Source organism: Elephas maximus, chromosome 9 (genome assembly GCF_024166365.1).
Source record: "Elephas maximus indicus isolate mEleMax1 chromosome 9, mEleMax1 primary haplotype, whole genome shotgun sequence".
NCBI classification, from domain to species: Eukaryota; Metazoa; Chordata; class Mammalia; order Proboscidea; family Elephantidae; genus Elephas; species Elephas maximus.
In genome coordinates this window covers 29844713-30088505 of record NC_064827.1, presented here as the reverse complement: position 1 = coordinate 30088505, position 243793 = coordinate 29844713, and the positions used below count along the sequence as shown (strand labels likewise).

The following is a 243793-nucleotide window of genomic DNA, read 5'->3' as shown; positions in this document are numbered from 1 at the left end:
GTTAGTCACCTTGTTTTGTGGCTGTCTCACCTACTAGCTGGCACTGCCTTCCAGAGCTTTGGGGCTTGGTGCTTCTGGTAGAGTTTGCCTCCACTAGCGCCTGGAGCGGGAAGTGTGCAGGACAAGTGGATGAAGGTTAAAGTCGGGAAATATTGTGTACTTGAACTGACAGTGATTCACACTATGTCTGCACAGATTGCTAAGAGACAAGGCGTTTGCCAAAGGGGGGAGATGGTGGGTGTGAGCAAAGGATGTTCCATCCTTGGGAATATAAACACAGCTCCATCTGTGACCTAAAAAGGCTTGGTCAGGAGGGCCATTGCCTGTCCGTTGTTTGGACTGTGCTCAGCCTCCACAAGGAAGTGCCCAGGAGCTCCCTGGGTTGTGTCTGAGAGCCGGACACTGCACTCCTGGCTGCTGCCTGATGGGGCCTGCGCTGCTCTTTCTCAGGTAAGTGCAGCTACTTGTTGCAACATGCCAGGGAAATGTGCCCGGGAAGTGCCAGCTGCCTGGGAGGCCCAGTGAGAAAATCTGCCCAACCCCTGGCTCTGTCCCAGACCTGTCACTGCCCCTTGGGTAGGCATGCCCATCTCTGTGCCCTGTGACTAATCAAAATGAGTCCTAATACCCGTGCCTCATTCACAGTCCGCATCCCAAACCCTTCCCTGGTGCTAATTTATATTGCCCCTTCTTCCACTCCTCCATGGCCACAGTCCTCTTAGCCCCCAAACTGCAGGCTGGTTTCCTGTTTACAACCTCACCCTGGCCCCGTTGGGGTATTAACAGCTTCTTTGGTCTTGATGACTGGTTTCTCTTCTTGATCAGATTTAATGTGTAAAACTGTGGTGATGCTAATGTGGTTTCTTGGAGCCTAGCCTAGACCATCAGGCTCATTCTAGAACTTTCCCTCCAGACTTCCCTGGACCACAGCAGTACCTGCACAATCTGATTAGCACGTTGGCTATGAGAATGGCCTTTGGAATGCGGCAGACCTGGGTTTGAGTCCTTGTTCTGCTGTTTATCATCTGTGTGACCTTGAGACAGTTGCTCGTCAAGCCTCAGCTTCCTCACCTGTAAAATGTAGAAAATTATACTGTCTTCTCAGAGTTATGTAAGCATTAAAGGAGATAACCAAAATACATGAATTAAACAAAAAATGATGTAAAACATAAACACAATGTTTGGTACATGGTAAACAATCAGATGGTAACTATTTTTTTTTTTTTAAAAAATCGTCTCCATTATTAATTATAAAATGCCTTCATTTCCTCAATTTTACTTTCTTGTGCCATTTTACCTTCTCAGCTTACTTTGGGTTAGGCTGGGTTTTGGGGTAAGTGTAGGTGTGGTTAGGTTGGTATCATTTCCGATGCCTGCTAACCCCTTTTTCTTTTTTTAAACACACACACATATTGTTCGTTGCCGCCAAGTTGGCTCCAATTTATGGCCACCTTATGTATAACAGAACAAAACATTGCTGGGCATTTCAGTATCTGCATGATCGTTGGCATGTTTGAGTCCACTGTTGTGGCTGTGGTATCAGCTGACCTCATTGAAGGTTTCCATCATTTTCACTGACCCTCTGCTTTACCAAACATGATGTCCTTTTCTAGTGATTAGTCTTTTCTGATGAGATGTCTAAAGTAAGCAAGATGAAGTTTTGCCGTCCTTTCTTTTAAGTAGCATTTTGGTTTTTTTCGTCTAAAACTGATTTGTTTGTACAATATTTTTCATCAGCACCACAATTTAAGTGCATCAGTTCTTCTTCTGTCTTCCTGTTTCATCGTCCAGCTTTCACATGCATGTGAGATGACTGAAATGACCGTGGCTTGGGTAAGGTACACCTTAGTCATCAAAGGGAAATCTTTCCTTTTTAAACTTCAAAGAGGTCTTTTGCAGTAGATTTGCCCAGTGTAATATGCCATTTGATGTCTTGACTATTGCGTCTAACAACTCCTAGCAACTAACAACAACGACAATGTGTGCATATATAAGACATGTTTTTGTGTTCCTTATTTACCAATGTATATATTTATACTTGGTCTAAAATTGGTGTGTTTAATAAATGACAGCTTGAATCTTGTAGATCAGCCTCTGGCCAGAGAGGTACAAATGTAATGTGAGGTTTGGGGGAAGAAAGAGCTCAGGTTTGAAGGAACGTGGCCTCCTGACATTGTACCCTGGTGTCCAGTGGCCATGTGTGTTGTGCTCCTGTTGCCAGTGTGCACATCTTGAGGTCAAGAAGAGTGTTTTATTCTTCTTGCACCCCTCGTGCCTGACACCTAATACTTGTCCAGGAAATGTTGACTAGTTAAACCACAGCTTCTGTATAATGACCTATTTCTTTTTCAATTACTATGCATTTTAAGAAAATCAATAAGTGATTTCTGATGTCTTTAATAGAGCTCAACGAACTATACTCAGTTTTACCTGTTAATACAGAATTTTTTATTTCAACATTTTTCTTGAGGTAGCATTGGCCCCTCAGACCTAATGGAATGGGGCTCTGAGAGTTTGAATTGCTTTCAGAATCAAGTCAGACCCCGGGTTTTCACCAGAATCCAGAGTAGCAGTTCTGCCTGGGCTGTTCAGCTGGGTGGAGTAAGTGAAAATGCTTTGTGGGAGGGATGTGAAGCAATGATCCATCCCTTAGATAGAACTCCCTCAAAGAGGGAGGTTATCCCAGTTCATTACCATTGTCACAGTGATAAGCAGTCATGTGACGGGTGGCTGGGTTGTGACTTGTCCATTCTCGTGGCGTTTCTGAGTCTAGGAAAGGGGGCCTGGTGGGGGGCGGTGGTTGTCTGGGCTAGAATAGGAGCAGCCTTCAGGCATGGGGTCTGTGCCATGCTAAGGGCTGCATCTGTGTGGGGGGTAGAAGGCTGCTGACATGCCGTTCCAGGAAGGAGAGGAGCTCCTTGAAGTCCAGGAAAGAAGGCAAGAAGGCAACTGTTATGGGTTGGATTGTGTCCCTCCAAAATATGTGTTGAAGTCCTAACCCCTGTACCTTAAATATGACCCTGTTTGGAAATAGGGGTTTTCTTTTGTTGTGTTAATAAGACCATACCAGAGTAGGTGGGTCCTAAACCTAATCACTTCTAAGTGGTGTCTTATAAAAAGAGCAGAATGGACAGAGACATATTGACAGGGGAAAGACAGATGCCAAGGAATGCCAGGGAACTCCCAGAGCTACTGACAAGGAAGCAGCCTGCCCTAAAGCAAATGCCCAGGTTTGGACTTCTAGCATCCCAAACTGTGAGACAATAACTTCCGTTCTTTAAAGCCACACACATGTGGTATTTGTGTTACAGCAGCACTAGGTAGCTAAGACAGCAATGGTCTGAGAGAAAAGATGGTACAGTGGAAGCCAGGCTTAGCAAAACGCCAGAAATGCTCTCTCCTTTTTGAATCCGCTTGACACTGTGCTTACTTTTCTCTTTTGGTTCTTCTTTTCTGCTTCCCTATATTTCACACCCCATAAGCTAGCCTTGCTCCCCCTAGGTTGCTTGAGGGCAGGCATTGTCACTCATTGTGCCTCCCTGCTTCTGATGGTGGCCTTTCTATAGCACCTTTGAATTTTTCCACTGTCCAGAGTTGTTAGTGTGTACGGTTGTACAGGTTGTTCACTGCACAAGGAATCCTGGCCAAAGGAGTAAGGGAGGCTAAAATCCAGCCCATGCTTTGTTTGGCAAGTTGTGTATCTAGTGCAGGGCCATGCCCCAAGGGGGCTGCCATTACAAAATTCTCATGAAGATGCTGCAGGGGCCACTGCTGGCCCGCTGGTTCCTCTCCTGGAAGTAGCTGCCCTCTGCCTTTTCTGTGGCCTTTGGCCTCAAGTTCTCCAATGGTCTCTCTGGACTCAGTCCCTTTCCAGGAGAGCCCTATCACCACCTTTACCTCTGCCTTTCCCCAGAGACTCTCAGCAGTGCGGGTACTGGCTTTCCAGCATTTTCAGAATGTAGTTCTAGGGAGTTTTTTCTGTGGTGCTGATGGGGATCTCAGGGACCATTCTCTGCAGCATCAAAATGATTTGTCCCTGTTATTGGCCCTCACCCCACAGCAAAAGCCTATAGGAGGCACAGGTGGTGGCGTCACAACAGCTTAGGATCCAAGAGAATCATTCCAGCTGCTGATGCGCTGAGCTTTCCCTGTGATCACACATTTTTGCACCAGCCAGAGCTCACACATGCCTCTACAGACCCACGGCCAGAGGCACGTGGATATCAGTGCCTGTGCAGAGAAGCCAGCCAACGGCGGCTGATGAGGGCCTAGGGAGGGACGGCCAGATTACTTGCAAGATGAGCTGCATTTGAAACAACTGACAAGAGATTGTACGTCAGAAATCAGAACAGCTGTGGGCTCCTGGTCGCAGCAGATGGGTACACGGGGAACGCACTGCAGCTTTAATCACATTTAACACGCCTGTCAGAGCATTGGGTCCATCTCCCTACTAATGTGGGTTCCTATATTGTCCGTCTGACAGGGTCCAGTTTTATGCTGCATGCTACACTCAGCACAGCGAGAAAGAAAATGATTTCTGCCCCTTGTTTTCATCAGAGAGAAGCTAGGCCGGGAAAGTGGCAGGGTTCACAGCGGGATTGGATACAGTGTGATGGGGCCATCGGAAGCCAGAGCCCCTGGCCTAGAAGGTAAGGGCTGGGCTGAGGCTGGGCATGGAGGGGACAAGAGCCTTCAGGAGGTGGGTATTCAGCCCTGATTTATGGTCACTGAGTGATGGCATCGGTGTGTATGTATGTGGCTGTGAGCGAAGTTTGAGTTTCTCAGTGCTTCTATGAATGATGGATTCATGGCAGTATAGGGAAAAAAATTCCAATATTTCTATCCTGGGCCAAGCCAGCACACAGTTTCTGGCCAGCATTTGCCAAGGATACTCAACCCTGCTGGCTCCAAGCTCTAAGAGTGGTAGCAAGATGTAGTAGAAGGAGTTTTGGAGTCAAGAGACCTGAGTTCAGTTCCTGCTGCTGCCTCATTCACTTGTTCATTCATTTATTCAGTGACCACTCATGGCATGTCAACTCTGTAAAAGGTATCATGCTGCTGAGACTATGAGACAAAACAGCATTTATTGAGGGCTTACTCTTTGCCAGCCTGTTCTGAGTACTGCCTGCATAGTAAGGTGTTCAATAAAAACTCTGTATGATGGTGCCGTTTTAATCTGCATTTCACAAGTGAGGGAACAGGGCACGAAAAGGTTTACAGGCACCTAGAAAGGAGAAGCAGTCAGGCTTTGAATCGCTTTACATTTCTGTGTCTCAGTGTCCTCACTTGTACAGTGGTGACGATGAGAAGGATTTTTCCCTGTCTGCCTCACAGAATTGTGCTGACAGTGAGATAAAGGGTCCATGAAACACACACTTTTGAAACTTAAAAATGGAAATAAAACTGAATTATTGCCGTTTTTCTATGGTTGTTTTAAGAAAGAAGAAGCAAGCATTTGTATGTTGTTTCAGTTACTGTGGCTATGTAACAAATTACCCTAAAACTTAGTGGTTTGAAATGATGACAGTGTATTTTTCTCACAAACCTGTAATCTGAGTGAGGCAGGTTGTTCCATTTGGTGTCAGCTGGGGTGATTCAAAGGCTGGTGGCTGAGATCATCTGAAGGCTCGCTCACTTCCTCATTCCTGTGTCTGGGGGTTGGTGCTAGATGAGAGCTGAGACCTTTCCTGGTGCTTTCAGCTGGAGCACCTGACATGGCCTCTCCATGTGGCTTGTGCTTCCTCCCAACATGGTGGCTGAGTTGCAAGGATGAGCATCCTGAGAGAGAGAGAGAGAGAGCAAGCTAAGCAGAAGCTGGAGGCTTAGCCTTGGAAGTAGCATAGCATCGCTTCCACTCTGTTGCTTGGAGCAGTCACACCCTCGTCCAACCCCAGATTCAAGGGAAAGGAACATAGGCCCCATTTCTTGGTGAGAGGAAAGTTGAAGTCACATTATAAGAAGAATATGTGGAATGAGAGATTAGAAAATTGAAAGTGCCACATGAACCTTTAATAAAACAAAGAAATTCATTGCTTTGGAGTCAATTCCAACTCATAGTGACACTATGAGTGTGATAGTGACACTATAGGACAGAATAAAACTGCCTGATAAGGTTTCCAAGGAGTGGCTGGTGGATTTGAACTGCCGACATTTTGGTTAGTAGCCAGATGCTTAAACCACTGTGCCACCAGGGCTCTCATGGACCCTGGCACTGCCCTGATCTGACCTTCCCTGGTCTGAAAGCTCCTACAGGTCCATGCAGACTATTTGGGTGCAGAAGCCCCACACAGTGACCTACGAATGCAGAAACACACCAACAGATGTATGATGGTGGGAAGTCACGAAGTACTGCCTTTCCTGGTTTCTAAATCCCAATTCCCTCTACATTTTTAAATTTCTGTAATTCAGATGCATGTAACAGCCTAAGCATTTTAATGTGGTGCTTCCTTTCTGACTAACCCTCCTCTCCCAAAATGAAAATATCGTCAAATTGCTTGTACTTATTACAGTCTATAACCAAATAAACCAAAACCAAACCAGTGGCCATGGAGTCAATTCCGACACATGGCAACCCCACGGGCATCAGACTAGAACCGTGCTCCATAGGGTTTTTAAATGGCTGACTTTTCAGAAGTGGATTGCCAGCCCTTTCTTCTGAGTTGCCTCTGGATGGGCCCGAACCACCAACTCTTGAGGAAGTAATCAGGCACTTAACCATTTGTACCACTCAGGGACTCCATTACAATCAAAAGTGTACAAAAACTGAGAAAATTTGGTAAAACATGCACTTAAAGCATTCTTTTTTTTCATGTGTAGCTTATCAAATATTTGCCATTTAGCAGTTATATCAGCCATTATCAGGGAGCTTGACCTAGGCTGAGGGAGTGAAATTCACTCACTGAGTGGAAGGGTGGCTTTTGCATTTTTGAAAGGGCTGGAAGAAACTCAGGCGCTTCCTTCTGATCCACGGTGGCAGTTTGTAATCATGTTCACCAGAGCTGTTCTGTGATTAAGAATCTCCTCCCTCCTCCACTGAAAGCCTCTGAGGGCAGGGACCTTGTGCATTTTCTCACCATTGTCTCCCCAGCACCGAGCAAGGCCACTCTCGTGGAGTAGACCCAAAAACTGGTGGAAGAATGAAGTCTACATGGGCTCCCTCTAGTTTGTGCATTTCTACTTGAGGCTACCAGGGCCTCCCCTGTTCTGTGTTCCTAGAATAGGCAGATTCCCTGAACCTCAGCTCAGCTCACCCTGGGAGCTCAGAGGCCCAGCAACAGTGGTTATTGGACAGGAGCAAGGAGAGAGACAAGCCCCCAGATTGGGCATGTTGGGTTGCCATGACCTCCCACCTTTACTTCCCCCAAGGGGTGCCCATCCTGTTTGCCTGGCTCCCAGCATGGCTCACAGGGAGGAGCAGGACCTGGGTAAAGTGTCCTGTCGTCCTTGGAACCTACTGAGTCACAGAACTTGAGTACAATTCATTTTTCTTCCAGTTAAAATTAGGAGGAAGATTTTGTTTATTTATACATTTGTTTGTTTGGTTGTCTTAAAGCAATATTTCCTCAAATACAGCTCACCCCATATCACACTGTCTGTGGATGTTTATTTAGGAAGCTGACCCCTGGGCTCAACTCTAGACCTAGGGAATCTGAATCCCTGAGGTGGGGTGAAAGAAATCAGTGTCTTATCAAGCTCTTTAGTGTTTCTGAAGCAGATAGTTCTATACCTACATTCTGATAATCCCAACATTCTAGTGTAATTGTGAAAGAGCATAGATAGGCTTTGCAGTTAGAGTGAGCTGGGTTTGAATCCTCGCAGTGTGACCTTGGGCAAGTTAATTGCCCTTTCTGAACCTCATCTGTAGGGCATCCAGCCAATTTGTTTGGGAGAGTCCTGTTTTATGCCTGTCATCCTGACATTATTATTAATAGCACCCTCCCACTCCCAAAGTGTCATGATTTAAATAATAGCTAAGGTACATACATATCCATAATCATCTATAATTAGGGGACTGTACCAGGCACTGCTAGTTGCCTGCCAATAGCCATTCTTTCCTTCTCCTTCAATTCATCCAGCTAAAATGACAAATCCCAGGCTTTGTTGCACATGACACTGAGCAGTCTAATGAGCTGTAGGCAGGAGTACCGCTTTTTCAATGAATCCTCCTTAAAACAAGGAAACTGAGCTGTCATGTGCCTCTGGCCCATCGTCCTTCCCCTTCTACCTATACAAGCAGGTATAATGCTAGAGACGCAATAGTCATCTTATTAGCACAAGGCAGCAGGCATGAGGATGAAAGCCATGTGCTAAACAGAAAGCTTGACAGAGCCCACATATGATGATGGTCATGTCATCTGCCTGAGCTGTCACATCAGCCCTGGTCTGCTGTCCTCTGCATTTATTTATATATGAGAAAAGTAACCCCACATTTTGTCAAACCATAGTATCTTGGATTTTCTGTTATGTGCAACCAAACTTCTTCCTAACTGATGTGAAGAAGTGGAGACCCACCTCGGACAGTATCCTGAGGATAAATGAGGTGGCACGTGGAAAGCACATGGTACAGTGCAGTGCTCAACAGATGATGGCTGGCAATGATAAAACTTCTCCTCTTCCTTCCCAGGAAGGGGTTGTTTCTATCTGATTCCTTGAGGAAAGTTTCCCATATAGAACATGAACTGCCATCTCCTGCCCGTGTTACTATCACTGGTCTATTGTCTGGGTTATGGAAGACAGAAGAATTGATATCTTTGAGTTATGGTGTTGGCAAAGAATATTAAACATACCATGTACTTCCAGAAGAACAAACAAATCAGACTTTGAAGAAATACAACCAGGATACTCCTTCGAAGCAAGGATGGAAGAACTTCACCTTGCTTACTTTGGACATATCATCCGGAAGGACCAATTCCAAGGAAAGAATATCATGTTTGATAAAGTAAAAGGTCAGCAAAAAGGAGACCCTCAATGAGATAGGTGGACACGATAGCCACAACATAGACTCAAATACACCAACAATCATGACGATGGCAAGGACCAGGCAGGGTTTCATTCTGTTATACATAAAGTCGCCAAGAGTTGGAGCCAGATTGATGGCAACTAACAACAACATTGTCTGGTTATTTTGGCTTGTTGGACATAACCTTAGGTACTTCATGTACTGGGACATTTTAAAACTGTTCATGGAATTGAGTTTTGCTTGTTTGAATTGCAAAGGCAAAACGAAAACCTGATACCCAAACAATACCACTGCACTTTTTATGTCCCTAACTTCCTGTAAGGGTTAAAAACAGAAACTGAACGTCTGTAGACACACACATGCTGTTCTCAGAAAAATGATCCTCCTGTTTCTATTTGGCGGACCCACGTCAGTGGAGGGAAGTGAGGAAGGAGAGGCTGAGGAGCCCACCCACTGTACTTGTCATCTGGCCCTCCCAACCCAGCAGTGGATAGCACAGTTGCATAGCATATTGTCTGGCTCGGTTCTCTAGTTGTATTCTTGGTCTCACAGCTCTTGCAGAATTTTTTTTGAACTCTTCAAAAGGACAATTTTATCTACTGCTTTAAAAATATCTCCTTTTGCTGTGTTGTTGGTTCCCTGTTGGACACAGATGCTGAATCCACAGTTATTGGCTTGACTAGGCCACACACAAAAATTCGTGTTTTACGCTTATTCACAAGGTCAGTTTTGGGCCATCCCATTTCAACAGGTCTCTCTGCAGTTAAAACCACGTCCCTGATTGTGCATTTGAAATTATATAGATGAACAAGAGCTTAACGTGAGGATTCTTGCTGTTTTTGACTTGTAAAGGAATCAGGTCCTTGGCTCTTTGGTCTTGTTTGCTGCTTCCAGGTAAGGAATCAGCGGGAGGCAGGCAGGAGGAGGGCGGATGTTATCAAAGTCTAGCGAGCGTTGGAATTGCCCACAGAGCTTAAAACAATCAGATTTCCCCCTCTTCTGGCTCTACCCCATCTGATTAAGTGGCCTGGGGTGGGACACTGGAATTGTCATGCAACTATATTTTGCATAAATAACACGCCCATACATATAACACATGGAAATGATGAAATTAAGTAAAACGGTTCTGGCATAGCGTGCCCATGCATATACTGCTTGTGTCTTGTGACATTTCAGAAGTAAATTTCGACCTCATTCACCCATCCTCCCGTATTATAGGTAAATCATACCATTCTGTTTATTTTCTTTAATTGTCTGCTTATGTGTATAAAAATAGTCCAAAATGTTACTTTTGACCATAATTGTATAATAAAAGTATAAGCCATGGCCATGAAGTCATGGATTCAGTTTGGTGGTCCCCCGATAATAAGAAAATAAACAATTGAAACTGTGCATTTGTTTTGATTAATTTAAGCTGATAATACCTACCTTAAGTGAAGTTTCTATGTGATCAGAAATAGAAATTGAAGCCAGCAACATCTTAAAAACAAATTGGCAAAGCACACTGACAAAAATAATGCATGGAGAGTTTTGCAGTTGGAAAAAACTTATAACATACGTGTTATTTGCATAGAAACAAGGTAATTCCTGTTTAACATGCGCTTAGGTTTTCTAATACAGACCATTCAGACAGCATTCTTTGAGAAACACTGACAACCAAAAGGAGAAATGCAAATGCCGATAAGTAGATGTAAAATGCTCAAAACCACTGATATAAATTAAAATAAGATCCTTTTAACCTATGTGATTGGCAAATGTTTTCTAAATGGTAATACACAGCATGATGAGGTCATTGCTGGTTCAGTGGTAGAATTCTCACCTTCTATGCAAGAGACTTGCAAGAGTTTGATAACCAGCCAATGTGTCTCCTGTGTAGCCACTACCTGTCTGTCAGTGGAGGCTTGCGTGTCCCTATGATGCTGAACAGGTTTCAGAGGAGCTCGCAGATAAGATAGATGGGGAAGAAGGACCCGTTATCTACTTCTGAAAACCAGTCAGTTAGAACCCTATGGATCACAACGGTCCATTCCAAAACCAATTGCAGGGATGGTACAGGACTGGGCAGCATTTTGTTCTGTTGTGCATGAGGTCACTATGAGTTGGGGGCCAACTTGACAGCAACTAACAACAACAGCAACAATATAGAGTATAGGTAAGATACAGGGGGTGGATGCTTTCGTGCTTAAAACCAAAACGAAACCAAACCCGTTGCTATCAAGTCGATTCTGACTCACAGTGACCCTATAGAACAGAGTACAACTGCCCCATAGAATTTCCAAGGAGGACCTGGTGGATTCCAACCACTGAACTTTTGGTTAACAGCTGTAGCTAAGGGGAGTAGAAACTGGGACCCCTGGGCAGGGGTGAGGGTGCTGGCAGTGTGTGTTAAGAGTCTTAACGTGTTTCTATTCCTATAGCCCAGGAGAATACCTTGAGGAATTTATCCTAAAGGAGTAATCACAGGTGTGTGTAAGGTTGTTAAGAAAGGTGTTTGGTTAAAAATTATGGAAAATGTAACTGATGAAATACTATGCAGATATTATAATGATGTAGTAGAAGAATGTGTAAAGTTATGGGAAACTCATTATGAAAAGATATTAAATGAGAAATACATATCTAGGCAAATCACTTCTTCATATTGTTAAACACTTTTATAATGAACATGCCTTTAATTTTAATAGTTGGGAAAACACTGAATATGTTACTTTATAAAGTGGAAAATGCCTTTGGCATCTGTCAAGCCTGGGTTTACATTTCCATCGTAATGGGGTGTTATTTGGGGCATTAATCTCTCTGCATTTCAGGTTCTCAACTGTAAAATCAAGTAAATACTAACAGCATATGTATTTGTCACGAGAATTAAAAGAAATAATCTATGTGAACACACTTAACACATAACAGAACATATAAACATCGGATTTTGTCTCCCTTCTTAAATGTTTGAAATCAGAAAAAGTACTAAACTCTCTGGCCAAAGATCAATGAAAAAGTTTTCATTTCTTTTACACAAACCATAGAATTTCAAGTTGTTTCTTTTGGATCCTTTTCTGGGAAAGGGTTTCTTAGGGCATATGAGATATTGTTGGAAGTGAAAACTGCAATTTGTAGTTGACACCATAATTAGTTAATTGCAGCCTCTGGTCCTATTTGTTTTCCCTTTTATCAGCTTTAACAGTTCGGAATATTTAAATAATTTTCCTCCTTCTATAATTTTAATAAAAGAAAATCTTATGATCCTTGTCTAGAGAGGCAATAAAGCTCATACTATTAAAACTTTCCATCTTCTTAAAATGTCACAAAGTCCCAATACCATTTATAGTGCATCAAAAATACCAAACATCTAGGAAGAAATCTAATGAAAGACACACAACGCTTGTACACAGAAAACTACAAAACATTATGGAGATGTTGTGGACTGAACTGTGCCCCCCAAAATACGTGTTGTAAATCCTAGACTTGATGCCTGTGGTTCTAATCCCACTTGAGAATAAGTTTTCTTTGTTGTATGAATGAGGCAGGATTAGTGTAGGGTGTATCTTGAGTCAATCTCTTTTGAGATATAAAAGAGATTAAACAAGGAAGTGAGAGAAGCAGAGATGGGGTAAGATAGATGCCAAGACACATGGAGATCTCCAAGGAACCAGGAAGCAGAAATTGAAAAGAAAAGGATCTTCCTCCAGAGCTGACAGAGAGAGAAAGCCTTCCCCTAGAGCCAGCACTCTGAATTTGGACTTCTAGCCTCCTAAACTGTGAGAAAATAAATTTCTGTTCGTTAAAGCCAACCACTTGTAGTATTTCTGTTATAGTTGCACTAGAAAACTAAGACAGAATTTGGTTCTGGAAGAGTAGGGTACTGCTCTAACGGATACCTAAAATTTGGAAATGGTTTTGGAATTGAGTAATAGGTAGCAGCTGGAAGAGTTTTAAGGTGTCTAATAGTAAAAGCCTGGATTGCCATGGAGAAAGTGTTGGTAAAATTATGGATGTCAAAGCAGTTCTGGTGAGGGCTCAGCAGAAAGTGAGGAGAGCTATAGGAAATGTCTCTATTGTCTTAGAGAATACATATGGCACCAGCAACAGAATGCTGCTAGCAATGTGGATGTTAAATGTGCTTCTGTGAAACTTGAAAAGAAAACAATGAACATGGGATTGGACAGTGGAGGGAGGGTGATGCTTTCCAGGCAGTGGCAAAGAACTTGTCTGAATTACATTCAAATATTTGGTGGAAGGTAAAACTTGTAACTGATGAACTTGGATATCTGACTGAAGAGATTTCTAAACCAGGTCCTGTGGGCCATGTGGTTTCTCCTTGCTGCTTATAGTAAAATACAAAAGGAAAGAGATGAACTTAAAAAATAAAACAAAACTTAAAGGTTTGGAAAATTTTGTTACACAAACTAAGGACATGTATCCTAGAATGTTCACCAAAGACATGGTTACACATTCTTTTGTTAAAAAGATTAAGCCTGTGACTGATTGATCTAACCAACTACCACAGCAGAAAACCCATCAGCTTAGACAGAAAGGGCCAGAGATAGTATCAAAAGAAAGAACTGCCTCTGGAACTCTACAGGCAGAAAACAGGCCAAAGGAGGTACATCTGCTGTCCTCAAAGAAAAAAAAAGAGCCATCCCTGGAGCATCACAGAGATCAGCAAAACTGTTGGAAGGAGCAAAGGAAGCAGGGCCTTCTGGGCTTTAAAGATGGGGCCACGGTCTCCTGGATCTCAAAGGGTAGGGCTACAGTTTCCTAAGTTTCAAAGAGTCAGATTTTCAACAATTCGATTCCAGAGCATGGGGCTACTGTTGAGGTGTGCCAGGGGGATAGGCCGCCACCTAAAGCTGAGCATTCAGGGCTGCCATGCCTAAGGAGTAGAAGAACAAGGCCTGCCGGGGCTGAGGGGGTAGAGGTGCCACGCAGGTGAACTAGGAGAATGGGGCCACCTAAAGCCAAGGGAGCAGAGTTGCCATCCCAGAAGGCCTGTAAGGCAGAGCTGAAGGTCAGGGCCAAGGAACCTCCACTCAGAATCCAGAGACCGTGGCCAATACCCAGAGTCTAAAGGGCAGGGCCATCACCTAGAGGTCTCAGAGAATAAAGGATTATTTCAAGCCTTTAGAGCTAATGTAAATTGTTCTGCTGGGTTTGGGGCTTGCTAGGTGCCTGTTATTTCTTCTTTTCCTCCAATTTCTCCCATTTGTAATGGAAATGTCTACCTTGTGCCTATTCCACCATTGTACTTTGGAAACAGATAGATTATATTCTAGATTTCATAGGTTCACAGATAAAGAGGAATTTTGCCCCAGGTTGGAATAGAGTCTCACCCATATTTGATTTAGATGATTCAGAAGACGACAGTTTGGACTTGGAGTTAATTTAAGACTTTTGGGATGATGTGTTGGGGTGAATGTGTTTTATACGTGGCAAGGACATGAATTTGCCAGTGGTTATAATCACATTTGGGAATGGGTTGTTTTAGTTATGTGGATGAGGCAGGATTAGTGTGGGGTGTATTTTGAGTCAATCTATTTTGAGATATAAAAGAGATTAAACAAGCAAGCAGAGCAGAGATGGGGTATGATAGATACCAAGACATCTGGAAATCTCCAAGGAACCATGAAGCAGAAGCTGAAGAGGCAAGGACTTTCCTCCAGAGCCAACAGAGAAAGAAAGCTTTCCTCTAGGGTCAGCATTCTGAATTTGGTCTTCTATCCCCATAAACTGTGAGAAAATAAATTTCTGTTTGTTAAACCTATCAACTTGTGGTATTTCTGTTACGGCAGCACTAGATAACCAAGACGAGATATTTTAAAAGTACCTTTGATCTATATAAGTCAAAATATGCAAACAACTGGAGTTAGAAAACCAAAAGGGAACAACACACTTGACATTTCTCAAGCTGAAAAAGTTGAAGAAAATATTCAAGCCTCAAGTTGCAATTTTGAAGGATTCCATGTGCAAAATAAAATGTTGAAGTACACAGGAACCATCGTGAGAAGATGGTCCATAGACCAAGAGGCAGTCGTTTGAACAGAGTAAAGGGATACTGGATGGTTTAAAATCAGGAAAGGTAGGTGTCAGGGTTGTATCGTTTCACCATACTTATTCAATCTGAAGATGAGCAAATCATCTGAGAAGCTGGACTGTACGAATAAGAACAGAGCATCAGGATTGGGGGAAGGCTCATCAAAAACCTGTGATATGCAGATGGCACAACTTTTCTTGCTTAAAGTGAGGAGGACTTTAAGCACTTACTGATAAAGATCAAAAACCACAGCCTTCAGTATGGATTACACCTTAACATAAAGAAAACAAAAATCCTCACAACTGAACCAATTAGCAACATCATGATAAATGGAGAAAATATTCAAGTTTTCAAAGATTTCATTTTACCTGGATCTACAATAATGTCCATGGAAGCAGCAGTCAAGAAATCAAATGACCTATTGTATCAGGCAAATCTGCTGCAAAAGACTTCTTTAAAGTGTTGAAAAGCAAAGATGTCAGTTTGGGGACTAAGGTGCACCTGACCCAAGCCATGATATTTTCAATTGCCTTGTATGCATTTTAAAATTGGACAATGAATAAGGAAGACTGAAGAAGAACTGATGCCTTTGAATTACGGTGTTGGCAAAGAGTACTGAATATACCATGGACTGCCAGGAGAACAAACAAGTCTGTCTTTGAAGAAGTAGAGCCAGAATGCTCCTCGAAAGTGAGGATGGTGAGACTTCATCTCACATACTTTGGATACCTTATTAGGACGGACCAGTCCCTGAATACGGACATCATGCTTGGAAAGGTAGAGGGTCAGTGAAGAAGAGGAAGACCCTTGAAAAGATGGATTGACACAGTGGCTGCAAAGTGGGCTTAAACATAGCAACAATTATGAGGAGTGTGCAGGACTGGGCAGTGTTTCATCCTTTTGTACATAGGGTTGTTATGAATTGGAACAGATTTGACAGCACGTGACAACAACAGCATATAAACCAAGGAATGTACCATGACTTCAGAGATTTACTAGTAGATATGTCAGTTTTCCCCAGATTAATCTTTATGCTATAAAACTAGAACAGTTACAGCAGCACTATTTGTAATAGCCCCAAATTGGCAATAACCCAACTGTGTATTATCAGTAGAATAGATAAATCAACAGTGGTGTATTCCCACAATGGAATACTATATAACCAATGATAATGAACAGTTTGCCATTAGATGCAATAATATGGATAAATCCCACAAAAATTATGTTACACAAAAGAGGTCACATATAAAAGCATGAATACTGTATGACGCCATTTATATAGAGTTCAAAAACAGGCAAAATTTGTGTATGCTGATTAGAAGTCAACATCACGGTCTTTCTTGTGAGGGGAGTAGTGATCAGAAAGGAGTAGCAGGGAGTTTCTTAATTCTCATAATGTTCCGTTTCTTCATCTGGGGACCTGCTAAGTGGTTGTGTTCCGATTGTAAAAATTCATCATTCTCTACTGTAATAAGTGTGTATTTGAATATATTTCAATAAAAAGTGTAAAAAATCTTATCGTTGCCTTAAGATGAGACATAAATAAGACAAGGGCTATTATTGAGTTTATGTTTTATTAAAACTTCATATGTGGCTTTATCGCAATATTTGGCAGTAAAGCTCATTTGAGAGAGAGAGGAGCTGTGGTTACAGTGCTGGGATTGGCACAGTGGAAAGGCGGAGTAAGAAACTATTTCAAAAAGCTTTGGTTAGGGCCAACACAGATAGGGGAAGAGAGAGAAAAGTAGTATTTATAGAACAGCTTTTATGTATCAAGTCCTGACTACCCCATGTTCTTTTTTCTGATATCTCAATTCAACCACACAACAAAACCATGAGAAGATTATTATCCTCTTTTACATATTAGAATATGGAGACTATGAGTGGCTCATTAACTTGGTCAAGATCAGACAGACAAGAACAGAAGGCTGTATTAATCTCCTGTGGCTGCCATAACAAATTACCATAAACAGGATGGCTTAAAACAACAAAGGTTTATTCTCTCACAGTTTTGGAGGCCAGAAGTCTGAAATGAAGATGTCAGCAGGTCCACACTTCCTCCAGATGCTCTAAGGGAGATTCTGTTCCTTGTCTCTTCCAGTTTCTAGTGGCTCCAGGTGTTCCTTGGCTTGTGGTTGCATAACTCTGATCTCTGCCTCTGTCTTCACACACCCTTCTCTTCTGTGTTGGTGTCTTGTCTTCTGACTCTCGTAAGGACACTTGTCAATGGACTTAGGGCCCACCCAGATAATCATCTTGAGATCCTTAACTAAATATATCTGGAAGTACCCTTTTTCCAAATTCACTAATTCCGGTTTTAGGACACGGACATATCTTTTGGGGGGCCACCTTTCAACCAAGTACAGAGGTCCAATGTTACAAATAAAGACAAAGATAAAACTCAAATCATAAATCCAAAATCTGATGCAGATCCAGTACTAGAGATTTCTTTTGTAATAGTAATAGTGGCCACAGCCAATTCTTGCACAATCATTCAGGGCAACTTCTGAGATGCCTGAAAATGCCCCTTTGCATCTGCCAGTGTCCAGTGAAGAGAGAATGTCTTGGGAAGTTGGTGTCTGTGAGGATGCTGTTGGTGCCCACCCCAGACCTCCTTCACCAGGTCAGTGCACCCCATGGTCCAGCTGTTGCGTTGGCTGCTCAATAGCACACAGCCATCCTCAGCTTCAGACAATTGCCTTTGGTCATATGGGAGTTGACTCATACTGGAGGTTGTGCAACCTCCACCTTCCATTGGAGGCCAGTGAATGACTGTTGAGGAACTATAAGAGGTGGCTTCCTTGCCTGTCAATAGGACCAACCCCCTGGTGCAATTTGTGTCCCTGAGCTCCTTGTGGGACCACTTTGAAGTTACCTGAGCCACAGCCTTGCTTAGCTTTCTTTTCCTGCCCTAACCTGCTTTTCTTCTTCTTCTCCCAAGAGCACTCCCCCAATAAATCACTTTCATAAGAGTCCTCATTTCAGGCTCCGCTTCTCGAGAATCTGACCTAAGACATGTTGGCAGTAGCCTGCCTTTCCTGCCAGACCCTGCTACTTAGGCTCCTTCATTTGTTTGGCAGTTTCACATATGTAAAGATTTTAAGGATGCGACCATTCAGTGAGCTGAGTCTTACAGTTCTGGGCCTTGATGGTTTTCCTGACAATTTTATCAATATACATCATGGAAGATCAATATCATTAGTGCCTATGAGAGTGAGTCCCTAAGGCCTGGAGACCTGCTTATGACCAAGCATATAAACCATTGGAAGAAACACTTCTTTTTTTAATGGTGGGGATGAAACGAGCAGTTCATTTACTAAAGGAAAGAATTTTCTACCCCTTAAAATGTGATCTTATCTTCCTAGATTTACTTTACACAAGATAGAATTAAATACCAGGAGGTTCTAATTCTTACTATCAATCAAGTGAGCTATTAGTTTGGCAAGAGGGTTTTCAAAACATCTTAGTTAGAAATGGATCAGTGAGTGGCTGATGGGCCTACAGAATCATCATCAGCTCTTTTGTAGATAACCTTCATTTTCAATAAACGTTATACACAGCATTTCAAAGATAGATATCATGACAGACATATCTCAATGAAGAGATCCTCAGGGAGTAAAAACAACATTGATTATAAACTTGGTCTGGATATATAGGCAATAGGAAAGGCTTTGAGGATCCATAATCATAACTGGGAAGTGAGTGGGGGTTCTAAGAAGGAGAAACTGTGGTGCTATCTCGGGTGTGGTCTTCTTATAGGTGGACTGGAGTTCAGATTGTCTGAGCAGAGACGGATGCTCCTAAGGTCTGAACATTCAGGAGCAGATGCCATTGTAATACATCCATTTTCACAAAAAAGCAGAACCAGTAGGCCTTCGGAACAGACTCTGGGAATTTCTGCAGGAGGTGGCCACTACCTGGTACTCAGCTTACCTTTGCAGGATTAAAATCAGGATTGGACAGCCTGAGCTAGGCAGCCTGTCAGGCTGAACTTCCACATCCAGGGATGGTCAAACCATGAAACTCCTCAACAGCAATTCTCCCTGGATGGTGTTAGGGATGGTCAGAAGATCTCCCTGTTACATCTGTTAGAGGATCTTAATGTTGGTTGTCTTCTACATCACAGAGTCCCTTTCAGAAGGTCTCAGAAGGTACTTTTTTTTTTTTTTTTTTCTGGTCTCATTACAGGTGCTTCTTCCAAATTACTGGTTTATTTCTGAGTTTTGACTTTTGGACTCTATGAATCATATATTCTCAAAGGGGTGTTATTGACATTTGGGTCAGGATGATTCTTAGCTGTGCAGTAGTGTCTTATGCATTGCAGGGCATTTAGTCTTCCTGCTTCACATGCCCTAAATGTAAGAATCAGCCCCCAACATCTTTCTAAAAACGAAACTTGCCCCTAAGAATTTCCGCCGCCCCCCTTCAGATGAGGGATCTTAGCCCTGAAGCTGGCCATGTTTTCCTCCTTATTTTGGCCACTAGGAAGCTCAGAGCAAAATTTGATAAGTGCCTCCAAGAACTGCACCAGATCTCATAGCTCGCAGATTTTGTGCTATCATTACAAAAGGACATTTTAATTTTCTTTCCTTATTTTTTTCCAGCTGAATTTCATTATCCTTTTTAACTTAAAAAAAATATATAAATTTTTTTAACTTGTGTTTACATATTCACATTTTGTAAGCCTTTTAATATCTTTTTTTTTTTTTAACAAGGTGGAGTCCAAGTAAATAATATAGTATAAAATTATTTGGAGAGTATGCATTGTTTATGGATGCTTTTCTATTATATGTGACATCTGCACCCGTCTCTCACTAAGGTTTTTGTTCTTAAGATCCTTTGGGAGTAAAAGCACTTGTAGAAACACATCTGATGTCATTTGCCTGTTGCACCTAGTGGTGCTGTGAGAGAGGCCTTCTGTGTGATAATAATCTCAGTCAGTTGCAGAGCAACTCTTCATAGATGATCTGTTGGGTATGGGCAAGAGAAATAAAAAGGAAATCCCCTAAAAGAAACAGCAGCATGTATCTGGTAAAACCCACTAGCCCAGGAGGAGAGGAGGAATAAACACACTGAGACTAACTCTTGAAACTGCAGGAGAGCATATTCTGGGTAGGATGTTATTCTCCAGACATCTGTTGGTGACATATACTTGCAGGCATGCATCATTGGAGGGAACTATAAATTATATGGGGGGCAGTTTAATGATCTGCAAAGTTGCATATCCAGCCAGCACAGATCACATCTTTGAAATAGGGCAAAAGAGGTAATTTAGATGGGAGAGGAGAGGGTGGCAAAGCGGGCGATTGGGGCACAACCAGGCAGAAGGGCCCCACAAGAAGAGCCCCTTGGAGATAATAACCTTGAAAGCATGGGTGGGATAGAGTGAAGGCGGAGCTGCTGCCTTGTGTATTTTCAGGGAGGATTAAGCAGGGAAAATGCAGAGGCTAGAGCTAATAGTTAATGCGATGGGCTGTTAACCAAAAGGTTGGAAGTTCAAGCCCACCCAGAGGTACTTTGAAAGAAAGGCCTGGTGATCTACTTCCAAAAAACCACTCACTGAAAACCCTATGGAGCACAGTTCTACTCTAACACACATCGGGTTGCCATGGTTAGAATTGACGACAACTGGTTAGCACAGGCTGGGAGAAACAAAGGATGAAATAGTCCTTTACAAAAGGAGAAATTGGGTTCTGACGAAGCTAGTTCCTCCTTCCATCCCCTTTTCCATTTGAGGCTGTATTAATTTCCTAGGGCTGCTGTAACAAATGATCATAAGCAGGGTGACTTAAAACAGCAGGATTTTATCCTTTCCCAGTTATGGAGGCTGTTGTCGTTAGGTGCCATGGAGTCGGTTCCAACTCATAGAGACCCTGTGTACAACAGAACAAAACACTGCCTGATACTGTGCCATCCTCACAAACGTCGCTATGTTTGAGCCCACTGTTGTAGCCACTGTGTCAGTCCATCTTGTTGAGGGTCCTCCTCTTTTTTGCCAACCCTCTGTATTACCAACTATGATGTCCTTCTCGAGAGACTGGTCCCTCTGGTAACATGTCCAAAGTACATGAGATGAAGTCTCACCATCCTTGCTTCTAAGGAGCATTCTGGCTGTACATCTTCCAGGACAGATTTGTTCATTCTTCTGGAAGTCCATGATATATTCAATATTCTTTACCAACATCATAATTCAAAGGCATCAATTCTTCTTTGGTCTCCCTTATCATTCTTCAGCTTTCATATGCATATGAGGTAATTGAAAATATATGGCTTAGGTTACGCGCACCTTAGTCCTCAAAGTGACATTTTTACTTTTTAAACACCTTAAAGAGGTCTTTTGAAGCAGATTTGCCCAATGCAATACGTCGTTTAAATTCTTGGCTGCAGCTTCCGAGGGCATTGATCATGGATCCAAGTAAAATGAAATCCTTGACAATTTCAGTATTTTTTCCATTCACCATGATGTTGCTCATTGGTCCAATTGTGAGAATTTTTGTTTTCTTTTTGTTACGGTTTAATCCATACTAAAGGCTGTAGTCTTTGATCTTCATCAGTAAGTGCTTCTAGTCCTCTTAACATTCAGCAAGCAAGATTGTGTCATCTGCATATCGCAGGTTGTTAACGAGTCTTCCTTCGGTCCTGATGCCCAGTTCTTCTTCATATAGCACAGCTTCTCGGATGATTTGCTCAGCATACAGATTAAATAAGTATGGTGAAAGGATACAGCCCTGAAGCACACCTTTCCTGATCTTGAACCATTCACTATCTCCTTGTTTTGTTCAAACTACTGCCTCCTGATCTATGTACAGGTTCTACATACACACAATCAAGCATTCTGGAATTCCTATTCTTCACAGTGTTATCCATAATTTATTATGATTCACACAAATGCCTTTACATGGTCAATAAAACACAAAGTAAACATCTTTCTAGTATTCTCTGCTTTCAACCAGGATCTATCTGACATCAGCAATGATATCCCTCGTTCCACATTCCTTCTGAATCCAGCTTGAATTTTTGAAGTTCCCTGTGGATGTACAGCTGAAAACATTTTTGAATTAACTTCAGCATAATTTTACTTGCATGTGATGTGTTTTTTTTCGTGATATTAATGATATTGTTTGATAATTTCCCACATTCCCTTGGATCACCTTTCTTTGGAATGGGCACAAATATGGATCTCTTCCAGTCCATTGGCCAGGTAGCTCTCTCCCAAATTTCTTAGCATATACAAGAGAGGGCTTCCAGTGTTGCATCTGTTTATTGAAACATCTCAATTTGTATTCTGTCGATTCCTGGAGCTTTGTTTCACACCAATGACTTCAAGATAGCTTGGACTTCTTCCATCAATACCATCAGTTCTTGATTATATTCTACCTCCCCAAATGGCCGAACATTGACCAATTCTTTTTGGTACAGTGACACTGTGTACTCCTTCCATCTTCTTTTGATGCTGCATCGTTTAATATATTGCCCATAGAGTCCTTCAAAGTTGTAACTTGATCCTGAATTTTTTCTTCAGTTTTTTCATGTTGAGAAATGCCAAGAGTGTTCTTCCCTTTTGGTTTTCTAACTCCTTGTCTTTGCACATTTCATTATAATACTTTGTCTTCTCAAGCCACCCTTTGAAATCTTCATTATTTTTACTTCATCATTTCACTTTAGCTACCCTACATTCATGAGCAAGTTTGAGAGTGTTTTCTGACATCCATTTTGAAAACTAGAATTTCAAAATCAGGGTATTGGCAGGGCCGTGCTCCCTTCAAAGGCTCTAGGGGTGAATCCTTCTTTGCTTTTTCTGGCTTCTGGTGGCTGCCAGCAATTTTTGGAGCTCCTTGGATTGTGGTAGCATAACTCCAGTTTCTGCCTCTGCCTTCCCTCTGTGTGTGTCTGTGTTCAAATTTCCTCTTCTTACAGAGACTCCTCTCATTAGGGCCCACTCTAATCCAGTATGACCGCATTTTTAACTTGATTACATCTGCAAAGACATTATTTCCAAATAAGGTCACGTTCACAAGTTTCAGATGGACATGAATTTGGGAGGTAGGCACTATTCAACCCACTACATTGACAAATAGTAGCAACCCATTACGGGCTACTCTAAATGCTTTCTTAAAATATTTAATACATTAGCTGTCACACTTTTATAGTGGTGAAAACTTTTTTTTTTTAATGAAATTTATTCAGAGTTCCACTAGATTGTAAGCTCCATGGGGGTAAGAATTTCTTTTCTTATTGTTCACTCTTGTATCCCCAGAGTATGTCACATAGTAGGCACTCAGTAAACATTTGTTGAATGGCTGAATGAATGAATGGGTAGGTATGTAGCTTGGTTGACTAAGATCATAGTCTTTCCAGCAGACACCAGAGTTCCTGAGGGAAAGAACCTTATTTTAGAGAAATATCTTGATAAGTCACTTGGCGAAAGAAGGCAACTCTTGTGGGTTATATTGTGTTCTCCCAAAATATGTGTTGATTTCCTGGCCCTTGTACCTGTGGATGTGATCCTGTTTGGATACAGGGTTTTTAAAAAATTTTTTTATGTTAATGATGTCATACCAATGTATGATGGGTTCTAAACCTAATCACTTTTGAGTTATAGAAAGACCAGAATAGACATAAAACACATATGGGGGAGGACAGGTGCAATGTGAGGATCGTCTACAAGCCAAAGATCACCATGGAGCCAAGGGATGTTGGAGGCTACCGACAGAGAAGGAATCAACAAAGCCCAGACCCTGATGTCGACTTTTAGCCACCAGAACTATAAGAAAATAAGTTTCTGTTCTTTACAGCCACCCAATTGTGGTATTTGTGTTAAAACAACACCAGGCAACTAAAACAGCAGCAAAGAGACAGCTAAAGGCTTTGTGTAAGTAATAAACTTGGATTTGAAGGGGCGGGGAAGGAGAGGGGCAGTAAAGAGGGAGGGGAGGGAAGAGGATGGAGTGGGCTGAGTAACAGAGCTTGTTCATAGTGCTCCTAGTTTTACCTAATATTCTTAAATTACCAGCAGTGTAATCCCCCAATTCTCCAATAAAAATACAGCCTACACATTTCCTTATGTGCAAGATTAGGAAGGGGATCAAGAGGAAAGGGATCAAGCTCTTTGTTTGGGTCAAAACTAAGATGAAGAAAAAAAATGTTGCATGACTTAGATTGACAAATTCAGTAAAAACTGAGTACTAGATAGAGGTGACTAGGAACAGGTAAGCCTCTGGGAAATGAAGAAATCTTTCAGGGAGCTTATACTTCTCCCTGGTTGTGGAAGGGAGGTTTGAGCAGATCTCGTCTGGATATTAAAGGGGAGCTGATATCAGGGATGCAAAGAAAACAAATACTGCAGGACTGCTGGGGGTAAAAAGGGGAGCCATGAGCTCTTCTCCCTCTACCTGTCCCCTGTTTACTGTACCCCAACCCTCTTCAGAACTTTTTAGAGTTGAGAAAGGGAGCTGAGAAGGAAATTTGGGATGGCAAAAGGTGGGAGGAGAAGATGAGCTGTGGAATGGAGGCCTGGGGATTTGGATACAGGACCATGGTGGTGGTGGTGATGGTGTCAAGTGTCGTTGAGATGATTTTGACTTGTAATGATACCACGTGACAGAGTAGAACTTCCCCATAGGGTGTTCTTGGCTGTAATCTTATGGAAGCAGATTCATGTCCTTCTCCCGTGGAATTGCTTAGTGGATTTGAAATGCCAACTTTCAGGATAGCAACTGAGTGCTCAACCATTGTGCCACCAGTATCCTTCAGGACCATGATGCAGTGGAGATAGTCCCAAGATCTCATTCCTAAAAGCACAGCTGCATTTCATTTCCTTATCTTTACAACAGGGATAATTATACCTATTGGTTTTTATTCACTTGCTAATCTAAAGGTTGATGGTTAGAACCCACCCAGCAGCGTGTCAGAAGAAAAGCCTGGCAATCTGCTTCTGTAAAGATTATAGCCAAGAAAACTCTATGGAGCAGTCCTACTCTGTAATACATGCAGTCATGTTGAGTTGGAATCGACTGCAAAGCCAGTTTAGGGTAGTTGAAACTTCCTTTATATTTGTATTGAGGGAGAGCCACAAAACTGTTGAGATTTAGATAATGGCTATGTCTCTTGATATCTGGGGCACTGAAATTCATGCCCCAGGCAAAATAACAAATAACTTGTCTCTCCCAGTGTTCCATTGGGGTCACTGACAAATTGTCAAAGCAGCAAATATTAAATATTCAGCTGAAAAGTTGTACCTAAAGAAAATTCTTAACAGCAATAACTAAAATCCCCACCTGCCAGAGGTCCATGGTAGGCCCTCCCACTCTGGCCAGCAAGTTGTTGTAGAGAATATCCTTCCTGGAGTGGCAGGACCTGGGCCTCTTTGTATTCCTTCAAGAGGCCTCTTTTCTGTTGCTCCACACACACGGTACCTGCTTCAGCTCAGGTGCTGGCAGGGGCAGATTATCCAATAGGCAAGGAAGGCACAGTGTTTACCATGCTTACCAGATCATCTCTAGTGAAACTGTTCACTACAGATTAGTAAGTAAACCCATGCTTACCTTGCTCACTTGGTCCTCTGCCCCTGTCAGAGACTGTAAATTTGAATAGAGGTTTTGATTCTGTAGGAAGGTGCTGTAGGGTTGAGAGATGGACAGATGCCAGACAATACCTAGAAGCAGAATCTTTGATGTGGTGAAAAAATGTGAAATTGTTCACTACAGATAATCTGGTAAGCAAGGTAAGCACCACTGAATAATCCACCCCTGGGTGCTCTTGACAGTGAGGAACGGACAAATGGGAAGATAAATGTCTTTGAATAGGCTCTGGAAGCTTACCTGAGTCCTTGTTAGGAGAGCAGAGCCTGAAGAGGTGGCGCACGAGACCTGATTTAAATGAAGAAGTCCTTGGGGGTTGCGCGCATCCATCCTCCATCAGCAGTTGATCTAGTGCCAACAATTCTCACCTGAATGTGAGAGGGAGCTAATCCACAAACCCTGTTTCCCACATCGGTGTTAATCTTCTTAAGCTATTATGGCTAAAGTGGTTGGCTTGCACCTCGGGCCAGTCAGTTCCCATTCCCTCTCTCTGAAGAAGGAGCTGAAAAGCAGGGAAACTGGCTGAAATGGAGGAGAACATACAGAGCTTCACTGAGGTAAAAAGAGAGGTGAGAAGCTAGGCAATCCCAGCGGGACGGGATCGATAGCGGCCTGGGTTCTCTGCTCCCGTTTCTTGGCACCTAGAGGGAAGGGCCAACAAGGAAATGGTAAGTTATTTACTCATGCAGAGAAGGTTTGTTTTAGAAATGTTTGACTTGGTGTCTTGGGTAATGTGCTGCAAAGGACCTCTTTAAAGTGTTGAAGAGCAAAGATGTCACCTTGAAGACTAAGGTGCACCTAACCCAAGCCATGGTATTTTCAATCACATCATATGCATGTGAAAACTGAATAAGGAAGACTGAAGAAGAATTGACACCTTTGAATTGTGGTGTTGGCGAAGAATATTGAATATACCATGGATTGCCAAAAGAACGAACAAATCTGTCTTAGAAGAAGTACAACCAGAATGCTCCTTAAAAGCAAGGATGATGAGACTGCGTCTTAAATACTTTGGACATGTTGTCAGGAGGGATCAGTCTCTGGAGAAGGACATGCTTGGCAAAGTACAGGGTCGGCGGAAAAGAGGAAGACCCTCAATGAGGTGGATTGACACAGTAGCAGCAATAATGAGCTCGAGCATAACAACAATTTTAAGGATGGCGCAGGGCTGGGCAGTGTTTCGTTCTGTTGTGCACAGGGTCGCTATGAGTCGGAACTGACTCGACAGCTCCTAACAACAACTTCTTAAAAATCTTTGAGGAAGGGTAGGGTTCGACCCTCCTGACTTTTGGCTTTTTGCTGGTTCTACCCACTGTGTATGAGATGAATTGAGTTACCTGAGCATGCTAGGCATTGTTCAAAGTATTTTACAAGTATGAACTCATTCAATCCTCTCAAGTGCTGCAAAGCAGATACTATTATCTTAATTTTACAGGTGTGGAAACTGAGGCTCAGGGCTTATGTAACTTGTCTGAGTCATTCAGCTTGTGTCAGAGCGGAGATATGAATGGAAGCACTGTCACTTCAGAGCCCATGCTCTTAACTGCCTTTGTTATACCTCAGCTTCTCCTGGTCTCTTGCCTTATTTATTGAGCCCTGACAGTTGCCTGGTGTTGCTTGACATGGGGCCCTCTGGGCTGGCTGTGATAGACGTCAGGTTGGCAGGAGGAAGGTGCATCCAGGTCTGGTTTGACAAAAGCCACAGGCACTCTAGACAAGTGGGCCAGCTCAGAAGTAGGTGCAAAGCAATAAAGGAGATCATCAAGAGCTGGGAGGAGAGGAGAGGAGATCTGTGTCTTGAAACCAGATTTGACATTTACTCAGCACCCTCATTGTGTGGAGTCTTGAAGGGAGGCATCCAGGAGGCCATGAGTGAAGAGGTGAAGCCGGTTTACTTCCTACATTTATGAAAGTTCAGGGTTAGCTTTGTCCCAGCAGCACCAAGGAGGTGTGGCCATTGCAAAAGTCCTCCTAAAGAGACACGTAAAAACCTGTTGAAGTCAAGTCAACTCTGAGTCATGGTGACCCCATGTGTGTCAGAGTAGGACTATACTCCATAGGGTTTTCAATGGTTGACAGTTTTAGAAGTAGGTTGTCAGGACTTTCTTCTAAGTCACCTCTGGGTATACTTCATCTTCCAACCTTATGCTTATCAGCTGAGCATGTTAACCATTTGTACCACCCAGAGATTCCAAAAGGACAAACAGTGTAGGGTAAAACTAGTACTGGGCTGCATATATTCCAGAGGATACCATTCTCATAAAAATCTATGGTGTCCTGCTTCAGGGGTTCCTGTTCATGTGGAGTTCATCGTCAAGTACACCCCTGAAATTCTGTAAGCCTCCTAGTTTCTCACTAGAGAGCCTCCCCAACCCAGGTCTTGGTTGATCTTATTGGCCAATACCCCCCAGGTTAACCTCGGAACAAACCAGTAGTGAAGAAAGGAAAAAGTGAATGTAAATTCTGGAATTGCTCATGAGTTTGAGAGTAGGTTAGGTATTACCCAGTAATTACCCAGTAAAAACCTAGGTGGGGATTCCAGTTCACTGAGGCCGATTCATGAATCCACCCATTTATCCAGCCGTTTATTTAACTCTTAATTATTTACTCAATCAGAGAGCATTTATTGAACATTGAATGGCCAGGCGCTGGGGGTGAGAAAGAAAAGGTGATGGTTTCTGCTCTCAAAATTAGGGAAAAAAATAAGAACCAACCCTGCAGAGTAGAAAGACATAAGTGACAGTAGAAAAATGCACAAAGCCCAAGGAGGAAGTGACGAGGGGCTTGGTAGGGAGTGAGAGGAGGACGGTTGAGAACATCTAGCAGACGGAGTCCATTAAGGGAAACTGGAGTGGAACTTCATATGGTGGTTCTAAACAAATCTAGCTTGATGGTTTCCGTTTTATACAGTCTGATTTCCAGATTTGAAATGAGAGAATGCCTGTGATAGGACATCGTAAACTGAAAATAACCAGTTTTAGGTATTAGATGGTAATCTCTGGGCTGTGCTGGGATAAAGGTCCTTTTCTGGTGGCTCCAAAGCCCTGTGGCCTACAAGGCTATTAGGAGTTCTGAAAAATCCCCATTGGTGAATTCCTGAAAAATTACTTTTGGGTCAATAACAACCACTTTCCTTTACTGAGCACTGTGCTAGATATTTTTATATATGATGTCTCCAGTCCTCATAAATACTCCAAGAGACAGGTCTGATTATTTTCATTTCGCAGATGAGGGAACTGAGGCTGCTGGAAGTAACTAATTTGCTAGGTTCACACAGGAAGGAAATGCCAAAACTGATATTCAAACTTTGTCTGACCCCACTGGAACACTTCTTCTTTGATGAGTCAGATTTATTTTCCTGTGAGTAAAATTCTGAGTAAGCTGGGAGCAAATGTGGACAGGGAATGATGGCACTGAAGTCCAGAGACTTTCAGTCAATACCACCCCACCCCCATTTTAGGGGTATTGTGAACACATGGAAAACAAACTTCTTTGTTTAAAAATTTTTTTTAAGGTAATAAAATTTTAATCCTTGCTGATATGATGTTGTTTTGTCCGAATTGTAAGTATCTCTGTGCACTAGTTTTCTATTGCTGCTTTGTAACACATTATCATAAACTTAGTGGCTGAAAACAACACAAACTTCTTTTCTTACCATCCTGGAGTTCAGGAGTCTGAAATAGGTCTCACTGGGGTAAAGGCAAGGTGTTGGCAGGGCTGAATTTCTTTCTGGAGGCTTACCTTTTCAGCAACTAGAGGCTGCCTATATTCATTGGCTTGTGCCCCTTCCTCTGTCTTCAAAGCCAGCAGTTTAGCATCTTCCAACATCCCTCTGACTCTGACCTTCTGTCTCCCTCTTCCACTTTTAAGGACTCTTGTGATTACATTGGTTCTATCTGGATAATCTCCCTATCTCAAGGTCCTTAACTTAGTTATATCAGCAAAGTCCCTTTTGCCAGGTAAAGTAACATATTCACAGATTCTGTATACAACATGTAAAGTAACATATTCACAGGCTGAAGGCACAACCTTGCTTGCTGAAAGTGAAGAGGACTTGAAGCACTTACTGATGAAGATCAAAGACCACAGCCTTCAGTAAGGATTACACCCCAACATAAAGAAAACAAAAATCCTCACAACTGGACCAATAAGCAACATGATGATAAATGGAAAAAAGGCTCAGGTTGTTAAGATTTCATTTTTCTTGGATCCACAATCAGCACCCATGGAAGCAGCATTGATCGGGAAAATCTGCTGCAAAAGACCTCTTTAAAATATTGAAAAGCAAAGATGTCACCTTGAAGACTAAGGTGCCTGGCCCAAGCTGTGGTGTTTTCCATCACTTCATATGCATATGAAAGCTGAATGATGAAAAAGGAAGACTGAAGAAGAATTGATGCTTTTGAATTGTGGTGTTGGCAAAGAATATTGAATATACTATGGACTGCTGAAAGAACAAACATATCTGTTTTGGAAGAAGTACATCAGAACACTCCTTAGAAGCAAAGATGGCGAGACCACGTCTCACATACTTTGGACATGTTATCAGGAGGGATCAGTCCCTACAGAAGGACATAATGCTTGGTAAAGTAGAGGGTCAGTGAAAAAGATGAAGACCCTCAAGGAGATGGATTGACACAGTGGCTACAACAATGGGCTCAAGCATAACAACGATTGTGAGACTGGTGCAGGATACTGCAGTGTTTTGTTCTGTTGTGTATAGGGTTGTCATGAATTGAAATTGACTGGACAGCACCTAACAACAACAAGCTTGCTCTTCCTAGTTAGGACCTGAGGATCCTTTTGAGTGAACCCCTACCTCTTAACTATTCATACACAGACTCCATGAACTGAAGGCCTCTGCCAGAGTCATAGTCAACACTGATTTTTTCTCTGTGATGATGTAGCTACAATGAATATTGGCCCTACAACGGGCCCACTCATTTTAGAAAAAGCAGAAGCCCAGGGGAAGGAAAGGGAGCTATCATTCATTGAGGGTTTGCTACATGCCAGGTCATTTCCATTGACAGGTATGCATTACTTAATGTCCATGATACATTTTGTAAAATAGGGCATTTTGTAATTTTGGCATTGTGCAAACACCATGTTATATATAATATATATGTTTGTATATATTTCATACACATATATCAAAGTAACCTCCGTGCAAGCTGCTCTGGCTCTCCCTTAGTGCCTGGAGCCTCAGGGTTTGTGAACTTGTACCTTCAATTGGCTGCCTCTGAGCAGGCGGCACTCTCTGAGCTGCCCTGGGGAGACTGGTCAGAATTGGAAACCGCCAAGGGTGGAGTAGAGTGGCTCAGCATTTCCCTCAGGCACCAGCCTCTGGGTGGTGGGCAGGGCACATACCAGAGGCAGCCAGTGGCAGTAGTTGCAGGAGGGAGCCAGCGGCAGCAGCCTCGGAGCTGCAGTGGTGGTGCTGCAAACTTGACACTGGCCCTGCCCTCGGTGCCCTTTCAAGCAAGCCCTTCCTTCCCACCCCATGGATGTATATGGAGTGCATGCCTGTATTATTTTTATTTAATATTCATTGTACTTTGCCCTCATTTTACAGATGAGGAAAAGAAAGTCAGAGATCTTAAGTCAATTGTTTAAAAGAACTTCTGGAAATGGAACTAAAGTTAAAAACCATAGTAGAGATTTATTATCCAATCAATGATTCACAGATCGGGGAACACACAGCCTAAGCCGCACATTCCAAAGAAATGTAGCAGCATCAGGGTTATATAATCAGAGAGGAACAAAGAGAATCCAAGAAGTCCAGGCAATTTAATCTGGGTTTTCACAGACTTATTAAAAATGACCTTTGAAATCCTTTCTTCTCTGAAATTGTAGTTTGCTTCAGAAGATAAATATTGTAGTTTTTTGGAGAGGGAGGTCCATGCCTGCTAAGTGGAGGCAGAAAGCCAGGCATATTGCTGCCTGGAATGTAGACTGTCTCAGTTATCTAGTGCTGCTATAACAGAAATACCACAAGTGGATGGCTTTAACAAAGAGAAGTTTATTTTCTCACAGTAAAATAGGCTAAAATTCCAAATTCAGGGTGTCAGCTCCAGGGGAAGGCTTTCTCTCTGTTGGCTCTGGAGGAAGGTCTTTCCCGTCAGTCTTTCCCTGGCCATGCAGCTTCTCTGTACAGGAACCCTGGGTCTAAAGGGTGTGCTCTGCTCCCAGTGCTTCTTCCATGGTGGTATGAGGTCCCCATGTGTCTCTGCTCGCTTTTTTCTTTTATGTCTCAAGAGATTGCCTCAAGACATAATCCAATCTTGTAGGCTGAGTCCTGCCTCACTAGCACAACTGCCACCCATCCTCCCTCATTAATATCGTATAGACAGGATTTACAACAAACAGGAAAATCACATAGTACTGGGAATCATGGCCCAGCCAAATTGATACACACATTTTTGGGGGCACATAATTCAATTCATGACACAGGAATTAAAGAACAGGAACTGTCGATTATACATATATCTACAGGAACAAGATAATTACTATTTCTAAAAGTTAGGTTACTTATCACCTTAAACATTTGCCCTGTGAAGCTAGGTATCAACCATGCTTTTCTGACATGGCATAAGAGAGTCTGTGTTAGTTTTTGCTCCCATAGCCACATTTCCCCCCTTTTGATCAAGCCTCCACTGGGAGGCACTGATCACCTACAAATGGAGTAACCTTTCTTATGCAAGGATTTTTACTTCTTGTTGTTTATCACTCCATTGTTTACCTTATTTCAGTGTTATTTTACTTCGCATTTATTTTCTTCATTTTCTCATGCTATTAGGCCTCATCTTCAGGGCGAGTCGTTTCTGGGTTTTATTAGTGGAAGTTTTAGGCCAAATTCGAGAAACTCCTTAGCCAGCCTGAAGAACATTAGCCAATACCTGTATATCAAAGGGCAAAGAGTTACACGTTATTATTATTATTGTTATTGTTGTTGAAAAACATGAGTGATTAACATCAATTTATCTGCAGAGTGAGTAGGTTTGGGTACACAACATTCTATAAATATAATAGATAATTAGTGAAAAACAACATTTTATTATTATGAAATAGATACAAAGATGATGTGTAGAAACAAACAAAGGTAAATTAATATTCTATTGTCCACCCCAAGAACTAAACCAGTTATTTAAAATATCAGTCAAAAAGGGAACAGGATTATTGAGATTTAATATGGATTGCATATATGAAACATAGTGAGTAATATTAGTACTACTATGAGGAATATAAATACAACAATCAGTTTTAATAACAGCACAGGTGCCTCTTTATGCAGTAGTAAGGATGTCAAGGGCCGTTTGGTTTTGAAGCACTACTTCTCTCATCAGAGTCATTTCTTGGAGTCCATGTACGAAATCATTTAAAATACTCTGAATATATTTAGTCAGAACTTTGGCATGGGCTATATCTTTTAATCCTACTTGAGGTACAAAAGTAGAAGCTAAATGATTACACCATTGAAATACAGATGTTGACTAATGGAAGAAGTCAGTAATTATTCAACCTTGGGTCCAGTTCAATCATATAGTACATCTACTAATCCATCCAAGTGGGAGCCAAAACCAAAGATTGGGGCCATATAAATAAGATGTGCCATTTGTGCTAGTCAAATAGCAAGAATCACGAGATAAGAAAAACTCTTCCCATAGGATATTCTGTAGTCAGCATAGTGTTACTAGTTACTGAAACAGCTGATTCTTACATTAAAAGAGGGAAAGGAAAAAAAGTGGTTTCTTATATCTAGGAAGTAGAATGTTGAACATCAGCAATATTCTCATATAAACTTTATAGTAATTCTTTTAGTTTAGTCAGTTCTATGTAGTTAATTTTGGTTCCATACAATTCTGAATCAATGGCAGTCTGAAAATGTCATCAGTTTCTATATAAGAATTCTAGAAATCTTGATTTGGTCAAATACTATCCATGTTTGAAATGCAGTCCTTTTCGTAAGTCTGATATAGTCCATTTTTTGCTGAAATATTTTGGTCAAGTGTTTCTAGTGAATCAACAAAGTAAAATTTATCTATAGGCAACAATTTTAAAAATGGCCATGGTTCAGAGTCTCAGGTTATAAAATAAACATACAAAAATCACTTGGATTCCTCTACATCAACAAAAAGAACACCGAAGAGGAAATAACCAAATCAATACCATTCACAGTAGCCCCCAAGAAGATAAGATACTTAGGAATAAATCTTACCAAGGATGTAAAAGACCTATACAAAGAAAACTACGAAGCTCTACTACAAGAAATTCAAAAGGACATACTTAAGTGGAAAAACATACCTTGCTCATGGATAGGAAGACTTAACATAGTAAAAATGTCTATTCTACCAAAAGCCATCTATACATTTAACACCCTTCCGATCCAAATTCCAATGTCATATTTTAAGGGGATAGAGAAACAAATCACCAATTTCATATGGAAGGGAAAGAAGCCCCGGATAAGCAAAGCACTACTGAAAAAGAAGAAGAAAGTGGGAGGCCTCACTTTACCTGATTTCAGAACCTATTGTACAGCCACAGTAGTCAAAACAGCCTGGTACTGGTACAACAACAGGCACATAGACCAATGGAACAGAATTGATAACCCAGACATAGATCCATCCACGTATGAGCAGCTGATATTTGACAAAGGACCAGTGTCAATTAATTGGGGAAAAGAAAGCCTTTTTAACAAATGGTGCTGGCATAACTGGATATTCATTTGCAAAAAAATGAAACAGGACCCATACCTTACACCATGCACAAAAACTAACTCCAAGTGGATCAAAGACCTAAACATAAAGACTAAAACGATAAAGATCATGGAAGAAAAAATTGGGAGAACCCTAGGAGCCCTAATACAAGGCATAAACAGAATACAAAACATTACCAAAAATGATGAAGAGAAACCCGATAACTGGGAGCTCCTAAAAATCAAACACCTATGCTCATCTAAAGACTTCACCAAAAGAGTAAAAAGACCACCTACAGACTGGGAAAGAATTTTCAGCTATGACATCTCCAACCAGCGCCTGATCTCTAAAATCTACATGATTCTGTCAAAACTCAACCACAAAAAGACAAACAACCCAATCAAAAAGTGGGCAAAGGATATGAACACACATTTCACTAAAGAAGATATTCAGGCAGCCAACAGATACATGAGAAAATGCTCACGATCATTAGCCATTAGAGAAATGCAAATTAAAACTACGATGAGATTCCATCTCACTCCAACAAGGCTGGCATTAATCCAAAAAACACAAAATAATAAATGTTGGAGAGGCTGCCGAGAGATTGGAACTCTCATACACTGCTGGTGGGAATGTAAAATGGTACAACCACTTTGGAAATCTATCTGGCGTTATCTTAAACAGTTAGAAATAGAACTACTATACAACCCAGAAATCCCACTCCTGGGAATATACCCTAGAGATACAAGAGCCTTCATACAAACAGATATATGTACACCCATGTTTATTGCAGCTCTGTTTACAATAGCAAAAAGTTGGAAGCAACCAAGGTGTCCATCAACGGACGAATGGGTAAATAAATTGTGGTATATTCACACAATGGAATACTACGCATCGATAAAGAACAGTGACGAATCTCTGAAACATTTCATAACATGGAGGAACCTGGAAGGCATTATGCTGAGCGAAATTAGTCAGAGGCAAAAGGACAAATATTGTATAAGACCACTATTATAAGATCTTGAGAAATAGTAAACCTGAGAAGAACACATACTTTTGTGGTTATGAAGGGGGGAGGGAAGGAGGGTGGGAGAGGGTTTTTTATTGATTAATCAGTAGATAAGAACTGCTTTAGGTGAAGGGAAAGACAACACTCAATACATGGAAGGTCAGCTCAACTGGACTGAACCAAAAGCAAAGAAGTTTCCGGGATAAAATGAATGCTTCAAAGGTCAGCGGGGCAAGGGCGGGGGTCTGGGGAACATGGTTTGCGGGGACTTCTAAGTCAATTGGCAAAATAATTCTATTATGAAATCATTCTGCATCCCACTTTGAAATGTGGCATCTGGGGTCTTAAATGCTAACAAGCGGCCATCTAAGATGCATCAATTGGTCTCAGTCCACCTGGAGCAAAGGAAAATGAAGAACACCAAGGTCACATGACAACTAAGAGCCCAAGAGACAGAAAGGGCCACATGAACCAGAGACCTACATCATCCTGAGACCAGAAGAACTAGTTGGTGCCCGGCCACAATCGATGTCTGCCCTTACAGGGAGCACAGCAGAGGACCCCTGAGGGAGCAGGAGAGCAGTGGGATACAGACCCCAAATTCTCATAAAAAGACCAAACTTAATGGTCTGACTGAGACTAGAGGAATCCTGGCGGCCATGGTCCCCAGACCTTCTGTTGGCACAGGAAAGGAACCATCCCCGAAGACAACTCATCAGACATGAAAGGGACTGGTCAGCGGGTGGGAGAGAGACGCTGATGAAGAGTGAGCTAACTATATCAGGTGGACACTTGAGATTGTGTTGGCAACTCTTGTCTGGAGAGGGGATGGGAGGATAGAGAGAGAGAGAAGCCGGCAAAATTGTCACGAAAGGAGAGACTGAAAGGGCTGACTCAAGAAGGGGAGAGCAAGTGGGAGTAGGGAGTGAGATGTATGTAAACTTACATGTGACAGACTGATTGGATTTGTAAATGTTCACTTGAAGCTTAATAAAAGTTAATAAAAAAAAATGGCCATGGTTAACTTATAATAATAATTCTTAAAAGTGAAAGGTCAGATGGGAATTAATTATAAAAGTAATGCAAAGCCAAATAAAGTCCAAAAAAAAAACCTTTAGACAAAAATATTTCTAAATACAATGATTAACCTTATTTTCAAAGAGCCTGGTGGCACAGTGGTTAAGAGCTATGGCTGCTAACCAAAAGATCAGCAGTTTGAATCCACCAGCCACTTCTTGGAAACCCTATGGGCCAGTTCTACTCTGTCCTATAAGGACACTATGAGTCGGGGTCAACTTGATGGCAACGGGTTTGACTTTTTTTTTTTGGTTTTCAGATATAACACATAATAATCTTGGGACATAATACTAAATAGCTAGGATATACCAAGAATATACCAAGATTAACAAGTCTCTAAACATCTGAATAGTAATAAAAACTCCATGGGTAAAAAATTCCCCAGTTAAAACCATTGGCTTTGATGATGCTAGATTCAAATGAAACAAAGTTATGACGAAGTTAGCAATTGAAATAATAAAATTATGACATAATATTATGTGCTTGTTGTTTAGTATCAGGCAAACATTACTGACACAAATTTTAACTCAAAGAAAATTTCTTACCCCAGTTTTGACAATTTTTCATGTAACTCATAATGAATAAAATAAATCTTTTTTTTTTTTTTTTTTTTTTTAGCACTTTTGTCTTTATAAAACAGAAACAAATCTTCTGTAGTGTTCCACAGACTTTCAAAGTTGTCAGGAGTTTATCATAGGTCACCGATAAATAATACTTGAGTTATTTAACCAAAGATCTTAAAGATAAAAACCTTAGCTTTTTCCAAATCTATGCAGGAATTTATTCTGTGACTTTCAACTCAAGAATTTATTCTGTGGAACCCTTCCCTTCGTGGCAGATTGCAGAAAGAATAAAATCAACTCTTCAATGCAGTAATCAAAGAAAATATTATCTTTATAGCAAGAAGCCCAATTCTTTGTTTTATATACTATTTGATATTAAAGCTCTTAAAAATTCTCATAAATTAATCCATCAAACTTTTAGTCACAGCAAATAAGTACTTTGACCATATAAAATAAATTCCCTTTTAATAAGCCTTTTAAATTTCCTGTCCTTGTTACATATCTCTTCTAGTAAAACCCTTTACATGGCAAAAATGAACACACTTATTGCCAGAACTATATATATATATACATGTGGAAACCCTGGTGGCATAGTGGTTAAGTGCTACAGCTGCTAACCAAAGGGTCGGCAGTTCAAATCTGCCAGGAGCTCCTTGGAAACTCTATGGGGGCAGTTCTACTCTGTCCTGTAGGGTCACTATGAGTCGGAATCAACTCAAAGGCACTGGGTTTGGTTTTTGGTTATATATATATATGTATATGTATGTATATATATGCACACATACATGTATACATAGACCCTTCCTCTGTGGCATAAAAAGTAAGAACCTATAAACTTCATTTATAATATCTATTAACTCAATTTAATATCCGGAAGTTTCCTAGTGCTGTGGCCCATCCCATGCCCTAGCTTATCCTTTCATGTCTCTCTTGTGTAGGTGGTGAGTGCTGTAAGGGCATCTAAGATACTCTACCTGTGCCCACATATTTTTGCTGTTTAAAGACTTTGAGATTCCTATATAACAACCATACAAAACCTGATTTTATTTTTTTTTAACCTAATTCACTTTGCCGGCTAGAGACCTCATCTTTTATTTTAGACCTTAAATATACAAGTCTCTCTAATTGGAAAGTACCCTAAAGTAGCCACTGATTTAACAAGCTGTAGTGAAGAAGCTCAAACAAAAATTCAAATACAAACAAGATCTATACTCATAGCTCTTGGCCATGTAGTGAGCTGGAGTTCCACTAGGAAAATTAACTGCTTTCTTGGATTCAGCATACCCCACACTGAGACAGTCCTAAACATTATGATTCACCAAACTCACAATAAAAATTTGAGTTCACATTACGCATCATCAGGACAGCAGTCCCAAAGTTGACAGTTCAAAATACAAACTGAAAAATAAATCTCAGAAAAACTACTATCAAGGCATGGAGCTTGGATTCCAAGACTTTTCTTTTTCTGAGTGACCCCAAGATAAAGCAGAGATGAAGGAGCCCAATCAGCTCAGCTTGGTACTGAAGCTCAAAACTGGAAATTGATCTCAGGATCACAGAGGCTACCTAGAGGATCCCACTTCTGACACCAGAAATGTAAAAGAATTTCTGAGAATGGAAACAAAGTTAATAGCAATAAAAAAAAAGAGATTTATTACTCAGTCAATGATTTGCAGATTGGGGAACACACAGCCTAAATTGAGTGTTCCAAAGAAATGTGGCATCATAATGATTAATATAGTCAGAGAGGAACAAAGACAGTCTGTGAAGTACAGGTAATTTTAGATGGTTTTACAGGGGTTCATTAAAATGTCCTTTGAAATCTTTCTTCTCTGAAGTATTACTTTGCTTAAGAAGACAAATGTTCTAGTTTTTTTGAGGAAGAGAGGTGTGCCAGCTAAGCAGTGGCAGATAATCAAGCACCTGCCTGTCTAGAATGCAGAAGTTAAAGAGCAGGAACTGTTGATTATACATGAACCTATAGGAAAAAGCTAATTACTATTTCTAAAAGTTAGATTACTTATCATCTTAAATTTTTGCCCTGTGAAACCAGGTATCAGCCATGCTCTTCTGGGATGGCATAAGAAGCTTCATGTTGGTTTTAGCTTCCACAGCCACAACTGGCTAAAACAAAAAGCCAGTAAGCCATAGGGCTGAGATTCAAACTCTGTTCAGTGTGGTTTAAAATCAGCTCTCTTTTCTTTTTATATACATAGTGGTTCCCATAGGACCAAGGTCACAAAACTAGTTTAAAAAAAAAAAAAAGTTTAAGGCAGGGGTTTAATTTCTAATGCCAGTAACTTTTCCCTTCTGCTGTACTAATGCATCAGGCATAATCAGAAGTGTTCAGGCCACTGGTGAGAACTAATTCAACTATAGAAAAAGGAAGTGTGCTAGGCTCTTTGAATTGCCTGATAATTCTAAAAGAGGTATGTTTTAACCTTAAGAGCTTAAAATTTACAAATGGTGGGTGAGTGTTTCTCCTTTTTCTGGAGTTTATTTATTTCTAAATTTCTGAGCCTTAAAAAATATTTTTTAACCTTACTATGTATTTATCACTAATTGTAATCAGGATCAAATCTGTTGTGTATAAAGGGCTTGAGAGAATTTCTAGGCATTGGGTATAACGCTGAAATATACCACAGAGAACTCACGCCCATTTAGAAACCAGGTTGACAGTGCCTCTAATTTACACTAGCTGAAAGCGCTGAAACCTCTGTTTCTCTTAAATGATGAACCTTTGTTAACCAGATGCAAATAGAAGAATCTTTTCATTGTGCAAAGTGAACAATACTGGCTGTGCATAGTCATTCACCTTAGGGGAGTGTGCGTGTGTGTGTGTGTGTGTGTGTGTGTGCGTGCGCACACGCGCGCATGTGTGCTGGGGTTTATTATTTCTTCTTTCTTTTCAGTTTCCTTTCTTTTTCCCCTTGGGGGCCATTTCAAGCTCAGTGAGCATGACAGGAGCAAATAAAAATAAAAAGAGCCACAAGCTTGTTTGGAATTCATTAACTCTAGAGGTTGTTTCGGCTACCTGGGTAAGGCAGATGAATCATCCCCAGGGTCATCAGAAAGCCCTCACTGAATGCACAGTTCTAGAAAATCTGATCCTGATCTGGCCTCTGCACCCAAGAACTGCAAGGCTGGTTTTGAAAAACCACAAGCATTTATGATGTTGATGACAGAGCCTGTGAAGGAGTGAAAGGTGAAGAAGAAAACCCTTGGGGAAATCACAGAGAGAGGTGGAGTTGGGCAGAGGGCACAGTATAGAAAGTGCAGGCGCCAGTTGGTAAAGGAAAGAGGGCAAACAAAAATTATGAAGTACGAGCCCAGACACCTCACTTCCTAAAATGATTGACAAAGGCTTGGCTTTCACTGTGCAGGTTTTGGAATTCTTAAGTATGCACAGGAGAGCTGAGTTCTTGAGTATGCATAGGCAGGGGGAACATATAAGAGCAGAGCTGATTGTAATGATAAGTCTCACATTCTCAACCTTTTTTTTCCCAGAAGACATTACTCTTAAGTTTCCTCCCACCCCGTTCATCATAAACTCAGCAAATAAGTAAAGCTTGACCTCACCTTGTTTCACAACATAGAAGAAGGATGCGGCAGATTAAAGATGGCCACACGTTCTTTGACACTCTCTCTCCTCCTCTGAACCTGAGTGGGCTCTCTGCATTGACACATCCAACCCAGGCATTAACACATAGAATGTGGCAAAAGTGACACGGGGCCAGGTCCAGGACCAGATCTTAAGATATGGGCAGCTTCCACTTGCTGTCTCTTGGAATAAGCCACCATGTGGTGAGGAAGCCCAAGCAGCCCCTTAAGGAGGCTCACATGGAGAAGAACTGAGCTTCCTGGCTGACAGCTCCAATGGTGCTCCTAGACAATAATCTGGACCAATTTACCAGCCATATGAGTGAGTCATCTTGGAAGTGGTTCCTCCAGGCTTAAATGAGCTACCCACCCCAGCTGATGCCATGTGGATCAGATATGAGTTGTCCTTCTCTGAGCTTTGCCCAAATTGTAGATTTGTAAGTAAAATAAATGACTATTGTTCTAAACCACTAAATTTTGGGGTGGTTTGTTATGCAGCAATAGATAACTAGAACAAAGGAGATTGGGTTATTTCAGGGATGAAAACAATACTTAAAAAAAAAATTATTTTTGGTGAAATTATACACAGCAAAACCCACTCCCATTCCACAGCTTCTAGACGTAATGATCAGTGACATTGGTTAAATTCTTCACATTGTGTCAACATTCTTGTTATTTCTGTTCTAGTTGTTTCACTTCCATTTATGTCATCTCCCTGCCCCCTAACCTTCTCATCTGTTCTTTAAAATAGCTGTTGACTCTTTGGTCTTATATAGATTTTTTTTTTTTAAAGTAATGAAATACCTCAAGGGGGACAATCTTTACTCTTTGGGCTAACCTGTTACTTAGTTTAAAGGTGACTTCATAGGGTAGTTTCAATTTAAGTTTTGAAAATTAACTTAGGACAATAGTGTCAGAGACTCCTCCAGACTCAATAGGTCCAGTAATTCTGGATTCTTTAAAAATTTGAAGTTCTGTCCCACATTTTTCTCTCTTTTTATCAGAATTTCTCTGTTATGTTCCTGATCAGAATGTTCAGTAGTGGTAGCCAGACACCACCTATTTCTTCTGGAAAACTTTACTTTTTAATGCCACCTGATGGCATGCATTATTAATTAGTCACAAAAGTTTTTGCCTCACTGAGCCCAGGATTCTTATCAGTATTCCAAGTAGTTGTTATCAATGGACCGTAGATGACATGTAAAATGAAACCATTTGTCATCTCTGGGTTAAGTCGCTAATGGCTAAGGAAGATGATATAGATGTTAGAAGTGCTACATCTTGAGTGGGTTGAAAATCAGGAGAGGGCTGTATCCTTTCACCATGCTTATTGAATCTGTATGGTGAGCAAACAATCTGAAAAGCCAGACTGTCTGAAGAAGAACATGGCATAAGGATTGGAGGAAGACTCACTAACAACCTGTGATATGCAGATGACACAGCCTTGCTTGTTGAAAGTGAAGAGGACTTGAAGCACTTACTGATGAAGATCAAAGACCACAGTCTTCGGTATGGATTACACCTCAACATAAAACAGAAATCCTCACAACTGGGCCAATAAGCAACATCATGATAAACAGAGAAGAGATTGAAGTTGTCAAGGATTTCATTTTACTTGGATCTGTAATTAAAGCCCATGGGAGCAGCAGTCAAGAAATCAAAGGATGTATTGCATTGGGCAAATCTGCTGCAAAAGAGCTCTTTAAAAAGTGTTAAAAAGCTAAAGATGTCACTTAGAGGACTAAGGTGCACCTGACTCAAGCCATGGTATTTTCAATCACCATATATGCATGTGAAAGCTGGACAATGAGTGAGGAAGACCGAAGAAGAATTGATGCCTTTGAATTATGGTATTGTCAAAGAATATCAAATATACCATGGACTTCTAGAAGAATGAACAAATCTGTCCTGGAAGATGTACATCCAGGATGCTCCTTAGAAGCGAGGATGGTAGGTGACTTTGCCTCATGTACTTTGAACATGTTATCAGGAGGGACCAATCGCTGGAGAAAGACTTCATGCTTGGTAAAGTAGAGGGTCAGCAAAAAGGAGGAAGACTCTCAAGGAGATGGACTGACACAATGGCTGCAACAATGAGCTCAAACATAGTGACAATTTTGAGGGTGACACAGGACCAGTCAGTGTTTCCTTCTGTTTTACATAGGGTTGCTATGAGTCAGACAGACTTCAAGGCACCTAACGACAACAACAAACCCTGAACTTGGGAGGTCTTTTGGTAACGTTCCATTCTAGAGAGATAGGGTGACATCTCCTATAAGGAGTACTCTTGGAACCTGATTGCGTCGTAAAGTGGGAAGTTGTCACTTTTACCTCTTTGATGGCTCACTATTGACTTAGTCTAGGTACATGTGGGATCAAGGATAAATGAAGTTACCATTCTCTTTCTTTCACCACCTGAAACAGCCTAATGGGTGTCCTATTGGTTATGCCAAGGGATTCTGTACAAGTAATTGTTGTATTCTTTTCAGTCTACTAGAGATACCCTACCTCCCATGCCCTTGCACAGTGCCTGGCATGATGTTGCTGGTGAACACATTTACTGAATGGATGTGGCCAACGGAAGGAGTCATCCCTTTCAGTCCTCTCCTAATACCCAGCTCCTAGCACAGAGACTGGTGCAAAGTGGGTGCTAAACAAATGCTCATTAAATTGATTTTGATGGCATGATTTCCAAAATAGTTGCTTGATGAACAAGTAGAGCTCCCTCCTCCAAAAAAATTGCAACTCTGAAGAGAAGCATAATAGAGCCAGAGCTAAAAGCAAAATTATTCACAAACTCCAAGTGCCTCAATCCATGGGTTTTAATGAAAGTCATTCTGCAGTTGAGAATGTTGTAGTAATTACAGGCAAGCTAATATCTCTGCCATATGGTTTGAAAGCAGGTCTGAATTCTGAAAGCCACTATCAGCAGTTTTATTTTCTGCTGCTGCTTTTCTGCCCCCACCCCCTCCTGTCTTTGTCTCTGTTTTTGCTTTTATCTTTTTTGTTCAACCTCATATTCCCTCTCTCCTTACATGATTCCTGTTCATCGTTCCCCTCTTCCAGCCCCTAGTTCCATTTCGAAGGCCTTCGGAGTGGCTCTGCTGATAATTCTGAGACGTGATTGCAGTGCCTAGAATGGGTCATGTCATATCATCCACTGACCCACTGGCCAAGAAAGAAACCAAGGATGCTCTGACCCATTGTCAACTGACTGTGTCACTCTGTCCCTCAAGTATGGTCTCATAATTGAAGGAAAAAGACTCTAATTAATCTCTCTGATATTGAATTACCCTTGTGCAGTGGCCCTCAACCCTGGTTGACTGTGGAATCACCTATGGAGCAATTAAAAAAGTACGGATGCCTGGACCCCACCTCCCCAGGGATTAGAGTCTGAACTAATTGGTTCAGGGTCAAGTCCACCCATCATATTTTATAAAGCTCCTAGGATAATTCTAATATGGGGCTAGGTTGAAAACCCTGCCCTGGAACCCTGGCCTTAGATAAATAGCAGTGGAATCTAGCCTATCTCCTTTTGTCTACCTGTTACATCTGGAAGTGAGAGTATACAGCACTTAGTACCAAAGTAATTGTAAATTACAAGGCATACACTTACCTAGACGCAACTATTTAATAAAATAATTATATACCTGCTTAGCTCAAAATGCATTCATGAACGATAAGAGTATGCCCTGTAAAAACTCTGGAAAATAGGCAAGGCTAGAGTTAATCTCTTTATTTTATAAATGGGAGCTTAGATACTAAAATCATGTAGTAGGTATGTCTTCTCTCAGTTCAGGGCTCCTCCTACTATAGCACACTGTTCTCTCTACCATCCCCTAGGATAATTTCAGGAGAAGAAGTGCCTACCTAACTAAGGTCTAAGGGTCAAGACTTCCCTCCTGCCTGCCCTAAAATTCCCTCTTGGGGTTAATTGTCTTGGGATGGACAACAAAATTGGATACCTTGTCTCTAGGATGCCACCTATTCTTTCCTAGAAGGTGAAGAGCCTGAAGTCTTCTCTCCTTAGCAAATTAGTTGATGAGATTTACTAATGATCCTATTGGAAGGTCAGAAAGCTATGAGGCAATAATGAAAAGGAAGATTTCAGGAGATCATAGGGAAATACCAGCTGCTTTAGTCAGGCATAGGAGATCAGCTGACATAATCTGGAGTCAGAAGGGGCCCTAGAGAGTGAAACATTGGAGTAGGGCCCCATGAATTTTGGGGATGTGCTTCCTGATTCAGAATCAGGTGCTAAGAGATGTCATCGTTAGCTGCTGTAGAGTTGACCTGACTGGACTCAACTAATGGTGACCTTATGAACAACAGAACAAAATGTTCCCCAGATCTATGTCATTATCACAATTGCCAGCATATTGAAACACATTCTTGTGGCTATTTGCCAATCCATTTCACTGAGGGCCACCATCACTAGCTCTCTGCTTCACCAAACATGATGTCCTCCTTTAGTGATTGATTCCTCCTGGTGGCATGTTCAAAGCAAGTGAATCAGACAATATTCTAATAATATTTTCATTAGCTAACTTGGCTGCAACAATGAGCTTAAGCATAACAACGATTGTAAGGATGGCACAGGACCAGGCAATGCTTCGTTCTGTTGTACATAGGGTCGCTGTGAGTCGGAACCAACTCGACGGCACCTAACAACAACAACAACTTTCAGAAGTAGTTTACTAGGCCTTTCTTCTTAGTCTGGAAGCTCCACTGAAACCTGTCTACCATGGGTGACCCTGCTGGTATTTGAAATACTGGTGGCATAGCTTCCAGCATCACGACAACAAGCAAGCTACCATAGTATGACAAACTGGCAGACGAGTGGTGGGTTAAGAGATAGAAGATATGTAGGTATCTTCATAAGTATGTAAGAATTATGTAACACTATTGGTCAAATTACAAAGTATATCAGGTGAAATACCTTTGGCTGCAGCAATTGAAAAATTCTTGGCTCAAACAAAAAGAAATGCATTATTTACTACCATTTGGTAGTAAAAGGCAAAACAAAACCAGTTTAATTCATCCAAATCCAAGGTCTTTGCCATCAGCCCGCTTGAGCCTCAATATCCCTACCTATAAAACAACAACAAATAGCAGCAAAAACGAAGATCATTTCAGCTTCTTTGGATGTCTTATAATGCAGCTCTGGTGATCAATTGAGATTATATGTGTGCATGTGTTAAAGTCCTTTGGAAAAATAAGGATGCTCTGCCGTTGTAGGCATTTTTACAGAGAAAGTAGCATGGTGTATTAGAAAGATCAGTGGATTAGGTGTTAAAAACCTGGTATGTTTTCTAACTTCTGTCTGCTACTACCATATATTTTAGTTAACTAGTGCCGCCATAACAGAAACACTACAGTGGGTGGGTTTAAAGAAAATACATTTATTGTCTTATATATTTGGAGGCTAGAAGTCCAAATCAGGCATCAGCTCTATAGGTGAGTCCTTCCTTGTCTCTTTCAGGTTCTAGTAGCTGCCAGCAATTCTTGGTGTTCTGGGCTTATGGATTAATCTGCCTCCATCTTCACATGGCATCTTCCCCCATGTGTATGCCTTTGTGTCTATTTTGCTCTTTTTATAAGACACCACTTAGAAGTGATTAGGTTTAGGACCCATCCTACTATGGTATGACCTCATTAAAGCAACAAAGGAAAATCTCTACTTCCAAATAGGGTCATATTTACTGGCACAATGATTAAGATGTTCACATTTCTTTTTTGGAGGACACAATTCAATTCATAACAACTTAAGATACTAGACAAATTTTTCAACTGTTAACTGCTTCTTTTCCTATAAAATGGATGTAATAGTTGTGTCACTATGCCTTGGAGATGTGAAACACCTATGGGGAAGCTTGTGGGAAAGTGCAATACAAATGATTACTTGCTAAACAAAGGTAAGGCAATTTTAGGATTACAATTCATATGCCTTTGCAGACATACCACTTTGTTTGAATATTACGGACATTTGAGCTCTCCAAAATAACCTTTATAATTAGCTTACCATTGTTGATAGCAGTCTACTTTTACTTATAATGTGAACATGTTGTCTTGTGGTCGTTGTGATTGGCTTCCCAGCATCAGTTCATCCCAAATAATTTGCTTAAGCAATTCATGGAAATCTCATTCTTTTGGCCAGTGACTAGTCTAGGAATGGGCAGGAGATTGAAGTCCTGGCCAATAGGACATGTGGTGAAGTCAGTCGGGGGTTTCTGGGAAAAATGTCCTTGCTGTTAGTAAGGAGACAAAAGAAGAATAATCCCATTCTATCATTGGGCGTTGTGGTGTGTGGCTATGATGCCTGGAACCATTGAAGCATCTTGGGTCCATGAAGGGAGCTTCTTCTTGTGTTAGCTGCTCTTGAGTCAGCCCCCAGTTGATGGAGACCCCACGCACAACAAAATAAAACATTGCCTGACCCCGTGTAATCCCTATGATTGGTGGGGGATTAGACCATTGTGATACATAAAATTTTTGTTGGCTAATTTTTGGAAGTAAATTGCCAGCCCTTCCTTCCTAGTTCATCTTTGTTTGGAAGCTCCACTGAAACCTGTCCAGTCAGCTGCTGTGACCACCCCTTCCTCACTTCCCATTAGATATACTAATAATCATAGTAATAAGTATCATAATAAAAATAGCAGGTATCATTTACTAAACGCTTTCCTTACTATAGCAACATGCAAGACTCCACTGACAGATGGGTGAATCCAGGTCTCCCAGGTAGAAGGTGAGAATTCCACCACTGAACCACCAATGAAACTGATACTCTCTGAAGGTGGCAGAGGGAAGACTTAGAACCTAGGTCCTTGAGAACCATTAAGCTGTTGAATCAACCATCCCTGGAGCTATCCTACTTCTAGTCTTCTTGTTGCAAAAAATAATACATTTCTTTTTGTTTGAGCCAGGAATTTTTCAACTGCTGCAGCCAAAGGTATTTTAACTGATATACCTTGTAATTTGACCAATAGTGTCACGTAGTTCTTAATATTTCACTTGTTAATATTTTTCTCTTTGTGAAAAATAAATCCCACCATTCCCATTATGAAAGTGATGATTATTCATGATAGTTGATTTAGAAAATACATAAAAGTTTAATGAAGAAAATACAAATCACCCCATAGCCTCCCAACCTGGAGACAACCACAGCAAAAACTTTGGTGAATTCCCTCCCTGGTGTTCATTTTAACCTGCTTTTACTTGTTTGAAATGTTTGGAGGAGGAGAAAACATACAAGGGAATTTGCTGGACTTGCATCCTTCTTCTAGAAGTGGTGACAAAAAAGGGATATGGGTGGAGACAAATCTGGGAAAGCTTGTTGGGAGGACATATCGAAAGGCACAAGAGGTTTGGGACTAGAGAGAAGTAGAGAAGTAATTCTCAGAAACAAAATGTAGCCTTCAAGATTTTCCCAAAAGTTGCTGGTGCCCTTCTCCTGGCTTTTCTTTCCATGTGAAGGAAGTGGGGTCTTTACCTTTTCTGCCATCTTGTGCTTCCCCATGGGCTAAGCCTGGCGGAGACGAACCCTGACCCCTCTGTCTGGAGGCGGTGAACACTACAGCCAGCTGGCGCCTTGCATATTTTGAGCAGCTCATCCAGATGCATCTGGGTGATCTAATTAATCGAGGTGAGAGCTGTGCTTCCAGGAATCAGGCCATGAAGCTTGCACAGATGATCAGAACTCAGAGAAAGGCAAAGATCATAAGACTTGGTTTATTGCAGAGGTTGCACCCGGGCAGCCTCCGAACTGTATGTGACCCGCACATGCATTTTTTTCAGATTGCATGGTATTTAAAAATTGGGTGATTTTGAATACACACCTAGGCCTCAGATCTCTCTCTCTTTTTTATTATTTTTTTAAATCTGAAGATATGGCAACGCTGAACTTACATTTCAGTACAGTGACACACTAGCTGGAGTGGTCTGCTTCTTCTTCCAGACATATCCTCTCGTGTTCAGCACACTCATGTGAGGTGTGCATAGGGACTGACATCCCACCTGCTTTACTTATCTCCATGACCAGCAGGCAGCTGCTATAGGACTTGAGTCTGCATTCTTTATTAGAAGGTCTGGTGCCTGGTTGACAGAGTGGTTTCACCTTACTTGCCAGATTTGACCCATTGGAAATTGCTTCTGAAGGGCTATGTTTAAAAAGATTCTGGGGCTTGTTGGGAAGGAGCCGCTATTGATTGGTGATGTTTTTCATGGGTGCCATATAAAAGCTCATTATCATCTACCCAACCTGTTTCCCTTGAGTCAATTCGGACTCATAGTGACTCCATAGCTGCCAAGTATTTTGAGAAGAAGACCTACAGAAATAAGACAGGTAGAGAGTAAATTTGAGAATGATTTGGGAGAAACAGTGGGCCAGGCAACCTAAATTCTAATTCTGATTCTATCACTGGGGCAGGACATTGACTATTTTAATTCCCAGTTTCCTCACCTGCAAATAGGGTATAGTGATCCTTCCCCTATCTATGTCACAGGGTTGCTATGGGAATCAAATATGATGCTGTGCACAGAAGGGCTGGGAAAACCACAAAAGGTTATCCTATTATTTATTTATTTTTTTTGTATTGGTTTGATTTAAAATCCTTCCTGGGATGTGGTCATTATTTAGTAAAATTTGGAAGTAGGTCTCTCCCCAAGACTTGTAGATGTGGCTTTGCTTTGTTTTAGTTTTTGAGTTGCCTAGGAAATTATGTAATACACATTTTCTTTCATTTGAATATGGAACCTGGAGGAGAATCTATATATGTAGATCAGTCCATGTTTGTGTAAGGACTATTTGGTTCTAAGGAATCAATGTCTCACTTACTTTGTACATATTATCAGGAAAAGCAGGTCCCTGAAGAAAGATATCATGATTGGTAGAGTACAGGGTCAGCTAAAAAGAGAAAAACCTTCAAGGAGATGGATTGACACAGTGGCTGCAACAATGGGCTCAAACATAACAACGATTGTGAGGATGGCCTAGGACAGGGCAGTGTAAGGTTATGATGAGTCTGAGCCGACTCGACGGCATCTAACAACAACAACAACAAGGGATCAGTGTTGGAAAGTCAACTTAGTTGCTGTGACCACTCTTCCTCATTTCACATTAGATATAATAATCTTGGTAGTAATTATCATAATTAAAAAAAATAGCAGATATCAATTGCTGAGTGCTTGCTATGTCATTCTTCAGATGGACTAAGACGAGGAAACTGAGCCTCAGAGGATTTAAGTAGCCTGCCCATCGTTCACAGATCTTAAATGGCAGAGCTATGATAATTATAATCGTGGCTAACATTTACTGAACACACACTGCGTGCCAGGCACTGTTCTAAGTGTTGACGTGCACGATCTCATTTGATCATTGAGGCAACCCAGTTAGATAGGTAATTTATTATCCATATTTTTATCTCATGAGAGAACTGGGGCTCAGAGAGGTTAGTCTACTTAGCCAAGGTCACACAGCTTATGTGCAGGGTCCACTATACTTCACTGTCTTTATCATGAGCACAGGACTGTTGGGCCTGAGTCTGTGCTCTGCCCACTCTGCTCCCCAGCCTGTGCAGGTGTGGCTCTACATTGAGCAGCTTCCTGGAGAAGAAAGGAGACCAGTAGCAGGAGGAACCTTGAGCAGAAATGTGAAGGAAATGACTGTTTAGAAGATCTTTTGTTGTCTATGAGGGCCCTCTAAGAGCTCTGTTATGTGAGTGCCTCAGAAAAATAAGTGCCAGCAATACAGTTGTACACAGTTAGGATTGGCAGTCGGATAATTATTTTATTTCTGATAAGTTGTCATTGTTAGTTGCCATCAAGTTGACTCTAATTCATGATGACCTTATGTATAACAGAACTAAATGTTACCTGGTACTGCACCATCTTCATGATCCTTGGTATGTCTGAGTCTATGATGGTGGCTATTATGTAGTGTCCTCCAACCTCAGGGGCTCATCTGCCAGCACTATAGCAGACAATATTCTACTCTATTTGCTTCAGACGTGTGTGGATAGACAGAGATCTAATCGATATTTGTGGAGTGCTTACCATGTGCTTGGCATGTTGCTTAGCACTTTGTATGTATTAATTCTCACAAGCATATTGATAAGTACTATTGTTATTGTTATTTTATAGATCAGGAAACTAAGGCTCACAGAGCTTAGGAAATTTTCTGAAGTGCACACAGTAAATGAGTTTATCTCCAAGCCCATGTCCATAACTATTATGCTACGTGGCCCCTCGGTGCTTGTGGCAGTCATCTGGAACAGTTCTGGAAAACAGTTGATGGTGAGAAAAACTACGGAGGGAGCTGGGAGAGGCAAGACCGGACTGTATGTGCCAAGAGTTCCTGTTGAGGATCCACTGATTCCCAAGTGAAAATGATACCACTGTAGGGTTTGCTTGACAAGAAAATGATGCCTTGACTCTCCAGTGGGTGAAGACGTCAGTAAATGGTCTCAGTGAAGGTTTATATCTAGAGGAATGCCTTGATTTTCAGGCAACAGTTGAACAATATTTTCCATATAGAAATCTGTGAAGATTTAATGAAATAATATTTGAAAGTCAGCTGAGTCACTTAGCACAAGGTGCTGTTTAAGTTCAAGACATAGGCTGTCTCGACAGTTGTTTTTCTGGGCAGGGAATCTCATGTTATAATAATGCGGTACGCACATATATCCTGGTCATTTGGCCCAGAAAGACAATGCAGGAGAGCCGCGCTGTCAGAGCAGATCAGGGTTCTGATGTTGCCTTCCCCATTACTTGGCTGAACTGGAGTGGGTTTCACTAAAAAGCCATGTTTTCTGGGTGGGAGTGGGCAGCTGCAGTTGGGACTGATATGAATGAAAGAAACCCCATGGGTGCTCCAGCCAGTCCCCAAAGTCTTGGGTGGGCTTGTGAATTGTGTGCCTGGCTGTGCAGACAGATGGTCCGACTGAGTCTGAGAGGTTGCTAAAGGGGTCCTCGGCCTACAGACCAAGGCAGGGTAAAATTTGGGCATTCTCCCTGTCCTACCAATGTTCTTGAACTTCGGGGTTGATTTTCCCCTTTTCCTGAGGGAGAGCTGCATTCTACTTACCTGTGTGTATCCCTTCATTACTGCTGCCTTCCCGTGAGACTCTATCAACACACCTGACTGAGATGTATTTTTCTTTTTTCTGAGTCCGCCCCCTGCGCCAAGTGGATCAATAACAGTAAAATCAACTCTTTCTTCCTGACTGATTTTTTTTTTTTTAATGTGTTTATAGGGTGCCTTGTATTACAAAAAGCCAATAAGGGTTATTCTGAAATTATAAAAACAGGAGCTTAGTGGGTGAATTACTTGTTTAAAAAAAAATAGTTATCTTCAAGTTATTTAAAGGGTATTTGTTCAGTTGTGGGATGAAAATTCTTTGCTTTACTAAAATTTGATATACATACATCGTGGGTGCCCAGTCAGTAAATATGTTGACAATGTCATAACTCCAGCTAGGGGACAATGCCAGGCACAGAATAAGCGCTCAAGAAATATTTGTTGAATGAATGACTCTTTCCTCTGACTGCCAGACCTATTTTCTCGGCTATTTATTAGCCACCTTTGCCTTGACAGTAGAAATAGTAGCAGAGTCAGAATCAACTTGATGGCAATAGGTTTAGTTTTTTTTAATCTTTATGGAACCAGATTGCCACATCTTTCTCTTGCTTAGTGGCTGGTGGGTTCAAACAGCCAACCTTTTAGTTAGCACCTGAGCACTTAACCACTGTGCCACCAGGGCTCCTTGATGTCCTGAAGGAACCTCAAAATGTACATATCCGTATGATTTCAATTCTTCCCCTTACACACTATTGCTCCTTCTCCATGAGAAGGGTATGTAATATCCCGGGAGACTGGATGGCCTGCGTTTGAATCCTGGCTCCCCTGCTTGCTCCTGTGACTGTGTGCATTATTTCAGACATTTGCCATGTTAACTTTAACACAAGTGAATGTTTTAAAATGAAATGGGAGCAAATAATGACGATGACACCCTATGAAAAATACAGATTTTTGTTGTTGTTAAAGGAAGGCAACCTTGTACTCTGCTTAAAAGTAAATGAGATTTTTCTGTGTTAAAGAACATATAGAAAGACTTGCTGCTAAAGAGAAATGATACTATTATTCTGGAATGCCTTGTTTTTATAGGATGCCTTCCTATCATAATTTCTCTTTTCCCTTGAAAAAAAGAAAATACGAATGCACAGAGAGAGGGCGAGGATATTAATTTCTCTTTTGAACCTGCAGGGAAGGCACATGCTTCTACCAAACTTCCATTTGGCCTTTTAAGGCAGAACGATTTTTCATTTAGAACCCAAGCAGAATTTCAAAGACATTCGGTGCTGGTGCCCCAGCCCCCAAAGCAGTATAAATCTGGCAGGATCTGAGTGATGCACTAATTTTGAATTTCAAGGAGGGCGGGGTGAAGGGGCTGGGCAGGCCCTCTGGTTAGCCGGGGGTGAGGACCATCTGGTCCCTTTTACCCCTCCCTGATGGCAAAGGGCTCCCTTTCTGATAATGCTCCCTTCTTTCTGCTGCTTCCAATGCTGAAATGATCATCTGATTTTTTTCACTTGTCCCCACTTTGCTAAATTGTCTCCTTGGAAGCTTATAAAAGACTCATTTTGGTGTCTGGCGCAGAGCAGTTTAAAGGCACATGTTTGAACCTGATAGTTTTTTTTCCTTTCCTTTTTTCCTGAGCGTATTGTTCTTAGAAGCTACCTTGGCTGGGCTGCCAGAGTCAGGGGTGCTTCTTGAGGCTTGGATGGAGTCTCTCAAAGGAATCAGCCAGAGCGGCCCAGATTCCTTAGATTAATTTAAGCCACCCTGCTTGGGCTGCCCAGCCAATGTGAGCTGGGACAGCAGCAGGACATCCTGTTTGAGTTTAGAAACTACTGCCTGGCCCGCGCTGCCCCCCAACTCCCTGCCCCTCCTGGCCCCTCCTCCATCCACCAAGAAAACAAAGAAACCTGAGAAATAATCTCTGAAAGAAGAGACTTCTCAGGCCTTGATTGTCACACTGGCCTCGAGCCAAGCCTGAGCTTGTCTCAAAAATGGAGCTAGGAGGGCAGCTACTGGAAAGCAGTCAAAGGTCCCCGAAAAGTGAGGTCATTAATCCCCTCACCATGCAGACAAGCTCTCATTTGCTCTGCCTTCTTTTTTTTTTAAAGGAAAAATTAAATGTCTTCTAAGACATTCTTTAGACTAGTAAATAAAACTCCAGAATGACTTGTTCATATACATACCAAAATTGAGCAAGAGAATACACATGTGTACATGTTAGTGTGTGTGTGACAGATCATGTTTACAACCTGACTACTAAAATTATCCCAGATTGAACATCCACTCAAGTACTAAAGGTGATGTCAATCATTTCCAAACATGTTTTAATATTTAACTACTTACATGTGTAACCACAAACGGTATTCTGGTATTTTTGCACAAATAACGACCGCCTTCTACATTTGCCAACCGCACCCTCCCCTTGCAAGATATTTTCATAAGTGCTGCTATGCCAAAATTTTTTTACATGTTGCTGTAAAAAAAAAAAATAGTGTAGCGCGCTTAAGAAAATACCTTTCAGGGGAAGGACACGATTGACAAACAAACGTAGAAGGTGTGCATTATTTGCGTAAAATATGGTATATACTGTTTAGCATGCTATAAAATTTTATAAATAGCATCTCGTTGTAAGTATGAAATATTTCATAAATATAATCATAAGAAAAGAATGAAGGCCGGTATGTTAGCATTCTGGTTATGGGCTTTTCTGATTATGATAGTTTCATTGAATGGGGATTTTAATTCATTCTTACTAAAAATGCAGCAGATGTGAACCATGAGGGAATCAAGAAAGAAGGTGCTAATTTATAGTCTTTTAAAAACTGTGCCAAGAAAGTATATGCAAGCTTAGCAATAAAAGGAGAAGTAAAAACACCCTGATAGGGGGAGTCGGGTGGAGTTCTTTCCTCTGTAACCAAGGAGGTCTGTAAGAAACCACCACGGAAGTTTCGACTAATTTGAAATTCCACCAGCTGAGAAATAAAGCACTGCTGGGTTATTGAAGAAAGGTCTTGGCACCTTATGCACGGGAAATGAAACTTTCATTTTGTAAGTGTCTTGTAGACTTGTTATAAACTCCTTCCTCTTTCAAAGACTGAAGAGCAGGCGAGTTAGAGATGCAGTTTGCATATATTGCCTAGTTGACAACAGCACATTGAGAGACTAATTAAGCAAATGAAGGCAGCGGAGAAGTATGGTATTGGCACGACAAAGCGATTCACTGGGTAATGTTTACTTCTACTTTAGCTAAATTCTCTGTTTTTAATTAGCGCCAGGATGTTTCTGCTGCTGCCGTTCAGGAGTAGGCGTGTCCCCTTGTCAGGTCCTGCATCTCAGAGTCTAATTTGGTAAGAGGAGGGAACAACCAGTGCACCCACCCTAACCCGGAATTACCGGGAGCATCGTCTGACTCCTCGCACTCAGGGCCTTAGAGGTTGGGCCCCTGTTGTGGGACATCTGGTGTCTTCTGCTGTCCCAGCTACAAGTAGCTGTTGACTTGAAGGATGATACTGAACACATGTAACATGTTCCTCTTGCTGGAGCCCAGGATCTGGATTTCCTGGTTTCTGACTGATTGATAGTAAGCATCCAACCTTGGATGTGATCAAACTGACCCATCAAGTCACCAAAGTATTGGGTAAGATATCTTTCCTCTTTAGCTTTATATTTTAAAGTAGTAATAATTTCTTCAGTCCTATTTCTAGGCCTTTGTTAATCTCTTTCTAAATCATCAGAATGGTTGATAGTGGTAGCCAGGCACCATCTAGTTCCTCTGGCCTCAGGGTAGTTGAGGCTGTGGTGTATGTAGACTGTTAGTTCTGTAGACTACTTTCTCCTCTGAGTCGTTAGTTTCTTTTTCTTTTGTGTTCTGGATGAGGAGACCAATAGTTGTATTTTAGACCATATCACCTTTGCATCCCCTGACTGACTTATCGAACAATCATTCTGTGCCAGGCACTACGGGGGATAATTGGCATGTATTTTTTTTTATTTCAATTAGTTCTCACAACAAGCCTATAAAGTAGCCCTCTCATAATCCAAGTTATGAAGAAGCTAACAGTTCTACTCTGCACACATGGGGTCGTCATGAGTTGGAAACGACTCAACGACAACTAACAACAACAACAGACTCAGAGGAATTAAAGTAAACTTCCTTAAGGTCATACAACTAACAGGTAGTGGAGTCCAGATACAGACACAGGCAATGAGTTCAGAGTTCATGTGCTTAATTATTATGCTACCAGCTTCCCTAGTAGGCCCTCAATAAACCTGCACTGAATTGGTCATTTGTATGTTTCTTATTTTGTTACACCTAAACAGTTGTCCTTGAGTTGATCCTAACTCATGGCGATCCCATATATGTCACAAGAAAACTGTGCTCCATAGCACTTTCAGGGCTGAGTTTTCAGAAGTAGATCAGGTTCCTCTGGGTAGGCTGGAACCTCCAACCTTTCACTTAGCAGCCGATTGTTTAATCTCTTGCACCACCCAGGAACTCCTTGTTGTTTAGTGAGTGCTTAATTACTTGACTTCGGAAATCATTCAGACTGACAAGCTGTATATTTGTCTAAGGGACTCATTTCTCAAGGTCCTAATGTGCCTGAGTGGGTGCAAGAATGCCTCAATGTCACCGCCAGGCAAGCAAAACAGGTGTCTCTGCAGGTGGTGGTAGGTTCTGATAACTCTTGGTTTTTATTGGTTGAGGTAGCTACATTTTATTGCTTCAGTATAATTTCTTTGTTATCGTAACTTAAAAGGAAAAGAGGAACCCCTTGTTCTAGGAGGAGTGTAATTTGAAGGGAGAAGAAAGGAGGAGAAAACTCCACTTTTTCTGAAGTTAGACTCTCAAATCTGTGCCTTGACTTAAAGAAAAAGAAGCCATCAATACAGTGGACTTTCAAGGGCAGAGGCTCTGAACTTGATTTTGAAAGACACTCAGAGGTGCAGAAGGGGCTGGTGGAAGTGTTATAACATCAATGGACAGATTTCCACTTGCACTCCAGGTAACCCCCTCTTCGGAAGCTCTCTTCCTGGATTCCCTTCCTACCTTCTGGTGCTACTGCAGACCCACCCTGGCGCTAAAGGCAATTCAAACCTTCCACTAACCCTGCCATTGCCTCAATCCCTAGTCATTTTAAACCCCGCTTTAATCTGTGAAGAAAGGAACCCTAATGCCTTCCTCAGAGTTCAAACAATTCTACTTCCACTAAATCACCCCAGTTAAAAAGGAAGCTGCTCAATTTGGCCTTAAGCCAGTTTTCCCTCATACCCCGCCCCCACTAACTCTTGACTTTTAAGTAGGGAGACACCCTGAGTCAAATTCCACAGGGCGGTGGTTAGGAATGAGACAGTGAAATCAAGAAAGGAGTCTGAAGCTTTCATGAGGTTCCAAGTTCATTTATATCTTTGCTCCAACACTCAGCACTTTGCCGCAGGGTGACCTTGCCTGGGCCCCTTTTTTATGTACCCTGTAGCTCTGAGTACAATCACTGGAATTAAATCCTCCAAGAAGGAAGAACAAATATGTGAATTAATAACTACCTCATTAGCACCTCTGGGCAGGTAGAGTGGCTGCTTTGCTCCTTCTCCCTCCCTTCTCCTTCCCTAGCTTGACCTGCCATTACCACTGAGCCCTCTCCTACCCAGATACGAGCAAACCAAACAAGCCAACTTCCTTCTCCTAGTTTAGCAGAGGCAAATCAGTTCGATAACAAAAAACAGAAGGCATAAAAACTCAAAGCAATTTCATAGTATAGATTCTCTTTTTTTCAATGTGTTGATAAAAGCTGCTAGTATTAAAACCTGGAGTCCCTGGGTGGTACGGATGATTAATGTACTCAGCTGCAAACTGGAAGGTTAGAGGTTTGGGTCCACCCAGAGGTGCCTTGAAAGACAGGCCTGGCAATCTACTTCCAAGTAGCCATTGAGAACAGGTCTACCCTACTGCCTTGTGTTTTTGGCTTTGGAAAGATTAGGCACATCTTCTGACTCCTTGCACTCAGTTCTACTCTGATACACATGGGATTGCCATGGGTTGGAATCAAGTCCACAGCAATCGGTTACTGGTTAGTATTAAAACCTACTATGTGTTGGACATGGGGCTAGGTTTCTTACAAATGACAATGTATGTAATCCTCCATTTTACAAACACTCCAGCTAACTGAGGCACAGAGATTAAGTGACTTGTCCCAGGCATGTGGTAGAATTCACATGCAAACTCAGGTCTCTTTATTCTAAAATTTAAGCTCTGGTATTCTCATGTGTTCCCTCCCATGCCACCTGCTACCAGGTACTGCCTTAGACCTGGGCAAGAGTGGTTCCCACCCTAGGCCCTGAGCTTTAGAGGGTACCTTCCCATGAGGTTTGGGGGACCAAGGGATTCTGCATACCCAGGGCTCACCCCACCCACCTGTCTTCTTACAGTTTAGCCTCTGGATACCCAGGTGCCTGGAATTCCCTGATCAAAGGGACCCAGCTGGTGTTGCCAGGTTTTTGCATTTCAGATAAACAGTGAATAATTTTTTTGGTATGTTTCATGAAATCTTAAAGACATAATACTAAAAATTATTTGTTATTTATTTGAAATTCAAATTTAACTGGGCATCCTCTATACTTTCTAGCAATCCTTGCCCCAGTCCATCTCTGGGACCTGCATGGGCTTCTTCAGGTGGCTATTTGGGTCAGAAGAGCTTGGGGCTCAGACATGCACACTTGCCCCTAATAGAGCTCCAAGGAGCGCAGGGGAGGGAGAGAAGGGGGACCCTCCATTCAGACACTTGTTAGGGTGAACCTGCTCTCCAGACCCCAGTTAAAGCACATAATGCTTTTTTAACTAAATTTTCACTTGCAATTTCCATGGGCCTTGGAGTTCACCGAATGTGGGCCTCTTGTTTTCTTCCCCTCCAACTTGATCTGAGCTAAGGTGGTAGATACTAGAACAAGCTACTCAGAGTCCCAGTCTAAGGGAAATTTAAATGTTGATGCAATAGCTTAATGGGTTTCTCAGTCTATGACATAGAAAAAATGCTGGATGTGAGAAGTTTTTGGCTTTCCTACTTAAAAGTTGTCTGACCATGCACGAGACACTTTACCTCTTTGAGGTAAATGTGAAAAATACCCCAGCCTCCTGGAGTGGTTGTGAGGGTAAAGCGAAATAACACGTGAAAGAATCAAAGCACTTGGCAGGTGGTAGGCCTCATAAATGTAGTTGAGTTTAAGTAGCCAGAAATAGACCCTGGGCCTTCTCCTTCTGTTCAGGCTTAGCTGGACCACCCACACATCAATTTTCAGCAGGAATGTCCTTGGGTCTTCAGGAAAGCCAAGATGGTTCCAGGTCAGGAGCTCCTGAGCCACAGAGTGGAATTATCACCTTCATCCAAGACTTCTGGTGCATTTCTATAAATGGCCCCAGGGGCATGGCTTTCCAGAGCCATCTGTCTCTAGGTATGCAAACTCAGAATTACTCTACAGCACAGGAACTATGAAACTACTTCCGTGTAGAGGATAAGGAGTATCCTTCCCACCAAGATGATCTACCGCCGAAAGGTCATAGTCATTAAAAACACTATGGAGTGCAGTTCTATGCTGAAACACATGGGGTCGCCATGAGACAGAATCAACTTGATAACAGCTGGTTTTTGGTTTCCCACCAAGTTGTTGTTGTTAGATGCTGTTGAGTCAGCTCCAATTCATAGTGACTCTATGTACAACAGAACGAAACACTGCCCTATCCTGCACCATTCTCACAATTGTTGCTATGTTTGAGCCCATTGTTGCAGTCACTGTGTCAGTCCATCTTCTTGAGGGTCTTCCTCTTTTTCAAAGACCCTTTACCTTACCAAGGATGATATCCTTCTCTGGGGACTGGTTCCTCCTGAAAACATGTCCAAAGTATGTGTGACAAAGTCTCGCCATCCTTACTTCCAAGGAGCACTCTGGCTGTACTTTGTCCAAGACAGATTTGCTTGTTCTTCTGACAGTCCATGGTTTATTTGGTATTCTTTGACAACACCGTAATTCAAAGGCATCAATTCTTCTTAAAAAGGTCTTCCTTATTCATAGTTCAGTTGACCCATGTATATGAAGCAGTTAAAAATATCACGGCTTGGGTCAGGAGTGGCTTCAGTTCTGAGTTAGCAGAGTTTCCAGGGGCCGTAGTCTTGGGGTTCCTCCATTCTTTGTCAGACCAGTAAGTCAGGTTTTTTTTGTGAATTTGAATTTTGTTGTACATTTTTATCCCACTCTCTCCAGGACCCTCTATTGTGATCCTGGTCAGAATGGTCCATGGTGGTTGCCAGGCACCATCTAGTTCTTCTAGGCTCAGGCTAGTGGAGGCTGTAGTTCACGTGGTCCATTAGTCCTTTGGACTAATATTCTCCTTGTTTCATTGGTTTTCTTCATTCTCCTTTGCTCTGCATGGGGTGGGACCAATAGATGTATCTTAGTTTGCTTTTGGCAAGCTTTTAAGACCCCAGATGCTACTCACCAAAGTAGAATGCAGAACATTTTCTTTATGAACTATGTTATGCCAATTGACCTAGTTGTCCCCGAAGACCATGGTCCCCAGCGCTCAGCTGCAGTAACTAAGTTCCTCAAGGTGTTTGGTTGTGTCTAGGAAATTTCTATGACTTTGCCTTGTTCAAGTTGTGCTAACATCCCCAATATTGTACGTTGTCTTTCCCTTAACCAAAGTTAACCCTTGACTACTATCTAGTGATTTCCCCTTCCCATATCTCCCCTCCCATTTAACCATCGAAGATTGTTTTTTTACAGTGTGGTAAACCTTTTCTTGGGTTTTTAAAATACCGGTCTTATACAATATTTGTACTTTTTGTGATTGATTTATTTCACTCAGCATAATACCCTACAGGTTCATCCACGTTGTGAGATATTTTGCGGATTCATCATTGTTATTTATCATTGTGTAGTATTCCATTGTATGTATGTGCCATAATTTGTTTATCCATTCATCTATTGACGGGTGCTTAGGTTGTTTCCATTTTTAGCTGTTGTGAATAACGCTGCAGTGAACAGGGGTGTGCATGTGTCTATTCATGTGATGGGTCTTATTTCTCTAGGATATACTCCCAGGAACGGGTTTGCTGGATTGCATGGTATTTCTATTTCTAACTTTTTAAGGACGTGCCATGTCATTTTCCATAGTGGTTGTACCATTTTACATTCCTACCATCAGTGCAGAGTTTCAATCTCCCTGAAACCTCTCTAACATTTGTTATTTTCTGTTTTTTTTTTTTTTTTATTATTAATGCTAGTAATGTTGGGGTGAGATAGAACCTCTTTGTAGTTTTGATTTGCATTTCTCTAATGGCTAGTGATTGAGAGCATTTCCTTATGTGTCTGTTAGCCACTTGAACGTCTTTTTTGGTGAAATGTCTGTTTGTATCCTTTGCCCATTTTTTAATTGGAGTATATGTCTTTTTGTTGTTGAGGTGTTGAAATATTCTATAGATTTTTGAGATTAGACCCTTGTTGGATATGGTGTAGCCAGAAATTTTCCCATCTGTAGTTTCCCTTTTGGTGAAGTTTTTTGATAAGCAAAAGTGTTTAATTTTTAGGAGCTTTTTTCCTGTCTTTTTAATGACCTTTTGCTTTCCTTGTATATGATGTCCTTGATGTCATCCCACAACTGTTCTGATCTCTGGTCATTAGTGTTCAATGCATGAAACCTATTCAGGTGGGATATACCCAAGGACAAATTTTGGTTCTTGTGGATTTTTTGGTTTTTATTCAACTTCAGCTTGAACTTGCATGTGAGCAATTGATGGTCTGTTCTGCAGTTGGCCCCTTGCCTTGTTGTGACTGATAACATTGAGCTTTTCCATTCTCTTTTTCCACAGATGTAGTTGATTTGATTCCTATGTTTTCTATCAGGTGAGGTCCAGGTGCACAGTCACAGTTTAAGTTGTTGAAAAAAGGTACTTGCAATGAAGAAGTCAGAGGTCTTACAAAATTCTATCATGACATCTCCAGCATCATTTCTATCACCAAGGCCATATTTTGCAATTATAAGGCCTTCTTTGTTTCTAACTTTTGCATTCAGATCACCAGTAATTATCAATGCATCTTGATTGCATGTTTGATCAATTTCAGGCCGCAGATGTTGGTAAAAATCTTCAATTTCTTCATCTTTGGCATTAGTGGTTGGTGTGTGAATTCGAATAATAGCCATATGTTATGGATTAAATTGTGTCCCCAAAAAATGTGTGTACTAATTTGACAAGGCCATGATTCCCAGTATTGTGTGATTGTCCACTATTTTGTGATTTTCCAATATGTTGTAAATCCTATCTTTATGATGTTAATGAGATGGGATTAGCAGCAGTTATGTTAATGAGGCAATACTCAATCTGCAAGATTAGACTGTGTTTTAAGCCAATCTCTTTTGAGATATAAAAGAAGTGAGCAGAGCCACATAAGGATGTAATACCACCAAGAAAGCAGAGCAGGGAGCACAGCGTGTCCTTTTGACCTGGGGTTTCTTCACAGGTAAGCTCCTAGACCTGGTAAGATTGATGACAAGGACCTTCCCCCAAAACCAACAAAGAGAGAGAGCCTTCCCCTGGAGCTAGTGTCCTGAATTTAGACTTCTAGCCTTCTAGGCTGTGAGAGAATAAATTTCTGTTTGTTAAAGCCATCCACTTGTGGTTTTTCTGTTAAAGCAGCTAGATAACTAAGAGATCTTAACTGGTCTTCCTTGTAAGCCTGTTGCCTTCAAGTCGATTCCGACTCATAGCAACTCTATAGGACAAAGTAGAACTGTCCCATAGAGTTTTCAAGAAGTGCCTACTGGATTCGAACTGCCAGCCTTTTGGTTAGCAGATATAGCTCTTAACCACTACGCCACCAGGGTTTCCAAGACGTATGGGTATTATTCTATCATTGACACCATTGTACTTCAGTATAGATCTTGAAATGTTCTTTTTGATGATGAATGCCAAGCCATTCCTCTTCAATTTGTCGTTCCTGACATATAGACTATATTATTGCCTGACTCAAAATGACCAATATCAGTCCATTTCAGTCCACTAATGCCTAGGATATTGGTCTTTATATGTTCCATTTGATATTTGACAACTTCCAATTTTCCTAGACTCAGACTTCATACATTCCATATTCTGAATAGATGTGTGCAGCTGTTTCTTCTTATTTTGAGTCTTGTCACATCAGCAAATGAAGGTCCTGAAAGCTTGACTCCATCCATGTCATTAAGGTAGACTCTACTTTGAGGAGGTAGCTCTTTCCCAGTCATATTTGGAGTGCCTTCCAACCTGAGGGGCTCATCTTCCAGCACTACATCAGATAATGTTCCACTGCTATTCATAAGATTTTTACTGGCCAGTTTTTTTAGAAATAGATCACCAGGTCCCTCTTCTTTGCCTGTATTAGTCTGGAAGCTCCTCTGAAACCTGACCACGAAGGATGACTCTGCTGGTATTTGAAACACCAGTGGCATAGCTTCCAGCATCAAAGCAAAAGCAGCCTACTATAGTACGACAAACTGACAGACATGTGGTGGTTCCCACCAAGACAAGACTTCTTACGAAGACAGAGCTCGTCAGAACTAATGTGTGAATTACCCTCCTGAACTTATTAAGACTGTTAATTTCAAGACTCGTTATGATTATTAAAAACATATGAACAAAGAAACAAAAAACTAGACCATCTTCTTTCTAGTGTTGAGTGAATGCTCTCTCTGAATACAAATGGCAAAACATGAAAAGAGAAATATAGATCATTCCTGTGTTCCAGTGGCACACAATGTGCTCAGGGCTTCTCTGGTCTTCTCCAGTCTAGTTGTGTTCAAAACATCCTTCCGAACTTCTTCCTCCCTCCTTTCCCTGCCTCCTTTCCTTCTTTCTCCTTCTCTCTCTCCCACCCAACTTCTAATCATCTGCTAGCTATCGCAGCAACAGCTTCAAGAGGGAGGTAGGGTATTGTGATGTAGGGATAGACTTGGTAGTCAGAAAGACCTGGGCCCCAACACCAATTCTGCTATTTCCTGGATATATAATCATGGGCTAGCTACTTAACATGTTAAGCCTCAATTTCTCTTGTAGCAGTGAATTATACAAACTACCTTCACTTAGCACAGTGTCTGGCACCTAGAAAGTACTCAGTAAATGATGGCCATTATTATTATTGAAGATTATACTATATACATAATCTTAATGGGATATATATATATATATATTCAGGTGCCTGGAATTCCCTGATCAAATGGACCCAAATGGGGTTGACAGATTTAGCTATTATTGAAGATTATACTATATACATAATCTTAATGGGATATATATATATATATATATATATATATATATATATATATATATTCAGGTGCCTGGAATTCCCTGATCAAATGGACCCAAATGGGGTTGACAGATTTAGCAACTAAAAATACAAGATGACCAGTTTATTTTGAATTTCAGACAGTGAATAATTTTTCAGTATAAATATGTTCCATGAAATCTTATATATATATATATATAGTACACATACTTAGTTAAGATTATGCTTTATGCTCAATAAAGCCTAAGTGATAGATGCTCAATAAAGCATAAACAAATGAATAGATGAATGAATGAATGACATATTTTCTGAAAAGCTCCCTCTGCAAACTTCACAGCTTCACAAAAGCAGAAGACAGCCAGAAGGAGGGCCCTGAGGACACGATCTTGCCCAGAACCCCAAATTGGAAGGCTCTTCTGAATCTCTGGTATTTATGATTTACTCTCCAGCTTTGGCTACCAGTGTGGGACACACCTTGCTTCTGCTCACTCACTGTGCTTGTCTATCCCCTTTCCTCCATCCTTCATTGATTTGGGTCACGTTTAGCTGTAGCCATTCCTTGTACCTGCAGGACCCAACAAGTATGCAGCAATACTTATGATATCGTAGGCACATACCTTTCTGATAGCATAATAGCCTAAATGTCTGGTACCAGTGCCCTGACAAGCTTGCTGCTATAGTCCACTGTGAAAACAGTTCCATCCTCTACAGACTTTTCAGGGCTAGGGAAGGCTGACTGTGTGCAGCAGACACTTTTCAATTATTCAAGATGCTGGTGTCCTTTTTTAGTTCAATTATTCAGGGAGTTCTGACTACATGATTATAAATTCAGCATTTGCTGGTTGTTATGGATTGAATTATGTCCCCCCAAAATGTGTGTTATAAATCCTAATCTCTATATCTCTGGTTATAATTCTGCTTGGTAAGGGGGTGTCTTTGTTATGTTAATGAGGCAGGATTAGTTTAGGGTGTATCCTGAGTAAATCTCTTTTGAGATATTAAAAGAGATTAACCAAGCAAGCCAGAGAAGCAGAGATGGGGTAAGATAAATGCCAAGGCACATGGAGATCTTCAAGGAACAAGGAAGCAGAGGCAGAAGTTAAGGGCCTTCCTCCTGAGCTGACAGAGAGAGAAACACTTTCCCTAGAGCCGGCACTCTGAATTAAGATTTCTAGCCTCCTAAGTCCTGAATTCGGACTTCTAGCAGAAAGCATCCAAAGAAGATGGAAGGAAAACACAGAGTCACTGTAACAAAAAGAATTGGTCAACGTTCAACCATTTCAGGAGGTAGCATATGATCAAGAACCAATGTACTGCAGGAAGAAGGTGAACAACAAGTCTCCAGGAATTGATAGAATAGCAACTGAGATTTTCAACAAACAGATGCAACACTAGAAGCACTCACTCATATATGCCAAGAAATTTGGAGGACAGCTGCCTGGCCTACTGATTGGAAGAGATCCTATTTGTGTTGGCTCCAAAGAAAGGTGATCCAACAGAATGTGGAAATTATCGAACAATATCACACACAAGTGAACTTTTGCTGAGGATCATTCAGGAGCAGTTACAGCAGTACATTGACAGGGAGCCGCAAGTTCAGTCCTGATTCAGAAGCGGATGTGGAACAAGGGACAGCTTTTGCCAATGTCGGGTGGATCCTGGCTGAAAGCAGAGAATACCAGAAAGATTTTTACCTGTGTTTCATTGACTATGCAAAAATTTGGACCAGAACAAATTATGGATAACATTGCAAAGACTTGGAATTCCATAACACTTAACTGCGCTCATGTGGACCCTGTACATAGACCAAGAGGCAGTTGTTTGAAGAGAACAAGGGGATGTTGCGTGGTTTAAAAACAGAAAGGGTGTGTATTAGGGTTATATCCTTTACCCTACTTATTCAGTCTGTATGCTGAGCAACTAATCCCAGAACCTGGACTCTATGAAGAAGAACTTTGCATCAGGATTGGGGGAAGACTCATTAACAGCCTGCAATATGCAGATGACGCAACCTTGCTTGCTGAAAAGTGAAGAGGACTTAAAGCACTTGCTGATGAAGATCAAAGACTACAGCCTTCAGTATGGGTTACACCTCAACATAAAGAAAACAAAAATCCTCACCAATAAGCAACATCATGATAAACATGATAAACAGAAAAGATTGATGTTGTCAAAGATTTTATTTTACTTGGATCCACAATGAATGCCCATGGAAGTAGTAGTCAAGAAATAAAAGGATGTATTGCATTGGGCAAATCTGCTGCAAAAGACCTCTTTAAAGTGTTAAAAAGCAAAGATGTATCTTTGAGGACTAAGGTGTGCCTGACCCAAGCCATTATTTTCAGTCACTTCCTATGCATGCAAAAGCTGGACAATGAATAAGGAAGACCGAAGAAGAATTGATGCATTTGAGTTATAGTATTGGCAAGGAATACTGAATATACCACAGACTGCTGGAAGAACGAACACGTCTGTTTTGAAAGAAATACTCCTTAGAAGCGAGGGTGGCGAGAATTCATCTCTTGTACTTTGGATGTCTTTTCGGGAAGGACCAGTCCCCGGAGAAGGACGTGATGCTTGGCAAAGTAGAGGATCAGTGAAAAAGAGGAATATGGATTGACACAGTAGCTGCAACAATGGGCTCACACATAGCAATGATTGTGAGGATGGTGCAGGACTGGGCAGTATTTCGTTTTGTTGTATCTAGGGTCACTATGAGTCAAAACTGACTTGAACAGTACCTAACAACAACAACAAGCCTCCTAAACTGTGAGAAAATAAATTTCTGTTTGTTAAAGCCACCCACTGTGGTATTTCTCTTATAGCAGCACTAGATGACTGAGATACTGGTCCTAAAGCTTGGACTCGATTGGCTTAGATTCAACCTTCTCACTGTGTCTCTCAGACATGACAGTGAAGATGGGCAAAATAGATGGAAACTGTTTTACAGAAATCAAGCACAGAGGAAAATTTATCTTTGGCAATTTGTTATTCACAACCCCTAACCAAAGTAAACGGAAAATTTACTTTCATGATGACCCCTTCCCTTTCAAACTGATAATCACAAAAAGATTTTTGGAAATCAATACACAGCAACTTATGTATACTGAAAGACACATTTATTTCACAGAGATTCCTCCCCCATCTCCCACTCAGAGATATATGTACTCCTCTTGCATATTTAAATAATATTAGGGTGGGTTAGCTGCTTGGATAACAGGATGCCATGTTTTAGAGAAAACCATCTAAATGTGAGATACCAGGGATCCCACTTTCTCATTTGGAGAAATGCTTTATTTAGCACAGGGAAGCATGTGGTTTATCCTAAAAAAGCACATCTTGACTGCTGGGTTAGGTAAAATATTTATTTAACACTCACTGCCTGCCTCTATGGAAACCCTGGTGGCATAGTGGTTAAGAGCTATGGCTGCTAACCAAAAGGTCCGCAGGCTGAATCCACCAAGTGCTCCTTGGAAACTCTATGGGGCAGTTCTACTCGGTCCTATAGGATGGCTTTGAGTCAGAATTGCCTAGACTCGATGGCAATGGGTTTTTTACAGTCTGCCTCTATCACTGTGCTGGGTTCTGATGAGAACTTCTAGAAAGTGATACCTTGTTGTTTCTCTTGGATCATTTATTCATTCATTCAACAAAGATCAATTCTGCATCTACTATGTGATGCTGGTTGGACACTGGGAATACAACAGTATAAAGACCCCAACCCCTGGCCTCAGATGGCTTATAGTCTAGCATAAGAGACGAACCTTAAAGGAAAAAAAAAAAAAAAGAAAATCATACAAACATAAATTTACACACTGTGACAAACACTGTGTTGCAAAAATAAGAGTAAAATGAGAACATATGATAAGAGATCTAAGAAGGGGATTGTTGTTATCATCAGGCGCCATTGAGTCAGTTCTGACTCATATCGACCCCCTGTGATGAAGTAGAACTGCCCCATAGGGTTTTCTTGGCTGTAATCTTTATGGAAGCAGACAGCCTGGTCTTTCTCTCACGGAGTGCTGGCTGGGTTCGAACTGTCAATGTTTCCGTTACTGCTATATTATTTTTTACATCCTTACTTCCTTACATAGTTCCTGGCACATTGTCAGTCTGTTGTGTGAATGAAATTATCTTTTGTGTGGCTGTTTTTGCTGAAGAGTCACCAATTTTAACAAGTAAAATCTTGTACATATTGCCTATTGAGTGCTTAATGGGAGCTGAGGCTATTGTAAGTGCTTTGTACACATTAGCCTATTCCATCCTCCCTCAGAAATCTCTGAGGTTGATATTAGTACTATGCCTTCATACATACAGAAGGAAACTAATGCACAAGGAGGTTAAGCAATGTGTCAAGGTCACACAGTTATTAACTCTGGGTTTGAACTTTGCAATCTGGATTCAAACCTTGGTCATCAGACTTTAGAATCGGAACTTTAATCATGTGGCTACATTGCTTCTTGCAATGTAATGGGTTCTATGTTAACCCATAGGGAAGTGATGAGCTGCAGTGAAGTAGAAGAAATGAATGGAAATAGAAAATGTATAGCATGTATGTCTCCAGGGGTCTACACTCTGGGGGTTACTTTTGGAGAGGAAAAGGGTGACAATGCAGCTATATCACAACTCAGCCCTATCCCCTGGTCCCTGGTTCCACAGCTTCTCAAAATCCTTTTCTCTGGTCCAAAGCAGGCATCTTTCTCCATGACTCCACAGTGTTAGAGGTGACTGGACCTGGATGGTGGCCTTTGGGGCTTCTGGGAGAATCCACACACTGCAGCCACCACAAGGCTTCACGTTCAGTTTGCCACTATTGGAGGCCCCTTCCCTGGGTTGAACGGCCTTAGCAACATTCTTATCTCTCCTTCCTTAGCTGGAGGCTCCTGTCTCTCTTGATTTTTCTCTTCTCCCTCTCACACGCCAGAAACCACACATGGGGTGGAGGGACAGAGCAGTTGGGGCCAGAATGCTGACTGCATTGTACCTATCTTGGGGTCATCACAATCTTTGCTTTTCTTCTGGTCCTCAAACCTCTTCCTGGATGAGGGAGAATGGCGGCTCTCCATCCTTTCCTCGCAGGGCAATGGCAGGGAACTCTGAGGAAATTCTAACAGCAGGTGCCAACCCAGCAAACCAGTCTCTCACCCTTCCACTTTGAATCCCCTTAGCCTCCCTGTTCTTGATCCTAACATTTGTCCCCCTTTTGACTTTTTTTTTTCTTTTGGGTGCCAACTCCTTTACTTGGGAATTCATACTCTATCATCAAATTTCCTGCTCTGGGTGTATATGTAAATCAACTGGGTTTACTGTAGAAGGAGCTGAGAGACCTGTGACCCTCCTATTAGAGCCAGTGCTCTATACCTGAGACCAAGAGCTGAAGAAAGGCATATGTCTTGTAGAGGGAGAGAAAAGGAAGTCTGAGCACTTTAACCTTGAGTGCTAAGATTTATTTGATTCCTGGAAAACATTGTCTAGAAGCTCTTCTAATTATGGGCATATTAGGTTCAAAGCAGTTCCAAATTCCATTTTTTCTCAAGATCTGTAACAATAAAGCTTTCTTTATAGTATTTAAAAATTAATAAACCAAGTGAAAGATTTTGGTAATTTCAAAGCTTCTAAAGTTTCTTTTTACTAGAAAAAGCCATCATGTTTGGCAGAAAGTTGGAGAAAATGGAGGAGAACCTCAATGAGGTGGATTGACACCATAGCCACAACAAAGGGCTCAAAGATCATAGAAATAGCACAGGACAAGGCAATGTCTTTTTCTGTTATACGTATGGTCACCATGAGCTGGAGCCAACTCAGTGGCAACTAGCAATAATAACGTTTCTTTGTGGTACAAGAGTTGGGGATTTGGGGAAAACACAACCCGTATTTATGGAAGATTGACCTCAGCGGGCTTTTTGATTTTTCAGAGGGAAAGTGAAGATCCTACTCTGGAAGGGAGAGGGTCCAGACTCAGGTCCAAGGAGCTAAACTAGAAAAGGTTGTTTTCTTTATGAATGGAGTGGCATTTCTGTGACTATTTCCTTTCGGGGGAAAATTTATATATATTTCATACCACACAGTCCCTGCATGTTCTTGTTAGTTGCTGGGAGGTGTGTATGAGACCTTGTTGGAGCAGTTTACCCAGTAGATGTGAGAAAATTTTAGACCGCAACATCAGGAGGCCCAGTCTTCAAGCCTGGGCTAGGGTGGCTATTGAACCCAGTTGGCTGCCTAGACCATCCTTAAATGCCACATGCTGGTAATCTGGTGTGTAAAGGTGGAAGAGATACTACTTTTGTTTTCATGCTTTCCAGAGACGTAGTTGCTTCATATTGCTAATCATCTTCAGTTCACTCTGCTCAGGCTTTTCTTTAGAAATGTGTAAGCTTGTACAGGATTATGCATTGAGTGCTTTATGAGACCTTCAACTCAAAAGTTGATCTGTCATTGAATATTCTTGAGGCCAACTAGGTATTAAAACACCAGAAAAATGGTAGAAATTGGTATAGACCGCTTTCCAAGGTTAGCACAGCATCATGGGCCTGGAGGAAAATGAGACTACACACCATCACTTACAAAAGAAACCACAAGCAAACCAAAGATTTTCATTGGCAAAGCATAGTTAAAACATTTAATTGAATCTAGCAGCAAGGTCAACATATCAAATTTATATTTTAAAACAGTTGACTGTCTGTGTCATGGCATATATAAATATCTGACTATTTGTAAAGAGGCAACAATTCAAGGCCAGTCAGAACCAATTTGAGTATCAAAAGTCTGAAAGGGTCTTATTAATCACACTAAGCCTTCACACATCTGTCATACTGTGGTGGCTTATATGTTGCTATGATGCTGGAAGTTATGTGACCAGTATTTCAAATACTAGCAGGGTTACCAGTGGTTGGACAGGTTTCACTGGAACTTTCAGATTAAGACAGACTAGAAAGAAAGGCCTGGTAATCTATTTCTGAAAATTGTTGTTGCTGTTGCCAGGTACAGTCCAGCCGGTTCTGACTAATAGCGAACCCATGTACGATAGAATGAAACACTGCCTAGTTCTGTGCCATTCTAACAACTGCTTCTATGTTTGAGCCCATTGTTGCAGTCACTGTGTCAATTTGTCTCGTTGAGGATCTTCCTCTGTTTTCCTGACCCTGTACTTTACCAAACATGATGTCCTTCTTCAGGGACTGTTCTCTCCTGATAACATGTCCAAAGTAAGTGAGATGAAATCTCACTTCTAAAGAGCATTCTGGGTATATTTTTTCCAAGACAGATGTATTAGTTCTTCTGGCTACTAACTTTGGCAGTCCCTGGTATATTCAATATTCTTTGCTAACACAATAATCCGAATGCTCCAATTCTTCTTTGGTCTTCCTTATTCAATTATCCAGCTTTTGCATGCATATGAAGCTATTGAAAATACCACGGCTTGGCTCAGACACACCATGAAAACCCTATGGATCACAGAATATTGTCTGAGACTTCAACTTGCTTACTTTGGACACTTCAAGAAAGACTGATGGCTGGAGAAGAACATCATGTTTAGTAAAGTGGAGGGCCGGCAGCAGCAAGGGAAACCCTGAACGAGGTGGCTTGACTCAATAGCCACAACAGTGGGCTCAAACACATCGATAATGGTGAAGATGGTACAGGACCAGGCACCCTTTTGTTCTGTTATAGATGGCGTCACCATGAATCAGAGCTTACTTGACAGAAACTAACAACAACAACAACAATACTAAGATGAAGCTACTTCTGATGTTGGGATTTATAGAATGAGCAACGAAATCAATCCACTAGAAAGGATTTGGAAATTTTGCTTTGGTATAAGAGAAAGGAAGTTATCAAGCAGGCAACTCACCACTAGGGTTTTTTTTTTTTTTTTTCCCTTCCCATTCTGTTAGCTCAAATCAGAATAAATATTCTAGTCCTACATTATTTCTCTGATGTTAGTCAGAGCTCACCTCACCAGCTGGATGTACCTATTTCAAAATGGTCAGGTTTCCCCATAGGGACTGTAAGACACACACATGGTTGATAGAGATTACAAAAGTTGCATAGGTCCATGCAATATATAAACACATATCTGTAGGAATTTAAAATGAAGACAGATGGAAGAATGTGCCCACTATATGACGAGATAGAAATACGTATGTGTATTGTTCCAGGTCCCCGTCAGGTATATATTATGGCATAGAGACTGTGTGCACACAAAAACCCAAGGGAGCGCCAAAGAAAGGAAATTGCAGTAGGTACACAATTCATCTCTAGGCGCCCACCTGCCAAACGTTGGCAGACTACTCAGGGTCACAACCCACATGTTGTGAACCGTGATTTTACCTCCCTGGGTAGTGTGTGGTTTTGAAGGCAAAGGCTGTGAGTTTACATTCCCTGATGCCATATGTATGCAGTTAGTGGACAACTATGTTCTCTTTATATGTACATGGCCACAAATCATTACAGATTGATGCCTGGCTGTTGGACTTGATCTCCTGCAAATTCTCCATATGCTTCACCTTACTCCAGAACAAGCTGGAAGAAAATATGTGGTATTGAGAGATTTTGACAGAAAAATGGGAAGCCTCTGTTTCTCATGGAACTATAGTGTGTTGAGGCTATAATGAAGGGTTTAGGTCCCCTTCTCTTGTCTTTTTTTTTTCTTTTTTCATGAAATATTTCAAATATACAGTTAAGTATAGAAAATAATACCAAAACACCCAGCATCACTCTCAACCCAGTTTTAATAAAGCTTAATATTTTTTCATATTTCTTCAAAAAATTACCAAGCCTGGAAACCCTGGTGGTGTAGTGATTCAGTGCTATGGCTGTTAACCAAAGGGTCAGCAGTTTGAATCCGCCAGGTGCTCCTTGGAAACTCTATGGGGCAGTTCTACTCTGTCCTATAGGGTTGCTATGAGTCAGAATCGACTCCACGGCACTGGGTTTGGGTTTTTTTTTGGTTTTTATTTCAGATAAAATACAAGTGAAAATTCTTGAATACCTCTCTTACATTCCCCTCTGTCCTCTCTAAAGACAATTACGAGTATCGTACTTATCATTCCGATGCAGGTTTTATCCATGCCCCTCTTGATAGGCATTTCTGATAGACCTTGTGCATATCTCCCTGTGCATATTTGCAAGATTCTCTCAAGAGCGGTAGAGTTCAAACTGGTAAAAATACATTTTACATTATAACCCAATCAATGTGTGTGCATACACATACACACACCCTTAACAATACTAACCCTCCTTGTTTTAGGTCAGGCTTCTAAGCAGAGCTTAAGACAGAAGGACAAACCTGTAAGGAAGTGAGGGAAGGAGGGTAGAGCAGAGGAAGAAGCTAAACAAAGATGTGGTTTCAGCTGAAGTCTAGCACCAGCCCGTTCATCCATCAAGGAGTTCTGCAAAATGAATGGCACCTCAGGCTTGTCCTCCTTTCAGTCAAGGGGGCCCCTTATCTGTTCCTCTTTGTTGGCTGTGGGCCACCTGATTGGAGAACAGTGATGGGTGAGGAGGATGTAACCTCTCAGGCATTTCCAGGTGAACTGGCTCACACTGGCCAAGAGCAGGGCTCTGGAAAAGCATACAGCTGTGAGCAGTTAGCAGCTAATAAGCAGCTGGGGGTGGGTGCACTACCTAGTGCCCTGAAGGAAATCTGGGCAGGGCACCAACAGCATTAAGTACACGTTCTCTCTTAGTTGCCTAGTGTTGCCTTAACACAAATGCCACAACTGGGTGGCTTCAAAGAACAGAAATTTATTTTCTCACAGTTTAGGTGGCAAGACGTCCAAATTAAGAGCATGAATTCCTTCCTAGGAAAGATCTTTCTCTGTCTATTTCTGCTTCTTTGTTGTCGTTGGATGCCGTCTAGTTGGTTCTGGCTCATAGTGACCCTCTGTACAACAGAACGAAACCCTGCCCAGTTCAGCCCCGTCCTCACAATCGTTGTTATGTTTGAGCCCATTATTGCAGCAACTGTGTCAATCCATCTTGTATTTCGAGCACCTTCCAATCTGAGGGGATCATCTTCCTACAGTATATCAGATAATGTTTCTCTGCTATTCATAAGGTTTTCACTGGCCAATTTTTTCGGAAGTAAACAACCAGGTCCTTCTTCCTAGTCTGTCTTAGTCTGGAAGCTCCACTGAAACCTGACCACATGGGTGACCCTGCTGGTATTTGAAATACCGGTAGCATAGCTTCCACATTCACGTAACTTTAATTGCAGTAAACTGTTATAATTGTTCTATTTTACTATTCGCTATTGTTGTTAATCTCTTACTGTGCCTAATTTATAAATTAAACTTTATCATAGGTATGCATGTATAGGTTAAAACATAGTATATACAGGGCTTGGTACTATTGGCAGTTTCAGGCATCCACAGGGGTCTTGGAATGTATCACCAGCAGATAAGGGGGGACTACTGTGCTTGTTAGTGTTTTTAGATTTTGCCACACTTATGCTTGTACGATTGATGTATCATTATTGTTTTACATCAAATTCTCTGATTACCATTCAAACTGAGCAAGTTTTCAAATGTGTGGCTCAATAAGCTTTCTCTTTGATAACTTGACCATTTATATTCATTACCCTTTTTTCCTATTGAGTTTTATTGTTGTTGTTTTCTTATAGTTCTTTATATATTCCGGAAATGACTATTTTTGTTGTTGTTGTTGTCATTGTTAAACGTGTTGTAAATACCATCTACTGGTATATGACTTGACTTTTCACTTTGTTTATAGTGTCTTTTGATGTATAGAAGTTTTAAAATTTTATGTAGTCAAATTTATCTATTTTTTCCTTTATGTTTTATGCTTCTTTGTTGTGATGATTAAGAAATCCTTCTCCAGCTTGGAGGCAGAAAGTACTCTACATTATTTTTTTCTGCATATTTTAAACTGTTATTTTTTACATCTAGATCTTTATTCATCCATGAATTTGTTTTTAAAGTGTAGGGTAGAGAAAGAATTTGTTTTATTCTTTATATAAAAAATCCAATTAGTCCAGCACCATTTATTGAATAATTCATCCTACCCCCACCAATTTGTAAGCCACCTCTACCCTATGCCAATTTTCCTATATGCATAGGTCTATTTTTAGACCTCTGTATTATATTTCACTGATCTGTTTGTCTAATACCTGCACCAATATCACACTCTTTTAATGGTGATAGCTTTATAATAAATCATATTTGGTAGGACCAATTTTGTTCTTCAAAATTTGCTGGGCTATTTTTCATCCTTTTTTTTCTGTATGAATTTTAGGATCATTTTAAGTTTCATGAAAATTTCTGTAGGGATTTTGATTAGAAATAAGTTTATATATGAATTTGAGAAGGGTTGATATCTTTTACATTGATTCTTTTACATTTTATTGATATTTTGAATGTTATCTTTTTTTTCTATTTGGTTATTGCTAGTGCATAAGAATGCTGCTGGTGTTTACATATAAATTTTACTGAACTGTCTTATTGAATCTAACTTCATGTAGATTGCCTTTTATTTCTCTAGACAATCATATCATCTGCAAATAAGGAGAGGTTTGTTTGTTCTTTTCCAAGTCTTATGCTTCTTATTTCTTCCTCTTCTATTAACTCATCTACTACAGCTCTCATTACATTATTGAAATGAAGCAATCATAACAGGTGAAGTGCTTTATTAAGATAATGCTTTTGAAGGTTTCTGATGCTCATTAAGGTCCCTTATAATCCTAGTTTGCAGAGATTTTTAAAAATCTTGATGAATATTACATTTTATCAAATGATTTTGCTAAGTCTATGTTGTCAGGAGGGATCAGTCCCTGCAGAAGGACATCGTGCTGGGCAAAGTACAGAGTCAGCAGAAAAGAGGAAGACCCTCAATGAAGTGATTGACACAGCGGCTGCAACAATGAGCTCAAGCATAAAAACGATTGTAAGGAGGGCGCAGGACCGGACAGTGTTTCATTCTGTTGTGCATAGGGTCGTTCGCTGTGAGTCGGAACTGACTCGACGGCACCTAACAACAACAACAACCACCACCTTTAATTTGTATATAAGATGTGTGATATACAGTTTCTGATGTTGAGCCAACTTACCTTCCTGAGGGAAATCTACTGGATTTTTACACATTGCAGAATGATTTGCTAATGTTTTGCTCAGGATTTTGCATCTGTTTGCAAATTTATCCGTTTATTTTTGTGGCCTCGTCTGGTTTTGATATCACAGTTATATTAATCTTCTAAAATGAGTTGAAAATGTTACCTCTTTTTTTTTTTTTTTTTTCTGAAACAGAGATTACCAGATGGGATACAAAAACAAAATCTAGTTTTATGTTGCCTACAAAAAGACTCACAAAACCCTAAAACCAAGGTCTGTTTTTTATTAGGGAAGCTTAAATACTTACACTGATTGAGATTCCTGATATTTTATGTTTTCTGTTTGCCATCCTTATTCTTGCTTATTTTCTTTTCCTTCCTTTCTTCTAGTGGGCTAATAAGGTTTTTACATTCCTTTCTCCTCTCTTCTGTTTTATAAACTAGATTGTTTTCCTACCATTTTAGCAGTTACTCTAAAGTTTTTAACAAAATACTTAGCCATATATTTTCTACCAGCATTTAGATATTCAATATTTCTATCTTCCTGCCAAACGCAACAAGAATCTTAGTCTGCTTTTCTTACCAAATGACCAATGCCCACACTTCTATCTGGTTACTTTTTTGATGTTTTTGTTGAGGCTAAAAATTCAAAATGATTAGTTATTTTTTGTGCCATTTTATTTCTTCCTTCTGGGTTCATTTCTGTTTTTATTGAGGTAAATAACTTGATAGTTATCTTAGTGAGGGTGTGATAAAAAATGCCTTATTTTGTCCATAAAATTAAAAGATTTTTTGAGCATGAAATTGTAGATTGACAGTTATTTCCTTTCAACCCTTAAGATGTTATTCTTTTTTTTTTTTTGGCATTTACTGCAGCTGAGGAAAGTCTGCTATCAGCCCGATAGATGCTTTTGAGTAGGAGATCTATTCTATGAGAGCTTTAAAACTCTTCTGTTTTCTTTGATGTTCTGTGGGTTCATGATGGTGTTCCTAGACATGGATTTATTTTTACGTATTCTGCTCAAGACCTGGGGTGCGTTTCCAATGTGACGGTTTATGACTTTTTCCGTTTTAGAAAACTACCATTTATTATGACTTTCAAAATTGTTTTCCCCTTTATTCTGTTCTTTGCTAAATTACTATTTGGTACCTTCTCTTTTTTCTTCAAACCTCTAACCTCTCCTCTGCTATCTTATTCAAAAAAAGTTTCTTTATTGTCTACCTCAGATCAGCTTTTCTCATGATAACTTTCTTCCAAATTAAATCCATCAAAAATCCTGTGGGCTCTAATTTAAAAATAAACCTACAACCTGACCTCTTTGTACTATGTCCACTACTACCACCCTAGTCTACCAAACCCGTTGTTGTTGAGTCTATTCTGACCCATAGTGACCCTATAGGACAAAGTAGAACTGGCCCATAGGGTTTCCAAGGAGGCCTGGTGAATTCGAACTGCTGACTTTCTGGTTAGCAGCCAAACTCTTAACCCTAGTCTGACCCACCATTATTTATTGCTTGGACAATTGAAATATCCTCTAACTGGTCTCCCTCTTTCTACCCTTGCCACTCAGTCTACTCTCAGCATTTAAAATCGAAAATTTCACCTCCACCCCTGGCACTCCCTACCTTCTTCAATTTCCTTCATGGTACTTATCAGACTTAACATAACTTTTTTTTTTTTACTTATTATTGTTGTTGTTGTTAGGTGCCCTCAGGTTGGCTCCAGCTCAGAGACCTTATATATGACAGAATGAAATGTTGCCTGGTGCTGAGCCATCCTCACAATAGTAGGTATGTTTGAGCTCATTGTAGCAGCAACTGTGTCAATCCATCTCATTGAGGGGCTCCCTCTTTCTCGCTGACCCCAAGCATGCTGTCCTTCTCCAGGAATTTGTCCCTCCTGATAACGTGTCCAAAGTAAGAGAGACGAAGTCTGGCCATCCTTACTACTACTACTACTACTACTTTGTAGTAATAGTAGAAGGAGCCCTGGTGGCACAATGGTTAAGTGCTTAGCTGCTAACTGAAAGGTTGGCAGTTTAAACCCACCAGCCACTCTGGGGGAGAAAAGACCAAGCAATCCACTTCCATAAAGATTTCAGCCTAGGAAACCCCATGAGGCAGTTCTACTCTGCCCTTTAGGGTCACCATGAGTCAGAATGGATTCAATAGTGATGGGTTTGGTTTGGAGTAGTAGCGGTACTATCTCTATCACTAGTATGTAAGTTCTTATGAACTAAAGATAAATATCCTTAGGAGGATAAGGAATTTTGTTTTGTTAACTGTACATGCTCAATACCTAGAACAGTGCCACACATAGTAAGCATTGAATAAATATTTGTTGAATGAATACATATATTCGAAGAAAGGTGAATGAATTTCTCTAGGCTTATAGAGGCTTGGGTATTTCCTTTTGGATTAGATATTTTCCATTTAGCTAGATGTGAGTTGGGAAACTCAGATAAATGATGACAAACATATCTCAAATAATTAAGAATATGACCCTATTTCAGAGAAGCAGCATTCCACCCTGGATCTGAGCATTCATGTGTTTTTTTAAAGTAAGGGTATCGTGACTGCATTCTGAATTAGGACATGATGAGATATGCAGAAGAAAAAGAAACAGGAAACTTTGCAACCAACTGTCTAACTGAGAGCTAAATAAATAAACAAACAAACCAACTGTCTTCCTGGGCTTATGATAGAGGTGCTGGAAATCACAGGAGATGTTCCTGGGACATGTGTTGTATAACAAATCCCAACAAATACATGGATCATCAAAGAGATTTCTATTTTATATACTGAGAAACTTTATGATCCAGGAAGTGGTCAGGCCATCTGGGATCTCTTGTGTACCCATATGGAGCTCTCATTGAATATGTAAGAATAAGAGGAAAGCTCAATTTTAGTGAACATGAGCTGTTTGGAGTCAGCATGGGGGTGAAACAAAGAGATTACTTTTCCACCCAGCCCTTTTTAGGTAGGGCAAAAGATAATCAGAATCTTGGAAAAAGGATAACAAAGAAGGAAAGAATGGCCTCCATTTCTCCAGGTGACAATGTTATGAAATGTTGTCACTGATCTGAAGAGCAAGGCATTTTCTTGGAATGAGGAATTAGTGAGAAATTCATGGAAGCGTCCTGTTGTAAGGAAAGCAATTATTAACAGTAGGAACCAGTATTTTTTTTTTCAGTAACAGTCATAAATTTCATTTATACTGCAAGTTGTGCTGTTTCAAAGCATATAAACCACCTCACTTCATATTTTTAACCCTGTGAGGTAGGTAGGACAGGCATTTTGAGAGCAAGGACTGAACCATAATTCTTTGGACCTTTCCTCTTTTACCAGATTCTTGTATAGTACTGGATACATAAAAACAACACATTGTCATCGAGTCAATTCTGACTCATAGCAACCCTATAGGACAGAGTAGAACTAACTGCCCCATAGGGTTGCTATGGCTGTAAATCTTTATGGGAGCAGACTGCCACATCTTTCTCCCATTAAGAAGCTGGTGGATTTGAACTACCAACCTTTCGGTTAGCAGCCGAACACTTTAACCACTGTACCACCAGGGCTTCTTGCTGGATACATATAAAAAAAATATATATATATGTATATATTTTACATAAGGGACATTTAATTGTTTTTTATTATATGAATTCCCATTTTACAATTGAAATTGAGAGAAATTATGAAGTTGTTAGTTGTCAAGCATCACACAGGGCTGGAACTAGGAGCAAGAACTAGGAGCAAGTCTAGTAACTGTTAAATCTTGTGCCCTCAATATTTCATCATGCACCCGGCCAACCTCCATAGGCCACACAGATGCAGGAACAGAAAATACAAGTGTTCTTGCCAATTATCCTGTGCCAAGGGTCATTGATCTTCTCTTACTGAAGAGCTACTGTTGATTTACCTAAAGTTTAATAATCTACCAATAAAGGGACTATTAAGAATTGCTTAATATAAGCCTGCCAGTTAGGAAAAGCTTGGCACAGCCAGTGTGTTTGCTAGAATGTGAAAGTCCACCCAACCCAGGAAATTTTATTAAAACCTCTAAGATTGGCCTAACCTAAAGGAAGCAATGCCAAAGTGTTTCAAGAAGAGCAAAGCAATGTTCCTTCCAGCCCTAGGTGACTTATTCAAAAGGCCTCACTCTTCTTTCTTTTAAAGGCAGTGCCCAACTCCAACATAGGTAACAGACCTCCTCACTTCAGGCTTCCAGCACACATTCCATATCTAAATGGAAACCCAGTGCCCTCCTCACTGTCAGCATATACCTGCTAATAGAGTCTTGCCCTCTTGCTTCACTAGCTGAGTGTACACGGCCTTCCTTGTACGCTCTGCCACACGTGTACAGCATCTCTCTCTAAAACCATCAACTAACAGGAATGTACTGGTGGACACTCAACCTTATTCACTAAAAAAAAAAAAAAGAACCAAACCTGTCACCATTGAATCAATTCCAACTCCTAGCAACCCTAGAGCACAGAGTAGAACTGCCCCATAGGGTTTCCAAGGCTGTAATCTGTATAGGCACGGACTGCCACATCTTTTCTCCTGCAGAACAGCTGGTGGGTTCAAACTGCTGACCTTTCCGTTAGCAGCCAAGCGCTTAATGGCTGTGCCACCAGGGCTCCTACAACTCAAAAATAGAGGCCTCTGAACTTGCTTCTATTTCTTCCCTACCCTTATATATACAGTGACAGAGGGGTTGTCTTTCACTAACAATTTTCCTTCCTCAGTCCTCTAATGCTCTCATTTTGTTAAAGTGAATTAAGGCACCAGTACTTCCTCACTGAGATCTCATCTGACACAGGATTATTCCTCTTGGGTTCCAAATGGCCCTGGAACACCCTAGCTGTGCTCAAACTGGAAGTGGTTGGGAGTCATTGACACTTATTCACCACATGTTTGCCTGACAAGATACAGGGTCCTCTGCCTCTCTCCCAGCTGTTCTTTTCGCTGTCCTGTTCTTGAGGGACCAATACCTCACCATGGTGCCGTTTGGTGACTATGGGCAGCCAAAGAGCTTGATGGTGACTCTATTTCCCTATTAGGCCTAACAAAGGATTAATTTATCTCAGCAAAGTCAGAATTAGAAATTAGAAAGCCCTTGCTTTATTTCAATGGCCAATTAACATCAAACTATCTTTCAAATGAGAAGGCAACGATTGGTGGGAGGGGTACGTTTAAAAAAGGAACAAAACCTTTTTCCAGGTTTTACTTTGCATCATATTGAAGTCCTAAAATTAAAACGTTGCTTTATTTATTTATTTAAATGTAATATACCTTTACAAAAGGAATTTAGTGCTGTGTACAACAAAACATACATCAGCTGATTAATTAAATTAAAAAATTCAAAAGGATTCCAGTCCTGCTTTTCAAACCAGGGCAAAGCTGGCAGAGGAAATAGCCTATCTGTGGTGGCAAGAGGTGAGAGTCATAGAAGTATGGATGAGGTTTCCAGGACGGGCTCTTAACTGGAATACAAATCAAGATTATATGCTATAAAAGACAGAAACAAGCCATAGCCTGGAGGAAGCCAGAGTTCTCTCGTTTCTTTCTAGTGCAAGTTTCTTGGCAAGAGGTTGGCCTGGAATGTAAAGGGAAATGTGTAGGTCTAGCAAAGATTGCTGCTGTGATCAACCTCAAATTTGGCTCTGAGTTTTTTAGCAGATAAGGAAAAGGGACACTATTCCTAGTTATCAAGGTTTTGGCCATCAGAAGGGAAGAAGCCAAATAGCTCCCTAGAAATATAATTTTTTGGCAAAGAAAATGTCCCTCCTTTGCTTTCTTTGAAGAAGGAAGCTGCCAAGTTGTGGGAGGGCCAATGGAAGAGGCCACATGGCAAGCAACTGAGGTAGCCTCTCAGAGTGGAGAATGACTTCCAGCCAAAAGTCAGAAAGAACTTGGGGACCTCAGCTCTACAACAGCAGGAAGGTGAATTCTGCCGACAACTTGAGAGTTTGGAAGCTGATCTTTCCCAAGTTGTGATAAGACCATGGTTCTAGTAGATTCCTGGATTGCAGCCTGATGAGGCCCTAAGTGGAGAACCCAGCTAAGCTATTCCAGGACTTCTGACCTACAGAAACTGTGAGAAAATAAATATGTGTGCTGTTTTAAGCTGCTAAATTTGTGGTAATTATGCAGCATAGAAAGCTAATACAGCTGGACATTGAAAGACATGGGCTCCTTTCCTTGGGCCAAGCCTGTATGAACTTGAATGATTAAGCATTCCCAGTGTCAGAACTAGAACTTCACAGGATGTTAGAAGTCCAAACGAAAAAACCCAGTGTCGTCAAGTTGCTTCCTACTCAAAGTGACCCTGTAGGGGAGAGTAGAACTTTCCCATATGGTTTCCTAGCCTGTAAATCTTTATGGAAGCAGACAGCCACATCTTTCACCAGCTAAAAGCCCAGAGAACAATATTATGACAATTGCCCTTGTTAAAATTATTCTCATACTAATCCATAAAATTGAAGTCTAGAAACTTCTGGTTTGAAGGACATCCTAGATATGGAGTTCAGGCTCTTCTGTGGTGATTTTCAATGCTCCTTACATAAGCTTGTGTGTGTATGGGGAGGGGTAAGTGAAGTAATTTATTTAATGGGTCCCAAGTGGTTGGATGGGATGTTAGAGATCCAGGGGAGTATACAGCAGAAGAGCAAAGTCTAATTGCAGACCAATGACATGGCAAGAGTTCTTTTGCCAGGGGTAAAATCAGAGACACCAATGGCTGAGTCAACGAATACGAGAGGCAGAATCCATGGACATTTTCATGTGACAACCAATAGGAACAAATGAATGGATGGATTTGAAGATCTAGGGTTCCAGTGGTGGCCTGCAGTGTCTTTCTAGTTTAGAATTAATTTCTCCTATATACCTTTGGAAGGAAACCCTGGTGGCGTAGTGCTTAAGATCTATGGCTGTTAACCAAAAGGTCAGCAGTTAGAATCCACTAGGCACTCCTTGGAAACCCTAAGTGGCAGTTCTGCCCTGTCTTTTAGGGTCACTATGAGTTGGAATTGACTCTATGGCAACGGGTTTTATACCTTTGGAAGCTTAAGACTCAACATTATGGTTATACCTTCATCCATCCTCTGTGTCTGGGAGCTAATAAAATGGTTACTCCAATCTATAATTCATAACCAGAAAGCAAATAGCTTGCTTAAAGCCATATAATATCATTCCAGGGAATAAATCCGGAGTTTCTGATGCCTATCGGACTGTTTTCTTTGAGGTCATTGAAAAATGGATATAATTGCTTTAACAAAATGCTTGGGGGATGCAAAATTGGGAGGTGTTGAAAGTTCCAGTGAAGATAGAAAGCAATACAAAAGCAAACTGAGATCAAGAATATAGGCAGGAAATAGCCAGATGTGATTCAAATTGGAGAAAGGGAAGCCAAAACATCTGGGGAACAATAATTTGAAACAGATATTCTCCAGGAGAAAGCAATCTGGAAAGCAGTAGTGTGGTAAGAGACCAGAGTAGTGCTGTTAAGACAAATGGGTCTCTAAAGCTTGTGCAGCAGCCAAAACTGGCCATGTTGGGTTTGGCAGCCACAGCTGGAGAGGGTCTAGGGATACAGAATCAGTTGCCGTCAAGTCAGTTCTGAATCATGGCTACCCCATGTGTGTCAGGGTAGAACTGTGCTCCACGGAATTTTCAGTGGGTAAGTTTTTGCACCTCTGGGTGGACTAGAACCTCCAACCTTTCGGGAAGCAGCTGAGTGTGTTAACCTTTTGCATCACCCAGGGACTCTGGGGATAGAGACGGACAGTGTAATTCTGGGGTCTAAGTGTCTGAAGCCATGCTCTTCCAATTCTTCCTGCCTGAGCACTCAGATCCCTTGTTAGAAGGGAAGGTCATAGACGATGTGCTGGCTATGAATGGAACGGGCAGTTCTCAGAAATTGATCCTCTCAGCCCTCTGTGTGGCTGGGTAGGGACTGGGGCAGCCAAAGCTCCTGGGTCAGTTCCTCAGGCTTTGATCAGCCTATGTTTATCATGATGTGCATTAAAATATCATCACATTCTGTGTGTGCTGTAAAGTGAAAAACGTTGGGGCCCATGAGCCTAGATCTACCCCAAACTGTTCTTCTTCCAAGTATGTCTACCAATAAAAAAATTATATCAAAGCCTCAATACATACAGAGAAGAGCACAATGGATTATACAAAGTGAACACACCTGTGTAACCAGTGCTTAGCTTAAGATGCTGTCATTGGCACTCCAGAAGCCTGCCTTTTCACCCTCTTCTGGCCACTACCTACTCGCTACAAGGGTAACTGCTATGTTGACTTCTAACAGCATAGATCAGTTTTGCCTGGTTTTGAACTTTGTACAAATGGAATCATAGAGTTGGGAATTTTTATGTCTGGTTTCTTTTGCGCAACATTATGTTTGTGAGTTTCATGCGTTTTGTTTTGTGTGGTTATATATTTTTCATTCTCGTTGTTGGATTGTATTCCATTGTGTGAATATGCAACAATGTATTTACTCATTCTACTGGTGATGTAAAATTTTGCTGAATATCATTCAAAAGCAGCTGCAGCAGTATATCAACAGGGAACTGCCAGAAATTCAAGATGGGTTCAGAAGAGGACGTGGAAGGAGGGATATCATTGCTGTTGTTAGATGGATCCTGGCTGAAAGCAGAGAATACCAGAAAGATGTTTACCTGTGTTTTATCAACTATGCAAAGGCATTCAACTATGTGGATCTAAAAAAACTATGGATAACATTTTGAAGAATGGGAATTCCAGAACACTTAATTGTGCAGGTGAGGAACCTGTACATAGATGAAGAGGCAGTTGTTCCAACAGAATAAGGGGATACTGCATGGTTTAACATCAGGAAACGTGCGTGTCAGGGTTATATCCTTTCACCATACCTATTCAACCTGTATGCTGAACAATAACCCGAGAAGCTGGACTATATGAAGAAGAACGGGGCATCAGGATTGGAGGAAGACTCATTAACAACCTGCATTATGCTGATATACAACCTTGCTTGCTTAAAGTGAAGAGGACTTTAAGCACTTACTGATGAAGATCAAAGACCACAGCCTTTAGTATGGATTACACCTCAACATAAAGAAAACAAAAATCCTCACAACTGGACCAATAAGCAACATCAGGATAAACGGAGAAAAGATTGAAGTTGTCAAGGATTTCATTTTACTTGGATCCACAATCAACACCCATGGTAGTAGCTGTCAAGAAATCAAAAGATGCATTGCATTGGGCAAATCTGCTGCAAAACAATTCTTAAAAAGTGTTGAAGAGTAAAGATGTCACCTTGAAGACTAAGGTACTCCTGACCCAAGCCATGGTGTTTCAATATTGAATATACCAAGAACTGCTAAAAGAATGAACAAATCTGCCTTGGAAGAAGTACAACCAGAATGCTCCTTGGAACCAAGGATGGCGAGACTACATCTCACATACTTTGGACATGTTGTCAGGAGGGATCAGTCTCTGGAGAAGGAATCATACTTGGTAAAGTAGAGGGTGAACGAAGGAGAGGAAGACCCTCAATGGGATGAAATGACACAGTGGCTGCAACAATTGGCTCAAGCATAGCAACAATTGTGAGAATGGTACAGGACAAGGCAATGTTTCATTCTGTTGTACATAGGGTCACTATGAGTTGGCACTGACTCAACGGCACCTAGCAACAACAACACTGGTGATGGACATTGGGTTGTTTCAGTTTGGGGCTGTCATGAATATTTTTGTCCTTGACTTTTGGCGACTACATGTACACACACTTCCTTTGGTCTTAACCATCTTTTAAGTCTTTTGAGATAAATTTCTCCATATTCCCTTTATATTCCTGAAGCCCCCATGTCAAAACACATTTAATAATCCTCCCCTCCCTTGGGAAAAAGAGGGATGCAACAAATTGTGACTATTTTCAACTGAGAGACACCAAGGTCTTTATATATCTTTCTTAGAAACATTATTACAACCAAGGGAACATGAAATGTGTACAAGAGTCCTGTGAGAAATTTTGTCACAAAATTGAATCAGCTTTCTGTTTGATGTTACTACCAAAGAACAGAAAGATAGCTATCCATTAACCCCATCATAAATGAGGTCTTGGATGTCATCACAGCCCCAGAAAAGACACTAGAAGTCAGAAGCAAGGGTTGCTCCTACATTGTCTTCAGGTAACCACAACCACCTGCCCCTCGCTGCCCCCCTTTTTTGGACATTTTGATAGAAATATCTGGTAACTCTTCCCTCTCTGATAAAGAAAATAGAGCTTTATTACTTAAGTATGCTTGTTCTTCTACTTCCGCCTGACCATTTCTTGCCTCAGAAGAAATTCATTTCCCAAGGAAAAATAAGGATGCTATCTAGCTCCTCTCTGTCGGAGGAGACAGAGATGGAAAACAAAATCAAGTTTAATCTCTGACAGGTCACTCTGTTCCTCTAGTGCTGACATTTTTTCTTACAGTAGGCATTTTCCTGAGGCAAACCAGATACAACACAATGCATTATGTAGGGAACACATTTTCCATTAGAATGATTGCCCACCGCACTGTTGAAATCAGGAACAAACATGGGAATTGAAAAGTAGAAAAGCCTCATATTGTTTGCCTTTGTGATTTATCATAAAAATGGGCCTACCAATTAATTTTTTTTTCCTGTAAGTAACAGAAATGGACTCAGGCTAACTTGAATGACAAGAAAAACATTTATTGGTAGGATATTGGGAATGTCACAACTTGAAATAATGGCTGAGCATTAAGACCTCAGGAACCACCATTAGGAACGTGCATTCTTTCTCTCCAGGGTGCTGCTGCCAGATACCTCAGCTACATTTACCAGTTCCAGTGTTTTCAAATTCCTGAGAGGCAAAAAGTGATGGAGCCATCCATTTTGGAATAGAGCTCACTCCTTGGACCAATCACTGTGGCTGCAGTGGGGTGGGCTGAGGTGGTCTCACAGGCCCACTACACAAGGGGCAGGTCTGTTACCAGAAAAGGGTCAAAGCAGGTGCTGGCAGACAAAAGCAATACCCAAACTCTACAAAGGTGACAGCTGAAGCCATGAGCTTGCTGATGGAGTTAGTACAAGAAAAAAGGAAAAGTGGTCTGATAAAGGTGATAAAGTTGGCAAGTGTGTGTAAGACGTCTTGGACTAATGACAGTGCTAGAAGATACAGGAGAAGGCTTTACTTAAGCACATGTCATCCTCAGAGGCTGTGTTTACTCGATGTATTTATTTGCAGTGGCTATACCCTTTTTCTATTAAAATTATTATTAAACTTCCTGCAGATAACCCACCCACTGCTGTCAAGTTGATTCTGACTCATAGCGACCCTATAGGACAGAGTAGAATTGCCCCATAGAGTTTCCAAGGAGCACCTGGTGGATTCAAATTGCCGACCTCTTGGTCAGCAGCCATAGCACCTAACCACTACACCACCAGGGTTTCCTCCTGCAGATAAGTGACTTTGTAATTGAGAGCCTTCTCATTCTTCCCATGGAGAGAATTGTTCTTATAACATAGTTCTCAATAATAGGAGGCTTCTTAGGAATGCAACTATTAAATTATAGTTGAACAGAGAGATATATATTAGACAGAATTTGTGTGTGTGTATATACACACAGACAACACATATATATATATATATATATATATATATATATATATATACATGGAGCCCTGGTGGCACAACAGTTAAGTGCTCAGCAGCTAAGTGAAAGTCAGTAGTTTGAACCCACCAGCCACTCTGTGGGAGAAAGATGTGGCGGTCCACTTCTGTATATAGTCCTGGAAACCCTATGGGGCAGTTCTACTCTGTCTCATGGGATTCCTATGAGTCCAAAATCAACTAGATGGCACACAACGATGACAGCATGTATATACATATGCACACACGAAGATACAAGTATATACCTGTTACCGTTACCCTTTGCTGTCCAGTCGATGACAACTCATAGTGACAGAGTAGAACTGCCCATAGGGTTTCCAAGGAGTGCCTGGGGGATTCGAACTGCTGACCGTTTGGTTAGCAGCCCTAGCTCTTAACCACTACGCCACCAGGGTTTCCGTACAAATATATAGGCTGTAATTTTTCTATACCAAATCGGCATTTTCAATATTATATTGACATTTTCAGTACCATATTAGGCTTATGGTAGCCAGCAGTGGTCTCATTCTATCGATTAATAGTTTATTGACTTACTCGTATGTGACAGGCTGTATGGGAGCGCAAGTGTGGGGATATGGGAATGCTCGTGGAGGACACAGTCTCTGTCCTCAGGGAGCTTTGCCTTTAGTAGGGAAGACAGATGGTAATAACAGAATGTAATGATTTTTAATGAGTTTTAGTTTCCGAGGAGCGCCTGGCGGACTTGAACTGCCGACCATTTGGTTAGCAGCCATAGCACTTAGCCGCTACGCCACCAGGGTTTCCGTTTTGTTTTGTTAATGAGTTTTATGACATAGGAAATACAGGGGGACATGGAGGCATAGGAATGTAGATGGTAATACCTACATTACAGGGTGTTAGATCGGGGTAGTGAACTTTTTGCAACTTCTTTTATAGTTATTGGCTTATTTAAGTTTCCAAGTTCTTGAGCCAGTGTTCTTGAGAATACTGTCCACAGCTTCCTTTATAATAACATAAAATTGTCAGAGTGTATCCCATAATTTTAAAAACTCCCTAATTTAAAAAACTTACTTGTATCTCCTTCTTCCTAATTTTATGTTTTCTCTCTGTTAGATTTAAGGAGAGGAAGTTGGTAAATTGTATTAACTTTTTAGATTAATATTTTATGCTTGAATGTATTTTTTTTTTTTACTTTTAAGTTATTTATATTATCCTCGTTAATCCCTTCGACTAATTTTTCTTACCTTTTTTTTTTTTTTTAATCTTTTTCTGGATTCTTAATGCTTACTTTACATTTTGTCTTTCTGGCTTAAAATGAAAACATTTAAGATTATGAATTGTCATCTGATACAAACTTGGCTTCATTCTATAGGTTACGATATTTGTTTATTTAATTGCTAAGTTTTAAGCCATCTGTAATTACAATATTTATTTTCTTTTTAAATAGTTACTTAAAGGAGTGTTTTCAGGCTTTCAGATGGCTGGCATTTATTTTAATTAGAATTTATAAATAGCAGAATTTTAAAATTAGTATGGTCAATGAGACTGATAAAATTTCTATTTTTTGAAAACATGTATATCTTCTTTATATGAGTGTGTATGTATGTATATGTATTTTCATTATGTTTTATTGGAGCTGAAATGTATCTATAGGTTATAATGTTTGAGATATATATCTATATTTATATACCTATATATAGACATACAATTAGTAAATCACTCATATTAATGCTATTTTTCAGACCCTCTATGTCCTTATTTATCTTTGGCATTATTGATCTAAGACTTAGAGGGTTCTCTTTGTTGACCAATTCTGTTTTATTTCTGCAAATTTTTCCTCATATTTCAAACCATCTTCCCTTTGTATATTTAGATGCAATGCTTTTTTGGTATATAAAATTTGTCGACTCATATCTTCATTATGAGTTGGCAGACAAAAGCAATAGCCTAACACTACGAAGGTGACAGATAAAGCCATGAGCTTGCTAATGGAAACAGTACGAGAAAAAAAGGAAAAATGGTCTGACAAAGGTGATAATGTTGGCAAGCGTGCGTACTTATTAATATGAAATTATACATTTGTCCCTTGCTTATTGTTTTTAACTTTCCTTTGTTCTGATATTAATATTGTAACATTTTGGGGGGGGAGGGGGGATACATTTAATATTTTTTTGTCTTTTTTTTTTAGTTTTATCACTTGTAATAAAGTCTCATTGAATTTTAAGAATTTATTTTGAAATTCTTTGCCTTTTAATAGGGAAGTTCAACCCATTTATTGAAATAACTATATTTGATTTTACTTCTGACATCTTACTTTATTTATTCTGTTTCCTTGTTGTTTCCAGTTATTCTTTTCCCAAGTAGGCTATAATTTACTTGATTTTATCTTCTATAGTGCTCTGGGAAGTTCATTTTCTGGTTTAATTCTGTTTCTTTTAAGTTAAAAAAAAAAGTCCTTTCACTAATCTCTCTTTAATTATTAAAGTAAAAAATAAACATAAATCTTTTGAGACTTCTTATATAAGTCAAAGAATTTACATTCTCACATTTTTTCAGGTTTCCATCTGTTGTTTCCTCCCAATTTTTGAAAATATAATTTGGATATTTAGCATTAGATTATTGTTGTTAAATTATTATTATATATCCTATCTTTAAGATATATATATTATTATATATCTTATCTTTAAGAATAATTTTTTATAGTGGCAATTGTTTTTGCAACCATATCTAGTACAATTATTTAGATTTATATCCATGTCCAGATAGTTCCCATATCATTCAGAATTCTTTAGTTTTATAATTAATATGCATTGTCTCTATAATCACAAAAATAAAAGATAGTTTTTCAAAGATTGAAAAAAAGAAAAACAAAAACTAGTGCCAATACCAATCAGGATAGCAAATGCATGTTAACACTTTGCATCTCTTTTTTCCTGCCTCTAGCACCAGCAGTGTTTTTGAGGGATGTTCTAGATACAAGGTTAGTTAGTTATGTTTAAGTCTTTTCTTCCCTCTCTTTTTTCCTTCTAATGTCCAAGGCATTGGGCTTTGAAGTGTCTCTCCCTATGAAACCTTAAGTTTTGCCTGTTCCAGAACACGTTCTAGACCTAAAGAGTTTTTGTGATTATATGACTGGGGTAGGACTGAAGGATCTGGCACCAGCTAGGTGAGTGCAATGATGATCTTATTTCTGATTTCTCTTCCCCCCTTGTACTTAAAATCTCTTTCACTTGGCACCTTCATGTGGGCAAGAACCTTCTGCGTGGTGATTTTGTCCACCTTTTCTTCTCTTCTTTAAATATCCTGTAGCCAAATGGTTTTTGTCAATGCTTTCTTTTTCCTGACAGATTTTTTTTTTAAGGGCCATTTGTTTACTGTCATAAATTAGTGTTTCAGTTGCCAGAACTTGCTTTAAATTTTGCATCTGATGTTGGTGTAAGCCCTACCTATGAGAGGCCGCCTGCCTCTCTGCCATCTTGCCAGGTGCTGGGTCTGCGCGTATGGGTGTTAAACTTACCCCTCAAAGAAAACCACATCAGGTATTTTATATCTTTTAATGCTGTGGTGGGCTTGTTCATCCTGTGTGAATGTAAACTTCAGAGAACTTGGTTCTTGGAATTCAGGAAGAAATAACATTTGCTAGAAACCCTTGACAACGAACCGTTCACAAACCCAAAACCATTGCCAACGGGTCAATTCCAACCCATAGCGACCCTCTAGGACAGAGCAGAACTGCCCCAGAGGTTTCCAAGGCTGTAATTTTTAAGGAAGCACACTGTCACATCTCTCTCCCACGGAGCGGCTGGTAGGTTCAAACCGCCAACCTTTCAGTTAGCAGCCAAATGCTTTAACCACCGTGCCACCGGAGCTCCTTGAACTGTTCACAAGGCACCTTAAATTAAGCTGTCTGCGGGTTTTAAAATGTGTTTCACGGTTCTAAGTGCTTTCTTTCATTTGAGGTATTAAGATATTGCTATGGAAGACCCTATGTAAAGGTTAGGGGACATGGGTGTTATTCTAGTTATTTCATGTTTCAGGCATGCTTAAATCAAATGTATACTTTTGAAAGTCTTTCTTATTTCTTACCAATTGATCCTTGTTCCACTCTGGATTAGGTAAGAAAGTGTCACTTTACTTTCATGGACAAATTTGACTTTGAGGGGGCTTGTGGTGGGAAAAATATCAAAGTCTGTGATTACTTCATGCTTTGCCCAGTGTTAGGGTGACTGTGGTTGGCGTTTGGTTTCAAGGTGTTGTGGGATGTTCAGTGAGGGCTTGTGAAATCTTTCAGGTCTGAATGGGGATTCAGGAGCCTTTACACTGGGGGTATGAGTGAGTAACAGGATGAGAGAACTGCAGATTCTCAAAACTGCAGGGTCTGTTCAGTGTGGTTAAGTAAGCAGTTAGAAAATTCTGTGAAGAGAGGGCTCTATCAGAGCTGGTTTTAGTTATTAATAGAGAGGGCTTTCTTAGAATATTTTTATAGGATATAAAAATTATGAGCAATGTTGTTATGAGTTGCTGTTGAGGCGGTTCTGACTCATGGTGACCTTAGGTATAACAGAACAAAACATTGCCTGGTCCTGCGCCATCTTCATGATCGTTGGTGTGTCTGAGGTCATTGTTGTGGCTATGAGAAATAAGAAAGGGAAAAAAAATCAAGTAGTTTTCTTGAATGGATGCTTAGGTAGGATTTCATAAAACGGTGTTATCTGTGAGAAGACTAAAAACAGGGTGATTCATTAAAAAAAAAAAAAACTGTGGCCTTAAGATGCAAACATGATTACAGTTGGGGGTAAAACAGCCAGTGAAGCTGGCCTTAAGGCCTAGCATGCTGAGACGTGGAAAATACTCTTGGCTGATTGATTGGTTGGGGACAATCAGGATAATAATAGCTGACAGTGAATGAATACTTTTGCTAAGCATTGATATTATCTCATGAATGCTCATAACAGTCTATCGCGTAGATAATACTGTCTTCATTTTACAGAGGAGGGTATGAGGGAGAGATAGGTTAAAAAACTTAACCAAGGTCCAAGAGCTAGTAAGTGGTTGTGCTGGGATTTGAACTTAGGTCATATATCTTAATTACCCATGTGAACCTATGTTGCTAATTGGCTAGACCCTTTTCCTCCCATGCCATGTGTAACAAACCAGCTGGAGAAATTCACTGAGTTTGCTACTATTCCTCCTATTTGAGGGGCCAACCTTTAAGTAAGAATTGATCCCAGCTCCAGGTTGGGTGTTCCATAACATTGCCATGACTCTCTTGAGTTATGTTTCAGCTTCTAGGCAGTAGCCTAGAGTGGAGGTCTATCTATTCTCTCTGGAAACAGCCATAGCTAGGCTATTCTCCCTTTTATTTATGATTCATGATCACTGCCAGCAAATTTGTCTGAGGAATATATTTAAATAAGCCATATTTGTATTATTGTATGTGTATTCTGGGTGAAACGTTTATGATAAATCAAGTTTTTAGGTGCCCTATGGGGAAAGTGCTGATGGAGAAATACGTCTGAAGAAAACTTTTCTCTTAGCAGTAGTTACTCGAGGAAATAAGCTCCATTTATCTTGTGAGGGCTTATGTGAGATGAATACAGACCACCCAGAATTGCCGTTCTGCGTATCATAAAGGGAAAATGGAGGCCTTCTTCATTTTCTAGGCTTCTTCAAGCCTCTGTGCTATGTCATGCTCATTCCTCTCCTATTCCTCCAGCCCTCACCCTCTCCACCTTTCAAGCCTGGCAAACCTGGCAAGTGCTGACATTCATGCCAAGGCCTTCTACCCCAGCCCAATTAATCAGCTTTCCTACCGCTTGGACTGCTTTTCTCAGTACTCTTCCTGTGGTTAACTCCCCCACACCCCTACACTCCTGAAAGCTCAATTCACATCCCTCAGATACACTTTTTCTGATCCCTTTTCCCTCCTCAATCTAAATTAGGTCCCTGATGGTAGTATCTTATCGCAATTTTTCCTTCCTGGACCTGACCACCATTTGTAATTATATGCTTATTTGTGTGACATTTGTTTAAATATGTCTGTCTTCTTCACAAGACTTTAAGTTCACTGAGGGTGCACTGTTTCATTAGTGTCTTGCACAAGTGCCCGCCACGTAGAACGTGTTCTAAATATTTGCTAAAGGAATGTGCTCCTTCTGGGCCCTCTAACAACTTGTGTGTGTAGCTTACTTGTTATATTCTGCCATTTGCAGGTATCTCTCTCCCATTGGACCGTAAGCTCACTGATATAAATATTGGTAATTGGTAATCCCAATGCTCACCAGAGTGCCTGGCACATACATTTTGCTCAATAAAATAAATGAAGTGGAATGGGCTTTGCATGACTCATAACTAAGCTTTAACAGTATAGATGGGAAGGATTTCAGTTCAGTCCAGTTAACATTTATTAATCACCCATGAAGTGGCAGACTGTATGCAAGATATTGAGGATGTGAAATGGTATGAGCTGATGGTCTAGAAATGAAGATGGATACCCAAAGGGATAACTACAGGTAAAGTGTTACATGTGCAACAAGAAAGATTTGCATGGAGTAACAGGGTAGCACAGAGAATAGAGAGATGCCACCTTCCTCAGTCTGATCTCAATCTTAAATGTTCAGAGACATTAATAATATTGTTTGGTAATTTCTCCATTCTGTTGTATCACCTTTCTTTGGAATGGGCATGAATATGGATCTCTTCCAGTCAGTTGGCCAGGGAGCTGTCTTCCAAATTTCTTGCTATAAATGAGTGAGCACCTCCAGCACTACATTCATTTGTTGAAACATCTCAATTGGTAGTCCATTAACTCCTTTAGCCTTGTCTTTTGACAATGCCTTTTTTTTCCGTGCAGCTTGGACTTCTTCCTTCAGTACTATTCATTCTTGATCGTATGCTACCTCTTGAAATGGTTGAATGTTGACCAATTCTCTTTGGTAGAGTGACTGTGTATTCCTTTCATCTTCTTCTGCTGCTTCCTGTGTTGTTCAATATTTTTTCCATGAATACTTCAATATTGCAACTCGAGGCTTGAATTTTCTCTTTGGTTCTTTCAGCTTGAGAAATGCTGAATGTGTTCTTCCCTTTTGGTTTTCTGATTCCAGGTCTTTGCACATTCCATTATAATACTTTACTTTGTCTTCTCCAGCTGCCCCTTAAAATCTTCTGTTCAGCTCTTTTACTTCATCATTTCCTCCTTTTGCTTTATCTACTATACTTTCAAAAGCAAATTTCATAGTCTCTTCTAGTATCCATTTGGTCTTTTCTTTCTTTCCTGTTTTTTTTTTTAATGACCTTTTGCTTTTTTTCATGTATGATGTCCTTGATGTCATTCCATAACTCATCTGGTCTTCGTTCATTAGTGTTCAATGTGTCAAATCTATTCTCAAGATGGTCTCTAAATTCAGGTGGGATATACTCAAGGTTGTATTTTGGCTTTCATGGACTTGGTATAATTTTCTTCAGCGTCAACTTAGACTTGCATATGAGCAATTGATGATGTGTTCCACAGTTGGCCCCTGGCCTTGTTCTGACTGAAATTGAGTGTCTGTCTCCACAGGTGTTGTTGATTTGATTCCTGTGTTTTCCATTTGGTGAGGTCCACGTGTATAGTTGCCGTTTGCATTTTTGAAAAAAGTATTTGAAATGAAGAGGTTGTTGTCTTGCAAAATTCTATCATGGGCTCTCCAGCATCAGTTCTGTCACCAAGGCCATATTTTCCAACTACCAATTCTTCTCATTTGTTTCCAACTTTCTCATTCCAGCTGCCAGTAATTATCAAAGCATCTTGATTGCATGTTTGATCTATTTCAGACTACTGAAGTTGGTAAAAATCTTCAATTTCTTCATCTTTGGCATTAGTAGTTGGTGTATAAGTTTAAATAATATTCATATTAACTGCTCTTCCTTGTAGGCATATGGATGTTATCGTATCACTGACAGTGTTGTTCTTCAGGATAGATCTTGACTTTTTTTTTGAAGATGAATGTGACTCTATTCCTCTTCAATTTGTCATTTTTTAGACCATATGATTTTCCAATTCAAAATGACCAATGCCAGTCCATTTCAGCTCACTAATGCCTAGGATATTGATCTTTTTGCATTCCATTTCACTTATAATGACTCCTAATTTTCCTAGATTTGTCCATTTATAATGCAAAAGTACAATTCTGCAGAAGAGAGAGCAAGCTGGTCTTCATGTTTCCTTGCTAAATCTTAAATTCAGCAAGTTACTGTATTGTTGGAAAGTGGCAGGGATGTGAATTCTTTCATGACTTCCATCCAGCAGACATCTAGCAATTCAACTGCACATGGCTTTATTGTCTGCCAGCTATTGTTGGTACTTCTCCAGCCAATGTAATATGATGACTTACTGTCCAAGACTCACTGAGGCTTTTTTATTTCTATTTTAAAAGATGGAAGCAATTATTTTGTTTTGAAGAGATCATTACATCTATCTTTAAAATATTTAAGTCCTTTCTCCCAATACATTTTGCTGAATTTTCTTTTGTATATAAGCCTAAGGAAAGTAAATTAGTAATATGAATCTTTGAACAGTTTTTTTTTTTTTTTTTGCTGTTGTTACAGAACTTCTGCACATCTCCACTGAATACACGTTGAAATAAGCACTCAACAACTATTTTGTCAGGGTACCACATATGGGTCTGCTGTTTGTATATCACAGGTAACCCCAACAAATGTGAACAGTGAAAGTGCCACTGCCCCAGTCTTAGGTAGAGATGTATTTTTCTTTCCAGTTAGTGACTATGTCTTCGCCCATTTTTTACCTGGTATTCATCTGGAATTGCAAGTGCCTGTCCAGGGTGTGGGAGCAGCATCCAGCTCTAGAACAAAGCCAAGATGGTTGTTCCATACACTGATGATCTCTCCCCACCTGAGTGCCCCTGTCATTGATGCAACTATGGCATACAGATATAGCCCAGTGTGATGTTATCGGCCTAAATATAATGTTTTAATTGTAGGCTGTTAGAGCTGGAAGGGATTTAGAAGAAATCTAGTCCACACAAAAGGAAACTGGAGTCCTGAGGGCCTAAGTTACCTGCCTGAGTTCAGCTTTTAACCATGGTAGGGATAAGCCAACAAGTTAATGCTTCCATATAATGTGGAGCTGAATTAGGAGCAAATTTACATGTTAACTTCAACAGCAGCTCTCTGCCATAAGAGATAACAACTCTGTCTGGCTTCATCACCATAATAACAGACAAATCATAACATGTATTACAGTAATAGGGACTCCACACTGAAAGGGAGAGGAGGCGTAATCCTATCACTAAGCAAAAACACTAGAAATCTCCATTCTTGCCCCATTCATGCAAACCCAATATTTCTTTTTGTTTGTTTGTTTTTCCCTTTAGGTCAGTGGTTCTTCAACTTTAGTGGGGATAAGAATCATTGTTCAGGGATGTGCGTAATTAATGGCCAATTTAAGGATATTCAAGCCAATTTTGCTAATAAGCAATATATGCCAGCCTTAAAGCCTAGTTCTGGGTAAGAAGGAAATCCACCTTACTCCAGTGTATTAAAATTTAGTATTTAACACATTTGAGTGTTTTCTAAATTAAATTTTTGTATATAAATTTTAAAAAGTGAAATTGGAACGAATATTTTGGGGAAACCCTGAAAACTACTGCTTTCTATGTCAATACCTACTAAACCCATTCCTGGTCTCAAGGACAGTCATTAAGGGATCCAGTTATAATTATGTTTTGTAAACTTCTGTCTTTTCTCTCTTTCTGTTTTCTGTAATCCAGAAATACATCAGACTTGCCTTTCCCCTTCTTTCCTCCCCAGAACACTTATTTTTGGAGCATTCAAATCCCAAAGGAGAACTGTGAACTCTGACCCACCAATTCAAGCCAACTTTTACAGTGACTTATTCTGTATTTTTATATGCAAGCAACTCCTCATCTCTCCCCTGCCCCCAATTCACAACCGGCGGCTCCGCTCCCGCCATAAATGTGTTTTTCCACCTGGCAAACGACCTTAGTGAATTCTGGGTGGCAGGCATTGAACAGACTTCAATACAAATGCTCCTGATAAAAATGGCACCAAGTTAGGTGAAGAACAAAGACACACTGGCTTCAAAGCGGAAGCTGCAATTTCTGCACAGAAGGGGTTTCACACAACCCCGGTTAACAACAACAACCACCTCAGGGGAAGAAAAGGTCCGGACTACAAAGAAATGCCATACACACAGTCATCAGCCCTTCTCTTTCTTCCTCTGGCATGTTTAGCACAAAACCTGATCAGGAGAGCAGTTCTTTGATAAACGTTTGGACCATGACCGCTGCTGGTAGTGCTTCTTCTGCCTCATATATCTCAGCAGTTCATGGAGATCGGAGTGGTCTGTGCTCACCCAGGCTTAGAAATGTGCAGAGTGTATGTGCATGCACACACACACACACACACGCACACACGCACACATGCACACATTTACAGCCCCAGGACGGAACTGGTTAGCTAGAAGAGCATTCGGGACACTTCCCAAAGATTATAGGCCAAGTCATGTTTTCCCTGGGGTTTTTTCTTTCTTTTTTTTGTGATTCCCTCTCTCTTTTTCTCCTCATTCTAATCAAACGCTGGTGTGTGGCTGTCCATCAATAGTAAAAGCACATTTGCCATAATTGTCATGTTTTTGAGGAAAAGAAATTGAGAATGGCAGAGGACTGGGGGTGGCATTAGGGTCTCACTGCATGGAGCAAGAGAAAGAATGGAACTTTAAAATAATGAAACACCTTTTTTTAATGTTAGTTTTTCTTTATCTCTCTAAACCCAAGGAGAATGAAAAAGGCTGTTTTCTGCTTGATTTAGCCCTAACTCAAAAGGAGATGACAATCCTTGGTGGAATGAGGCAGACACGAAATAATTAAACAAATCGGATAAACTTGATATGCTTAAGTCCCGTTCTCTTTCTTTTAAACTACTTCTCTCAGTTTCTAGCAAGATAGCTCTCCTTTCTCTCTCAATCCTTTGCTTCCATTTTTTTTCCCTCTTCTACCCCAGACTGTCAGGCCCTTTCCATTCCCTCAGCCCCCCTCTTGGTCTTTGTTATCTCGGAGGTGGACAGAAGCCAGGCTTAGTGGTGGTTCTTTGCCATGTCACTAGCCACACCAGTTGTTGATGAAAATCTGGCAGTGGTAGAAGAAGCCATCTGTGGTGAAGTTTAAACCTATTTACCTCTCTGGCAAGCTGGTTGAAGCCTCTCTTTCTCTGTTTTCAGTGAGGCTGAAGATGACAAACGCAGTGGGATTAAAGCCATGGGATGAAGTTTGGGGCAAAACAAATCCCTTCCCTGAAGACAGAGCTCATCATAGCTATTAGCTGTCAGGATAAGCAAATGCCCAGTTTCTGAAGCATGCAGCCAAGGGGCACTCCAGCCCTGGATTTGCTCTCTGGGCACTTGGAGGAGGCAGACAACTGGCTGAGTTGCGGTCTGGACCGTGAATCTCAGGAGATGCAAACTGGGCTTTGCCCCCTTTTTGTTGAATGATCTTGGGCTAATCCTGGTCTATATTTTATGGTTTGCAGGGCAAACAGCCTATTTCAGAGATTTGTTCTCAGGTAGAGTTAATACGCTGTAGAAGAAAACTACCACATTGCTGACCTCAAAACAGGGCTCCACAGATTGATCAATTACCTGAACACTTGAGTTGAAGACACTTTGGTTGTTTCCAAAAGTCTAATCCACCCTCAAAGCTACCAGTGAGGCTATTCAGACAAGCATGAAGTAGGCTCTGAAGTCAATGCCAAATGATTTGAACAATAGCAGCATCCCTGGGTAGAGCTGATTTACCATGAAGCTAATAAAGCTTATGCTTCTGGGTTCCTTTTAAGCTTTTGAGGCTCTGGGAGGGATCCTGACAACATGTGCACATGGAGATTATTTATATATATGTAAGTATGCATATATACGTATATAGTATGTGTGTGTGCAAAATTTGCAAAAGTAAGATATTTTAATACTATTTAGTTAACTGCCATCTCCATTTCAACTTCCCCTCTGTTTTCTCTCCTGTTGTGTGGAGTAGCAGTGACCCACGCCAGATGGGTTGAAGATACATTTAGTTTGAGTTTAGTGGGACAGACTTATGTGAATCAAAGGCATTTTCGTGTATGGTCACTTTACTGCTGGCCATCTTGGTATAGGAATGACTTCCAGTACGGTTCTATGGCCCACTATGCTGACCCACTGGCAACACGACACAAGGACGCAGAGCCAGAAGTTGATTCTCAACATGAAAATGTTCTATGGTGCTTAACGTTGGAAATATGTGGATAGTAGAGGAAAAACGGAGTCCCTGGGTGGTGCAAATGGTTAACACTTGGGTGCTAACCAAAGGTTGGAAGTTTGAATTCACCCACAGGTGCCTTGGAAGAAAGGCCTGATGATTCATTTGGAAGTGTTATCCAATGCCTAGTGTAAGCAGTATGTAAAGAAAGGCATTTTCTTTCTCACTCAAGGATCTTAGCATTATTACTATGAAAACCAGATTTCAGAATGTTTGAGAAATTGCAATAGCCCTTAAAAGATAGTATTTAAAAAACAAATATCTGATATTATTTTTCTCTTTTTGCCTCTTTATTCTCAAAGTGAATTGATGGGGGAAAACATTAAGGAACCTGGTTATTTAGATTCTAATTAATAGAAGTTCTCTCACTCTAAATGATCAAAATTTTAAAATACCCCCAAGATACCTCACAGTGACACTAATAAGAATCAGTACGTCCCAAGTGCCACTGGTAAGAAGCAAAATCCCTCGATATTATTAAGCGACTCTCTTTTTTATGATTGCTGGGTTCTCTAGGGACAGGGAGAGCATCTTTGGGTTTAATAATATATGCTGCCTGTCCCAGGACATTGGGGTCAACAGTGACTAATACGCCTCTCTGATTGCTCTTTGTATTGGTTCATTGTACACAGCCTTTCTCCAGACTGGGTTTTAAAGATGAAGTTGAAAAGGATCACTTCCTTTTCATTTGCTATCATTTTTAAAGTAATGGCTGAAATCATCTCTAACTGTAGAGATAAAAAATAAAACGATACCTGAAACTTTGTCAGTTAATGAGCAATAGGCTGGCTAGAAACCAGCTTTTTTCAGCAGAGAAAGGGCCATTCGTCCACGTTCCTTGCCTTGTCTACCTTCTGTTTCACTGTTTTCTGCTTTCTTTTCCCTGAAGAAAAGAGGTGCCTCATTTAGCTGAAAGCAAGTTTCCCCACATTGGAGAGCCAGCCCCATCCTGTTTAGCCCCGGCATCACCTTGGTGAAACTTCAAGAATGTGCCCAGACACAAAAGAGAATTTGCGCCTCCTTCTGGGAAGCTGTTCGCTCAGGACCCCGTCAGGTCGTCTGCCAGGGCCAGTTGAAAGTTCGGCAATCCTAACTGCCCCAGGAGGTCAGAACCAGCCAAGGTTCCGGCTACTAGGTGTTAACACCTAAGGGTGGAAGGCAAGAGAGAAAGAGTGAGTGAGGCAAGGGGACCTTCTGCATTCCATGAAGTGCCTGTCTCCCACATCCAGCCATGAGGGTATGAAATAATTCCTCCTTTGTCCGCCAGCTGGCTTTCAAAGCTATCGCGATGAGGCTCCTGGACCTGTGTCTGGGAAGCTTGTTAAACTGCATGGAGTAAGTCAGGGAGCCGGAGGGGCGGGAAAAAGATTAAAGAGCACATACAATCTGCGTGAGGCGGAGGCCCTAATTCTAAAGAAGAAGATGATCTAAGGGAGGGAAGAGCTCCCTGGCAAACAGGAGACTGCAGGCAATGCAAATGACCCCGTGTGCAGCTGCCTCTGGCAGGCAGCCACCCGTCTCCCAAAGAATACAGTCAGGGCAACAATTCCCTCCTGAACCCTGAAGCTTAGTGACTTCAAACAAGAGAAAAGAAAAGTGACATGCGTTTTTTTTTTTTCTTTCTCCGGTGAACTTATCCATTCCCCAAATTGTGCTGATGACCTCATCATCTGCAGCTGTGTGAGCCAACTTCCCCCTCCCCTCAACTCCCAGGGGATCACATCTGGTGTGAGGCCTTGGTACCTGGGGCTGAACCATCTGGAGGTGACTGTCTTTGAAAGCAGAGTGTTTTGTAACCCCCTTGGCCTCTTGTTGCTGTGGCCAAATGGCAGGAACGCCATCAGTAATTTTGCTTCTTGGGAGCTAGTCCTCTGGTCTTTGTACATGAAGGGTTTGCAGGCGAGGACAGTGATGCCAGGATTAGTGTTTCAGGCACCTTTTCATTTTTCACCTTTGCATTTATAAGTGATTGTAGCCTCTTTGAACGAATCCTGCCTGTGCCTCTCCTGTGGTCTGCGGAGGTCCTGATTGACAAAGGTAAAGTTATTACTGTGTTAACAGAGATGGGTAAGCACCCTAGTCAACAGAATGAAATTGATTTTAGAAACCTTCGTGGTAGAAATGGCCCCAAATCATCTGTAGCTGGGGGAAAACATAGAAACTTTGGAAAAGGCCCCTCTTACCCTAGTAGTGAGTATATTAATCAATTTAATCCTTAGGAAAGCAATTTAGCAATCCATATATACATGTACGTATGTGTGCATGTGTATATATATATATATATATATCTCAAGGGCTATTGTTGTTGTTAGGTGCCATTGAGTCAGTTCTGACTCATAGCGACCCTATGCACAACAGAAAGAAACACTGCCTGGTCCTGAGCTATCCTCACAATCGTTGTTATGCTTGAGCTCATTGTTGCAGCCACTGTGTCAATCCACCTCGTTGAGGCTCTTCCTCTTTTCCGCTGACCCTATACTCTACCAAGCATGATGTCCTTCTCCAGGGACTTATCCCTCCCGACAACATGTCCAGAGTATGTAAGACGCAGTCTCGCCATCCTTGCTTCTAAGGAGCATTCTGGCTGTACTTCCTCCAAGACAGATTTGTTCTTTCTTCCGGCAGTCCGTGTTATATTCAATATTCTTCGCCAACGCCACAATTCAAAGGCATTAATTCTTCTTCAGTCTTCCTTATTCATTGTCCAGCTTTCACATGCATATGATGTGATTGAAAATACCATGGCTTGGGTCAGGCGCACCTTAGTCTTCAAGGTGACATCTCTACTCTTCAACACTTTAAAGAGGGCCTTTGCAGCAGATTTACCCAATGCAATGCATCTTTTGATTTCTTGACTGCTGCTTCCGTGGCTGTTGATTGTGGATCCAAGTAAAATGAAATCCTTGACAACTTCAGTCTTTTCTCCATTTATCATGATGTTGCTCATTGGTCCAGTCATGAAGATTTTTGTTTTCGTTTATGTTGAGGTGTAATCCATACCGAAGGCTGTGTGGTCTTTGATCTTCATTAGTAAGTGCTTTAAGTCCTTTTCACTTTCACCAAGCAAGTGTCATCTGTGTCATCTGCATAACACAGGTTGTTAATGAGTCTTTCTCCAATCCTGATGCCCTGTTCTTCTTCATATAGTCCAGCTTCTCATGTTATTTGCTCAGCATACAGATTGAATAGGTATGGTGAAAGAATACAACCCTGACACACACCTTTCCTGAGTTTAAACCAATCAGTACCCCCTTGTTCTGTCTGAACTGCTGCCTCTTGATCTATGTAAAGGTTCCTCATGAGCACAATTAAGTGTTCTGGAATCCCCATTCTTCTCAATGTTATCCATAGTTACGATGCACACAATCCAATGCCTTTGCATAGTCAATAAAACACAGGTAAACATCCTTCTGGTATTCTCTGCTTTCAGCTAGGATCCATCTGACATCAGCAATGATATCCCTGGTTCCACATCCTCTTCTGAAACCGGCCTGAATTTCTGGCAGTTCCCTGTTGATATACTGCTGCAGCCGTTTTTGAATGATCTTCAGCAAAATTTTGCTTGCATGAGGTATTAATGATATTGTTCTATAATTTCCACATTCAGTTGGATCACCTTTCTTGGGAATAGGCATAAATATGGATCTCTTCTAGTCAGTTGGCCAGGAAGCTGTCTTCCATATTTCTTGGCATAGACAAGTGAGCACCTTCAGTGCTGCAACTGTTTGTTGAAACATCTCAATTGATATTCCATCAATTCTTGGAGCCTTGTTTTTCACCAATGCCTTCAGGGCAGCTTGGACTTCTTCCTTCAGTCCATCAGTTCCTGATCATATGCCACCTCTTGAAATGGTTGAACATTGACTAATTCTTCTTGGTATAATGACTCTGTGTATTTCTTCCATCTTCTTTTGATGCTTCCTGCATCGTTTAATATTTTTCCCATAAACCCAGTGCCCTTCACTATTGCAACTCGAGGTGTGAATTTTTTCTTCAGTTCTTTCAGCTTGAGAGATGCCAAGCGTGTTCTTCCCTTTTGGTTTTCCATCTCCAGCTCTTTGCACATGTCTTTATAATACTTTACTTTGTCTTCTCGAGATGCCCTTTGAAGTCTTCTGTTCAGGGCTATTAAAAATGCTTATATACTTTGATCCAGAAATTCCAATTCTGGGAATCCCTCATACAGATAATACAGAAATACACTAAACTGTGTTAAAGAATTTTCATCCCAGCGTTACTAATGACGGTAAAAACAAATACGAAACAAAACAGCCTCTCTCACAAAACATGAAGAACTTAACTATGTCCAACCTTAGAAGAATAGCTGTGTAAATTATGTTACAGCCATACTATGGAATATTCTGTAGTCTTTAAAAATGATGGAAACTGTTTATAATGCAATATCTTGTACATATAATGTTGGCAAATACCAGAACACATGACACAATTTTAAGTGTATATAAGGTATATATGCATGGACAAAATATTTAAATGGGTATATATACAAATTTCACAGCATTATCTTTAGGAAGGGATAGTATTATTAATTTTTGTTTCTTTTTTATACAGTTTTGTGTTTTCCAGTTTTCTGTAGTGAGCATGCCTTACCTTTATAATGAGGAATAAGAAATTATTTCGGCAGAGAAAAAAATCAAATCCTTGGCAGGTCTGTGTCCTAAATGCAGTTATGATACAATGAATTATTAGTCTAGGGGTTATGCACTGAAATGACTCAGGTGTTGGGCAGGTTACATAAATGAGTGAACTGGGCCCACCATAAGAAAATGGCAAACTGTAGGGTAGCTGATATTCAACTGCATCTGATTGTTTAACAACAAAAGAAAAGCAGTTGCCATAGAGTTGATTCTGACTCGTGGCAGCCCCATGATGTCAGAGTAGAACTGTGCTCTGTAGGGTTTTTAATGGCTGACTTTTCACAAGTAGATCACCAGGCCTTTCTTCCAAGGAACCTCTGGGTGGACTCCAAACTCCAGCCTTTCAGTTAGCAGCTGAGTGCATTAACCATTGCACAACCCAGGGACTCCAGCTAAACATATGTTTAGGGACCTCTTGTATTTCTTCTCTTACAAATAGATATTGGTTATTTCAAGTGGATGAAGGTGGTTATTGGGATGGAAAAGATGTGTGTGTGGCGGGGGGAGCTCTAGGTTGTTGATTATGTTGTCTTTTTTGGTCTAGGTGTTTGCTGTTTAAGTTTTGTGCATTTTTCTAATGCATGTTATATTTCACAATAACGTAGAAATTTGGGGGGTAAGAAAAAGCAGAGAAGAGAAGATACAGATCTTTCACATACTGTGAGAGAAGGGACTTGACAACATAGCAGGGGGCTGAAGCCTCCAGAAAAATAGACGATGACACATTCCAAGTGTCATTGATAAGCAAGTTGATGTCATAATTTTCTCCTCTTTCCTCTTTTTCATTCCAAATATAAATGTAAAACATAAATCATCAAGTTTATCAGTCTTTAGTTTTTTATTTCTGGTTTCTTTGACATGCTTGAAAGACCTTTTCTCCTATGTTCTAAATGTTTTAGTTTAAATCCTTGATTTGCCTGGGATTCTACTTAGTGTAAAGATGAAGGGAGAGATCTAGCTCTATTTTGTTTTACCAGAAAGCTGCTCAATCTTTTTTCTGAAAAATTGGAATGCCTCATTTAACCATATATTAAATGTTTACATTTCTGTATTCTCCATTTCATTGATTTTGTTCCTGTGCTATTACTATCATTTTGGTTATTTTAGTTTTATGGTAAATTCAAAAGCCCGATAGGGAAAGGCTTCCTTGTCAGTATATTTTCCTGGCATTTCCTTTTGATTATTCTTCTAAATATACCTCAGGGTCATTTTGCTGAGTTCCAGAACAAAACAAGACAAAGGCAAAACAGAACAAAATGAAACCCTGTTGTAGCTTTGATAGAGAAGTCATTGAATTTACAGATTACTTTCTGTAAGTAGCACTGCAGAGTATTCTTGTCGAAGAACCCAGTGTCTCTAATTATCAGTTATTTTTGTTTGTTTCTTTATTGGGTCTTATGTTTTTCTTTACTGACATCCTAAATATTTATTATCCCTAAGTAAACTACCCTGTTTATCAGTGTCAGCATCCAATATTGATTTTAGAACCTCGTTTGATAGATAATTTGTTTATACATTGAAAGATTAGCTGCCTTTCATGAAGGCCCCAGTTGAGGTTTTCATTACAAAATATTTTGTTGTACTTAATGGAAAGTCTTCTCAGATTCCGTCACTGAGCTAACGGTCTGTTTTTGGATGGTGTAAGTTTTCAAGTTTGCTAGTTTTTCTCAGATATTTTTTTTTTTGTGAAAAGCTGGGGAAGCTATACCCAGAAAATCTAGCCAACTACCATTTTAAACCAGGAGTCTGTTCATTACTAATAAATAGTCGAATTCCAAGGCATAATTTACGTGACTTAGTGTTTTTCAGGATTACAAATCCAGTCTGTTACTTTCTTTATTTCAAACTCATTCTTGCCACCTTAACTGATATATGCATCTAATATGTATATGATTTTTTTGAAAGTATATGATTTCAAGGTGTATTCAATAAAGGGTATGTGGCATGTTGTACCACGTGTCATTGTTGCTTTGTGTCAGACTAAACTGGAGCAGGGGCCTTGCTCCTCTTATTTAATTCCAACTTTGGCCCTTTTATGATAATCAAATGTCAGTTGCTCAGAACCAGGGATGGAAAAGCACTATACTATGTGCCTGGGGGGTCTCGATATAAAAGGTTGGGTAATTTATATTTTTAATATAAGTGATTTAGAGCCTGAGGCTTTGATCCAATTAAGGAGATAGAGAATCAAATTAGCTGGAGATTAAATGAAGATGGAATGAGGAGAAGTCTCGCTGGCTTCCAAGTTTTCTAAAGAAGGCTCTCTGGAAATGTAGCTTTCCTCTAGTGCAGTGGCTCGCAATCTTAGCTGCCCATTGGAATCACTTGCAGAACTTTAAAAAAATATGGATGCTTAGGGCCCACTCTAGAGATTTCAATTCAGCTGGTCTGGAGACAAGCCAATTTATTATAATACGAAGGCATGGTTGAAAACTACATAGTCCTCAATGCCCAATGGCTAAGAGTCACCTGGGAGTATAGTTTAAAAGGTAGATTACAGGGCTTTAGCATGATAACTTCTGATGCAGTGGATTGGAGTATCATGGAGGGATCTGCATTTCTAACAATTGTCCATGTGATTCTGATGACGTAAATGATTCCTGCTCTATGCAAATACGGTTCTCAGAGTATCGGAAACCCTGGTGGCACAGTGGTTAAGAACTGCAGCTGCTAACCAAAGGGTCAGCAGTTCAAATCCGCTAGGTTCTCCTTGGAAACTCTATGGGGAAGTTCCACTCTGTCCTATATGGTTGCTATGAGTCAGAATCAACTCAACAGCAATGGGTTTTGGGCTTTTTCTTAGAGTATCTTCCTTTAATATATACCTCTTCCCCAATTTATAATATTCACTGGCTGCCCATTGTCTACAAAACATAGTCCCTAGTGTGGCTTTCCAGCCTCCCCCTCCTGGGCCTGAATTCATCTTCTGGATAATCTCAGCCATTCCATGCCAACCCCTCCCTTCCTCCAACGTTGGATCTTTTCCTAAACTGATTTCTGTCTTCCTTCAGAGCCTTTGCTTAAGCAATTACCTCTGCCTTCAAAGGTCTTTTCCCACTTTGACCCATCTGAACTTTTCCCTCCAGCAGTTACAATGCTATCACTTCCATGAAAAATTGTGTGATCTTTTCCAATTAAGATCATTTACACTTTCCTCCATGTGCCCATTGCAGTTGATCTACACTTCTCTCTTACTTTGTTTGGTCTAGTTGGGTCTCAGCTGCAGGGAGATGAGTCCATCATACCCCGCTGTGCATAGCACATTGTCTTCAATGGCCAATACAAGGCCCTTACAATGTATTTGAACAATGCCCATAAATATGTGTGTTGTTGTTGTTAGGTATGGTTTAATTGATTTTCAACTCATAGCAACTGCATGTGGGAACTGCCCCATAAGGCTTTCTAGGCTATAATCTTTACAGGGAGCGGATTACCCCATCTTTCTCTCATGGAGCTACTGGGTGGGTTCGAACCACCAACTTCTTGGTTGGCAGCTGAGTGCTTAAATGTTGTACCACCAGGGTTTCTTAAATATGTGTGTACCCTCCTAAAATAAGTTGTGCTTTTTCTTGTGTAGATGCTTTTAATTTCCATAAATGATTTTGTGCTATAAACTTCACTCTTTCTTTTTTCACCCAACAGTTTTTATAATCTATCCACGGTGCTATACTTAAATTAAATTCATTGCTTTTACTTGCTGTGTAGTATTTCTTTGTGACTATTTACCACCACATTTTACTTGTCTGTAATGGATGGCCAGTTTTCCTCCAACTCTCTACTGTCATAAGGAGACCACAATGAACATTTTCTTGGGTAGTCTCTGAAGGGCTTGTACAAGAATTTCTCTGAAATACATACCCAGGAGCAGGGTTACTGGGTCACAGGATATATGCTGTCTTAGTTTCACCAGATAATGCCAGAATATTCTCCATGCAGTTGTACCTCTCCTCTGGTCTCAGGCACTCATCTCCTACAGTAAACTTATCCCTGGTGAGGAAGGCACAATTTCTGCACTTAAGACCTTATAGGAAAAAATGAGTCAGGCTATTGAGGTTGTGAATGATTCTACAACAAGAATTTGAGATCTCTTTGTGTCCACCAAAGCATTCATTATAAAAAACAATCCAGACCACATATAAAGGAGATCATCAATGATACTTTATAAACTAAAAGTAATAATATATATTTTTATAAATGAAAGTGAGAAGTCCAAAGGTCTTGTCTGTCCAAGAAAAAGTAGTCTGGAAAACATGGTGACTATAGCTTGATTAGGCTAAATTTTATGACCTTGAGTGAAACAATCTGAGATTTTTGCTGCTGGGAAAACAATATGCAGAAGTAATTTTGAACATATTAAAATTTTAGAGCGGGGAAATATATTAGTGAGAAAATTACCTTTGGAGCATAAGCTCCTTGAGAACGGCATGGAAAAATAATCATGAAGAGTTAACACTTCTTGAGGACTTATTATGTACCAAGTACTGTACTAAATGGTATGTAAACATCATCTTTTTAAATCTTTATTAATCCTATGAAGTAGGTACTATTTTTATCATCCCTTTTAAAGATGAAAACACTAAGGTTTTAAAAATTTAAGCAACTTGCTCAAAGTTATACAATTACTAAATAGCAAAGCCAGGATTAGAATCTTGGTTTCTTGGTTTTTGTTCTCTGCTACAGAAAAAGCTAGGCTTTGGAATTAAGGAGACTGAGGTCAAATTTTTGCTTTATTTGTAACTTACTAGTTATATGATGCTGGGTAAATTAACTTCTGGGCCTCGCTTTTGTCATCTATGAACTGGGTCCAGGAATCTGAATTTTATAGAGCGGTGAGTATAGATGAGAAAATGCATGGCACATAGTAGATGCTCAGTAAATGTTACTTTTGTTACCAAACCCCTTCTTCCCAGTCTCTGGCACAGACATTTATGTATTTAGTGAATAAATATAATAGGCAATTTAACAATTATTCATTTTTTACAACAACGACAAAAACAAAAGTAGCTGCTGAGGCTGCTTCTGTACAACCAAAATCATCATGGGATTTGGTTCTTTGGTTTGGAGGTTTAAGGTCATGGTTTCATGGGACATCCCAGTTAATTGGCCTATTAGTGTGTTTAATGCTTCTGTTCTACCTCCTACTTTGTTGCATAGTGCCTGGGGTCTTAAAATCTTGCAAGTATCCATCCAAGCCACAACAATTGGTCTCTATTTACTTGGAGTAACAGAGGAAGAAGGAGAGTCCGGAGGATTAGGAGGATATGGAATGTGTAGCTAATTGCTTCCATGAACAACTGCCTCCTTTGCCATGAGATGAGAAGAACTGGATTATGCCCGACTACCATTAATATTTTGATAAAATATTCTATGGAAGAACTCTAATCAAAAGGAGCAAAATGCAGAACAGAATTTAAAATTCTCATGGACTCCAAACTTTCTGGAACCATAGAGGCTGAGTGAACCCCTGAAACTGTTGCCCTGAAATAACCTTTAAACCTTAAACCAAAAATATCCCCTGAAGCCTACTTAAAACCAAGCAATAGTTTAGCTTAACTAGTAAAAAATGGCTGCCTTGAGCATAATGTTCTTTATATAACTATCTATATGGGATCAAAGTGATGACAGCAATTCGAAATATTGGATTAGGAACCTTAGGGGGCAGTGAATTTATGTTAATGGGAAGAACAACTCAGAAAAGAGGGTGAAAATGGTTGCACAACTCAAAGAATGTAATCAATGTCCTTGAATTGTACACATAGAAATGGTTGAATTGGTGTATGTTTTGCTGTGTATATTCAACAATAACAGCAACAAATTTTTAAAAATCTTTTAAAATTAATCATTTATTACCTGAAGTTTTGCCTAGCTTAATTTAGTAGGACAAGGATCTGAGAAGAGTGGGAGGGTGTATATAAGAGTAAGGCGCCCTCAGAGGGTTACCTTGACAAGCTAGAGGCAAAGCCAGACCACTTTGCAGTTTGCCTGAAGTCTGCCCTGGCCGCTGCCCCTTCTAAGCACAGTCAGTGAGTTATGACTTATCTCTACAAATGGAGAAACAAAGATACCAATGGAGCAACCAGATGCAAGCTTATTTTGCCTCCTTTGCAGGCCTCATGCAGGGAGTGTTGTGGGTTCACACAGTTATGAACCACTGCAAACGCTCCCAGGGAGCTGCTGGAGAGGAAATTAATTAACCCCTGCCAGAGCTTCCTGGTAGGGGGTCGGGAATTAAGCTGTCATTCCTCCAGGATGGTCGGATTGGCCTCTCTGTGGCTGTCTTAGACTCTGAATGGCAGCCCATCTCCCTTCCCTGCCCTTTCCAGCTGTCTGGGACTAAGAATGTCGCTCCAAGTAGGTAAGATGGGTATTTCCTTCCTTTCAGAAGCAGAATTTTGTAGTCACTGCCACTTGTTTCTAGGGACGGAAACTCGGCAGAAATTTCTTCCAGGGGGCTCAGAATCTGCTACCCGCAGCTAAAGTAATGCGATTTGCAAAGATCTTGAGAGAGAGTAACTTCAGCTTTGGACACCAAGGAAACTGTTCAGTATTTGGGATTCTCTGGCCTCTAGACCATTGTTAGCTCTCCAAAGGGAGGCTCATGCCATATGAAATTCCAAGCTGCTGAGAGCTCCACTTTCAATGAGATCTTTCAAAGCAGATAGCTCAAATAGTCCTTAAGAATCATAATGTCAGGTGGATTTCATGGTCTAGATAGATCTGACATTGCCTCCCCCTCCCCTTAAGTTTTCCCCATAAACCAAGAGTTAAAAAAAAAAAAAAAATGAAGTTCTTCTGGAAAGGGATTGCTTTGATTTATTAATAGAAGCTACTAGTTTTCTGCCATTGATGGCCCCAGGGACCTTCACTACACGGTTGTGATGACTGGTTTTCTCCACCAAGCCTCCTGAGCTCCCAGCAGTCGATTCATCACCACCGATGACAACTTCATTGTTGTTCTCTGGGAGATTTGGCTCTCGTGAACATGGGGTTTTAGGCTAGGAAGATGCCTTTGGGAGCACATTCTTATAGGAAGTAGTAAGTCTGCTTGAAAAATGTGAGGTCTTTTGAAATTGAGATAGGACCAACTTCTTGCTCCCTACCCTCTCCACAGGAGCATGTTTCTTTCGGAAGTTTTCCAAGAGCCAATCAGCTGGAAATAAAACCCATTTCTGGCATACCAGGACTAGGGAAGTTTAGCTTGGACAACCCAGATGTTACCACATTCGCCACTTGAGTAAACAAAGGAACTCACGCTAATATGAATAACTCAGATTTCCTACTTGTATTAGTTTCCAAGGGCTGCTGTAACAAATTACCATGAACTGGGTGGCTTAAAACAACACACATTTATTCTCTTAAATTCTGGAAGCAAGAAGTCTGCAATCAGTTTCACTGGGCTGAAGCCAAGGTGTCAGCAGAGTTGGTTCCTTCTGGAGGCTCTGGGGGAGAATCTATTTTCTGGTCTTGTCTGCCTTATAAAGGCTGTCCTCCAAGGCCCCAGGGTCTGCAATGTGCAGCAGTGCTGTATCCCATGAAGAAATGTGGAGACTGTTTCTCTCTCTGATTTTGGATTGCACTTTGTGCCCCACAAAACATTGCTTGAGGCAGGAGTTTTTTTTTTTTTTAATTTTTATTGTGCTTTAAGCAGAAGTTTACAAATCAAATCAGTCTCTCACACAAAAACTTATATACACTTTGCTGCATACTCCCAATTGCTCTCCTCCTAATGAGACAGCCTGCTTCCTCCCTCCACTCTCTCTTTTCGTGTCCATTTCACCAGCTTCTAGCCCCATGTACCCTCCCATCTCCCCTCCAGGAAGGAGATACCAACATAAGTGTCCACCTGATCCAAGAAGCTCACTCCTCACCAGCATCCCTCTCCAACCCATTGTCCAGTCCAATCCCTGTCTGAAGAGTTGGCTTTGGGAATGGCTCCTGTCCTGAGCTAACAGAAGGTTTCGTGACCATGGCCTCAGGGATCCTTCTAGTCCCAATCTGACCATCAAGTATGGTCTTTTAATGAGAATTTGAGGTCTGCATCCCACTGCTCTCCTGCTCCCTCAGGGGTTCTCTGTTGAGTTCCCTGTCAGGGCAGTCATTAGTTGTAGCCAGGCACCATCTAGTTCTTCTGGTCTCAGGCTGATGTAGTCTCGAGTTTATGTGGTGCTTTCTGTCTCTTGGGCTTGTAATTACCTTGCATCTTTGGTGTTCTTCATTCTCCTTTGATCCAGATGGGTTGAGACCAATCGATGCATCTTAGATGGCCGCTTGCTAGCGTTTAAGACGCCAGGCACCTCTCTCCAAGGTGGGATACAAAATGTTTTCTTAATAGGCTTTATTATGCCAATTGACTCAGATGTCCCCTGAAACCATGGTCCCCAAACCCCTGAGGCAGGAGTTTTTATAAGGCTTCTCTTGAAAACAGCTTCTGGCTCTAACCTCTCTCCACAGTGATGCAAAACCAGTCCAAGAGACCAGGTGGGGATCAGGCATAGGTACCACGCCAAACTTAGCGCCTACGATGAGCCAGGCTCCATGTTAGTTGCTGAGGGTTTTGAGATGAAAGACAATTTCACCTCCTGAGGATCCTCACCAGCTACCTATGAAGGCTGCACTCCTCACACATTAATGAGCATCAGGACCGTTTGGGAATCTCCTTTAACTGAAGGTTCTCATTTGCAGTTCTAGCAAGTTCGCAGGTGATGCTAATGCTGCTAGTTAGGGACAAATTCAGAGAACCACTGGTAGAGCCCATAAAACTCATCCCATCGGGTTGATTCCAACTTACACGGATTCTCAAATTTATTATGCAGGAGAATCACCTGGGGGATCTTGTTAAACTTTAGATACTGATTCAGTATATCTGGCATGGAAATACAAATTCTCAGCAAGTGTTCAAACTGGAACAAACCAGTTCAAAACCCTGGTTCTGATTCAGTGGGTCTGAGGTGGGGCTGGAGATTCTGCATTTCTAACCCTTGAGTGGCAAGGGTCTAGGGTAGACTGACCATAATAAAAAAGACCATAATAGGGGTGGCTTAATCAGTAAGCAAGGTATGTACAGGCTTACAGTAAGCAAGGTACACACAGTCTTAATTGTGTTTATTTACTAATCTGCAGTGCACAGTTTCACATGGGTTTCACCACACCTTTGAGCAGCATCTTCAAGTTTGAATGGGAGTTTTCCAGGCAAAGAAGTGGGGGAAATGATGTAAGCAGAAGGAACAGCATGTGCAAAAGGATGGAGGCAGGAAAGTTCTAGAGCTGCAAGGGTCTTAAAGTGACTGTAGCAGAGAGCTTAAGGACGCCAGACTGGCAAGAGACGAGGCTGTTGAGACAAGTAATGTGAATCTGATCATACAAGACCTTGTACTCTGGGCTAAGAAGTTTAGATTTCATCAAGTTAACAGTGGGGAAAAGTTTTTTAAACTAAGAGAAGGCAGAAAGTGGAGGCAGGGAATTATCTTTGTTACTATCTGTTCTAGGAAATGTCCATCTTGTTTTGAATGGCAAATAATATGGCAATTAAAAGAATGACAGGAAACTTAGCCTTTAAAAAACAGGTCTTATTTAGAACGCATGGGCATGTTGGGTCAATGCCATATATGAGGTCAGCCAGGCTTTGCCCCATTACAGGATGGTGGCAGAGGCTGAGCCAGATTATGCAACCACTGGAAATACAACTGGGTACATGGATGGGGGAAGGATAGAGGGCAGGACCTACACTGCTGGCTGGTGAGAGAGAGGACACTGTCTCAAGGCCTTGCTTTTACATGGCTTCCCCTCATGTTTTTTCATCTTAGTTTTAACAGTAGTGTTGCCAGCATGTCACCTTTCAAAAGTTGTTATAAAGATGCTCCTTTTGGAGAGTGTGCACAGGGCCAGGACTCAGAACTAAACCCTTCCCCCCACCACAAAGATCAAAATGGAAGTTTGTGGAAACAAGTCTGGATGTACATGCTGAAAGAAAATTAGAATCTGGAGGCCAAAGGTGCCCAAGGTAAATAAAAATGCCTCTCTACATACCAGGCTTTGCACTAGGAATTTAAAACCCATCATCACATTTAAGCCTTCCATAATCTTGTGATATAAACCAAAAACCTTTTGCTGTCGAGTTGATTCTGATTCATAGTGATCCTCTAGGACAGAGTAGAACTGCCCCATAAGGCTTCCAATGAGTGGCTGGTGGATTTGAACTGCCAATCTTTTGGTTAGCAGCCATAGCTCTTAACCACTGCACTCCAAGGTCATGGATAGTGTAGAGCCAATAAGGACATTAAAATATGATGTCCAAGTAAACTATATTTGTAAACAAATGAAGAAAATTCCAAATTTACGCGTTTCATCTTAATACTTTAGAATTATAATGTTATTCTAATTTTTTTTTTTTCAAAGTCTTCATTCTCCTTGCTATATTGATGGTAGAGATGGATGGTGAGGAGTCAATCTATACCTGGGAGATCAGCCGGTCAGCCAGCAGGTCCCCTGCTGATTGATCCAGTTAGAATGGGTGGAATGCACATTCAGTGCAGGGATGATGTAGGTGACCAGGACTAAACAGTGTCTGTGTCAGAAAGGCTAATGCCCAGGATGACCTGAGGTTAGCTCAAGACAAGAAAGAAATGGGAAGGAAAAGCTCAATGACTATGTTACGACAAGACTGGGGAAAAGCAGAGCTACTTACCCTCTCATTTGTCTCCTATTCTCTATTAAGGAATATTACCTTCGAATAAAGTGAAACAAACCAACATGTCTGAGAGGTCTGTGTGCTTCACTTGGTATAGACAAAGAAGAACAGGTTATTTGAAGAATTAATAAGATGTTAATAATTATGCCCAAGCCTTTTTGTTGTCAGTTGCCATTGAGTCAATTCCGACTCATGGTGAGCCCATGTGTAGTACAGAGTAGAGCTGCTCCATAGGATTCTCCTGGCTGTAATGTTAATGAAAGCAGATTGCCATGCCTATCTTCCATGGTACTGTTGGTTGAGTTTGAACTGCCAACTTTTAGGTTAGCAGTTGAGGGCAAACTCTTTGCACCACCTAGGGACATCTCTGATTATTAATGTCTCAGAACAGTGGATGTGATCATTGAACCACGTCAATAAAATAATAATAATAATCTCCATGAAATTATAGAGAACTGGAAAAATGCCAAAAGAATCCATAGTTCTTAAAAATGGGAAAGAAGAAGGATTTCTGAAGTCATCCTTGGCAAAATCTTTGGATAGATTTAGTATATGGATGGTTTATAAGTACTTAGAAAGTTAAATGGAGATCACTAGTCATCAACATGGGTTTATTACAAAGATATCATGCTAAATCAAGCATTTCTTCTTTTTTTTTTTTTTAAATAGAGTTATTGTTGCTAGTTGCCATCAAGTTGGCTCTGACTCATGGTGACCCCATGTGGAATAGAACGAAGTGTTGTCTGGTCCTGTGCAATCTTCATGATTGCTGAAGGGGTTGAGTCCATTGTTGTGGCCACTATGTATTTTAAGTGCCTTTCAACCAATATTCTGCTGGTATTTGAAATACCAACGGCATAGTTTCCATCATCACAGGAACATCCAAACTATCACAGTACAACAAACTGACAGACTGGTGGCAGAAAATAGTTACTAATCCACATATCAGAAGATAATAACCAACATCTGCATGGTGATTAATATTTACCATATATATATATGACCTCTGTCATAGATTGAATTAAGTCCCCCAAAAAATGTGTGGTTGTCCTCCATTTTGTGATTGTCGTTTTATGTTGAGAGGATTAGGGTGGGATTGTAACACCACCCTTACTTAGGTCACATCCCTGATCCAAGGTAAAGGGAGTTTTCTTAGGTGTGGCCTGCACCACCTTTTATCTCTCAAGAGATAAAAGGGAAAGGAAGCAAGCAGAGAGTTGGGGACCTCACACCACCAAGAAAGCAGCTCCAGGAGCAGAGTGTGTCCTTTGGACCCAGGGTTCCTGCATCTGAGAAGCTTCTCGGCCAGGGGAAGATAGAGGACAGAGACCTTCCTCCAGAGCTGACAGAGAGGGAAAACCTTCACCTGGAGCCCACAACCTGAATTTGGACTTGTAACCTAAAAAACTGTGAGAAGATAAATTTCTCTTTGTTAAAGCCATCCACTTGTGGTATTTCTGTTATGGCAGCACTAGATAACCAAGACAGCCTCAGTGAAAGTGACTGACACGTGGGCACAATGGGTATCTCTAAGTATACTGAGCTGTGATTGGTTGAACCAATGTAACCAATGGATATTGATTTATGGATCGATGTCATCTTAGACGAAATTCTTCAGTCATGAGTATGCCAAGTTCTCTCCTTTGTCCAGTTATGTTAAAAAATTTTAGCAATACTTGGATAAAGACATAAACGTATATCAGGTAATATTAAAACAGTCTGCAACTCATATGTACCAAAATGTAACTTTCTTCTTTTTCGGTAATTGAATTTAGCTTTGGCTTAATTTCCAGTCTGTCCTAGAACACACATGTTCTATTCCATTTTTATATGCTGATTTTTCTTTAGTGAATTTAAGTGTTATTATCTCAATCCATTCCTTTTAGAGTAAAGCATGCCCTTTCAGGACTTCTTCCCTTCCTTCTTCTCCATCTTTTCTTCTGCATGACATCTATGCACAGAGGGAAACTTTCAGAAATAATATCGTGGTCATGGGAGGAGGGCTGTCTGGCTTTTGTGTCCTTGTCCAGTCTTCGTAGGGGATAAAATGGGTCCCACCTGGCCTCTGGGCATGGACCAGCATCTCCTGATGCTCTAAGATTCTTCCATGGCATCCAGTTATGATGACCTCATGCTCTGGATTTCCTGGTCTGGACCCCAGGTCACTTCCATTCCCTTTGTCCTTTCATGGGAGAAAGAAGAAGTTTCTAAATCTCTAGTGTGCTGTGCTCAAGCTATGGGAAATGTGGTACACTATATCAGAACTGTTCTTTTCCTGAAGACAGTCCACTGCTCTTTACCACAGAGCAATCTCTGAGTGACTGCTTTCTAGGCATGCAAGACACAAACCCCTTCTGCCCTCAGAGACTTCTTTCACCTTCTAAAGGGTTCTATGGTCTCTTCTTTCTTCCAGCTGCACTCAAGACTGGGGCTTCTCAATCAAAGTATTAGAAAACCTGGTGGAAGGTGAGGGAATGGAGGTGGTCACAATAATCCTTTTTTATCTGAACTTCTGCCATATAGAAAAAAAAAATTTTCTGAAACTTGTTGAAGGAAACTCCCCAAGTGATAATAAAGTGATTTTGGACACAAGTCTGTCCAACCTCAGAGCTGGTTTTTCAGTGTCGTAGTCATTCATCTCTAATTCAACTTTGAGGATAATTAAGAAATATAAAGTACCTGGCATGTGGTTGGAGCTTAATAAATGGTAGTTGCTTGGAGCATCCTTCTAGGTATTTGGGTTGGGAATAATATACATGTTAACTCACTTGAGTTTCCTCAAGAAATACTGGATGTATAGGCTTGCCATACCTAACAAATCTCCTAGCATTTCTATTACATAAAAGAGTCCTGGTAACATTAGCTGTTTCTCTTTCACAAGTGATTTGACATGCATACCCCTGAGTTCAAGAGCATGTTTGGTCACCTGAACAGAAAAGGTAGAGGCAGAGGTCAATGTCAGATAGGCTAGGAGAGTACCGGCTAAATTTACCCTCTGGGCATGAGTCTATTCCTCCTTATCAGCAGTTCCTCATTTTGAATTTGCCATTTTGCAAAGGAAAACATCAGAAAACAAGTTCCTGAAGGGTAAGGTAGGAGAAGATGGAGAAAGGAAAACCACAGCTAGCATTTATCTCATTAAAATCTGTTAAAGTCAGAGGAACAGAAGGCAGCAAAGAGCTGAAATCAGATGTCACTTGCTTTTAGAATACATTGACATGTGGGGGAGCAAACTGTCACAGCAGTGTGCCCTTCAGCTGTGTGGCTCTTGCTGGCAATCATAGAGCCTTTTGAAACGGTTCTGGGGAGGAGGTAGAAAGCTAGGTCTAGCACCCTGGGACAGGAGGTGCAAAGGGCACCTACAGCTAGGGACAGACTACACGCTAAGCATGGTGCGCACAGGCTTACTTGTGCTTACTTACTAATCTGTAGTGTACAATTTCACCTGTTTGATTAGTAAGTAAACACAATTAATCCGGTGCCTACCTTGCTTCCTTTAAGCGTGTGCATACCTTGCTTACTGGTTAATCCACCCGAATTTACAACTGATGGGCTACAGGGCCTTTACAATGACCTACTGCCTTTTAAGGAACATTTTCTCTTGCCAAAACCAACCAGGAAAAGTAATGTGGTTTTGTTCTTAAGAAGTAGTGAGGGGCTGGGTTCACTATAAGCAGTTCAGATCAGCAACCTTTTTACCAGTTCCTGTAAAGCTTAAAATAGTTAAGCTTATTTTAAAGGACTAAACGGAACCTCATTCAATCCAGGCTCTGAAATTAATAATGGAGGCTGTAACTGATAGAGTAACTTAGAATGGATGAAGCAGGATATTGACTTGTGTTAAGGCAATGTAGTATAATGAAAAACGTACGGACTTCGGAGGCAGACAGGGATTTAAATCCCGGCCCTCCATTTCTGAATGTATTTCCTTGGGCAATTTACATAATTTCTCTGTGACTCAGTTCCCCTCATTTTAAAAAGAAGGATCCCTATTTATTGACTTAGAGGTTACTGCGAACATTTATTGAAATAGTATATATATGGTATAATAGGCACTGAATAAATGCTAGTTTTCTTCTTTTTGCCTATTTTCTTTATATTTTAGAATGTATTTTAATTAATTTATTACTCACCTGTAGCTTACAGAAATCATTCAGGACTCTGAGTTACTACAGTATAGAATTGGGTTCCCCAGTCTTCTTGCTCTCTAGTTTCCAAACACACCACACACTCCCCCTCAAAGCTTGATCAGGTCACACAACCAGGGTTGACACCTCTTCCTGAACACTTACCCTCAGGAAAAAGGGTCATTTAGACCTCTGTGGCTGCTCTGACCTGAACCTTTAGAGTAGGTATTGTTCTTTTGCTGCAGAGAAGACAAAGTAGCTCCTGGGGAAGAAATCATTTAAGAGAAAAGAAATGAATATTTCCTTCTAAAAATGGTGGGCAGAGAAATAGAAGTAAACAAGGTAGCAGCGTGGCCTTATATCCGTTGCTGTCAAGTTGATCCCAACTCATAGAGACCCTATATAACACAGTATAACTGCCCCATAGGGTTTCCTAGGCTGTAATCTTTACTGGGACAGATAGCCAGGTCTTTGGTCCTACAGAGCAGCTGTTGGGTTCAAACCACTGACCTTTTGGTTAGCAACCAAGCTCTTATCCACTGTGATACCAGGGCATAGCTTTTAATGACCATTTAAAAAATCAGAAGTCAGGAAACATGGTTTGATACATTTTTTTTTGAAACTCTATATAAACAGTCTGAAGAATAAGAGCAAATGAAAATAAAACACTTCACAGAAATGAGTAAAAAAATATGTTGATCCAGTTTTTGCTGTGAAGATATACAGTCAAAATAACCATGGCTAATAAATGTTGATTTTATCAAAATAGAAGTTTCTACATATTGGTGACTCTTTTTTTAAATGGTAGATGTGTTTCTTTAAAATGAATATGCATTTTCTTTGTTCTCTGAGCATACTTCGTGAAACCTATTTAGAGTCAAAATGTCCGGACGAGTTTCTTTCACCTAGATTGTATGATTTTGTTGTTGTTACATGCAATAACCAGGTCAAACTGGCATAGGCGAAAACATTTGTGACCCATGTCAAAATAGCATAGGCAGGACAGGGAAATGTATTGGAAGGATAATAGACTGTCTCCCATGAGCAACAGACGAGTTGAATGACCAAGTTGTGGGAGACCAGGCTTGTAGCTGGGCCTGGGAAACAACTGCAGACAGGGACTTGGTGATCCCTGCTCAAGTTCTCTCTCTCTGGCTTTTACCTCTTTGCTTTCTGACTTGATTCTCACTCACTTTGTATCCTCCATGGTGGCAAACAAGATGACTCTGGGACTTCCTCAGCCTCACAGCCTATAGCTTCCACCACCTGATGGGGCTGTGTCTTGGTTATCTAGTGCTACTGTAACAGAAATACCACAAGTGGATGGCTTTAACAAAGAGAAATTTATTTCTTCACAGTAAAGTAGGCTAAAAGTCTAAATTCAGGGTGTCAGCTCCGGGAGAAGGCTTTCTCTCTCTGTCAGCCTTCTCATCAATCTCACCCTGGACTAGGAGCTTCTCCTCACAGGAACCCCCAGGTCCAAAGGATACGCTTTGCTCCTGGCATAGTTTTCTTGGTGGTATGAGGTCCCCCTGTCTCTCTGCTCACTTCTCTCATTTATGTATCAAGAGATTGCCTCAAGACACAATCCAGTCCTGTAGATTGAGTCCTGCCTCACTAACACAACTGCCACCCATCCTGCCTCATTAACAACATAGAGGCAGGATTTATAACATATAGGAAAACCACACAATATGGGGAATCATAGCCCAGCCAAATTGACATACACATTTTAGGCGGGGGGGACATAATTCAATCCATGACAGGATGACTCTCCTTCTCCAGGTCTAGCTGAAGAAATGTAGAAGGACAATTCTGACCTGACCAACTTGGGTCAGGTGTTGCTCCCCTTACCCCCCTTACCTCCTACACCTCCCTCCTACCCTCCGTTTCTGGCTCAGCAAATGGTGGCCAGGGCCAGCAAAGCAAAACAGCAGCTCCTGTTGCAACTACAAGGCTCCCAGACAAATGGGAGCGGTGCTGGGCAGAAGGATTAAAAAGTGTACAGTCAAGAAATTAATAGTTCTTCAAAGAAGAGTGTTGGTCTCCTTTCATGGTTATAATTTTGTCTCTTCTCTGAGTGTCAGATTGTTGGTGCTTAAGGGCAGAGCACAGTGGACCCAGGCTACCTAGGTTTGAATCCTGGCTCCTTGATCTACGTCCTTGGGCAAGCTACTTAACTCACTTTTGGGCCTCAGTTTCCCCACTTATAAAATGGGGATAATGATAGTTACTACCTCATGAGGTTTAATTGAAGATTCTGTGGATTAATGCCTCAAAACTACACTTAGAAGAGTGTCTAGTACATAATAAGTGTTAATAAACACCGCTACTATTAAAATATATGAGGAACAATAGATAGTCAAGGCATTCCGTCTCTTCTCCATCCCCCTCACTTCCCTCCCACTTTATGTAAATAACTGTAAACAGTTTGTTACAGATTTCTCCAGAATTTTAAAGCTTCTATCAGTCAGTATATATTTAATAGACTTATTTATGGATTCTGATTTGCAACTTGCTCTTTTCATTTCATATCTTTCAATTTCAATGCATTATAGAGCAAGACTTCTTTGTCAAACTAGTGAGGGGAGAGTAGATGCGGGGGTGGAGGTTTATATTCCAAAGCAGGCCTGAAACCCACAGTCATCGGTGTCTACTAACTTCCTCATTTACATCCCTGGCAAAATTCCTGGAAATAGAATTTCTGCATGTTCATTAGCATCTATGGTTGACACTTCTCATCTGCAAGATAGTATACTGTTTTCCAGCCATTACTACTTACTGACTCTTCCAGGGTTTATTTCTACAGTGGTAGGGAAGATTACAGGAAGCTATTTTAATGACTGTTCTTAAAGAGGTTTCTTACTACTCTCCAAAATCTTTCTTGACCTCTTTTTTAAATCCTTAAAAGTTCAGTTAAAATGGTCTCTGATTGATTCACTGGCTGCCGATTCTTTCTCTGTGGCTGTGACTTACCATCTGATCTGACTAAAATCACAACTATAAAATTTTGTAAATCAAATTATATGACCTCTAGTAAACAAAAGATTTCATTGTTGTTGTCGTTAGGTGCCATCAAGTCGATTGCAAATATCTTCAGGGAAAAAAAAAAAAACTATTTGGAGCAGAATGTAAGAAAAGACTCATTATTTCTATATTTTAAGCTTCTTTTTTGATCACCTGATGAATATAAGCTGTATTGGTGGTCTCCCCTGGAAGCCCAGCCTAAAGCCTTAAACATCAAGCTTTTAGTTTAGTGCCTTAGGGAAGAATGGCAAAGCTCCAAGTGCTATTATGATCAATTTTTGTGAATGCTGAACATGTACTTGAGAAGAAGGCATATTTTATAAGGGTGTAGTATTTGATATATATTTATAATATCTGCCTTGTTATATTGTTTAGCCCCCATGTGTCTGTCAGTTTATTGTACTGTGGGGGCTTGCGTGTTGCTGTAATGCTGGAAGCTATGCCACCAGTATTCAAATACCAGCAGAGTCACCCATGGTGGACAGGTTTCAACTGAGTTTCCAGACTAAGATAGACTAGGAAGAAGGATCCGGAAGGCTACTTCTGAAAAGAATTAGCCAGTGAAAACCTTATGAATAGCAGTGAAACACTGTCTGACATAGTGCTGGAAGATAAGCCTCTCAGGTTGGAAGGCACTCAAAATACAACTAGGGAAGAGCTGCCTCTTCAAACTAGAGTTGACCTTAATGACCCTCATTTGCTGACATGGCATGACTCAAAATGAGAAGAAAGAGCTGCAAACACTCATTAATAATCTGAACCTGGAATATACAAAGTTTGAATCTAGGAAAACTGGAAATCATCAAAAATAAAATGGAAAGCATAAAGATCAATACCCTAGGCATACATGAGCTGAAATGGACTGACATTGGTCATTTTGAAACAGACAATCATATGGTCTACTATGCCAGCAATGACAACTTGAAGAGGAATGGCTTTGCATGCATTGTCAAAAAGAACATTTTGAGATCTATCCTGAAGTACAACGCTATCAGTGATAGAATACCTATACGGCTACAAGAAAGACAATATGGGGAAAATATTAAATGATGCAGGAAGCATCAAAAGAAGATGGAAAGAATACAGAGTCATTATACCAAAAAGAATTGGGTGACATTCACCCATTTCAAGAGGTAGCATATGATCAGGAACTGATGGTACTGAAGGAAGAAGCCCAAGTTACACTGAAGGCATTGGTGAAAAACTAGGCTCCACGAATTGACAGAATATCAATTGAGATGTCTCAACAAATGGATGCAGCGCTGGAAGTGCTCACTCATCTATGCCAAGATATTGGAAGACAGCTACCTGGCCAACCAACTGGAAGAGATCCATATTTATGACCATTCCCAAAAAAGGTGATCCAACCAAATGCGGAAATTATCAAACAATATCATTAATATCACATGCAAACAAAATTTTGCTGAAGATCATTCAAAAGTGGCTGCAGCAGTATATCGACAGGAAACTGCCAGAAATTCAAGCCAGGTTCAGAAGAGGACAAGGAACGAGGGATATCATGGCTGATGTCAGATGGATCTTGGCTGAAAGAAGAGAATACCAGAAGGATGTTTACCTGTGTTTTATTGACCATGCTAAGACATTGGACTGTGTGGATCATAACAAACTATGGATAACACTGCGAAGAACGGGAGTTCCAGAACTTTAATTGTGCTCATGAGGAACCTGTACATAGATCAAGAGACAGTTGTTTGGACAGAACAAGGGGACACTCTGTGGTTTAAAGTCAGGAAAGGTGTGAGTCAGGGTTGTATCCCCTTACCATACCTATTAAATATGTATGCTGAGCAAATAACCGGAGAAGCTGGACTATATGAAGAAGAACAGGGCATCAGGATTGGAGGAAGACTCATTAACAACCTGCATTATGCATATGACACAACCTAGCTTACTGAAAGTGAAGAGGGCTTGAAGCACTAACTGATGAAGATCAAAGACCACAGCCTTCAGGATGGATTACACCTCAACATAAAGAAAATAAAAATCCTCACAACTGGACTAATGAGCAACATCATGATAAACGGAGAAAAGATTGAAGTTGTCAAGGATTTCATTTTACTTGGATCCACAATCAACACCCATTAAGCAGCAGTCAGGAAATCAAAAGACACATTGAATTGGGCAAATCTGCTGTAAAAGACCTCTTTAAAGTGTTGAAAAGCAAGGATGTCATCTTGAAGACTAAGGTGTGCCTGACCCAAGTCATGGCATTTTCAATCGCCATCATATGCATGTGCAAGCTGGATGATGAATAAGGAAGACTGAAGAAGAATCGATGCTTTCAAATTGTGGTGTTGGCAAAGAATATTGAATATACCACGGACTGTGAAAAGAATGAAAAAATCTGTCTTGGAAGAAGTACAACCAGAACGCTCCTTAGAAGCAAGGATGGCGAGACTGGGTCTTACATACTTTGGACATGTTGTCAGGAGGGATCAGTCCCTGGAAAAGGACATTATGCTTGGTGAAGTACAGGGTCAGTGGAAAGGAGGAAGGCCTTCATCGAGATAGATTGACCCTGTGGCTACAATGAGTTCAAGCATAACAATGATTGTGAGCATGGCGCGGGACCAGGCAATGTTTAGTTCTGTTGTACATAGGGTAGCTATGGGTTGGAACTGACTGGATGGCACCTAGCAACAACAAGGAAGATCAGTTAATGTGACTATTATTTAAATTTACACACCGATTACTAAGCCCAAAGATAAAGAAATTGAAGATTTTTACCAACTTCTGCAGTCTGAAATTGATCGAACATGCAATCAGGATGCACTGATAATTACTGGTGATTGAAATGTGAAAGTTGGAAACAAAGAAGGATTGGTAGTTGGAAAATATGGCCTTGGTGATAGAAATGATGCTGGAGATCACGTGATTGAATTTTGCAAGACCAATAACTTCTTCAATGCAAATACCTTTTTTCACCAACATAAATAGTGACTATACAAGTGGACCTCACCAGATGGAATACACAGGAATCAAACTGGTCACATCTGTGGAGAGAGATAATGGAAAAGCTCAATATCAGTCAGAACAAGCCCAGGGGCTGACCTCAGAAGAGACCATCAATTGCTCATATGCAAGTTCAAGTTGAAACTGAAGAAAATTAGAACAAGTCCATGAGAGTCAAAGTATGACTTTGAGTATATCCCACCTGAGTTTAGAGACCATCTGAAGAATAAATTTGACATGTTGAACACTAGTGATCAAAGACCAGATGAGATGTGGAATAACATCAAGGACATCATACATGAAGAAAGCAAGAGGTCATTAAAAAGACAGGAAAGAAAGAAAAGACCTAAAAGGATGTCAGAAGAGATGAAACTTGCTCTTGAACATCCAGTAGCTAAAGCAAAAGGTGAAGATGATGAAGTAAAAGAGCTAAACAGAAGATTTCAAAGGAAGCTTGAGAAGACAAAGTAAAGTATTATGACAACACGTGCAAATACCAGGAGATAGAAAACCAAAAGGGAAGAATAAGCTGAGCATTTCTCAAGCTGAAAGAGCTGAAGAGAAAATTCAAGCCTCTAGTTGCAAACTGAAGGGTCTACGGGGAAAATATTAAACAACGCAGGAAGCATCAAAAGAAGATGGAAGGAATATACAAAGTCACTATACCAAAAAGAATTGGTCTACATTCAACCATTTCAGGAGGTGTCATGGATTGAATTGTGACCCCCCCAAAATATGTGTCAACTTGGTTAGGCCATGATTCCCTGTATTGTGTGGTTGTCCTCCATTTTGTGATTATAATTAAAGAGGATTAGAGTGGGATTGTTAACACCTTTATTACGGTCACATCCCTGATCCAATGTAAAGGTAGTTTCCCTGGGGTCTGGCTTGCACCACCTTTTATCTCTCAAGAGAGAAAAAGGAAAGGGAAGTGAGCAGAGAGGGGGAACTTTGTATCACCAAGAAAGCTGTGCCAGGAACAGAGCAAATCCTTTGGACCCAGAATCCCTGTGCAGAGAAGTACCTAGTCTGGGGGAAGATTGATGAGAAGGCTGACAGAGAGAGAAAGCCTTCCCCTGGAGCTGATGCCCTGAATTTGGACTTTTAGCCTATCTTTTTTTTTTTTTTTTTTATAACTTTTATTAAGCTTCAAGTGAACGTTTACAAATCCAATCAGTCTGTCACATATAAGTTTACATACATCTCACTCCCTACTCCCACTTGCTCTCCCCCTCTTGAGTCAGCCCTTTCAGTCTCTCCTTTCTTGACAATTTTGCCGGCTTCCCTCTCTCTCTATCCTCCCATCCCCCCTCCAGACAAGAGTTGCCAACATACTCTCAAGTGTCCACCTGATATAATTAGTTCACTCTTTATCAGCATCTCTCTCCCCCCCGCTGACCAGTCCCTTTCATGTCTGATGAGTTGTCTTCGGGGATGGTTCCTGTCCTGTGCCAACAGAAGGTCTGGGGACCATGGCCGCCGGGATTCCTCTAGTCTCAGTCAGACCATTAAGTTTGGTCTTTTTATGAGAATTTGGGGTCTATATCCCACTGATCTCCTGCTCCCTCAGGGGTCCTCTGCTGTGCTCCCTGTCAGGGCAGTCATCGATTGTGGCCGGGCACCAACTAGTTCTTCTGGTCTCAGGATGATGTAGGTCTCTGGTTCATGTGGCCCTTTCTGTCTCTTGGGCTCTTAGTTGTCGTGTGGCCTTGGTGTTCTTCATTCTCCTTTGCTCCAGGTGGGTTGAGACCAATTGATGCATCTTAGATGGCTGCTTGTTAGCATTTAAGACCCCAGATGCCACATTTCAAAGTGGGATGCAGAATGATTTCATGATAGAATTATTTTGCCAATTGACTTAGAAGTCCCCGCAAACCATGTTCCCCAGACCCCCACGCTTGCTCCGCTGACCTTTGAAGCATTCATTTTATCCCGGAAACTTCTTTGCTTTTGGTCCAGTCCAATTGAGCTGACCTTCCATGTATTGAGTGTTGTCTTTCCCTTCACCTAAAGCAGTTCTTATCTACTGATTAATCAATAAAAAACCCTCTCCCACCTTCCCTCCCTCCCCCCCTCATAACCACAAAAGTATGTGTTCTTCTCAGGTTTACTATTTCTCAAGATCTTATAATAGTGGTTTTATACAATATTTGTCCTTTTGCCTCTGACTAATTTCGCTCAGCATAATGCCTTCCAGGTTCCTCCATGTTATGAAATGTTTCAGAGATTCGTCACTGTTCTTTATCGATGCGTAGTATTCCATTGTGTGAATATACCACAATTTATTTACCCATTCGTCCGTTGATGGACACCTTGGTTGCTTCCAACTTTTTGCTATTGTATACAGAGCTGCAATAAACATGGGTGTGCATATATCTGTTTCTTTGAAGGCTCTTGTATCTCTAGGGTATATTCCCAGGAGTGGGATTTCTGAGTTGTATGGTAGTTCTATTTCGAACTGTTTAAGATAACGCCAGATAGATTTCCAAAGTGGTTGTACCATTTTACATTCCCACCAGCAGTGTATGAGAGTTCCAATCTCTCCGCAGCCTCTCCAACATTTATTATTTTGTGTTTTTTGGATTAATGCCAGCCTTGCTGGTGTGAGATGGAATCTCATCGTAGTTTTAATTTGCATTTCTCTAATGGCTGATGATCGAGAGCATTTTCTCATGTATCTGTTGGCTGCCTGAATATCTTCTTTAGTGAAATGTGTGTTCATATCCTTTGCCCACTTCTTGATTGGGTTGTTTGTCTTTTTGTGGTTGAGTTTTGACAGAATCATGTAGATTTTAGAGATCAGGCGCTGGTTGGAGATGTCATAGCTGAAAATTCTTTCCCAATCTGTAGGTGGTCTTTTTACTCTTTTGGTGAAGTCTTTAGATGAGCATAGGTGTTTGATTTTTAGGAGCTCCCAGTTATCGGGTTTCTCTTCAACATTTTTGGTAATGTTTTGTATTCTGTTTATGCCTTGTATTAGGGCTCCTAGGGTTGTCCCAATTTTTTCTTCCATGATCTTTATCGTTTTAGTCTTTATGTTTAGGTCTTTGATCCACTTGGAGTTAGTTTTTGTGCATGGTGTGAGGTATGGGTCCTGTTTCATTTTTTTGCAAATGGATATCCAGTTATGCCAGCACCATTTGTTAAAAAGGCTATCTTTTCCCCAATTAATTGACACTGGTCCTTTGTCAAATATCAGCTGCTCATACGTGGATGGATCTATGTCTGGGTTCTCAATTCTGTTCCATTGGTCTATGTGCCTGTTGTTGTACCAGTACCAGGCTGTTTTGACTACTGTGGCTGTATAATAGGTTCTGAAGTCAGGTAAAGTGAGGCCTCCCACTTTCTTCTTCTTTTTCAGTAGTGCTTTGCTTATCTGGGGCTTCTTTCCCTTCCATATGAAATTGGTGATTTGTTTCTCTATCCCCTTAAAATATGACATTGGAATTTGGATCGGAAGTGCGTTAAATGTATAGATGGCTTTTGGTAGAATAGACATTTTTACTATGTTAAGTCTTCCTATCCATGAGCAAGGTATGTTTTTCCACTTAAGTATGTCCTTTTGAATTTCTTGTAGTAGAGCTTCGTAGTTTTCTTTGTATAGGTCTTTTACATCCTTGGTAAGATTTATTCCTAAGTATCTTATCTTCTTGGGGGCTACTGTGAATGGTATTGATTTGGTTATTTCCTCTTCGGTGTTCTTTTTGTTGATGTAGAGGAATCCAAGTGATTTTTGTATATTTATTTTATAACCTGAGACTCTGCCAAACTCTTCTATTAGTTTCAGTAGTTTTCTGGAGGATTCCTTAGGGTCTTCGGTGTATATAATCATGTCATCTGCAAATAGTGATAACTTTACTTCTTCCTTGCCAATCCGGATACCTTTTATTTCTTTGTCTAGCCTAATTGCCCTGGCTAGGACTTCCAGCACGATGTTGAATAAGAGTGGTGATTAAGGGCATCCTTGTCTGGTTCCCATTCTCAAGGGAAATGCTTTCAGGTTCTCTCCATTTAGAGTGATATTGGCTGTTGGCTTTGCATAGATGCCCTTTATTACGTTGAGGAATTTTCCTTCAATTCCTATTTTGGTAAGAGTTTTTATCATAAATGGGTGTTGGACTTTGTCAAATGCCTTTTCTGCATCAATTGATAAGATCATGTGGTTTTTGTCTTTTGTTTTATTTATGTGATGGATTACATTAATGGTTTTTCTGATATTAAACCAGCCTTGCATACCTGGTATAAATCCCGCTTGATCAGGGTGAATTATTTTTTTGATATGTTGTTGGATTCTATTGGCTAGAATTTTGTTGAGGATTTTTGCATCAATGTTCATGAGGGATATAGGTCTATAATTTTCTTTTTTTGTAATGTCTTTACCTGGTTTTGGTATCAGGGAGATGGTGGCTTCATAGAATGAGTTGGGTAGTATTCCGTCATTTTCTATGCTTTGGAATACCTTCAGAAGTAGTGGTGTTAACACTTCTCTGAAAGTTTGGTAGAACTCTGCAGTGAAGCCGTCCGGGCCAGGGTTTTTTTTTGTTGGGAGTTTTTTGATTACCGTTTCAATCTCTTTTTTTGTTATGGGTCTATTTAGTTGTTCTACTTCTGAATGTGTTAGTTTAGGTAGGTAGTGTTTTTCCAGGAATTCATCCATTTCTTCTAGGTTTGCAAATTTGTTAGAGTATAATTTTTCATAATAATCTGAAATGATTCTTTTAATTTCATTTGGTTCTGTTGTGATGTGGTCCTTCTCGTTTCTTATTCGGGTTATTTGTTTCCTTTCCTGTATTTCTTTAGTCAGTCTGGCCAATGGTTTATCAATTTTGTTAATTTTTTCAAAGAACCAGCTTTTGGCTTTGTTAATTCTTTCAATTGTTTTTCTGTTCTCTAATTCATTTAGTTCAGCTCTAATTTTTATTATTTGTTTTCTTCTGGTGCCTGATGGATTCTTTTGTTGCTCAGTTTCTATTTGTTCAAGTTGTAGGGACAGTTCTCTGATTTTGGCTCTTTCTTCTTTTTGTATGTGTGCATTTATTGATATAAATTGGCCTCTGAGCACTGCTTTTGCTGTGTCCCAGAGGTTTTGATAGGAAGTATTTTCATTCTCATTGCATTCTATGAATTTCCTTATTCCCTCCTTGATGTCTTCTATAACCCAGTCTTTTTTCAGGAGGGTATTGTTCATTTTCCAAGTATTTGATTTCTTTTCCCTAGTTTTTCTGTTATTGATCTCTAGTTTTATTGCCTTGTGGTCTGAGAAGATGCTTTGTAATATTTCGATGTTTTGGACTCTGCAAAGGTTTGTTTTATGACCTAATATGTGGTCTATTCTAGAGAATGTTCCATGTGCGCTAGAAAAAAAAGTATATTTTGCAGCAGTTGGGTGGAGAGTTCTGTATAAGTCAATGAGGTCAAGTTGGTTGATTGTTGTAATTAGATCTTCCGTGTCTCTATTGAGCTTCTTACTGGATGTCCTGTCCTTCTCCGAAAGTGGTGTGTTGAAGTCTCCTACTATAATTGTGGAGGTATCTATCTCACTTTTCAATTCTGTTAAAATTTGATTTATGTATCTTGCAGCCCTGTCATTGGGTGCATGAATATTTAATATGGTTATGTCTTCCTGATCAATTGTCCCTTTTATCATTATATAGTGTCCTTCTTTATCCTTTGTGGTGGATTTAAGTCTAAAGTCTATTTTGTCAGAAATTAATATTGCTACTCCTCTTCTTTTTTGCTTATTGTTTGCTTGATATACTTTTTTCCATCCTTTGAGTTTTAGTTTGTTTGTGTCTCTAAGTCTAAGGTGTGTCTCTTGTAGGCAGCGTATAGATGGATCATGTTTCTTTATCCAGTCTGTGACTCTCTGTCTCTTTATTGGTGCATTTAGTCCATTTACATTCAGGGTAATTATAGATAAATAAGTTTTTAGTGCTGTCATTTTGATGCCTTTTTATGTGTGTTGTTGACAATTTCATTTTTCCACATACTTTTTTGTGCTGAGGCATTTTTCTTAGTAAATTGAGAGATCCTCCTTTTCATAGTGTTTGACTTTATGTTAGTTGAGTCGTTACGTTTTTCTTGGCTTTTATCTTGAGTTATAGAGTTGTAATACCTTTTTGTGGTTACCTTATTATTTACCCCTATTTTTCTAAGTAAAAACCTAACTTGTATTGTTCTATATCGCCTTGTATCACTCTCCATATGGCAGTTCAATGCCTCCTGTATTTAGTCCCTCTTTTTGATTATTGTGATCTTTTACCTATTGACTTCCATGATTCCCTGTTATGTGTATTTTTTTTTAATTAATCTTAATTTGTTTGTTTTTGTGATTTCCCTATTTGAGTTGATATCAGGACGTTCTGTTTTGTGACCTTGTGTTGTGTTGATATCTGATATTATTGGTTCTCTGACCAAACAATATCCTTTAGTATTTCTTGTAGCTTTGGTTTGGTTTTTGCAAATTCTCTAAACTTGTGTTTGTCTGTAAATATCTTAATTTCGCCTTCATATTTCAGAGAGAGTTTTGCTGGATATATGATCCTTGGCTGGCCGTTTTTCTCCTTCAGTGTTCTGTATATGTCGTCCCATTCCCTTCTTGCCTGCATGGTTTCTGCTGAGTAGTCTGAACTTATTCTTATTGATTCTCCCTTGAAGGAAACCTTTCTTTTCTCCCTGGCTACTTTTAAAATTTTCTGTTTATCTTTGGTTTTGGTGAGTTTGATGATAATATGTCTTGGTGTTTTTCTTTTTGGATCAATCTTAAATGGGGTTCAATGAGCATCTTGGATAGATATCCTTTCGTCTTTCATGATGTCAGGGAAGTTTTGTGTCAGGAGTTCTTCAACTATTTTCTCTCTGTTTTCTGTCCCCCCTCCCAGTTCTGGGACTCCAATCACCTGCAGGTTATCCTTCTTGATAGAGTCTCACATAATTCTTAGGGTTTCTTCATTTTTTTAAATTCTTTTATCTGATTTTTTTTCAGCTATGTTGGTGTTGATTCCCTGGTCCTCCAGATGTCCCAGTCTGCATTCTAATTCCTCGAGTCTGCTCCTCTGACTTCCTATTGCGTTGTCTAATTCTGTAATTTTATTGTTAATCTTTTGGATTTCTACATGTTGTCTCTCTATGGATTCTTGCAACTTATTAATTATTCCACTATGTTCTTGAATAATCTTTTTGAGTTCTTCAACAGTTTTATCGGTGTGTTCCTTGGCTTTTTCTGCAGTTATCCTAATTTCATTTGTGATATCTTTAAGCATTCTGTAAATTAGTTTTTTATATTCTGTATCTGATAATTCCAGGATTGTATCTTCATTTGGGAAAGATTTTGATTCTTTTGTTTGGGGGGTTGGAGAAGCTGTCATGGTCTGCTTCTTTAAGTGGTTTGATATGGATTGTTGTCTCCGAGCCATCACTGGGAAACTAGTTTTTCCACAAAATCCGCTGCGTCCAGTCCAAATCCTTGCAGGACAGTTCCCCGGCTCGGACGCTGCTCTTTCTGCTCCGAGACCAGTCACTGCCTCCCGGGGACTTCTCCTACCGGCTGCGTCCCACGCCGCCCTTGGAACCGGCTGGTCCCCCTCCCGGGGTTAGTTCAGGGGGGTGGAGCAGGTCTCTGTGCTTGTGCCGTACCTGACTGGTACGCTGGCTCCAGGCTCTGGAAACAATCGCTGCTTCCCCGTATTAGCTCGTTCTCCGTCTCTAAATCTGTGTTTGTTGTTCAGGGTTCGTAGATTGTTATGTATGTGATCGATTCACTTGTTTTTCTGTGTCTTTGTTGTAAGAGGGATCCGAGGTAGCGTCTGCCTAGTCCGCCATCTTGGCTCCGCCTCTAGCCTATCTTACTATGAAGAAAGAAATTTCTCTTTGTTCAAGCTATCCACTTGTGGTATCCCTTTTATAGCAGCAGTAGGTAACTGAGAAGAGAGATAACATATGATCAATAACCCGTGGTACTGAAGGAAGAAGTCCAAGCTGCACTGAAGGCACTGGCGAAAAACAAGGCTCCAGGCATTGACAGAACACTGATTGAGATATTTCAACAAACAGATGCAGCACTGGAAGTGCTCACTCATCTATGCCACGAAATTGGGAAGACAGCTACCTGGCCAACCTACTGGAAGAGATCCATATTTATTTTATGACTATTCCCAAGAAAGGAGATCCAACCAAATGTGGAAATTATCAAACAATATCATTAATATCACATGCAAGCAAAATTTTGCTGAAGATCACTCAAAAGCGGCTGCAGAAGTATATCAACAGGGAACTGCCAGAGATTCAAGCTGCATTTAGAAGAGGACGTGAAACCAGGGTTATCATTGCTCATGTCAGATGAACCCTGGCTGAAATCAGAAAATGCCAGAAAGATGTTTACCTATGTTTTATTGACTATGCTAAGGCATTGGACTGTGTGGATCATAACAAATTATGGATAACATTGCAGAGAACAGGAATTCTGGAACATTTAATTGTCCTCATGAGGAGCCTGCACATGGGTCAATGGGTCAAGAGGCAGTCGTTCAAACAGAGCAAGGGGATACTGCGTGGTTTAAAGTCAGGAAAGGTGTGTGTCAGGGTTGTATCCCTTCACCATACCTATTAAATCTGTATGCTGAGCAAATAATCCAAGAAGCTGGGCTATATGAAGAAAGGGACACCAGGATTGGAGAAAGACTCATTAACAGCCTGTGTTACGCAGATGAAACAACCTTGCTTACTGAAAGTGAAGAGGACTTGAAGCACTTATTGATGAAGATCAAAGACCACATCCTTCAGTATGGATTACACCTCAACATAAGGAAAACAAAAATCCTCACAACTGGACCAATAAGCAACATCATGATAAACAGAGAAAAGATTGAAGTTGTCAAGGATTTCATTTTACTTGGATCCACAATTATGAAGTAGCAGTCAAGAAATGAAAAGACACATTGTATTGGGCAAATCTGAAATCAAAAGACATATTGCATTGGGCAAATCTGATGCAAAAGACCTCTTTAAAGTGTTGAAAAGCAAAGGTGTCATCTTGAGGACTAAAGTGTGCCTGACCCAAGCCATGGTGTTTTCAATCGCCTCATATGCGCTCAAAACCTGGAGAATGAATAAGGAAGACAGAAGAAGAATTAGTGCCTTTGAATTGTGGTGTTGGTGAAGAATACTGAATATACCATGGAGTGCCAAAAGAAGGAACAAATCTGTCTTGGAAGAAGTACAATCAGAATGCTCCTTAGAAGCAAGGATGGCAAGACCGCATCTTACATACTTTGGACATGTCAGGAGGGATCAGTCCATGGAGAAAGACATCGTGCTTGGTAAAGTACAAAATCAATGGAAAAGAGGAAGACCCTCAGCGAGATTGCCTGACACAGTGGCTGCAACAATGGGCTCAAGCATAGCAACAATTGTTAATTTTTTAATGTGTTTCTCCATGAACTGTCAGTAGCTTATCCTTTACTTAGGTAGCTTCTGTGTCATTTGATGTGTCATTTATAACTGTTACATGTTTATAGTCAACTGGGGCTTTCGATGTTATGAAGTGCTCAACTTTGCGTCTTTCACTGCTTTTTGGTCTGAATTCTACGTTGTCCAATATGATTGAAAACTCACCTTTCTTCTGGTTTCTGTTATCTCGGAATCTTTTTCCATTTCTTTATTATTGTTTATTACTGTTTTAGATGTCAGTCTTGTATACAAAATAGAGTTTTGCTTCGCTATATGAGTCAACTTGAAAATATTTTCTTTTAATAAGTGAGTTAAGCCTATTTACATTTATTAATATGGGTGATATGTTGGTTTCAATTCTGTCATATTATTTTACAATTTCTGTACATAGTCTGTTTTTTGCTTCTCCAGGTGTTATAAAATTTTTGCTATTTGTTAAAATTTATTTTGGTACTCAGGAATTTTTTTTTTTTTTGAGGGGCTACATTTGTAGTTATCTTTGTATTTATAGCACTTTTGGTGTCTTTAATCCCAATTTTTCTTATTTTTCTTGTATTACCTGGTCTGGCAGCATCACATAGTATCTGTTGACATCCATCTACAGTGAAACCTGTGAGAGCCAGAACTCCATGGGACTGCCTTCAAAAGGGAATTTTTCCAGGTCTTGCAAGTTTTCCACCTTTGATGGGATGCCAACTAATCATTTTTCTATCGCTATTAGTGGAAAATATTTGAGTTCTCCTCTGAAAAGTTTCCATCTTACACAGGTTCCAACTTTCACAGGCTTTACTGTATTGCCTATGTAATGGTAAGTGATCTTTTTTGATTTTGCCCTTTCTCTCTCCTTTCTCATTTTCTTGAAATTTTAGTAACATTCTTTCTACTTTGTCAGAACATAAAATGTTTACATATTATCTTTCCTTCCATGCTTCTACCTCGTAAATTTTCCATTATTCCTTCTTCAAAAATTTCCAGTTGTCTTTTGTTTGAAAGATGTTTATTCTTTAGAACATCCAAAGGGGTGAAAATTAGTTCTTGAGGGGGATAATACAATATTAGATATTACAACAGTTTGTGGCCTTCCAAAGGAGCACAGTACATAAGAGATAGATAGTATTTATGTGACATTAAAATTTTATGGTGGTGATGGTGAAGAAATGTCTCAAAAGTCTCCTTAGATGGGCAATAATAGGAAAAAATTTTGAGAAACACTGCTGTAGTAGATTCTTTAAGGAGGGCTCATGTGTATAGTATTCCCTGAGTTCCACATGTTTAAAAGTGTTTTTCTATAGTCTTGATACTTGAACAAAGTTTGACTGGATAAAAAAATCTTGGTTTGTATTTTATTTCCTTCAGCTCTTGAAGATTTAGCCTCATTGTGTCTATATTTTGTATGTTGCTCTTGAGAGCTGTGAGATAAGCCTAATTTTCTTACTATCATAGATAATTTGACCATTTTGTCTGGAGGCCCTAAGAATTATTTATTTATTTTGTCTTTAAAATCTGATGGTTTTACTAGATGTGTCTCAGAGGTGATCAGAACAGTTCTACTTAAATATTCCCAGATATGTGGTGGGTCCTTTCAATATATAGACATACCACATTACTAAATAATGCACAGCTTCTACATTTGCTTGCTGACTGCACCATCCCCCTAAAATGTATGTTCAAAAGCATCACTATGCCAATTTCCTTTCACATGTTGCAGTACAAAAAAAAAAATTACCATAGCTCGTTTATGAAAATACCTCACAGAGAGAGGGTGCAATTGGTAAACAAAGGTAGAAAGCATGCATTATTTGCGTATAAATACAGTAAGTGTTCTTTTATTTCTGGAGTCTTCTTGGTTTAAGTATCCTCTTCTGTTCCAGTTTGTTGGTGTTACTGTTTTCTTATTCAGAGACTCCAATTATATATACATGTTTTGGGCCTTCTTTGCCTTTTCTCTCTGACCATTTTTATTTCTTCTCACTTTCATTTTCTTAGTAGCTTCCCAACATTCCTTCAGTGTCTCTTGCTAAATTTCCATTTTATCTATTTTCTCTTGGGCAACTTGCAATTTATTCTTCATTTCTAAGATGTTTTAATCTTTTTTTCCACATTTCTTTCCCAAGTTTAGGCAATTCTCATTGCATTTCTCTCCCCCTCCATCTTTTTCCTATTTCTGTATTTGGTTTTTTAAATTTATGATTTTAGGCACTAGAAAAAAAAAAAACAAAAAACTCTCCAAATGCTTGCTTAAGAATATTTACTTATTTTGAAGGCTGGTTACAATTTTTTTTTTTTTTTCCCTGCCTTGAGGTAGTTTTTGTTGGGGAGAATTTTCATCACACTGAAATGTTTTAGTTAACTTGTTTGTTTTCTTATTAGAGGATCTTTTCCTAGGTACAGACTGATTTTTTCTAGGCATTTGTGGACGGGGTTTCTAGTTCAAGTGATCCCTCTTTTTTAGTATCATGAAGTGAAGTTCCTTTAATGGGTGATGTTGATGATGGTGTCTAGAGAGGAGGGTCGGTGTATCTTATTTCTCAAATTTCAACAGAATTCTTCATTTTGTATATCTCCTTCCTATTTTTGTGTTTATCTTCATTGTCACATGTTTTTAGATCAATTATTGTGTCTTTGGTAAAGGTTTACACAGCAGTTTAGGTTCTCATTCAACAATTTCTACACAAGTTGTTCAGTGACATTGGTTACGTTCTTCACAAAATGTGAACATTCTCATTATTTCTGTTCTGGTTGTTCCATTTCCATTAACCTAGTTTCCCTGCCCGCTTACATTCTTACCTCTATTTTAAAGTAATTGTTGACCACTTGGTCTCATACAGGTGATTTTATTTTAATTTTTTATTGTGCTTTAGGTGAAAGTTTACAGAGCAAATTAGTTACCCATTTGATAGTTCGTATGTAACATGTTCCATGACAGTGGTTACATTCTCCTCAATATGTCAGCATTCTCCCCATTTCCACCCTGGCTTCCCCATTTCCTTTTGTCTGTATTTTCTATCCTTTCATGCCTTCTCATCTTTGCTTTTGGGCAAGTATTGTCCTTTTGATCTTGTATAATTGATTATTCTAAGGAACATGTTTCTCTTGGGTGTTATTGTTTATTTTATGAATCTGTCTATTGTTTGGCTGAAAGATGATCTCTGGGAATGGCTTCAGTTCCAGGTCAGAAGGGGGACTTTGGGTCATGGTCTTGGGGGCTCCTCCATCACCGCCACATTTTTAAGAGTCACCATTTTATGTACTTACCTGATTCTCCCCCAGAAGCAGTGCTCCTGAATGGACAGTTGATGAGTATAAGATCTTATACGGCCTGTGACTTTCAACAAGGCATTTAATAAAGATTTCCAAATAGGAGGCACCAGGGAGATGGGGCTGGCTCTGGTGGACTGGGAAGATGAGAACTTCACTGAAACAGATCTTAAGGAAGTTCTCTTGGGCCATTTTATAGATTCAGTATATGATACGGAGTTTTGGAAGCTATGAGGTTGATCACAGAATCAAGAGCTTCCCAAAGCCATGAATGTCTGCTTTGGAGAAGGAACGTGCTGTCAAGGTCTGTGGGTGAGATAAATTTGTTTTGCATAATTAGGTCATCTAGGAGTATGTAAGGTCTATATGCATTTTGCCCAAGTTATGGTTGACATGAATATTGTTTTCTGTTAATTGAATCTGTCAGCATAACACTGTGGTAAAAATGATTATTTTTTATAAAATATCAGGAGAAATGGTGAAGGAGAATATGCCACTTGGCAATATTTTATGAAACTAATTACCTGGGGGAATTCAGGAAAATTTGTGCAGATGGATCCACTACACAGGTAATAAGCTCTTATAAAAGATGAAGTGTTCTAATTACAAAGCAATTATTATAATGCATGACAATTTTTAATTGCTCTACTTATTTTGTGTTGCATTTAGTTTTTATTGGAAAACAAAACAAAACAAACCAGGTAAGCATTTGTCATCTATTTTTAGTTTCACTTTTTAATTATTTTTAAGTCATTCAGACTGCTGGCTTCTGAATACTATTCAGAAACTGCTTTTGTTTGTGTAAAAATGAAACTATGATGAATGTATCTTCACCTTTTTTTTAAATTACAATGTTGATGCATCTGAGTGAACTGATAGAAACTGCTTCAATTACGCCCTGTGTTTATGTGGCTTACGTTTTGCTTAATTTTTTCTCCATGCCAAAGGATAATACATCACTTTCACGATTTATTGCTTGACTTCAAAAGTGTTTATTAAATATTTCTTTCAAATCTTGCAGAAAAAAATATAGCCATTCATAGAAATCACATATTCTTGACTTTTGTTATTTTTTGTTACACTTCCCTCAGTTTCATCTGAAAATAAAAGGAAAGTCCACAAAAATCTAACAGACAAGAAAGGAATGCTATCTTCTGTAATTTTAAGATGATCTTGTTCTGTAACTTCTGCCAAGGGGTGAACATTGTGAGAAGAATAAAGAGAAAAAAATATGAGAGGCTAATATCAAGAGTGTTGTGTGTGTGTATAGGGATAATATGAGATGTATAAGTACTTTTATTTTGAGCAATATCTGCTAAAATAATTAACCCAATTAAATAACTTATTTAAATAGCAAGCTTTCTATAGGAATAGAGAACTTGAGAGTAAATCAACAATGACAACAATAATTTATTTTAAAAATAATAGTTGATTATTCAACAGCCAATTGCCACCCCATTTTTTCAGGTGAGCAGAGGCCACCTCTTACATAAGAAGCTGAAGATGGAAATCCTCATTTCCCCAGCTTTCCTTGATGAGGTGACCATGTAAACAAATAATTTCTTTTATAAGGATCAGCTGGTTCCTATGAGGTGGAGGTTAAAGATGTCCCAAATGTCTAACTTTTCCAAGTTCCTATACCACTCCATCATCTCTAACATCAACTACTCCCTCTCGCTTCAGTACTCTCCCTCCTGTCTTTAGGTTCCCGAATTTCTTGCAGCGTCTCACAGAACCCATGGGCCATATGAAGGAAATGGCTCACGAGGTTTTGGAAGCTGGCAAGTCCCAAATTTGTGGGTCAGGCGTAGACTCCTCCCTTGCCCTCAGTCTCTGCCCAAAGGCACTCAGGTTTTTTGCTCCGTGGGCTGGGGAGCCCTCTGTGCCATCTCCTGTGGGCCTCTCCTTCTTTGGTGGTGATGGGCTGTCCTCTTTGCTCTGGAATTGGCTTTCTTTTAAGGCAAAACTGACCAGTCTCCTTAGTAGGCCACCATTACCCTATCACACAATCACCTGGGTGAGAGTTACAAGACCTGGGCTATAAAGGCCACACACAAAAGTAATTAATCCACCATATCATGTGACCCAATTTATGCCCATTGAAACATAAGGGGGCATGAGTTGGGAAGCTTGGAAACCCTGGTGGCGTAGTGGTTAAGTGCTAGTTGGGGTTCATCTCTCAGATCTGTTCCTCGGTCAGCAGTTGAAATCCATGAGGCGATCATTGGAAACTCTATCAGGCAGTTCTACTCTGTCCTATAGGGTCACTATGAGTCGGTATCTACTCTACGGCAGTGGGTTTTTTTTTTGGGTTGGGAAGCATATGGAAAATATGTTCCTCCTTGATAAAGACAGACATTTGGGGGAGAATTGTATTGTTTTGCCACTCTGGCCTTCCTTGCCCCACACCCACCTTACCACCACTCTTTCTACCAACTTTGAAGTTATCTGAAAATATGATGCTTGAAACAGCTGAAATCATCTTGCAGTGATGCAGGGAGCCATGACACATAGAAGAAGGAAGAGAGAAACATCTGGAAGAGCCTGAGTTCTACCTTTGGGCTTCTTCTGTCCTAGTCACTTTTAGTTAGGTATTCTGTTGCACGCAGCCAAACATATCCTAACTAAGTGGTTAATTAGGTAGGGCATCCAATTTTTCACATTACAAAATTATTGAATTAGCAAAGATGGTAAAATGATCATAGCCTTGCCATAGGTCATTTTGTTATCTGACTGATATCTATAGATCTATAACTCTCCATTTTGTAGCCCAAGCTCCATAAGTTTCTCTCCAATCACTGTAACCCCAGAAACTTGTTCTCAACATTCCTTCTCCCCCCATTTCTTTATCTCTTTAGCTATTTCTATTTTGCATTTTGGCCTCTCCTCATTTTTCTACTCCTTTGCTCTCTCTCCAAACAATCAACATGAGCTACTCCATTGGACCTGGAGTTCTCTGTCTAACCAGACTGTTTATACCCAGTGCAGATTTCCCACTACCATCCCACATTATGTGTTTGCTCTCTGCTCAGGTATCAGGAGATTCTGTTTTATTACTATTTTAATATATTCATAGGCTTTTTTAATGATCTAGGTTCCCAGATAGGTAGAATCATGTGTGTTTTCACTCATTTGATATAGCCTCTTATTTACAGGGTGACCATATCAAACAAAAAACCAAACTCTTTGTTGTCAAGTCAATTCCTATTCATGGTGACTCCATACATTACAGAGTAGGATTTCTCCAGATTAGTTTCCTGGTTGTTATCTTTAAGGAATCGGATCTCCAGGACTTCTGTGGCATTGCTGGGTGGATTTGAACCATAAACCTTTTAAGTTAGTAGTTGAGTGCAAACTGTTTGCACCACCTAGAGTAACCATATACACCAGACTAAGAAAATGGTGTGACACATTAACCAATATTGGAATAAAAAAAAAAAAAAATTTTTTTTTTTTTTTATTCCTAGAATCTCTGTAATTAGAACTGTCCAATGAACTCTGGGGTATATGCTCACATGATTTATATAAAACAACCTGTGAAGAGCTGCTTAATAACTACTCTATTGATCATACTGTATTCATCAAAATTTCAGTCTTTGTTTATCCAGCTAAAATTTTTTATTCAAAAAAAATTAAAAGCAATATATACTTTTATAGAAAATTTGGAAACTGCAGACAAAGAGATAGCCAAACAAAAATCACACCTGTGCCTATACTCCAAAACAGCATTGCTAATATTTTGATGTTTTACTTTCCAATGTTCTTTCTCTGTATAGGTTTCAGTGGAAGTTTTGATTTGTCTATTTGCTGCTATTGGCCAGGCAGAGCTGAGACAGCAGGAGAGACTGAGAAAGTGTATGTTAGGAAAGTCTTCCCCAAACTCCACCAGAGCCCCTGTTTTTCATGGAATAAAAATTACAGTTTTTCATTGCTTACTATAGGCAAGACAGAAACCCTGGTGGCATAGTAGTTAAGAGTTCAGCTGCTAACCAAAAGGTCAGCAGTTCAAATCCACCAGGCGCTCCTTGAAAACCCTATGGGACAGTTCTACTCTGTCCTATAGGGTTACTATGAGTCAGAATCAACTTGACTGCAATAGGTTAATGGGTTACATGCAAGATGTCCTTTAATTATTAAAATAATATAATTACGAAGGAATATTATTATTCATATTTTAAAGATGAGGTACCCAGGCCAAAGGAATTAAGGAATTTGCCTGAGGTAAAACAGCTGATAAGTTCTAAAGCCGGAAATGAAGCCCATGTCTGATTTGACTTCAAAGCGGGTGTTCTTTTTTTTTTTTTTTTGTTACCCAATTACTAAACATCAGAACCAGCAGGGAACTGGTGGTTGGTCAGTTCCAACCTCCTTATTATACAGATGAGGAAATCATCATGAAGAATGCTTTGCAAATTAGTTCCATTGTTTGCTTTTTTGCGGTACATGTCAAGCTCTATTGGCCAAACTTTGACCTCTGTCTACCTTTTCCCTCCAAAAATCAATACATATTTTATTGAGCCCTTATTAAAGGAAAGGCCTAGTCCCAGCTGTCCACCCTTGTGAGGAATGGTAAATTTGAAAAGAGGCTTTGATTCTGTAGGAAGGTATTGTGGGATTAGGAAACAGACAGATGCCAGCCATACCTAGATGTAGAAACTTTGATGTGGTGAGAAAATGTGAAATTGTTCAGTACAGATTAGTTGGTAAGTACGAGTAAGCTCATACTTATCTTGATTATTGGATAATCTGCCCCTGATTCAAATAGCTCCAAATGGGGAAAGCCAAAAGTCACTAAAATAAATTCTGAAGATTTGGTGTACTTCTCGACAAAAGATAAAGTTTTTAATTTAATTTATCACACCACAGATGCCAAGAGTCCCGGGGTGGTGCAAATAGTTAATGTACTCAGCTGCTAACCAAAAAATTGGAGGTTAGAGTCCATGCAGAGATCCCTTGGAGGGAAGTCCTGATGACCTACTTCTAAAAAATCAGCCACTGAAAATTCTACGGAGCACAGTTCTCCCCTGACGCACATGGGTCACCATGGGTCGGGATCGACTTGGCAGCAACTGGTTACCTCAGATGGCATCTTGAAAGCTCGCTTATATTCAACACACCATCCACCTTTTAAACAGGGTGAAGCTTTCAGGGCAGAGTAAATGGAGAGATTCAAGAGCCCAACGCTGGCAGAGGGCAGCCAAAGTCAGTTTTATTTGGTGCGTGTTTGCTTTTTTAAGCCCAAGTTGTAGTCAGAACTGGATACAGCTGTCCTTTCTCAAGGAGATTTCACTCCTAGACGGAATGTTTGGATTTCGCTTCATTGTTTAATAGTTCTAGAATTCAAACGGTCACCTTAAGGCAGGAAGGTTAGCACTCCATTAAGATGGATGGAGAAAGTTCACACCTCTCACTTTTATTTTATTCCTTTGCTTTTCTTTCCATTTGCTTGTAAACTCGGCAAAGCTGAAGCACCTTCACTACACAGCCTGTTTTTATACCCACTGGGCTGAAAAGTTGATTTAATGAAGAACTTGGATTTTCCAGGAAAAGCAAAAATCCAGAGAGTTCTAAAATCTGCAAAATACGACAGGATTATCAGAGGAATAAGAAATCTTATGCTAGATCCTTGGAGTCTTAAATCAATTCCCAAGGAGGTTTTAAAGCCTGGATGCTTTTTCTGAATGATTCTTCTGGACCTCCCTATAAAAGCTTTTCATATAATGTCTATTTAAAAGGAGAGCTAAAACCAGCAGCATTGACGGGAAACACCAAGTAGAAACATTTCTGTGCAGTTAGCTTTCACAAATGTTTATTGAAAGATGAGAGAAGGGAACGAACGTGTGCTGAGTGCCTACTATGTGCAGGCCCCATGCTGGATCCACAGAGATCATGAGAATGACACCTGGTTCTGTCCCTTCCCTCTGATGAGGGAAAAACAGATATGAGTTACTCTAAAACAAGCTTAATTCTGAGAAGGGCTATAGTAGAGATTGACATAACAGGACTATAGAGAGAGAAAGGAACACTTTCATTCGGACTGGAGCATTTTGAAAAGCTTCTAGGAGGTGAGATTAAAAACCATTTGCAGGATCTGGTAGGAGAATGGTTAACTGGCTGGGCAAGGTCTTTTAGCAAAGGGATTAAGGTCAACCAGTATACCTAGCATTGAATGTTCCCTGTAGTAGGTAAGGCAGAGACAGGCTAGATGCTCCCTACCCCTGCTTCTAAAGCATACAGAACGATTACATTTTCCAGCCTTCCTGCGGTTAAGAGGGGTTATGTGGCCATCCTCTGGCAAATGGAATGAAGGTGGAAGTGATATATGCCATTTTCTCCTTTCTTTCTTTACTTGTGTAGCTAGCTGAATGCAGAGGACCCAGCAAAGACCTCTGAGGGAGCCCAAGAAGCCCTGGAAGATGATGGCCGCACAAGATGTCAGGAGCCAGGAAGCTTGACTCATCAAACAGAAGGCAACCCACCAAATACCTGATCAGACTGTAACGAATAAGAATTATGGTGCGAAGCCACTGAGGTTTGTTGATAACAAACCTTGATAACAGTGAGCACTATAGTGGGGATGATAAGACTGAAAAAAAAAAAAAACCAGAAACAAACACCGCAAAGTACAGTGAAACCTGTGAGAGCTGAAACTCGACCAGGCCACCTTATTTTTCCGGGTCTCCCGAATTTTCTACCTTTGACAGGGTGCAGTGTTACCACTTTTCTATCACCCTGTAATCGGTCGAGCATATTTGATTTTCCTTTTCTGACAGTTTTCCACCTTACACAGGTTCTGGCTTTTGCAGGTTTTGCTGTACCAAAAGTAAAATGTGCCGTGAAGGTCACTGTGCCTCATGGTGACCCCATGCGTGTCAGAGTAGAACTGTGCTCCATGGGGTTTTCAATGGCTGATTTTTCAGAAGAGGGTCACCAAGCCTTTCTTTGGAGACATCTCTGGGCAGACTTGAACCTCCAACCTTATGGTGAGTAGCCGAATGTGTTAACCATTTACACCACCCAAGGACTCCATAAAAAGTCTATGAAATAACCCTGTAGAAATGCATTTACAGGAATTAAGGCCAGTAGGGTCGCTACAAGTCCGAATCGACCAGATGGCAACGGGTACGGGTATTAACTTAAATAGTAATACGGTTTGAATACATACGTGCCCTTATTAAGAAGCAGGCATGGCCCAATCATTCCGATGTAGAGCTCTATGAGCCATGACTTTTCTGGCTGGTTTTATGCTGACAACTTAATTTGGGGTCCTAAGTAAAAACTAAAGTTTAAAGAAAGGAGGGGCTTTTCAATAAAGAGGACACTTGGGCATTTTGTAGCTATGGAGACAGGAAAAAGACTTTGTGTGCGATGAGGGTGCGCCTAAAGCTGACTGGCTTGGGACTACTTTACAAATGCATTTTATTGCTTTTTTGATTATCGGAATAATACCTACTCCTTGTAGAAAAATTAAAAAAATGGCAATAGAATACAATAATAACCACTTGTAATCCTACCACATTTTATGTATTTCATTCCAGCTCTTTCTCTCTCTCTTCCCCCTCTGTACACACACATACACACACGCATGTGTATATATTTATAAATACATAATGTATAGATCATTAAATTCTATTAATTATACTATATATAATATGTGGTCTCTTTTTGTTTAAAATTCTTCATAAACTTGATTTTAAATATTTGTGTAATTTTCTCATTACATGAATAGACCATAATTTTGAGCGTCACCCATAAAATTAGGCATCTAGTTATTGCCAGGGTTTTTTGTTGTTGTTTTAACAAGGATTATTTTGTTAGGATAGATTCCTGGAAGTAAAATTCCTGGTCAAAGAGTTTGAAAAGTTGTAAAAGATCTTGAGGGGAATAGGAGAATAACTTTCTATAGAGGTTACAGCCTTTTATTTCCACCAGCAGAATATGAGACTACCTGTCTTAGAACACACTTGTCTGCATTAAATGGTATTAAAAAATGACTACTTTTGGTTACGAGGGGGGAGGGAGGGAGGGGGGATAGGGTTATTTACTGATTAGATAGTAGATAAGAACTACTTTAGGTGAAGGGAAGGACAACATTCAATACAGGGGCGGTCAGCACAACTGGACTAAACCAAAAGCAAAGAAGTTTCTTGAATAAACTGAACGCTTTGAAGATCAACAAAGCAGGGGCAGGGGTTTGGGGACTATGGCTTCAGGGGACATCTAAGTCAATTGGCAAAATAAAATCTATTAAGAAAACATTCTGCATCCCACTTTGAAGTGTGGCATCTGGGGTCTTAAACGCTAGCAAGCAGCCATCTAAGATGCATCAATGAGTCTCAACCCACCTGGATCAAAGGAGAATGAAGAACAACAAGCTCACAAGGTAATTATGAGCCCAAGAGACAGAAAGGGCTACAGGAACTAGAGACTACATCATCCTGAGACCAGAAGAACTAGATGGTGCCCGGCCACAACTGATGACTGCCCTGACAGAGGACACAACAGAGAACCCCTGAGGGAGCAGGAGAACAGTGGGATGCAGACTCCAAATTCTCATAAAAAGACCAGACTTAATGGTCTGACTGAGACTAGAAGGACCCCGGTGATCATGGTCCCCAAACCTTCTGTTGGCCCAGGACAGGAACCATTCCCAAAGCCAACTCATCAGACATGGATTGGACTGGACAATGGGTTGGAGAGAGATGCTGATGAGGAGTGAGCTACTTGCATCAGGTGGACACTTGAGACTATGTTGGCATCTCCTGTCTGGAGGGGAGATGGGAGGGTAGAGGGGGTTAGAAGCTGGCAAAGTGGTCATGAAAGGAGAGACTGGAAGAAGGGAGCGGGCTGACTCATTAGGGGGAGAGTAAATGAGAGTATGTAGTAAGGTGTATATAAGTTTATATAGAGACTGACTTGATTTGTAAACTTTCACTTAAAGCACAATAAAAATTATTTTAAAAAAAAGACTACTTTTTATAATTTCCTCTACAGTCTAGAGGTTCCAGGGCAATTAATCTATGATATATTGGGTAGCTGATATTTAGCTGGCAAAGTGGCTGTCTCCTGCTGAAGTCGGTATAAATGTTTCATTTTGAGGAACCATAGGCGTCCTCTGATCATAGTACGTAATAAGCCATTGTGTTTAATACAGATCCGGCTCAACTGTGATAACAAACCACCTCCAAATCTCAGTGGCTTAACGCAACAAAATTTTATTTTGTGCTCAGACTACCTGCTTTTCATGTTACAATGGCGAAGTTGGGCCTTTATGACAGAAACTTTATAGCCGGAGCAGTATAAATATTTACTATGTGGCCCTTCACAGAAAATGTGCTAATCCCTGATCTCAGTCATGGTCCAAAGGAAAACCATGTCATTTCAATATGGCTGCCTGAAAAACTACCTCTTGGGTTGAGGTTATTCCGTAGATGTTTCACATTCAGCTCACTGGGTTGAAAACAAAAAATTTATAAAATATCTTCATTGTTTCAGTGTATAGATGTAGTGGTTGTGGCTGATCCATGGATAGAAAATTGATGAAAATTGAGACCCAACAGCCAAAATGGACTGGGATTAGAGAGTAAAGCCATTGGAATTACCAGGTCATTTGAATTGGACATTTCAGTTGTAAACTAGACCAGTTGGGTTTCTTACCAGGACCTTTCAGCTCTCTGAGGATTTGTTATATAAATCTACTCAATGTTTTAGAACCAACCTGGTTATAAACATAGGCCCTCATTGTTGTTGTTGTTTATTCCCTTTGAGTCAGTCCATACTCATGGCGACCCCATGTATGCAGAGTAGAACTGCTATGTAGGGTTTTCAAGACTATGACTTTTCCAAAGCAGATCGCCAGGCCTGTCCTCTGAGGAGTCTCTGGGTAGATTCAAACTGCCAACATTTTGGCTAGTAGTCAAGTGCTCAACCATTTACACCACCCAGGGACTCCAAGCCTTCATTGCTTCCTGTGAAAAAAATATGGGGAAGTTTGGCTCCCTAGAGTGGAGAAAAGAAAAACACCCTGAACTTTGCCATCTACTTCCCTAGCTTATTACTACTGGAAGACTATATTTCACTTTCAACTGCGATTTTTTTTTTTTTAATGTTTTGGATTTCTCCTCAGAAGTTTTATAGCATTTATATAGGATTGGCTTTCTGGGTGACTTACCAGCTGCTCTGTGTGGGGTTTCCAAAGTGTGTGTGTTTCATCCGTTGTCAACATATTCCTTGTGTTAAGACTGGGATGTCTAAAGTAGCACGTTGATATAGTGACGGACTGCCATTTCTCCTCGTTTAGTTTCCAAGTAAGATTGCACCAGTTAGTCATACTAGTGATGGGATGCGAGACACATCACACGCATATTCCAACTGAGGTCAAGATCTTTTCTTTTTAAATGTCAAGAATGACACTCCCTAATACCTATGTATATAGTTTCCATTTATTTGTGCACTTAAATTAACTCCTTTCTAATCCAGCTTCCACAGCTGCCAAAGTCTTCCTCTGAAAGGCATTTCTACTAAAGTAGTCATCATTCACATCCAGTTCTCATTGGAGGAATGTCTCTCTTGGCTTCGGGCCACATCAAATGTATGGTACTACAGTTTTGTCTAGTTTCAAAGGGTAAGTTGTACCTGCTTTGGAAAGGGATACTTCTGATAGTTCTTTGTCCCAAGTTTGGAGCAAGGGTTGGGCTGGGGGGCGGGGGAAGCTCAGTGAATTGGGCATCTGATTCAAAGGCAAGAGGTTTTCTGGACCTTTTTAGAGCCTTTCTTGACTCAGAGTTGATTGACAGTGAAGGTATCTCAGCATAATTCTATGCCTCATTTGAAGAGGCCTCATGATTAGATCTGTCTCTGTTCATTAGAAGCAAGGTAAACAGCAAACAAGGAAAAATTTTGGAAAAATATGTATCCTTGGAACTTGAAAAGTATTCCATGCTTCATGTATTATAAGAAAGTATGAGAAAACTGCTCCAGATCTTGGTGTACCTTATAAAAAAAATATATATATATATATATACTAGAGTAATATTTAACAATCACTTTTTAAAATTTCTATGTTTTCTTTAAGGAAAAAAATCGCTCAATATATCATAAGTATTACGTGGATAATTTGACCAAGGATTTTCCAGAACAATTTTATAAAAGGCTGCTTGAAGGTACTGTCAGTTAAACAAGTTAAAAAAGAGAAAAAACATGATGTTGGTCAATTTTTAAAAAATTAAAGTTTTTTTTTGGTCAGTGAATTAGTCTCTTTTTGTTCAGTCCTAGGAGAAAGTATCATGCCAATCCAATAAATACTGGTTTAATTTCTGAGTTTTATGGCTTTTCTTTTCCATCTTGGTCACCTAAGAAGGATTGAGACATAATGCCGATTTTACCTTTATAAAAAAATTCCCAATTTATCTGCCTACTAAGGTAATCAGAAACCCTGGTGGCATAGTGGTTAAGTGCTATGGCTATTAACCAAGAGGTCGGCAGTTCAAATCCGCCAGGTGCTCCTTGGAAACTCTACGGGACAGTTCTACTCTGTCCTATAGGTTCGCTATGAGTCAGAATTGACTCGACAGCAGTGGGTAGGTTTTACTAAGATAATCAGTAATATGGACTCAAAATAATGACCATTTACCAAAATAACTTCTTTTAAACCTTGTTCTTTGGTTGGCACCAAAAGTCAACAGGAGCAGAGCAACATCAACAGGTAGATGGGGGTAGGTAGGCCTTCCTGACTGATGAGTCCACAAGTCTTCCCCATCCCTTCCATGTCCCTCAGCCTTACTAACTTCTGCTTTAATAAAGAAACCCCTGCTTTTCTGTGAAACATTTTTACCTTCTATCTTACAAACACATTTTAGATTTTTCAAGGAGAGAACTGTGGGAATGAAAGGGACTTTCATGTGGAGGTAATAATATAAGCAACAGGCTGGAGATGGGAATGAAGAGGTGTAGGGAGAAATTACACTGCAGTTATGATGGATCCAGATCTTGGGTCTTAAATACTAGTCCTTAGAAAACTGACCTTTGCTCCATAAATAAGAGGAAGCCATTTTGCTGTGGTTTAGTGGAGAGTGAGACTGCAGACAGTGTAGTGAGTTGCAGGGCAGTGGTGGTGGGGGTGATGAGAACCAGAACCAAGAGGAGGGGCAGTGGGAGTAGAGTGGAGGTGACAGTATGAAGGACATTGAGAGGCTGACATGGCAACAGATGCCCAAGCTGTTGTTGTCCTCTAGCTGTGGGGATGGCAAACTCAAAAATTACTTTAAAACAAAGATGAGAACTTAAGGGGGCAGGGAAACTAGATTAATGGAAAAGGAACACCGGGATGGAAATAATGAGACTGTTTATGCATTGTTAAGAATGTAGCCAATGTCATTGAACAACCTGTGCGGAAGTTGTTGAATGGGAACCTAAACTGCTGTGTAAACCTTCACCAAAAATGCAACAAAATATATATATTTTTAATTATCTAATTATCACTTAAAGTTACAATGATTACCTAAGACAGCTGGAGGCATTGCTCACCTCAGAGAGATTCTTTGCCCACAGAACCAGGATACTTGATGTTAGAGGCTCAGGCTTGCTTTTATCTCAACAGTTATTGGATGGGCTCTGCCAACATTTGACTTCTAGCCTTTCTGCTTCTGTTGCTGACAATGCTTTCCCCCTGAGCCTCAAATTCTTTCTTTGGATAAATTAATAACTACAGGCAAGTCTCAGTTCTTAGTATCACTACAGGTAGTCTCCAACTTATGACATATTCAAGTTATGATGAACCACACTTATGACTGTCATATTTTTTTTTATCAGTAGTGACATGTATTACATACACTGTTGTGGCATGTAATTTGCTGATGTTATTATTCTCAGATGTAATGTTGCAAATCCCCAAAGACAAAGATCTGGTTTATAAAGATACCGATAATAAAAGGCAAAAATAATGAAAACTAAAAAAAAAAACAAGATACTAGATTTATGGCGAAACAAATTTACAATGGAGTAGTCATCAGAGTGGAACCCCGTCATAGATCGGGGATGACCTGTACTTCTAGGAATCTATCTTATAGGAATAATGACACAAATTGGTGAAAATATATATACAGGAATGTTAATTGCAGCCTGGTTTGTAATTCCAAATATTGGCAATGATCTTAATGTTCATCAGGTGAGAGATTGATTGAGTAAAAGATACATTTATTTAAAGGCATACTATGCAACCATTAGAAACAATGCATTGAACAATATGTACTGACTTGACGAGATATACATAATAAATTGTTAGTGTAAAAAATTAGTTGTATATCAATAGGTACTGCAAGAATCGAGGTTTATGAAAAAACATGTGTATATGTGGCTGTATACATATAAGTTTGGCTACTAACCAAAAGGTTGGGGGTTCAAATCCACCCAGCAGTCCCACAGAAGAAAGGCCTGGTGATCTACTTACATAAGATTCCAAACCCATTGCCATCGAGTCAATTCTGACTCTTGGTGACCCCGTGTGTTACACAGTAGAACTGCTCCATAGAGCTTTATTGGCTATAATCTTTACCAAAGCAGATTGCCAAGATTTTCTTCCACAGCACCACAGTTGGGCAGGTTTGAATCACCAACTTTTAGGTTAGTAAACCAATATCTTAGGTTAGTAGGCAAGTGCAAACTGTCTGTATGAACAAGCCATTGAAAACCCTGTGGAGCTCAGTTCTACTCTGGCACTTACAGTGTTGCCATGAGTCGGAGTCAACTCTACGGCAACAGGTTTGATTATTTTTTTAAATATGTTTATATGTATATATATGTGTGTGCCTGTGTGTGTGCATACACCTATAGATCAGATATAAGCATGGGAAAAATCTGGGAAAAGAATACCCATAAATGCTCACAGTGGTTAACCCAGGGGGAGGGATGGGATTGTATGTTGGGAATGATCTGAGACTTCCACTTCTTCCTTTGTATGTGCATACATGTGTGTTGTACACACACATATGAAGCAGGATCATGCATGAAATTTGGGATTTTTCTTTTCTCTTTTTTTAGAATCTCTTCTTTTGCCCTCCCAAAATCTTACGATCTTAATGAAATTACTATATTCTAGAGAGAGAGGAGAGAGAGGGCAAATTACTATTCCACTATAAAAAACCCAGAACCCAGTGCCGTCGAGTCGATTCTGACTCATAGCGACCCTATAGGACAGGGTAGAACTGCCCCGTAGAGTTTCCAAGGAGCGCCTGGTGGATTTGAACTGCCAACCACTATAGAAATTGATAAATACTATAAAAAGCATATAAATTGAGCCTAATGGTCCCTAGAAAACTGAGAGCCCTTCCAACTGAATGGGAGTGGGAGTTGAGAGTCAGTGAAAGGGTGAAAAAATTTATAACTCCCATAACTACTGCAATCATAAGCCTTGCTTTTATTGAGCAAGCAGCCCGCTTTTAGATAACCTTTAATAATGTCCCTGTTATGGATTGAATTGTGTCCCCCCAAAATATGAGCTGTAAATCCTAGTTATAATCCCATTTGGGAACGGGTTGTCTTAGTTATTTTAATAAGACAGAATTAGTATAGGATGTATTTTGAGTCAATCCCTTTAAGACATAAAAGAGATTAAACAAGGAAGCAAAAGCAGAGATGGGGGAAGATTGATGTCGAGCCACATGGAGATCTCCAAGCAACCAGGAAACAAGCTGAAGAGACAAGGACCTTCCCTCAGAGTTGACAGAGAAAGCCTTCCCCTAGACCCAGCACCCTGAATTCTGACATCTAGCCTCCTAAACTGTGAGAAAACAAATCTCTGTTTGTTAAAGCCATCCACTTGTGGTATTTCTGTTGTAGCAGCCCTAGATAACTAAGACAGTCCTCCTTAAGTCATCAAAATGTCTGCAAATTCCAGTATTTGGGGACCCACACTTCAACTTCCTGACTGCCTTTTGAGTTGGAACCTACCACAATTATTTCATGTGAGGCCACAAATTCAAATTTTTGCTCCGCAAAATATACCTACTATACCCATGGATCTAGGAACAGCACTTTGCAGGTGATAGTTACTTGATAAGTAGTAACTGTTTGGTGAATTGGTAGTCAATTTTAAGAAAAATAACATTACCTGATGATCATCTTTGAACTCAAAAGTCTATTATTCTTCCGCCTGGAAGGACAAGATGATTGCTTGTGGCCTCTTCAAGCCCTCTGATCAAGACAAGGAAACTACCAAAATGGAATGAACTGCTGTTCAAGATTTCTTTTCTTACCAATATGACCAAAGAGCATTTACAGTGTTTTATGAATGGATGGAGAATATCACTCTGAATGAGGCAAAACCTTTTCCCTGAGGACACGTGCAGAGTTAAAACCAAGCATATGAGATTGAATGACCAAGACTGGCAACTCTAGCACTCAGTTACAAACAAATGGGACTAGGAATGTGGTTCTCTCCCAGTGTACCGGGAGGTGTCTTCACCCACACCTCCCAGTATGCATCTTCTCCTTCCCTGATTTGTGTGTTTTTGTTGAACATTGAGGAAACCCTGGTGGCATAGTGGTTAAGTACTACAGCTGCTAACCAAGAGGTCGACAGTTCGAATGCGCCAGGAATTCCTTGGAAACTCTATGGGGCAGTTCTACTTTGTCCTATAGGGTCGCTATGAGTCCCAATCGACTCAACGGCAGTGGGTTTGGGTTTTTTTTTTTAACATTGAATCTTGCTATGCTTTTCAGAGAGCTGATAAGAAGCAAGCTGAAATTTAAAAATGGGCATTCAGAGAATTTGTTGTTGTTAGGTGCTGCTGAGGCAGTTCCAACTCATAGCAACCCTAGGTACAACAGAAAGAAACACTACCCACTCCTGTCCTCGCAATCATTATGTTTGAGCCCATTGTTGCAACCACTGTGTCAATCAATCTTGTTGAGGGTCTTCCTCTTTTTTGCTGACCCTCTACTTTACCAAGCATGATGTCCTTCTCCAGGAACTGGTCCCTCCTGAGAACATGTCCGAAATATGTGAGATGAAGTCTCGCCATCCTCGCTTTTAAGGAGCATCCTGACTGTACTTCTTCCAAGACAGACATGTTTGTTCTTCCGGCAGTCTAGGGTATATTCAATATTCTTCACCACCACTGTAATTCAAAGGCGTCGATTCTTCTTCAGAAGTCTAAATAAACAGCCCAACAGGAAGGACGTGGGGCAGGCTAAGGTTTCAGGCTAGTGGTTGGAGCGAGTTAACAGACATCCCTGTAACAGAAGGCTGTGTTTGTTTTCCTGTGTCTGCTCTAGCAAATTTATTGGGTTATCTGTCTTATTTTGACACTTGGGTGTTTAAGGTTTCTGTTCTAGGTGTCTAAAGACATAAAAAAATTGTTGTACAGTTTACATTCCTGGCAGAAGCTTTGACATGTGTTAGTTGAAAAGTTCCTATCTGCCAGTAATTTGCAGAAAAAGCCTCACAGAGTTGGGTTTCCTAGAGGGTCCAAGGATCCTCTTTGAAAAGCACCAAGAACAAAGGGTTTCTTCTTTTATTTCTGTTTGTATCATCCTTTTATCTGGTGAAGTGCTGCCACCAAGCCATTTTCTTCCCATTTACTGCTTTTGCTTACCATATAACATAAAAGGAGCAACATCAATGTCTTGTAGAAGTTGTTTACATCTGTGGAGCTTGCACTCAATGTAGATCGACAAGATACGGTTTGATTTGTTATCGAGGTCAGGAATGCACAGTAGTGTTGAGTGAATACTAGATGTTATGATAATGCGCCATCAAAATATATACAATCATATGTGTAGAAATAACTGACATTTTGATGACTGATACACTAAGCCACCCACCAGCAATGTCAGGCAGTGATTCCTTCTTGTCTTCCCTCTCCCTGTTATATCTCGATTTCCTAATTTCTCACTCTCCCCATTCCAACTAGTTGAATCCTGGGGGAGTCAGGATCCTCACATCTCTGATCTCCTCCTTACTCTTTGGGTTCTCTTTCTCTCTGCTTAAGGGGTAATACTCCCCTTTATTGCTGGATGTGAATTGTCCTAAATTTTAGCCTCTTTCCCACTTATTCAGTCTTTATGTTTTAGCCACAATAGCAGAGAAACACTTGCTACAAATATAACGGTAAAAGTATTGATTGTGGAAATATATGAAGACTGAAAATTACCGCTATGGCCACGTGACAATTTGATTGCTTAGTCCAAATCAATTCAACAAAATGCACACAATATAGCTAAGAGCAAAGAAATAGGATTGAGATGAATAAACCATAATTCCTGCATTTAGAAAGTCATAATATTGCAGGGAAGAAAAGATGACATAGATAATGCCAATAAAAAAGGATATAAGGGTATAAAAGATGCACAAGAAAAGAGCTATGAGAGTTCAGAGGTATGAAAATTCATATCTGCCTGGGCCCTTCAAGAAGAACATCTAGAAGAAGATGGCCTTGAAGGATGGCTAGATGGGCACATTTGTAATTGGCAACAATTAATTCAAGACTTCTCTCCAACTACTATGGAACACACTGAGAGATGGAACCCTATTTATAGATGGCTAGTTTTTTAGAGTTGTAGGACATGGACACTGCCATTTAGATATGGAAGCAGTTTAAAGGAATGAATGAGTATAGAATGTTAATGAAGGCAACCTGGATGTTGGTGACCTCACAGGCCAAGCTTGGCCAACCGGCCACATATAACCAGAAACATGCCAATGGACTGTTAAGGCAGGGAGGGGTAAAGGAGCAGGAAAGAAGTCACCTTGTACAGTAAGAAAATGGGAAAAGCAGAAGGTTGTGGATGGAGAGGAAGAGCACCAAGACCCTAGAGATGTAGCATCATTATGGGATGGCTCAGTCTAAGCTAAAATGGAAGGAAACAAAGGGGAGTGCAGAGTAGTAAGCTGAGGAATTCTGAGGTCAAGGTTTCAGATGGCCAGTTACTGAGAACTGTTAATAAAGGGCTCATATTTTTCTTTTTTGCCTGACCTTGGAAACATGTCCAAGAGCCGCAAAGACACTTCTCTGTATTTTCCATTGTGCTTTGGTCTTATAAGGGAATAGGAAGGTCACCATTGGAAGATGGCAAACCTAATCCCCATTCAGCTGTTCCCAGCTGTTTATGCACCAGTTGCAGCAGGCACCACAGCCTACCTTTTCACCCGTTACTTGAGTGCTTTTCAATACCACAAAAGCAGGGTTGGAAGTGTGATCTAATCCCTATACTCCACTCTCTTTGCCTACAAATTCAGCACCAAGAAAAGAAAGACAGAAGCCAAGAATACCTGAGTCAGCTTTAGTAGCTGGGAATGCAGCAGCTTAACAACAAATAAAGGCCTGTCTAATGGCTGGTGAATCAAATTAAATTATAAACAAACAACTCTCCAGCCACCTATCAGTCAGTTTTAGAATCAATGCGGGTGATTTATGGTTCCTTGGGGTTGTATTCTCTTTTCAATGTGCAGGGATTTCCAAACCTAACTACCATTTACCACTAATGAGCGGCGTGCACCAGTCCCCGGGAACCTGGCTGGGATGCACCACTAAGTCCTGTTTGGCAGCATTGGCTCTTTCTATGCAAAAGGGGCACCTTAGCTGGGTCAGGAGCTGGGGCCTGCCAGGTGGAGGCTGTTAATGCAAAGTGCTGATGGCCTTCAGTCTTCTCCCCGAAGCATCAGTGCTTTTTAATTTTATGGTCCTCTGGTGTGTGAGAATCCTTTGGGAGAAATTTGGTTCTTCAGGCTCAGCAGGCTGATTCAGATAGAAGCTGGAAAGGGGCAGGGGAGAGTATTTGGCTTTGCAGACTCCTTCCTTTGTTATCATTTGATACAAACGAGCAGGGATGGATTACCCAATAAACAAGGTATGCATGGGCTTACATGTGCTTACTTACTGATCTGGAGTGCACAATTTCACCTGTTTTACACCACATTTACAAGTGGTGCCTGCCTTGCTTCCGGGTTAATTCACCCCTGGAAAGAGGCTTCGATTTTGTAGGAAGGTGCTATGGGGCTGGGAGAGAGACAGATGCCAGCCATACCTAGAAGCAGAGTCTTTGGTGTGGTGAAAAAACGTGAAATTGTTCACTACAGATGAGCTGGTAAGCAAGATCTCTATAGATCATAGATGTTCGTGGAATAAGTGGCATGTAGAGGCACATATGGAGTGTATATCTCTTGAAACCAAAAGTTTGGGAATTCTCAGACGAGTGTCTGCTAGCCCACAGGGTAGCTAGTCAGAGGGTAGGGATCCTGGTAAAGCCTAACGTTAACCGTTACTTAATTTAATGCTTACTGTATGTGAAGCCCTATTCTAATTCCTTAATTCCTTTGACTGCTCACAACAATTCTGTGAGGGAAGTGCTGTTATCATCCCCGCTCTACCAATAAGAAAACTGAGGCACAGAGGGACTAAATTTGGCTTGCTGTAGGTCAGACAGCTAGTAAGGGGCAGAACCAGGATTTTGACGCTGTCTGCCATCAGAGGCCTTACATTGAATCACTATGCAATATGGAATTTTCTTAGGCCTCCACCATTTGAGCAGTAGGGTTGGATTTGTTACGCTGTTTTTCCCAAGGCAGTTAAAAGACTAACTCTATTTTAAAATGACAAAGATGTATTTACAGCGTTGGAGTTCTCATCTTTCTCAGCAATTAGCAATGTCGAAGTAAATTCATTGACACGGTTGGTTTCAGACCCAAGGAGAAAGTGGAGGGTGACGGTGAGGCGGGACGAGTGGAGGTGAGAACAGATTTCTGTGCTGTTCTTGAGGCAGATTTATTTATTTATTTATTTTGAAGATAAAATTGCCAGAAGGAGAAAGAAAAGGTGGAGCCTTCAAATCGCAATCATCACTGGGGCTTTTGCCTGGGAGCGAAACGACTTCTCGAGGTTGGATCTGGGGTCTCATCCATTGGCGAGGATTTTTCTGGGGGAGACAGACATATTATCTCATGTCTGCATGAGGTGAGTTAGCCTTCCAGGACAACAGAATAATGAGAACCCTGAAGAAGTAATTTTCTAGACGAAGCCTTAGTACCCTGGGAAAACATGAGCTCCTGGGGTAGAGGGGATATTGCCTGTTCCTTAAAAAGCTGTGCAACGGAATCCGCTAATACTGTTTGCGTTCTTTAGTATGTCTTCTTGCCCCAGAAGAGACTTGAAGTTCCAAACAAAGCTGAGACGAAGTACCCACTAAAAGTGATCTCAGAACAAAGAGTCTACAAATACAATAGGCAAAACATTTTGGCATCTGCTTCAAACTCAATCTAAAATTTCAGGATCCAGATTTCAGAAGGAAAAGATAGCCTCCTGTTTTGAAATTTGATTTAAAAATAGTTTCTAGAAGAGTAATAAGTAAGCCCTAGTACCTCCTGGGAAAACAAGTGGCTCTTAAAAATTCTAAACTGTATTGTAGAGATTTTTATGAATGAGCAACATATGGATCAAATTACTCACATATGAAAAAAAAATCAAATGACAAAGCACACTTGGCAGTTTTATTGAGCCTGAATTATTTGTAAAACAGTCCCAGGACATCTTAGAAATCCCAAGGGGGTTTACCAAAAATCTCTGAAAAATAATACTCAGTCATTCATCTACAAAGGGCCATCTCTGTTAGAGTGTAGAGAGGTTAGGATTAAAAAGCAATCAGATTTTCCTAAGTTCAGAGGGTCCTACACATGAGTGGACCCAAGACGGTGATGACCTCAAACATGACTTCCTGTGTCTCTCAGGGCTGGGGCCAGTGACAATGTTCTTTCTCCTTTCCTCTGTCTGTCTTGCTCTCCCTCTTTCTTGCTGCCTCGTCCTACTAGTTTTGACAGATAGGCTAAAAAGTTGGCTGTTTACCCTGTTTGCTAATTTTTAAACTCAGCCATTGTCAACTCTTAATGAGATCCATTTTCTGAAAAATAATCTGCGTAAATTTATTGTCCATATTATGATTTCTGGTGGCACAGTGGTTAGGAGCTCAGCTGCTAACCAAAAACTTGAATCCACCAGCCACCCCTTAGAACCCTATGGGGCAGTTCTACTTTGTCCTACAGGGCTTCTATGAGTCGAATTTGACTGGATGGCAATGGGTGGCTATCTTTCAATACCTGAGGCTATGGGGAAACTCTTTAATTCTGTTTAAAAATCGTGTTACAGCCTGTTTAAAAATAGTTAGGTCTAAAAATAATCTAAATGTTTGTTGAGCTGTGAATAAGCGAATGAATGAAGGCACCCAAGGAAAATAAAAAGCTCTTTGATTGCTTTTTATTATCAAACATTGAGAAGGATAGAACCATGCATTCCTCGGGGAGCAGCCCAGTGCTTTTTCTTCCATTTCAAGTGTCTGGCACCAAAACATCAATGGCCAGATAGAGACATGAATATTTTCCAAGACTGTCTGGGCAATTTGTACAAACAGTAGAAGAACTAGAGTTCCAAGGTGTTCCCTGAAATATATAAGTCCTTTAGACCTCTTTACCAATAAGTGACTCAGGTCGGGCTTGAACCCAGATCTATATGAACTGACTACTCTCTCTTCTAGAACATATTTCTTAGCCTGTAAAAATCCTAGGCTTCTGGATTGAACAGAAATATGTAAAATGGAGATACAGCACGTTTACTTAACTTTTTTAATTCAACTATACAGGTGTTCTTTTAAACGATCAAAATGAAAATGTTAAATTTTATTTTGTACTTGTACCCTTTATTTTAGGCTTTTATTACTGTATGCATTATACACACATTACTGAACATGGTTGGCAACACAAAGCATGTGTATTATTCTTTATGAATGGCTTGTGGGATGTTCAAGAGTATTTATGACCATACTCGTTATGTGCCTTATATCCTGATTTTGGAGCCCTGGTGGCACAGTGGTTAAGACCTCTGCTGCTAATCAAAAGGTTGGCAGTTCAAACCACCGGCCGCTCCTTGGAAACCCTGTGGAGCAGTTTTACTCTGTTCTATAGAGCCGCTATGAGTCAGAATCGACTTGGTGGCAATGGGTTTGGTTTTTTAATCCTGGTTTCAGATCTAAACCATATATGAAATGTGATTCCATTCTCATGGATTAGAGAGCATTGTCCCTCTTAATTAGGAGGAAAACTGCATCCTACTGGCCAGGCATACTAACCTTGCCCATCCCTACTTCTTGCCTTAATGTGATGAAAACAGTCCAAGATAAGAAGTGAAAAGGCACTAAGGGGAAAGATTATTACTAGTATGCAGACACATTATAGGTAGACATACAGGGCTGCTGGTCCCTCCAAGGAAGTCTTATCTTCCAACAATCTGTGAGACAGCCAAGAACATGAATGTTTTGGGTGCCTCCCTGTCTCCCTGTTTTTCTGAATTATTGCTGTCATTCTGTATTTCTTGGAGAGAGACCACAGCAGGGAGCAGAGTGGCAAATACTGTGGGGTAAGCTCAGAGTTCAGGCTTCCTTTCTTTTCTCTTGAGAACAATTGACAATTGAGAAAACTGATTTCAGTTCACCTAAAGAACAATTCCAGAAAATAATAATACTGGTATTAAGTGGCAAATGATTGTTTTGGCATTCTGGGATCCCTCATGCTGTCTCTTTGCCTTTGTATATTCTCCTTTCTTCTCGGTGCTATGCCTCTATTTTTTATCTAGCTGCTCCTCATCTTCCTTCAAAAGTCAATTTAGGTACCACCTCCTCCAGGAAGCCCTCTCTAACCAAACAGTGTGATTTAGAGGCTTCTCTTCCAGGTTCCCATAATAATACTGGGTATAACTTTGTGGTAGAACTTAGTTGTTCTATAATAGCAGATTTATTTACCTCTTAATACCAGAAGCAAACTCCTCATGGGTAAGAATTGTGTCTTATTTCACTCCGAATGACCAAACCCCAACCCAATATTTGGCCCATAGTACCATCATCACCAGTTGTTGTACAGTTACAACTCATGGCATCCCCATATATGTCAGAGTAGAACTGTGGTCCACAGGGTTTTCAATGGCTGATTTTTAAGAAGTAGAATGCCAGGCCTTTCTTCCGAGGCACCTCTGGGTGGACTTAAACCTCTACTCTTTCAGTTGGCAGTTGAACACGTTAACCATTTGCACCATCCAGGGCCTGCCATAGTAGATCTTCAATAAATATTTACTGAGTGGCTGATGTAGTACCGCTGAATACCCAGCCCCAACTCTACATGGAAATCAAGAGGAAGTGCTACTATGTCCTTATTGTTGCTCAAAACGTGTCTTGCCATTGAGAAAAAAGAAAAAAATCACATCCACTACATAATGAAATATATGAAGATAATTTGGAATCTAGAGCTCAAAGTTTCATCCACAGAAAAATATTCAAGGAAATTAAAAGAAAAATAATCGAATAATCATATCACTTTAGCAAAACTGTTTCATGTATGAGTATTGTTTTCAGCTTAATTCCCGTGTTTATAGACTTCTGTGTGGTTGTAAGCCTGCTGTGGTTTTCACCTAAGGAGAGTCAATCATTTATGAAACACCTTCCATCTCCCAGGCCCAATAATGAACTCTCTGTATGTTGTTTCAGTTAACACAATGGTTTACTGTGGCAGAATCATTATCTTCCTATTATAGACAGCGCAGCCCCGGAGATGCTAATAGCCAAATAAGTGACAGAAGTAAGATTTGAACTGAAATTGTTCTGACTACAATATTTCTAAGTAAATATATATTCATCTATTTCTTTGGTTACATTTCTAGGAATGAATGTATTGAATTAGGAGTTAAACTTTTATGACTTTTATTAGTTGCTAAGCTAATTTCCAAAAGAATTGGAAGACACAATTCACAGTCTTGCCCCGCAGGCTGCAAATTTCTCAAAGGCAGTGTTTGAGTCTTATTTCCCGAATAACAGAGCTTAGCACAGTTCTAGGTATGTAGCAGCTAATGTTACCTAATGAGTTATTGAACACGTGGGCACTGCCACCAACGTTATAATTTTTCTTTGAAATCCACGTAAGGTGGTGCCTGAGAAGTGCACAAACCTACAAAGGCAAATAGGCTTCTTGTCTCTGAATAAAAGCGATGACCGTTTGGAAAGCAGATTGATTCTCTTGGAAAACTAGCTAATACCTTTACTTTTGCAACAAAGTATTCCTCTCCATTTCTGCATCTAAGGATTTAGCACAAAAGACTTCACCATAAGAGTAAAAAGACAACCTACAAACTGGTAAAAAAAACTTTGGCTATGACAAATCTGATCAGCATCTAATCTCTAAAAATCTTCAGGATACTGTAAAACCTCAACAACAAAAAGACAAACAACCTAATTAAAAAAGTATGCAAAGGATATGAACAGCACTGCACCAAAGAAGGCTAACAGATACATGAGGAAATGCTCTCAATCCTTAGCCATTAAAGAAACGCAAATCAAAATACAATGAGATACCATCTCACCCCAACAAGGCTAGCATTAATCCAAAAAACACAAAATTATAAATGTTGGAGAGGTTGTGGGGCGCCTGGAACACTTACATACTACTAGTGGGAATGTAAAATGGTGCAACCACTTTGGAAATCAATTTGGCGCTTCCTTAAAAAGCTAGAAATAGAACTACCATATGATCCAACAGTCCCACTCCTTGGAATATATCCTAGAGAAATAAGAGCCGTCACACAGATATATGCACAACCATGTTCATTGCAGCACTGTTCACAATAGCAAAAAAGATGGAAACAACCTAGGTGCCTATGAACAGATGAATGGACAAACAAATCATGGTATAGTCACACAATGGAATACTATGCAACAATAAAGAAAAATGATGAATCTGTGAAACTTCTCGTAACATGGATGAATCTGGAAATCATGCTGAGTGAAATTAGTCACAAAAGGACAAATATTGTATGAGACAACTGTTATAAGAACTCAAGAAAAGGTTTAAACAGAAGAAAACATTCTTTGATGGTTACTGGGGTAGGGAGGGAGGGAGAGGAATATTCACTAATTAGTAGATAAGAATTAGGTGAAGGGAAGGATAACACACAATACAGGGGAAGTCAACACAACTGGATTAAACCCAAAGCTAAGAAGTTTCCTGAATACAACCAAATACTCTGAGGGAAAGAGTAGCAGGGGCAGGGGTCTAGGGACCATGGTTTCAGGAGACATCTAGGTCAATTAGCATAACGAAGTTTATTAAGAAAATGTTCTGCATCCCACTTTGGTGAGTGGAGCCTGGAGCCTTCAAAGCTAGTGAGCAGTCACCTGAGATGCATCCCAATCCACCTGGAGCAGAGGAAAATGAAGAACACCAAAGACACAAGGAAAACATGAGCCCAAGGGATAGAAAGGGCCACATAAAGCAGAGAATCCATCAGCCTGAGACCGGAAGAACTAGATGGTGCCTGGCTACCACCAATGACCACCCTGACGTGGAACACAACAGAGAGTCCCTGATGGAGCAGGAGAAAAGTGGGGTGCAGAACTCAAATTCTAGTAAAAAGACCAGACTTAATGATTAGACTGAGACTAGAGGGACCCCAGAAGACATGGCCCCCAGACTCTGTTAGTCCAAAACTAAAACCATTCCCGAAGCCAACTCTTCAGACAAAGATTAGACTGGACTATAAGACATAAAATGATTTTGGTGAGGACTGTGCTTCTTAGATCAAGTAGACATAAGAGACTACGTGGGCAGCTCTTGTCCAGAGGTGAGATGGGAAGGCAGAGGGGGACAGGAGCTGGCTGAGTGGATATGGAAATACAGGGTGGAAAGAATGACTGTGCTGTCACATTATAAGTAGAGCAACTAGGTCACATAAAAATGCGTGTATAAATTTTTGTATGAGAAACTAACCTGAATTGTAAACTTTCACTCAAAGCAAAATAAAATAATAATAATAAAAAGAATTTAGCAAATCAGTTTCCAAAATATCTAATCCAAGTAAATCCCAGACTCCCTGATAGCCCAGACTCATTATATTGGTGCAGTGAGACACACAGTGCAGCAGGCAAAAATAATTAAAATGTATTCAAGACTTTATTTGAAATTTTCAAAGAAAATTAAAGAGAATCTAAGGATATATTTTTTTTAAATAATTTTTATTGAGCTTTAAGTGAACGTTTATAAATCAAGTCAGTCTGTCATGTATAAGCTTATATACACCTTACTCCATACTCCCACTTACTCTCCCCCTAATGAGTCAGCCCTTCCAGTCTCTCCTTTCGTGACAATTTTGCCAGTTTCTAACCCTCTCTACCCTCCTATCTCCCCTCCAGACAGGAGATGCCAACACAGTCTCAAGTGTCCACCTGATACAAGTAGCTCACTCTTCATCAGCACCTCTCTCCTACCCACTGTCCAGTCCCTTTCATGTCTGATGAGTTGTCTTTGGGAATGGTTCCTGTCCTGGGCCAACAGAAGGTTTGGGGACCATGACCGCCGGGATTCCTCTAGTCGCAGTCAGACCATTAAGTCTGGTCTTTTTATGAGAATTTGGGGTCTGCATCCCACTGATCTCCTGCTCCCTCAGGGGTTCTTTGTTGTGCTCCCTGTCAGGGCAGTCATCGATTGTGGCTGGGCACCAACTAGTTCTTCTGGTCTCAGGATGATGTAGGTCTCTGGTTCATGGGACCTTTTCTGTCTCTTGGGCTCATAGTTATCATGTGACCTTGGTGTTCTTCATTCTCCTTTGATCCAGGTGGGTTGAGACCAGTTGATGCATCTTAGATGGTCGCTTGTTAGCATTTAAGACCCCAGATGCCACATTTCAAAGTGGGATGCAGAATGTTTTCATAATAGAATTATTTTGCCAATTGACTTAGAAGTCCCCTTAAGCCATAGTCCCCAAACCCCTTCCCTTGCTCCGCGGAGCTCTGAAGCATTCAGTTTATCCCCGAAACTTCTTTGCTTTTGGCCCAGTCCAGTTGAGCTGACCTTCCGTGTATTGAATATTGTCCTTCCCTTCACCTAAAGTAGTTCTTATCTACTAACTAATCAGTAAATAACCCTCTCCCACCCTCCCTCCCTCCCCCCGCCCCGTAACCACAAAAGTATGTGTTCTTCTCAGTTTATACTATTTCTCAAGATCTCATAATAGTGGTGAGAATCTAAGGATATTTTTGAAATTCTGTCTTTCCTCTCCAATGTTCTTACATCTTTAGCTGCTCTAGTCCTTAAACCAAATACCCATTGCCATCGAGGCAATTCCATCTCAGAGTGACCCTGTAGGACAGAGTACAACTGTGCCACAGGGTTTCCAAGGCTGTGAATCTTTACAGATGCAGACTGCCACATTCTTCTGCAGGGCAGCTGATGGGTTCAAACTGCCAACCTTTCTGGTTAGGAACTGAGGGCTTAACCACTCCACCACCAGGGCTCATGTCTAGCCCCTGCCAATCTCTAAATCCCTCCCCCCCCACTCAAAACTTTTTGCAAAAGTCGACTAGAATTCTACCTGAGGGCTCTTCCCATTTCTTTTCTTGGAGTCTCATGGTCCTACCTCTCCTAGAAGTAGCTTCAGGGCCTCTGACTACAGTGCCCCTGGCTTCCACGACCCCACCTCTTTTGCTCACCCTTGGAAGTATACTTCTGTTTCTGGTTGTTTCTTTAAAGGAAATTCTCTGGGAGAATTTTTGTTAAAAAAGAAATTCTTAACCTTGTTATATATTCTTCTTCTAAGATGAGTTACATGGGGAATTTTAGAATCAATCAGTTGACCTGAAACATTGCTTCTCAAATTAGTCTAGAATTTTCCTGTGGCCTAACCAAGCTTTGCCAATTTTTCTACAGGAAGCGTCCTATAGAAAATCCTTCTTGTTTTCTATTCCCACAACTTCAGCTCTAGTCTATATTACAGTTTTACAAAGGCTGTGACATATATTTGTCCAACAATGGGTCATCTCCCTCAACTCTGGCCTGCATTTCCTGCTCCTATTTCATGTCTTTCACACCCCATTTTTGGTCACTCAGGCACTTCAGCTTTTTGGCAGTTTCCCCTCTGTCAAACATGAAATATTCAAACAGTATTTACCTTATTAAGTTAAAGTGAAATTCATATTTAAATATTGGGTTTTTTTCCTTAAGTATTAGTCTTTGGAAAATTCTACCCACCCTATTTGTGAAACAAAAACTCTTTAATGTATTTCTGGGAGGTTGAGACTACTGTTTGTGATGGTTAAGGTTGTGTGTCAACTTGACTGAACCAAGATTCTCAGTGTTTTGGCAGTTGCATAATATTGTGATCACCCCCATGAGGCACTCTGCGAGGGTGGGCCCTGTGGTGGCTCACCACCCCCTCAGCCTTTCTCTCTCTGCCTTCCACCACCTACTTCCTTCCTGCTCACCTTGCCAAGGATTTTGGCTTGTTCTGGATCCAGCAGCTGCCTCTTGTCTGACCTCCGGTTTTTGGGACTTGAGCTTGCAGCCTGCCTGCCCATATTGGGAATTCGTCGATCTTCACAGCCTGTGAGCAAGAACCTGCCAATCTTAGATTTGCCAGCCTCTGCAACTATGTGAATCAGGAGAAACCTTGCAGTCTTGCCTGCCAGCCTTGGGATTCCTCAACCTTCACAGCCTGTGAGGGGGAGCTCTGCACTCTGACCTACTGATCTTGGGTTTACCAGCTTTAACTGCTTGAGTCCATGAATTGGGAAAGGCCTCTATGCTGATCCACAGACTTGGGACGCTCCAAGCCCTACAATCACATGAGCTGTTTCCTTGATGTAAATCACTATGTATATTTATATGCTTTGATGGTTTTGCTCTTTTAGAGAACTCAGCCTAAGACAATGTTCAATTGTTTGTACCCTTTGTACACCCTGAGTAATAGTCACCCTGATTCAAATTCTGCTTTACTTTTATGACCTTAACATTTGAATAAGTGACATTATAACTTTGGAAAAATGTATGAATAAATATAGAAATAATGAAGTAAATCAAACCTATAGTTATTATTCTTTTGTGTTTTTAGGGAAAAAATTTAAATAATTATCATAATCTGTTTGTTATTTTGTTGTTGTTGCTATTGGGCACAGCCAAGTTGCTTCCAATTTATAGTGACCCTATGTACTTTTTTTTTTTTTATGTACAACAGAATGATACACTGCCAGCTCCTATACCATCCTCACAATCATTGCTATGTTTGAGCTTGTTGTTGCAACCTCTGTGTCAGTCCATCTCATTGAGGGTCTTCCTCTTTTTTGCTGACCCTCTTAATTTACCAAGCATGAAGTCCTTCTCCAGGAACTGTTCCCTTCTGATAACATGTCCAAAGTAAGGTAGACAAAGTCTTGCCATCCTCCCTTTTAAGGAGCTTTCTGGGTGTTCTTCTGGTAGTCCATGGTGTATTCGATATTCTTCACCAACACCATAATTCAAAGGCGTTGATTCTCCTTCGATCTTGCTTATTCATTATCCAGCTTTTGAATGCAAATAAGGCAACTGAAAATAGTCCTAATGGTGACCTCTTTGCTTTTTAACACATTAAAGAGGTGTTAAATTATTTGTTGTTTTAGACATTTGAAATAGTAATAAAATTTGATAATTTAGAGAAGCTGGCATATTAGCCTTGTTATTTTAATTTACAGTTTAATTGATATTAGATTTGTGATTTTTAATTTGAAAAAATTTAAGAGTATGATTAGTTTTGTAAATAGTATCATATATTTAAGAAAGCCTGATTTTTGACAGTTCAATTTTTTTAATAGAGTTACAGAAGTTTTGCTTGCAGGGTAGGTAAGTCTGACCTGTCCAGTAGTTAAAATTTGTGAGAGAACCAGTTATACCAAATTTGAAATGTCTATCAGTCAGAGTTCAATTTGAGAAGATCCAATAAGAGATGTATGTACGTATATGTATGTTGATTTATTATCCCCCCAATTGTGGGGGATGGCTGAGCAAGTACAAAGTCTGTAAGGTAAGCAGTCAGGAAGGAAAGATCATGAGCAGGCTGGAATTCTGTGAACATGGACCAAAGCTGTTGTCCACAAGAGGCATGTCTTTTCTCTCCTGTGAGATCTTCAGCCCTGCTTTTAAGGCCTTCCAATCGATTAAGTCAGGCTCACACATTCCTTACTGAAATGAACTGAATAAACCCTTTCCCATCAAGCCGATTCTGACTCATAGCGACAGAGTATAGGACAGAGTAGAACTGCCCCATGTGGTTTCCAAGGGGCACCTGGTGGATTCGAACTGTCAACCTTTCAGTTAGCAGCTGTAGCTCTTAAACCCTATGCCACCAAGGCTTAATTACAACTGCAAAATCCCTTCACGGCAGCATCTAGGTTAATGTTTGATTGATTAACTGGAAGACTGCCTCCTAGCCAAGTTGATACATCTAAAAACCATCACAAATTATTTAATTAATTAAAATAGGTTTCACCCTTTAAGGAGACTTAGTTTGTTACATTTATAATTAAACATAATTCAAAGTAAAGGTACAAGTTATATTTTTCTTTGAGATAGAATTGCTAGGTTTCTAAAAAGAATATCACATTTTATAAATTAAACCTAAACACAAAAAACCCCTAGCGTTTAAAAACGTTTAGCATTTATAATTTTTATATACTATAACTGAATAAAAAAACAAATACAAAAAAAAAAAAACCCAAACCCATTACCTTTGAGTCGATTCCAACTCATAGTGACCCTATATAAATATTCCTTTCTGTACACAAATCTTTCCGCCTAACTGAAAAAGAAAACTCTTGATAGAGATTCTGTCGGGGTAGAATTGGGTGGTGTTACAAGGGTCCTCAGCCCTGAAATTATAGTGTGGGAATTAGGGAAAAGGAAATCCAAGCCATTAGCAGTGAGATTTGAGGCCTTTTATAGATACTTATGTCAAGGTTTGGTAGTCATGATGATTAAAACACTTGTAATCTCCTGACCCACGTGGTCCAGTCTCAGGAATGTATCATGGTCTTAAATAAATCAATAAAATCCAGCAATCAAAAGAAATTTGAAAATAACTTGCATTTCTTGATGCAATAGTGAACCACACTAATTCCAGAAGAATTTCTCTTTTCTGTTATCTAAATCTCTCATTTAGCACTTCCCTCTGTAGACTTTTCTCTAGTTCTCAGCTCCAGCCTGCCCACTGGTTTGCCTTCTCCTTTCTTTTTCTTCATGGTGAAGCCTGAAATAACTGTCTGCTATTGATCAAATTTAGTCCCCCCAAAATATGTGTTTAAAATCCTAACCCCTGTACCCATAAACATGAACCGGTTTGAAAGTGGGGGGGGGAGGGGGTTCTTTTGTTATATTAATGAGGCCCTACCAGAGTCAGATGTCTGAAACCTGATCCCTTCTGAGTTATAAAAAGACCAGAATAAACACAGAGACATACAGGAGGGAGGGCAGACACTATCTAACAACAGAGACAGATGAATCTACAAGCCCGGGAACATCAAGGATTGCCAGCAGCTACTAGAAGCTAAAATGGACAAAGAAGGTCCTCCCCCCAGAGATTCACCAGAATTCAGACTTCTAGCCTCCTAAACTGTGAGAAAATGCCTTTCTGATCTTTACAAACCACCCACTTGTAGGAGTTAGGGTAGCATTAGGAAACTAAGACACTGTCCTAACCAAGGAGGGCCCTCCTTGAGAAAGTCAGGATCTAATGACTTAGGAGTGGGGAGAAGGGAGAGACTGTGAACATTTGTACACTGATCAGTTGGTTTGGGTCTGCCTCATGATGGTGAAACTTCGGTGTTAGTATCAGAGAAAATCAGACTGACGGCAGTATAGATCCTAGAAAACCTAAAGTGAGAAAAGAAAAGCTAAAATGTGTTCAGTTATGTAAAAGTAACACCAATTACACTTAATTATGCAAACCCTTTATCATTTATGCCTAATTACCCCCAACGCACACTGATGATTCTGTACTCCATGAGCTGTGTATGTCAGATTAACCTGGTGGTAAATTCTATTCTGACACTAAGCTCTTAGCTGACCACTTCTTTTGCACAGTGGACCACACAGCTGCTGGCTCATCTGCTTACCCGTGTAAAACACATAGGGATGCTTGACCAGGCTCTAACTGCCACGTCTCTGAACATTTGCAACAGTCTACTGTAGCCTTCCAGCCTGCAGCCTCTCCTCCTTTCCAGTTTATTTTACCCATTGAAATAAGAATAATCAAAAGCCTTCTGTAGCTCCCAGCTTTCTCGCATTATATAAAAGCTCCTGAATCTTTGACTTCTTGCTACACCAAAGTTCTATTTTTCTCTAAACTGGGAATCTGGGTGAATCCATTTCCTTAAGACTTCAGGCCTTTTCTAAGTTGGGTATGAGGGAGTTTTGTTTCCCAATGGGTATCTCAACAGGTCTCATTTGTCTCCTTTGTATTTTTTTGTCTACTTTATCTGCCTCTGTTCAGTCTCCAAGCTAGTCCTCAGGGATCAGCTTTGGGAAAAGTAGAGAGGACCTAGAATCTAAGAACCCAGTCTGTGGCCCACCATTGGTCTCAGATGTAGGCGAGGCTATGACTTTTGAGGGTCATCTAGCATAGGACAATGACAAGACCAATAGCCTTTGCTACCAGTGTGTGTGTAATGCACATATTGTCTTCCTTTAAAGCCAGTCCTGTTTTGAACTGCAGCATTCCTTTTATAAACAGAAAGTGTCTAGACCTGTGTACTTGTAAAAAGGGCCTACATTCTAGAAAATAGAAGCAAGCCCAGTGTATTGTACTTATTTTTTTTGTCCATGGATGCTTTCAGAACCTCTCTCCTCCAGACCCCACAAGGAGAAAGGAATGGGATAGGCTCTGACAAGGCGCTGGCAGGAAAGTCATGCTGGTGCAGGTACTGGGGCTAGATTTAGGGCAGGAGTCCCTGGGTGATAAAAACAGTTAACACACTTGGCTGCTAACCAAAAGGATGGAGGTTTTATTCTACTCAGAGGTGCCTCAGATGAAAGAGTTGGAGATCTACTTCTGAAAAATCAGCCATTGGAAACCCTACGGAGCACAGTTCTACTCTGACACACACTGGGTCACCGTGAGTCAGAACTGACTCAAAGGCAGCTGGTACTGTTTAAGCAATATACAAAGTATTTGAAGACCTTGGGGAAGAGAGTGATTAATTCTGCCCAAAGCTTCAGTTTCTCCATTAGACAGAGTTCCTTGAAGGTGAGAGCTCTTTCTCTTTTCATCTCTGTACCCTATTGCAGGAAAAAATTTGAGCTTCTTGTGCTCTATAAATCTTAGTTGAATGAATGGATGAATGAATGTGCAAAGACTTGAATGATGACCCGTATAGAAAAAAACCAAAACCAAACCTGTTGCCATAGAGTCGATTCCAACTCATAGTGACCCTATCGGACAGAGTAGAACTGCACCATTGAGTTCCCAAGGAGCACCTGGTGGATTCGAACTGCTGACTTTTGACTAGCAGCCATAGCACTTAACCACTGCACCACCGGTGTTTCCATATAGACGGGGGGAAAACAAAAATTCTAGGCTGAGGGAACTACACGTACAAGGATATAAAGGCTTACAGGTAAGATTTGTCCCACTGAATGACAAATGTTCGGAAGAGTCTGAGGGTACATGGGTGGCAGGAGATGAGGATGGAAAGCAGGCAGTGTTTCTCTGTGGGGAGCCTCAAATGCAACAAAATACTTTTGATTATCCTGCAAGCTGTGGGGCACCATCGAAGATATATAACCCTGGGAGATGGCAGGGATGGGGGACATGAACTGTCACATGAAAATTTATCTGTATTTTAGAATTACCCAGGGAACACAGTGGAAGACAGTTATGAGGTGGGGAAGAAAAACAGGGAGACAGTTTAGGAGATTAGTACAGTCTTAGAGAGGGTTGAGGAAAGCCTGAAGCAAAGTCAGTGTGAATACAGAGAAGAAAATTGGCCCCAAGGTTATATCGGAGGTAGAATTGGCAAGATGGCTTGTTGCAAGGGGAGGTTGGGATTGTTGAGGAGTTAGGACAAGTTTCTAGTTTGAGGAGCAGTGCAAATGATACCAACAGTGGAAATGAGGAATAAGTAAGGGTAACAGGACTGAGCCATATAGGTAGGAAGGGTGGGAAGGAAGATAATAGATTAAGGGAGATATTTATAAATTGACTGAAAAATCCAACACCCAGACCTCTTTCTTTCCTTGCTAATGGCAAGTCCAAGAAAGAGAACTATTCAGATAATCTACCAAAAATAAGGCTTTGTATAATCTATATACTGGATTTCCCTGCCCTAGAGCAACCATATAGTCTTGATAGTCAACTGAGTTTTAGAAATAGATCTTGAAGAATAACATTAAATTACCATAGTTGGGCTTATATTTCTTTCTTTCTTCCCATTTCATAGTCCTCTACTTTTTGATCCTATTCTATGGGTCATCAAAGTAGTTATTGAGTATTTAATGTTAATAATAGTGTTACTATGTTCCTGGCACTATTACATACTTTATGTATGCCATTTCACAGTAATTTTTATGGAAGAAATGCTTTATTATGATTCCTGTGTGACAAAATCTGAATTTCAGAGAGGTAAAGTGATTTGTTCAAGGCCACATATGTGAGTGGCCAAGCCAGGTCTTTTTTGAGTCTCGTTTCTCCAAGTCCATACTCCACATTCAACTTCTAAGCCAATATTTTCCAAACTTTATGTCACAACTCATTAGCAGATTTTGAAATCAATTTAATATCAATCAGTATTTTAGAAAGTAAAATAAAATGGAGTAAAATATATCAGCATGCATCAGCAAGGCGAAGTATTATTTTATAAAATTTTGTTTCATTCACACATACACACACACAAATAAGTAGCTCTTCTACATACGTGGAAGAGCAAAGTTTGATGGAGGGGTTCATTCTGACTGAACCCTAAAGGAAAGGAAGATTTGGGTAAACAGAGAAGAACAGGGTCATTCTGGGTAGATGACTGTTATATTTCACACAAAGTAGCAATCTTTCTTGAGTATTATCCTAGGGATTATATTTTTTGAGACTTTAAGCAAAACCAAAAGATTCAAGGAATGGAATTAAAATTAAGCACCTGTGTAGTAGGCATTGGCTGATTTGGGCTCATATCTACCTTCCACTTCCCTTTCCTAAGTGAATTCCCATTTTCTTTAGGCAATTAACTACACGGTTGGGGAAGAGATTTGGCTGTTAATAGGGTGACTGTCTCTTCTCTAGTTAAGGAACTGCCATGGGACTAAAATGGTTGTAGTTAATTCATTCCCATGCTTGCTGCCTGCTGTTTCGCCAGTTGCTGCTTTTTCACCCTCCAGAAGAGCCGTGGGTAGTGTTGTCATGCACGTTCCCTAAGCTTCCAGTGCATCTGTTAGCTTCCACCACGCTTCTACTAAATTTCCTTTATCTTAGGTCAAAACCCTAACTGGAACAATGAGTGAAGTCTTTTCTTACATATCTCATTGAAAATCTCTACAATACTCATAAACGGTTGCCTTCAAATCAATTCCAACTCCTGGTGACCCCATGTGGCAGAGTAGGACTGCTCCACAGGGTTTTCCTGACTGTAATCTTTACAGAAGCAGATCACCAGCCCTTTCTTTCACAGTGTACACTGGGTGTATTTGAACCACCAATCTTTAGGTTAGTAGTCAGTTCATAGTCGAGTGCAAACCATTTGTGCCACCTGCAGACCTTCTACAATACAACTGCACATTAAACGTTTCACAGAGGAGGAAACCAAGGTTCGGAGAGGAGCCCTACCCCTGGAAAGAGCTGGAACTGAGGTTTGAAACCAGGTCTTAATGAGGACAATAGTCTTCAATTTTTCCATCATTATAGGCTACCTCTTTTTTTTTTTCTCCAGAGGCTAGATAAGCTTTTGTGTTTAGGAGTTTTGTGATTTTTAAGGAGACCTTTCAGCTGTTGTTAAAACGACCGAAAAATGTAAATGACCACCTTAATATAAAAAGGATGTTTTCTTAAAAGAAAAACTTAGACTGATGTTTCCTCATCTCCAAAAAAAAAAAAAAAAAAAAACTCAAAACCCCTCAATCAGCACGACTGAGCCCTCTCCCTCTTTCAGAATGTTTATTAGGGATTCTGAGCAGGGGCTGAGATAATTGAGAGGATTAGATGAAAGAGGGAAGTAAACGTTCCCTCGGGCAGAAAGGGAATCAGAGCATTGGGAAAATGTTTCCTGAGAAAGCATAAAATGTGGATAAAACAAAATAATTTTTAAAGTTATTAAGGGAAGAAGGGCTAGGGTGGGATAGAGAGAAGGGGGAGAAGGCTAGGAAAATTTAGAGAAGGAAAAAATAAGAGGCTCAGTGAAGTTTGGTCTGGTTTTAATTTATGTCAATTGACAAATAAATCCATGAAAGCTGTTCTAGGCATGGATACCCCGTCTGTAACATAAGTAACTGAAACTAGTTCAGAATGCTTTTTTTTTTCCTCCTCTTCCTAAAAATATGATAAACACCCTGTAGACAGAGGCAACACCAGTAAAGTTCCCTGCCTCTAGCTTCACACTCTCCCTGCCCTGTCCCCCACAACACCTTCTGCTCTGTCTACAGCTCAGAGCTGCTATAATTAGGGGAATTAAGGCTATGTGAGCACATAAAATACATGCGTGTTTAATTGTGCTGTCAAACCGAAAAGATAAAAACTAGGGGTGAATGAGCAAAATTCCTCTCCTATGGTTTTGTTGAAAACTTTGGATCCTTAAAGACTCACCCATTTCCGGCACTTTCCCTAATCTGAGGGAGATGATGAAAGAAAAAGTGTGTTCAATTGTGTCTTCAAATGTGTGTGTTTTTTTTTAATGTTGCTTGATGAATTCTGAAAAGGATTTAGAGATGATTAAGGTGGCATGCATGGTGAAAGTTTCTGCAGAAAGTTAAACTTATTGATCAACTGCCACGGATAAATCAGTGGGAGTGGGAAGCTTAAGGGCAATTAACTGACGTAAGGCTTAATATCTACAAAAGAATTTCTACGAGTCAGTAAGAAGACGAACAATGCAGTGGAAAAATGGGTAAAAGGCATGGCCAGGCTTTCACAGAAGTAATACAAATGTTTTCATAAACATATGAAGAGATGCTCAACCTCATCAAGATACTGCAAATTAAAACCACAGAAAAATATGTTCTTACACCCACTAAATTCATACCCACTGCTGACGACTTGATTCCAACTCCTAGCGACTCCACAAGGCAGAGTAGAACCATCCCAGATGGTTTCCTAGGCTGTAAATCTTTATGGAAGCAGACCGCTGCATCTTTCTCCTGCAGGAGGGCAGCTGGTGGGTTTGAACCACCAACCTTTCAGTTAGCAGCTGAGCGCTTAACCAAGACTCCTTCCACACCCACTAGCTTGATAAAAATTAAAAACTCAGGCAACACTAAGAGTTGTGTTATGGTGGTAGCAACTCTTTTATGGTAGAAATTCCTGGTCTTAGAGGCCTGTGCCCCTCCTCTGTAAAGGGCGGTGTTATTGTTGAAAGAAGGTACTCGGACTGCAGGGAAGAATTAAGGCCCTTTCTAAGTGAGTGCTGTGAGTCCCTTCCGGCTTAGGCCATGAAGAAAACCGGAGTATTTGTGGACAGAGGCATGACCTTTTCCTTTTTTTTTTTTGAGGCGCTCAGCACAAAAATTAGGAAGTGACAAAATCGGATTACAAAAATTGTGATACATTTTAAATATACAAATGGAACAAATCAACATTTTTAACATTGAGACGATACAATGCAATACAATATGATATTGACAAGGTAACTATAAGATTTATAAAAAGTACCAGTACTGAGTGTGTAAGAGACCGTGCAAATCAGTAATGAGGCTAGTTTAACGTCGTGTGACTAAAGTCTTCACGGTGAGTCTCTGTGTATGTATAGCTTCATATGAAAATGAAGTCAAAAATCTAAATTTGAGGCGTAGATCTCCTGCCCAGCCCCTCACCCTTTCCTATACTATGTCCTGGTCTAAATTTTAGCCAGATTTGAGAAATAGGATCCATGGTTCAGCTCCAGGGAAACAATATTTGCTGAAGTCCAAAATTAGTCATATAAACAGGTTGAAAGGAAAGTGCCTATGCTGTGTTCCTGCATTGTGCAATTGGGCAGGCAAGGGTTCAAATTTCGGTTTTGTAATTCCCTACTTGTGTGAACTTGGTCAAGTCACTTCCCTTCTCTGAGGCTCAGTTTCCTCATATGTATATGTATATATACACGTAAGTATGTATGTATAAAAAAAATTTTTTTTTTTTGTATATGGGGACCTTAATAAGAGTTCAAAAATTGTGTATCATGGTTACTTGTGTGTACACATGGGGTCACCTTGAGTCAGAATCAACTTAACAGCAACAGCAATTGGGTTTATGTATGTCTTATTTATTCTCCCAGATAATAAGCTCCATGAGGACACAAATCACATCTGACTCATTTTTTTTGTAATCACAGCACTTTATGCCAGTCAGTTTTATAAACCAGGTATTTTAAACTTGTTATTCATTTAAGCCTTCTGGTAAGCTTATGAGGTTGGTATTACCTCTTCACTGAGGATCAGAAAGGATGTTAGTTGTCTGCTAGCAAGTGGTTGGATTTGAATTAAGGTCTCTGTCCATGCTCTTTCTACCATACCGTGAAGCTACCTCCGCTTGTGCTCGGGTTATGTTAGTTGAATGCATTTGATTGTCTTACCTCCAATAAATGGGTCTTCCATTGGGCTACTGAAATTCCAACTTTCTTGTTTCTCTTCTGAAAGGAGTAGTTACCAACCATAAGCAGGTACATTGCCAGATTAGCTTAGGGGAGGGCTGCAGCCCTAGGAAAGGGAGTCTAGGGCACATTAAACTTTTATGGAGTGAGAGGGTTATGAGACGTCTAGTGTGGGGGCACCTTTGGGAGGTCAGTTTTTAACACTGAGGAGTGTGTGGATGGAGGAGCTGAATGAAAGATGGCATAAAGGCACCAAGTGTGTGACAAAGGGAGAAGGAAAGAGGGGACAGAAAGAGGGATACAGGCAGAAGAGACTTAGCAATCACCTGAAGAAAAGACATTAAAATATGGTTGGCTTTGAGGGTAGAAACCTGGATGCTTTTTTTTCTTCTAAATTTCTCTACTTTTTTATATTTTCTAAAATTTCTAAAAGAACAGTTTTTTTTTTAAATTAATTTTTATTGTGCTCTAAGTGAAAGTTTACAAATCAGGTCAGTCTCTCACACAAAAATTTACATACACCTTGCTATACACATCTAATTGCTCTCCCTCTAATGAGATAGCACCATTCTCCCATCCACTCTCTCTCTTTGTTCCCATTCAGGTAGCTTCTGGCCCCCTCTTCCCTTTCACCTCCCCTCCAGACAGGAGATGCCAACATAGTCTCATGTGTCTACTTGATCCAAGAAGCTTGTTCTTCGCCAGTATCATTTCCCATCGCATATTCCAGTCCAATCCGTGTCTGAAGAGTTGGCTTTGGGAATGGTTCCTGTCTTGGGCTAACAGAAGGTCTGGGGACCATGGCCTCTGGGGTCCTTCTAGTCCAGTCTGACCATTAAGTATGGTCTTTTAATGAGAATTTGGGGTCTGCATCCCACTGCTCTCCTGCTCCCTCAGGGGTTCTCTGTTGTGTTCCTTGTCAGGGCAGTCATCAGTTGTGGCCAGGCACCATCTAATTTTTCTGGTCTCAGGCTGATGTAGTCTCTGGTTTATGTGGTCCTTTCTGTCTCTTAGGCTCATAATTACCTTGTGTCTTTGGTGTTCTTCATTCTTCCTTGCTCCAGGTAGGTTAAAACCAATTAATGCATCTTAGATGGCCGCTTGCTACCATTTAAGACCTCAGACGTCACTCTCCAAAGTGGGATGCAGAATGTTTTCTTAATAGGTATTATTGTGCCAATTGACTTAGATGTCGCCTGAAACCATGGTCCTCAAACCCCTGCGCCTGCTACACTGGCCTTCAAAGCATTAAGTTTATTCAGGAAACTTCTTTGCTTTTGGTTTAGTCCAGTTGTGTTGACCTCTCTTGTATTGTGTATTGTCTTTCCCTTCACCTGAGATAAAACTTATCTACTATCTAATTAGTGAATGGCCCTCTCCCATCCTCCCTCCCTCCTCCCTCTTATAACCATCAAAGAATATTTTCTTCTCATGACCAGTGTTTTTAATAATGAAAGCAAAAAATGGTAAGCTTTATTTAAAAAAAAAATGATGTCTGCCCTTTTTCTCTACAGCTTTGCAGTATAGAATCACAGATATAGATATATTTTTTGAGCTTGTGGGAACCTTGAGAATAACCTGGTCCAAATCCTGTCTCCCTTGCCTATTATACTCAGTAATCATATCTTCCTGCCTACTATATACAGAGCACTTTGCCAAACATAAAATACTCCTGATGAAGGAATAAGACATGATCGAGGTTCTCATCTCTACTTTCCCCTGGGAAGTGGGGATGTATCGAGAGGAAAATTATAATAGGAGGTAACATATGCCAGGTGTTCATCATTGTAGCAGGGTAGAAAGTATTGGAACGGCTGCTAACTCTTTTAAGTACATCCATAAGACACATCTCCAACGAGTTAGAGATACTCTTAGTGTTTTAAGCCAAATAATCAAGAATAGGGAAAAAAGCCAAGCTTTGAATGGTTGGGTGTGGTATTTCCAAAATGCTAATCAGCAGTGTATTTTGTGAGTGTCTTTTGCAACATTTTCATGTAATAATTTCTTGTCCTAGCCTCAAGCTCAACTTGAAGGTAACTAACGTTTATTACTTTTTCTTTAATCCAGGGATTAGCCAAAACGAAAGGTGGATATTTACCAGTGCAAAATCAGCCAATAAAAACTTTTTGGATAACAACAGAACACTGCCCAATACAGTGCTGGAAGATGAGCCCCTCAAATTGGAAGGCACTGAAGATAAATCCTCAATGAGACGGATTGACACAATAGCCACAATAGTGGTACAATGGACTCAAACATACCAATGATCAGGAAGATGGCATAGGACTGGGCAACCTTTCCTTCTGTTACACATAAGGTTGCCATGAGTCAGAGCTGACTTGATGGCAACTAACAACAAATGACAATTTTCAGAGGAAGAGAAAGAATTTGAGCATTGCTTTTTCGGGCTACAGGTTCTTACTAGATATGTGACTTTAATACAATTAACACTGTTTATTGTATGTGCCTCTTACTAGGCAGTTTACTTACATTATCATGATCCACACGACAATCCTATAAGGTAGATAATTATTTTTTTCCCATTGTACAATTGGATCAAATATAACTGAGAGGAGTTTAGTACTTCTTCCTAAATCTTGTACCTGTAAGTATAAAGATGAAATTTCAGCCTAGATCTGCCTGATATTGAGTCCATGATTTTATTAATCATTTCTCTGTACCCCTTTCTTGGACAAGAAGTTTAGCCTCTATAACCCTTAGTTTCGTCATCTAAAAAATAGAGAAAGTATTTATTGTCTCATAGTTTTGTTGTGAGGACAAATTCAACATAAAGCATTTAGTGGGTGCCCAGTAGAGGTTGCTTCCCATTTAAAGAGAAAAGCTGAGAGCTGTAGGAATGGCATTCAGTGACTGGCTCCCAGGTAAAAAACGAACTGAACTTCAAGTCATTGTCTCAAATTTTAAAAAGCAATCCCTCAGGTTTTATGAGACTGGCCAATAAAGAAAGGAAGACTTGCAACATTAAATTTTTGTATTGTCATCCAAATTGAGAGTGAGAAGATATGATGATTCCATTTCAGATGATTTTTCCCAGAGTTATAAGAGAATATAAATAAAAAATTAAGAACTAAGGAAGTTCTTACTCCTGCAGAGCGGTTGGTAGGTTCGAACTGCTGACCTTTCAGTTAGCATCCGAGTGCTGAACCACTGCACCTCCAGGACTCCTAGCCAACTTTTATACCTACCCTGCTCTGATTTCTGTCATTACAGTTTTGTCTATTCTAAAACTTAATAAAAATGAAATCATACAGTATGTACTTACTTATTAACTCTAAGCCCCGTTTTCCTCATCTGTAAAACACGTGTAGTAGGAGTACCTATCTCAAAGAGGAGTTGTGAGAATCCAATGAGGTAATTAAACATAATGCTCAGCTCAGTTCTTGACAGATAGTAAGCACTTAACATATGATGTCGTTAGTTGCCCTTAAGTCAATTCCGACTCATGGTAACCCCATGTGTGCAGACTAGAACTGCTCCACAGGGTTTTTAAGGCTGTGACTTCTCAGAAGCAGATCACCAGGCCTGTCTTCGGAGGTGCCTGTAAGTGGATTCAAACTGCCAATCTTTCGGCTAGTAGCCCAGTGCTTAACCATTTATGACACTCAGGACTCGATTTTAGTAAGTGTTAACAATCACTATTACTATTATTGTCCTTATGAAGTGGAAAGAGGACGGACTTTGGAATCAAACAGACCTGGGAGCCACCAGTTACTAGCTTATGTTATCTTGTGCAATTTAATTTGCTTATTTGAATTTCAACGTCCTCCTGTGTAAAAAATTGTTTTTTCTACATTTTTTTTTTTTAGGTGGAAGTTTACAGCCCAAGTTAATTTCCCATTCAAAATTTTATACATATATTGTTTTGTGACATTGGTCGCAATCCTCACAATGTGACAGCACACTCCCCCTTTCCACCACTTATAAAAGGTGAGTTTTCGTCCTCATCTTTTCTCCAGTACTCTCATGGAGGTTTTATCACATAGGAGGGTAGGAGCTGGCTTCTTCTTGCCTAAAAGACAAGCATTAATTAAGGTATAAGCTAAGCTGCTGTAACAAGAGACATTGAAATTAAAAAAAAAAAAAAAGAAAGAGAGAACCATCTCTCTTTCATGGAAGAGGCTGATATGTAGCCAGATGATATCAGGGATGTGCTCTCCTATGCCATTACTTTGACCTCCACATTACAGCCTCTGAGAAATGGAGAGAAAGGAAGGGGAGAGCATACTTCTTTCCTTTTGAGGACATTTTCAGGTATGCTTCACCTCTCCTCATACTCCTTCGGCCAGAACCAATCTCTGGTTGGTGCAAAACGGTTAATGCACTTGGCTGCTAACCGAAAGGTTGGAGGTTTAAGTCCACCCAGAGATGCCTTGGAGAAAAGACCAGCAATCTACTTCTAAAAAATCAGTAATTGAAAACCCTGTGCAACACAGCTCTACTTTGACACACATGAAGTCTCCATGAGTCAGAATCAACTTGAGGGCAACTGGTTTGTTTTAGCTGCAAGAAAAGGAAGTGTCATCTTTGTCTGGGCATAGTGACGGGGTGGTGGAGGGGGCTACTGGTGTCTGCCAAAATACATTTCCATCCTACTTCTACCCAATGAAATAAGCATGAGAGATGATTTCCCTTTAAAGTGGTGGAGACTGTTTTCAATTGTGCAAAAGATAGAGACCTGTATGCTTGCAAAACCGATCTTATGTTTGAGTATTACTGGGGCTTAACATGACTGTGGTTGCTTTTATTCCTCGTGTCTGTCCTTTATTACAATCCTTGCTTACTAAGGATTAGCTAGTTACCTATTATCTTCACATTCCCTTAAGCACAGAAGTAAACAACCCTTCTTTTGCTCTCTTACTCCAGAGCTAATTAATTGATGAACAAGCAGTTACTGAGCTTCTAGAATTTATTCATTTACTCATGCATTTATTTATTCTCTCACACTCATTCTATAAGTATCTATAGAGCTTTTCTTTTGTACTGTGTGTTGGGAATATAAACGTATTCTAGGCATGATCCTGGCCTCAAAGAGCCTTCGATGAGTGCTTGAGAGAGACAATTATCCATAAGTGACAACACAGTGTAGCAGCTGCTGAGAAAAATGAAGCACAGGGTGCAATGGGACCCTATTGGAGAATTGCCTACCCAGGGAGTAGGTGGCCCCTGCACTGAATGCACTGCTCTGATGGATGATGTGAGGAATTTGAGAGAAGCACAGACCTGGCCTTGCTCCTGTGACACCATCAGTGCACTCCGAAAGCAATGAATGCTGTTTGAAACTGTACCTCATTAGATGTGTAAGGGTTCTAGGATCTGTGGACATTAAGAGAAGGGGGAGGTCCATGAGGGCTAGAGAAGACCGGAAAGGTTTCAGATAAGTATGCCTTAAGCAGGTTTTAGATAGATTTGTAGGTGTGACAATGGCATTCCAGTGTGGAAGCAGTTTGAACAAAGTTATGGTGTATCCTGAATTCCCGAAGCAAGAAAATGGATGAGACGTTATCACTGAGTTTGTTCACTCACTGAGTTTGTATCACTGAGTTTCCTTCAAATGGTACAATTGCCTTATTCTTCGGTCTTCAGATAACTGCAGAATACATCCCTGTAACTTCTGCCCTGTCCAGTGTGGCTCCTCACCAAATTCAGGGCACAGAATTGGACAATGGCAGAGTTGTGTGTAAAGCTGCTAAGCTTTCTGTTCTTAATTGGCAGTCTTAGTATATAATTTTCTCAGATTGAAAATCTCTTGGCTTGGGATTTTGCCAGAAATTGCTTTTCCCCAATTAGATTCTAGTTTGATGCAATCATTGCTTGAAAATTGTCTCAAATTGAAACCATCTAATAGTCAATTTGGAAAGGACAAGATGAGAGAAATTCAACAAATCACTAACAGCCCATTCATCAAGGGTGTGATCCAAAAACAGGGAGAAACAGAACTCTCAATGTGTTCTGACACATCGGGTGTCGCACAGGGTGTCACCAAGTTTCATAACAGGGTGGCCTCCATCAGCAGATCCTTTAGTTGGCTTAGCACAAACAAAATCAAGCCCTAAAAGAAAGCCAATGTGATTATAGTGTGAGAAGCCAGGCTTGATGTGCTCATTGGGTGCTTTTCTTTTCCGTCGTCATGCAGACATATTTCAGAGAGGCCGACCAGAGGGTACAATGGAATTGGGCCATATGCCAGTTTCCAAAATGGTGGCTGAGTATGGAGAAGAAGGTGACTCGATTGGATGATGCCAAACTGCACATAAGTTCATGGCACATGGTAGATGCTTGACTGAATGAATAATCAAAGAATATTGGACCAGAGTATCCCCTCTTCCATGGCAGAATGGGCTTCTATTCTTCAAAACATTTCTCCTTAGGCTCATTGTGGGACTTTTGTGATGGTGCACTGCACTGCTATAAGAAAATATTATCTGGATGGTGTAATATATTGTGATATCCATAGTGATATTGTACTAATACAGCCATTAAAAATCACATTTTCTAAGAATATTTATTGAGTTGGAAATATGTTTATAATATGTTTAATAAAAAGGACATATGAGTATGTAAATATATATTTTATTTCAATTTTGCAAAAAAGTAGATACATATATGCTGTAATACACTTTATTCATTAACATAAATATATTAAATTCACTATGTAAATTAAATTATATGAAAATATACTATAATATATGAGTACAAATATAATATTTTTATATTAGAGTATATTGTATAAATATATGCAATAAGTAATAGATATATTTTAATAAATATGTAATATACAAATACATATTTACAATAAATTAAATATATATTAAAGTATACATTTCGTTTAAGTACACATACTTTATATACACTTTAATACATGTACAAAAAAGAACATATATATGTGTTCTTTAATAAACTGACTACATATCTATGTACATTTCACAAATATGTTCAGAGGAAAAAAAGAGTTGAAAGAAAACACACCAAAATGTGCTGTATTTTTCAAATTTTTACAATGAACATATAATAATTACATAATAAAAATATTAATCATACCTTTAAAAAATAAGAATTTTCAGGGAAGAATCAGCCAAGCTAAATTTTAGCGTAAGACAAGGCATTTACTAGGGAGTCTATTTTTAATAATAATAATCAGAACAAAGGTAAATAGCCCTTATTTGTCAAGCACTAGCTAAGTAACTGTAGCCCTGATGGCACAGTGGTTAAGAGCTATGGCCGCCGAACCAAAAGGTCAGCAGTTCGAATCCACCAGCCGCTCCTTGGAAACCCTATGGGGTGGTTCTACTCTGTCCTATAGGGTCACTATGAGTCAGAATTGACTCAATGGCAACAGGCTTGGTTTTGGTTTGGTTATTCTAAGTTTTATATATTAATCATTTAATCATCACAACAACCCTTTAAAATAATAATAAGTTTCCATTGAGGAAACTGAGGCACAGAGAGTTTAAGGAACTTTACCCATCTATTAAATGACAAAGCCAAGATTTGACTCCAGGTAGTCTGGGTCCAGAGTCTGTTCTTTGTCACCATGCTACTAAGCTACCTTATTTCCTAGAACTGTGGGATTATAACAGGCTAGAGAGGGTTTCTTGACAAAGTCTGGGGAAAGAACATCAGGAGATAGAAAGAGCAAGAAGAAGGCATGAGCAATAAGACTTCGAGATACTAAATTACAAGCAAGGGCTCCATGTGCACAAAAATCTGGAGATCCCTGTCATGGCAGGGGTTGTTTCCCGACATGCCATGGGCCAAACAGCTAATGTAATAGAGTCAACGTTTGAACCTGGAGCTACCTGCTTCATAGTCTGTGCTTTTCTATCTTTAACCGTGTACCTCTCACCACCTGATTGTTGGCCTAACATCCAGGGATTGAAGACTTGATTTTGTTTTCTTGTACCCTACCAACTAGGTAGAAGAAAGATGTGGGAGGCAGAGGGAAGGCAGCAGGGGGCAGGGGGGCATGGTAGGAGAGGATGTTAAAGACCTGACCAGCGAAAACGGCTGACACAGACTCTGTGAAATGTCCACCTGGGCAGGACTTTCCATACGCTAATATCCTGGGCTTATTAATGCTCTGGGTCTATGAGATCACTCAGAATGGAATGCCTCATTATAGGTTGAAACCCAAGCTATAAATCAAACATTTCTCCTTTATTATAAGGAAGTTACAGATTATTTTCAAGAACACCTGGTACAAAGTGAGGTAATCTTATATGCTAAGAAGAACGAATACCTTAAATTGCATTCTCATAAATTTCTTTATCCTGGAAACAAGCCTTTAAGGCAATCTACGTACATGGCACATCTGATTTTTCCTTGAATAATGTGGGAAGTATTTTAAACAGACCAGCAAATTCGCAGGGTTATGAAACTTCCTTTGGATTCTGCATTGCTTTCTGCAGCCAGACAAGTGCTAAAAATTACCAGGGGCTGCTTTCTAATTTGACTAACTGTTCTTCTTTTTTTCATCCAGAGAGGTCTTGTTTACAATTATTTCTTCATTCTGCATCTTAAACTTCCTGTTTGCAGAGGTGGGAAAATCAATATGAATAGCTCAGTCCTGACAAGTGAGTCTTCAGTTACCAATACTTATATACAATATGGCAAAGATTTTCATCCAAATAGCTCTAGTTTTTTTTTTTCTTTTTTTAATGGTGTTATGCATAGATGGACTTCGTTATTATCCCTAACTCCATCTGTAAGCACTGTTTTCCTCTGCTCTTGCTTCCAAATGTACTATTGATTTTAAAAGGAAATTATTTTGAAGATGAGAGTCCATGACTTTTAACATGAGATCTAGATTCTTTAAAAGATTCTTTAGATATGCCAAATAGGAACACTTTTATTTTAGGTTTGGTTTTATCTTTTTGGTTCAAATGATGGAAGAAGAGATGGAGAAGCAACCCCCAGTGGACACAGAGGACCAGATAATAGTCTCTTATTAACATTCTGATGCTAGATTTGATTATATCCACGGATGTGTTAAACCCATGCTTTCCAAACTTTAATGTGTACAGGAGTCATCTGGGGATCTTGTTAAAATGCAGATTCTGTTTCAGTAGGTCTGGGAGGGGCCCAAGCTTCTCCATTTCTACCAAACTCCCAGCCTGTGCAGCTGCTGCTGGCCCAGGAGAAGGCAGAGTTAAAGAAATTTTGTTATCAGTTAGCGTTCTGGCAGAAACAGATGGCAGACTCAAATTGCGAATATGAGGAGAGCTTAATAAAACTGAAACTAAACTCCCTGTTAAGTCAATTCCGACTCATAGCGACTCTATAGGACAGAGTGGAAGTGCCCCATAGGGTTTCGAAGGCTGTAAATCTTTATGGAAGCAGATTGCCACATCTTTCCCCTGTGGAGTGGCTGGTGGGTTCAAACCGCCCATCTTTCTTTTAGCAACCAAGTGCTTAACCACTGCACCACCAGGGCTCCTTGCTTAATGAAGGGGTTATTTATAAATGTGTGGGTCCTATTTAGAAAAGCAACTAGAGATGGGGCAGCACCCTTAAGCTAGTAACTGTTAAGAGGTGACATTAACCCTCTAGGTCTGAAAAAAATTAGAAGGAGCAAGGAAATAGAACAGTTAACAGCCTGGAGAGTTAGCAGCCAAGGCCTTCGGGAGGGGGAACCAGCCAACCCACAGTGACCCTGAGGGAGAAAGTGGGGTAGGGGATGGGCATGAGTATCCCACCTCACCCTCCTACTGTCCTCCAGCTTTCCTGCCAGTGCCTCCCATTAGACAAATCCAATGGAAAACAGTAGCGCCAGGCAGCCTGGTTGATGCCTTCCACACAAGTCAGTTTCCCAGGGTTCAGACAAGGTGGAGAATGGGAAGTGAAACCAGAGAGCAACAGGAAGATAATCAAGTAATGTGTTTTACCTAAATTCACAGGTGACTTAAGCATGTCTGCCATATTTCATCTTATAACCAATGAGCCCTGGTGGGGCCGTGGTTAAGCGCTTGTCTGCAAACTTAAAGGTCAGTGGTCTGAACCCACAAGCCACTCCACAGGAGAAAAATGTGGCAGTCTGCCTCTGTAAAGATTACAGTCTTGGAAATCCTATGCGGCAGTTCTACTTTGTCCTACAGGGTTACTGTGAGTTAGAGTCGATTCTACGGCAATGGGTTTTATTGGTTATAAGACACAGCATTATTTTATGTTCCCCTAAGGAAAAAGAATACTGCCAATTAAATCTCTGGCATGTCATTGGTTGTGAGATGAATCCTGTCTTGAGCGACATAAAAAATATGAAAAAACACATATCTTACAATTGGTGAAGTATAGCATTGTGTTTTTCTTAAATCCTGTCCAAAACCAGAGTGAAGAAAGACCAGCGTGAAACTCTGCAATTGTTGGAGCAATTGAATACAAAATGAATTTTTCACAGGATCAAGATTTTCTCCCTCCCCTCAAAATATTTTAAAAATTAATTCATGTATCAATAAAAGTCATGGCAATCTACCAAAAGGAAAAGGTAAGAACAATAGTTGCTGTTTAGCCACACGTTACTGACTTTTTGGGTCGCATGTTAAACTTTTAGTTTATAAACCAGGAAGAGGAAGAGCCTGGTAGGAATATGACATAATTAAAGTACAGATAGCCAGACTTTGACTGCTACAATAATTTAGGTCAATGTTTTTTTTTTTTTTAGGAGTGAATAGAGAAATGTATTTAGTGGAAGAAGTTGGGCTACTTTGGAAGAGTGTTATTTTAGAGTTGCTTTGGTAAAAAAAAAAATTTTTTTTTTTGGTTAATTATTTGCAGAAGCTTTTAAATTGTTTTCATTAGACAGAAGGTATTACATACCAACAGATTTTCTTGAATTTCTAATACAATTGGGTCAACTTCAGAGCAAGAGTGAAATTTCCTTCCATAAAATACACTGTATATCAATTATTTTTCTTGCTTTAATATCAAAATTTTAAGTATTATGTATGGTGGCTTTGTATTTAGGGCTTAAATGGTTTACAAAAACACGCATGTCCTGCCTGAGTCCTCTTTTCCTATAGCTAGTTGAAGCCTGGCTTAAATTTCTTCAGCTGTGTGAAGATACTGACTGCATAGTATCCCTGGGCTAGGTGGCTGAGAAGTCCTATGAAAGAGAAAAGCAAGTGACTATTGTATAAGGCAAGAATACTAAGCTTGATGTCCAGAGATTTAGGTTCTATTACTTACTCCGTTATTATTTGTGAGTTAACAACTCCTGTTTTTTTTCTTGTAACTGTATATGTGTCTCTACGGCACAAAGGCTAGGTTATGGAGAAATATTTTGATCTGGCTGTACTGTTGAGCCCTGAATGGGTAAGCAATACCTTTGTGGGCAGCAGATAGAGCCTCACATGAAGATGGGTCATTTCTGTTGTCAATCGCTCAGGAAAGAGGGCTTCCTGTGATAGGTTTGGAATATGAAGACAACTGATATGCTGAGAGTTAGAAGTATATAGTAAAATCACTTAACCTAATCTAGAACATCAGGGAAGGCTTTCTCAAGAAACAGACATTTAAGCTGAGAACTGAAGATAAGTAGAGGGAAGCTGGCCTCATAGACATGAGATAGTGAGACAATTAGACAGCATGACACAAAAATGTCTTATAACATGCTCAGGGATGAGTGGTTATTAAAGAAGATCTGTGAAATTACTAGGGTAATTGGGTTTTTAGTATATTTGGGTAGGAGAGGGATGGAAGATGAAAAAAAAAGTTTATTAACATTCTACTGCTACCAAGGCATTATCATGACTATTTTCTACGAGACAACATAGACGGATGATTGAATTGATAGTACGTAGAAAGTACAGTTGAGTATTGAGGTCTGCTTTGCAGGGTGGGAAAAATATAGCTCCGAGCTACAGTTGTTTTAAGTAGAATTGAGGCCATTTTTGGCCTGTCCCTAGGATAAGCCTAGAAAGTATCTTTAGAACGTTGATTTAGGTAAAGGCCTGGCCTTTACCACAAGCCCAAAACGGTTTATCTTCATTTCACCCTATTGAAGCCTACTTTTTCCTCAATTTTTTGTTTGTTTGAGGGGAGAATTCTGGAAGTTCATTACAGTTAGGACTTATGGAATGCACACTCTTCACCAGTCCGGTAAGTGAGCTACAAGTCAGTATAAAAAAGCAAGCCGTGGGCAGATTTCAGCTGAGAAAGGGTAATGATTTCATTGCTTAAGGGAGAAGCAAATAAAGGCAAGTGTCCTTTTCCAAGTGAATGAATTATTACAGGTATATGATTTATAATCATTGAGCAGCAAGGGATGGGTAGGGGACATTAGCAAATACTCCTCCCCTTTCTCTGGATAGAACTTTATTCACACCACAGTAAAGAAATATCATTGTCAGCCATTTCCTTCAAAAATCTGCTAAGGAAGCTAACAGTCTTCTTTGGGAGACCTAAGCCAGAGCGTTGTCATCCTTGGGTTGGTAACGTCTAGTTTCCTTTGGTGTCTAACCTAAATTTATCTGCAGCTATGTAAGCCTTTATCTTTTTGTTCTGTTGGCTGCAAAAGCAGTGAATGCATTACCATCTGCATAATGATGTGGCAGCAAAGCTTTTATTCCTCTTTTGACTTCTTTTTCATTGTGTTATACATATCCTAAATCAATGGTTGAAAAGGAGAGTGGAGTCCAAAATCAGTGGCAGAGGAGCTAAAAGCGTAAGCTAGGCGTACCTCTGAAAATACCATTTCTATTCTTCATATAAGAAGAGATAATTATGAGAGATTTTTCCCTGAGGGAGCTTGACTTGGATTTAGTTGTATCTTCCCTTTCACCCTGCCTTTTATTTAGAGACAGTCACAACTGGAACATGGATTCTCCAGAAATTACTTGCATGCAAGTTTATATCCTGCCATGCTTATTCAAGGGATGCGATGGGCCTGAATATTTCTGCTTGCTTGATAGGTAAAGAGAAAAATAACAAGTCAGTGTCTCTGGGAAGCTGGCCAGAAGCCTTTAGGTAGAACCTAACGCTGAATTCATTATCTTTGGGACATAAAGCAAGGTTCCTTTTCGGTCAAGTGGGCAAGGTGGCTCATTTGAGCCTAGTTGAAGTTGATAGGAGATCAAGTGGGAAAACATATGGATGTGTATGGTGCCCACAGAAATGTCTCTCAGGATCTATTTTGATCCCATTTCTTTTACCCCAAGAAACCCAACTTTTGGGCTAGCACCAGAGAAGAAAGAGTTTGGGACATCACAGCTTTATTTCCAACAGAAGTTCTAGACCTCCCCATTTACCTTATTCCTACTTCTTGTTGATTTCTACTTTTCCTTGGTTTAAGCACTAATAATATAGTATCTAATCAATGAATATTTATGAATGAATATTGTTGAATAAATGACCTTGAGTTTCATTAGCCACATCTGGTCCTTTGCTCACCTCTTGGGTCTAATGACCAAGTAGACTTATCTGCCTTTAACCGTGAGACTTTTCTCCAAATTTTATACTCATACCCTACTGCCATCTGCTTCTGATATTCAAGATCCTGAAACTCTGGATACAACCTTGACATTATTTTACTTGGTTGGGCTCACGCTGGGACTGCCTCAGCCACTGCAAAGGAAAAACAGATACCCTGTCCATCCCTTTAGAAGTTTGATGTGTATTTCCAGTAGATGAAGTTGTGTTTATAGCTATTTTATGGGTTCATAGAGTTGTACTACCTTAGAGATTGATTTAAGAACCTCAAAGATCTCAAAGTGGCATCTGTGTAGTAGTCTCTATTACAGTGTGTCCCAACATCCAACTACAGAATTTATAAAGACACAGAAAAAAAAAAAAGGAAAACTCATATCAACACTGAAAACTAAATTTGTTAGACCACTCAATGACAGTATCTGGTGGTGAATTCTTGCTGACTAAAAGCAGATTAAAACAAATTACTCAGAATTCACTCTAATTATGATGCATTATGGGCAACCTGAGCACTCTTTCCATCCTCCCTGTTCCAGACCATCAGATTATATTTATTAGAGATAGAGGCTAACATTAAGGAACTGGACAAGAGTCATTGTTATTGTGGATAATTTTTTATAATATTACACCAAAATTCAACAAGTGGTAGTTTTTAAAGGTTAGTCACAATGTGGAAACTGAAATTATAGCAAAAAACTTTTCATGCTCAATTATGGTAAAATCCATTGGTTTGTCTTACAGTTCAAATGGATCTTTTATTTATACATAATTTTGTAACATCATACATTGGTCATTTGGAAATATATTATTTCTCTGAGTTATGCAGATCTTCCAAACATGGACATATTTCATTATACAATTTTTAAAAGTCATATCTATTAATATGACCACCCATCTCAGTCAGTAATGCCTAAGTATTAGAAAGCTGTCAAGCTCACAGTGGTGATTACAAGTTTTCCAAGATTCTTTAGAAGCTTGAATTTTATCATTAACTGTTCTTTTTCTTGAAGTACCAGGTACAATTAGTTTATTTTTCTTCTACTAAGCTTGTTTTTAAGAAAACGTCTGCCAAGGACCCAGGTTTGATTAACCATTGTTTACTTGTCAGTTTGTATTTCAAGTAAAAATACTGTTCCAGGGAAAAAAATGCCTAATTCAGCATGAAACTTTAACAATTACTCAAGTAATTTTCCTTGAGATAGTCATCGTTGTACTTAGGTATATCACAGAAGTGCTTTAGGTGTATTTTCCATGTTGTAAAGACAATATTTAAAAAAAAAAAAGTACCTGTTGAGTTGTAAAAACGTTAATGCTTTTTACTGTTTTATCAAGGACATTCTTTTTGGGGGGGGATTTGTCTCTTTTTATTTTATTTTTATTGTGCTTTAAGTGAAAGTTTAGAAATCAAGTCAGTCTCTCATACAAAAATTAAAAACATGGAACACTTCATGAATTTGCGTGTCATCCTTGCACAGGGGCCGTGATAAGTTTCTCTGTAGTATTCTGATTTTAGTATATGTGCTGACAAAGTGATTACTTATCAAGGTCATTCTTAAATAAAAATGGCCTTTTTTTTTTTTTTTTTTTAACTGAAAGATGTAAGATGGTGAAGAATACAATGACTGCGTACTAGTACATTTTGGTGGCACTGCCTTGATTCTAAGGCACCATTGCTTTTGCACTACCATTTTGCAAATGTCAACACTGTAAAAAATAAAATAACATCTTAATATTATTATAAAGATAGTTTTGACCTTATGAATTCCCTTAAGGGTCTCAGGGACCCCTGGGTATATAGGTTACACCTTTAGAATCCCTGCCCTATAAGCATCCAAACAGACAAAATAGATTTTCTACAAAGGAAAAATAAAATCAGGTTGTCTCCATAATAGTAAATGTGAGAAAATAATGGAGCAATAAAAATTTTGAGAGACAGAGTTTGTGACTCAGGAGCCTGACATATGTTTGGTATTACTCTCCCTATTAAAAGACAAATATCTCAATGAAATCAAAAGCCAAAATCCATTCACATGCTATTTTGAAGAGACAGACCTTCCAAAGCTACTTAAAAAAGATAAAGAAAAGGATACATAATTTTTAAAAATGAAAATGTAAAGCAAATAAGAATAAAATATTATCAAAGTACAGTTCACATGAGAAAGCATTAAACAGAACTAAGACATTTATATTGGTAATGGTTTCATTCTACAAAGAAGAAACTGCTGCTTTATGAACCAAATATATTAAAATAAAGACAGTTATACAAATACAAGTAAAGATAATAGAAATGGTAAATTATCACATCTTTTTTGATCTTTCTCATGTCAAATAGGGAAAAAGAAAGGCTATAAAACCAATAAAAACTAAACCCATTGTCTTCAAGTTGATTCAGACACATAGCAACCCTATAGGACAGAGTAGAACTGCCCCATAGGGTTTTCAAGGAGCAGCTGGTGGATTTGAACTGCCAACCTTTTGGTTATCAGCTGAGCTCCTCATCACTGTGCCACCAGGGCTCCCAAATAATAATACATGCTGATTTTATCTAAGCTTTGCCTTTTTCAAAAGAAGACAGGCTTTAAGCCGTAGGGAGAGGAAATGTTATCTTCCTTTGAGACTTGAGAGGTGGGGTCTAAGGCTTGAGGGCAGTATATTTATGTGAACGTTTCCTGAGTGATGACTCTAATATCAAAACTGAGATTTCACAAGTGGCTTGATATATGAGCCTCAGAGATGTATCTTGTAAACCAGATAATTTAGATTTCTTGGATTCTCTCTGCTTATGTCCCTGTTATTAACCTCTATAGTTATATAAACATTTTATTCTTGTTGTACTATAGGAAAGCTGGAGAGGATCATATGTCCTCCATAGAATCACTAGCCCTTAGAACAATATCTGGTATATAGCAGGTGCTCAGTAAATATTTATCAAATGAATGAATATCCACATTTGGACCAGAATGTAGTAGGGTCTCTCCAATTCTCAATCCTGAGCAACCAGCATGTTGGCAGGGGCAGGGGAGGGGAGTGGCAGTGAACATCTGAAAATCCAGACAAGAGCCAGACACATCTGGCTCAGCTACCATTTCCTACGTAGGAAATTTAATTTCTATGTCTTAGTTATCTAGTGTGGCTGTAACAGAAACCTCACAAGTGAATGACTTTAAAGAACAGAAATTTATTTTCTCACAGCTTTTAGAGGCTAAAAGTGCAAATCAGATTTTTGTCTTTGTTGATTCCTCCCTTGTCAGTAGCCCCAGGGGTTCTTTAGTTCCTTACCCTCACATACCATCTGTCAGCCCCTGTATGTGTGTGTTTGTATGTCTACCTCGATTCTACTATTTTTATAAGTCAGAAGAGAGGTGATTAGGCTTAGGATCCACAATGCACTGGTATGAATTCAACAGATAGATTCATTATACTGCAATAGTTTGCACAACGGAAAGTCATTACATTACCTTACATTATGGAAGGTAATCCACTCTACCCAAGGCCAAAGGATTTAATCACATAATTAACTCATAACAGCATATGGCCAGGATTTCAACGCATATTTTTTGGAGCAATCAGTCCATAACAACCACCCTTGCAGAGTCTGAGATATATTTCATTTGGGAAAGTGTCTGTTCTCTTGCATCATCTAGAGATGAGCATATTCTGGCACTATGTACACGTGCCTTGTGTCAAGTACTTAACCTCCTGCAAGGGTGGCCCAAGACAAGGCTCACGCACATAACAACTCAGCTGCTGTACGACTCTTTGGGATCAAGAGCTCATGGGCACGAGTGAAAAGACTATCATAATACTTGCGTCAAGTACCTTAGGGTTCAGGAATCTGAGATACACACAAAAAAGAGGCAAGAAATAGATGCTTTTTGCTGAAACAAGACCTGTGGGGGGAGGTCCCAAGGCCACAGAAGAGATTTAGCTAGTAACTCAGGCACATCCCCTTGTCTTGACAAGGGAACTGCTCAGAGACTCCAGGCTAAGCAAGTTAAGGCAGCAAAGGCCTCTGACAAGATCCGGATTCCACCTTTTCCTCCTCAACCAGAAGTCGAAACAGGCAAACACAAAGCAGCACTTAGGATTTGGAGGCTCCATGTGAGTGGTGTGATATGATGAATCTGAAGCTTCAGGGTCCTGGGAGACAGGGGTAAGAGGCTCTAAAGTAGGTTCCCTGGCAATTCAGGCCATGTGGTCCAATAAATACAAAAATGGAAGAGGGCACCAACCAGGCAGTCTGGGTCATTGCTTTTGTTGGAGATGAGAGGCCAGAGGGCTGCCATTACAAACATTCTGTGAAATTTTTAATGGATTTGGTTCTACCAAAGAATCCTTTTCCCTGAGAGGGAAGAGTAGAAGTGGTGTTTGGTCTCATATGTCCAGTGAGCAACAATGCAGGAGAACATGGGAGGCTGGCAGGGTACAGTCTTCTGGGACATATCTTTTTTTTTTTTTTTAATAATTTTTATTGAGCTTTAAGTGAATGTTTACAAATCAAGTCAGTCTGTCACATATAAGTTTATATACACCTTACTCCATGCTCCCACTTACTCTCCCCCTAATGAGTCAGCCCTTCCAGTCTCTCCTTTTGTGACAATTTTGCCAGTTTCTAACCCTCTCTACCCTCCTATCTCCCCTCCAGACAGGAGATGCCAACACAGTCTCAAGTGTCCACCTGATACAAGTAGCTTACTCTTCATCAGCATCTCTCTCCAACCCATTGTCCAGTCCCTTCCACGTCTGATGAGTTGTCTTCGGGAATGGTTCCTGTGGGACATATCTTTCTGGGCAGAAAATCCTACTAGTAGAAGTTAGGTCAGCTCTGGGCCCTCACTTCCCATGCATTTTCTCTACAGTATTCATTTAAGTTGGGAAAAAAAGAAAAATCCCAAAGGGAGAACTGCAAAAACACAGGTTTTTGTAATTATGCAGCAAACAAGCCAGGATTTAATATTAACGAATACTGTTTGATGTCTGTATATCTAAGTAAAAGCATATTTGGAAAAATTTTTGGAACTTATTGTGGACTAACAATGAATATTTAATAATTAAATGCGAGAGTATGTTTAGCAATCAAATATATGATTTTAAGTTGGAAAAATACACCATGGATTTTGCCATTGATTAACTATGAGCAGTGGGGTGAGGTAAAGTGGGGTGAGGAGCTGTGGGGGTTGGGGGCAGGGGAGAGATTTTTACTTTTTATTTTGTACTCTTCATGCTGCTTGAGTATTTTTGAACAATGTGCTTGGACAATTAAAATATTAGTTAAGCAGTACAATTATAATCCAGGTTAGTCCTAGAAGAAACTCTGTGGGGCAGTTCTACTCTGTTCATATAGGGTTGCTATGAGTCGGAATCGACTAGATGGCACTGGGTGGGTTGGGTAGTCCTAGAAGTAATGATAAAGTGAGAAAATTTGTTTGGGGAGCTCCAAACTCGTGAACACTCTTTCTCTTACCTTTCACTCCTCATCAAAATCATTGGCCTTTACATTACAATGTGGATACTGACGTTGTTGTTACTTGCCATCCAGTTGATTCCAACTCATAGTGACCCAGGTGTGTCAGAGTAGAACTGCTCAATAGGGTTTTCAAGGCTATGGCCTTTCAGAAGCAGAATGTCAGGGCTGTCTTCTGAGGCACCTCTGGGTGGGTTCAAAATGCCAACCTTTTGACGAGTAGTGGAGTGCTTAACTGTTTGCACCACTCAGGGATTCCTACAAATATATCACTATAAACACTGATAAGAGTCTAAATAATGTCATTTTGATTCATTAATAATTAAAACCTTAAGCAAAAGAAATTTAAAGCTGACCTTGGGACCTGTCTTGCTTTCAGTGTTTTAGGAAATCAATAGGTGTGATAACAGTAGCAATCCTTCCGCATTCTCCTATAGTTCTCAAAACCACAAACTATACAACAAACATCTCAATGTCTTTCATAACATAATTTGTGAAAATTATTTTTCTCTTCAAAAGTGAGTATAATTAGGCTCATGGTACTATCACTACCATTACAGAAATGTCTGGATTACAACCCAGGGGAATAAGTGAGAAGCTGAAACTGTAGGAATTGGATTGAATGAGTTACATAGAAAGAATAAGCCTGGGGTCAGGGTGGAAACGCTGGTGGTGAAGTGGCTAAGAGCTACGGCTGCTAGCTGAAAGGTTGGCAGTTCGAATCCACCAGGCACTCCTTGAAAACTCTATAGGGCAGTTCTACTCTGTCCTATAGGGTCTCTGTGAGTTGGAATAGACTCAATGGCAATGGGTTTGGTTTGGTTTTTTGGTGTCAGAGTGGTGCTGTCTAAGGAATAGGCCAGCCCACTTTCATGGCCATGAATGAGGTCTTGCTTGTTCCTGGGCTGTGTCTGGAGAACTATTTTACTCTGGAGAGAGTCCACGGAGATGGTGGTGTCAGGTAAATGTTTAATAACTGGCCCTGAAAAACAGAGGATGAAAGGAAGGCAGGAAGGGAGAGAGGGAGGCAAGAAGGAAGGATGGGAGTGAGAGAAAGAAAAGAAAAAGGAAAGAGAGGAAGAAGGAAAAAGAAAAACCATGATTTGTAGCATTTCCCCATTTTCACTGCGATTTCAGTCTTCCAACCTGACGTCAAGTCGCTGCACGTGGAGTTGGGAAGAGATACACACAAAATCAGCTCTCCCAAGCCAGATCTAGCCAGCTCTAGCACACCACTATGCAGAGGGACACTCATCTGTTTCAACTTTCAGGCACCTGCTGAAAACCTCCTCAGGTTTAACTTGGCAACATTATCTTCCTCAAGTGAGTTACAGGCTTCTGGGAGGGAAGAGAAGTGAGGCATGTATAAAATCTTACTCCACAGTGGAAAGCGGGGGTCTGCTGCCTAACGAGGTATTATTTTTGGAGGCAAGCAAGGGACTTAACCATTGGCTTATTATTTGCAATATTGCTCTAGAAACCCATTATCAAAGGAGCAATAGGTATATGGAAAGCAAAGGAAATTACTTTGGCTCAGAGCAAACGGTATAAAAACAGCACCAAACTGAAGGAAATGGGCCAGGATCCTGTACTTCAGTTGGGAGGTAATGAGAGCCAGAGCTCCTGAAGGAGGGACCCAGGCTTGACTGCATTAGCACATGCCAATTTATCTGGGGTCCTAATGTAGGCAGAGGCTCCTCAATGAATAATTGCTGAAGGGACAGTTGTGGGAGTCATCTTTCCAAGAGATAAGTTTTATGTTTTTTTTCCCAGGCCACTACAAATATGAGCTTAATAATCCTTTCAGTGGGTACCACGTTATCATAAAATAATCTAAATGCTACTAAATGGTATTTAAAATGATTTCCAGACCCTAGCAGACTCCACTGAATAGCAATTGGGCTGCTAATGCCACTCTAATACAGCCCGTGAGAAGGCACAGGAATGAGGCAGCTTTGTTGGGATCGGACTCCTCCGTTATTCTTTTGGCTTCCATCTTTGACCCCCACCAAGCTGTCCGTGACTTTGTCACTCTGCCTCACTCCTTTCACTTATTTTCACCTTTTTTTTCAGGCCCGTTCCCAAACCTTGGCTGTTGTATGAAAAGGGTGGTGTCTTTCCATCCCAGTTAGAATATCATGTTGGTTGTGATGCGCGAGACTGGAAAGGGGAAATCAGAGACAAGGCTGACTTTCCTGAAGCCCCAAAGAGCAAGTAGCTAGGCTGAGAAGCTAAAAAGATGTAAGCTCTTGACAATACACTTCTGTTCATTACGTCTCCCGTCACACCTGACTGTACCCCGATCATATGAAGTACTGTGGAAGGTGAGGTTAGAGGAACTCAGGAACTCCAGAGATGAAACTACCCCATCGGTCCACTGTAACCGTGAGACAGAAGTTCCAGAAGTTTAGAACTCATGACCTAATCATGCGCTGCCTGATGAAACTTAGAGGGTGACGTATCTAACATCCTTGTGCTACGGCATTTCACCAGTGCCCTGGGAATCAGGTCATTCATGCCAAGGCAAGGCACAATTGCCTCCATGTTCCTCTATTAAGATATATAATAATTTAGATGGGGAAAGACAGCGTTTGGATCAGAAATGCTCTATTTAGGTGACTCGGTTAATATGTTCATTGACTATCCTAAAGATTGGAGGTTCAAGCCCAACGAGAGGTGCCTCGGAAGAAAGGCCTGGTGATGTACTTCTGAAAACAAATCAGCCACTGAGATCCCTATGGAATACAGTTCTACTCTGACACTTTTGGGGTCACCATGAGTCAGAGTTGACAGCAACTGGTTTGGAAAGAAAATAACTGGGGTACTCTCAGTTCTTAATTTGTTTTTAGGAAGGATCTAAAATCAATTTCAAGCACCAACATGCTCCCCTACCACCCTCTAGCCTTCCGCGTGACCCCATGGGGAATAGAGGCAGGGAACACAGAGCATCTCCCTCTCCTTTTGCCAGGGATGTAAAGGAGGGCTGTAAGACAAGGACATTTACATCTCCAGCTGCTGACAGGCAGCCGGCTGGCGGTGGTGCCTGGAGCAATCACGCAGAGAGCAAACCACCACAGAGGAAGGAGACTGATGGGATCACAGGCTGCAGCTAGCCTGGCAGAGAGGTGAGGTGACTATAGGCTCTGCAGAACAGCTAAGCCGCTGGCTTGGGTGTCACTAACGGAGCTGTATGAACAAATCGTGAATAAACCACGGCTTCAAACCGATTCGTTCAGGTCTGAACCTCTGCTGAGAATTTGCATTTCCACCACAGATATGCCGAATCAGAATCTGTAGTTTAACAAGATCCCCAGGTGATTCTTATGTATAATAAAATTTAAGAACCACCGTGCTACTAGCGGTTCTCAGAATTCATCCCTAACCAGCAGCATTAGCACGGCCTGGGAACTTGTTAGAAATGCAAATTCTCGGCAGGGATTCAAACCAGACCGAACCAGATTGAAGCCCTGGAATAAACTGAGATAAAAAGGAGGTCTTGTGAGTCCTCCTAACATACTCTCTGCCCACAAACTTCCTGGAAAAAGGAATTAGGCAAAGAAAAAGGAGGTTTCAGGACCTGGGTCTCCCACACAAGCGGAAGACAACATGCTTAAATACAAAATTGGGGTTAATGAGAGGTGAGTTATTCCAACTAAATATAGCAGCCTACTCAGGAAGGAATTCTGGTTGAGGATGTTAGGTTTTTACTGGGAACAGAGACTTAAATTTGTCCCCATAGCACACTGTAACTTATCTGGCATATAATGGAGTACTATGAAATTCACTCAAGCCATCAAACCAGGACTTGAAGTCAAAATATTTTGCAGGTCATGGTGAGAATCCCCTGAAAGGTGTCAAAGGATGGCTGGGATGAAGCCAGTAGTATACGTCAAGGCTGAGGGAACAAAGCTACAGTATAATCCACGTGTGGAGGATACTTTCTCTTAGATGAGGGAAAAACATTACAGTTTTTATTTTGAATTTAGCTCATAAATTCAAGCGTAGGAGATTTCTCTCCCCATTCCCAACCATCTAAGGAATGTGAAAAATATATGCCAGGAAGATTGAAATTTTCAGTAGTGCCTGGTATGGTCAGTGATGTGGGGAAATGGGCTCTCTCAAATCCTGTGAGAGTAAAACTGGTGCAGTCCTTTTGGAAGGTGATTAGGTAACGTCCTTTAACCCATTGTGGTTCTTAGTTCCTGTCTAATGGGTTCCCACTACTGGTACCGCCATGCAGAGTGGCATTACTAGGGGGGTGGGGGGCTGGGCACACCCCCTAACACTGTCATAGGGGGTGACACTAAAATGACTCAATGGTCCAAGGCACCCCTGGGGAGGGACTGCCAAGTGCGGTCACTCATCACCTCCCCACCCATCACCCTCTAGTCAGGGTACGGGTGGCCAGACCATTGTGCCCGCTGTTGTACGCAGAGGAAGGTCTTTGCATTGGCCAATGGGAGAGGGAAGAATCTACAGGGAGACTTGGGGAAAGGGGAGGTGGGGGGGACAGAGTTGGGGGGGCACACAGCCAGGCACTAGGCCCTGAGTGGGGGTAGGGTGGGGCTGAAGGAGGGGTGCACTCTCTGCAGGCCAGCTTGCCCATCCTGGGGAGGAATAGAAGTGGTATGACACCAACAGTTACCACACTGGGTGACACCACCCCTAGTGATGCCACTGCCATGTACAACAGAATGAAATGTTGCCCAGTCCTGCACCATCTCCATGATCATTGGTATGTTTGAGTCCATTGCCATGGCCATTGTGTCAGTCCCTCTCATTAAGGGTTTTCCCTCAACTTCACTCGCCCTCTACCAAAAGTGGCGTTCTTCTCCAGCAATCGGCCCTTCCTGACGACACATCCAAAGTAAGCAAGCTGAAGCTTCAGACAATATTTTGTGATCCACAGGGTTCTCATTGGCTAATTTTTCAGAAGTAGATCACCAAGCCTAGACCTTCTTAGTCTGGAAGTTCTGTTGAAACCTGTCTACCAAGGGTGACCCTGATGGCATTTGAAATACTGGTGGCATAGCTTCCAGCTTCATGTTGCTGCTGTTGTTGTTATGTGCTGTCACGTCAGTTTCAACTCATAGCAACCCTATGCACGACAGAACAAAACACCACCCGGTCCTGTGCCATCCTCACAATTGTTGCTATGCTTGAGCCCATTGTTGCAGCCATTGTGTCAATTCATCTTCTTGAGGGTCTTCCTTTTTTTTGCTGACCCTCTTCCAAGCATGATGTCCTTCTCCAGAGACTGATCCCTTCTGATAATATGTCAAAAGTATGTGAGACAGTCTCACCAGCCTTGTTACTAAGGAGTATTCCAGCTTCATAGCAACATGCAAACTACCACAGTATGACAAACTGACAAAAGGGTGGCAATCCTTTGACCTAGGTGTTCCATTTCTAAGAATTTATCCCACCAATATACTTGCCAAGTACACAAAGATATATGTACACAGCTGTCATTATTTCATTGTTTAAAATAGCAAAACATCAGAAACAAGTGTTCTTCTATGGAGAGTCATTGAAGGAGCTCTGGTGGCCCAATGGTTAGGTATTCAACCGATAACACAAAGGTCAGCAGTTCGAACCCATCAGCAGCTCCACAGGAGAAAAGACCTGCTTCTATAAAGATTACAGCCTAGCAAATTCTGTGGAACAGTTCTACTCTGTCCTAGAGGGTTGCTATGAGTGAGAATCAACAACACACAATGAGAGTCATTAAATAAATTGTGGTAGAGTCATGCAATGAAAACACTGTAACCATTCAAAAGATGCGGCAAGTCTTTTCATAGTGGGTGGGCAGGATGTCCATGATAAATTCAGTGGTAAAGCAGAATCATCTAATCCCACTTGTGTTAAACAAGCGTATATATGTTTGCACAGAAAATTGTAGGAACGGTTACGTGCAAGGAACTGCCAAACATGTTTATATTTGAGGAGGTAGTAGCAGGGGCTGTACTTTTTCTTTAATTGGATTCCCCAGAGGAAGAAAAAGTATGAAACCAGGAGAGCTAGGACAATGGGTGTCAATCAAGATCCTACCACTGAGGAGCTGGGAGACTCGTGCAAATTCCTTGGCTCTTTTATGGGTTGGGGGTTTTTAAAATGATTTCCATCCAACTGTTAAATTCTAGGTGACTTTAACTTTTCACTTTTACCCTTTTGCTCAGTTTAAGATTTGTATATGCCAGGCATTAATTTTATAATAATTTAAAATGGAAAAAGTGCAGGTTAGTTTCTTCCATCAGTGTCCTGCTAGTAAGGGGCAATGTTTTGGAAAGCTGGAGTGCAAATGGTCTCTCTATTTTCCAAAGGAAGGTTCACTTTTTATCTTCCTTAATTCTTAAAGCCATGGGGGAATCTTGACAAGGAAACCAGAGGCCCCGGGAGTAGAATACTTGAAAGGAGAAGAGCATGGGCCCACTCATGCAAGCCAACTAATCTCCTACAAATGTGCTCCATTAATAGAGTGCAGAAGGGAGTGTGTGAGTTGGGTTCTCACTGCCCATTTAATTTACCCCACAGTATAACAGTGTTGACCTTGATTGGCCATCACACAAGTGAGGGGACACGTGGTACTGGTAGAGCCTAATGCTTAAAAGCACACTCTCTACATCTGGTGGCGATTATGATGATTAATTTTGTGTGTCAGCTTGTCTAGGCTGTGGTGCCCAGTAGTTTGATAAAACACTAGTCTAGTTGCAGTTATATGAGTAACACACGATTATAAATACCTGTATTAAATCAGTTGCCCTCAAGTAAAACAGATCACCTTCACTAATGTAGGCCTCAATCAACCAGTTGAAGGTTTTAAAAGCAGAAACGGAGTTCCCCTACAGTGTGTTCTGCCTCCAGACTATAAATAAACATTTTGCCAGGACATTCTTAGTCTTCACTCTTTGTTGCCCCACCTACAGATTGCTGAGGAAAGCCTGTGGGAGTATCCAGTCTGTCACCTGATCTACAGATTTTAGACTTGCTAACCTCCTCCCTACAAGTGAACAATTGTGTGAGACAGCAAGAGTCTCTGTCCTGGCATCTGACCTATGGAGCATGGCCTTGCCAGTCTCCCAAAATGCAATTTCTTGGAAGTAAATTTGTCTTTATGTTGTGGATTGAATTGTGTTCCCCAAAAACATATGTTGTAAATCCTGAGCTCTATACCTGTGGTTATAATCCCATTTGGGAATGGATTTTCTCTGTTATGTTAATGACGCAGGATTAGTGTAGGGTGTGTTTTGAGTCAATCTCTTCTGAGATATAAAAAAGATTAAAGAAGCAAGAGAGAAGCAGAGATGGGGGAAGAGACATGCCAATCCACATGAAGACTGCCAATGAGTAGAAGCTCAGAAGAGACAAGGACCTTCCTCCAGAGCTGACAGAGAAATCCTTCCCCTAGAGCCAGCATTCTGAATGGACTTCTAGCCTCCTAAACTGTAAGAAAATTAATTTCTGTTCATTAAAGCCATCCACTAGTATTTCTGTTACAGCAGCGCTACACACATGCACACACGCACACACACACACATATACATTTATGTATAAAACCAAAACCAAATCCATTGCCATCGAGTGGATTCCCACTCTTTGCGATCCTATAGGGCAAAGTAGAACCGCCCCGTAGGGTTTCCAAGGAGTGGCTGGTGGATTTGAACTGCTGACTTTTTGATTAACAGCCAAGCTCTTAACCACTGTGCCACCATATATATAAACCACTGGTTCTGTTCCTCTCTATACAGCTAACACAGTGACTTGGAATCAAATTTGAGCTCTGCTGTTGACTAGCTTACCAGTGTGACCTTGGGGAGGTCACCTAATGGCTCTAAGCTTCCAGTTCCTAAAATCAAGGTAATAATCCTATCAGAGAGTTGTTTTGAGGATTAAATAAAATCTGTGAAGCACTCATCCTGGTGTCAGGCACATACTAAGTGCTCATTAGATGGCAGTTTTATCGCTATTTCTGCTCCCAATTTCATTTCTTTTTTACTGTTGTAGTTACTATGAGTTGTTTTCAGGCTATTAAAAAAAAGCAATGAAACTAGCAATAACAAAGTAATGACACAAAATAATGTTTCATAAAAAAAAATACTGAGTTTCATTTGAGTTTAGTTCAATAATTATAGAATTTTAGAGCTGGACGGAGTTCAGAAATTATCTGTATTTCTTAGACACAGACGATAAGGCCTAGAGTAACTTGCCAAAATCACACAATGTATTAGAGGCAGAGTTGGGCTAGAAGCCACAGTCCCTTGCTCCTGTCCTAGAGTTTTTTTTTTCCCCCATTGCAGTAGAAATTCTTAGTTCTAAGAGAAAGCAGGTGAAGGCAGAAAAAGAGAAGCATGCTTTGTGATTTGAAGTTAAGGATCTTGAGATGGGGAGGCTATCCTGGATTATCCACTTGGGTCTGATGTGATTACAATCATCCTTACAGAGGGATGCCTGAGGAGCCAGAATGGCAACGATGTGATGCAGGAAGCAGAGATTGAAGTGTTGAGCTTTGGAGACAGAGCAAGAGGCCACAAGCCAAGGAACACAGGTAGAGAAAATTCTAATCCTATTAGATTCCTGCTGGGGTTGGAGGGTCAGTATATTTAATAAAAACTTGACTTATATTGACCCATGGATTCTACCAGAAAAATCTATGCATGAAGGGAATATAAAATAAAGACAAAAATTTTCCCCTTCCTTCCCTTCCCCCTTTGCCTGCCTCCCCTCCCTCTTTTCCTCCCTCCTTACTTTCCTCCCTTTCTTGAGGCTACGGGGCATGACCTAATCAGGCCTGCCAAATTATAGCTACAGAAATGATTGCCAACAAGACCATTAATTGCCCTCAATGAAATGAATAAGTAAATTACTAGACTACATGATTAAATGGCAAGGACATGAACCTTATAAATGGTATGCCAATTTCTTATGCACACATACAAGGCAATAAGAACACAATATTAATGCTGGATTGATAATGTCAGAAGAGTAAAGATTCCCTGGTTGGGAATGAAGGCAAAACACCAGCATTTAGGAGGACTTGTGTTCAGGGGCAGATTATACAATAGGCAAGGTAAACTCAGTGCTTACCTTGCTTACCAGCTCGTCTGCAGTGAACAATTTCACATTTTTTCACCACATCAAAGATTTTTTTTTGCTTCTGAATATGGCTGGCATCGATCTCTCTCCCAACCTCACAGCATCTTCCTGCAGAATCAAAGCCTTTTTCAAATTTACAGTCCCTGACAGGGGCACATGACCCAGTAAGCAAGGTAAGCACGCATTTACATGTGCTTACTTATAGATCTGTAGTGAACAATTTCACATGAGTTTCACCATCATCTGTGGTGAAATTGTTCACTACAGATGATTTCTTAAGCAAGGTAAGCGCCATGCTTACTTTGCCTATTGGATAATTCGCCCCTGATGGGGCCTCTTGAATCTGCACCTAACAAAACAAGTAAGGTCTCAAATCAATTGATTTTTGGTTAATCAGAAGGGAGATCAACTTGAGTGGACCTGACTTAATCAGGTAAGTCCTTTAAAAGTGCAGTTAGTGGTCAGAGGTAGAAAAAGTCAGACTCCTGCTGGCCTTGAAGAAGCAAGCCATCATGTGTTCCATAGTGACAAGGAAATAAATGCTGCCAATAACCGTGTGAGCTTAGAAGCTTCAAAGGAGACCCCAACAGATACCTTGACTGCAGCTTCTTGAGACCTTGTGCAGAGGACCCAGCTAAGCAGTGCTCAAACTCTGGACCTATGAAAACTGAGATAATAAATGTGTGCTGTTTTAAGCCACTAAGTTTGTGATAATTTTTATGTAACAATAGGAAACTAATACAGTGTCTTAATTTAGTTAGTGGGGTTTGTCACAGTGTCTCTGTATTAGTTTCCTTTGTCTGCTGTAACAAAAACTTAGTGGCTTAAAACAACACAAATTTATTCACTTACTGTTCTGGAGGTCAGAAGTCTGAAATGAGCTTCACTGGGCGAAGGTGTCGGCAGGGCTCATTCCTTCTAGGGGAGAATCTGTTTCCTTGCCTTCTTCTGTGTCCTGTGGCCACCTGTATTCCTTAGCTTATGATGACTGCCTCCATCTTGAAAGCTCATCACTCCAGTCTCTGCTTCTGACATCACATCCTCTTCTTCTCCACTCTGACTCCTCCTGTTTCTCTCTATAATGACTATTCTAATTATATAAGGCCCATCTGGAGAATCCAGGATAATCTCCCCAAGTCAAAATCCTTAACTTAATCTCATCTGCAAAGTCCCTTTTGCCATATAAGGTAACACAGGTTCCAGGGTTAAGGATGAGGACAAATCTGGGGGTCATTAATTAGCCTACTACAATCTGGCCTCCAAAGGTTCATATCCATCCCACTTGCAAGATACTTTCACCTCTTGCAAAGGTCCCAAAAGTCTCAACCCATTACACTGTTGCTTTGATCCTAAGATCCTCATCTCTGAGATGAGAGTGGTGATGATGGCGCTGGATGAAACCTCGGAACACTCTTCTATTGACTAGAGCTCCCATTTCTCAGGGTCAATGTGCTTGAAGCATTAGTAAGCCTTTTGCCTATCAAATGTATTTGTCCAGAAACTGTCAGAGCACTTTCTCTACCTTTTCGTAGAAAACAAAGTATAGGCTAAGCAGTCTTGTTTTGAAGATCTATTTGTAACTCCTTAGAGAACTACTGAGAATCATTTGTACTTTTGTCTGTGGGTCTATTCTTAGATTTCCCTACTGCTCTTGCATAAAGTAGAATCTTTAAGTATCAGGTCTTCATAAATTGACTTCTGTGGAAGGCTTTGCTTCTCTCTGTTATTCTTTGCAACATGCTGGATGGTTTTGAAGTTTGTAGGAATGCCAAAGCACATCAGCCCTCCAGCCTAAACTTTCTGCCTGTGGTTTCTCTGGTTCATTTACACACTCAATCAAATGTCCAGTGATGGAGACCCAAAAATATTGCCCAAACAATCTGTGAATAAAACCAAGCTGAGGATATTCTTGCCACCATAAGGGTATCAAATGGTTATAAAGAAAATACTTGTGCAATTACACCCACTACCATGCAGAATCATTGTGTATCTCAAAGAGGGGCAGGCAAAGTTGGATATTTATGGGATTTGGGGAGACTGATTTAAGGTAGATCTCTCAATTTGGGGTCTCGATTAGGATTGGGTAAGAATCACAATATTAAATTAGGATTGGTGGATACAACAAAGAAAAGATTTAGAGCCAAAGGGTTTAAAGAATCTTGGCAAGTAAGCAGTTATTTGATGCTATCAAAGAGTCGAACAATTTGATGTTTTTAAGGTATTTTCCCTTCTTTAAGGTATTTAAAGAAGGGAAACAATGTAGCTTTGTATTATATTGTTTTCCTCCAACTTCTGTGAATTAGGTCTGTTTCCATGTGTATAAAAGACTCATTGCCTTCAAGTCAGCTTCAGTTTTGACTCATAGTGACACTATAGGACAGAGTAGAACTGCCCCCACAGAGATTCCAAGGAATGCCTGGTAGATTCGAACTGCCACCAGGGTCTCCTTCCATGTATATATTGAGAGTAAATTGTAACCACCGTGCCTTTTACACCTAAACACTTCACTTGTCTTACTTAAAATAAAAACATTTTCTTATATACTCACAATACTGTTATCAAAATCAGGAAATTTAAAATTTATACAATATTATTGCTTAATCCAAAGTCTATATTCAAATTCCCCCATGTGTCTGTCACTTTGTCATACTGTGGGGGCTTTCATGTTGCTGAGACGCTGGAAGATATGCCACTGGTATTCAAATACCAGAAGAGTCACCCATGGAAGACAGGTTTCAGCAGAGCTTCCAGACTAAGACAGACTAGGAAGAAGGGCCTGACAGTCTACTTCCGAAAAGAATTAGCCGGTAAAAACCTTATGAATAGCATCAGAACACTGTTTGCTATAGTGCCGGAAGATGAGCCCCCTCAGGTTGGAAGGCACTCAAAAGACGACTGAGGAAGAGCTACCTCTTCAAAACAGAGTCAACCTTAGTGATGTGGATGGAGTCAAGATTTTGGAATCTTTGTTTGCTGATGTGGTATGACTCAAAATGAGAAGAAACAGCTGCAAACATCCATTAATAGTCAGAACGTGAAAATACGAAGTATCAATCTAGGAAAATTGGAAATCATCAAAAAATGAAATGGAACACAAAAACATTGATATCCTAGGCATTAGTGAGCTGAAATGGACTGGTATGGCCATTTTGAATTGGACAATCATATGGTCTACTATGCCAGGAATGACAACTTGAAAAGGAATGGCAATTGTTGTTAAAAAGAACATTTCAAGATCTATCCTGAAGTAAAGCACGCTGTCAGTGATAGGATAATATCCATATGCCTACAAGGAAGACCAGTTAATACAACAATTATTCAAGTTTATGCACCAACTACTAGGGCCAAAGATGAAGAAATTGAAGACTTTTATCAGCTTTTGCAGTCTGAAATTGATTGAACATGCAATCAGGATGCATTGATGATTACTGGTGATTGGAATGCAAAAGTTGGAAACAAGAAGTATTGGTAATTGGAAAATATGGCTTTGGTGATAGAAATGATGCCGAGATAGCATGATAGAATTTTGCGAGACCAGTGACTTCTTCACTGCAAAAACTTTTTTCACCAACATAAACTGTGACTATACAGTTTTTATACAGGTGGACCTCGCCCGATGGAATACCCAAGAATCAAATCGATTACATCTGTGGCAAAAGATGATGGAAAAGCTCAATATCATCAGTCAGAACAAGGTTGGGGCTGACTGGGGAACAGACCATCAATTGCTCGTATGCAAGTTCAAGCTAAACTGAAGAAAATTAGAACAATCCATGAGAGCAATAGTACAACCTTGAGTATATGCCACCTGAATTTAGAAACTATCTCAAGAACAGATTTGATGCGCTGAATACTAATGACTGAAGGCCAGGCGAATTGTGGACTGACATCAAGGATATTATATGTAGAGAAAGCAAGAGTTCATTAAAAAGACAGGAAAGAAAGAAAGACCAAAATGGATGTCAGAAGAGACTCTGAAACTTGCTGTTGCACATCAGGTAGCTAAAGCAAAAGGAAGAAATGATGAAGTAAAAGAGCTGAGCAGAAGATTTCAAAGGGTGGCTTGAGAAGACAAAGTATTATAATGACATGTGCAAAGACGTGGAGATGGAAAACCAGAAGGGAAGAACACGTTCTGCATTTTTCAAGCTGAAAGAACTAAAGAAAAAAAATCAAGCCTAGAGTTGCAATATTGAAGGATTCTATGGGAAAAATATTAAACAACTCAGGAAGCATCAAAAGAGGATGGAAGGAATACACAAAGTCACTAATCCAAAAAGAATTGGTCAATGTTCAGCCATTTCAGGAGGTAGTATGTGATCAGGAACCAATGGTACTGAAGGAAGAGGTTCAAGCTGCACTGAAGACATTGACAAAAAACAAGGCTCCAGGAATTGATGGAATACCAATTGAGATGTTTCAACAAATGGATGCAGCAGTGGAAGGTGCTAACTCATCTATGCCAAGAAATTTGGAAAACAGTGAAGTGTATATATAGAGAGAGAGAGAGAGACATAGCTGTTGCTGTTAGGTGCCATCCAGTCCTGAGCATGGCCCAGGACCGGGCTGTGTTTCATTCGTGGTACATAGGGTTGCCTTGCTTTAAGTGTTGAAAAGCAAAGATGTCACCCTGAGGACTAAGGTGTGCCTGACCCAAGCCATGATGTTTTCAGTTGCATCATATGCATGTGAAAGCTGGACAATGAATAAGGAAGAGCAAAGGAGAATTGACGCCTTTGAATGGCGGTGTTGGCAAAGAATACTGAATATACCATGTACTGCCGAAAGAACGAACAAATCTGTCTTGGAAGAAGTACAACCAGAATGCTCCTTAGAAGCAAGGATGGCGAGAGTACGTCTTACATACTTTGGACATGTTGTCAGGAGGGATTAGTCCCTGGAGAAGGAGGGTCAGCAAAAAAGAGGAAGACCCTCAACAAAATGGATTTGACACAGTGGCTGCAACGATGAGGTCACGCATAACAATGATTGTGAGGATGGTGCAGGACCTGGCAGTGTTTCATTCTGTTGTACATAGGGTCACTATGAGTTGGAACCGACTCTGTGGCACCCAACAACAACATATTCAAATTTCATCAAGTGTCCAATAAAATCCCTTTTATCTATTTTTGTTGTAGTCCAGGATCCAATTCAATATTGCATATTGCATTTAATTGTCATACTGCTTAAGTCATAAGTCTGGATGAGTTTCTCAGGCTTTCTTTGTCCTTCTTGACCTGGTTTAAAGGGTACAGGCCAATTATTTTGTAGAATGTCCCTCAATTTGGTTTTGTCTGTTTAATCATGATTAGATCTGGGTTCTACATTTTGGCCTCATCTATTTTTGTGAGTTGAAGTGGAGAATTACTCTAAAGTATTTGGTCTGCTGCAATGCTGAAAACATCTTACTTATCCAGATCCCAGTTACTGAGTCAACAATTTTCTGGAATATATTCAGTAACCAAAAGGAAAGTAAAAAAGGCATAATTTGCCACCAAAATCACTGTTGTATCATCCACATGTAGTAGATTTTTAATGAGTCTGATTTGGCTGTATATGTGTGGAAGAATGTTAACATTATTACAACGGAAGGATACCCAGCAGAAGAATCTCTTTGCCAAAAGGTTTAGATTATTAATTGCTGCATCTTGGCCATGTCTTAAGTTAAGGCCAAAACAAGCAGTCACAGGTTAAAATGTGAATTTGAATGGTCATTCTGCAGAGTGGATTGAAGATTGCACATCCCAGAAAAACCAACATTTGGAAATTTGTTTATTAGAGTCACTGTAAACCATTACATTAGCAGGAGCTTAGAATACCCTGCAAATAGTTTCAAGTTATAAGAATGCCTGAGTACAGACAAATAGGCACAAGGACATCAGCAAAACCTGGAAAGAAAAGAATCCAGCCCAGCTCAAAGGCTCTTCATTTAGCCACATAATTTAAATGTTTACCTAAAAATAAAAAAGAAGAAGAAGAAGCTGGGAATTCATGCTAGAAGTATGATGAGTATGCTTTATAGTTTATGGATATATTTATGTACGTGTTAGCTATATCCAACTCAAAATCAAACCCACTGCCATCAAGTGGTTAACACCCCCATTGGGTTTCCAAGGCTGTAAATCCCTGTGGAAGCAGACTGCCACATCTTTCTCTTGCGGAACAACTAGTGGTTTCAAACCTCCGAACTTTCAGTTAGCAGTCAGTTGAGCGCTTTAACCACTGTGCCACCAGGGCTCCTTTATTAGCTACATAGAGAAGGGTAAAAGCTGTATTGAGAATATGATTTCAGTCATCCTTTAGTGAATCTTTTGTTGTCATAATGACTGGAGTTAAAGCATTCTTTGAGAGAGATCTGGGTGGAATCAACTCTACTTAAGCACTACAATCGAGAGCCTGGATGGCCAGAGCAAGTTGAGGCAGGCAAGCAGTGCCTCTTAGACAGGGTTGCCAGGGTTAGCAAATAAAAACATGACACCCAGTTGAATTTAAATTACCTATAAACAACAAATAATTTCTTGGTAGGTGCGTGTCTAAACTGTTGCATCCCGAATTTCATCTGTCAGCTCTACTCTTAGGGAAAGCTATTTCATCCTGTCTTTTTCCACCTTGCTGAGTTATAAGTGAGAAAAGCTCTAAAGAACTTGTATGTTACCCCTAGTAGACCCCCTCTTGGGCTCTCGTTGTTGCTGTTGGGTGATGTCCAGTCATTTTCAACTCATAGTGACCCCATGTGAGAGATTAGAATGGCCCCATAGGGTTTTCTTGGCTGTAATCTTTACAGGAGCAGACAGCCAGGCCTTTCTCCTGTGGAGACTCTGGGAGGGTTCAAACTGCCAATCTTTTGGTTAGCAACCAAGCATTTAACTGTTTGTGTCACCAGGGCTCTTAGCAGTTTTTTAGTCTAATGGGCCATCTGGTTTCCAAGCCTGCCAAATGTTAAAAGTAATACTTTGCAAGAGGAAAGGGATTACTAGAGGTAGCACTGTAACATGAACAAAAAGTAATTGCTTGGCAGCAAGGAAAGAAACAAAATAACTTTAAAAAACAAACATAAGAATTAAAACAAAATAGGAGGATAAGAGCAGAATAAAGAAGACAAAGTATGAATATCTTCTAAGGGCATTGCCTTGTTATAGCCCCATACTATGCTCTGAGGAGCCCAGGGCATCAAGAAGAGCTCAAATGATGTTTAGAACATAATTTAAGAGATTCATTTTGAAGGTATTAACAAAATCAGTTGTAACTAAATAAACATTTAAAAAAAGGCAAAGGAATATATATTTGACAAAGATTTCAAAACCAGTTAAAATTTAAAATAACAATCTCTGAGTGTGTTTTTAAAAAAAGGAAAACCTATAGATATACGGAAAATACAGCTGCCTAGAACAAATTATTTCCTGAGACTTCCAAACTCTAAAAATTTTCATGTTATTAACTTTTATTATTGGTATGTTTCAGATGAGTGTGTTAACTTGGTTAGAGTTATATGAATAATTTCCTTAATGTTTTATTTGCCTTGGCATGTAGGGACCCAATTCTTTCTAGTTTGATAGTTTTGATAGCCTTTGAGGTCATAATTTCAGCTGACTCAAGCCATACCTGTTGCCTCAAGTTTGAATTTAGCAAGCTTTTAGAAACCTTGGGGTTCAAAAATCTAGTCTGAGTCATTTTGTAGGTGATGGAGAGAGGGCAGGAGGAAGTATGGAGTATTCTCATTTCCTAAAGAAAAATTTTGTTTTACAAAAGGATTCACCCCTGGGAGTCCTTTTAAAGCTGAGCAAGTTTCCTGAACTAGCATACCATTTAATTAATACCCATGTTCTATAAATTTTTTATGCCTCCGTTTTTCAAAGGAAGATAAATATGTCACCAAATGGGGCTGTGCAGATGGACAGAATTCTCTTGAAGTAGGTCCTTAAAAAGTGGAATATGGATATAGACACAGAGTGAGACAGTCAAGTGTCAAAAGAAATCTGTCGGCTTTTTAGCAGTTGAATAATTCAGAAGATATGCATTAAGCCAACTTCTTAATTTCCCATTTCCCCCCCTTTCTAATTCCCTCCTCTTCATCCTGTGATCTTTCTCCTTGTTCCCTCAAAGCTATTTGTTGCAGAGATGCCCTGGAAAGCAGGTGGTCTTCCTTATATGACAGCATCTGCTGTTCAGAATGAGAGGCTAAAGATCTAAAGGCAAAGGAAATGAAAGCCACAGTCTTAGAAATGCCTCTTAAAAACAGCCTTGTTTCTTTATTTTTTTATTTTTACTATTTTGTTGTTGTTGTTGTTGAATCAACTGGAACATTTTTATTGTTCACAATAAAGCAAGTTGTGGAAAGGCAATGATCCTCCTCCTTTTGTATTTCCGATACTGGGGTTTCTTTCTTTCTGACCGTGTTCTGGGTCAGGTTTCTTCCTTAAGATTTTACAAATGGTGTGGGTGGCTGCAAACCCTGAGAAGGTTTTCTTTAAGTCATTTGTTAATAATATCCTCTCAGCATTGACTCCAGCCTCGGTAGCTGTACTTGTTATTGAAGCTTCAAGGGCATGGTGATATTTTATTTGTTTTTTTATTCTTACAGCCTTAGGGGAGAAAAGAATTCCCAGGAGAAATTTGGCTGGCCTATTATCGTCAAATCAGAAAGCCTAAGCTGAAAGGCTGAACTTTTTGTTTAGTTTTTAACTGCCTAAACCTGAATGGGCCTAAATTTAAATTCCAGCTTCCTAGTTGCTAAATGTATAACACGTATCACCCAAAATTTTGAGCTTCAAATTCTTACCTGTAATACGTACAAATCAGTTGCCATCGAGTTGATGCCAACCCATAGTGACCTCATGTGTTTCATAGTAGAATTGTGTTCCACAGGGTTTTCAATGGCTTTGGAAGTAGATTGCCACGCCTTTTCTTCCAAGATGACTCTGGATGGACTCGAACTTCCAACCTTTTGGTTAGTAACCTGGTGCTTTCACTTAGTGACCATTTGTACCACCCAGAGACTCCTGTAAAAGGTACAATTCTACCTATTTTACAGGTGGAAAAGATTCTGGGGCCTAAATTTTTTAACCTGTAAGCTAGGTATAATAATAACCCATCTCAAGGGGTGCTTAAAAGACCAAAGGGAAGAATAGAGCCTTCTGTAAAGCATCTAACAGTGCTTGTCAAGTGTGCCCTGAAGAAACATTAGCTTCCCTGGGGAGCACCTATTTCTCTCTCCCCTCCTCTGCCCAACCACATAAACATCCACATGCACTTACATGGAACTTGTATTTTTACTGTATCCTCTTTGCTGCCCTTTTGCGGAAATTTTAGATGAGATGGGAACGTGCCCCAACCTGTTACACTGTTGACATGAACTTCAGTTCACAAACAGGACTCTTTGTCTGATCCGGGAGCCTGCCAGGGTAGGGCCTGCCATCCAACTCCATCAGTCTGTGCTTACACGGAGAGGAAGCCGGGTGACCTGGTTTGGCAGAAGGCATTTCCTCTTTGAAACCCTGCCCAATCTTTCTTTTCTGGTTTTCCCCAAAGCTATGAAACGTGATCATAAGCTCCTGGGATTTACAATTTTCGAGCCACGAACCAAACACTTCGGTATGTCGGATAATACAAATGGCCCTCACAGGCCTCTAGTGGTTCATCAGTTAGACACATTTCTGGAATAACAGAAATTGCCAGTAGCAAAGGTAGGTGGCCAACATTTTCTTCTCCCTCCTCACTTCCTCCTGTCCTCTTCTCTCCTCCTTTTCTCCTCCAGGCTGTCTCCCTTCCCTGCCCCAGGCTGGTTGGCAGGAACCCTAATAGTCATCACAGTGAGATTTTCATCCAGCAGTCCTACGAAGTCTGTCTTCATGAAATCACATATTGTGTGCCTTTTGTTTTCTTAGTTTCTTGGCCCGTCCTGATTTCTACTTCTGGTTTCAGTGCCAGGTCCTTGAGGTGTCAGTTGGCCAAGACAGAGACACCCCACCTAAAGACCTAATGTGGAATAATGTCCTCAGCAGGAAAGAATAATTATCAAATTAAGGAATTGTGCTTTCTGTTTACGTTTCCAGTGGGGCAGTCAGAGACCTAAATACGTGATTTGAAATGAGTATTATTAAATGCTACAATAAGGGTAAGCGCAGTGGGCTATGTGAGCAAAGAACAATAGATCTTAATTTTTTTTCTCTTGGCCAACTTTTTTTTTCCCCCCTTTAAACATGTTTAAAAAAAAATTTTTTTATAGCTCTCTTGGGGTATGGAGCCCAGGCGACGCATTGCTTAAGGGCTCAGCTGCTAAGCAAAAGGTCAGCAGTTCAAATCCACCAGGCGCTCCTCAGAAACCCTATGGGGCAGTTCTACCCTGTCCTGTAGGGCTGCTGTGAGTTGGAATTGACTCGACGGCAAAGGGTTTGGTTTCTCTTGGGGTATACTTTATATAAGCAAGTGTACAATTCCATGATTTTTAGCAAATTTATAAAGGTGTGCCACTATCAGCACACTCCAGTTTTAGAACTTTTCCATCACCCCCAAAATTTCCTGCGAAGCTGTCTACAATGAATCTCTCCTCATATACCCCTAGCCATAAGCAACTGTTGGTCTGCTTTCTGTCTCTAAATTTGCTTGTCTGGACAATTCATATAAATGGAATAATATAGCGTGTAGCCTTGTTGATCTGACTTCTTTCATTTACCGTAATGTTTTTGAAGTTCATCCATAATTAACATGTATCAATGTGTTTAATGTTTAATTCCTTTTTATTGTTAAATAATATTCCATTGTATGGATATATCATATTTTATTTATCCTTTCATCAGGGGGATGGACGTTTGGATTGTTTCCTGTTTGGGGCTATTATGGTAATGCTGCTACGAACATTTATGTACAAATCTTTGTGGACATAGACTTTCATTTTCCTTGGGTAGATTCTTAAGAGTAGAATTACTGAATCCTTTGGTAAGTTTGTGTGTAACTGTGTAAGAAACTCTCAAGCTGTCTTCCAATGCGGTTGTACGTTTTACATTCTCACCAGCAATGAATGAGGGTTCAATTTCTTCACATACTTGGTAACACTTGATATTGTCCGGCTTTTTATTATTAGTCATTCTAGTGGGGGTGTAGTGGTAACTCATTGTGGTTTTAATTTTCACTCCCTAATGACTAACACCCTGAAGAAAGATCTGGAAATCTGGTTCTGTAAAGATTATAGCCAAGTATGATCTTGTGATTCTGTAAAACATGGAGTCTCCATGAGTCAGAATCAACTTGATAGCAATAGACTGGTTTTGTTTGTTCTGTTCTAATGATTAGTGATATTGAGCACTATTTATGTACTTATTAGTCACTCATCTGTCTTAGGTGAAATGTCTACTCAAGTCTTTTATCCATTTTCTAATTGGGTTGTCTTATTGAGTTTTAACGGTTCTTTATATATTCTGGATAAGAGCCCTTTGCCAGATATGATTTGCAAATATTTCCACTCATTCTGTGGCTTTTCTTTTCCTTAATGGTATCTTTTGAGGCACAAAAGCATTTAATTTTGATAAGCCCAATTTAACAATTTTTTTCCTCTCATGATTTGTGCTCTTGGTATTATATCTAAGAATTCATTGCCTAATCCAAGGCCATGAAGATTTTTATCCTTTTTTTCCCCTCTGTTGTTGTAAATTGTTGTTCTTAGGTGCTGTCCAGTCAGTTCTGACTCGTAGTGACCCTATGCACAACAGAACGAAACACTGCCTGGTCCTGCGCCATCCTTACAATCGTTGTTATGCTTGAGCTCATTGTTGCAGCTACTGTGTCAATCCACCTCGTTGAAGGTCTTCCTCTTTTCCGCTGACCCTGTACTCTGCCAGGCATGACATCCTTCTCCAGGGACTGATCCCTCCTGACAACATGTCCAAAGTATGTAAGACGCAGTCTCGCCATCCTTGCTTCTAAGGAGCATTCTGGTTGTACTTCTTCCAAGACAGATTTGTTTGTTCTTTTGGCAGTCCATGGTATAGTCAATATTCTTTGCCAACACCACAATTCAAAGGCGTCAATTCTTCTTCAGTCTTCCTTATTCATTGTCCAGCTTTCACATGCCTATGATGAGATTGAAAACACTATGGCTCGGGTCAGGCGCACCTTAGTCTTCAAGGTGACATCTTTGCTCGTCAACACTTTAAAGAGGTCCTTTGTTTTTTTTTTTTTTTTTTGCAGCGGATTTACCCAGTGCAATGAGTCTTTCGATTTCCTGACTGCTGCTTCCAGGGGTGTTGATTGTAGATCTAAGTAAAATGAAATCGTTGACAACTTCAGTCTTTTCTCCATTTATCGCAGTGTTGCTCATTGGTCCAGTTGTGAGGATTTTTGTTTTTGTTTATGTTAAGGTGCAATCCATACTGAAGGCTGTGGTCTTTTATCTTCATTAGTATGGATAACATTGCAAAGAATGGGAATTCCAGAACACTTAATTGTGCTCATGAGGAACCTTTACATAGATCAAGAGGCAGCTGTTCGGACAGAACAAGGGGATACTGATTGGTTTAAAGTCAGGAAAGGTGTGCGTCAGGGTTGTATTCTTTCACCATACCTATTCAATCTGTATGCTGAGCAAATAATACGAGAAGCTGGACTATATGAAGAAGAATGGGGCATCAGGATTGGAGGAAGACTCATTAACAACCTACATTATGCAGATGCACAACCTTTCTCCCCTCTAGATGTTTATTTTTAGCTCCAACATTGAGACCTATGACCATAATGAGTTAATTTTTGTGTATGGTGCTAGTATAAACATTAATTGAAAAGACTATCTTTTCCCCATAAGGTAGCTTGACGTCTTTTTTTAAAAAAAATCAATTGAACATAAATGTAAGGGTCCTTTTTATCCCGTGGCTCCACCAAATCTCAGGGACAAATCCTCTGCTGGATCCTCTGTATCCAACCCACAGTTAGGGGAAGAGAAAAGTGGAAGATTACAGCAGAGGAGGTTTTTACGAAGTAGCCTGAAAGTCTAGCCATTCCATTGGCCAGAACCCAGTAACATGGCCACACCTAATTGCAGAGGAGAGTGGGAAACCTAGTCTGGATGGATGGTGCCCAAAACAGAAAGGAAACAGATTTAGTGGAAAACTAACCAGTCTCTGCCACAATGGCCTTCAGTACACTCCCTTCCAACATCCACCAGCAGGTAGATAAATGCTCCCACCATTTTTCATATTTTTTGTACACAGGCAAAAAGTCAGATAAATGCTCCTGCCACTTCTTCTTGAAATAGAAAGATACCCTTTTACACAGGAGCAAGATCCCTGGTGGTACAGTGAATAAGAACTTGGTTGCTAACCAAAACATCAGCAGTTCAAATCCACCAGCTGCTCCTTGGAAACCCTATGGGGTAGTTCTACTCTGTCCTATAGGATTGCTGTGAGTCAGAATCGACTCGATGGCAACAGGTTTGGAATACAATTCAGCCAACTTGGTTTACTAAAACTCTGAGTAAATGAGCCAATGTTTATTGCTTTGGTGTTCTGGGCTAGACAATGGAATGGGTCCCATTGTTTACAATTAAAATGTTATTTAATAATATCATTTAATGATTGATTCAATATTTAACATAATCATGATGGGTTCAGCTTGCTAGTATTTTATTGAGAATTTTTGCATCTATAATCATAAGGGATATTGGCCTGTAGTTTTCTTGGAATGTCTTTGTCTATCTTTGGGATTAGGGTAATGCTGACTTCATAGAATGTGTTCATTCTTCTTCAGTTTATAGATCTGTTGAGATTTTCTGTTTCTTCTTGGGACAGTTTTGGTAATTTGTGTGTTTCTAGGAACTTTTGCATTTCATCTAGATTATCTAATTTCTTGGCATATAATTGTTCTTTGAGCTTTTCTTATAATCCTTTTATTTCTGTAAGGTTGGTAGTAACATCCCCACTTTCATTTCTCTTTTTTTCCTAAACCAAAAACCAAACCCACTACTGTTGAGTTGATTCAGACTTATTGACCCCATAGAGTTTCCAAGGCAGTAAATCTCTACAAAAGCAGACTGCCACATCCTTCTCTCTCAGAACCACTGGTGGTTTCAAACTGCTGACCTTTCGGTTAGCAATCCATTGCTTTAACTGCTGTTTATCAATTTTTTTATCCTTTCAAAGGACCGACTTTTGATTTTGTTGATTCAGTCATTTTTCTATTCTTGATTTCCTTTATTTCCACCCTAATTCTTATTTTTCCCTTCTTCTGCTAGCTTTGGATTTAGTTTGTTCTTTTTCATTCCTTGAGTTATAAAGTTAACGTTGATTTGAAATCTTTTATTCTTCTTTTAATGTAAGCATATACAGCTATAAATTTTCCTCTGAGCACTGCTCTCGCTGCATTCATTAAGTTTTGATATATTGTGTTTTTGGGCTCATTTGACTTAAGGTATTTTCTAATTTGGTTGTTTAAGAGTATGTTATTTAATTTTCACGTATTTGTGAATTTTCCAGCTTTCTGTCTGTTGTTGATGTCTAGTTTCATTCCATTGTGGTTGGAAAAGATACTTTGTATATTCCAATGTCTTTAAATTTATTGAAAATTGTTTTATAACCTAACATGGTCTGTACTATAAAATAATCCATGTGCATGTGAGAAGAATGTACATGCTGCTGTTTTTGGGTGAAGTGTTTTATATATGTCTGTTTGGCATAGTAGATTTATAGTGTTTAAGTCCACTATATCTGTGCCCGTCTTCTCTCTACATGTTCTCCTGTCTCCCTCTTATAAGGACTCTTGTGAATATATTGGACCAACCTGGATAATCCAGAATAATATTGTCATCTCAAAATTCTCAACCTAATCACGCCTGCAAAATCTTTTATACCATGTAAGGTAACATAGCTATAGATTTCAAGGATTAGAAAGTAGATATCTTTGAGCTGGCCTACTACAATAACTATACAGTCTTGGCTTAAATACTTATATAGAGTTAGTACACTCACTGCCTCCAGAGTAAGACAGCATTGATTCAGAAACAGGGAAGAGTATGCAACTAGAATAGCATGTGGGGAGAATATATCATCAATATAGCATTTTGAAGAGTTGCAAAAGTATTGGAATGGTGGATATTTTTCCCTGATAATAAAAGGGAGATCCAACTTCTAAGACAATGGAAATCAGGCTGAAGATAGTATTTAATGTGACTTGTTAAGAGATCTTACATGGGGGACTCATTCATTCTTACGCTCTAAGGTAAAGAAAATCTGAGTCTTAAATATTTCTTGTCATTTTGAAGAGTCTGGGTTTTTATTGAAAGTACACTAGAGCCACCTTAGATATTTCTATGGTATAGTTCTCATTTCCTATATAATTGTATGGGCCAATTCCTGTGTATGTCCCACAAAATAAGTTTCCTGGTGGGAAGATTTTAGAAATTAGGAATTATGTTTTCCGCTGGGATCTTTTGTAACTGCAAAAAAAAAAAATTGTCGGTACATCTTTATTTGTATGACTCACATTATGTCCAGCTTGAAAAGACCTTGATCTGACTTCTATTCAATTAAGTTTTACTGCTTTGTTCTCCAAAGCCAAACCATAACTATAAACCTAGAAGAAGAGTTATGGCCAAAAGAAAGAACATCACAACATGTTAACTGCCCTCTTTCCATCATTTATAAATCTATAGTTGTGAGCCAGGAAGTTTCTGACCAGTAAGTTCAATGTTAAATGTTAATGTTCCTTTGTTAGATCTTATTTTAAAGTTTTTGTTTATCAATCTGAGGACTTTTGAAGCATATCTGCAAAACCTATGGAAAATAACATGGAAATAGTTTTGATAACCTACTGTAATGTAGTCAGACAGTGTAGTTTCACATTCTGGTTCTGAAACAAAGAGAGTTCAATTAAGTCAACAAAAAATTTACTTGGGATTTTTTTTTTTTAATTATGTCTTTAATCTCCATTGTGGGTTTGAAATAAAATTAATACTCTAAAAAAAAGATAATTTCTTCCAATATCATTCAATAAGAGCTATGAGAAATAATTTAAAATGATTTACAGAGGATGTAATGAAGTAGAGACAGGCTTATTTCCTCCGTTTTATTTTTTAAAAAAGGGGAAAGAAGAGGCAAATATAACTCCTTTGTTCATCAGAGTCATTCAGAGGCATGGAAGGGCACATATTACCTCCCCTCACATTTCACTGCTAGAACTCAGTCTCACGGACCCATCTTCCTATCCTGGGGTCTTTATACCACCCAATCGCACTTCAGGGACTGAGATGGGGGTGCATCTGAGAACTGGTCATGTATTCTTGCTCTGACTACCAGCAGATTTAATAGTAGAAAGTAAAGGCTTGATTTCCCCTGAGACTTATTTAATAGTGAATTCTTCCAAATTAGGGAAGAAATTAGATACCAGTGAGAAAAAAAAAAAAAGGCCTGCTATATATTATATACTTAATTCATTAAGCAAAGTTTTATAACCAGGATGACCCACACTGTGAGAACTTCAAATGATTAATCCAAACATCTGTTGGTTCATTCATGGAATTAGGAATAGAACCTTGTGTGGCAGATTGCATCTTGCAAATATGGCACAATATTTTCCATTTATTTCCTTGCTTATTCAGCCATTCAGTGAGCCAGCCATTCATTCATGAATGCATGTATACAGTGTTCAGTTTGCCTTTTGTTTATTGGGAAAATGAATACTATTATCAAATGCCAGGCTCTTTACTAAGTATATTTAAAAAAAAAAAAGTATATTAGCTCATTTAAATCTCACAATTTCCTATTCAATAGTTGTTTTAATTATGTAGTGCTGCTGTAACAGAAATACCACAAGTGGATGGCTGTAACAAAGAGAAATTTATTCTCTCACAATTGAGTAGACTAGAAGTCTGAATTCAGGGTGTCAGCTCCAGGGTAAGGCTTTCTCTCTCTTTCAGCCCTGGAGGAAGATCCTTGTGATCAATCTTCCCCTGGTCTAGAAGCTTTTCCACACAGGGACCCAGGGTCCAAAGGATGCATGCTCCTGGCTCTTCTTGCTTGGTAGTAATGAGGTCCCCCTGTCTCTCTGCTCCTTTTTTATATCTCAAAAGAGATCTACTCAAGGTACAACCTAATCTTGTAGATTGAGTCCTGCTTCACTGGGGTACATTATCTTGGGGGTTGGCCTGGACAGTCAAATGGATACATTCTTTTGCTGAGTGACAACCTGAACTGAAAAATAATGAGTTATAACCTGCACAAAAGTCCCTCAGCAAGGTTATTTCTGTGTAGACATAGAGAGTAGTGTCAGAAATTCAGAAAACTGGTTGTTTTCTATATTGGAAATTGTAATTTATTTTTATTATGAATTTTTATGTTGCAACAGACTATTTTCACTCATCTCTATATTCCCCTCTCCCCTTTAGGTTGTCATAGAAACAGCTACTATATGGTTGGATATTCTGTTTCCTCTACCCACATTTTAAATACTTTTTTAAAATTAAACTTACAGTTAGACTCCTTGTCCAGTTTTGGTTTGAACTGTGGCCGTATACTGGAGTTTTAGTTGACAATCTGCCACTATACAAGTAGGTCTTCTACCATGTGACCTGATGCAGGTATGCTAAGCATGGTCAGGTAGGTCATACAGTGCATGGGAGACCTGCCTGTTGCTTTCTAATCTTGGCTGTCCCAGCAGTCAATCCTGACTGACTGTCTGGGACTTGAAATCAGACTCTCTCTTTCTCTCTCTTTTTTTGTCTTCTTATTTCATTCACCTCTAATTTTTTCCAAATATAACCTCACTTCTCTATCTATTTGGATTTTGGTTCATCTTTTCCTTCTATCCCCTCTCCTTTATAGCATTTGATGGTGAGAACTCTACCTATGCTCCAATTGTCATGTCTTGACTATCTATTCCAATGTGTTGGAATCTCCTGTCTATATGTCCTTCTGTCACCTCTCCAAGGTGTGAGCACAGGTAGGTCAGGATGTGGCCAAAGGTGGCTGTTCATAGGTCAGATGGATGGTTGGAAGGAAGTAATAAAGAAGGGTTTAAAGTGAGGAAGGAAAACCTGAAAACAACAGGAGGACAATTGAGCAGAAATTAACAAACACATACTAAGTAGTCTTATATAGGAAACAAAATGGCTCTCAGGAATGGGAAATCCTCTCTGAGATTTGCCATATCGCAGTCAGTTCTTCAGACATTTTACATCCAGTGAAAGCCAAATGCTGAGCCCTTGCTTTTAAAGAAGTGGAGGTAGTTAGGGGGGATATGTTTCTGATTCATTTTACACCAAATTCATTGAAATTCAGCTCTGTGTAGGGCGACTGAATGTCATATATGCCAACAAACAGCATAGTAATCATTTTAGGCCATTTTTGACGCTCCAGGAAATCTCAGAGAATAAACAATATGAAGCCCCAAAGGCCTTAACAGTTCAGTCTGAAAGGTAAAGCCAAAAATAACTGAACGAGCTTCTACATTTCCAAATTCAACACTCTGCCTGACGGATTCAAGGATATTTTATGAAGCCCAGAAGCCCAGGAAATAGCAGTCAGGGAATGACAATTAGAGCATAGGTGGAGTTCTCAGCAGCAAATGCTAGAAGGGAGAGGAAATAAAAGATCAAGCAAAATCGAAATACGGGGGACACTGAAGCTGTATCGGAAAGTAATTGGTAGTGAATTGAAGCCAGAAAGACACACACACACAAAGAGGGAGGGAAAGAAAAAGATCAAGGAATTAGAAATGAATCCAGCCTTAAAGAATGAACTTTCACAAATTCTGTTTTAGGTGGGTAAAATTATTCCTTATTTCAAGGCCTCATTGTGCTTTATACGCTGGTTCAGACACAGCCAGTGTAGATACACACTTTCTAATACCCCAACCATCATTTTTGTTCTTGTTGTTTTCGTCATTATCATCACTGTCATTTGCTATGGAAGATTTTGTTTTCTATAGAAAGAGGTAAGAGTTTTTATTATTTGTGCAAAGGCCCCAGGATGTATGGGGGCATGGAGGGAGAAGGAAAGTCAGAGAATATAGTTTATTTATTGACTGATTCATTCTATTTTCCTGCTTGGACCATGGCTGAGACCATGTGAATGATTATGTGTCTACGTGTCTGTGTAAAGGTGTGTGCGTGTATGTAAGTATTTGTATTTAGGAATGAATTAAAGTAGGATGTGAACCACTCTATGTCCTTCGATGACACAAACAGATTGTGCTCGACTACTAACCTAAAGGTTGGCTGTTCGAACCCACTCAGTAGCACCGCAAAAGAAAGCTTTGGTGATCTGCTTCCATAAAGACTATTCCCTAGAAAACCCTATAGAACAGTTCTCCTCCGTAACACATGGGGTCACCATGAGTCAGAATTGACTCAACGGCAACAGGTTTTTTGTTTTGTTTTTTGGTTACTCACTTTGTGACTGTGGTTTCCTATGCACTGCCAAAAACTGGTAACTGCTAAACTCTGAATTAGCTAGATACTATAAGGAAAAGTTCATTGGAGTCACTGAATGATTTAAGGCACTCATTCAATGATATGTGATACTATGAATTATATAGACATTTTCGTAGGTGTTCAAACGTAGTCATTGATTGCTTGATGTGATGCTCTAGATCAACAACTATTACAAAATAGAAAATAGTCCCTTTCCTGCTTGGGCTATTTCTTCATTCTCTGAAAGAAAATAGAATTTGCTGCCCATCTCAATATCTTTTTTATTACTGGATAATCTCAGGGAAATCCCTCCCACATATAGTTGCTGTTCATGAGTATCATTGTATCTCAGTGGAAAAGGAGACCACAACAGTCATCTAACACCTGTGACTACTCAAAAAGTTGCCATCTATTAATTAAAAATAAAACTAGAGGAAAAAAACCCTGAAATAAATTACTTGGGAAGAATTTTTAAACCTTGGGTTTGCTACTTACAAAATCCTTTTGCATTAGAAATATTGAAATCCTTGTTTAAAGAAAAAAGGACTAAGAATTATTATTTTAAAGCATTCCATATTTTCCTTTTAGGGGCAGCTCTGTTAATTGGTCTTTCCCTGCCCAGCTGAAGCTGTACACTGGTTTTGTTTGTCTCAGTGCCTGTTTCAAATTTTCACTTCCCTGTTTTGAATATTGACTCCTTTAATTATTTTGTTATCCATTTGCCAAAAAGAAAATTTTTTAGTCTAGCCCTCTGTGCCTACAAAACATGAAGGAATTTCTCTAAATAATATCCCCCTTCGGTACGTCATTGGCTTGTGATGTTTTCTTTCAATATGGACCAATGTAGAAAAGTTTTTTGCCAATATAGAGCCTAGCAATGGGTTTGTCATATATATATTCTACTGTGCTTCAGGTGCTTAAAGGGAAAAAGACAATAATATTGTCTTTGTCTTTGAATTGCCAAGCAATTAACGTTTATTCAAAGCGATAAGCTAGAAAGCTGCAACACGTTTCATAATCAACAAAAACTCAGCACCTACTACATTCCAGACACTGTGCTAGACACCTTAAGGATATAACTAAAATCAGTACTACGAAGACTACATTTAAGAAAGTTATTTTAAGCACTTACCCAATGTCTTGGTTTCCTGGTGCTGCTGTAACAGAAATATTACAAGTCGGTAGCTTTAAAACAAAAATTTATCTTTTACAGTTCAAGAGGCTAGAAATCTAAATTCATGATGCCAGCTGTAGAAGGAGGCTCTCTCTCTGTCAACGTTGGGGGAAGGTCCTTGTCTATTCAACTTCTGTAGCCCCATCATTCTTCAGTTTCTCTGTGATCATAATATGACATCTATCTTCTCCCATTTGGGCTTGCTTCTGTATCTAATCTGCTCTTTTTATAACTCAGAAGTGATCAGGTTTAGGAGATACTTTACACTGATATGGCCTCATTAACATAACAGAGAAAAGCCTGTACCCGAGCAGGATTATATCCATAAGTATAGGGGTTAGGATTGCAACACACATATTTTGGGGAGGCAAAATTCAGTCCATAACACCATAGTTCCTGGCATATAGCAGATAATCTTCATTTGCTGAGGTGATATGACTCAAAATGAGAAGAATCAGCAGCAAACATAATTAATAATCAGAAAGTGGAATGTATGAAGTATGAATCCAGGAAAACTAGAAGTTGTCCAAAATGGAATGGAATGCATAAAGATGGTATCCTAGGTATTATGAGCTGAAATGCACTGGTATTGGCCATTTTGAATCAGACAATCACGTTGTCTACTATGCCAGGAAGGATAGATTCAAGAGGAATGGCATCACATTCATTGTCAAAAAGAACATTTCAAGATCTATCCTGAAGTACAGTGCTGTCAGTGATAAGATAATATCCATACACCAACAAAGAAGACCAGTTAATACGACTATTATTCAAATTTACACACCAGACACTAAGGCCAAAGATGAAGAAATTGGAGCTTTCTACCAACTTGTGCAGTCTGAAATTGATCAAACATGCAGTGGAGATGCATTGATAATTATTCACCATTAGAATTTGTGAAAGTTGGGAACAAAGAAGGATAATAGTAGTTGGAAAATATAGCCTTGGTGATAGAAATGGTGCCAGAGAATGCATGACAGAATTTTGCAAGACCAGCAACTTCATTGCAAATACCTTTTTTCAACAACATAAATGGCAACTATACATGACAACCTCACCAGATTGAATATGCAGGAATCAAATTGACTACATCTGTGGAAAGGGACAATAGAGAAGCTCAATATCATCAGTCAGTACAAGACCAGGGGTTGAGTGTGGAACAGACCAACAATTGCCCATATGCAAGTTCAAGTTGAAATTGAAGAAAATTAGAACAAGTCCACGGAGCCAAAATACAACCTTGAGTATATCCCACCTGAATTTAGAGACCGTCTCAAGAATAGATTTGATGGATTTAACACTAATTACCAAAGACCAGATGAGTTGTGGAATTACATCGAGGACATCATACATGATAAAACAAAAGGCCATTAAAAAGACAGGAAAGAAAGAAAAGACCAAAATGGATGTCAGAAGAAACTTGCTCCTGAATATCGAGTAGTAAAGTGAAAAGAAGAAATGATGAAGTAAAAGAGCTGAACAAAAGATTTCAAAGGGTGGCTCGAGAAGACAGTATTATAATGAAACGTGCAAAAACCTGGAGTTAGAAAACCAAAAGGGAAAAATATGCTCAGCAGTTCTCAAGATGAAAGAACTGAAGGAAAAATTCAGGCCTTGAGTTGCATTACAGAAGAACTCTACAGGGAAAATATCGAATGACACAACAGGCATCAAAAGAAGACAGAAGGAATACAGACTCACTGCATCAAAAAGAGTTGGTCAACATTCAACCATTTCAGGAGGCAGCAACTGATCAAGAACCAATGATACTGAAGGAAGAAGTCCAAGCTTCATTGAAGACATTGGTAAAAACAAGGCTCCAGGAATTGACGGAATACCAATTGAGATGTTTCAACAAACAGATTCAGTGCTGGAGGTGCTCACTCATCTATGCCGAGACGCTTGGAAGACAGCTATCTGACCATCCAACTGGACAAGACTCATATTTGTGCCCATTTCAAAGAAAGGTGATCCAATAAAAAAAAAAAAAATAGAATGCAGAAATTATCGAACAATATCATTTATCTCACATGCAAGCAAAATTTTTCTGAAGATTGTTCAAAAGCGGTTGCAGCAGTACATCAACAGGGAACTGCCAGAAAGTCAAGCTAGATTCAGAAGAGGACATGGAACGAGGGATATCATTGCTGATGGTCAGATGGATCTTGGCTGAGAGCAGAGAATACTAGAAAAATGTATACCTGTGTTTTATTGACTATGTAAAGGTATTTGGCTGTGGATCATAACAAATTATGGATAACATTGTGCAGAAACGGAATTCCAGAACACTTAATTGTGCTCATGAGGAACTCGTACATAAACTAAGAGGCAGCCATTTGAACAGAAAAGGACATACTACGTGGTTTAAAGTTAGGAAAGGTGTGTGTCAGGGTTGTATCCTTTCATCATACTTATTCAATCTGTGTGCTGAACAAATAATCTGAGAAGCTGGACTATATGAAGAACTTGGCATCAGGATTGATGGAAGATTTATCAACAACCTGCAATACGCAGATGACACAACCTTGCTTACTGGAAGCAAAAAGGACTTAAAGTGCTTACTGATGAAGGTCAAAGACTATGGCCTTCGCTGTGGATTGCACCTCAACATAAAGAAAGCAAAATCCTCACAACTGGAGCAATAAGCAACATCACCATAAATGTAGAAAATATTGAAGTTTGCACGGATTTCATTTTACTCGGATCCGTAATCAATGCCTTTTCGCATTGGGCAAATCTGCTGTAGAAGACCTCTTTAAAGTGTTAAAAAGCGAAGATATCACTAATAGGACTAAGGTGAGCCTGACCCAAGCCATGGTATTTTCAATTGACTTATATGCATGTGAAAGCTGGACAGTGAATAAGGAAGACCAAAGAAGAATTGATGCCTTTGAATTATGGTGTTGGTGAAGAATATTGAATATACCATGGACTACCAGGAGAATGAACAAATCTGTCTTAGAAGAAGTATAGCCAAAATGCTCCTTAGAAGTGAGGATGGAAAGACTTCATCTCAAGACTTTGGACATGTTATCAGGAGGGACCAGTCCCTGGAGAAGGATATCATGCTTGGAAAAGCAGAGGGTCAGTGAAAATGAGGAAGCATCAAGATCAACTCAAGCATAACAATCATTGTGAGGGTGGCACAGGACCGGGAAGTGTTTCATTTTGTACATAGGGTTGCTATGAGTCTGAACAAACTCAACAGCATCTAACAACAACAAAAACAATAGTAGGTGATCAATAAATGGTGGTTACTATTAGTAATCCGGTATCCTGTATCCAGGTCCTAGTTTTTTCCTGCTCTAAGAATTCAAGCAGGGATAAATTTATATATCACATGAACCTGATCTTGTTTATGTTATCTTTCCTTATTATGTACTTTAACCTAAGACGGTATCTTGGTTCCAGTTACTGCTTTGGATCAGCTTATCTAAATAATGATAATAGATGCTTATCTAAATAATGATAATAATGATAATAGATGCTTATCTAAATAATGATAATAATGATAATAGATGCTTATCTAAATAATGATAATAGATAACATTTAATCTGACTTTAATTTTTGCCAGGTACTAAGTGCTTTATGGAAACTCTGGTGGCGTAGTGGTTAAGAGCTACGGCTGCTAACCAAAAGTTCATTTTGAATCTACCAGGGCTCCTCGGAAACTCTGTGTGGCAGTTCTACTCTGTCCTATAGGGTCACTATTAGTCAGGATCGACGACAGCAACACTTTTTATGGGGTTAAGTGCTTTATGAAGGACCACTGGTGGCACAGTGAATAAAGAGCTCAGCTGCTAACTGAAGGGTCGGTGGTTCTTTGGAACCCCTATGGGTCAGTTCTCCTCTGTCTTTTAGGGACACTTTCAGCCAGAATTCACTCGATAGCAATGCATTCGGAAGTGCTTTATGACTGTAAACTCATTGAATCCTATGAAGTAAATCCTTGCCAATGCTATGTCTTTTTCATGTATTAGTAAATGAATCTTAGTGAGTTTAAGTAAACTATCTACAGAACTATAACATGGTGGAACCAGGACTTGAGACTAGGCAGCTTGACTCCAAAATTTATATTCTTAAGTGCCATGTTGTCTGGGCTCTTAGACCTTGAAGTCAGCCTTACCTGACAAAATCCTAGGTCAGGTAGATGTTAGATTCTGGACCTCTGCTCCTGAAAAGTTCTTGCTGAACCTGGCCCCCTCCTAATCTCTAGCACTAAAAGCCAGAGAGTTATAATTGGTGAGAGGACTAACAGTCGCACAAGAATAAGGGCTGTCTAAGTGGTACAAGCAGTTAAGCACTCCACTACTAGCGGAAAGATTAGTAGTTCAAACCCACCTAGAGGCACCTTAGACAAAAGGCCAGGTGATCTGCTTCTGAAAGATCACAGCCTTGAAATTACCATGGAGCAGTTCTACTCTGCACACATGGGGTCATGATGAATGGGAAACACCTCAGTGATTTGGTTTGTTAAGTGGTCTTCCTGGTCTTCCTTTGTGGACACTGGAAAAAGGAATTAAAAAAAAAAAAAAAAAAAACTCCTGGGTTTTATGAGGCCATAGGCAGGAAAGCAGCAAAAATCCTGGAGTTTTACCATGAAGAAACACTGTTTTAAAAAGAATGGAAACTTTGCTTAAAAAATTGAAAGGCAATAAGTGACATAGCAAGTGAGATTCTCTGGGGATGGGGGAGGTGAGGAGGGACCACTGCTAAATGGAGGTCAGCCTTCCACCTCAAAGTAGCTTTCCTGTTGGTGACAGGCCACTTCTCAGGTTGCAAATTCTTTTTCTCCCTTTCTAAAGATTATTGGGGTTCAGTTGTAACTCTTTAGTGTTCTTTTTTCCTTTCACTGCCTCCCTTGACTACTGTACCTTATGCTTTCAAGCTATAACCAAGTAAACCCTGAACAGCAGTCTCAGCAGGAAAAATGGTGTTTCTATTCCAGAAGACATATGGCTTCAAGACAAAGATGGGCTCAATTTGCATTTCTGATGACAAGCAATTTTAAGTGCCATGAAAAAGCTCTTGGTGTTGCCTTTCTGGCAGAAGGTTTGGTATTGTCCGCCTAAAAGCTTCTTTACTCTGTGACTTACAGTCACCAGATGCAACAGAGAAACCTGCTAGGTCAGGCTGTTCCCTTCTTTTTCTTTCTTCCGTTTTTCCAGAGGTGATTAGACAGCGTGGAGGTAGATGCCAGCAAGCCTTTGGCCTTGGAGCTTTGAGGTACTTGCTGGCCACCTCACACAGCGGGGCCCTTGTCTTTGTTCCTTTATTTTGTTCCATTCATCCTCAGCGCCTTGGTCCTAAAAAACATCTGTTTGTTAGAACCGTGAAAGGGATCTTACAGATGAAACAAGAATTCTTAGGAAAGGAAAGCTGTGTTAACGTCGGGAAACAAGTTTTGATATGATAGCAGCTATGAGCATGTCCACTCTACGGCTGAGTTAGACCTGCCCTTTGCTGGTTGCTAAGGCACAGGCCCTTTGCACATGCTGTTATCTCCATACACAGTAGCATGACCAGGTTTGAACCTCTTCACTCACTGCCTCTGTGACCTTGGGCAAGTTATTTAACTTCTCACGCCTTGGTTTCCTCACCTGTATGTTTTTGTTACTTGTTAGCTGCAGTCGTGTCTGTTCTCTGACTCATGGTGAGCCCATGTGCAACAGGATGAAATCTGGTTGGGGATCGGTCTGTTGCGATGCACAGGTTTTTACTGGTTGATTTTCGGAAGCAGATCATCAGGACTTTCTTCCCAGTCCGTCTTAACCCAAAAGCTCTGCTGGAACCTGTTCAGCATCACAGCAACACACAAGCCGCCACTGACAGACGGGGGGTGGCTGCGCGTGAGGTGCATTGGCTGGGAATGGAACCAGTATCTCCCTTATGGAAGGCAAAGATTTTACTACTGAACCACCAATTCCATCTGCTCTCACCTGCATGATAAAGCATAATATTAGTAGCTCCATCACAGGGCCATTATGAGAATTAAATCAGTTAATATATGCATAAAAACAAGTAAAAAAGTGTCTGGCTCATAATAATACCATGCCAGTGTTCCCTTTTACCGCCAACTTGACTGTGTTAATTAATCTTCATTCTTCCTTCAAATCTCAGCTTAGGTGTCACTTCCTCAGGGAAACTTCCCCACCTGTGGATCAGGAACCTTTGCTCCATGCTCTTAGAGGATGCTGATCTTTTGCAATTACACGTTTCTTAATGTGCTCCTTTGGTGTATGTCCAACTTTCCTACTAGGCTTTTGGTGCCCCTTTTTCATTGCACAGCCAGTGTCTAGCACACAGTAGGTTCTCAATGCATGTTTGCCAAATGCGTGCATGAGTGAGCGAGCCACACATAAAAATGTTTAAAGCAACTAAGTTGATCCATTTTATCCAATTAAATTCATTAAAAATATATTGAGCATTTACTCTGTACCAGATGCTGTACTAGTTGCTGGTCATACAGAGATGAAACAGATGGTCCCTGCTCTCAAAAAGCCCCCAGTCAGGGGTGGACAGCCGTGTGTCAGATAGGTTATAGCACCCTGGAACAAAGCCTGCATGAGCCATGCCATGTGTCCGCATGTGCTGAGTCACTATGACAACCACTAACTATTATCAGTTACTGGAATAATTTTTGCTCCTCTGGGTATTATGGAAGACTAATGAGTTAGTCCACCACCCATTTGTCAGTTTGTCATCCTGTGGTGGCTTACATGTTGCTGTGATGCTGGAAGCTATGACACCTGTATTTCAAACACAGTAGGGTCACCCATGGAAGACAGGTTTCAGTGGAGCTTCCTGACAAAGACAGACTTGGCTTGCCAATCTGCTTTCAAAAATTAGCCAGTAAAAACCCTATGTATCACAGCAGAATATTGTCCAATATAGTGCTGGAAGATGAGCCTTCTAGGTTGGAAGATTTAGAATACACAGTGCCACAACAGTGGACTCAAGCATACCAGCGATTATGAAGATAAAGTAGGACTAGGTAGCATTTCATTCTGTTCTACATGGGTTCACCATGAGTCAGAGCCAACTCAACAGCAAGTAACAGCAGCGATTTAGTAATGGATGTAGGGATGGTGGCATTAGGGCCTCTAAATAAACAAATAAACATATAAATAGGATAATCAGAAGAATCTGAATTCTACAAATTCTAAAAAATAACAATTTGCACTTCTTTGGAAGTTTATACCTTACAAAGTGCATCATATTACTTTTCTTTTATGATCTTCTGGGTCATTGTGTAATTTTCATCCTGATTTACTATATGACAGAAAATCTGCAACAACCCAAGATCCTAGCAAGGACCAAAGCCCAGGCTCTTCCTCCTAGACACCTTGGTCTCCTGCGACCCAGCAAAGGGAATGGGGAAGTCAGGGCTGCCTCCACAGCCCTGGTCACAGTGCAGCCTCAAGTGAGGCCAAAACTCCCCCCTATCCTCCCCATAGGTCTGTGGCTCAGGCTCCTGCTCTCACTATCACCACCACCACTACTTGCCCTGCTGCTCTCAGAAACCCTGCACTGACTACATCAGAGGTGGTAGATCCCCCTCTGGTGACTTCAGCTCATCAGGTCTTAGAGTCTATTCCCAGTCACTGAACAGCAGGAGTACTGGAAGGCAACATAAATATATTCCTCACCAATGAGAGCATAGAACCCAGAAAGAAGTCCATGTTGTCTCACTTCCACCTTAGGGAGGGGGAATCTGCTCCCAGGACTCGGTCCCCCAAGGCCTAGGCAGCTTTGGTTTCCATTCTTTCCTCAGGAATCTTAATTCTAAATTTCATGTCCAAAACCCTCCCTGCTGTTTCTGCCAGAAGGCTGGAATGTTCTTATGTAAATAGAATCCCTGGTACCTTCTCTGATGTCCCAGAGTTCCTCAGGGGGCCAAGCTTACTTCAGATTTCTCTTGGGATTTTACCCTTAAATGAAGCTGTTCCTTTCCTCTCACCAAATGCCACAAATGCCCACCACCTCTTCCCTGTTTATTATGTAAATATGCTTAGAGTCTGCTCTCTACAAGGTGCTGGGCTAGGGGCAGACTGGAGGTTCTCAGAGCTGTGCCCTCTTGACCTTGGCCTATCCCTGCCACAGTCTGCCCACCAGGTACAGTGCAGCCCTTAGTGCCATACTCGACAGGCCAGGAGACACCAAACTAACGCCCTGCAGAGAGACGAAAAGCTGCCCACTGCAGGTGCCAGACTCCCCTCCTTTGTCTCTCGGAAGTGCTGGGAGTTACTATAGCCAAAGAGCAGAGTCTGGCACCTAATGGGGGACTGCGGGGTTTCTCAGCTGCTGGCATACCTGTCAAGTGGATTAGGAGCACCCATTGCCAACTCCACCCTCTGGAAGAGCTTGACAGGTGGGCGTCCTGCCAAGAGGCAGAGCTCAAAGCCCTTCTGTGCATGTGCTTCTCAGACTCCCAACCGGCTACTTAGCCATTTGGCCAGATACCAACTTCTCCAGCAGAATTTCTGAGTCCTGCCCATCATTGGTTTGGCTGGACTGAGCAGACCCACTATCAAATACCATCAATTTTCCTTCGTATGTACAAGACAAACCCTGGGGCAGTTGGCTGGGCTTGGGCCATGTCTTTCCTCTACCCTGACTGGCCCCTTTCTCTCCCTACCAATGATTTTGATGATACAAGGCTGGTTTTGTTCTTTTCAAACAAAACCTCTGTTCTGGGTGGATGTTCCGAGTCAGAAAGCCTGGTTGTGTTTATCTCAAGCCATTGGCTGGGCATTCACATGCTTTTTGTATTTGGTAAGTGACAGTATTTGCAAAAGCTGATTGCCACAGCAGGCGGAACAGAGACAAGACTAGCGAAAACATGTGTCGGTAACATATGCTGTAGCCTTTTCTTCTTTGCTTGGAGGACTGACACTTCCTACAGGAAGAAGTAATTATTTTGCATGTGCATAGCTTACACTGGAATGAGAAAGACAGAGGAGGGGCTGCTGCCTTATAAAAAGAAAGAAGAAATACCTCTGTCTGTCTGTCTGTCTCTCACACACACACACTCACACATACAATCTCGTGCTCATTGCATGCACACGGGAGAACGTACTTGTAGACATTACTCCTTTTTAGAAAGTAGATGTCCTAAAAACTCAGAGCTTCTTATTAGCAAAGATGCCCTTCGTAGGAGAGAATAAAAGCATTGCCTTGGGAATAAACAGGCCAGTGCCTAAGTGTGACCCATGGAAGGTTATGAAACCTCTAAATTTCATCTGCCACAAGTGGACAAAAGGCTTAACCATTAGGGTTGTTGTGAGGACCAAACTAGACAATGCATGTGAAAAGCACCTACGTGGACTCTGGAGTCGAGCTTTCCTTTCCCTTCCCTTGGCCAGTTTGCCAGAAAGAAAAACCACTGTCAACAGCCATGCTGTTTGACTTGACTTGCGTCTTCACCGATGAGTGGATGTTGTGGTGAACTCTGGCAATCCTTGATTGTTCTGGAACCACTTAGAACTTCAGAACTGGCTTCATGTATTTTCACGCAGCTGCAAAGAACAAGCCTGAGAGTGGATCTCATGGAAGCAAAGCCAAAGGGAACTTAGATTCCTGCACTTTAAGCAGTTTTTGCCTCAGTCATTTGGTGGAGGTTCAAAAGAACGGGGTGACGCACACTGGGGTGGAGCAGACAGGCGCTCCGGCCCCTCACTGGAAGCTCCAAAGCCCTAGCCGCTGCCTGGGCACCATTTGTTTCATCGTTCCATTTTAAGCAGCCATCTTTCCCGCCCCAAAGCTGGAATCATTCTTCACTGTATGCATTAGCATGACTTTCCCCGGCTGCTTTTCACATTCCTTGGAGCAGAATACCTCCCAGATTTCTCACATATACCTGTTTCTTCTTGTATCTTGCGCCAAGATTTCTTTAAAATAACAAAATAATGATTGTTCCATCTCTCCTGACTTAGACTCATGGGACATGGAAAATGTTGAATAAATATAGAATGAATGATAGCTTACATTCCCTTCTGCTAGGGACTGTGCCCAGGACATTTTACACATCTCATGACAATCCTCGGAGAGGCCCTCTTTCTTATTTAGAAATGTTAAATAGCTCACCCTATGTCACAAAGCTGGAAAATGGAGGACAGGAGACTTGGCCTAGGTCAGCACCTCTTCAGAGTCCAGCATTTAATTTCTGCCCTATACTGAATGAATGAATGAATGAATGACTATTACGGCTCGAAAGAACTTTCTCATAATCCCCATATCTGACACCCCTCATCTTTGTTGTCTCTTCCCTATAGTTTCAGCTCTGCCCCTCTCCTGATATAGGAGAGATCTTTATCCTCATGTCTGTGACTTGGTGCCTACTGCATTCTCCATTTCTTACATCTGGGTCCCCATTGTCCTGCCCTTCAAATGTGGAGCCCATGCCTCCATATTTCCAACACTGGGCTCTGAGAAACCCTGCCAGCGAGCCTCCCCTAGGGTGTGAAATTATGCCCTGAACCTAAGCACAGAAACTAGGGTATTGCTATCAGTTTGCACAATGCAGCCTCCTAACCTGCCTTAAATTGTCTCACCTGTTCTTAAATTCTCATCACTGTAGTTGGATCACCTATGGGGTACCCTTGTTATCGCACATTCTGCCCTACTGCCGATTGTTGTTCTTATACCCTCCAGCTACTTTGATCTGCCCTTGCCCTGGACTTCCTTTCCACACTTTCACCCAGCCCTTCCAGCAGCCACCCCACCCAAGTAGGCATGCCTCATTCTAGATCCACCTCTGCCTGACATGCCTCCGCACCCCTGCAATTAACCAGTACAAGCCCAGTGATGTCTCTAGACATCACAGAACCCCTCTGTCATGTAGCCCAACCCTCATTTGGGTCATTTGGGTCCAGGGAAGTTCAAGGTATTGTCAAGGTCATAGAGCTAGGACTCAAGGGGTCCAGACTCTGGTTCAAGGGTCTTTCCATCATACAATGTTACTTTTTATCCCTTCTATCTATATTTTTCTCTTGCCTACTTTTTCTCCCTCACCCACACCTTTTTAATTTAAATTTTAACATCTGTTCTCTCTTATTCCATTATTTCTATGACATTTTATATTATGCTGAATTTCCATTTAAGATCCGTCTAAAAAACACATTCTGAGTTTGCTTTGAAAAAAATTTTATACAACCTTTTTTTTTCATTCAGTTTGATTCTTTCTTCCTAGCGCCTTTCTTGACTTATCTTTCCTGCCTTTTTAGTGGCAGAAATTATTTTCTGCCTCTGTGCAGTGTAGCTTCTTCTATTACCCATGCCCCTAATATATCAGGCCTATAATCTCACAATCCATTTTTGTGTATTATTTGTGAAGCTAGTATTTTTAAATGCAAATGAGACTAGTGGTTTTAGTTTAATTCCTGATTTTATCTTGGGGAAGAAGCCTTTTTTTTTTTTTTTTTTTCTGGTGCCTTTACTGACTTTGAAGAAAGATCACAGAAAGGGAGAGGGAGGGAGAAGAGAAAGCACCACTTGGGAAAGGGTCTCACACTTAGCATCTCTGCAATATATGTTGCATTTTTATTCACAGGCTCACCTGCACAGAGCACAGCATCCAGGCTTCTAGTTTGGGGCCTTTCATCTCTGACACTGCATAGTTCTACTCCTTGGAAGTAACCAAGGAACAGTTGAGCTCCAGCTCTACTGACAGTAAACAAATACGGAAAGGACAATAACTAATATTTAAAGAGCACTTGTACTGTGCTGCAGTCCCTGGGTGGTACAAACAGTTAAGTGCTCAGCTGCTACTCAGAGAAGGTTGGACGTTCAAGCCCACCCAGAAGCATCTTGGAGGAAAAGCCTGGTAATCGGCTTATGAAAGTTCACAGTCATGAAAGCCCTATAGAGTACAGTTCTATTCTGCAACACATGGGGTCACCATGAGTTACAATCTACTCAAAGACAACTGGTTTGGTTTTTTGTTCATTTTTGTTTTTTAAATACTGTGCGAAGAGCCATGGTGGCACAGTGGATAAGCACTCAGCTGGTAACTGAAAGGCTGGCAGTTCCAACCCACCCAGCAGCTCCACAGGAGAATACCTGGCAATCTGCTCCTATAAAGATTACAGCCTAGAAAACCTTGTGGAGCAGTTCTACTCTGCCACACGAGGTTGCTATGAGTCAAAAATCGACTCTAAGGCACCCAAAAAGAGGTATAAGTTCAAGCATTTTACACTAATTAGCTCATTCATCTCACAACTTCCCAAGGGCTATCTTATTATCCTCATGTTAACAGATACAGGAATTGAAGCTTAGGGGTTAAGTAGTATGTCCAAGCTCACACAGCTACTAAACAGCAGACCTGGAATCCAAGCTCAGTAAGGATAGCTCCAGAGCCAATGCCTCTAATTATATAGGAATATTTTTGGGAAAACTCAATCTTAAAACAGTTGGCCATATTTAGGAATTAAGATGAGCCCAAAGGACTGACTGAAACCCTGGAAGATCCTACCTCTACATTATCGGAGAGTGGAGATAGAGCACATTTCATCTGAACTCTGTCAATTGTGGCATTTTCAGACCTGACCTTTAAAAATGGAAATATTGTAATTATAATCCTAAAAAAAAGAATGATTATTTGTGATTGCGTTTGGCTGGGGTTTCTAAACCTTGGCCTTATCGACATTTTTGGCAGGGTAATTCTTTGTTGCAAAGGGCTGTCCTGTGCACTGTACGATGTTTAGCAGCATCCCTGGCCTCTATCCACTGAACCAAAACCCAGTGCCGTGGAGTCGATTCCAACTCACAGCCACCCTATAGGACAGAGTAGAACTGCCCCAGAGAGTTTCCAAGGCGCGCCTAGCTGATTCGAACTGCCAACCCTTTGATTAGCAGCCATAGCACTTAACCACTACGCCACCAGGGTTTCCCCTCTACCCACTAAAAAAAAAAAAAATTTTTTTTTTTTTTTTTAGAGGCCAGTAAATATGCCCCTCCTCCTCCCCACTCTCCATTCCAGCTGTACCTATTTAAAAATGTCTCCAGACATTGCCAAATGTCCCCTGGGGGCCAAAATTACCCCTAGGTGAATCACTGTGTTAGGCATTGCCCAAGTTCTAAGCACAAGTTCTCATAAACAGACTGTATGGGACCAGTTCATACCTTTCACTCACTCATTCTTCCTCAGAGCTTAACTTAACTGTTGCTGCCACCTTGGAGTTGGTGTGCAGAGCAAGCTGGATATTTTTTTTTCCCCCACAACTTCTTCCGCTCAGAGAGATTCGGCTGTGTGCTCCTTCTCCCAGAACTGCTAACTCTTAGCAAACTCCTTCTCTTCATAGCCTTTCTCTTTCTCTTGTAACTCTTTCCAATGACCTTGATAAAAAGTCTTTTATTTCTCCCTTCTCATCCTTTTCTCTCTCCTTCTTCTCTCATATATAAGCCAATAAATAACCCTAGCCATTTCAGATAAGAGTAACTGTCCTGCTATTGATAACCCTCTTTCCAGGAAAAAAAAAAAAAAAGGCAGATATTTTGGCAGAAAGTTGAGTGAGATCAAAACCTAGCATCATCAACCTTTAAAGCTTTCAAAAGTTGATGGATGTCCCTTTTGTAATCTTAATAGCGATTTATTCTGCAACTTCATGATTTATTGTAATAAGCAGGTTGCCCCCCAGTAGCTGAGTTCATTTGTAAAATGTTGTGAAGAATGGGGTGACAGCAAATGTATGGTAGGACCTTAAAAAAGTCACCAAAAATCAATATAGGCATCTTTTACTGCATCTGAGATATAGTTCTCAAAGTGAATTTGTGTAGAGCAAATCTTATGTTTACATTGATTTCTGTAGAAGAGAGAAAATTTTAGACAGGTTGAAACCATTTTATACTGAAGGGGTCATGTCGATAACCAAGCACAAAGGGCAGCCAGTGTAGGGCTGGAAGTGCTCTTTTGAGGCATTTGTATTCTTTTTATATCTTTGGCCAAACTACTCTATTTCTGTAACTTCCTCTTTTCGGTCAACTTTATCCTCACTGTTCCAGTGTAGTTTAGAAAAATATCTACAGTGCTAAGGTTTAAAGTCAGGAAAGGTGTGTGTCAGGGCTGTATCCTTTCATCATACTTATTCAGTTTGTATGCTAAGCAAGTGATCCAAGAAGCTGGACTATATGAAGAAGAACGTGGCATCAGGATTGGAGGAAGACACATTACCAACCTGTGATACGCAGATGACACAAACTTAACTGCTGAAAGTGAAGAGGACCTGAAGCACTCACTGATGAAAATAAAACCACAGCTTTCAGTATGGATTGAACCTCAACATAAAGAAAACAAAAATCCTCACAACTGGACCAATAAGCAACATCATGATAAATGGAGAAAAGATTGAAGTTACCAAGGATTTCATTTTACTTGAATCTATAATCAATGTCCATGAAAGCAGCAATCAAGAAATTAAACAACACATTGTATTAGGGAAATCTGCTGTAAAAGACCTTTTTAAGGTGTTAAAAAGCAAAGATGTCACCTTGAAGACATTCCAAAACACCACAGATACGAAAGGCTCCTGACTAAGGCAGCAAGACAGAGGTAGTGTTGTGAATGGAATTGTGCCCCCCCAAATTTATGAGTCAACTTGGTTAGGCCATTATTCCCAGTATTGTGTGGTTGTCCTCCATTTTGTGATTGATAATAATTTTCCCTCATGTCATAAATCCTAATCTCTGCCTGTGGTTAATGAAGCAAGATTGGATTATGGTGAAGAGGATTAGGGTGGGATGTAACGACACCCTTGCTCAGGTTACATCCCTGATCCAATGTAAAGATGTAAAGGGGGTTTCCCTGGGGTGTGGGCTGCACCACCTTTTATCTTACTAGACATAAAAGGCAAGGGAAGCGAGCAGAGAGTGGAGGACCTCATACCACCAAGAAAAAAATGCCAGGAGCAGAGAGCGTCCTTTGGACCCGAGTTTCCTGCACAGAGAAGCTCCTAGACCACGGGAAGATTGATGACAAGGAACTTCCTCCAACGCTGACAGACAGAGAAAGCCTTCCCCTGGATCTGGCACCCTGAATTTGGACTTCTAGCCTACTAGACCGTGAGAGACTAAACTTCTATTTGTTAAAGTCATCCGCTTGTGGAATTTCTGTTAATAGCAGCACTAGATGACTAAGACAAGGGGGAAGTTATTTCTGCTGCCATGTAGCCACTATCAATGCCTACTCATCTTGAAACTGGGGGGAGGTAGATGGGGGGGCACAACTTAAAGATTGCCCCTGGGTGCTCATTACCCTTGTTCCACCTCTGGTCCTTATCCCACCTCATCTTTATCCCACTCCACCCTGACTTGGGTCCTTACTAGAACCAGCTCCCACCACCACCTCATTCATGGCTGCAAAACTCCACAACCACAGGAAACTCTCCCATGGACACAATTCCTTCTACTGCAGATGCTCCAGCATCATCTGTCCTCTTGTCTACATGAGCTGCAGAACTGCACACTCCTTGTCCCAAGCTGTCTAACATTTTACTGTAAACGGGATCCAATTTATGTGAAAGAACACAGTTACCGTATTCCTCTGTCATCTGCAATCTGCAGAGAACAAAAAACAGTAGTAAACTGACCCTTGGGCAAAATGCTAATGGCTGTATAATTGACTTGGCAGATAATTATAAAACATAGTTCTGAATTAAAACATAAAAGATGTAATTATTGCACTCTATAAACTAATGAATACTAACTCAATTCAATAATTAATAATTCATTATTTAACCTCTAATTAAATGATCATCTTTCCTGCAAACTTGGCTGGTGGCTTAATGGCTTTGGGCAAAATATACAGGAGAGCTATCCTTCTCGTTAATCAAACAGTGAAGAGATTTGAAATCATGTAAGGGGGAGAATTAGGAGAATTTCGACTGAAGAATCTCTTTTCTCAAAGAGACAAGAGCATCTCCTATACAAAGTTTCAATCAACTAAAATGACCCAGGGTAACTCAGACAGAAGAACCAGAGAAGATGGGAGGTTAAGATGGGGACATCCAAGACATAGGTCAGGCCTTATGAGCAAGGCAGGGGCCCATCAGATTGGACAAATAGTCAAAGTCCCCCAGGCAGTTGTGTGCTGGGAGCTAATTATGCGCATTGTGCCCATTGCACTGATACCTTGAAATCAGCTGTGGTGGGTAGAGTTTACACCATTGAAACTGGCATGCATTGCAGATCAGGGCTTTTCTTTCTTTTTCCCTTTCCTCCTTTTTTTCTTTCTCAGAGAATTGGTTGTCAAAGATTTATCAGCACACCACTATCCCCAGAGGTGACTTGTGGTTGACTTCTAGGTTGTGTGGTTACAAGTGCCAAAATCCTGGAGTTGGGGTTGGGCCTGGCCTGCAGGCTGGAGTTCTAGCCTTAGGAACCTGGAAATGGAGCCAGTGTTTACTGAGTCTGTGTTCTACGTTCAGTCCTGCCCATGTGCTTTATGCTTTTGCACATGCTGTTCCCTATGTCTGAAATACACTCTCCAGAGAGCCCCCATTAAGCATTCTAATATGGTGAACTTTCTGTCCCTTCCAAGTTCAACCCCAGCATCGCCTAGTCTGTGATGCCAGCCCCCAAATTCTTGCCTAACATAAGCCCATTTTCTGTGTTCCCAGAGCACCCTTTGTGTAATTGTAGCGTGGGGCTGGTTCCATTGTACTATCCCCGTTTGCTTGTTTCACCCTCCCAACATACGCGCCCCCCGCCCCACACCCCAGCAATTTTAGCACTGGTGTTAAAGGTCATATTGCCTGGATTCAAATTCTGCTTCTCTGCCATGGGATCACATTTCCACATTTGTAAAGTGTAGTTAGTAAGAGTAACCAATTACAGGGCTGTCGGGAGAGTTATGTATAATCATCTATGTAAGTTCTGTAAAATAGTGCCTGGCAGTTCACAGGTGCTCTGTAGATTTGACTGTGATTGTTATTCTTTGAGATCAGGAACCACTAAAGGTTGGAGGGTTTGGGGCTAAATACAACACACCACAATAAAGATGGGGGTTACGGGCATGGGCTGTGCAGTCAGACTGGGTAGGGTTGTTGGCTCTGCCATATACTGAGCTGTAGCATCCAGGAAGTTTGTATAATAAGAGTTCTTATCTCACGTGGGTGTTGTGAATACTAAATGAGATAAAGCAATTGGCCTTGCTGATGGTAAGTACTTAAGGAGCCCTGGTGGTGCAGTGGTTAAGCACTCGGCTGCAAACTAAAAGGTTGGTGGTTCAAACCCACTCCGTGACTCTGTGGCAGAAAGACCTGCTGATCTGCTTCCATAAATATGACAGCCAAGAAAACCCTATGGGACAGTTCTACTGTCCCGTGGGGTTGCTGTGAGTCAGAATCGACTCAATAGCACCTATCAACAACTACATCATTGTTAATGGAGAACCTGGATGGTACAACCAGTTAACATACTTGGCTGCTAACAATCAAAAGGCTGGAGGTTCAATTCTACCCAGAGATGCCTTAGAAGAAAGGCCTGGCGATCCACCTCTGAAAAATCAGCCATTGAAAACCCTGTGGAGCACAATTCTGCTCTGATGCACATCGAGCCACCGTAAGTCAGAGATGACTCGATGACAACTGGTGGCAGTGTTATATCATTACTAACAGGCACCTCCGGAAGTTGGACGTAAATGAGGAGGCTGCCAAGGTGGACACACGGACTGCTCCCCCAAGCCACTCATTGGCTGGTATGTGGAAGGCCGTTGCCCCCTAGACAGGTGCTGACCCATGGTCTCTGCTATGACCCACAATGGTCCACCATGCAGACCACACTGGGTTGGCATTTTTGCCTCCCGAAGAGCTTCAGTGACAAACATCTGGCTCTTGCTCCAGTTGCAACTCAAGTCCCTCCACTGAATCACAGCAGTGATGAATTGCGAGGCAGTAGGGGGAGAGCGATGGTGGGTGTGTGCAGTCTGCCCTGAGAGACTCACCCAAACTTTCAAGTAGCCTCCACAATAAATCCTGGACTGTCGCTTGGTGATTAGTTAGAGGAAGCAGAAACTGCAGGACAAAGCCAGGAAATGACCTTAGAGACTAAACACGGCGTATTTTATTTTAGGGCTCTTTCTCACTTAGAAGTGCTGCCAGGTTGTTTAAAGAGAACGAGTGTTATCAGGGAAGGATTTGGGGATCTGCCAGGCTTTTGACAACATGTGGTAAAAGATTTACAAAGCCCGGAATCAAAGGAGGAGGATGGACAGGAGGTTGTGTACTTGAGAGATGCTGCAGGTGGGCCCGAGATTGACATAAAGTTTTTATGGCCTTTTGGGGAGCTTTCTAGTAAGTGTGATGGGCTCTGTGAGGAGGGCGGAAGCCCCACTAGAATGGCATGTTTCTGTGAATGGTGGCAGAGTTAGGGAAGGGTGGGAAGCCATTTGGGTTATTTGGAACCCACGGGAAGGAACCCAGGGAAGGGAGTGGGGGGCTGAGGAGAAAGCAAGACACATGAGACTAAGGGTACTATCCTGCCCCCATCTTTATCTTTTAAAAAAAAATTAGACAGGTGGAAATCAAAGATATTTTTGAGCAAGAAATAAGCTTCAACAGCTTAAAACCATTCATAGGAAAAGGGGAGAA

At 40.4% G+C, this 243793-nt stretch overlaps 1 long non-coding RNA gene and 1 other non-coding gene across 4 annotated transcripts; one reads left to right on the top strand and one right to left on the bottom strand.

Moving 5' to 3' along the window:
- Positions 1 to 367: 367 nt before the first annotated feature.
- Positions 368 to 179017, top strand: LOC126082927 (uncharacterized). Of its 3 annotated transcripts, XR_007518683.1 has the most exons (4): positions 368 to 450; positions 4484 to 4649; positions 144425 to 145050; positions 178718 to 179017. It is a non-coding gene; the product is annotated as an uncharacterized LOC126082927 (long non-coding RNA). The 3 variants fall into 3 exon arrangements; XR_007518682.1 differs by lacking the exon at positions 178718 to 179017 and having other exon boundaries at positions 144425 to 145538; XR_007518684.1 differs by lacking the exons at positions 368 to 450; positions 4484 to 4649; positions 178718 to 179017 and adding exons at positions 54778 to 55214; positions 64221 to 64310 and having other exon boundaries at positions 144425 to 145538.
- A 12500-nt stretch (positions 179018 to 191517) lies between these two features.
- Positions 191518 to 191624, bottom strand: LOC126083477 (U6 spliceosomal RNA). Its single transcript, XR_007518821.1, has one exon. It is a non-coding gene; the product is annotated as a U6 spliceosomal RNA (small nuclear RNA).
- Between the last annotated feature and the right edge of the window lie 52169 nt (positions 191625 to 243793).